We start from the raw sequence: 288,358 nt of genomic DNA, 5'->3' as shown, positions 1-288,358 counted from the left end.
AAACCAGTGCCAAATATATAAAATCTGTAAAGTTTTTGTAACACTACAGAAACAAACTCTCAATGGCCACCAATCTGCAGATCACACACATCAATTTGACAAAAGATGTAACAAAGATGTTTACACTGCCGACAGTCATTGTTTCAAACAGTATGAACACATTTAACGCAGAATGCTTGCTCATTCATTTGTTTACCTCGACCATGATGGTTGCCATCGTATGTTCAGATCCTGGGGTGGACCGGTCACGGATGAAGGCGATATTCATGTCCTTTTGAAGCACATTAAATAATAGCTTAGCTCATAAGAGATAATGAATTAGGTAATTGCATACTTTTTAAACTGTCACTCTTAGCTAATTCAGAGCCATTATTACCAGCTGCTAAAGCGGCGCTGGTATTGTTTTCACCTATTGAGTCTGCATGTGTGTATCATCATGGCAATGTGATCCTGAAGACACACAGAGGTGGCTTTGAGTACTTTGCCTAGTGTTTAAATGCATGTGGACAGATTTGGTCAATCACAACCGTGCAAGATTTAGTTTGTCTTCTCATCTTTTTTGCAGGTTCTATACAATATTTGAACTGGTTAAGTGAAGAGCAGAAGCCACTTTTCAAATGTTACACAATCCTTTTCCCATGCCATTGCTGTCAACACCTATCCATGCTGAACGTTGCTAAGATATTATTGATTGGGGCGTGGTCAAAAGTTCTATATGCTTCAAAATGTAACTGACAGAGAGCAGTGCTTTTGTCCTGTGTTTTTACATTGTGTATGGATTTTATTTTATTTCAAGATTTTGAATTACGTCGCTAAACTCCTTGAAAAGGTCCTCTTCCTTTTCTCCAACGTACACGACAAGGCAGCGGATGGCTATAGTTCTCTGCGTACTTCAAGTGTATTGTGCTATTTTTGAAGAAGGAAAAAAATAGAAATTACGTAAATTAATATATTCTGAATGGGTGACTGCCAACAACTTGCATTTCAATGACAACTCTAAATAACGATCCTACCTCAAGAAGCATGTCCTTGATCTGCTTCACCGAGATTCATTTTTAATAAAAAGCGATATCACAATAGTAATCAAAGTATTTTTACTCTCACAGTAGCCTCTACTACTTTGTATCCTCTCACAGAACTATTCGCAGTTCAAAGGATGCTAATTTTGGTAAAACAGCAATTTGCCTATACAGTGCAACTACAAGGCTATCTACTGTATTTGAATGACAAAAGATGACACTCACCTTAAAATGTCCTTTGTGTAGTATTTCTATTTGTCTTAACTGTCGGAACTTGTCCAGGCATGTTAAGTGGGAGTGGACTTGAAATCCTTAACTCAAGGTGTAGAACAATTAAGTTATCAAGCCAATTGCATTACTTAGTACAACTTGAATTTAGTTTTAAGTCAATTAACGCAGAAATCAGAGTTCAAATTACACACAATATTAAGTTGATGTAATTACCAACATTATTACGTCAACACAACTTTTAAATTAATGTTGGTAACTTAAAATAATTTATCTAAATCAATTAACTCACATTTTTATCTTGCAACCATGCATTTAATTAAGTTGAGGTGAAAGGTCGCCTCAATTTGTTTTTAGAGTGTGGTCGCTGAAATGGGGAATTGAAATTACGGGCCAAAAGTTGTATTTCCAAGTATTTAAAGTAAGCATAGGATACCAAACAAACTGAGACCCGTCTGTCCGCCGCATCTACGCACTGTACAACACACACACCTACACACTGTACCACGCACACACCTACACACTGTACCACACACACCTACACACTGTACCACACACACCTACAGTTCCTAAAGCATAATCAGGCTACAGCCGTTGTGTATTTTATTAGTGATATATATTTTACACACTGCTCTGCTTTCTGCACGGACCTCACAGCTGTTCTCACTGTAAACATCGCGTCGCGATGAAAGCAGTTACTAAAATAATATCCAAGGGATGCATGCAGAGCTGTCATTGGCTGAGATAAGTCCGGCCGTGCGTCACGCCTCCACCGTTCCCGGAAATGCATCCGTGGAGGAGCCGTGGAGGACCCATCAGTGTCTCCTCGGTTATAGCTCCTCCAGAGAGCCTCCTCGACGCTCGATGCTCGGTCCTCGAAGTGCATTTAGAGAAATGAGATGTCCTTCAACATGGCGGGCTGAAATTCATTTCCGGGTCACCACCGGAGGACCGAGGAGTCGAGGAGTCGAGGAGGGGAAATTTGAGTATTGAGAAACCTCTACGGACAACGTCAGCTGGCCCTCTGCCCACCAGCCACGCCCCGACACATGGGGTTACGCCGGCCAATCACAAAGCTTTGATGCGTTCAAGTGCATTATTCTGGCACAGGAGGATTATGTTATAGGACATTAACGATAAAACAGAATATTGTTGTTCTATTTTTAGACACATCTCGCGATCGACTGGGAATCTCCCCACGATCGACCGGTCGATCGCAATCGACTGGTTGGGCACCCCAGATTCAGTCTGTTTTCCCTTTGGGCTGCTGTTATATGAGCCTCTGTTCATTCTCATTTTGTGGAGAAGGGTGAGCAGTGTACTCGTCTACAAACAGTAGGCCCAAATTATACTATTTATTTAATTAACAGTCAGATGCTGATTAATTTGCTACTATATCATAGGGTGTTGTCCAAGTTCATTAAGTTGACCCACTGTATTGTTAGAACATAAAGAAAATCAAGGCTATTGAAACACATTTCACTAACAGTCTTTTAAGAAGTTAGATAGATAGAACTCAGGACTATGAATATACACGCATATTAGCTGTTAACATCAGCATGCTAACAAGCTCCCAATGAAATAACCATGTAGCATGCTGCATTTGAAATGACTCCAAGTTGTCATCAGCCAAAATGGGGTTATATCACTGGCAGATTACATGTTTTAGATGGCCTCGCACACCAAGGCAGTTAGCTATCGGTAACATATAGTAGCTAACTCAACTTGTTTCACCAGCTCCACCAGCTATCGAGCCCACAGGAAGTGAACCAGACCTTGAGGCAAATTCTTGTAGTGACCAAATAGTTGTAATACTTGCCGTGTCAGTCCCTGACCTTATTGGGCCTAAAAGACCCACCCACTTACATTAGGAAAGAGATCAGTGTGTAATTAATTTTGGCGAATCGCTGATTCAAGATATGAACGTGTGTCATAAAATGTAGCCAATCAGCGTCCTCAAAACTACTTGCGGAGGGTCGATTATTTTATCGCCCCAAGTAAGCAACTGCTACGCAGCTGGGCGACAGCCGAGACAGGAAGATCGGAGTCTGGGCTTAAAGAAAACACAAGTGAACTTGTTTTATTGGCCCATGTCCTTGGATGATCCAGGTACATTTGTTTACAGTCAGTACATTTTTGGCATCATGCGCCACTGAGCAAATGTAATTGGAATGATCGAGCCCCGCCTACGACACTGTATCCCCTCTTAATACATATGTGCCAGCTTCATCCCATTATGAACACTTTTTGCAACAATATGGCCAACTTGAGAGTTCAGTTCAAAAACCATTGGTTGATGTCATGGTGGCTATGCCCACTTATTTTATACAGTCTATTGTTTACAGATAACAGCAAATAAGCAGAGGAAGTTAAAATACCGACACCGTCACAGGTGTTGACTTACTGTGTCTTTGGTAAAAACTCTTCTTAGAATTGGGTGGATAAGGCTCAATAGACATCTTCCTCTCTGCAGAAGGTCTATTTACAGTACTGGTTTAATAAAGAAAAATTAACAATGTCTGCATTACATTGATGGGTGCCAGTTGTTGTTGCCTGAGTGCTGACTCACTGGGGGGGCTTACAGGAACAGAGCCATCCTTAATGTTGTTAACTGAACCTGTATTTCTCCTACTGTTCCAAAGTCTGTGCAAACGGTGTATTAGTTGTCCACACATTAAAAATGACTGCATTTTCTTTTGTCTTGTCAAAGTTTATTATATTAATTAGACATTTATTGAACCATTTACTCAATTCCTATTCTTTTTCCAACCAAATGTGGATGGTAGTTTTTTTGGAATTACAGGGCACATGACTTTTGCTTTGTGTGCAGCCCAGGGGTGGTCGTCTTGTCTCCTACTCTGGACCTTCACACTAATACCAATTAGCTCTACAGACAGACAAACATTACCCCAGAATGATTCATTATTTCCACTTTAGTAAATGAACAATAATATTCCCTTCTCTTTGACTCGAATGTGAAGAATTCTACATCTTGATCTACCTTTTGAGCTTGTTTCCTCAGAGAATAAACGTTTCTGCTGCATTTAGCGATGTGTCTACAGCCTTAAATGGAAAAGAAGAAAAAAACATCACAAAAACACACACTCACACCACACCACTTCATCTACAGTTTAAGGAGTTAAGTTGTTAAGTTGCCGCAGGCGAATGCTAACGCATGCACAATTAACTTGGAGTGCGGCCTCCCTCTCCAAAAGGAGGCCCCAACAAAAAGAGGAGATGCTTTGTTGGCGACAGGAAGGCAAGCTGAAACACTGGCTTCAGTGTAACGAGGAGGAGATGCAGGAGGAAGGGCCAGAATACTGTGGTGGGATAAGGGGAGGAGTTGTGCTGTAAACAAATACAAATCACTTCATCTCAGTACAGCGACAAGAATAGGAAGAGGAGTCACGTGGGAGGAAAATGAAGGAGGAGCTACAGGTAGAACAGAAGGAAGACAAGTATATGCATTAAGTGGAAAATAATGGGGGGGGGGGAGAGCAAGAATATGCAGTGGTTGAAGGTTCACTGGAGGTTGGGAACAAGCTTCCTCTGCCCTTGGACAATGGGCTTGGCTATTGAGCTCCATGCATTTGACATCGTCTGATGAAAAACCACCAAACCTGGCTCCTCAGAGGCTGGCTTCAGAAGACTAAACTATAATTTTTAAGACAAAACTAATAGGGATGTAACATTTTAAAGACTTAGCAGAGCCAAGAAATTGTTCTTTTTCTTAATTTGAAGAAAACATTTTGTAGTTATTTACTGTATTCTCATGTATTACAGTATAGAGCCTTTGTGAGTTTTCTGGCAACTTTATCAGTGAATAAGTCAAATAAAACAGTTGAAGAAATACTACGAGGTCTTGTCTTTCAGGTGGACGTTGGGGGAGGAACATCGTTGACAACAACATACAGTATGTTCGAAATTGATCATTCATCCTTAAATAAAATAGAATATACAAACAAGCAAAGCAATTCAAGATGTTTTGTTTGAGGAGATTCTATTTTTTCTGAAAACAAGGCTGCACATTTCTTTATCCGTCCGTCCGTCCTTTTTTTACATATTTTATGAATGTGATTGTATTGCAACAATGCAAGATTCAGTCAAGAAACTGATGTGTAAGTGAAATCTAAGTAAAGGACGAGTACCAAAATGAGGGCCGACAACCCATGCAGATTTTGTGTCTTTTGCTTTTCTAAGACCATTCAAAAATAGTGTCTAGCTTGTTTATTTTTATTTTAGTGGTCAAAGTAAATATTGGAGCCTTCATTATTTTGATCTTGTCTTGTCTTTTTTTTTTTTTTTAACGCGTCAAAAATAGAATTTAGCTTTGGGAACAAAAATAAACTAACCTAACCTGAACCAGAGCTGCTGCAGCCACACCACACCTGTGTGTTAAGGATCAACCTAATTCACTCAACAATGCCTTGACAATGCCATGGCATCAGGTATCAGAAAGCACAATTAGCAGGAGGGTGGATGCTGGTGCACTCCTCTCCATCTGGTGCTCCCAATAGGCAGTCTGACTGGCTTCACCAAGTGTTTCCCATAGGATTTTGTCAGATTGGTGGGTTGACATTGGATCCTGTATGGTTGTTTTCTGCTTTAAATAAGCTGTATGCATTTGATGCACCAATTTCCCATTCATAACTCAACAGCAGAGAATAACCTTCCTGAAGTTGTATGAAATTGAATTTCCAATTCGCCTTTTATTATTAAAGGTCATGACTCATGTCTTTAGTTGGGGCCTGACAGTTTAGAGTTTAGGTTGCAATCACAGATCTGGAGTTTAAGTAAACAATACAAACCTACTCTGAATACTTTTTGAGCACTTCATTACCGATGGCACAGGCCCTGGTCTTGTGCAAAGTATTTTTTGAAAACCAAAAAACGCCCTCTCTAGTTTATTTGCAAACTTGATTTTATTTTTTAAAGGCTAATGGCAGGTTCCCCTATTTTAATAGGGATGTGAATTTAGAGCTTTCTTCACTCCCACTTGGTTGTTTTTTGGATGCAAAATACACCCACAATGTTCCAACAGATGGTGAAGTTGGCATTTTTTATGACATTAGCTCAAAGCACAGTCTCACAGTACGGCTGCATGGCTATGCACTCGGTTTCATTTATTTAGCATCCTTCCAAATGCTGCGGTCCAAAAATAAACCTAATCAATGTGCATGTTCATTTACATTTTCCACCCTAGCTCAATTTGATCTTGATATGTGGTCAGGTTCAAGTTGTTCTGGTTCCTAATAATTTTACTTTTTCGATCATGGTCATGGTCATGTGTTGAAAATGTAAGCCCCTCTTAATGTATATCAACATTTCCCCTTTGGTTTAGGGAAGCTCAGTAACTAAACCATCCATAATCAATAAAAAAAGTCAGTTATATATTTTAATCCGTGAGATGATAATATAGTGTCGGAATGTAGATTTTTACTCTGTTCTACTGTGGTACGGCATACTCATCTACTGAGGTGCTATTGGCTTGTCTTTTGTACAGCATGTAGACACACTCATGTTTGAAGTTTTAGAAGTGGAAATTACAAGAGAGGAAATGAAAATGTAAACTATGACGGAAGGGGAGATGGGCCATTGGGCGGAAGAGAAAAACTAGAGACACAAAAAGACTAAAGCAACGAGAGAGCCCTGAGGGAAGAATGGCGGGAAAAACTTCAGAAGGGACAGACAGAGAGAAAGTGGAGGGGAAAAAATAAAGGACTAAGGAAAGAGGAAACGAGAGGAAGGAAGGAGACGAAGCCATGAACCCAACACTACTTTGAAGCCAGGGATACACCATCACTGTAACTCATTCTCTCTTTCATCCCACCCTTGATCTATTCTTACTGTATCCCTTCTGGAGGGCCTGCTCAAATGGTTTGCCATACTGCCATCATTTGTTAACATGAAACTCTGAGTTCTTGTGGTTTGGAAGCAGAGCTGCATAGCAACCCTACAGCACTTCCTGTAGGGCCGGGGGTTGAACGGCAGTGTCCGTTGTTCACTGCAGTGCCCCCTCTGCATTTAGAAAAACAGCCGGGGAAGCAGTTCACTTACAATCGGCTTTGTGCTTCGTTGTGAGGAGAAGAGAAATGAGCGGAAAGGCAAAGCACCCTCAGTTCACTGCACTCTTTAACACTCTTAAACTTTATTGTTTTACTAATATGGGTCTCTGAGGGCCCACTGTTCGATTTTGGATTGATAATAGAGGAGGATTGCATTTAGTGTTCAGTTTCTTCTAAATGTGTCTGTTTGCATGAACAAACCATTTCAATTTAAAATCAATATCCTCTCATACAGGTGTTTCTTTCATTCAGGAAGAATGCATTTTAAAACATTTAGAACATGTGACAGTGTTGGCAAAACATTTAAAGTGGGTTTAGAGCTATAACTGCTGGGGAGTGCTGGGTTAACTCAGATAAACAGCTTTAAAATGTTCACACGTTTACTTGACACTGCCCCTTGACATTTTGTGCAATGTACTGTATATGGGAACTTGGCTTTCTTGGTCATGTGACTACCAATGGTTTCCAAACTTTAGTAAAGACTCATATTGAACAGAACAATACATTACAGTACAATACATTATGAAACATTGTTGACCAGGTGATGGTTTGATGTTGTCTGTCATAAAATAACTGACCAATAGAGGTCAGTGCAACATCACGTTAAAAACAACCTCCAAAATGTCAAAAGTGAAGTGCATGCTGATTGCTGACTCAAAGCAAGGCTTACTGGGACACAGGTTCCTTCTGGGATGTTTATATACACATACGTACACAAACACAGTATTAACTTACTCATAACACATTTGCCAGCTTGACTCTCTGAACTCAATTATATCTGCCTGGCAGCCAGTGGCATAGCACAAAATGGGGGATGTTATATTGTGCACTTAGTGTCCCATACACATATGTAGCCGGTCTGGGCCTACTTCTCAGCAGACCCTTGCTACGACTCTGCGTTGTGTTGTGCGTGTTTGATGGACAAGGAGATTCGGTTGTTGTCTTTAACCGAAACTGTGGCGTATTTATTCCTCTGCATGAAGTAAACACAATAATGCAGCAGCATTAATAAACATGGACGTCTGCAACACACCAGTCTCAGTCTGCCATACAAACAACTGAGAGACTAGTCCTTATAAAACATTCAGATATCAAATCTGTCACGATAGATCACAATACACTGTACAATTACAGTTACACTGGAAATGTATACATCACCGGCTAATTAGTATTTTTAGACATGTAAATAAAACAATAAAATAAACACATAGTACAAAACACAATAGACCAAAACATGGGAGCAACAAACATACCTGCATGAAGTAAACACAATAATGCAGCAGCATTAATAAACATGGACGTCTGCAACACACCAGTCTGTGGTGGGGAAAAGACGCCATTAAACATGCTGCAGGTGCTGTGTGTGAGTCCTCACAAGTGCTGCTAAACAGTACACTTAACTAAAAGTTTGCTAAAACACTCAAACTTCTGCAAAACAACTACACAGCAACACATTAGCACCATGGAATGATATTATAACCTTGTTTCACAGTTTAAGATTATATAAACACTGTAAACATCATTTAGAACAGAAATCTACAAAGAGCACATGACAAACTCTCCTCACCTCAGTCTGCCATACAAACAACTGAGTGAGAGAGGGTGCAACGCAGGTAGATGACGTCACTGCCGAAAGTGAAGACTTCAAAATAAAAGCATTAGCTCCCAAAACGGTCTTTTGTAGTAAACATACCAAAATAAAAGTGACAATAAATAATATTGGAACAATAAAATAAAACGTGAGGGATTATTGGTGGAATGCATTCCTGTATATTTATATACCTGCTACATTCACCCCTCCTGAATTACACCAAAATCCTGAGCGGCTGACAGGACATAACACTGACAGGGACATTAACACTGCGTTAATACTGGCACGGGTTCACATAAAGATACCATCTTCACAATCAGCTAGAAGCTACCTGGTAAACAGGTTCAGAGAAATCAAAAGGGTGATCAACCCTTAGTCCCCTCTTAGAATTGCTTGGTGCCGTGTACACCAAACTACCCGGCCTACTTGAGTTCCAAACCGTACTCGTGAGCACAGACAGTAAACAGTACATCACTTACAGTGACACATTGCAAAACGTAAAAAAAACAACGATAAAAAAAGAAACATCTCAATAAAAGAAAACAAACAAGAAGAAATAATACAGCCCCTTCAGAACAGGGTAAGAAGAGACTGGGATCTCTTACTGAAAGAGTTTGCGAACCCCCTCATGCTGGTCGGCCTCTGAACCATTGTCTCTACAAAATGGCTGACTCTCTTAACAACCCTGCCAGCACGTGTCCTGACCACACCCTGCGTGTCTGCTTGAGTGGGTGCTTGACTGTCTCGGCCCTGTTCTGCAACTGTTGGTAAAGTGTCAGAAATAACGGTCGGGACATGGCCTGTGTCAACCATCGACACTGAGTCTGATGTGTCAACTGCTGACGCTGTAACCGGTCTGAATGACTGGACACTGCTTGCGTCGATCACTGATGCTGTATCTGGTACACTTGACTGATCTAGCTCTGCATCAGACTGATCTTCGTCTGTATCAGCTTCGTCACAGGACCGGTGACTGGCAGTGTCTTCCGCCCCACTCAGTGCCCATGCGCTTGTCCTATCCTCCGAACCCTCTTCCTCTTCCAAAGAGTTGACGAGATCCTCCATCCGAGACCCGTCCTCTGAATCATCAAGACTGTCCTCAGTCTCCGGCATTTCTCCTTGAGCAGATTCTATGGGTAGGAAGCTGATATCTAGGATAAGGTTGCGATGCACTACCTTTGTTTTACCCTTGTCATCTTCCAACATGTAGACATGAGTCTGTGGGTTGCTGTCCACGACAGTATAGACTGTTGGTTCCCACTTGTCCGCAAGTTTCTTCTTTCCCCTCTCACCTTTGTTGGCGAGAAGTACTCTGTCTCCCACGTTCAGGCAAGTCCCCTTGATCTTTCGATTGCAACCTCTGGCTTGCTTGTCTTGCTCCTTGATGGCATGCTTTCGAGCAATGTCTGCTGCTTCATGGAGGTGGGACATAAGCGTTGTTACATAGCTGCCATAGTCAACAACCACTGGGTCGTGTAGGACCTGTTTGAACATCACATCAACGGGGAGTCTTGGAACCCGACCAAACATTAGGTGGAAGGGTGCGTACCCAGTCGTCTCATGCACTGTCGCATTGTATGCAAATGTCAGGGTCTGGATTTGCTGGGGCCACTTGGCCTTCTCTCTCAGTGGCAGTGAACGGAGCATACCCCCCAGAGTCCTGTTAAATCTCTCAGTCCCTCCGTTCCCCATGGGGTGGTAGGCTGTAGTGTGTGACTTGGAGACACCCGATAGTTTAAGCAGTTCTGCGATGAGCTCACTCTCAAAGTTGGCTCCTTGATCTGTATGTATGCGCCCCGCAAACCCATACACACAGAAGACGTTGTCCCACAACTTCTTAGCAACTTGTTTTGCTTGTTGGTTTGTGCAGGGAAAGGCATGGGCCAACTTTGTGAAGTGATCTGTCAGGACAAGAACATCTACTGAACGCTGCTTGCTATCTTCCGCACTCCAGAAATCCAAACACACTAGTTCCATAGGAGCGGTGGTCCTGATACTTTCAAGCGGAGCTCTGGCAGAAGGATCCGGTGTCTTGGCCAGGATGCACCTCTGGCAGCACTTCACATAGTCCTTAATTTGGTGCTCCATTCTAGGCCAGAAGAAGCGTTGTCTTGTCAGGTAAATCGTTCTTGCCTGCCCTTGATGACCAGCCAAGTCATGTACACCACGCAAGGCCTTGTCTACCAGACTTTGGGGCAAGACAAACTGATGCCTCTTCTGTTTGCTCAAGGGATCCTTGGTGACTCTATAGAGCACTCCATCAATGACATTAAGTCTCTCCCACTGCTTGATGAGTACCAGAGCACTTGTGTCCAGACCGTCTCTCTCCCGCCTTGAGGGTCTTCTCTGTCGACTCAGAAAAGGCATGACTCTAGAGATGCCAGGGTCAAGCCCTTGGCTTTTTCGGAGCTCTTCCAGGGAGAAGGCAGGTAGCAGATCCTGCCCTGGTGGAACAAGGTGTTGAACGGACTGGATCAACTCTGTCGCCCTGGACTCTGCAGCTGCATCCCAGTGGTCATGAGAATCAAGGACAGCTTTCACAATGTTGTTACACAGGGGCGGGGAACAATGGGACTGAGTCACAGCACCTTGTTTTGACCTCTTCGTCCGCTGACACTGGACCTTTAAGCGAAAGACATCCTGAACTCCATTTTCTCCAACTTCATCAGATTCGGCAAGCAGATTGCCATAGGACTCTGTAACAAGTCTACGCCCAACTGTCTTGGCAAACGGGTCCCGACTGAGAGCATCAGCCACTACGTTCTTGGTTCCTGCAATGTGCTTCAGACTGAAAGTATAAGGAGCGAGCTTTGCGACCCATCGTTGTTCGCAGGCGTCGAGTTTGGGCTTAGTCATTATGTATGTGAATGGATTATTGTCCGTCCATACTGTGAAGGAATTGCCCTTCAGCCAATGGCTGAATTTGTCACACACACTCCACTTCAATGCCAAAAACTCAAGCCGGTGAGCTGGATAATTCTTCTGAGAGCTGCTCAGTGTCTTACTTGCGAAAGCTATGGGACGGGCTTTACTTTCACCAGCTGCTACTTGTGACAACACTGCGCCAAGCCCGTCCAAGGAAGCATCAGTTGACAGAATTAGGGGACGTGAGAAATCAGGATGTGCAAGAACCACACAGTCCAGCAGACTTTCTTTAAGACTGTCAAAGGCGATGTCACACTCTAGAGTCCAGTCATCAGGTTTCAGTTTCCTGAATGTTCCTGCCTTCACATTCACTTTCACTTTCATCCTTCCTCTTCTCTTTTGTCCAGCAGTCAGAGCAAAGAGTGGCTTGGCAATGGAAGAGCAATTAGGGATGAAGTGCTGGTAGAAGAACACCATGCCCAAATAGGATTTAATCCTCCTTACTGAGGGTGTACATCCGTCATCTTCCATGAGATCAGACTTCGACATAGTGGATATGACTTCCACCTTTGCGGGATCCACAGCTACTCCGCCGCCATCTATGATATGACCCAAAAACTTGACAGACGATCGCATCAGGTGACACTTCTTAGGACTCAACTTGAGGTTGTTGTCTCGCAGGCGCTGGAAGACGACCTCCAGTCTCTGTAGGGCCTCCTCTTCAGTTGATGCGAAAACAAGCAAGTCATCCAAATAACATAATAAGCTGCTGAAGTTCATGTCCCCAAATATACTCAGCATCATGCGCATAAATGAGGCAGGACTATTGCACAGTCCCTGCGGCATCCTGTTATACTCATGCAAGCCTAGCGGTGTGGTGAAGGCTGTGTATTTGTTGTCCTCTTCAGCCATGGGGACGTTGTAGAAGCCGGACGTTAAGTCCATCGTGCTGAAGAAGGTGTTCCCTCCCAAGGCAGCCAAGCAGTCTGACTGATGTGGAAGAGGATGGGCGTCCTTGAGTGTTCTCGCATTCAACCACCGGAAATCGGTGCAGATCCTCAAGTTTCCGTCCTTCTTCCATACCATCACCAGTGGTGAGGCATACTCACTCACAGATTTCCGAATGATCCCTTGCTCCTCCATGTCTGTCAAGACTTGACGTAGTTTCTGGTAGTGAGCAGGGGGTACTCTCCGGTAAGGAAGGCGGAATGGGCGATCATCAGTAAGTCGAATGCGGTGGACAAAGCCCTTCGTCTCACCGCAGTCCATTTCATGCTTGGAGAAGACATCGTTGTAACACTCGAGCAGTTGGACTAACTTCTCCTTCCCTGTGTGGCTAGTATGACAAGGTTGTATGTCAAGTTTGTCAAGGCCAACATCTCGCAGCCTCTGTTCGAGATCCGAAGGACTGGTTGGTGTATGGTGCTTGCCTGGGACAGCCTTGTCAATCTGACTAGAGCCTTGGAGGAGCTCAAAATCTTCTACAGCTAAGCAGGGGGACACATCTGCCAGTTTACAGTTCCTCTTCAGCGTAACTGGTCTATCAGACAGATTGGTGACCTTCATGGGGACCCACCTATCACCCCACAGAGGTGTCACGATCCGGCCAACCATGATGTTACGTGGCATGGACTTGGATGAGGTCGGCTCAACTATCACAGTGCTTCCCGGTGACATGGGAGTATCGTTAGGTAGCTTACCCCAAACGAGGTGTTCTTGCATTGCTAGGAGAGTGACTGACTGCTTCAGCTTGACTGTGCCAATTTTGTCTGGTAGCTCCTCACCCCTCCAACGGGATGTGTTCGCCATGAGGTCCAAGAACTGTTCACACTCTGGGGATGAGGAAAGACTGCAAATGGAGATAAGCCGCCAGTAATCATCACTGTTCTTCAACTTGCGCATGAGAAACTTGATCACATTTGTGCCAATGATGAGATCATCTCGCTGGCCTGACACCACAAGAACTGGAACGATGCAGCTCTCCCCATACACCTTCAGTTCAACTTCGTACATGCACTTCGGTTTAGTGAGTTTCCCTCCACACCCAACTAAAACCACTTCCTGAGTCATCGGTCTTGGTTCTGACAATACTTTTTCACTCAGCATCTTTTCCACTGCTTCTTCACTGAAAGTACAGGCCATGGAACCTGAATCAAGCATTCCCTGCATCTGGAACATATTATTCACATTGACTGGAGCATAGAATAGCTCATCATATGGCTCAACTCTATGCGTGTTCTGTGCTATCATCGTCACACCAGCCGGTGCTGCACCGCACAACTTCACATAACACTGTTCATATTCACTGTCACTTCTGAGGGTTTGTTTGTCCTCACCCACACGTCCCCTCTCCAAATGCGGGCCAGTCAGTTTAAAGGCTGCTGCTCTCGAGGTGAATGTGTGGCCTGGTCCTCCCGTCCGGGAGTGTAAATCTGACAGTCTTTCTTGATATGGCCAGGCTTAAAACAAGACAAGCACAGGCGCTCCCGCCGGCAGTGTGCTAGAGTGGAGTGTTCCATAGACTTGCATACCTTGCAGTGTTTTCTCTGGTCAGACGGGTGCTGCCTATACATTGGCTGGTTGTTTTGAGCCATCGGCTGGCTGTTCTGAGCCATCGCCTGGCTGTTCTGAGCTAGTGTGCGGTCAAGCAGGCCAATCAAAGTCTTTAGGCAATTACCATCAAACTGAGGAGCAGATGTGACATTCGCTTCAGCCTGGACAGGGGGCAACACTGGAAGGCTAGGCATAGACACCTCCTCAGACACAGGTGTTTGAACATAAGCTGCCACATGTCTTGCTGCGCTGGGGCGGTTTGGTCTGGTGTTCAGCTGTTCTCTCATTTCGATTTGATAACGGTCAACATGCTCCTGTATTTCACCAGCTGTCCACTTCTCTGGCGCTTTGAACCGCAACACTGCAGCCAGGGAGGGATCTGGACAATACTTGACAAACATCATGGTTACTTCTCGACGGGGATCATCAATATGTCTCCCATGTCTGCTCAAGCCCTCCTCAGCTGCATCAACAGCTTTGTTAAGGCAGATCCAGTACTCGACAGGGTCCTCTCCTGCTACAGGCACAGTGCTGTAGAAGTCTGCAAGGGGCATACTCGAACATGACACACCACCAAAATGCTGTTTCAATATGTCAGTTATAACTTTTGGGTTCTCGTGAGGCTTCAATAACAGATTGCTACGGAGCGTTATCTTCACAATGTCTCTTGCTTTGCCCATTAATCTAGTCAACATCTCCTGATGCTGCTCACCCAGCTGTATGCTCCTCTTCCTTAAGTACGTATCCATGAGCTCCTCCCACTCACGCACTGAGAGCTTGTCAGACCCATCTCCTCTGTACACAGGAGGCTCTCTCACATCGGACTGCATGACTAACTTCACACCAGTCAGGTTAAGTGTGGAGTCAACGCGCGACTGGCCTGCACCTGAGTTCTGAACCCGTGCTTGACTGGCTTCATTCGCTTGACTCTCTTCCTTTAACTGAGCTGATATAGACTGTCCCACTTGCTGGGCGATGTGTGCGATGAGATCACTCAAAGCTGGGTCACTCCTGTCTGGGATGGCCGAAAGTGAAAAGGTAGGTCTGTCGGTAAGGGACGGGTGGCTAGGTAGACGGGTGGAGGTGAGAACTGGGGAACCTCCATTGTCTGGAACAATAACTGGGCGGGTGTAGCTGGGCGCTGGCGACATCATGTCGCCTGGACTTGCAACTGAAGAATTAAACAGCTGTGCCCCCCTCCCAAAAGAGTTAAACAGCGGTGCACCCCTCCCCAAACCAGCAACTGGAGAGTTAAATAATTCCAAACCAGGAAGTTGCGCCCCCCTCCCAAAACCAGAAACATTTTGAACAGCTTTCCCCATTACATTGAAATCCATCTCTTTTTTTGTTTCAAAAAAACTTAGTTAATGTCAACAAAAACTGAAAATACTGATTCACAATAAACAATGGACAATTTTTTCAATGTCTTTTTCTTTCACTTGACACACATTTTTCCAGAAAGAACACAATGTCCTTGTAACTGTGACAATGCCACTTCAATATAACCTTCATAAGGGAACCTCTTTTTTGTTGTTGTTTTGACGTCCGACAACCTCCGGTGACCAAGCTGGTGTTGATCCTCGATGTGATCCGGGTCACGGCACCAATGTAGCCGGTCTGGGCCTACTTCTCAGCAGACCCTTGCTACGACTCTGCGTTGTGTTGTGCGTGTTTGATGGACAAGGAGATTCGGTTGTTGTCTTTAACCGAAACTGTGGCGTATTTATTCCTCTGCATGAAGTAAACACAATAATGCAGCAGCATTAATAAACATGGACGTCTGCAACACACCAGTCTCAGTCTGCCATACAAACAACTGAGAGACTAGTCCTTATAAAACATTCAGATATCAAATCTGTCACAATAGATCACAATACACTGTACAATTACAGTTACACTGGAAATGTATACACCACCGGCTAATTAGTATTTTTAGACATGTAAATAAAACAATAAAATAAACACATAGTACAAAACACAATAGCTGATAGGAATAATATGATTGTTAATAATATCATATTCATTCAGACAAACATCGATGAGACAGTTAATTAATGTACTTATTGCAGCAGTCTGCATAGATTTGGTACCCCTGCTGGTCTAAGAGTGAGACAAACTCATTCAGTTATTGTTCAGTTAAAATTAATTAAATTATGTCTGCCAACTTATATATTTCTATTTAAGGCTTTACTGATGTGCCACAATAATGTCACCTAATGTTATTGAGTTACGATATAAATATTGTGGCTTTCCAAGTTAACATTGATTGATATCAATGAAGGAAGGAGCTGAAACTCTCAGATTTAATCACTATGGTGGAATTCAGGTCCATCTTAAAGGACAGAGAACACGACACCATTGGTAGATGTGAGTGCTTGTATATCCTAAAATTGTTTTAAATGTTGCCAGTTTTGAATGATTTTTAATAGTTTGTTTTACTTCGCATATTGCCTTGCTAATGTGCCATTTTATTTGTGTTTTACAGCTGTATTTGTCTGCCTGTCATGTCTGTCTTTTATCTGTTGGAACTTCGTACATGCTGCCCCTCTTGGCCAGGTCACTCTTGGAAAAGAGATTTTAATCTCAATGAGTCTTTTACCTGGTTAAATAAAGGATATATGACTGTGATTAAATCAGCATATAGGCTACTTCTGCCAGGGGATGGCATGAAGAAAGACCTGCACCAGCTTCATCCAAGCTGGGCGTTGCTGTTATTACTTGCTCAGTGTCATTTCATTTGACCAAATGTCTTTACATATACATTTAATAGATTTGATTATTATCCACCTTTTTGTTTAATGTCCTTTCATTTAAAACATTCTTTGTGACTTCATCTTCTGGTTAAATTTCAATAAATGTTATTTGTATAATCACTCTTTTGTCTTTATTCTACATGAAAATGTTAGAGATTCCATTCAAATCTGTTGATTATTCATATCTTCCTCAGGCTAGGAATAGTATGTCAAATTTGTAATGCTAAATGTATATCATTTTCTCACATGATATAGACTGAGACAACACAGTTTTTATCCATTGTGTATGAATGCTTCAGCTCTTCAGACCAACATAGTAAGATGTGAGCATGTTCCTAATTGTGTTATATGCAACCTAGGTCTGGTCTGTTTAATAAACCAAATCTGCCACTTTTATATTGTAGAATTTGTTAAATTAAAGCAGTCTTTAATTGTTTGTCCTAAACATAGCAATATATGCTTTTGAAAGGTAACATGTCTTTGAAAAAATAACAGTATACAGTTTATATTGTGTATCACCTTTAGCTTGAAAATACATAGATGTGTTTTTTTTTATCTATAAAATAAATAGATAGACAGACACTTTATCAATCCCAAATTGGGAAATTATTTTACAGCAGCAGTGTGTTCAGGTATTAAAATATTTGGAATATATAATATTTGAAAAAGTTGGAATAGCGTATAAACTACACAACACAAGTATAATGCACAGCAATCCATAAGATAAGTCTGATATGTTCATGAAAACTCCCCAGCAGCGCCGTCCCCAGGAGACACCTGTGTTGATTAGATAGATACACACTCCTACCACAAGGTGTCGCCACATAGTTGTGACCTATGTTTGAATACTGATGTACAGTAAGGGACCCGAACAAGAGCTTCATTAAAAACGTGTTCTAACACTTAAGCATGGAGCACGACTCAGTTAATTAATAGACCAACAAACAAAACATGGTACCAGGAGTAAATTATATAGTAAAATAAAAACAAATTAAGAGGAGTTGTGACAAGCGACATGGATTCATTAAAGCCAGCGGAGACGCTAAAACTTTCGGGAAATGTCGACAGCAACTGGCTGACCTTCTAGCAGCAGTTCCAGCTTTACATCACGGCCATGGGACTGGAAACCAAGCCGGATGCTAGGAAGGTAGCGCTACTGCTAACTATAGAGAGGCGAAGTCCCTCCCCTTCCGGGATTCTCCATGGGACCCCGGAAGCGGAAAATTATACATTGAAGTCAATGGAGAGAGAAAAGTTATCTTTTGATCCCGTTTGAATTGTGCCACGAATGACACATATGATGTTTGTCAATCTTAAACAATCATTTCCATGTAAAAAAAGTCACAGTTTGTCGTAAAAATGCTGAAATATAAGACTATGAATAATACGCAACTAGAAAGACTACAAATCCCAAATGCATTCTGGGTCGCGTAAGTGATGTCATAGGCGATAATGCTCCAAGACTGGTTGTGACTCGCAAAGCAAAGAGGAAGAAGAAGACTGATTTATTCCCTCCAATAAATATAAGAGATTGCTCCAATAAATTCACTTTTACAAGATGCCTGTGTGCTTTGTACGAGGTTGTAATCACAAAAGAGATCATACCACTTGGTCGTTCTATCGCTTCCCGTCTGATGAAAGGACCAGGAGTCGTTGGACCAAACATATCAGGTAATATACATGTTTTGCATGGAACATAGTCAAGTTAGCTACCTAGCTAGTAGCGAGCATGTTAGTTAGCATTACATTACATTACTTAGCCTTGTCATTTGTATTAGCCTTAACATGAAGTCAACCAAAATGTTAAACAGTAAGAGTAGTCATGATGGTAAGTATTTTGTGAAACATTTGAAGAGTAGCCTATCGCCCCCTCCACCAGGTGCTAAGGGGGCGGGAGGTAGGCTAACGCCACATTAGTATCAGCGATCTTTTCTACTTAATGCTATCTGCACAAATGGTTAACATTGACCATTAAAAGATCAGGCAGTTCAGGGAGAGTCGAAGGAAGGAAGGCAGGCAGCTTTGCATGACATTCTTCTGGACGTGTTTCATTGTGATGATAGTGAGAGTGAGTCAATCTGTTTGTTGGAAAGACAGTAGTTGAGTGATTACTGAGAGAAAATTATTAAAAGAGATAATTATTCAGTGTTATTACTTTAAAGTGTTGTTACTGACCTTTTTCTCTTTTATTTTCTTTACCTCACCTGTAACTGCTGAGACCCTGAGGAACATGCACACTGACCTGCTCTGGCAACCTGATTTCCACTGTACGTAATAGTATTTGGTTATGGTATATTATTTATATACATCAAAGGCACAATGCACCCCTCAGAGACACACATGTATTGAGTGTGATATTTTGCATTGGTCATGTGAAATCATCTTTACACTCTAGAAAACTGTAGGAGCGGCAACTTGTTTTGAAATTGAATTTTTAATATCCGATAATAAAGTTGATCTGTTTTCTTTATTCTTCTCTCTTCCCAGCTCCATCCATCACCATTCTCTGTTCCTGCCAGGTCCTGCTTGCTAATCAATGCTCATATTTTTTTTACACAATTACAAATAAAGTCAATGTATTGTATGACATGAAGTTGTGCTTCATTCTGAGTCAATAATAAATTCATTCTGCCTTCAGCTGCAAAATGATTGTGGACTGCACCGACATCCATGTAGCTGCCCCCCAGTAAGATGAACCAAGCAAAGCTGACACAAAGCTGTGCTCTTAAGTTGACATGAAGAATTTGTGAAATATTGGTAATTATTTGGAAAAAATGACTGACGATGCAGAAAACTTTTTTTATTTAGGAACAGTGGTCAGGTGAAGCATTTATCACTACATATGTGTCACACTTAAAAGGCCAAACACACTGGCCAAACACACCTCGTTTACAACTCCCCAGTTGACAGCCATGACTCCGTCTAAATTGTACCCCCCAAGCACCCTCTTCATGAGGGACGCGCATGGAGTGGATGAAAGTCCCGACCTCAGCACAGCACCAAAATTGCTGGCTGTCAACCTGCCCTGCCTGTGTAACTGCCACTGAGGATTTGTCTGCTGTCCTACGGTGGCTGTCTGGATGGCAGCTTGCTGGTCTCTGCTCAGTCGCATTGAGGCAAGAATTGCCTCAAGCCCCCGACCCCCATGCTCCTTCACCAGCTCCGGCACGTTGAAAATGGCCTAATGTTGAGGCTGCAGCTCTGGCTCAGGTGACAAAAGCCATGCCATGCCACGCTGCGCCCCTCAGTGCAGACCTGAACCAGTCTACTTCCTCAGTGGCGATGTCTCTGGCCAGTGGGTTGTATGTCTCCTCTTGCTGTTGGTAGAGTTGAGACACCGGCTGGACTACTTTTGAAGTGCCAGGCTTCCTCCACTGGCACTCAACTTCTGTGGAGCTGATCTGCCACATGGCAAATATTGCCAATGCTGCAGCGTGGCTGCATTTGTACATCCCCCATGCACAACCACAGACAGCGCTCTGCATCGCGCCATCCTCTCCCATGTAGATCTGTACAAATAAAGTAAGTACCATGTTTGTTAACATGCTATAATAGATTGAATGAGCAATACAAGGATGGTCCAGATCTGGGGGTGGGAGGGTTTATTTTTCCATAGTTTTGTCCTCTTGTCTGATTGTTGTTGTTTGTTTTTTCTGAATTTTTTGTAATTTGTGTTTTATTGGTTGTGATTGTACATTGTATTTTTTTAAATGTGTATTACATTTTTGAAAAACATTTGATCAACAAAAAAGGATTTGGTCAGGACCTAGACTCAGTGTGTAGTTTATGAATTAATCAATGCTCTCTACATTAGGAAAACACATACCAGTGTACCAGAGGGAGTCACACACAGCTGTGCCTAGATAACCAAACAAATTGACAAGATAACCAAAATCCTTGAATCTACACACAGCAAATAAACTCAAATGACACAACGAGATGTAAAAAGGAAATCACACATATAGTCGATATAAAACTGGCCGCTTCAATCTGAAGAGCAACTAAAACAAAACACGGGAGTGTACCTTGTTCTTGTGAACACTAATGTTATCCACAGCATACACACCCGTATACAGTACACCCGTTCTAGGTTCTGATTGGCTCTCTATGTTGGCATTCTAGCTTCTGACTGGCTGTCCAGGTTGTCAATCACAGCCGTGGTTCATATTATGCTAGTCGACTCGTAACATCGCTAAACTTTTTTTCTTGACGGTTTTCTCAGTCAACTAATGCTATTGATAACAGTAACATAAATTAACACAGCCCTGCACACTGCAGTCATTATATGCCGGGTCTGTGGTTCATCATCTTCTTTTTCATTCTCCTCCTTATTGACTGACATTAACGTTAAACATTGCACTCATATTACTCACCGAAACCTTGTAAAGCCGGTCCTGCATGCTGGCTCTTACAGAACCGACTAACTCCCCTTTCGTGTATGTACACAGCTCTCAACGTGCCCAGACTTGTAGTAATTTTCACCTCGTTTTATACTTTTATTCTCATTCTGAAAGAATGAGGTGAAATGTGCCAATGTAACGGTCATCTTTGTGTTGGTGACGCGTATTGTGCGGGACCAGAGACATGTAGTTCACTGAGCGGCTTAACACAAAAAAATGTGTTACTTCACAGTTTTACGACACATTTTAATTTTTTTGACTTGCAAAATTTTCTTTTAAATTGACAAACATCATATGTGTCATTCGTGGCACAATTCAAACGGGATCAAAAGATACGTTTTCTCTCTCCATTGAATTCAATGTATAATTTTCCGCTTCCGGGGTCCCATGAGCTCCCCCGGAAAGGGAGGGACTTCGCCTCTCTATAGACGCATTCACACCGCAGGACTTTCCCTGGTACTTTGGTTCTTTATTTCCGTTAGTACCAATAATGTCGCGTTCACACCGCCGGGACTACTCAGTGCCGGGAACTCTTTTGGCTATTTTCAGTCCCTGCTAGAGAGGTGGTACGAACCTGGTGATAAAAGAGTGCCAATTTCTATTCTATTTCTATTGGCTGGGCGAATTGCAAACCACGCCCCGTTAGACTCTGAATTTTTTTTGTTAGGCAGCCATTTTTTTCCTCGCTACAAAACCACATCCACACCTGAGCGAGTACTTTTTTTGTACTTTAAAGCAGTTATGACCACACGTACTACAACACCAGAGCGGTGGAATGATGAGGAAGTCTCTGCGCTTCTGGCAATTTACTCTGAGGACGGGATGCAGCAGCTTCTACAGAAAGCAGTTCCCAACTCCAAATGTTTTGATCGATGTTCGCTAAAGCTACTTGAGCGGCGTGCTGCCGTTATTGTTATGTCTTGACTGTGCAATAAAACAAACAAACTGGCAAAGCTTTATTTATTGTGTCCCACCCCAAATTCGCAGAATAGAAGAATGTGAGAGCAGACAGGTGTCGGTGGTTGAATTTATCTACAATGTTGCAACCTTGTGCAGCAATGGCAGGGGCAGAAACACAAGTCTTACACACATAAACACAAGTAATTTATCATGTCATTTGTTTTAGATAAATAAGGGAAAAACACCAAACAATGGTTAATGTCCTTTTCCAAAATCAGCCTGAGGGGGTAATATATATAACTAGAGAATGCAATTCCTGAATAAATTGCTAGTGGGAATGCTTTATGCTGAAAATCTGACTCTAAACTGCTATGTTGAAATGTAATGTGTAAGAAGAAAGTGAAGACTTGAGATTGAAATGATACATGAACACTGGGGGCTTGAATGTGTGATGAGAGAAGAACATAAAGTTAAAAGGCTTGGAAATGCAGCAGAATATTTGAACTGCAAACTTCTGAACTAACTTGATGGCGAATGATCTGTCGCCATGGAAACGGCATTTGATGACACCCCATAATACGCTTAGATGCGTTGATGGCTGCATCGTTACCAAACCTGTGGAGTTTTGGGGTGTTTGGAGCAGTTTCACTGAAGTTATGAGAAAACCGTGTTTCAAGGCGAGCATTGTGTTGCCATGGCAACGGCATTTGAAGAAATCTCAAAACTGTCCCACATGTGAAGTTTGAGCACTTTTTGAACATTTTCGTAGGAGTTATAGCGACATCATGTTTTATGGCGAGGGATGCGTTTCCATGGAAACGGCATATGGTGAGATCTCAGAATTGGCGTAGAGCTGTTGAGGCATGGACCGGTGATATACAAGTGAAGATTGGGGGACGATTGGACCGTGCCGATGGGACTTACAGCCACATCGTGTTTCATGGCGAGTGGTCCGTCGCCATGGCAACGGCATTTGATGACACCCCATACTACGCTTAGATGCGTTGATGGCTGCATCGTTACCAAACCTGTGAAGTTCTAGGCTGTTTGGAGTATTTTCACTGAAGTTATGAGAAAACCGTGTTTCAAGGCGAGCATTGTGTTGCCATGGCAACGACATTTGAAGAAATCTCAAAACTCTCCCGTAGATGTCTTCACGGCTGGACTGTTTGCACACTGCTATCTGAGGTCTGCTGCTCTGAGCATGTCAGCTGGAGTGATGACATCATCGTGTTCCATTACACAGGTGTTTATAGTTGAGCTAACGAGCTCTGTAGAGATCTAAGGCTTCATTGTTCTGAATGAGAGACAAACCTCTTACATGTGAACATTTTGTGGAAGAACCGTAACAGATATCTGTGAAATTTCAAAACGTGAAGCATGTCAAGGAAGTTGAGTATCTGAAGTGTAATTTTTGTGTAGTTTCGGGCAGTGCTTGAATTGGAATAAAAAAGGTGCCAGTACTCTAAATCAGCAACAAGTATTTGGCACAAAGTCATAGTATATCCTATAATGCTGGTGGGTTTGTCTCTTTTCTGTATATTTTAGAAAGGCTCACTGTACTTAAACAAAATGACTCAGGGTGCATCTGAGATTGGAGGGGGTGCAGTGGTAAAGTGCTATTTTTATAAGTGGGGAGTGGACCTGACACCCTCTAGTCTAGGGGGGTCCGGGGGCATGCTCCCCCGGGAATTTTCTTTTTAAAATATTGAAGTTAGATGCATCAATCTGGTGCACTTTGAGAGCAAAATGAAGAGATATATGGATACCTCTCAACATCCATAATGAAACAACTGTAAACAGATTTACTTTTTCTTTATGGATATAAAAGAAAGTAAAGCTTGACTCCTACCGGCTGGTTAAATGACTCCTCGTCCCTGAGGCCACTACCAGTTTTTTGTGCCATTTTGCTGGATTTATTTGTCAATAGCGTTGCTGCACAAAGTGATAGCCCTCTAGTTTAAATCTACTACCCAAAAAGAAACATATGGAGATGGGTTACTATTTAAAAACATTTGCAAATCTATTTGGGAACAGTGGGGCCGGGCCTCAAATCTTATAGGGGGGTCCTGGGGCATGCTCCCCCGGTAAGATTTTTTTTAAAATGTTGGACTTAAATGCATCAATCTGGTGCATTTTGAGGGGGAAATAAAGAGACTACACCCATATGAAACAAAAATGTATACATTTAAATAATCATAAAATCATAAGTACATGGCCATAACCAATAACATACAATATCCAATATGAAAAAACATTGAAACTTGTTTATTTATTTGTTTTTGGTTCATTTATAGTTGTGAGTGTGTCTGGGCTCCTGAATCAGCCTCTCCTGTCTCCCTCCTCTCCCCCCTGCTCCTCTTTGAGGCAACAGCAAAGACTAGTTTTAGCTCTCAACAAGTTTATCTTACCTTTTTTCACCTAGTTAACATTTTGTTTGTATTATTCATGCTTATTTTACTAATCACTACCCCCTCAAATGGAAATATGTGTTTACATAAATGGTGACCGAACCGTTTGAGACCCACTGAGATAACTTAAACTAAGTTAACTATCTAAACACTCAGAGAGTAATTTACCTCACCAGAGCTGTAGTTATCAGCCTCTCAGTCTGACAGCAAAGGACTCTCCCTCCACCTTGTTGTTGAAACAGCTCCTTATATCCGTTAGCGCAGCTAGCTAGCACCAGATGCTAACAACAATACACGTAACCGGTGCGCGCGCATTCTCGCTCGCTCGCGCCACACATACACCAACACACACCCTCCCGAGCTTGAATGACACACAGAGACCAATCGAGGGCATTAGTATGATCTGTATGAAAGTGGCAATGTCGGCAGGCCACGTCATGTAGACAGCCAGTCACCCTCCATGAGGCAGAGTCAGACCCACATTTGCGCTGCGTTGCGTTCACAATATATACGTATAAAAAAAATCCTCAGGCCAGCAGGCCACTTAACAGGCCAGGCCATTGGGAAACCTCCCGGTCCCCCCGATGGCCAGTCCGGGCCGTCATGACGTGAGTACCTTGCCGGTACTCAGTAAGAAGTGCCGGTGTTACAGTATAAGTTGAGTCATGACAACTGGCGACATTCTATTATTTTCGTCATAGGAATCCGGGGCGTGTACATTGAGGACCCATTGTTGACTTACCAGGAAAGAAACATCGTTTGTCGTTTACGTTCATCTTTTGCCATATCTGCCTTCCTAAGATCACTTTGCTGCACATTCAGTACTCGTATGTGAGGTTGTGGGTGAGAGGCCGATATCGTGACGCTTACAGGGAGGTATCGAACATTACAAAGTAGGTGACTGTGTGGATGCATGTTCAAAACATTGCAAACTTCAATAAATCATTTAAATTATATATTTGTGTCCGACTTTCATTTGTTCATCGTTCTTAATGTGATGTATAGTAGCTTTGATAGCTGTCCATACCTTCAGACAGCCTAAAAGTAAAACACAAGTTGTTTATTCACAGCCCGAACGCTCATCGAGATGACTGGATCAGTCATGACAACTTGTGATCAGCTCCGATTAAATTGTGATATCAAGTCTGTAGCTAACCTCCAGGGAGCACGTTTATTTTATGAAATACCTGTATCCCTCTCATCACAACAAGACTCTACACTGTGCAGGAAAAACAATTACATACATGAAAATAACCTTGATGCATGGGAATTAAACACACAAACTAACAGATAAATCATCAGAAGAAGGCAGAGAGGAAGTAAATAACAACAGGAACACGGAAGGCAGACAGAATTGCTTAGACACGGATGTCACATGAAATTTTAATGTTCTGGAAAGTTCCTTATACAGCTTTAGCCTTTTTTATCTCATGAAGTCCCTAAGTGACACACACTGAACAGTCTGGGGTCATGGTCCTTGTCATTTGCTTTTGTCTTCCCATAACAACATGTCCAAGATGTCCATGTGTCAGGCTAAAACATGTGACAGAACTAGCTAGATTTGGAAAGGTTTTTTGTTGCTAAAGTTAATATTCAAGCCATTTAAGAATAAACATGCTTACATGACATGTCATTTGTTAAACATTAAGCTGTCTTCGGCTCTTTTCTGCTGTAACAAATGTAAATGTCCCCTCTGTGGGACGAATAAAGGTATTCTGATTCTGATTACATTTAACCCGTTGTGGAAACATTTCTTGATGAAATTGATATGAAACAAATGCCATAAATATTGCTGTGACACATGGTGTCACATCGGGACTTTAACTCTAAACATTCACAGTAAACCCGGAGTGACATATATGCACAATTAGAAATATGATTATGGTCTGGTCAGTTAATTTAGCTGATTCAATTATATTTAGTTAACATATGCTTTATTCTTCAATTCATAGTATGTTCAAACAAATGCAAACCAAAACATCATCCTTGTTAATTAAGTTATAAATAAGAGTTACTTTACCATTAAAGCCCAGATATTTGACACTAGGGGGGTTACTTGTCAGAAATGTGGCTATTTAGTCTAAATGACGTTCCCCTTAATTTCCCCAAAAGTAGAAATGGGTCCGGGTTCTTATGGGTTAAACGTATAGGCTTAAAGGCATAATAGAACTACCGTATTATATGTATTCAACTTGTGCCCCGCTGGACTTACTTTTCTGTGGTTTACCGTTACTGTGACATATCAGTATAGCCACGGAAGATAGTTTGTGTGTTTAATTCCCATGCATCAAGGTTATTTTCATGTATGTAATTGTTTTTCCTGCACAGTGTAGAGTCTTGTTGTGATGAGAGGGATACAGGTATTTCATAAAATAAACGTGCTCCCTGGAGGTTAGCTACAGAATTGATATCACAATTTAATCGGAGCTGATCACAAGTTGTCATGACTGATCCAGTCATCTCGATGAGCGTTCGGGCTGTGAATAAACAACTTGTGTTTTACTTTTAGGCTGTCTGAAGGTATGGACAGCTATCAAAGCTACTATACATCACATTAAGAACGATGAACAAATGAAAGTCGGACACAAATATATAATTTAAATGATTTATTGAAGTTTGCAATGTTTTGAACAGTGTTAGAAATTAAAATCAATGTTTTAATGGGGAAATGTAGTTTAAACATGCCGTCAGTTTTAATGCTCTTTTATACTGAAAAACCAGAAATTCTTGTGCACAAGCAGTTAAGCTTTTATTCTGAAAATCCTTCATCTCCGGTTAGCATTTAGCATGTGGCTAATATACGATTTCCTGAAGAGGTGAATTTAGTAGCGAAATTATATGGAGTGGTGCAAACCGAAGCCTACTGATTTAACACTACAACTATAGATGTCGAGATACTACCATGCTGAATATTAAATGAAGGTACAGTTTATTTGAATACATTGTTTACAGACGAGAGTAGCATGTGACAACATCCGGAATGACCGGAAACCAAACGAGCCGAGAAGTATTGTTTAGAGTATTGATTACAGCGTTTAGAATGTGTTAAATGAAAAGTGATGAAAGAGAATATGAGGAGAAACGGTGTGTTAAGCATATATTGAATGTGAAAAGAACCTATCCTCTGTTTAAATGCAATAACGGACATTGGAGACGAGGCGAGCCGGCTGGCGGGGAGGAGCCAGCACACCATATATAAACCACCGGAGGAGAGATCCACTCTCTTGTCTTCCCTATCGAGGAGCGGATCACAGCTGTTTGTCTGACTGAACAATATTCTGTCTGTAACACTACCGCGCCTTTTTTAATTAAAGTACCCAATTGAACTTTCACAGAGACTCCATTTAGTCTCCTATTTTAAAGCTTCTCTCCTGGTCGGGAGAATAACGAACACAGTTAACAATCTGGTGACTTCCCTGACGTGATCTCGCTGACCGAGGAGAGAAAACCAACCGGCTTTTTCCTGGAGACGCTTGCAGCCATTCGACACACAAGAGCTCAAATCAATCGGTAAGAAGATGCCTGTTATGACAAAGATTCTTCACTAGTTAAACTAGGCAAAGTTAGATTTGTGTGTTTGATGGCAGCCGGCTGATCCTGAAAATAGCTGTGCATTTTAATGTTAAAACAACCCAAATTGATAAAATAATCACTCTAAAACCACGAGGCGTTGTTTTGTCACAGGCAGGGTGAGTTCACATTTTCTTTTGTTCCATTAACCCTGCATGCTATTAACCACGTGTGGGTGTTGAATTTTAAATATATAGTGTGTGGACATTGTACTTCGGATAGGTGCCTTGCTGCTTTCACATGGGTGTCTCTTGTTACGATTAATAGTTAGTTAGCCTATGACGTAAGGGTATATAGCCCATTTGACGACTTTTTGTTAAGATCTAGAGACATAGCGAATCGGTTAAGGGCCGAGAAAGTGAAAACCAGCGGGGCATAGTGAATCAGTTAAGGGCTAAGACCGAAGTCAGTGAAGAAAGTCCTTTTCAAGAAAGGCTTGGTTAAGGTCTAGGCCTTTATCAGTGGTTAAAACTGTTCTGTTTAAAAAAAGATATTGCGGGTGGGTTACGGTAATCGGAGTTACAGCAGCAGTGCAGTAATAAGACGACGGTCTATTATCAGTGGCTGATAGGTCTCCATATTAGTCCCAGTTTGGCGTGTCCAAATAGCAACAGTTAACCATAGTCGACTATAAAGTCAAATATTACGTGAACAGGTTTATAGCTAGTGAGTAAGGGTTCCTAACTTTAAGTGATGATATCAATAAGATAAAGCCCATTTTTTCATAGTAAACTAGATAGAAATGTGGTTATTTTAAACTAAGTGTTGTTTTGGCTTGTATTTCAGGGTTTATGATACCACACCAGTGGTTTACTTTGTTACTGTTCGTTTAAAGATCACCTAGCCATTGTTTAAACTCCCACCTGGGAGCCGCATGGACAAATCTCTTTGTCTACAGGTCAGAGTGCGAAATAATCGGGTGCCATCTTGTTTACACCCCACATGTGGAAAAACAAAGACAGGGCAATCGCCATTTCGTGAAATGCTAATTCAAAGCACTCCTTTCTTTGTTCTTATGCAGCTGGTTTCACTCCAATGAGGCATTTTCCTGACCTCCATCTTGTGAAGAACGAATAATACTTCTTGTCACAGTTGGAACTAGAAGGCTGAATCAATTTTTGGATATTAGAGAGAAGGATTGTTGTATTTCCAAAGATTTGAAGTATTGCTGCTGGCAAATGTGTTTTGGCGGTTTTTGAAATATTGCTGCTGGCAAATGTGTTTTGGCGGTTATGTGTGTTTAACCATAGTGTAAATTCCTATTTTAAAGATATTTTTGAGGAAACTAAGTTTCTCCTTGTTAAAAACGAGTCAGTTTTGAAACAGCTATTCCCTAGTGGATTAAGCTGGAATTTAAAATAGCGCACTCTGGTGGTAGTACAGAATGATTACCCAAATAGCGGAAACACCATAACATTGTGAATATTCTTCTTTGCAAATGTGTTTTGGCGGTTATGTGTTGTGTTGTTTAACCATAGTGTAAATTCCTATTTTAAAGATATTTTTGAGGAAACTAAGTTTCTCCTTGTTAAAAACGAGTCAGTTTTGAAACAGCTATTCCCTAGTGGATTAAGCTGGAATTTAAAATAGCGCACTCTGGTGGTAGTACAGAATTATTACCCAAATAGCAGAAACACCATAACATTGTGAATTTGAACCAAATTCATATTTCAAAGTCAAAACTATACCGTACACTGTACAATTTTTATTTTTAACAATTTAAAATTTGCACAAATTTTTATTTTTTAAACAATTTAGAATTTGCAAAATTTTTATATTTTAATTTACTTTAATAATATAATTTTTTTTTTTTAAAAACAAAATTTTTAAAAACAAAAACAAAAAAACAACCTGATTTAAAGTTAAGATCGGATGACATAGGATATTAAAATCAGGAACAAAGGTGCTAGTCGGAGGATTAGTGCTTCAATCCTTGATAAACTTCATAATTTCATTCGAATAAGAAGAGAACATGTCACTTAAAGACACTAAGTTGAGACCAGACGCAGAACCATGCACAACTGCAGTTGTTAAGGAAAGGGTAAAAATCAGATCAGATGCTACAACAGTTCCAAATCTTAGATGGAAGACATGGACCCAATATAAGAAACTGTTGGAACAGTGGCAAACGAGAGGACTGCTTCCAGCAGATAATCAGCCTGAACCAACGAAAGCCCATAGAAAAGCAGTAATTGACCATGAAAATGGAGAATACCTGCGAGAACAACAAGCATGGATCAAAGCCGGACAACCCTCTTGGTATGGACCTGAAAACATTGCTATGAACAGAGCTGAAAAAAGAAAAGCTATGGTTGCAAGTCTGGTATTCCATCTGGAAGATGCCAGCCAAGGATTGACAAACAGCTTACATGTGGTAGAACTCAGCAGAAGAGAGGAAGAATCCAACAGAAGAATAGAATAACTTGGCAGAATAATGGAAAAGGAACTCAACAGAAGAATGGAAGAGCAGCTCAACAGAGGAATGGAAGAGAGACGAAAGGCAGTTGAAGCCCATAATGACATTATTGCAGAAAGACAAAGGGAGGTGTCCGATAGGGTCGCTTGTCTCAAACCAGTGAAGAAGTCAACAAGAACCCAGCTGAACTAGAGAGTGACTGTTAACGGGAGAACAGTGACGGAGCGACGGAGACTGGCCCAACATTTTCCAGCCAGTACATAAATGGACCCCGTCAGAAGACCGGGGCTGTGTTTAAAGGGGAACTTCACTTATTATTAGCCAGAAGTGTAGTTTTTAATCAAACAATTATGTGATTTATGGAGTCAGATTACATTTTTCTCAAACACAATTTTATAATCGGTCTGAAGTATCTGTTTTAAGGCATGAGCCGCAGATTAAATAACATAACACTGATTGAGAGCTTGGATGAAGAAGTTGTAGGGTTTTTACAACAGTTTCAAGAATCAGTCTTTATTTATTTATTCTTGAGTAACTTTACTGATTTATAGTGTAGTGCGTAAGGCAACATCTCATTTGAGTGAGGGGCACCAGCCCTTCATGCAGGTCACTCTCTGTGAGAATAGTTCATATTTTCCCTGCAGTTTGGGGAAATATTATTTTTATCATATGGTAGTTCAGCAGTGTCAACCAATCCTCTAATCCTAGAGTTATCGAGACGCATTAGCGACACCAGAGGTATTGTTTTTCGCAGCAACGATGATGCATAATACCATTACAAAAGCCATTATTGAAACAAGTAAACTATTAGAAGTGCTAATTGCTGATTTTTTTAATAGTGAATATGCATTTATACCATCAGAAAACCATAAATCATACGATATTTTTGTACCCCTTGTGGGTACACGGAGAAGTTATATTTCTTTAATGCAACGTTATGGGTTTTACATGTCCTGTTCAGAATAGGGTAATCATTGCAATATTAATTGAGCATTTTATGCTCAAAGGAGGGAGTGTCATGATTATACAGATATGTTGATTTCAGTGACGTTGTAGTTAATAAATAATAACATGTAGTCAACAAGAGGTATGCCGAAGCTCGGGCCTTCTCCAAGGAGGGAGTGGTCCAGTTTTAGATATTAGACAAATAGAAGTGGATGAATATGTCAGAACTCTGAGTAATATTATGCAAGTTTTGTCTACACAGCAGGCTAGGAAAACTACAGAGATACCAGACGAGACACCAGAAGAGACTCCTGTTCGGCCAGGTGATTGGGTGAGGGTGAAAGTTCACAAAAGACAGTGGGCTGATCCCCGGTGGACGGAAGCGTGAAAGGTTGTAACAAACTTCACACGCGCTCCGGTTTAAAGGTAAAGAAAAAGGAGCAAATTGACACCACCTCACACATTGTCACCCTTCACTGGCAACTTCCAGAACATTATTGGGAGTTAGGACTGATTTGGCAGAGCTGGAACAAAACAATAAATAGAAATAAGATAAAGATAGAAACAGCTCAAAAGACAAATTGTCTATAGATTTTTATAGATTGTACATTAATGTGAAAACCTATTTTTTTTGTTTTACATCTGAAAAAGAGACCAATTTTTTTGTATGTTATTTTTGGACTCGTTATTTAAATTCTGTAACGGACACAACCAGGGATAAAATAGAGATGATGACGAGAACAAAGCCAAACCAATTGAGGGGTCCCCTAGGGATAAGAGTCAGAATAGCATTGTTGATTGTGCTCATTACACTTGGCACCTTTCTGGTTGGAAGGGGAGTACAATATTATGTAAGACATGGATCCATTAGTTCACTCATAGAATGCCCACATCACTAACAAGACTCCAGCTGTGTTTCAGAGACTTTCACTTATCCCCAGAGCCAAAAGATCAGCTGAGCAACAAGAGGAGGAGTTAGAAATACTCGGTCCCAAACAAGAGGCGGTTATAATCAAGATGATTCACCCCCCCTATATGCAGTTCTTGTATCAAATGATGAGATGGGTTTAAGTGATTGGGATATGTAAGTGATGGGGATTTACAGATTAGGGGAATCTCTAAATACACTGGATCCATGTTTTAGTCTGTACCAGAAACACCCCCTGTTAAGCTATGAACAACCGATCGGTGATCTGAGCACAATTATTGAAAATGATTGTTAGACACAGGCTACTAACCCAAAAGTACAGCTTTGTACGTACAAACTCTATGAACAAAATTTCCCAGCAGACAGTGGCGACATTGCAGATATGTCCAGTCACCAAAGTTACTTATGTTCTAAATAACAGTGAGATTTAAAGTGATGGAGAAAAATGGAGACGTTCCTTTATAGTGTGTGAAATATGTGGTGCTTGAAGCATCTAGGTATTTAAATGTATGGAAGAAAGTGGTTTCCTGAAAGTTAATTGGAGTAAACATGTTACAGTGGGTGAAAACAATGTTTAGGGATATGGTACAATTATTAGAAAACATTAACTGGGCTTAGATGACATTTAACATCAAAGAAAGATAGTATGGTTAGGAAAATGGAGTGGGAAAGATTGGATTTATTTTACCTCAGTGTGTTAACTATAGATAATGCGTCCCGAGATCTCTCTCTCTCTATCTCTCCGCCTGTCAGAACGCTACGACCCCAACTTCCAAGCAGACAAAAGACCTCACCACGGAAGACTCCTCCTCCTCCACCGAACAGACAGAGAAGCAGAGCTGAACCAACAATGACAAGACTTTATCCTGAACCATCTCCACCTGAGGCATCCAGAACTACAGGTGACATAAAAAGGCACACTCTCATCGGTCCCCCACAGGACATGGAGTTCCAAGCTGAGCCACAAGATTTGGACACAAGAGCAGAGTGTGGGACATGAGAGCGGAATACGCCCTCCATGCAACAAAGTAGAGACTAAAGGAGGAGATGAAAAGCAAAGCAAATGGGACACTGAAAAGAGTTACAGCGGAAGGGTCCAAGCGCAGATGGACTGAGGAGAAGGTGGACGGAGGAGAGGAAAGAACGGAGGAGTTGGCCTGGTCCGGCAGAATGTGAGGGGGTCGTGGCTTGACAACCAGAGGGGGAGAGAAGGAAAACGGGAGTGAGTGAGTTTACACATAAACACACTTATTCACCAACGAGAAATACGTAAAGAAAAATATTTATTAGCCATGAATTAATCAATTGGTGAATTTATAAAGAAAGAAAGAGGAAACTATTAAATAACCCTAAAAACACACTGAGGGTAGAACATATTATTCAATCTTTTCATCATATCAACAAATTATTCTTTAAGAGATTTGTATTCATGTGTGAATTTGGGTAAGATTGAACTTGTTACAGTATAGACCTACAGTTTAAAGGGATGGTTTTAGTAACCACTCTATAAAAGCAGACAAATCTTTATTTGTATGGAAAATGTTAAAGGTAGAGCTAGTACCAAGCCAAAGATAGTATTCCAATCTAGAGTATTGATTTCTCCATTGTAGCATGGTTATTACCTCAGGAGGGAAGATTAAGGTGGAAATAACATTTGTTTTTCGTCCAAGATGTAGAGTTTTAAAATGACACTGGGCAAAGAGCGAAAGCAAAGTTTAATTTAAAAAAAAAAAACTAATGTAGTTGGGAGCAATACATGCGGGGCCTTGGAGCACTCATTGTGATGGTGCATATTTGTTACAACAAACATCGTTCAGGGAGAAGGGGTCGCTCAACCCACCCTGCAGATGTTTTAAATCTTACTTGCAGCTTCAGAGGGAGCGCACGGCACCAGAGTATGAGTTTTAAAAGACAAGCGCCACCAGCTCCTAAAGGTCATCCATTCACCAGATGACCTGACATTTAGAGATGTTATTTAAAGGAGAAACATATCTGCCATTAATGTAAATTCCTGAATTAAACTACAAACCATTAATGAAATGACTTCTGTTTTTGAAATCCTTGTTAAAGGAGGGAGTAATTATCACATGCTCGGGCACCCAAGGTTCCACACACTGTTAAAGGGGTTAGCATAGCTATTTAAGTAGACCAGAATTGAAAATAAATTAGTATAATGCGTTATTGACATTCCACTGCTTCTCACACCATTTCAGGGACTTTATCACTGCATTAGAACAGACCACCCAAAGGTAATGAGAAGGAACTTTTAAGTGATGAAACTCTACAACTGTTGTAACTGAGCAAAATCTTCTCCCAGAAATGACTGTCTAGAATGCCGTACCCCAGAGTAGAACGTACAACGGCCCCTTCTAGAGAACATATTACTTTCATACCTTAAATGGTATGAAAGGAAGGAGGGTACATTTCTCATGAGGAGACGGTTACAAATGCTAGCAGAACAAGACGACCCACCCCGTATACAGATGTGGATGACAATGATGAGTTAGTTTAAATGATATGGATGTTCGGAGATGAGATTGATCAATGAATGGCCAGCCGATGTGATTCTTTAAATGATATCATGTGAAGAAGTGAGCAAAATTAAAATGGAGTGAATCCATTTCAATTTACTTCATACTATTCCAAGATAGTATATTTTTAATATTTTTATTATTCCAATTAATTTTACACTATTCTAAGATAGTCCATTTTATTTGACTTTATTATTTTATACTATTCTAATATGGTAGATTTCATGTTGTATAAATCATTGCTATTCTAAAATGGTTTGTTTCTTTTCACTTTGTAAAAACAAGTGCCTTAACACTGAGCGTGGTATGAGAACGGTTTCTGTGAAAGGAGGGAGGAAGAAATGTTCTGATACCAAGCCATTGCTGCTATTTTGAAGAATGATATTGAATGTAAACACTAGAAGTTATGCACAAGGGAAAACTTTTATGTTTGAACACGGACAAGAATTTATTTTGTATTTTTGTAAAGCCGGCTGTAAAACCATTCCATTTGATTGTATGTTTGTTAATATGAGATATGTAATATGCAAAGTTCAGATGAAGAACTCATTGATTTCAGTATTATACACACCTTTTAGGTGTGTAAGGAGGGACTGTTAGAAATTAAAATCAATGTTTTAATGGGGAAATGTAGTTTAAACATGCCGTCAGTTTTAATGCTCTTTTATACTGAAAAACCAGAAATTCTTGTGCACAAGCAGTTAAGCTTTTATTCTGAAAAACCTTCATCTCCGGTTAGCATTTAGCATGTGGCTAATATACGATTTCCTGAAGAGGTGAATTTAGTAGCGAAATTATATGGAGTGGTGCAAACCGAAGCCTACTGATTTAACACTACAACTATAGATGTCGAGATACTACCATGCTGAATATTAAATGAAGGTACAGTTTATTTGAATACATTGTTTACAGACGAGAGTAGCATGTGACAACATCCGGAATGACCGGAAACCAAACGAGCCGAGAAGTATTGTTTAGAGTATTGATTACAGCGTTTAGAATGTGTTAAATGAAAAGTGATGAAAGAGAATATGAGGAGAAACGGTGTGTTAAGCATATATTGAATGTGAAAAGAACCTATCCTCTGTTTAAATGCAATAACGGACATTGGAGACGAGGCGAGCCGGCTGGCGGGGAGGAGCCAGCACACCATATATAAACCACCGGAGGAGAGATCCACTCTCTTGTCTTCCCTATCGAGGAGCGGATCACAGCTGTTTGTCTGACTGAACAATATTCTGTCTGTAACACTACCGCGCCTTTTTTAATTAAAGTACCCAATTGAACTTTCACAGAGACTCCATTTAGTCTCCTATTTTAAAGCTTCTCTCCTGGTCGGGAGAATAACGAACACAGTTAACAACAGGCATCCACACAGTCACCTACTTTGTAATGTTCGATACCTCCCTGTAAGCGTCACGATATCGGCCTCTCACCCACAACCTCATATACGAGTACTGAATGTCCAGCAAAGTGATCTTAGGAAGGCAGATATAGCAAAAGATGAACGTAAACGACAAACGATGTTTCTTTGCTGGTAAGTCAACAATGGGTCCTCAATGTACACGCCCCGGATTCCTATGACGAAAATAATAGAATGTCGCCAGTTGTCATGACTCAACTTATACTGCAACACCGGCCCAATTCAAGCACTGGTTTCGGGTTGATAATGTGGCCTTTTTGGCAGTTTAACTTAAGGTGTGCGGCTGCTACCGTGAGGAAATATCTGCCTGAAATTACAATGGGGTTTAATGGAGGAATGTTGAACGTTTTTGTCACTTCATGCCCTCAAAAAGCATTTTGCTTAATTATTTGTCATTTTTCAAGCTACGAGATGTTTTCCTACGTTTGTCATGATAAATTATGTCTCAGGAATGTAGGGTTTGGGAGTTATGCCAGTTTAAAAATTAAATATGAATGCAAATTTCAAACTGTCCTCCACTCTAGCTGTGACATCACACACTCTAGTTAATGTTAAAATGTGAAGAAAACCTCTAAAACAAGGTCTGAACAATGTTTAATATCTATAAGTAAGAATCAGATTTAAAAGTTGTTTTACACGAATAATGTCGGAAAGATGTGTAACATTTTAAAGTTGGAATGAGGTGTCTGAGTGAAAGTATGAATGAACAGTTAGCAGTTGAATTGCATGAAGATTTGTTGAAGTCTGAAGATTTTCTCCATTGACTTCAATGTTAAAAATGTGATGTATTATGGGGTGTATCTCTGGAATTATGAAATGTATGAATGAGAAAAGTAATAGCCATCGATTCCCGACCGAGCTGAACGTTTTGATGTTTGAACGGAGTTTCTGCGATGTTCAATGCGGGAGGAGAAGAGGGCCAAAATACCAGCGGAATAATAAACTTTTCGTGCGTAGAATAACAGTTGGAATGCTGTTAACAGCATTCCCACTAAATAAATACATAAAGATAAAGTCCATTGTTATAATGGGGTATTTTATTTGTAAATTACCCTTATAACCCACCCTCATGGTACACATGATTCTTTGCTTGGACATTTTGTTGATTTGAGTCATTTGAGCTTGGATTCTAGTAGGGACATAAAGTAACACGTATTTTAGGAAGATATGAACTTCATCTTGGTGAAGTTGATGCTGAATTCACTATTTAGTAGATAATCATGTGACACTTTATCTTTGCACTACGGTCTGTCTGCTGAGCCTGCCTATTGTATATGTATATATATATATATATATATATATATATATTACATATATATATATATATATATATATATATATATATATGTTATGTTTATATATAAAAATATGTTTTTCAAAAAAAAACGAGAGAAGAAGAACTACACGGGGGAGGGGGTATAAAGCCCACCCGCTGTATATATATATATATATATATATATACCCCCTCCCCCGTGTAGTTCTTCTTCTCTCGTTTTTTTTTGTACTCTCCGTGAAGTGGTTTTGCGGCCTGCCAGTAAACCCAGAGAAGAAGAAGACGAAGTGACGTCAGCGTAATCTTGCCTCAGGGAAAGTACTAGTGATGGGATTTATGGCTCTTTGAAGGGAGCCGGATTTTATGGCTCCGTTCCTTTCAAAGAGCCGTTCAAAAGAGCCGTTCAAAAGAGCCGTTTTTTTTGGCGGGGTTACTTGGTTTGTCTGTGAAATAATCACCAGGATAATGATTGACTGTATTGCCAGACCTAATGTCAATAATCTGCTTTGTAAACACGACACAAGGTGGCGCCATATCCATGTCATTCATGTCCGTGAATGTACTACTTTGAATTTACCCTCCGTATTTGTTAAGTAAATAAAGTTGCCTTGCCTTGAATGAAATTCACGCAACTCTTAATATTAGATACTGTGTTTTTAAGTGGCGATGGAGATCATTTGTTGGCCCTGCTTTAAAGGATATTTTGCCTTTACAAATGGTGCGCTTTTTTGGTTGAAGTGCATCAAAATGCTGCTGCGTTTTCGCCTTTGGCTCATTTTCCATCCGAAAAACACGTCGTCTACCTGTCCTGTAGCCTACCACTTGTTATGACTTCTCTCTCTCGCGTATTCCGTTAAGACCCACCCCATCTCACTCCTCCTGCTGAAACCTACTAATCAGAGTAGGGGCGGGTCTTCACAGAATACGTTTGGGGAACAAAATCAAGCTTTTTAACAGGCGAGTGTATTTTGGCAGGCAGTGAGTGCGGACTAACAATTGAACGATAACAAGAACGGCTCTCACCAAGTACGACTCGGTTCCCCTCGTTCATACCAAAGAGCCGTTCAAAAGAATCGGCTCGTTCGCGACCGACACATCATTAGAAAGTACCGCGGTGTGAATGCGATTGGCACTAGCCCCCTGGCGGATTCAGTGCCGTGGTACTTTAGTGCCGGCACTAAAGTAAGGCAAGTCCTGCGGTGTGAAAGCGGCTTATAGCAGGCCCACAGGCGATAGAAGTGTACAATACTTTTGTGTATGAAGAGCAGGCTGATAAAGACAAACTGGATAAAGTGCTCGAGAAATGTGATGCCCACTGCTCTCCCAGAAAGAACGAAATATACCAGAGATATGTATTCCGTTCACGTGTGCAGCAGCATGAGCCTTTTGATAGCTTTCTGACTGACCTGAAGCTAAAAGCACAGTCATGCAACTTTGCTTCGCTGAAGGACTCCATGATACGGGACCAGATCGTTTTTGGCGTGGAGGATAAAAAGGTCAGAGAAAGGCTGCTAAGGGAAACGGAGCTGACATGTGAAGCAGCTATAAAAATCTGTCATGCAAGCGAGCTGTCCCAAATGCACGTCAGGACTTTCAGCGAGATGGCGGGAGCGGCTAACGTGAGTGATGGCGCAGCAGTTGGTGCGGTCTCCAGCCAAGGCAAATGTCGCGCAAAGACGCGGCCTACACAGTGGTCGGAAGAAGGGACATTCAGCTGTAAGCGCTGCGGCTCGAAGCACAAACCACGACAGTGTCCGGCATTTGGTAAGCAATGCTCTAATTGCCAGGGCCAGAACCATTTTGCTAAGCAGTGCTTCTCAAAAGGAAATGAGAGGAAGAAAGGAAAGTCTGTAAACATAGTGGAAGACGTTGATTTAAGTGAGACATTTTTTGTTGGCATGGTGAACTGTGAAACTAAGCAAAAAGAGGTTAATTCAATCAGAGAAGACAAATGGATAGTTCCACTGATGATTAACGGGACAATAATAACTATGAAACTGGATACTGGTGCAAAAGCAAACCTGATGAGCCTGTCTGACATCAAGGCAATGAAAGATAAGCCACAAATTAAAAAAAGAACAAAGGCACTAAAAGGTAAAACTATTAAAGGTAACCTCAAAAGGTAAAGTGCACCACCTACTTTTCTCTGTTGTCGCTGATGGACTTGATTCACTGCTGAGTGATAAAGCATGTGAAGATTTGCAACTTGTCAAGAGAGTGTATTGCATCAACACAACTGTGAGTACACCAAATGACTCTATTGATTGTATAGTACAGAGTTATGCAGATGTGTTTAAGGGTTTTGATGTGTTGCCCTTCACATACAAAATCCAGCTCAAAGAAAATGCACAGCCAGTTGTGCATGCTGCAAGAAGAGTTCCAGCGCCACTCAGAGATCGCTTAAAGAAAGAGCTCGACAGAATGACAATGCTCGGAGTGATAAAAAAAGTTGAGGAGCCAACAGACTGGGTTAACTCGGTGGTCTGTGTAAAGAAGAAAAGTGGTGATTTAAGAGTGTGCATGGACCCAAAAGATCTTAATGAAAACATCAAGCTTGAACATTATCAGATAACCAAGCGTGAGGAAATCACAAGTGAAATGGCAGGTGCCAGCTTCTTCACAAAGCTTGATGCGTCTCAAGGCTTTTGGCAGCTGAAACTGGATGAAAGCAGCACCAAATATTGCACCTTTAATAAACCATTCAGCAGATATTGCTTCCTCAGACTGCCCTTTGGGATCATCTCAACATCCGAAATATTTCACAGAGCGATGGAGCACATCATTGAGGGGCTGGATGGCGTTCGAGCATATGTTGATGAAATCATTGTGTGGGGTTCTACACTACAAGAACACAATGAGAGGCTGAAAAAGATGCTGGAGTGCATACACAAGTATGGACTCAAGCTTAACAAGAGCAAATGCGAGTTTGGAGTTCAAGAAGTTGTCTTTCTCGGAGACAAGCTCTCTGCACAAGGTGTACAAGCTGACAAAGAAAAGATCAGAGCCATACAGGATATGCCAAGGCCCACAGACAAGACAGGTGTACTTCGCATTATGGGGATGGTCAACTTCATAGGTAAATTTATTCCAAACCTATCTGCAAAGACATCTTGCATCCGTGAGCTCTTGCACAAAGAAAATGAGTTTAAATGGACAGTCAAACATGAGCAAGAGTGGAAAACACTCAGACAGACACTCACAACTGCACCTGTATTGACATTCTTTGACCCAACAAAGAAGATTAAAGTTTCAACAGATGCTTCAAAGGATGGAATAGGCGCAGTGCTCCTACAAGTTGAAGATGAGCATTGGAAACCAGTGGCCTATGCATCCAGGTCAATGACACAGACTGAGTGCAGATATGCTCAAATAGAAAAATAATTTCTGGGACTGGTTTATGGCTTGGAGAAGTTCCACAGCTACGTTTATGGCCTACCTTCATTCACAGTAGAGACAGATCATCGTCCACTTGTATCCATCATTAAAAATAATTTAAGTGAAATGACACCAAGGATACAGCGTCTCATGATGAAGATGCAGAGATATGACTTTGAGCTGATCTACACACCTGGAAAGCACCTGATACTTGCTGACGCTCTCTCACGAGCACCTACAGTAGATTATGTGAGTACAACTGAAGAGGATGCGAAAAGTCATGTGAACATGGTGTCTGCTACTCTTCCTGTATCAGACACAAAGTCCAGACAGATAGCTGAAGAAACAGCAAAAGACACAGAGCTGCAGTGTGTCATTTCAAATATGCTAAATGGATGGCCTGTAGGTTCCTGTCCGCTCTTCTACCACATCAGAGGTGAACTGAGTGTCGTTGATGGATTATTACTGAAACAACACAGGATTGTCATTCCACGTGCATTGAGACAGGAAGTACTACAAAGAATACATGAAGGTCATCTGGGTGTTGAAAAATGCAAAAGACGGGCGAGAGACAGTGTTTTCTGAACGGGAATAAATAAAGACATCAAGAGACTGATTGGTACGTGTGACACATGCCAGACACACAGAAACAAACAGACTAAAGAGCCCATGATGGTGACTGATGTGTCAACAGCACCATGGGATAAAGTTGGAATGGATTTGTTTCATCTCAAAGGTAAAGACTATTTAGTGGTCATTGACTATTGCTCAAACTTTCCTGAAATGGCACTACTATCAAACTCATCATCAACATGTGTCATAACACATTCAAAATCATTTTTTGCCAGACATGGCATACCTACCACAGTAGTGAGTGACAACGGACCGTGTTTCAACAGCAGAGAGTGGCAAGAATTTGCTGAACAGTACGACTTTAAGCATGTGACCTCAAGTCCTCATTATCCACAGTCAAATGGGAAAGCTGAAAAGGGAGTTCACATTCTCAAGCAACTTCTAAAGAAAGCTGATGAGAGTGGCTCAGACCCATACCTCGCTTTACTCAGCTACAGAGCCTCACCTCTGGAGTGTGGACTGTCACCTGCTGAACTTCTGATGAATCGTAAGTTACGCACCACATTGCCAAGCTCTTCAAAGCAAAAGAGACACCCAAAGCTGCAACACCAACTACAACAACAAAAGATGAAGCAGAAAACATGCTATGACAGAACAGCTAAGCAGCTTCCATTACTATCAAGTAACGACACCGTCAGGATTGAGGGTCCTGATGGATGGAGAACTAAAGCCACTGTTCTTCAGGAAGTAGAACCGCGATCCTTCACTGTGAGGACAGAGGAAGGACAAATCTTCAGACGCAATCGTCGCAGTCTTATGAAAACAAAAGAGGCTGGTCAACAGCTCAGTGAATCCATCATTGAGTCTGAGTTCACACCTTCACCACAGACAGACTGTGATACTAACACTCCAAGTGAACATGTGGTCAGAAGATCTACAAGGGAAATCAGAAAACCAGATAGACTGAATCTGTAATTGAGAGACTGGTTTAATGGATGTTAAAATGGTGTAAATGTTTAGACAATTTTCAAGTTTGTGCTAGTTAGCAGTCTGAGTACATTTAGACCAGATGTTTATTTGTTATAGCATGGTAGAGAAATCAAAATGTTTGGTTAAAATTGATGTTGCACTATTTGTTTATATTACCTCAAAGAAAGGGGGATGTGTTGATTAGATAGTTACACACTCCTACCACAAGGTGTCGCCACATAGTTGTGACCTATGTTTGAATACAGATGTACGGTAAGGGACCCGAACAAGAGCTTCCTTAAAAACTTGGCTAACACTTAAGCATGGAGCACGAGTCAGTTCATTAATAGACCAACAAACAAAACAATACCGACACTAACGTGGCCGAGTGGACTCCGGAGTTTGCTGCATGAGTTGCACTGTACGATCTGTGGTGTAGTAGGCTGTCACTCAAAAACTGAGTAGCCAATGGGGACGCACCCCTGAAAGTCCCGCCCACCTAGGACGTTTGTCAAAATCGAAAGCAAAAAATGAAGGGGCGCAAACGAGAAGAGCTGCATTTTAATTTAATCGTTTATTTGGCAGGGACAATGCACAGTAATGAACACTTAAAACATTCAAATGTGTCAAGCGTAATAGTGCCATATTTAGCTTTGAGCTAATTTCCATCCGCAGTCCCTCACATAAAACATTAAAGAAGATTACATTTTACAAACATAGCACAAACAAAATACATGATATGCAAAAAGTGCAAAAGAGCAAGAGCAGCATACAAGTATTTACCACATGGCAGTACAATATACTGTAGCAGCAACGACATATAAAGTGCAAGAGAAGAGAGAGCAAAAGTCTGATAATTGAGAAAGAAGCAAGAGAACTGACAAAAAGATATGTCAAAACAAAGAAAAAACTTATAGTTTACATGATTACACAAAATTTGGATTTTTTTGCAATTTATAGTTTTATTTTTGAGATTAAATGTATTTTGCTTGACTCAGTTTTTTTTTCTTCTCTTAAACTCTTAGTTTTGCTTTATTCTGAGAAAGTGTTGCTTTATCTTTATGAAACAAAACTAATCCCATATAATAAGTGCAATGAGAAAGGTGTGTTGCTGATTGCTGGAAAATACTTCTTAGGCAATAGTAATGTAATCAGTTTCCTCTGTGTTTAGTTAAAACGTCTGGAATGGGAAAAAAGGCATTTTGGCAGAGTCATGCTGATGGCTTGTAAATTAGATGAACTTCACATATATACAGCCAGTTAAAGTAATTTAGGTAATTGATATAATTATGAAAGCCAAGAGATACAAAATATTGTGCAAAAAGAACATATTTTACTACAAACACTTCAAAAAGAGCGTGAACTTCTTGACTGTGGAATTATGACTAAATAAAAACCGCATTCAACAAAAAAACTTTAGAATCAGAATCCTTAATTTGCCCCACAGCAAAGGGGACAATGCAGATAAAGGGCAAAATAAAAAAGGAAACTAACATGTGAAATAAACAGGATAGCGCACGTTAATAAAATAAGTTTAAAAAAAATCACTGGTTAAAGAAGAGCATCAGCATTGTCAATGTATTTAAGCATATTAAAGTAGTAAAACTTTCAGCCAGTTGTAAGATTAATAAATTGTAAAATAGTATACGATTGTGAGTAACAGTATCCTGGACTTAAGTTGACCAGGTGGTCTCACTAATCCCTGCTTGTCTGGCTGACATCTCTCAAGCGATGTCTGCTCACCACCTGAGGCTCAACCTAAACAAGACTGATGTTCATTCCAGGTCAGGACTCTCCCATCCATGATATTTCCATCAACATTGGCACCTCTGTTGTTTCCCCGACTCAGACTGCAAGGAACCTGGGCGTGACCCTGGACAACCAGCTGAACTTCACGGCTAACATCGCTGCTACAACCCACTCCTGCAGATACACTCTGTACAACATCAGGATCCAGGCTCTGGTCATCTCACGCCTTGACTACTGCAACTCCTGGCTGGTCTACCTGCCAACGCCATCCAACCTCTACAGCTAGCTCAGAATGCTGCAGACCGACTGCTCTTCAACCTCCCCAAGTTCTTCCACACTAACACCTCTCCTTCGCTCCCTTCACTGGCTGCCAGTGGCTGCCAGAATACGCTTCAAGACACTGGTACTGGCCGAGCTGTGAGGGGGTCAGCCCCTTCCTACATCCAGGCCTTGGTTAAAGCATACACTCCAGCACGTGCACTTTGCTCGGCGTCAGCCAATCTTGCAGCTTCATCTCTGCGAGTGGGACCCAGGTACCCCTCAAAAACACGCCTGTTTGCTACCCTGACTCCAAAATGGTGGAATGAGCTCCCCAATGACATCAGGACAGTAGAAACTCTGCATACCTTCCGTCCCAAACTGAAAACGCATCTGTTTCGATTGTACCTTGGGAATTAAATTGAGGGAAAAGAAAATGCAGTAACTAATTCACCAGCACTGACAATGTTATGACTTGCTTGAATTTAATGTATCTGCACTTTGAGTATCTGAGTTTTAATCTTTATGTTTTTTGCACGTATTGTAAGTCGTTTTGGATAAAAGCGTATTAATGTAATTATTAAGAAAACAGTAAATCAGGGGAATCCATTCCAAGCTATGGCCCGTTGTCCATTTTGAATTTGCTGAGGGCCTCGGCATATTCAAAAAGTATAATGGAATATGGCCCCCACCTGAAACTTGTGCTTTTCTTATCTTGTACATCTTAAATATGTATGTAACATATATTAGTATTCATGCTTTAATAGGCCCACTTAATACATTCAGTCAATTCAAGTTAAAGTTTTCCCTTATTGTAATCAATCTGAGGCTTCTGTTTTAAAGGACGAGCTGCCAACAAAATAAATGAAACCCTATATGGAGAGCTGTGATGAAGGCTGTTTTTTTTCTTGAAGCATATTCAAGTATCAAGAATAATGTACCTAGATTTGATTGATTTTGCTAACTTATAACTTAACTTTTGAGGCAATATACCACACCTGTAGTGAGTGTTCAAGCCCTTGGTATAATATCTGTATATTGCCCTCCGTGAAAACAGTTTGGGCATCCCTGCAATAACTAATGAACAATGGTCAATGCTTAAATATTAACCTCTACTCCCACATAGTGGCATATAGTGTTTACTACAACAACATTCAGCCACTGTTTTTTCCTTCATCCCTGGTTCTTTTTACATTACATTACATTTAGCTGACGCTTCTATCCAAAGCGACTTACAATAAGTGCATTCGACCAGGAAGATACAAACTTGAAGAAAACAGAATCATATAAGTACATCAGGTTGTATGGAGCCAAAACATTTCAAGTGCTACTCAACAGCTTTAGATAAGCCAGTCCTTTATTAGTATGTAAGAGTTTTCAGTCTGCACCGGAAGATGTGTAAGCTTTCTGCTGTCCTGATGTCAATGGGGAGCTCATTCCACCATTTTTGGAGCCAGGATAGCAATGATAAAGTCAATGATAAAAACCTGTTGAGAACTAATTTCATCTTGATAAATTATTAAAGTTTTACAATACATAGCAATTTCATCAGAAATAATTACCGGATAATTCGCAAACTCTCTTGGCTCCACATCTTTCTATTCACAAAAATGGTAGCTCCTGCACATGTTCTAATACTTTTATGTAACCTTGTTCAGACCCCTGTAATCTCAAACATTTTAGACAGAGTTGTTACCATGTCACTGTAAAACATTTTTAAACCATCTTGTCAATGTTAATCTGAAGTGTCAAACATAAACACATTTTGACCATGAACAAAAACTGTTAATGTTCTGACTTCTAAACAATGTTATACATTTATATAGCAATTTGATTTCCTTACTTGTTCCCACCCAACAACTTAGGGGGGAAAACTGTGTCAGACTGAAACTGACCCACTTGACTTTGAGCTGGTCACACAACAAGCTAGACCGGTTTGGTTGTTACATTTTCTAGCTCAATGCTGTGGGAAAGTGTCACACCTAAGAGAGTGAATGGTCATTCAAGTGGTTATGTGCTGACTGACACTGACACGAGTGACATTCCGTTTTTTGGTCCTTGACATGCACAAGTAAAAAAAAAAGAGACAGAAAAAAAGACAAAATAACAAGGCTATAAAAGTGATTCTGTCATACAGTACATGCCTTCGTCTGACTTTCCGATGCAGTACATATCCAAACAATGATAGCTTTGGCCTAGTTTACAGCCACTGAAACACCTTTATTGTCCTTGCTTCACCTCTGTTTAGCTGCTATCATTAATCCTCTCCTCTCCTGACATTAATAAGCACTTCTTCCACGAACAGAAGTTCAACCTGCTTTCTAACTGGCAAAACCAGCCACACACAAGCAGACGGCTCCTCTTGTTTCACCTCTGACAAAAACAAAACAATTGGCTTAACATGTACAACACATAAACTGCTATGATACCCTAAACAAGCACTTACTATTATTGAAGTTAGCTTAGGTGTCCACCTACTGCCAAGTTATATCTTTTTGAGGATATGGATATGGTATTTATTTACATAATACAATGACCTGGAATAGTACTGCAGTGTCAGAGTGCAGAAAGCTGGAGAGACAGGTTTGATGCTATACCACGAGCTTCCTTGTGGTTTGAAATAGAAGAACCATTTGCATTATTTTGTATAACTGTCACGTCTACTCAAAGTACCTAGACATTTAAAAAAAAAATCATAAATAAGTAATGTGCTACTTTTGCTGGGAAATCCCTTGTCAGTGTATTTGCTTGATTATATTACTTTTTGACATTGATATTTAATTATTTTTAAACTTACAGCACTGATACAGTAGCTACATTACTTTGTCAACAGGTCAACAGGGAGCTACAACTGCCAGTTACCACACCGGTGTAGGACATTTATTAAATATCTAATACTTATTCACTTTATTTCAACTTTCCAACAAAAGAAAAAAATGTAGCACAAAGGTAAAATGGTTGTTAAAATGGGATAGAAACTAATACATAATGAAAACTAAGATAAAATATTAATATTTTAAAAATGTTATTATTATTATTATTAATAATATTATTATCATGAACCGAAGTTAAAGTTAATTATTTTTCTGTAGCCTTATCTACGTTTTTATCTGAGTGAATTGGTAGTTGTCTTGCTTTTTACTTTTGAAATTACCATTTTAATTATAAATAACCTTACAGATTTTTACAAATCCAGTAGCCTTTACACCAATCTGTTAACTAGTATTAGGGCTAGCCGGCTCAGCAGGTGGTGCGTGCAGCTCCTGTAAACCAGATTGAAATCTAGGTAAAATGTATATTAATTGTGCATTAGTGAGAAACAAAGTGGAAGCAAAGTGGTTCTTTTTATTTCTAACGTACTGCCAGAGCGTTTGGTAACATGAACGACACAGGTGCTATCCGGTAAGTTTTTGGGGCTGTGAACGCACCACCCAGTCTGTCTCCTTTGGGCGGAGTTTCTGCTGGAGAAGTCTCCAGCCGGCGGAGCCGACTGAGAGCAGACACACGTCGGAGGAGAGAGGATACCCACCTGTTGAACTACAGCCTTCTGCTTCAAATACACTTTAATTTTCTTGTTTTTCCTCGGAAAGTGTCGGAGTCTGAGAATCTTCAGGATGACGGACACTCTTTTACCAAACGGCATTAAAGACAGCGGGGGTGACGGCAGTTACTTCAAAAAGGTGAGTTTTGTGTCGAGTCACTTCACTTTGTAGCGTAATAGCCGTCTACGTCATGAAGGCTTGACTGACATGGAGATGCCTCCGCACATTTTACTGTTTAAAATGTAAAACATGTCAATAATGCCATACGCTTATTGTTAGCTTAATGTTTCTAACATGTTTTCGACTTAACTAGAGCCTTTACCATTTTATATGTTCAGCTACTATCAATGCATTGCTAGCATACACATGGCATCTAACAAAGCACTCAAAACACAACTATATAATGTTTTTTTCTCATTGCCGTTAATAACGTTACTGGTCGCCAGTGCAGTAACTAGCCTACGTACATTTACTCAAGTAGGCCTAATGTACGTAAGTACAATTTTGAGTTACTTGTACTTTACTTTTTCCATTTTATGTTTTACTTCTACTCCACAACAATTCAGGGGTAAAGGGGTAAATTCAGGGGTACATTTACTCCACTAAATGTATGTAGTACTCACTACCAGCTTGATAAACACATGAATACGTCATCAATAACTACTATTTGGTACTTTAAGTATATATTTAGATGACAATACTTTTGTACTTTTATTTCACTAACAGTTTGAAAACAGGACTTCTACTTGTAACAAAGTATTCATACACTTTGGTAATTTAACTTTTACTTAAGTAAAAGAGTACTTCTTCCACCTCTGCTTGTCGTTGTGCTCTATACAAGTTATCCTACCTTTTGTTATCACATTCTTTATACTTTGGGTTAGGAACTGACGAGAGCCGGAACCATTTTTTTACAATGTATTAAATGCAATCAGTAATCTAAATTAAATATGAAATACCAAATGGACACAATTTAAAATAATGTTAAATAAAGTTGAAATGTAGTTGAGTATTTAGCGCAATACTCCAGCAACTGATGTGTCACTCAGCAGCAGCAGCATAAACCTGAGCCCTGTCAGCTTCAGCTGTGTGTGTGTGTGTGTGTCCAAGAATAGCTATATCTCCTGCAGTTACTGATAGCCAGAAACTGAAAAGGCCAGTAACCAAACATCCCATAATTAGGTTGTCAAAGGTGTGAGGTTGATTGACAGTTAGCAGGAGCCTCTTTTGATATGCTTGCCAGGTAAACTCAGGTCAGATTAGCCTCCTGCCATTAGACAATCACAACAAACAGCTGTTGTGTTTAAGGAAACACTGTAAGGCCACTAAAGCCCTTTTGACCTTTTTATTGATTAACCATATCTTACAGTTGCACACCTGGGAGGTGCTCTGGATAACAGCATCAGCTGAATGATTGAAATGTAAATGTAAGTTCCAGGTTATCTAAATTGATAGATCAGATAAGAGGAGAGTTTTCCTGCCAGTGTTTGTGTTGAAGTTGACTCCTCATTCCTCTTCTAAATAGGCTGACGAGCTATCATTATGTAAGTAATTACCATTTACTGAAAAGGGACCAGGAGGACCCTCTCTAACCAGTTTTCATGTTCCTTCAACTGTAACGTTTTCAGGAGCTGTAAGTTGGTCTAGTTTGAGGCTATGAGAGAAGCACTTGGCATTGGTTTAGTGATAATCTGTTTTTACTGAGTTCCCAGTCTGCGGTCCATGTCTCATTCCTTCGTATTTGTACTAGTGTCCTCAACCGGAGTGTTTTTACAGACAAGCTAGTTTAGATGGGCATCTGAACAGTGCCTTTGTGTCTTTCAATCCCCCGAATCCCCTTCTGAACGCTGTCTGGATTTAGGCTTTGTGCTGCACTTCCTGTGTCTATATACAGGTCAGTGGGAGCCAGGGCCGGGCACTGCCACAGGGCATGATGGGAGATGGCAGAGACTAATATCTCAATGCCAGATGCTAATAACAACAAAGTTATTGACTGTATGATCAGTATGACAGATGAACAGATCGCCACTGGGCTTACAACTAAAGACACAGCCACGCAGAAACTGCGGCATGTGTACGGCTCCTTATGGGTACTGCAGTTTCTGAAGTGGCGGAGCGGCGTTCCGGTGCTCTCCGTCAGAACTGCACCCCTGTCAGACGAGACATATATCACGTGATGACACGTTAGGCTCGTGTTTTGTTCAAGGACCCTGACCTTGGCCAGGAAAAACAGGCAATCACTTGTATAATTATTTTGCGGTCTAGATTTCTTTAAAAAAAATGTTTTGCGTGTGTTTATAAATTACCTCAAGGGCCGTATCAAAGGGTCTCGTGGACCGTATACGGAGGTCGGAGGTTCCCCACCCCTGCTCTAGAGTCTACTCTCATTGTAGAAACAAGGCTTGCATGTCAGTTGAAATCACAAAGCAATGAGTTGGCATTTTGTCATTTGAAAGAGATTTGCAATCTGGAAACTTTTTCTGTCAAATTTTAACCAACTGGGGCCAAAGACGATCTTTGCTCCCATTTTCTGTGCCCACTTTCTCCTGGGTGAAAACGGGTTTAATAATTTACAGGGCTGATGCTCTAGGGAGCTGTTGTGGTTCAGGGCTGGCTTCCCAGCCCTCCACTGTTTCATCTCCAGCAGGCTGAGGTCCGACTGTAGGATGGAAAGATGGCAGAACAAAAAGCCGAATCAGCATGATTCGGCTCCATATCCTCCTCGGCCAACAAGAGCATTGACATAGCATCTGTCCCGAGGCCGTCCTTGAGCCAGACCACAGACACAAATTGACAACATATGTCCTGGTTCAGGAACCAGACAAGCTCCCTAAACTTGGAAAAACTCAGTCATTCTAGGGTTGTATTAGAAAAAAGACAAAGAAACAGCTATAGGCATGGGAGGATATGAAAATGTCATGTCACGATTATCCTTGCTTAGATCATTGTTTTTCAAGATATTATCCCGATAATCTTGAAAACATGCCATGAGCTCTTTGAAAAGGCGCTAAAAATACATTTCTGACCTCCTGCTAAATTATGAACCATCCAGATCTCTCAGGTCTTCAGCGACGGGTCAGCTTTCTGTCCCCAGAGTCAGAACTAAACATGGTGAAGCAGCGTTCAGTTATTATGCTCCAAATATCTGGAACAAACTCCCAGAAACCTGCAGGTCCTCTGCAACTCTTACTACTTTTAAATCCAGGCAGAAGACTTTTCTTTTTGTCGCTGCTTTTAATTGAACTATTCATGTCTTAGACTGCACTGTAACTTTTATCCATGTATTTTTTCTTTTAATGTTTTTTTTTTTTTTTTACTTTTCTTTTTAATGACTGATTTTAAATGCCATTTTCTTAATGTCTTTCATTTTTTGTAAAGTACTTTGAATTGCCTTGTGTTAAAGTGCTATATAAATAAACTTGCCTTGCCTTGCCTTGCCTAAAATATACTGGAATTACTTAACCTTACATTGCATGTTTTTAATGAACATTGGTCAATTAAAAACACAATCAAAGAAGTTTTGATTGTGATCTGTGATCAAATCCTGTATCATTCCCAGAATCCTAGGCTCTAAGAGTATCAAATGTTGGGTCATTAAATTCACTGTATTTCACTAAATATTGAGATTCCTTTAATTGAAATCAATATAGCGCATACCTTTTGGAGCATGGTGAAGTGCCTCCTCAGTTATTGGACTAGAGTGAATATTGAGATACTTTGCACATTCACTGTATGTTTATAGGGTGAACAAATCATTACAAATCCGTAATGCTGCCAAGGGTGGTTGTGGGCTATATCCTCTGCTTGGCCGGTTGCCAATCTTAATCACCAGTTGTATTATCCAAGTATCCCATGAACCATTGCTCTACATGTTCTTTAATAAGCCTCGGTTATGCAACAGTAGAATGATTGGCTGTTTGATGGATATGATAACAGACAGGACTGTCTTTGTGTTTTGCTGTAATTAAGTGTTTAGTATGCTAGAGACGGGCTTTACTGTTTGTTGCGAGTTGGTAGTGATTGGTTCGATGAGCAAGGTGGAGGCATAGCCAGAGCTATTTATTCAATTCCATGTGCCACTTGAGTGTAGAGCTTGATGTTGTCCTCTTACAAAAAACGATATTAATGGACAACATATTGTCCCAAAAAAAATTCTAATTGAAAAGAGTCTCAAAAACGACAACATGGTTTCATGTTGGCAAAAATGTTGGTTATGTCACGTTTATATGTAAACAAACACCAATATTAAGGCCATGTGCATATATCGCACAATTACACAGATGTAAACCATTTCCAAATCAATCCAAAAGTCATAATATATATCATCAGATTTCCAGAAGTAGAGGTGTGGTATCAAACAATCAGTTTTATGGACTTGTATAACTGTAAAATTGAATAATGAGACATATTATATTGGTCACTGATCAGCATAGTGTTGGTATGTAGTACCAGGATCATCCCTTTGGAATGCATGAGTGGACGTTTTATAGCGTGCCACTTATTAAAAATAGAAACAAACTGCTATGGTTACTATCAACCACTAGCCTCTCCCTTGTTCTCTAACTCAAACATACACCTGGGTTTCTGATGTAATGATGACGTGACACAAACTCCAATAAGCCCACACCCTACTATGATTCTAAGAATAGCTCCTGCATCTGGCAGCCTCAATACATCTCTATTGTGAAACTAACAAGCCTCTCATTTGTGTGAATGGTTAATCATTACACTGGCAGGTCACTGAAGTGTTTGCACAGGAACACCCGAGTGAGTGGTTGTAGAGAAGAGGCTGAGTTTAAGACCCCATTTACAAAGGAACGCATACGAAACGCAAACTAACCGAATACGATATCAAAAAAGTCTTCCGTTCACATGAGACCTCTCGAAAGCGCTGGAGACACTGTAGTACATATGCCGGCCTGTAAGTGGCGCCACAAAATACACCAAAAGCCGCGAAGAAGACCCCCGAGCATGGTTGCCATGGTTGCCCCTCTGTTTATGCCCCCGAAAGTATAGGATGTTTCAGTTATGTGGAACACACTTTGTAAATCACAAATACAATAAGGGCATTCTACTATGAAATAGTAGATAATAAAGAATCATGGAGGTTCTTTAATTGTTTTTTATCGGCCAAGGTGCAGTGGAAACAGGTGGGCTTTCAGTCTGCTACGGGAGATGTGTAGACTATCTGCATGCCTAATATCAATGGGGGGCTCGTTCCACAACGCTTGTTTTTGTTAAGGGGTATCTGGGACCCATTGGTATTGAGGGAGTAGAGAGCGATTGGCTGATGCACGTGCTGAGGTGTAACATTAAACCATGTCCTGGATGTAGAATGGACCGGATCCGTTTACATCCAGGAGGCCAGTATCGGTGTCTTGGAGCGGATTCGGGCAGACACTGGCTGCCAGTGAAGGAGGCTAAAGGTGAATTGCTCCCTGAGATAGAAATATGAGGAATTGCCATGTGATTGACGTTGTAGCTATGTGTCATCTCTGCTCACAGGAATGTTGTTACCTGCATTTTTGTTGACTTCTGACGTTATCTACAAATTGGATCATGTACTGCTGACCTCATACTTAGTCAGATAAATGAATTAGATGAAAATTTGTTGTGGACTGTAAACTAACTGGTTATTCTAAGCTTACAGGTTTCTGTGCTTCATGCTGGTTGTTTCCATTGTAATACAGTGCAAACCGCACCTCTGCTGTGAGTCAGTCCGTATGAATGTCTAAGGCCACTTTATCTTTGCTGGTGAGTGTCAGCCTGTTGACTTAGTGAGGCTGGGACACTTGTGTTTGGGACAAGGACACACAGTGCGGCCACATACAGGCCGTGAACACAGAGTGAGTGCACGTGTGTTTGATCGAACAAGGTGCAGCTTCTCCCACACCCAACTGGTGTTTATGAATAAACATTGACATCATTTAATTGTAATGGCCTAATGTGCTAAAATGGTGACGACAAGCGCAAATGCTGCCTAGTCATTTAGAGGAAATAGCTAATAGATGAATCTGGGTTAACATTTTTAGAACAAACAAGTGAAGATGGTCAGTTTTGGCCCTGACTAAACTCTCTGAACGAGGGTTCGACTTACATACACTTCAATAACCTAGACATAGGGAAGCAATATGGGGTCAAGGACACCTCTACATGTTGACTACAGGGACTGGGGATGTAACCAATGATCATTTTACACCTTGGAGCCACATCTGCTTCCTTAAAAGTCTTTTTTTGTCAGTCACAAACCCAAAGATATTCACTTTAATAGTATATACATCTGAGAAAAGCAGGACAAGCAGGACAACTCCATGTTTTGCTGGAAACAGCATTTTCTGACATGTTTTAAAAATATGACTAATGTTTAATCAATTATCAAAATAATAACAATAAACTATTTTTGGATCGACTAATCTTTGCACCTCTACAATCATTTAAAGGTGGGGTAGGTAAGTTTGAGAAACCGGCTAGAGATATACTTTTTGTTATATTCAATGGAATACTCTTAACATCCCGATAGCAATGAATATAATATAATAAGTGCTTTGACCAAAAAAACATAAAATGTTTTTCATCTGTGGAAGCAATAGTACTGTAAAAAGCACGACCAATCATCTGAGCCGGCCCGGCTAAAATAACTGGATGGCCGACCTGCCTGTCAGCCTTCCATCTGTGCACAAACTTATCTCGTGCTCTCATTGGTCATGTGCGCGTTCGTGTGTTGGAGGAGGGGCTCTGTAAGGAAGTGGCAGATTTTTTCCTCACACTCGAGCTGGTTTCTCCAAAATTACCTACCCCACCTTTGACAAAGAAAATACACATTTGGGAGAGACTTGGAATATACAAATAAAGATACATACTGAGTTTGAGTGATTTGATTTATGTTATGTTATTAACCAAATGATGGTTGCAATTGGTCCTACTGCTTCTTGCAGTTTGCACATTTTTTCCGATGCCCATGTTTTTGAAAACGTATTCACCCAGGATTTGATCTCCTGCTGACCTGTGTTCCCTCTTCTCCTTGCCTCAGGGTTGCAACCCGTTTGCAGCAACCGGACGGAGCAAACTGCAGAACAGACGAGCGACTGTGAACCAGCAGATCATCAAACAGATGAGGATGAGGGCTGGAGCCGAGAACCTGCTGAAGTAAGACCTCAAATGATGACAGATAATACATGCACGTATCTGTGTCTGCTTATCTCTCACGCCATTCATCCGTTGTTATTTATTTAAACGCATTGCTAGTCAGTTATGTAATCAAGGTATTTGTGACCTCTAGTAAACTTCAGTGGGTCTGTTGATGTTGGGACGCATTGGTTTGGTGTCCTTCATTGTTCTGTCATGAATTCTTAAGATACTTCAAACGACAGACGGCATTAGGCAACACCTCAAAGAAGAGCAGTCCATGAACCATGAAAACACAGATCTGTGGTTTAGGAAATCAAAATACTTGATTTATTCCTGGAGAATTTGGGTTTTGTTTTGAGTTTGATTACATTTCAGAATGAAATACATTTCCGATAAAAATATGTATACAAACATAAGAAGTTAAAATAAGGATTTGTGATAAATTTAAATAAATATATTTATGTAAACAATTGATCTTAATGTTAAATGTCCAATTACATGTAAATGAAATAGCATAACAATATTGTGAACAATGTTGCACTATAACATTTAACATGTATCAACATAAATACAGTTTTGTAAAAGTATTCATCAACATATTATTGATTATCTTCACAAAGGTGATGGTGAACTTAGTGGGTTATGTTTGTTAACATCTTTCTGAGCATGGTTTGTGACATGGTGCTTATTGTAACGGCAGTGCACTGGTCTCAGACCAAATGCATGTCCCTTCCATAAGATTATAAAATAACAGAGACATTTCTCCTTCCTGCTGAAAAACCTGTTCCTGCAGGATAGAAGGACTGATTTGAGATCAGATTACTCAGCAGGTACAATGCAACAGAGAGAAATTAGGACGTTTACTGTCCTCTCTCATACACCATGAAACTTCACACTTTTTATTTTGGCTCGGGGGCTTCTAAAAGAAAAAGCTATTTTGCTCAATGATGTTTTCTATATATTAACATACAACCTTGCCTAAAGGTTAGTACACTGGTTAGTATCATTGTAAACCTTAACCCTTAGCTCTGCTCCACCAGTCAAAAGTAATGTGCATGTTTGCCCAGTTGCTCTTGACCAACAGTGCAGCGTGTACCTCTTTTACGGTTCTTGTTATTCTCACTCTTCAGGCAAATACTTCAGATGAACTTTACAGAACAGAGGTGATTCTCATAAATACTTTCTCCTGTTAGTGTCATATTTAGACACGTGCAGTTTTTTTCCCCAGTGTGCAATTGTAGACCAAGGTTTTGGTTTCCTCTGAAGAGCTGACATGTTGGTTATCATCACACATTTGTTTTGGTGTTATGTAAGGCTATCATATTTCAGGAGATCGTTCTTGGAGGTACAAAAAGATGTGTGCTAATGTGTGCTGTTGCCAGGCGTATCCGATAGCTGTGGGTTTTACATTTTTTTGTAAGATTAGATTATATGTTCTATTTGGATTATTTTATTCACAGCAGCATGTAAACAATGCATTGCACCTGAATTGCAAATTCATTAAATAAAAAATAACTCCCAGAATATGTGATAACAGCATAGAGCCTTTGCAAACCATCTACATGCACAAAAACCTATATAACACAGAAAAAAGCAAAACAGAAAACCGTTATTTTCTAAAGGGGCTGCTATTGAAAAAAGGTGTCTTGTGCCTTCACTGAGGCTTTAGTCTGAAAAACAAAAGGTACCGCAGTGCAATGAGCCTTACACTCTCCTGCTTGGACTGTAGATTCAGCTCTCTTTCCGTTTGTGTAAGTCTGGTGAGGGAGGATGTATGTGTGTGTGTGTGTGTCTGTGTGTGTGTTTCTGTGTGTGTGTGTCTGTGTCTCTTTGTGTCTGTGTGTATGTGTCCATTAGGCCTGTCTAAGCCTACTGTCAGCTTCAGAAGCCCCCACATTCCTCCAGTACTTCACATGGTCTGCCCAGCCAAGGCCAGGGGCAAATGGACTGTGTGTGTGTGTATTTTTGTGAGTGTGTGTTTGTGCAAGTATCCTCCAGCCCAGCTGCAGCCCAGATAACAGACTGGGTGCATTTTTGAGTACCAGGTATGCTCCTAGCTTTATTTTTAAATCATATGCCAGACTGCAGTTTATATCCGTGATCTTCCATCTGGTTGTCATGGCGATCTCACCTGTTTGGACATCCACCTGTGTTGCCATGTCAAAAACAGATTCACATCGACAATTATCCAAATATTCCAGAACCTTTTTCATGGAGGTTGTGCCAAGTATATTACAAAAATAGCAGCGTAAATAGGTCGTATTAAAGAGTTTGTATTTATGGCCCATGTAACCTAACTCCTCATTGTTATCGTCAACCTTTTTTCTCGTTTCCTCTTGTTCTGCATTCCTCCTTCTATCAGCAACAGGTGGAGTCACTTTGGTCAAACAAGTTCTTCCCTTCTCTTCTATTTCTTTCCATTTCTCTTCTCTTCTATTCGCCTCTTATCTTTCCTCGCTTCTCTTAAAAGTGATAATGGAAGAGAGAAAAACACTGACAGGTTTACAACAACAGAAATGCAAAGTAAACACCCGTATGCAGTCCTTTAAAAGAGTACTTAAAGGTGGGGTAGGTCATTTTGGAAAACCAGCTCGAGTGCGCTAGCATTTAAAAATACACAGCCGGAAAAAATCTGCCACTTCCTTACAGAGCCCCTCCTCAAACACACACGAACGCACACATGACCAATAAGGGCACGAGATAAGTTTGTGCACAGATGGAAGGCTGACAGGCAGGTAGGCCATCCAGTTATTTTAGTCGGCCCGGCTAAAATGATTTTTACAGTACTACGGCTTCCACAGATGACGTTTTTTATTGTATTTATTGTCAAAGCACTTAAGATATTCATATCTATCGGGATGTTAAGAGCATTCCATGGAATATAACAACAAGTGTTTCTGAAATAAATGACATATACCACCTTTATCTGATTTTAGTGTTGCACTTCTATTTAACAAAAACAGTGGCCAGGATTTTCTCACTTTTAGTCCCAATTACTGTCAAGCTGTCTCCTGTTTTGTAACCCAACAGATGTTCACTGGTTATTGGTTTAGGTGTTTTTTTAAACTTTAGAAAGCTACAGAAGACAGTATACAACTCTGTCCCCCAGGCTGCCTAGCAAACCTCTCCAGGAGTAAACTCAACGTAATGTGTAAAATAGGGAGAGTGCCCTTTAAAGCTTTAAATAATAAAGAGTAATAATCTTGGTCAACGCGTATTACTATCAGATATTTTAGGCGTCGAGGAAAAATACAACTTACTATCAATCTGCCAGAAAAAATGCTTTTCCAGAAAAGAGGATGAGGGAACTTTGGTTAATACCACATTTGCTGGTTTACTGTCCCATTCCCACGCTCTGTGGGATGATATTAGATATTAAATGAGATATTAATAACAGCCTCTGGGCTGGCAAACTGGCCAAACCACAGCACATCCACCTCCTCCATCATGATGGATTCCTCAGGCCAGGCCTCCTCAAAAGCCCTTCAGCGCGCCAACAGGAAGTGATGCCATTATGATCATAACATAAGAGTTTTATGGAGAGAAGAACTACAGGCAGTAATTAAGAGCATTAATCAAGACCAAAGAGCGGAGCACCAGTTTTGAAGATCAAACTGTTGGATAGTACGAGAGTTTCCATAGACTCCTGAAAAGTGTTAAGACATGCTTCATTACACAGAATAATTACTAATATTTTGTTAATGGGCCCCATAAGGCTTTTTTCCTGGGTTTCCCTTTCCTGCAGTGTGTTTTCTTTAAAGGTTTTTGTCCATGTAAACGGCTGCAAACAGTGAAACCCCAAAGTCCCCTTTTCCACATTTGATGAAGTTGTCACCCTGACAATGAAAAATAAAAGATTATTAATTTTAATTTAGCCTTCAAAGACTCTTGGTTAAACCATGTCATCTCATTTCTGCCCTTTAAACTCCATTTTAAATATGAACTTGACTTCAGCCTGCCGGTGGCTTCTTCACATCTCACCTTTGTTGTTAAGAGTCACTTCCTGTGTAATGACAGGGTAGAAAGAAAGATCAGGTGACAGTGACAGTGACACATCTCCGGACAGGAGTTTAGGTTTTTTGCGTGCACATATATTTAGCTAATGTCTCCCATTAGACACACCAGAGATTGGGTTAGGATTCCCTGGGAAACAGAGATAAGGATACCGTGAGAGCACTGAGCTCAGCTGTGTGTGTGTTTGCTTGTATCACCATGGATGCATGTCACAAACTGACAATGCATTATAAAATCACCTTTACAAACGATCCATTCCCTTTTTCTCTCAATGCTATGATTCACATAAACCTGTCACTTGACAACACACACAATCTTATCTCTGTTGTGCAGTGAGCCATTTCCCATTGTCACACACACACACACACACACACACACACACACACACACACACACACACACACACACACACACACACACACACACACACACACACACACACACACACACACACACACACACACACACACACTTTTCAATAACTTATATAACATATATTTTTGAAGTGGTGCGTTTGCATGAGTCTTTTGAAACTCAATGTCACAGTTCTCTTGATTTCACCATGGTAATAAGCTGATGAACTACACATGGATTGCAACTGTGAGTCACACTTCTTGATGGAGCTGTAGTGTGCTGGGGAGTAAATCAAGTTCACAGCTGGGCAAAGTGACGCACATCTGTGGTTAGGAATACCATGGGGAGCACAATGTTTTAATAATCAGCTGCAGGAAACTTTTGGATATGTCAAAGCGGATAAAATAAGGCGGATCACTTCTGCTCTTTATTTTAAGTTTCATAACCAATTTTTTTATCCCAATTTTTCATATTCTGTTTTCCTCAAATCTCTCCCTTGTGCAGGGCTACATCTAACAACAAGGTCAAAGAGATGGTTCTGTTGGAGCTGAGCTACGTCAACTCCAACCTGCAGCTGCTGATGGGACAGCTGGAAGGACTCAACAGCTCGGTGGAGGTCTACCAGAACACCCAGTAAGTCCAATTACTACTGATTCTACTAATGCCTCCACCAGTGCAGTAGAATAGAAAGGTAGCATCACAAGAGCTCCCTTGATAAAAGACAATGGGGCTTTTACATCGGATTTTGGAATATTGCAATACAATAGATCTGTAGCAAACACACACACATAGTTGAAAGCTAAATGCGATCACCAGAAGTGAAAAAGCATCACCACCGCTAAGCTAAAGGCTAATTAGTTTGGCGTGCTGAAGCAGTCTCATTTAGCCACTTGTTACCAATCACCTTTTTTAAAACACATAAATGCATCAGACATTCACCGTGTTTATTGAAATATTTTATGTCATAGAACAAAACTGGAAAATCTCATAAGCTTGTCTTTACCACAGACTTTATTTTGGGCCTTCAAGAAAAAGTAATTAAAAAAAAAACACTGACAAGGAAAGAAAATGCTCATTTCCGGTTGTAAGGTCATTCCTGCTCCTCTCTATAGATGAACTACTTTGTTAGCAATATTAATAAAAGTTGTACATGTATAGGCGTAGCAGCACAGAAGTTTATACATGTGCCAAACAAGCTCTCATTAGGGAATTGATGAAATGGAGTTTTAAAGCAACCATAAGAAAAGCTCTCTTGAGGCTGCAACTCATTGTGCAGGTTTGTTTGTTACCCACACAGCTATTTGGCACCGTTGGTTCAAACTTTCCTCATCAACTCAAATGCTGCGCTTTTGTTGTCAGTAGCAATGCATCCGCAGGCATAAGAATGTAATTACTTACATTTTTTCCGATTAATTAAATGTTAACTTTCATGCCAACTGCCTTTAATGAGGCTATGGAAGAAATTGCGTGTTAAAATGCAGTCAGTGCTTTCCAGTTTACAAACAAACGACCCTGGCCTGAATCTTGAGCTGATTTTAATTGACTAAACTCGCAAAAAAAAGGACTGTTCAAGTCATGCAAAGTCCTTAATCTGGAAATCTAAACCTCAAACCTCTGAGGTTTAGATTAAAAACACAGACACAGTTTTGATTGGCAGCCAACAAGAGAGTGATCTGGCTCTGATGCTATGTGGTTAAGTCATCATGCATTCTTAAAGATGAAAGAGGCTTGATGACAGAGGAGGAGACAAAACGGGCGTATGGAGGAAGAGCGTGACAAAGAACAACACCAAGACAAAGTGGAAGAGTTTGTTGTTGGGGAACTGAACCAGCTGGTTTCTGTGAGACAATGCACAAAGCAACAAGGAAGCTAGGAACTGAACTTGTATGCAAACTAAGATTAACATAGAGTTCAAAGCTGCTCTCAGTGGGTCTGATGATCAGGTGTGTGTGAGGCTCTGGTGTTTTCCTCTTCAAAGGCAAGCCAAGTTTATGGGGCGTGGATGAAAATGCAGCATGTACATCATCAGGATGCATGTAAATCTACAGGTCTATCGAAGTGTAGAAAGATATCTGAAGATTAGCGCCTGTCTTTGCTGTAAGTAAGGTCCAACCCACTGACTGACACTGAGCTTTAAAGCTCACTTTGGTGCTTTGAAAATAAAAGCACTCAGTTGACAGAAAGCTAGCACTTCAGCGGCTTTGTCTCGATTTGAGAAACAACAACATGATAAACTCTAGGCCAAATACAAGTTTTCCATTCGCTACATATCAAATGTTTTAGTGTGAAGCATAATCATTAAAGGTGATCAAATATGGTATCGGCTTCTTTTCATATAAACAAACATAATGTCAAAAAACTCACTTTATATTATCCTTCTTATTACACGGTTACTTACTAAAAAGACACAAACCAACTAAGATTAAATGCATAAATAACTGCCCAATATCGTAATTGACCAATCAAGTATTAAACGTAACCCTTTGATAAGACCCTTTAAAAAATATATAAGATAGTGTTATTCTTGCTGATTTAACAAAGCTATGATTGAATCATGTCTGCGGACAGGAGGCTTTTTAATAAAAACACTTAAGACCTCAATGAACCATCTGCCAACACACACACACACACACACACACACACACACACACACACACACACACACACACACACACACACACACACACACACACACACACACACACACACACACACACACACACACACACACACACACACACACACACACACACACACACACACACACACACACACACACACACACACACACACACACACACACACACACACACACACACACACACACACACACACACACACACACACACACACACACACTTCGGTAGAGGATGCCAGGTTGCCCATGGCAACAAATCCCAACAAAGTGAAGAGGAAGGTAGGGAGATGGTTGAGGATTGTGAGAGATGGGGTGTTGTATGGTGGTAACTGTGGTAACCTGTTAGAGGGTCATTGAAAGAAAACTTGCATTTTTTTGTGAGTGATTTTTCATTCCAAAAACATTTATTAGGGAATTCTAATGAGGTCCAGACCTAGTTAGGGGTTTCTTGTTAAAACACTCACTTTCATTGGCACACCCCATTTGCTTCTCCCTGAGTCCATTATATGGTATTATTTTAAATACAAACAATACCATTAATGGTAATAAAAAAACAACATTCACTTAAATAAAACAGAAAACTATTATCAGTCAACAATTAGACACCAAAATATGTCTGTCTAAATGTATTTAGTCCTGACAAAACAACCTCCTTTTATTTCATTGCACAACACCCCATAGAATAGACTATTAGTTAAAAAAAATACATTAAAATCTTTCACATTCAACAGCTACAGCTTGGTACAATCATTAGGCCTGATTGTTCTCCGTCACATGGGATGAGAGAGTCTCAAGTGTGGGAACACTCAGCCTTCTTGCCAGGCTCTCAGAGAAACACCTGCTCCCTCCAGAGACAATAGGCATTCTGGGAAACTACCGTCATCTCTCCAACATTGTGTGTCCGAAAATGAGTGTTCACACCACCAAATTGACAAAAAGGTCATACATACTGGTGTACAGGTAACACAGGAATATTGGATATTTTGAGAAAGTATTTTTCAGTGGGATGACGCCACAATGGAGAGTTAGCCTCCTCCTACCAGCCTGAAATACAACCTATCAGTGTCAAGCACGGAAACAAAAAACTTCTCCTTGCCTTTCTACCCTTTTCTCACCGCCTTCCTCTGTGGTTATTTCTCACTCAAACCAGATTCAGCTGGTTTAGGCATGGGGTAATGCATAACAGAAAGTACATATATTACTGGTGCAGTACATGCTGTACATAATGTTAGTGACCTCCTTGAACCACCCCATTAGAAAAATAGCAGTAACTCACTGTATTCTGGACATCTTATCACTAACACTGTATGAGACATTCCTTAAGTGTCACTCATAGTACCTACATGTTTACTACTTGTACTAGGATTTGTGTTTGTTCAATTCATCTTTGTAATGTTCAGGGCTTGGACAGCTAACTGAGATGACTTAGAGACTATCTGAAGAGCCAAAGTGATGACACAAGAAAAGATAAAGATATCAGCACCACAGGACGCTGCATTCACTGCTACACTGCTGAGATAGCGTGGAAAGAATCCTTTGCCGTTGTCTATCAACTGAGATTACGTTGGAGAGACGAAACTCTCTGCTCTTAAAACTGGTTGCCTCATCTAGTAACAAGGGGGGAATGGTGTGAAATGATCACACATTTAATGTTTAGCTGGATTTAAATCATACAAATAATCTTCTTCTTAAATTAGTACACTTGAATGAATGCAATCATGCTACAGGTATGTGTTGCTAACCAAAACGTATCGTTTTGCCCCACTGCTTCCAGTTTTCATGCTAAGCTAAGCTAACAGTGTCTTGGCTTGAGCTCAATATTTAGTTGGCAGACATATTAAGTGTATACATATTTTCTTATGTTAATATAAGCAATAAATCAAATAAGCACACCTCCCAAACGATGTAACCTTTTCTACCGGTGTCTACTGAGTCAAAGAGCCCAGGTTTTCAGAATGGATAGCTATAGGCCTAAATATATCAGTTTAATGTGTAACAAAACAAAATGATGTTTACAATATGTATATGCTGACTGTATACTGTAAGCCCGCAGTGATCTCCAAGTACTAATGGATTGCACTGCAGCCTCTATCTGGCTCTGTTACTGATGAATGAGGGTTTGAGTGATTCACAGAGCCAGTATGCCAGTGGAATGCCTCCTTATCATCAAGTGATGAATGAGTGTGAGGATTAGTTTTTTCAACCTTGCAGTTTTGACATATTGTGCAATGGAAAAGGCTGTACAAAATGTTTTGATAGGAAGAACCCTGATTACAACAGTTTGGGTCAAACTACATCATGGTGCTGGACGTGCTTCCTGCCCTCATTGGAAGTCGGTTTCGAGTAACAAAATGCCTCGCGAATCCAGATGCTGGTTTTTTAAAAAAGCAGTTTATTTTGTAACACCTCATTTTCCTGCTTCAAGTAGGGGGAGAGATTTGTGTTTTTTCAGACTCAGCCTGATAAGCAGCAGGTTATATTTCCTCGGCTCTGATAACGAGCTGAACTTGCTTTCCATCTGTCAGCAGCAAAGACCTCAGGCTTCATACGACCAGAAAGCATTACAGCTGAGATCAGAAGGGGAAGGTGAACCCGCTGTTTTATGGCAGCCTCTGTTGACTTTTTAGTGGCTTCAAGTAATGGAAGGTTAACAGCCTGCTCTGGCGAAGAAGAGAGGAAAGAGTTGTATGCGTTAGAAAAGCAGGGCCAATGATTTATAAACGGAGAGATGTGAGGCTTAACGCTACTCGGAGACATGGGGGCCCCATTCACCTTTTGAAATCCTCCTACAGCACCATCTGTCTAATCTGGTCTTCCCCCTCTATGAAGATTTAACTTAAGTGTAAACTTTCTCAGGTAACAAAGCTGCTGCTGGTGTGATCCTTGCACTGTACATATTGTTGTTATTTATATATTACATTAAAATAAAAGACAACCAAAAACATAAAAAACAAGTTAACAAATAAATAAATACAAATTGAAATAAAGTTAAACAGGCGTTTGTCTGTAAACCAAATGGTAATCTTGGCATTGAACATACTATTGTTATTTATTTAAACATCTGTATTTCCATGTTTGACAACAGACAAAACAGCCTAGTCATTTTGATATTACACATAAAGTAAAAAGTTACAGAAAATAAATACAAAAATATATTAAAATAAAACACGTTCAAATAAAAGATAAAAAGCTTAGTAAAGTAAATAACGTTTAAAAAAAATACAGCACACAGTGGTTTATATTAATTGTTAAGGATTCCAAATATAACATTGTTATAAAAAAATATATAAAAGTCCATAAGCTTGGTCATTGCATTGTTGCTGAAATGAGTCGTCCATTTAATGGTTCACTTCAAAGTTTAACATCATTAATAAAAAGGCGTCCATATATTCTCAAATAGATCCGGACCATGCTTTAGTGTGCAAGATAACCTTTCCAATGTAAGACTTGATAACATCCGTCCTAACCAATGAGACAGTGAGCTTATTTGTACTATCTTCCTGCTTCCTGGGATATAAACCCAACAGAAGAAGTTTGAACTTCTAGTCTGGCGTGACTTTCCTAACGATGCTTGGTATGTTGTCAAAGGGAGTTTCTTGTTTCATATCTCGTACCACACCTTAGAGTCTGCTTTTCTTCAATGCTAACCTATGAATGCTTTCAGTTTGGCATACATTATACTCACTTTAAGATAAATACTGTCCTTTGTATTTCTAGTCCTGCTGTATCATGTGTTGTCAGCAGTTATTGTCTTTGTTGCCAGCATTTAATATAATTGTCTGTATTTGTGATTGTTCAAGTTTAAATTAGCAACTTCCTTATCTTGGCAATAATAAATAAGGTAACACTAAGCACAGTTTTAAATCGAGCATTAGATAACTCTGTATTTTTATCTTTCTGTTTACAGGGAAACCGCCAACATCCCCCTCATTGCTCTAGGCCTGAAGGAGACGAAAGACATCGACTTCTCCACTTTCTTCAAGGTACAGAATAAGCACCCTTTCATTACAGTAAAAATAAATATAAATAGTTAACATTCATACTTGTGTCTAATGCAGGCATTTCATGATCATTTCAATGACTTTTGGAGTAAAGAGAGACAGAATAATGCTGCTAAACTGTGTTGTATCATCTTTTAAGGGTATCTAACATAACAAACTAACTTGTCAATAAAACCAATTTATGCAGATAAGATCATACAAACTGCTCATTTGCATGCAACATGTTGTTAGGCAGTGTTTTCAATAAGGATTTCAATACTATAAATTGAAGTATTTGGGTCACACTGTCTGCGCCCTGTACTTATGCTTTGAATATATTCAATTTAATTATCCGACTATAAAAAGATCTGTCTTGGTTACCTAAGTGAGTCAGCGGTTATTAAGACTAAAAGAGTTCTCATAAAGGTATGTCCCATGGCGGGGAAGCACTCTCATAAATGTCTTGATTGTAAATGTGCATCCTGTTCAGGTTTATGGGCAGGCTTTGTGACTTTCTGAACATGTTAATGCTGCTCTACTTATTGACTTTAATCACGCAACAGTCTGACTTCTACCTCTGATAAAATGGTAGCTCTCACCATGTTAAAGTGTCCAACTATTGAGCTCAAGAGCACTTCCCCCAAAACTGGCCATAACAAGTTGAATGGAGATGCTAAGCTTGTTTGTGTTCTGACAGGACTTCATCTTGGAGCACTACAGTGAAGATGGGAAATGTTTTGAAGATGAGATTGCTGAACTGATGGACCTGCGACAGGTAGCGCCCCCATACCGTCTGATCTGATGTTATGTGTTTATCATTTCTCTATTATTCTATAACCATACGTTAGCTTTTAACTTCTGCTGGATGCTTGGATAATCTCCACATATTAACAACTGCTTATTCATAGCTGAAGCGTTGAGCTATGAATAAGCATTTGTTAATATATGGAAATGATCCTGCTGAACCAAATGTGTAATTGAACATGTGTTTGCCACAGAACTTATTGTCTGCAATATTCCAAAACCCAATGGAAAAATCCCATTTAGCTTTTTGTTGGCTTTGCCTCAGAAGATCCAGCAAACAAATGTGAGGTGGACATCTAGTTTTTTACGATATTGATCTCTGGGATTTCTGAGAAAGACTTTCTAACATTAGATTAAAGATGAAGAAGCCTCTTAGCTAGCTTATTTGTTAACGTACCATGTCCATGTTAAATCATCACATTTTAAGAAAACCATCAGTGGATAAGAGCAAAGCTATCATTGCTAGATAACATGTGATCAAATAAGTGATCATTACTGAACGATGAAACTCATCTTTAAATAAGTTCCCCTCAAACAACAGCTCTGTGAATAAGTGTTTCATTGTTACAGACTGTATAAGAGACCTTTCTCTGTCCTAGGCTTGCAGAACGCCAAGTCGAGACGAGGCCGGGGTGGAACTGATGGCAAAATACTCAAGTCACCTGCCTCTGATGGAGAGCCGCTTCTTCTCCCCAAGCCGCCAGACTGGCATCTTCTTCACCTGGTACGAAGACAATAGATGAAAACAGCCGTCCTGCTCTTTAACCTACTGTAGCAGCTCTGAGCCCCTACACCAGGGTTTCCTAGAGCCTTTGAGCTTAAACAGCAAAGACTAAGTCAAGTTACTTCCGTAAATCCACGGATCAACTAGTAGATCTCTGCCAAGAGACACCACACTGTGCGGTGACCCAGAGGAGACTGGGTTCATCCCATCTTTCTGATTTGATGATGTCTTCTTACTGAATGTGTTGCAAGCAGAAGGGAAACGCTGTTAAAGAGAGGAATTTGCAATTGGCAAATAATAACAAAACCCTCACCTTTGTTTTCTCATGGTTTAAATCTTTATACTGAACAGAAGAATTTAAATAATGCTTTTAAGGTTATCAGATTAGTAACAAATCTTATCAAGCAGTTTTCATGATCCTCATTTGGAGGATATTTGATGACGTCCAGCGCTGTCTGAAGAGTATCTGACCCCCTACTGACTTCAGGCTCTTCGTTCATTCATGCAGCAGAGATAAAGAAGAGGGGAAGATTAGCTTAAAGGCTTAACCTCAGAGCCTTTAGATGATTTTACAAGACATTGTGGCCAACAGGATTTTATTCCTGCTATATAAACCTGTTTCGTTCCTCCAGGGAGTTCCCAATATCTTAGTTGGTATTTTTAAGTAGCTGTTTATTTTTTTATACTTATGTCTTCAAATTAACATCAATTTCATTATCTTGATTCCTGCTTTACAAAATTGAAATATATGCCTTTTTCCTTCAGGTACGACTCCTTCACAGGAGTGCCGGTGTGCCAGCAGAACCTGTCCCTGGAGAAGGCCAGCATCCTCTTCAACATGGCCGCCCTCTACTCTCAGATCGGTACCCGCAGCGACCGACAGACGATAGTAGGCCTGGAGGAGGCCATCTCTTCCTTTCAGAAAGCCGCAGGTAGGAAGGGGTCGGAGTCATTACAAGGGGCCCTATCTTTGCTTTTTGGGTTTTCCTATTCCTGTAATGTGTTTATATGCGTTTTGTACATGTTAATGGACTGCAAAGGTTCAAATCCCAAAGTTCCCTCCAGAGGTAGTTTCCTCCCACACTGCCCCCCTGACTGAAACGCCTCCACTCCACTCCTTTGTTTACTTCTGACTTCACTATGCAACACTGTAAACATGTGAACAGTAAAGGCACACAATACAAACATGAACCTTAACATTAGCATAATAGGGCACCATTAACTGAACCTGTTAACAGAGAGCACCTATTCTAAATAATAGGGAAAGAAAGATAGGAAAATGGATAATAAACCGTGACATGTACACTTTCTCTCACTAGCCTTTAACATTTTACCTGCAAATCACCCCATCACTACAGCCCACAAATAACCAGTTTTATGGTTTACACAAAATGAGACGTTGATATCCTGTTGCAGAGATTTCCCTAAGGACCTTAACATGAAATGCACGCACTGTTCAACAAAAAATGGATTCAGTGGTTCAAAACAAAGCCCCATTTTCAGAGTACGTGCCAGCCTTCACCCTTTGGCTCGCGCTCCGTGACGGGGAGTGAATGCTCTCAATGTTTCTCTGGCTTCCTGTCATGTGGCTGACCTCCAGAGAAGCACCCAGGGCATGAACTGGTTCCCCAACCCCTCTGAGGTTTCAGGAAGCTCTGACGAGTCTTGATAGAATTATGACTTGGCAGTTTGAGGAGTATAATTACAGCTCTGAACGGGCCATGGCTACGCTGCTATGATAGGCTATAATTTAGGCTTGTACGAATTCAAAACTATTTTGTTGTTATGAGGAACATTGTCACCCGAATGGAGGTGATACTGTAGGCAGGATCGCTGTCTGAAGAAAGGCTGCTGCAGTGCCCTTTAGCCAGGGAAAGAAGACGTTTATAAAGGGAGGAGCCACCCTACAATGGCTGAAGACTAGCGAGGCAGTGCTCTGTTATTAAGTTGTCTCCATCTCTCCTCTGCTAGCTTATTAATCTGTAAAATAAGAGGGAGGCGCTCTCAGTTGGAATGCACAGTCTTATTGCTTCCATCGAGCATGAAAAGCTAATTTAAGAAGGTTTGTGTCTTGGCTCAGCTTTAAAGAAGCACAAGGACATTGATCTGACTGCTGCAGCAACAGGCCCGGGGAAAGGAAGAAGTACATGACAACATGAATCACCCTTACTGTATTCTCTATGTGGAACCTTTTAAAACATCTGTGTAAGAGTGAGGGTTATTGGAGGGTAAAGCATATTGAAGTCATTCTGGGGACTAGCAAACGATTTGTCTCTCGCAAATTGACTATTTGGGTTTTGCCAATGGATGTTCGCTGTTTCCAAACCAATAACTATATTACCAGACTACTAGCATCAGAATAAATCAGTCAAGATCAGAATTGTTATCCTGGGGGAATTGGGTTTCTCTATTTGAAATGAAGTCAATTGAAATAGTAGAACGAACTATGACTATCAACTGTTGAATGCTGTGGGGCTGCTTGTCATATTTCCGAAGTAGACACTTAAAAGCTTTTGTTTATTAAATGTCCCTGGTTTCACCATTAAGGAACCATTAAGAGAAAAATGGTTAAGTTATCTGCAGGGTCTTTTAACCTCAAGCAAATCACAAAAAATAAAGAAATCCTTACTCTGTAGTTTCCAATTAATTACAGGCATAAAAAGGATTTTGATTTAGGTTGCATGCTTTCTTAAACATGGCATCCTTTAGCCCCCCTCCTCCCTTTTTATTTGTTTATAATCCCATTAAAAATGTTGCTCTGATGTCCTTACAGTTCAGAAAGTCTCTTACTTTGGTCATGATCATAACTACCAAATATTCACACCCCTTCAGAGCTCTTTAAATGTTTGTTTACGCAACTGTTATTCTCTTCTGAAAGCATTCTTAGGTGAAACACTGAAAAGGCAATGGATACAACATGTGATTAATTTGGTTTCAATGAGGGGACATTCTTATCATTAAGGGTGTGTATTGTGGCTACACACTTGACATGAGTTGGTTTGCAGCTGGGCTAACCTTTCGTCGTCCCCCAGGCATCCTGAACCACCTGAAGGAGACTTTCACACACACCCCCAGCTACGACATGAGCCCAGCCATGCTCAGTATGCTGATCCGGATGCTGCTAGCTCAGGCTCAGGAGTGCCTGTTTGAGAAGACTGCACTGCCTGGGATCAGAAACCATTTCAATTCCCTGATGAAAATGGCCCAGGAGGCTGCGAAGGTAAATAGCACACACATAATTTAGAACACTGTGTTCTTTCTTTAGCTGTAGGTAAAGTAAATGTTAATAATGTCACCACAGTCTGATTCCTCACTTCTATCAGAGATGGTATCCAGATAAGTGTATTTGAAAGTCTTCTCTCTGTAACTCTAATCCTTATTTCCTGCCAGGTCTCAGAAATCTACGATCAAGTCCATCAGTCCATGATCCAGACGCCAATCAAAGACAATGTCCCGTTCTTCTGGTCCACCATGTCGCAAGTCAAAACCAACCACTACCGCTCCATGGCACACTACTTTGTAGCCTCAGCGCTACTGGACCACCAGTGTAAGACAAACTGAATTGAACACAGATCTGTTGCGTAAAATAATGTGAAAATCAGGGAAATGTAAAGGAAACTTTATTTATCATTATTTGCTTCTTCTTGATTCACGCAATATAATGCATGCTGTTTTTCAGTTTATAAGAAGCACTATTGTGAAAGCAGCATTGTATCTCTGCAATATGTAGTTATTTGCATATAGTGTGCACTGCACCAGGTACACAAATGCTCTCTATAGACACACAGGAATACAAAATAGTAGTTACTACTAACTGTCCTGGCAAAGTCAGCCCAAAGTGTTTCAACACATTTTACGTGATAAGGGGCGGGACATCTATAAGCGGTTGACCAATCACAACAGTGCTACATGTAGTCGGCTAACCAATCAGAGTTTCAGACAGAGGTTGACAGTAGAGCACAACATACAATTAAGAAACCTGAAAATGAGCATACTAGGGCCCCTTTACGAAATATGGGACGATTAAAAAAAAAAATAAGAACAGCTAAAAATTACAATATCAACATTTGAAGCGCAGTGTAAGATATTAATTGTTGTTTGATTTAATAAAAGGCATCGGCTCTAGTCATAAAAAAAACTCCCCCTCCATCTGCAAATTCACCGTACACGTTTAAATCTCCTTTATAATAATATCCTGGGCGTTTACTGGTGAAGTTGAAGGGTGTGATGCATTGGTGTTATGAGACACCTTGGCCGGTTGCTGGACTGAACCACAGCCAGCCACAATGCTATTACATAACAGCTATTTACGCACACACGCACGCACGCACGCACGCACGCACAGAGCCAATGGTACAGAATGGCCAAGTTTCCAGGAACTCAGGGAAGGATGGGCAGCGATTGAGAGTGAAGGATAGAGAGGGATGTTGAAGTGGATGAAATTGAGTAAGTGTACTGTAAAGTGCAGCAGGATTAGAGTGTGTAGCCTCTTAATGCACACTGAGTGAGTGAGAGAGGAAGAGAAGGAAGATGCAGTTGATGGTCATTTTTGCCGCCTTGTTTTTATCCTTTTTTCTTCCTCCTAAAGTTCAATAACTGCAATTTAGAGGGATTGAAGTGACAACCAAAACAGCAGATGATATTGAGTTAACAGTGGATGGACAGGGCTATGAATGGGAACAGTGGAGCAAAGCGGCCTTGAGTGAGGCTGCTCATTAACAGATTCCTGTGTGACTGAGGAGAAAAGAGCAATTAACCAACGGCCTGTACAGAGAGGATTCAGCTCAGGACAGCACAGACTGAAGATAGCTGCAGTTACCAGATGTACTGCATAGCTAAATAAACTGTACATGGGAAATATATATGTACCTTTTAATCTGGTGAAACAAGTGATGGAGGAGAGGAGATGATAGTTTACAAGAGTTAATCAAAGTAGAAATGTGCAACAATGTATATATGCACCGACTTATCTGTAAAGTGTCCCCTCTGCCTTTCAAATGTATATTTTCTTTAACCAATGCAATCGTAGCATCAGGGCATTCAAGTGTCGGCCATTTGTTACAGCATTGAATGTGATCGGTTTTCTCTAAATATTTGTTTGCAGGACAGATGCAAGTCATGCGTTGTTCAATGAAGGCAATATTTTTTATAATTTGTTCTGATGTCAGAGATTTTGAAAACAAACATTATGTAAATGGAGGTTAAATACACATTATACTACATCATTCAAATATTATATGTTATATAACGAAATGCCATATAATCATTATCACAATTGGCCCTCCATTTATCAAAGAGTCACATTTTGAGTGATGTCTCTGTTAGTAAACCTTAAGCCCCTTTTTGGCTCAAGGGCTATCCGCTGACCTCCACAGCTTTAGGATAAAGACTTTGAACCCCAGTGTGCAGAGGGAAGTCAGGGACTCAGCTTATTGATGTTTAACATTGATTCTTGTTGCTCTCTGTGTGTTCAGTGGGCCTCAGTGACGATGAAGACCAGCAGGAGAAGACCTTGTCACAGGTCTACGATCGCCTTCCTGAGGGACACTCTCCTCTTGACATCCTGAAGAAGAAAGATGAACGTGAACGCGTTGGTAAGAGGATAATAGAGAACGGTTGAGAGCAAATAGATTGGTGCTGGTTCACGGTTTTTGTTCTACAGCATCAACTATGTCAGTAAATACCCAACTTGTGAATGCCTAAAGTGTGTCTTAAAAACAGCGGTTTCTAACAAGATGCTAAATTAGACTTTTAAACGTCCTCAGATCCAACATTAGCGGTGAATACGTTAGGTCATACAATTGTGACGGAGTTTGTTTATTGTCTGTGTGAGCTTTTTTTCTTCTGGTGATTGCATTTACGCTTCGAAAAAGTTAAAACTACATTGTGCTAATATGTAAAGATTATCCTGCCGAACAAAGCAATATTACTTAATTGAATGTGCAATGTTAACTTCCGGTAAGCCTACACAAATATTTCATTACTCTCCCCCTCCATGACTTCAGACCTATCTTCCTGGTTAACTGTGTCCCTTTACTTTCCTTATTATCTTATTCAATACAACTTATGCTCATCATTGCTTTGCCAAACCCCCCCCCCCCCCCCCCAGGTAAAGCACACATTCGCCGGGCCATCCTGGGTCACGAGGAGGCTCTGAGGGTCTACAGTTTGTGCCACCACCTTAACAAGCTGCAGGTCCTGCAAGACATCCTGAGAGCCAGCCTGCAGCGCTCCCTCAACAAGAGCAGTGAAAATGAAGAAGACGAAGATTTCAGTGACTACACGGAGGCCCCAGACATCATTTGTGAGTCTTAAATCTTTTCAAAAGACGAATCTGAACACCTGTTTATTTTTTGTTTCTGAGGTGACAGTTATTCCCCCTGTGGTCGACATAGAAACTTTCCTTAGTGTCACCACAACAAATGACAAAGAATGCCAGTGCGTTGATTTGTCTCTCAGGAAATGGTCTCTTAAAAGAAAAAAGGCTACAAGGTTGTGTACCACACCTGCTGCTATCACATGTGATGAGTGACGTTTATTTGCACGTATAGGTGATGTAATGTTTGCACTGCCCCGCCTCTCCACAGGGCCGCAGTTGAAAGGAGGTTGTGACAGTAAACATTGCAGAATAACACCTTTGTTTTTCCCTCCCTTCTTTTCCATAGCTAAAACAGAGCACCGAGCAGAGATGGAGTTTCCTGCTACCACAAAGGTGAAAGTCACAGACTTCTTCCAGAGGCTGGTATGTGGGTTACTAATATTTTCCACTCACAAAACTGTTTTTCGTTGTGTACATGAGGGTTGGGTTATTCATCAAATTACATGAAATAGCTCTGGATTTGTGTTTCTTTTTAACACCCAGTGTCTGTTTCTTGCTATTTCTGAATAAACCAACCCAGAATGAGACTCCTGGAAGCTTTGACACATTTCAGTATTAGCCAATCCAAAGTCATATTGTGTGTTCAAAGCCTGCTGGACTTTCATCCATAGCAACAAACTAACTCTAACAGTGGACAAAGGTGCTCTGGCCCTAGCTTGATTCTTCATGGTGTTGGTGGAGAGGGGGGGTGGGGCATTGGTCTGTTACTCAAGTTTCTCTTCATGTTCTCTAAGGGGCGTTCAATATGCGAGTCACTTCTTTCATTTAGCACAGTTTACAATTACTAGGGTTGCATGATTTAGAAAAAATGACTATTTTAGATAATTTCTGACTGATATTTGGATTACAAAAAAGAAGGCTTGAATATTTTTTGCATATTATCCTCTATAAACCTTCAAATGATATTGAAATTGTCATGGTGTCCTTTTTTCATTGTAAGGAACTGTATCTGTCAAATATTTGGCCAATGTAGTTTTATTGTTCCATCCTATCTACAAGAAAAATATCAAGACTAACAACCTTGGGAGCAAACGATTGTTAAAAAGGTCAAGGGTCATAGATTCCCAGACAGCAGGTGTGAGGAGCCTCTGTGAATAGGTACCTCTTCGGTGCCTGTTGTAAACTCCAACCTCGCTCTTCATTAGCCATCTCAGACTCAAACCTGGGGCTGTGACAAATATTGTTGTTCTTAACTATCAGAGCTTCTATTGAGGTTACACTGTTGTCATTTCTTTATGACATCACGCTAAACAAAACAAAAGAATAACAAAATCCTCAATCCTCACGTTTTGTTCTCGTGGATTTATATACATGTTATTTATGGTGGATTTCCAAAATGAATTGAATGGAAAATGTATCCTCTTTTTTTTTAACTTTGAGATACTTTACCATTCTCTGGATTCAGTGGAATTCAGCTCTTCAAATAGTATCATACTAATAATATCGCTGCAGCCTGATCTTCATCTGCAACATTCCTGAATGAATACACTTGCAAAAAAGCTAATGTTAATTTACAAATGACACCGTTATGAATGTTGCTTTGAAGCATTAGGTGCAGCCCTATTCAAATCCTTTTGGGGACACAGAGACATACATTTGCTTCGGTGATAATCAAAGCAGCGAGGCTGAGAGGCGTCATCTGCTGTTACACAGGCCTTTTGTGCAGGAGAGATGTTCCCATCAGATAACAAGAGTATCAATGGAGGATAGCATTTGGCTTCAGCAGTCTAAAAAGTAGGACCTGTTTCTGATCAATTAAGGGAAAAGGTCCATGTGATGATGTCCCTTTTTAATGTATTACTCATCAAAGACATTTTCCCAATTACAAATGTAAGATTACAGCTTCTTAATTATGATTGCTTTAAAAGCTTGGTCTCTTATCTGTGTCAGTTTGAAACGCAACATGAGCACTTTGTGCTTTAGTGATTCAGGATCATTTAACAAAGCGTTACATTTTGATATACAAACTTTCATGTGTAATTACACATAATCAATATTTACAGCCAAGTACTGCATATCTGCTGCATTCAAATACACAATTAAGATATTGATTGATCGGAAATTGGGTTTCTAAACAGTCCATTTTTTGATGGAGATAAGAGAACAAATTAAAATGATATATTTGTATACAAACACGAGAAGATAAAGTAAGAATTTGCAATAAAAATATAAGATAAAATAAGGTATGTATGTAAACATTAAAATGTCAAATAAAAGATAAAATAGAATAAAAACATAAGAAGTTAAAGTAAGAATGTGCACATTGTAGTAATATGTTAAATATTATGCAAAATGTTTTCATATGAATCCCTTGGTTTAAAAAGCACACTGGTAAGAGTGCTGGTGTTAGAGATCATTTAAATAGGACTTTCCTATCCCCCTGAGTGTAAGTAGTATATGTACTGATGTTATAACAGGTCACAGATGTAGACTTTAATTATGTCTAACCAGCCTGTAAAGACACACAAAGGATTATTATGTTATTATCAGTTTCCCTCAGGCTGTCACCAACATCTTTGAACTCTAGGAGAGGATATTATCCACTTGAGTCAGGAGAATCTGGAGCCATATTAACCCCAACCTCCCCACACTGTCTCCTCTCAGGGCCCTCTGTCAGTGTTCTCCGCTAAGCAGCGGTGGACGGCCCCGCGCACAATACAGCTCCACCCTGAAGACCGGGACCTGGGCTTCACCCTGAAAGGAGAATCACCCGTCCACGTGGTGTCGTTGGACCCCCTCTGCCCAGCCGCTGTGAGTCAACCACTATTAATTACTTTTGCCTGAATGTGAGAAAATGGGCTCTGTATAGTGTGCGTTTAGCCATTGTGAGGAGCTCCTAACACACGTTGTCTGCAAGGCTATCTATATAAGCAGGCAGGTGAAACTAAGGTGTATTGAAAGTAAATTGCAGCGTCATGGCAGGTGTTTCCATCCAAAAGACATCACAGCTGGACCACTACCGACTTGATGATTCAAAAGAAGGCTTTATTCTAAAATACTGCATTTAATCATTAAATGACACGACTACACGCTAGGACGGTCAAAAACGTGTTTCTCTCCAAGCTGGCAGACTTTCAGCATCTTACTCACATGAAGTAGAAGACACATAACCTTAGCATAGTCCAATACTATCAATATATACTAAACTAAACAAAAGTGGTGGTATTATTCAAGTGATATCTATCAGGCTAACATACATATCCTTTCTCAAATATAAGCATGTGCTTAAGTGGCTCCAACACCTGGATCCTTCTTTTTAATATATGTTCACAGTATCATTTTCTTCATTTGGATTGTCTATGTTTTTTTATCCTTGCAGAGGGGATCCTTCTCAGTTGATTTCCACCACGTTTATTCTATGTTTCCCTATATTTTGGGTGGGAGTTTTTCCTTGTGTGCAGCAAGGGTCGAACAACAGTGTTTGCTGTACAGTTGATCAATCCCAGCAAAAATCATCCTCAGATTTGTTTCTATGAAACTCCTGTTACGGATTGTGTTGTTATGGGAGTAGTTCAGGTTTTTTGAAATGGGATTGCATAAATGACAGTCGGAAAGAACAGATAGGAGTACTGCCATGGGAGCAAAGCAATGTACTCCTCTTTCTGTTAGACTTTAATGCCACATGCATAGGTGGCTCAATATGAACTCTGCAACACGATTCACTAGCAGGGAGTGACTTGGTCTACAACTAACAGCTTAAAGTGTAGGCATGCCCACCTCTTGAATATCAAATGAGTTCTAATGTATTATTTTCACAGAGAACCTTTGATTCATTGAAGTCCTTCTCAGAAACCGAAACAGGATTCAGCCTCAAAGAATGTAGGAGGTGCCCCCTCCCCCCCCCCCCCTTCCCCCTCCCCCCACCTCCTCTCTGGCTTCTCATTTAATTAAGAATCCGTATTTATTCTCTGCAATCCCTTTTCAGTCTGACAGATCATTAAGCGGAGATGACAAAGAGCAGACTTCTATTAATCCAGGCAGAGAAACAGATTAGCTGTATTACACAAGTGTAACTAGGCCAACCTCCTTTTGAATACTGCATTTATTTTTGGAACTGATCAAGTTATCAGACAGAAATATCTAATGTTGTGTAGATTAGGCTGGTTTCCCACATACTCTCTAGAACAGACCTGGGCACTGTACGGCCCCCGGGCCACATACGGCCCTTTGGTTGACTCTGACCGGCCCGTGTAAGGTTAATTGGAAATTACAAAATAAACATATTTTCAAATTTTACCTCATGCATGGACTAAAGCTGCAATGCTTTTATTTTGAAGTTGTTTTTTATTCACGTACATAATGACGCAATACGTCAAATCAAGACGTGCGCGTTATTGGATAATTGTCACAAGACGACTTTAGCGCTCAAAAATGTCAGCTGATGCTAAAAAAAGAAAGGTAGATGCCGAATGTAGGGTTTTCAACAAAAATTGGACTGCTAAGTATTTATTTACTGAAGTCGGAGGTAAAGCCGTGTGTTTAGTTTGCGGGGAGCAGATCGCCGTGTTCAAGGACTACAATTTGAGTCGGCATTACGAGACGAAACACGCGGAGAAATACAAAAACTTGACTGATGCTGAAAGGGCGCGCACATCGAACGCTTTGCTATCTAAGCTGCAAAAGCAGCAAGGCTTTTTTACCAAGCTTCACACATCCAAGGATGCAGCAACCAAGACCAGCTTCGTGATATCCCACAAAATAGCTAAACACAGTAAGCCATTCTCAGAGGGGGAGTTTGTCAAAGAGTGCTTAGTGGACTCTGCAGCACTAATATGCCCTGAAAAAAAAGAAGCCTTTGAGCAAGTCCCGCTGTCCAGGCGAACCGTGACGAGAAGGATCGAGGACATTGCGGGGAATCTGGAGCTTCAGCTGCAACATGAAGTGGCAAGTTTTGACTTTATCTCCTTGGCTTTGGACGAGAGCTGTGATGTCCGCGACACAGCGCAGTTACTCGTATTTGTCCGTGGGATAACGCCGGACTTCAAGATTACGGAGGAGCTGGCAGCAATGCGGCCGATGAAAGGGACGACGACAGGGAGCGATCTGTTCACGGAGGTAAATGCGTGCATGGACACGCTGGGACTGAAATGGGACAGACTGGCAGGTGTCACAACAGACGGTTGTCCAAATCTTACAGGTAAAAATGTTGGACTTTTGAAACGTATGCAAGATAAAGTGACTGAAATCGACGCAGATCAGAAATTGGTATTTTTGCATTGTATTATACACCAACATGTGTTGTGCAAGTCAGTGCTAAAAATTCACCATGTTATTGATGTTGTTACTAAAATAGTAAACTTCATCAGGGCACGGGCATTGAATCACAGACAGTTTGTTGCACTTTTGGAGGAGCATGAGACTGAGCATAGTGACATCGGCTACCACACAGCTGTCAGATGGCTCAGCCTGGGCAAAGTGCTAAAAAGAGTTTGGGACCTGAAAGCAGAGATTCAAGAGTTTTGTGAGAAGAAAGGCAAAGACATCCCAGAGCTCTCAGACGAGGACTGGATGGCAGATTTTGCATTTGCTGTTGATGTGACTGCACTGATGAATGAACTGAACACCAAACTGCAAGGCAAGGGCCTTTTTGTTCATGAAATGCACAGCCTGGTGAAGGCTTTCATGAGAAAGATGCAGTTTCTTTCAAGCCAGCTGGAGAGCAACACTCTCACTCACATGCAAACCCTGAAAGAAGTCACACCATCAGCTGATCACCTCCGCAGGTACTCATCCATGTTAGGAGCATTGCATGGTGAGTTTTCAAGGCGATTTGAAGATCTCCGAACAATCGAGGATGAAATGCTCATGATTTCCTCTCCCTTTACCTGCAGTATGGATAATGCACCCAGTGATGTTCAGCTGGAACTCATTGACCTGCAGTCTGATGCAGTACTGGCAGAGCGCTTTAAGTCAGGATCTCTGCTGGATTTCTACTCTTCTCTCGAGGAGGAGAACTTTCCAAACATGAGGAGACATGCTCAGAAGATGTTGGTTCTCTTTGGCTCTACCTACATATGTGAACAAACATTTTCAAAGATGAAGTTTATGAAATCCAGGTATAGATCCTCTCTCACTGATGATCATCTGTCAGCTGTGCTTCGCATCTCCACCTCAGACATTCAACCTGACTTCGATGCACTCGTTAAAGCCCAGCAGAGACTAGATTTCTCTCACTGAACAAGAAAAAAGAACTTAAAAACACCAAATGAGGTGGTTAGACTACAAATGTAGGCATGTAAAGGAACCAACTAGCAGTGAACTGGGACACTTTCTTTGGAAGCCTTTTCTCAAAATCACAGTTCAGTGATGTTCAGTGACAGTTCAATATGATATATCTTGCTGAATGTTTGGAGCACAAAGACAATGTTGTGATGTCGTAAGAATGCTAAGAACCTTTACACAACTTTCCAACAGTATATGAAACTCAAAATGTGTTTTGTAGTGAATGCGACTGAAAATGTTCACTAATATGAGTCAGAAATGGTGAAAAACGTTCACATTTTGTTTACCATTGTTTTGGGAAATTTGATTGAATAAATTACATTTTTTGTAAGGCAACCTCACTTTTTCATTGCTCAACTATAACATATACTCTTACCAGCTTGTCAAAACAATGTTATTTACTGCTTTTTATAAAGAAATACAATTAATATTATGCAGAATTGAGTTCAGCCTTTTGGCCCGGCCCTCCACAATATTTTTTGTTTCTCATGTGGCCCCATGGAAAAAATAATTGCCCACCCCTGCTCTAGAAGGTGCTCGTTTCAAATGGCTTTGTTTGGGTGTGACCCGGTATTCTCTCTGCTGAGCCTGGCTGGCAGTTGGAGGGAAAGAAGGGGAACCTGACTTAGTCTCCATTCATATAGGCCAGGGGCTGTAAATGTTTACTGCTGCAGCACTACCACTTTACTGACTCCTGCTCTCCCTCCTGTCTCCTCTAGGCCGAAGGTCTCAAGGAGGGCGACTACATTGTTGCCGTGGGCGACAATGATTCTAAATGGATGGCCGTGAGCGATGTGATGCGACTCCTAAAGGATGTGAACGAGGAAGGGGTCGCCATCCAGGTGGTCAGCGTTATGGACAGCAACCCTCAGATGGTAAGATGCCCTCTTTTCTTCCTATTTGCAGAAGAAAATAAAGAGGTAGTTTGCCAAGTGAAATTGTTTATAGTTTGAGAGAAAATCAAACGGGTTTCCGCTTCATGCGTTTAAAGTAATCTGATCAGAAAATAAGCTGGCAAATACAGTTTCTTTATATTTGGACTGTGAAGGGAAATGGTGTATAAGCCAAAAGCCTTATTATCAGGATAAAGAGCTGAAATGATTTAGTTTGAGACGTATTCTCACTCGGACAGGCACAGGGTTGACAGAATAAGCTGGACATGCGCTATTAAATCGGCCACTAGCAACAAAAGGTTTGCCAGTCGAATTATAACACATGCGACTCACAATTACAATTTGATTTTCCCAAAAAGCTATTATTAGAAGAATTATAGGTAAGGATTCTAATGCCAAAAAGGGAAATCTGAACTCGCAAATATCTGATTGAGCGGTGCAGAATATAAATTGATATCAGAAATTACAAATCTGACTGGAAATTGACTGTGATCGGTGTTTTACAAAAACCCATGTCTAGCAAAAATCCAATTGTTAGAAAATGGAAGTTGAGTGAGAAACTGATTATATTGACCTCTTGTGAATATAATGAAAAAATGACTAATTAGAAACGTCTAACTTATTGACCCCATGTATTGATTGATAACTTCCAGAGCCACTATAAGATTGAACCAACAATTTCTTTCTCTTTCCACTAAATGCCCCCTCAATTTCTCTCTCCAGCCAACCAAGAGTGCCACCTTCTGCGGAAATCTGCCCAAGACCTACTCCATGATCTGCCTGGCGTATGACGACGACGACAAGAACCCCAAGTCCCGCAAAGTGACCAAGAAGTCGTCCTTCCTCAACTTCGGCCTCAAGAACAGGCTGAAGAGCGCCAGCACCCTCAGCCTTCCCACAGCAGACCACTCTGGGGCCCTTCCCTGGAACAAACCCTGCCCCACATTCCCCAGCTCCAGCTCCTACAACCACAACGACAGTGCCCTCTACTGAGCTAGACATCGTACTGCCTAGCATACTAGCCTGTGTACAGTACTGAGTTGTACCCATACTGGACCTGCTATGGTACCATTGCTCTTAGGTGTTTCCACTGGAATATAGCTTGGAGTAATCATGACATTTCTGCAAGCTACCATGGAAGGTAGCTGTGCCAAACACTGTATATCGGTGCCTTTTGTTAGCGCCTGAAGTGTCCAGACCAAAACATAATCTTTCTGTACCATGCCAGTATGCGTACAGCACAGTACAACTGCACTGTGGGAAAAAGAAACCCACCGGTTATCATTCCAGTCTATAAATAAACACACAGCACTGAGACAGGCCTCTTAGTCAAACTGTCATCTCAGTATGTTTTCTCGAAGACCAATTGGAGGAGCAATAACAAAGTTGTACAAACACACCCAGCGGATACTCCTCTGCAAAGAGGTGTAATTTGATTGTGGCTTCAGCAGTTCCTTACGTAGTTCCATTGTGTACTGATGTAGCTGTGCTCTCTTATGTTCTCATGTCATGTTTCATACTGTTTATATGAAGGATTAGGTCATTGCCATGCTATTTGTTGCAATCAGTTTTGGGGGTTTGAAATGCATACATTTTCTGAATAGATATGTAGATGTTATGAACCTTGTTGGAGTATGTTAAACAGTGATTGATGGAAACAAATAATTGTACTAAGAAGAGTTGAATGCAATGTTTAATAAGCTGCTAAAATATCATATATATATTCCTTGGTTATGTATTATTGTCACTTTTGTATTTGTGAGACAGCCTTTGAGGATAATATGTTCTGCTGAGTGCCATGGGACACTGTGTAAAAAGACCAAAATGCCTCCATGTGTCTAAATGTCAGAATGTACCGCTTACAATCCTGATCCGTCTTACCTACCCTTTTTTTCAGTTTGTCCAATTGTAAGAAGAGCACGAGCTGTGTGTTCTCTCTATGTTAATGTGAATCTTGATGTAGTTAAAAAGTTGTCTGTAGGTGGACATTCCTGCGTCGCACCTGGACTGCCGCCGGTCACCTAACAGTGACTTCGATCAAAGCCCACAGTCAAGTTGTCTCTACCTGTCTTAACCCAAGTCACATCCCACATTTTTACTGACACTTTGCCGTGTTGGACTATCTCTTTATCTACAAAGTAGATTATTATTCACATTTGATAATCAAATTATTTATATAATGAAACAAATACACACAAAAAAATATATATATATACTTGTAAAATGTTGGTTTCTGAACTAGTTTGTGAACGGTCAAGTTATGAATTTTTGCACGTTGGATTTCTCGGTTTGTTTCTTGGAAGAATGTATTTTACTAGCCTTGCTTAATCTTTTTGGTGAACTTATATACTGGTACATTTTTTCTATGTCAAGATATTTTAAAATGTAAAACGGTTACACTGATAAAGTCAGATAGATCAGTTACACTGATAAAAATGAACGCTCTTTATGTTTACCTAAAGTGGTGTCTGAAGTGCCATTTTTGCTTAATGGTGTATGTGCAGTAATTGATGATATTAATAAGTGCTAACAGAGAGGATGTGTAAGACTTCACAGATCTATATCCCTGCATGTTACTGTGCACAGTGATCCTAAATGCCTATGTCTATGGTACCTGCAACTGTGGTGTGAATGCTTTTGTCATGTATACAATCTCAATAAAAGAGGGGGACAAAACTAATTTCATAAACGTTTTTTAAAAATATATATGTATATATTGTGTTCTATGTATATGTCAGTAATTTGCGACTACCAGTCAGGTTGGAATGAGAGGAATGAAGTTTGACAGCCCTCAGTGAGACCACACACACACACACACACACACACACACACACACACACACACACACACACACACACACACACACACACACACACACACACACACACACACACACACACCACTCATGCGTTTGTAACCGGTGGAGTCTAGCTTGGGATCACATGACATTCTAATCATGAAAACAGGCAAGAAACACCATGGGATTGAGTTTTACCCATCAAGCCTTTCTTCACCCATACTGTACCTTTCATGTTCTTTGTGCCATGTCTGGGCTTTTGTCTGTGTGTGGTATGGAATTGTACCATAATTAAAGAGATGATTGTTTATTCACATAGCTTTGAACTTTGAAAATGAAATCCCCCAAGGTCAAATTCTCTTCAGGGTTTATTTGAACAGAAAACGCTGATGTTGCAGAAACCAAATCTGTTGATTTTCTCGTTTCACACTTTTACCAATCCTGAGGGCAAAGAGCAGGCCTTGATAATAACACATTTTCAGCTGATTTATTGCCAAAGGACTGAACATTCATGGGAAGCACACAATTGATAACAGCTCTACTCTACTCTAAAATGGTCAAAGGTTAGTTGGTTAGGCTACTTGCCGAAAACAAATCTGTCAGTTTCCTTTAATAATGTTCCTTTTGTTCACAAATTGTTGAAGAAATTGTATTGGATTGAGGACACATTTGAATGGTCTGTCATGTAAGATATGGGTAAAACTAATATATTATTTTAGTGTACACATTACATTCTATATATATTTAGTATGCATACATTTGATTTATCGACACAAAAAGGATGAACGTCTTTGTTCGTCTCAGCAGCTCTGGAATGGTGTGGCAGTTGATCAGCACATGGAACGACGTCGCCCCCTATTGGCTTGACAACGGTCGGTAAGGACCTCGTTGCTATGTGAAACATACCACTCACTGATTGGCTTCTCTTTTCGCTCTTAGCCAATCAGCACTACTTTTATAGCAAGGTGCATTCTTGAGACGAAGCGTCTAGATACCAGAAATCTGCAGCTTGTTGAATGCAGAGACCTCGCGTGCTAATTTTTAGTAAGGTTTTAGCCCCAAAAGCGTAACATTTGAGAACATTAGAAACATATGATAATGACAAGCACAACTTTCTAATGCCATTTGACTGAAATAATGTTTGGTACACGAGTCCAGCCGTTCGCTTAAACTGAAACTTAAGCCGTTGAAGGAAAGGGTCAAAAACGTATTTTCCACTATGTTCAAATTCAGTTTCAGGAGGGAGAAAGACAAGGAGTTTGTAAGTTTGACGTCTTTTTTTAAAAACTAATTAACCGTGTCCTACTTCTAGCTAGCTAAACGTATATCTTACAAGTTTTTTTTAATCATTAAGCTAACATTCATTAACCTGGCGTTAGATAACGTTCGTAAAACGTTAGCGAAAGTGATAGTCAGAACTGTTCAAGCTAACATTTGCTAACGCCAGTTTTTGTAACGTTAATAAATTGTGTGTCAATGATATTCATGTTCATGCTCAAAACAGTGATTAAACTGAGGCATTCATTAAACTGATGCATTCATTGTTCATTTACAGCTTTGCTGTTATAGTGGCAGTCAAAGTAGGCTACATATCGTGACCAATTCATAACAAAAGTGGTATTTATAGTAGGGAAAGCCCACTGCTGTTACTGCCTTTTGTCTGAGTAGGTCAGGGTTTGCTATCTCAAGTGGTCATGCTGTTTTTCTATCCTTTCCTTTCCATCCCTATGGCCTTCTTGTGTTTCCCTATTGTTTTTTCCTCAATGTTGGTTTGACACTATGTCAACCATATGACCCACATAGTGTGTGATAATGTGTCTATGTGATGCTAACCCCCTTCCTAACCTCCCCCTTGTGTGTTGTGTAGAAGCATATAGCTCATGGTTTGATCCCTGCTGCCTCCATCGCCCCCAAGCCTGCTGTGCCTCGTACCCCACCCCCCCGCAGCCCAAACCCCTCACCTGAGAGACCCAGGTACCCCACACCTCCAACCAATAACATCCTCTTGTATTGACAATTCCTTCCTTTGGTCCAAATCACATCCTTGTATGCATTAGTAAAAAGTTATTTCCTTAGTGAATTCAAAGAAAATACAGATTCACTCTCCTCTCTTTATCCCCCCCATAATCAGTGGTAAAATAAGTAATCACAACTTTCACTTTAGTAAATGTTGTAATAGTGTAGACATACTTTAAAAATAATTATGTAAAAGTGTGTTCATGTGTTAAAATGACTAGAGTAAACTACAAGTTAATACATATTTATTTTAAATACTGCTGGGTAGCTTGTGAATCCCCCCCCCCAGGAATTATTATATCTTATACCATAAAATGACATCTTTATTTGTTTGTTGGTTATATTTTATATTATTAATCAGAATCTGCAAAGTCAATAAAGCTGACAGCTAAATCGGTTAGAGTTTAAAGTAAACTTTTTCTCTGAAATGTTGTGGAGTTGAATTACAAAATAGCCGAACATGGAAATACTCAGGTTCTACTTACCTCAAAATAGTTTTTTACATATGTTATTTGAGTAAATGTGTCTCCAGAGCCTGTGAAAGCAGTGTCTTTTGGGGCAACTAATGGGCAATATTTTCCAAGAGTAGCATTTGTTAGCTCTTAATGGTGAATTCAATTAGGAAAAAGGAAATATATTTTATATAACAAGAACAGCATTTTGTGTGCTTATATTACTTAAAGCATCTGTCTTTCCTATTTTAATCATGTCTTTACGTCAACAGATCAGCCTTAGCAGCAGCCATCTTGTCTTCTTCGCTCACTGGACAGGCATGGGCCCTCCCCCCTGTCCGGCCGAGGTCTTTCTCTGAGAGCGGCCTATCAGAGTCCTTCATATCTGAACCAAACATCAGCACAGCACTTTTCAACAGGTGAACTCCCTCTGACAAATACACCAGTATTATCACAAGCTTTGGGAATAATGATTCTATCCACAAGAGGTGACTCAACATCACCTACGGCTGTATTTATGTGGGTCACATAAGACAATGGGCCAAAATGATTTCAAGGTAGAGCAGAGGAAAAATTTAAAATGTGATGTGTAACATTTTTTTATAATTATGCCTTGACATTAGACTTACTAATATCTTCATAACACAGGCCTGGTTTTCTTCCGATTTGAATAATCAGAATTAGAATAAGGTTCAATTGCCAAGTAGGGTTACACATACAATGAACTTGCTTTGATGTATAATAGTGTATACATAAATATAGTAAGAGGAACTAACTTGTAAAAAATAAGCAAATATAGAATTATTATTATTAAACCATTTAAACCCCCCCCCCCCCCCCCCCAAAAAAAAAAAAAACCTGTATAAACCCTGACTCGGATAAGCGGAAGAAGATGGATGGATGGACCATACGACAAATTAGTCTGAAAAATAAAATATATGCAGTATATCAGAGTTGAATTCAATCTATTCTTACCTCCTTCAGAGACAGATGGTCAGAAGATTTGGCTAGCCGACCACGCCTCTCCTCCCCTGACCTATCAGAGGAAGAGGAGTTGCAGGACAAGGAAGAGGAGTTGCAGGACGAGGAAGAGCAGATGGGGAGTGAAGATGAGCGGGAAGAACATGTTTACCAAACTCTTGGCAAAGGACATAATTGTCCATTCACAGAACCTGTCTATTCCCTGCCACTAAAACACAAGGTGAGATTCTACAGAACAGTCCTATTAGGCGCTTTCACACCAAGTACTTTTCCCAGGAATAGTTCCCGGAACTTAGTTCCCCAGAACCTTTATTTCCTGGAATTATCTAGTAAATCACGTTCACACCGGAATAAGTCCCTGAGGGAGCCGCTGACGAAACTTCTTCTTCTGCTTTGGGTTTACCGGCAGGCCGCAAACCACTTCACGGCGCATACTGCCACCCGAAGTCCCCGGCCGGAAGTCCCCGGAGTTAGGGACTGGCTTCAGTAGAAGCTGCTGGGACTCCCAGCAGCTTCTACACCTCCTCATCTCCACCGCTCCCATGTTTTCTTTTGTGTTGCCATAAATTAGTCTCTCTCCGTTGGTGCGCTGGGCTAATGCTAATGCTAATAATGCTTATGCGAGCAAATAAAATGGCGACTTCACAAAATCATTTCAGAGTTTTACGGGGTGTGGTTTGCAATCCGCCCAGCCAATCATAAATTGAAACCTTTTTCTCCCCAGGAAAGTCCCTGCTCTCTGCGTTCACACCTGCCTTGTATAGTCCGGTTGAATCGAACCCTGGTGCGTTCAGCCGCTTGGTGTGGTTCATTTGGGTCGGTGTGAACACAATCCGAGACCTCTTAAGTGAACTAAACAACCGGACTCTGGTCCGCTAAAATAGGTGATCTCGGAGCGCTTGCTTGCGAACTCTGGAGCGGTTCATTGCTGGTGTGAACGCAGTCCGCACCAAAACATAGGAAGCGTAGTATTTAGGTGTCGCACAAGAACGCGGATATCTTCAAAATCTTTAGCGAAAGAGTCTTTCAAGACATCTGCGGTTGTTTAGTTAAAGAGTGAAGCAGAATGAAGTGTTGAACAGTGTCGTGTAAAGTAAAAATTCTCCGTGAGCTACATAAAATTAAGAACACCTGTCGTCGGTGAAACGCCCCTCCTTACTGCAGAACATCTCTCGTTATATGTGTTATAATGTTTTTTACGGACGTTGTCTGATTATATATAATCATATGCACGGGCCGCTAGTGTCTGTTGATCTCCAGATTAACAGCAGCATGAGAATAACCTGCCGAAAGTGCCGATGCTCCATGGCGGAGGCTCCGGTAGAAATTGCCGGGATTTGCTTTTTTAACCCCTTAATGTCTGACCAATGGTTGAACAGCATTTCTGTGCACATGACTTGTGTTTAAAGTTTATAGTCTGTTTGAGTTTTGCCCGTGTGAACCGGTGTGAACGCAAACCGAACCTTCTGAAAATGAAACAATGTAACAAACTGTCGTCTGGTGCGCACCAGAAAACGGACTATTAGGTGTGAATGCAAAAGGGGTTATGGCTATAAAGGATCCGTCTTGTGTAAATATGACGTCACGTTCTCGTTGTAACTCTCGTTGTAATCGGAGTGGCTCGGAAACACATCTACAGCAGTAACATGCAACATACACATTAATGCAGCAGCAATATTAATAGAGAAACATCAGACATAATAGTAAAACACTGAAAGGGAACATTTTATTGCACCAGGAGCTATCAGCAAGATTGCTAACACCCTATTTCAACAATCACACTCCCTGTAATTGACTTAATTAATAGATGGTTTAGCTTCTCACCATCATTTGCTGTGGCCCACTGATGTTAACGATCGTAACTGAAAGGCTGCCTGCCAAAAGTAAACATTCAGCCACGTGACTTGCAAACTCTCGCGAGAGTTTTACACAAGACGGATCCTTTCTAGCCATAACCCTAAAAAGGGGTGAAAAGGTTTGCGGAACTATTCCTGGGAAAAGTACTCCGGTGTGAAAGCGCCTATTGTTCTTTGTAAACACTTATTTGACTTGACCAGTGTTATGTTTACCATAGTAGGAACAGCGCAGTGGGAACCAATAACTTGATAACAACATGCATAACGAGTTGCAGCCGTGCGCTGCAGGCCGAGACATCGTTAATGTTATTAGTTACACCTGTGCCTTTTTTGCAGTAAGAATATCTGCTTGTGTTTAGAGGGGTTAACTCTTCATACTTTAATTTGTTTATACGTGTTGGTATTGTCATACCCGTTTGAACCCCTGGGAGGCATAGTTGTACACAGAAAAAATGTAATGTAATATTTTTCTGTAGAGTAGTGGTGAGTTGTAATTTACTGTTTACTGTACAGGCTCAGAAGTCATTTTAAGTAATTAGTTTGCAGGTTTGAAATATCCTATATGTCTTCCTGAATCATGATTGCAGGTTTTCATCATTTGATTTGTATTTAATTTATTTGATCACTTAACATAATTGTGTAGTGTTTGCATGTGATGGTCCGGCAAATCATGTGGTGACATTTTGGTATTTTTCTATCTCTCTAAAATGGACGAAACTGACTTTGAAATTATGATTCATGATAGTCACTGACAGCAGGTTATTACTAACTAGCCACTCAATTCAAAGGTCTTTCTTTACCCACTCATAGTTATTTGCATGTTGTTTATCTGCAAATTCTATATTTCTGCAAAAAATCACAATGGTTATGTCCTAAGAGACGGCTCTCACATGCTTTATTTTTTAAAACTTTAATGCTTTTATTAAGAGCAAAACATACAAAAAACCATAAAGAACAAATGTCCCAAATTATAGATTGATAAATAAACAAATTAAATTAAATAGCAGCGAGGAAGAACCAATTCTACATGTTCTGACCTTTTCTGTTTCGGTAAAAATGTTGGTACGATCAATGTAACTCAAATAATAGCAATAGAGTTCCCAATATAAGATAGAAAGACAAAGAAAACAAATTATACGAGATAAGATATGCAATCCAGAAGGCATAATCCTAATTCTCTGGGTCTATTAGAGCGGGATATTTAACCGGTTCTGTTATCCTCTTCTCAGGTTTGCATTAAAGGTTCTTGTGTAATTCTAGCTCTTCTCCTTCGCATCTCAGAAAGAAATTAACCTTCATTTTGGTTATGATATTAAATATTCCTCATCCACTGCGTTTGAGGAATTGCATCTGCCAAATTTCAATAGTTTAAATGACATGCAAGTGGTGTATAGAATGCCAAGAAGCCACGCAGGAAGTTGTAGTAGATATCAGACAGTACTCCAAAAACAGTTATAATAGGGCACGGGTCTATTTTTACTTGAAACATCTCTGAAAATATCTTAATCAATCAATCAATTTTTTTTTATATAGACCTTAACCAAAGCAGTCCAATTCAATTACATGTCATTATAGCTACCACTTTTATCTGAAGTGACTTACATAGTGACTCACAGCTGCCAATAAATGGAGGATTTCTATAAGTACCTCTTTAATATTCACACACATGTACTTTTACATAGCACTGCACACACACCAAATGTAGTCTTGTGTTCATACTTGGACTTGGACTTAAACCAGCGACCCTGCCTGCCGTACCCGAGCCAAGTCTTTTTGGACTAAGCTTCTGCCGCCCTCACTGAACGGGCAACTCCTCTGCAAAGATAATCCGGTTGTATAGAAGTCTATGAGAACATTACTCTACTTCTCACTTGATGTATTGGCTCAGTATAGATTTTCTTGATGAGTTTAGGGTCTCATTCACTAGTTTCAAGTATTTTTATTTAGCTACTTATGGTCCAATTTAGAGTCAAAAAGCATCATATGCTTTAGGACGGGGCTGCCTTTTGATTGAAGGTTTGCTAATAATGCTGTGTTCTGTTTGGGTGTTGTCTGTGTTTTTGTCTGAGACCTTTAATACCTTCATTGTGTGTTTTCAGTTCATGAAAGTGTTGTTTGGTTTCGCATGTTTGGTTGTACTTAGCTCCACCCCTTTAGTTTTTACAACTGCTACAATCTGGATCTATGACTGGAAACCCTGATAACTCTTGTGCCCATTGTTCCCAATGTAGTATTTTAAACTGCAACGGCCCATGTCTTGCACTGAAAGAGGAAGTGTGCCTTAGTTTTAATCACCTAGATTCTGCTCCAACCACCTACGTTTCTCTAAGACTCTCGGGACATAATCATTGGGATATTGTTCTATACTATTTACAGTATGTCCACGTCCTGTATACTGATACACTGGGTTGCTAACCTATATTGGTCTCAATGGGCTCTGTTTTCCCTTGTCAGTGTTTTGTCCAGACTATCTAACTTTATTTACCAGTTAGCTGAAGACCTTAAAGCAATTCTGAGGACAATATGTTTCTTTTCCTTGTACCATACCCTTACCCATGTGAGAACCAATTATACAAGCCAATATAGTAGATATGTAACGCCATGCAAATGTGATCCATAATCAGGCTATATTTCCCTGGTTCATATGAGGATAAATCAACGTAACAGAGAGCCACATCAACGAGCTGGCTTTTTTATCATTCAGGGTTAAATGCACTTAAGAGTAATTGTTCTACGAATGCACTCGGTTGTCTATTTCATTCAAGTGTGGGCTATATAACAGAGAAGAAAATAACCCTCTTTATGATACAATACCACAAACTGCAGCCTGCATATTGACCTTGAACCAAAGACTATTGCACCACTGTCGCAGTAAAGCAATTCAGTGTATACAAATAAAGTCTATTTTTATAATCATGAGTTTGGCCTCAAACCATCATTCATCAGTCTGCCACATTATTCCTTTTCAAGCTTTCTTGCTATGTTTCAACTGAGACTCTTCCCTCCAGTGTAGACTGTGACTCATTCACAATGTGTCTCGCAACAATAAACGCACTGACAAGATATCATTTTTCCACAGCTTGACAATAGGCATAAATGCAGTGTTCTCGAAAATAGCTTTACACAAAAGGATCCAGGCAACAGGGCTTCTGGAAATCTCTATCTGTCTGACTGACTGCCTGTCTGTTTTTTCAGACTAGTACACCGCAGCGGATTCCGATGTCTGACAGAAGAGTGCCTTCTCCAGGTAAAAGTGTTTGAACACAGTAGTTACTAACTCATAATTAAATACAGGAATGAGTCCTTAAAAACCAAAAATGAGTTAGCATGTTAGCACTTAGGGCTCTATTGTCTTGAAGTCGATGTTTATTTGAACATGTTTGCGGTTATATGTCTAAAACAAGGTCTGTGGTTAACACAAGCTTTAAAGATTTTCGTGTTTTATTCTACGACATAAAATAGGTCAATAAACACCCCACTCGTGAATGTCTTAAGCTTCTACGTGTCATAAAAACAGTCTGCTGCTAACAAGTGACTAAAGGAAACTTCTAAACAGTTAGGGTGATGTAATTAGTTTATAGCCTAACATTAGCATTTCACTTCTGACTTAAAAAATCATGAAGTGTGAATATATCTAAATTATCCTGTTGTACAAAACTTGTCAAAAAAACCGGTAAACGTGTGTTTGCCACAAAGCACATTTTGCTAATACTGCAAAATCCAATGGAAAAATCCAATTGCTTTTTTTGTCCAGGGAGCCCTTGGATCGCTAACTTACTGGTTGGCCTACAAAAATACGTCCTGCACCTACTCTATAGTGTTATCCATTCATATTTGATTGTGGTTTATTTACAGTTGGCCTACATATTGTACAATAAATACAAAACAGCCCAATACTCTAGTTTTTGTCCAGTTTCCATATCTGCTAATGGTTACTAGATTGAGTGACGTTAAGAACCAGTCACTAGCAAACATATTGTCTTTGACAGAGTGACTTTTCTAAACCACTAGGGTACTCTCAGTTTACATACAACATTTAAACTAAAACCATTTAAGCTGATGTGACTGCTAATGTAAAGGCAGGGAGGTAACATTCACTTCATCAAGCAATATTGTCTTGGGTGTCAGTAAATACAAAGCAATACCTATTACCAGCTTCCAGTATTATGTAGAGCAGTGGTCACCAACCTTTTTAAGCCCAAGATCACCGACCTCGGCCTAGGTGAAAGGCGAGATCTACCTATTGCAGAATTGAGTGAAAAAGACGGCCCAGACAGTGCTTCCAATTTGAGGCCTTTTATATCTGGCTAATTGCATCTGAATTACTCTTACAATGAAGGCTCCATATTCAGCTCACGGCATATAGGCAGGGTTAAAGTGCTATTGGGGGGCGGACCTCACCTCCTCGAGGGGGGTCCTCACCTCCTCTAGGGGGGTCCGGGGGGATGCTCCCCTGGGAAGATTTTTTTTTTTTAAATATTGAAGTTCAAAGCATCAATCTGGTGGACTTTGAGAGCAACATGAAGAGATCTATGGATACATCTCTCAGCACCCATATGAAACAGAACTGTAAACAGATTTTCTTTTTCTTTATGGATGTTTTTAAAAATCACTCCCCTTTTAAACTGTATTCTTGTTTTACTGACATACTGTATAGCAGGCTATTTCATACCTGTTTTTCATTTATTCTCTTATTGTTTGTATAACTATAATGATCATATGAAGGTGTGCCGCGGAAATAATCTTTTGAATAATTTGTGACAAAACCGTTCTAAACACTCAAAAGAGTCCTTTAGCTCACCTGAGCCCCTCAGTATGACAGGGGAGGACACTCCTCCAGCTTGTTGTGGAAAATGCTCCTTATGTCCGTTGGTTAGTTAGTGCAGCTAGCTAACCAGATGCTAACATCACGCTCCCCACTAGCACCGGTCCCTCTCTCTCCCTCCCTCTCTCCCTCTCTCTATCACACTAAATGCTCTATTGCCACACACACACAGAGCCGAGCTTGAATGACACAAGCACACGTGTATTTCCATGCAACTCTCTGATTGGTGTGGTGTCTTGCCTCTGTTGCGTTCAGTGAACACGGGAAATTACAGTCCTGCCGTTGTCTCTTGTGTCATGATGAGGTTCACTTAAAGCACGGTTAATGTATTATATTATTGAGGTGTCTCAAATATACGTCAATCAAGTGGCACCTGCTAATGGGGTGGTGGATGATAGGTTTACATCTAAAAACGTATTTTTCAAACATTATTATTTTAATTTAATTTTTCTTTTGTTACTTTTTTTTTTAACGGTCAGCGATCTACCCGCACCACACTTGCGATTGACCGGTCGATCGCGATCGACTGGTTGGCGACCACTGATGTAGAGTAAGGGGAACATTGTTAACTTACAGAATACACTCTAATAGAGGAGCAAATGCGTTATGAAAACCTGTCAAACAACAAGCGGCCATCACATGTAATTATGTTGGGAGTGTTAGTGTATTGTGTTCTTCAGAATTACACTCTGTTTTAATAACTTTTGATTTACACCTCAATTAAAGTTAATCAACAGGGGTGTTTTTAAAGGTTCATTTAAATAGAGACATTCACGTTCATTTGAGAAATGTCTCCCGTACAAAGAAAGAGTGGTACACTCCTCCTCAGTCCTAGGGGAAGCCCAAAATGTGAGCTTTTAGTCAACCAAAATGTAGTTTCACAACACACATAATGTAGCCTTACATCATAAATGGAAAACCTCATTATAGTTGTTATGACCAGAGCTGTCCTCAGGCTTGTGACGGTTGCTAATTCAAATGTTTTATGTGTTCTTACAATGCTCCTACTTTAATCACTAAATTATGAAGCCAAATACAGTTTAGCTGTGCGTCTAAAGCAATACATTTAACCATGGACTAAGTCACCTTCACACAATATTACAGAATATGCAATTCCAGTAAAAAGTAATAAAGAAAACACTACACAGGTCTGTAATTGTGTTCATTTACTAATAATGGCATGATTCTATCCCTCAGATCTCCCTGAGGAAACCATTTTCCAATCTCCAGAAGCCAGTGTTGATTACTCCAAGAAGAAAGCGTCTGTCAGGAAAAGCCCAAGAAGTTTGAAAAAAGACGTGCCATGTAGGTGTAAGTCGCAAAGTAGACTGCTGTGTGTGCGTCTGCTCGTTATGTTGACTATTCATTTGTCTGTGATGAAGCCAGCTTTTTGGTTATAAAACATCAGTGAAAAGCATAACAAACCAATGCATTCTGATGATGGGAACTATAGTATGTATGTTTTGTACTTCACATAAACAGCATATAGAAGCAAGAATATTCCACTTTAGTAACCATGTTGCAATCATGTGTTATGTTCTTTATCTAATGAATGTCTATTGTTAGATTGTTTTGAGTGCTCTGCATGCTAGTGACATGATGCATATGGTCTCTCAGAGTAAGGTATTGGTAATTAGGACAATTGTATACATACATTCAAACAGTAGGTTAGGGTTTCTTCTTTGTGTCCGTTTTCCGTCTTATTGTGATAATAATTATCTGATACTATTTAAAAAATATTCTGTCATATACCCGTTATTTGTTTCATTTTAACTCCTGTATATGATATATTATAATACAGTTGCTAGCTTAATTCCCCTAATATAGTCCATGTTATTTCCCAAATAATTTGAAATTACTTATTTAAAGGTGACCTATCATGCAAAATGCACTTTTGTACGTCTTTTATACATAAATAGAATATGTGTCCCCGGTGTTCCAGGGAACTCACCAAGTGTCAGAAAACCCAACCCTCTCTATTTTCCTCCATACCCAAATCTCTAAAAAAAGAGGCTGCAACGGATCTGATACAGACTGATCCAGATTTGAACACTTCTGTGACGTCACAGAAGTGGCGCTACGGCTATTGGGCCAACTCCACCAATCAGGAGGAGACAGCCACGGACATATGTAGTACATATGCCAGGCCTGTAGATAGTGCTGTTCTCACAGAATCAGCCCATGCAAAGACCGTGTTAAATTGAGCGAAATGAGGAATGGCTAAAATGCATGATCTGTTTGGTATTTTGAAAAATAAAAAGTATTAATATGCCTCATATAGGTATGGTCCTACACTATATTATTCAAATATAGCATGATAGGTCCACTTTAATATATAACAGGTTAATATGCTATTTGCTTCACAATCATATTTTTCTGTTTACGTGCTGGTCATATGTACGGGGGCGTTATAGGTATAACAAATTAATGATGGAGCTGGACGATGGAGGAAATATTGTAATTGTCATAACTCATATGACAGTCATACATTTACAAGAAAAAACATAGATATTTTTGTTTTATAATTCTCAACAAATGTATGAAGAAAAAAAGGAGATATGTTCTCAGTTCTTCTCTTAGAGCCTCCTGGCTCTGTTATTATTATGTTTCATTTGATTTATCCTGCGGAAATGGTCTTTCAAACAGATGCTCCATTGTAGAATGGAATCAAAGAAATAAATACAAATATTTATGTAAGCACAATAAATTAGTTTCTTTGCTGTGTTGTGTGTTGTTTTATGTGCATTAAAAAATAAATGAAAATGAATGGACCTAATATACCTTAATACTTATATAATAGAGTTTAGGAAAGCACTACATTTTTACATTTTATTCAATTTAAATGTTTTATGTACTGCCATTACAAGTATTTACCTTGCCTTTTACAGCCGCGCTACCCATCCCCACCACAAACCAATCCAGCCAATCCAACATCTCTAAACCCCCCATCCAACAGTCTCCAGGGCCCATTAGGGCGAGCATCCAGGGGCAGCGGGAGGCAGCGTGGGCCTCGCCAGAGAGCAACGTGAGAATGGTCGATGAACAAAAGCTGCTGGAGGAGCGGCTGCAGCGGCTGGAGCAAGAGATCAGTAACAGCCAATCCTCGACCAACGCAAGGTCATCTGCAGGTAGAGTGGAGGACCTGCTGGAGAGAGACGAGAGAATGAGTGGGGGAAAAGGGCGATCAATAAAGTGACATAGGGATGAGAAAGGGGTAATGAGAGAAGGAATGAAGCAGTGAGTCACAACAGATGCATGTGCAGGGGGTGAGTAAATAAAAAATAGAAATGGGAAGCAGGTGGACTTGGTGGTGAGAGACTCTTGCCTCCTGGTTGGCCGAAAAGAGCAGCATTGAAAAGTACTAGAACCATTCTCAGTAAGGGAAGCATGAATTATGTTGCTTTTATTTGACCCCAAGGGTTAATTCTGTTGAAGTTCAGGGTCAGCCAGCAGACTACTTAGAGAGTCAGAGTCAAGTCGGAGAAAGACCAAAGCATCCTGCATCTCACCAGCCTGCTCTGTTCCTTTCTCCTGAAACTAGAATAATGATTCAGCTTTTGTAATGTCAATTGTTAGGCCTCTAAGCCTGTGAATTTTCTGTTTGAGAATAATGTTGTTTTTTAAGACTTAACTTATTTTTTCTTGAGCTGTCTATTTAACTTTCAGCTTTCTGAAAAAGATTAGGGCTGTAAAGAACAGTTTGAAGCTTTATTCATAAATTCTTAATAAACATTCAAATGCTTTGCAGATTTGAGAACCCATTATTCTACACAGGTTCAGATATAATATTATTAGTATTATTTAACTATTTGTAGAGTTGTATCCCAGTGGTGGCTCTGTAGGATTGTTTCCAACTCTAAGTATAGAGCCGCAAGTTGGCCACCAAGGGCAAACATGCTACAGCCCGAAACAGTTGCAGAGAAACGCTTTCAAAAAGATGCAAATATAAAAACACGTGTGCCAAAACACATGCAAATGAAGAAACATCTTCACCAACTTGACTACACATGCGTAACGTTTACTCAAATCGCAGCATTAACGAAACAATGCAAATAAAAACCACTGCAAACACAAAACAGCCAGGAACTTTATAATCCCTGAGCGTCAAAACGCACTCCGGTCCCAGCTCTGTGCATCACTTTCTAGTGTCCCCGTTTTCTTTGTGTTTTGAACCATTTTTAAAAACGTTTTTTTTGCTGCACATGTTTGTTCAATTTGTTGAATGTTTCCTAAATGCTGCGCATGTTTTGTCAAGTTGGTGAAGATGTGTCTACATTTGCATGTGTTTTGGTACATTTGTGTTTTGATATCTATATCGTTTTTTTTAAAAAAGTGAATCGCGTTTCTCCTAATGGAAGTGTTTTGGGCCTTTGTAGTGCATTTGCCCCTGTTGGCCTCCATAGGGCTGTGTTCACATTTTATTGACCACATATCATTTCCCAAATACAAAACATGTTCTTGCCTAACCATATTTTCTACTTTAACCTATATTTGTTGGAGTTAGACTTTCAAAAAGAGCATTTTCACAGTGGTCTAAAAACAGTCTTCATGCCAAATGCACCTTGTATTACTGGGCTGGTCTAGCAGCAATCTAACAGCACCATATATCACATTTATACACCACAATAAAATCTGATACAATCATAAAACATAACAAATATTAAAAACGTAATTCCAAAACCTCAACAGAAGATATGAATGTAAAAAAAGACGTTGGGTACAGTCCTAAATAAGAGTGTTATTTATTGTTTCCAAAATATGAAAGCCTTTAAACTGATTTGCTTTGTTTACAGGCAGCCATGCAGAGCTGCTGAATCTGAGGCAACACGCTCAGGAGCTGGTGGATGAAAATGATGCCCTCAAACTGACAGTTCACCGCCTGAATGTGGAGCTGAGTCGCTATCAAACCCAGTTCAGACCGTTGTCCAAACAGGAGGTATGACTTGCTGCACGAGAACACATCTGCTTTAAAGAGTAGAACCTCGTCTCACTCAAACTTACACATTGACAGTCCATGAATGAGTCCTCCTGGTAGTGTAATGTAGGTAAATGGACTGTATTTATATAGCGCTTTATCCACTTTTTACGCTTTACATTTATTTACAAGTCATCATTCACTCAGTGCACACACCGTCTGCCTTGGGATTTAAGGATACATCGACCTATTCGACTGCCTGAGATAGTCATAGGCTCCTGCCTCTTCTCAACTGAATTATGGTCGATTAGCCTTTAAAAGCTGTAGAACTGTCCCCTTCTTTTATTTATCAGCCTTTATCACTCCAGCCATAATTGAATGATCTTTTTTTAAATCTCAGCCATGAATATTGTAATCGGCCATGTGTGCATCTATCTATTTGCTGTTTCAGATGAATCCCCCATACTATTGGACCAATCAGCCTCAAAACATATATTTAAAACATATTATTTTAGGCCACTAAAGCTTTTATTGGACAGATTTTAAGACCAACTGGATGACACATGTTGGTGTTCCCCGAGTTGGATTCAAACCCCAGTTCTCAGCAGCAGGGACAGAGGCCCCACATTTATGGCTGCTAAAAAAAAAGAATATATTTCATTGACCGTTCTATACCATCATTGACTGCTAACTCCTCCCTACACTTAACACCCCAATAATGGCTAACAGCTAATGGAAATAAAACATTTGTATTAGTCGTTGCAATAAATTGCCTGTCCTCAGGGAGGAGATGGAGAAAGAAATCGGGGATCAGCAGCCTTTAGACTCTGCATATTATGTTCACATCTAACTTGCGCACTAAAGGTTTATTTCGTTGGTGATTGTTGGAACCCTGGAAAGACCTGAACAAGTGGCTTTCAATCATTTTCATTTTGTTTCTGTTGAAATCGAATGAATAGAGTGTTTGGCTGACTTTTAAACAGGGAGAATAGGTGTAAGAATATTTATTTTCTTGACGTTTATCTTTTGGTTAATTTACACTTACAAAGCTAAAATTGCTCATGGCTGTCTTTTTGGGGCACCTGAGTATAACTGAGTTTAACTCGGTTATACTCAGCTGAAGCTCAGCCTGTCTTGGGAACTGGAGGGTCTCCGGTTCAGACCAAGAATGGAAGGTGTATTGGTACTCTCCAAAGTGGAGCAAGGCAGCAGACCCCTCACCGCTCCCCAGGCGCTCTATAGAAGCTGCCCAATGCCCCTACACACTGCTGTGCCGTGTGGTGATGTGTACATCTGCGTGATGGTCATATAGGATTTGATTCAAACCCACTACTTTCTTAAAATGTATCCTTGTGTGATTTTTTTTTCTTTAGGGCTACCAAAATATGTATTGCTTTTTAGTTCCTCAACATGTTTATGGTGTTTTAATTAGCAACTATAGATAATAACAAAGTAGAGAAGCATATTTTGATTTGCAGACAGCTCAAAATGTTTTTTTGTGTAAAAAGTGTATCTGAAGTCCCAAAGTAAGAAACACCTGTCTTTACTGAGTGTACTTTTTTAGTTCTGTACTGCCAAGCTCTTCCCTTAGTCTAATTTGATTTTATACTGAATCTATTTCCAGTGCACTTTATTTTCACAGCAAGACTTTAAGATTGGCCTTTTGAACATGCACCCCACAGAGTGAAATAATGTTCCTTTTTGTCTGTCCTTCCAACTGATTTGTTGCTCTAAAGGACTTTCTTTTTCCTGTCTCGGCTGTGTGTCCGCTCGGGGTTTTTGTGTGTTTCACACGGCAGAAGAAAGCTGGCCTGTGCCATTTAATCATGGCTACCTCACGCTGTGTGTTCACACCAAGACATCTCCTGCCCTAATCACTAGCATGTCGCTTCTGCTGTCGCTTGATGTGCCTGCCAGCCCTCATTACTGCAGCTGAAGTGTGGCTGGTGAAAGGAATATACAACAGATAAGATTAGGGAGAAAGTATACGGTAGTATGATGCAGCGATATGAAATTGGGGGAGTCTGAATGAGTTTAATTGGCTGAGCCAGAACTGTCTGCCTCCATAGATCACACATTTTCTTTTTATTCCCCATTTTTTCTTCTTTCTTAATCCTCTGGTTCTATCAACACATTTTCATATCAATTTGTGTGAAAGACTACATTTATAGCTGCCACATTAACCAATGCTATGATGGTGTGATGAAATTTTTCCTCCTCTCTCTTACTGTCTCTTATCCAGAGCTCCAGAATCAGCAGCTTACCAAAGACAGGCTCCCCTCCTCCCGGGCTGGTCAGTAACTTTATGTAGCTGTACAGTACATGACTTTATTATGGCACGGTGGTAGTCCAACGATATGGCTAGTTCATATTCACATTTAGCTCATACATCTGATTAAGATAGGATATGATATACCTCTATTGATCCCCATAGGGCAATTCAGGTATTACAGCAGCAACAGGAATAACATTGAAACACAGGATAGTACAGGTAGTAGTTAACACAAGGAGAAACAAAAATAAAGAATTTAAATAACAGTATATAATAAAATAACAAAAAAAAGAATTAGGTGAAACAGGTTAATTATACAGCTATGAATAATTTTTAATATTAGAAATATATTTGAATGTCTTTATCTAAATGCAAGTTAAGAGTCTGTACACATGGTGGAAGTCATAAGTACCTATGGTGCAGGTTTTAACTAGGGGTCAATCAATTAAGATGAAAAATGTTTTTGTACGGCTTTTACAAACCAATATTGTAATCATTTAATGAAAAAGTAATACAAAAGGAAAACTTAACCTGATTCAAAACCTTCACTTGACCAATAATACAAAAAAGAAATTCTGATAGATATTTTAATAACATTTCAATTAGGTTTATGGTCTAAACAGGAGTTTAGCTAAGCGCGGTCATTTCCCTGATGAAATCTGATGTGGATACCCAGAAATGATTTACTATCATAATTCCTGGGTGTGAAATTGAGTAGTAGTAAACATGTTTCTAGTTTAAATGAATTACATTTTTAAGGTAAAACTTTTTGTTCATTCCAAATCCGATTTGAAATCATTTCGGAATATGGATACGGAATATGGATATTTAACATCATCAGGCGAGGCAAAGGAGACTTTTAACATAGTAAGAGTATATTGATTTTGATAATAAAAATATAAAAAATAACATTTCAATAAGATTGAAGTGACTGTTTGGCCTGGATCGCTAGCTCTACAGTAGCCATCTTGTGCTGCTTTGTCATCTTCTGATGGTTATTCATTTAGGATGACCTCTGGTCTAATGGACTGCCCTCGATAGTTCATTTCATTAACCTTTGATGTGAATTTTTGTTAATTTCATCTTTGCAGCATTCTAACATACAGCAAGTGAGAATGTGACACCCATATAAATAATATATATTCAGTTATTCTCTTTGTTGTTCTTACTCTCCTAAAGAACAGTGTCCCAGTTCAGGAGCAGAAGAGTTATATAAATTCATATTTTAGAGCAAGAAGTGTTTGATCAAATAGTTCTGCGTTTCTCAGTGATGTTGCAATGTTCGCCACAAGTAAGGGCATCTTTCACATGTGCTTGTGGAATTTTTACTTCACTCCAAATATGTTGGCGCCTGCCACCTGCTATCTTCATACAAATATAAATAGCTGAGAATGTTTTCAGTAGGGTTAAATAACACTTACATTATTATAATTTATCTATATCCGTACACTTTGGATTCATGGGAAAAAACACACCCTTTTTACAAAACAATAATCATCCATTATAAGTATGTTTTGGGAAAATCAAACGAGACAAACTTTGACTACACTACACGTTTGTCGTTTATTTACCACCTATAACTCTACAAGAAAATCATTGAAAATAATTAGTCTCAACACTCTGTGTTTCCATAGTAACACACTGACACTTTCCAACTGCTACTGAGTTAGTGTGAAGGTAAAGTATAACAGAAAGGACACACAATTTGATTGTATGAGTTTAAGCACAGACCATGGTCAATTATGTCCTTATTGTCTGCTACGATATCATTTCAAAACAAATATATTAACAGCATGAAAGGAATGACATTATCGTGTAAACTATCATCTCAAGGTTCAATGGTTTTAATGTCATAAACACAGCTACAGTGTAGTTGTGCATTCAAATCTTGGGTCACAGGTTCCTCCAACAATGCAACATAAATATAAATAAGAAATAACACAAAAACAATCAATAAAAAAAGTATAGGCTCAGGAGTTTAGAAGTCTAAGGGACTGTGGGATAACACTGTCCCAGAGTTGAGTGGTTTCTAGTCTCTGGAATTGACTCATGTTAAACATGATTCAAGTGGGCAATTTAATAAATTACTGGAACGTTTTCTGACAGCGTTAACTAGCTTAACATGTCTCCTACCAACTTAACTCATCAATACTTACAAAAACAGTGTTTGTCCTGTAACTGTACAAGACGCCCCCCAGGACTAAACATATATATTATTCAAATGCAAAATTAGGGTCAAATCTCAATTTCGGTGTTTTCCCTCCTGTAAAGCCATTTGTGGCTAGCTGCCGTTAAATGCTACGGAGCACTGCCCTCATTCTATGAACTAGACCAGTGGTTCTCAAACTTTTTTCAATAATGTACCGTACCCCCTTTGAAAAAAGAATTCAGCCAAGTACCCACTGATCAGCGCAAAAACAATTTGTTAAGGAAAAAATGCCTATATAAAGAGGTACAGTAAAGCCTTGCACCATCAGCAGGGGCGGCGGGTACTGTAGGCTAGGGAAGGCTAAGCCTTCCCAAATATTTGTGTCACTGCATCCTGGTAAAATAAAAAATATAATGTATAATGTTTGTGTCTTTGACATTAGCGCTGCTATGCAGCCACCTGTGCCCTGTACTATGAAGCAGTTAAACATACCCTGGATATGTTTGAGTTATCTTAACTAACCCTAATAAACGAAATCTCGCTAAGCGGTCCTACGAGTCTGGTTATCAACTTGGTAAATCAAGCCAGGGTTTCTCTGTCCAGCTGAGAGCGCGTTCACGTGAAAGGGGCAGGGTTAGCTACATTTGACCAATCAAAAGCAATACAAGTGTATTGACAGCGCAGCGTCATACTTCATTTATGAAAAGTAAACTAATATTAGACAAATATGAACTTTAAACATCCATGACTTAAACATAATCCAGGATACAAGACAACACATAGTTGCACCTGCAAGGTGAATATAGAACAACTTGTTAAAAATAAATAAACTACAGAGTGTTTGAAAGCTACAACAGTTTATGATATCACTGCCCCATCTAAGACACGAGTGGATCTGACTTTAATTACATTTGAGTGATTCGTCAACTTAATGTGTTGCTTAAAATAATACTTCTGCATACAGTATATGTGACAATGTAAGTGTTGCACGGCCAGATACAGCTCGAGAAGCTGACTCAGATAAGGAAATATTGTGATATTATATGATCGATGATCTGATTGATGATGTGATATGAATGATAAGTGCGACACGTCGGCGTCTTCTCTGCATAGGCTACAGCAGTTTAAACTGTATTTCCTCTAATATGACTTGATAGAGAGGCGAAGTCCCTCCCCTTCCGGGAGCCTCCATGGGACCCCGGAAGCGGAAAATTATACATTGAAGTCAATGGAGAGAGAAACGTTATCTTTTGATCCTGTTTGAATTGTGCCACGAATGATACATATGATGTTTGTCAATCTTAAACAATAATTTCCATTTAAAAAAAGTCACAGTTTGTCGTAAAACTGTTGAAATATAAGACTATGAAAAATATGCAACTAGAAAGACTACAAATCCCAAATGCATTCTGGGTCGCGTAAGTGATGTCATAGGCGATAATGCTCCAAGACTGGTTGCGACTCGCAAAGCAAAGAAGAAGAAGAAGATCTCGCAATTAAAGCAAAGAAGAAGAAGAAGACTGATTTATTCCCTCCAATAAATATAAGAGATTGCTCCAATAAATTCACTTTGACAAGATGCCTGTGTGCTTTGTACCAGGTTGTAATCACAAAAGTGATCATACCACTTGCTCGTTCTATCGCTTCCCGTCTGATGAAAGGACCAGGAGTCGTTGGACCAAACATATCAGGTAATATACATGTTTTGCATGGAACATAGTCAAGTTAGCTACCTAGCTAGTAGCGAGCATGTTAGTTAGCATTACATTACATTACTTAGCCTTGTCATTTGTATTAGCCATGAAGTAAACCAAAATGTTAAACAGTAAGAGTAGTCATGATGGTAAATATTTTGTGAAACATTTGAAGAGTAGCCTATCGCCCCCTCCACCAGGTGCTAAGGGGGCGGGAGGTAGGCTAACGCCACATTAGCATCAGCGATCAGAGTCGAAGGAAGGAAGGCAGGCAGGCAGGTAGCTTTGCATGACATTCTTCTGGACGTGTTTCATTGTGATGATAGTGAGAGTGAGTCAATCTGTTTGTTGGAAAGACAGTAGTTGAGTGATTACTGAGAGAAAATTATTAAAAGAGATAATTATTCAGTGTTGTTACTTTAAAGTGTTGTTACTGACCTTTTTCTCTTTTATTTTCTTTACCTCACCTGTAACTGCTGAGACCCTGAGGAACATGCACACTGGTCTGACCTGCTCTGGCAACCTGATTTCCACTGTACGTAATAGTATTTGGTTATGGTATATTATTTATATACATCAAAGGCACAATGCACCCCCCAGAGACACACATGTATTGTGATATTTTGCATTGGTCATGTCAAATCATCTTTACATACGAGAAAACTGTAGGAGCGGCAACTTGTTTTGAAATTGAATTTTTAATATCCGATAATAAAGTTGATCTGTTTTCTTTATTCTTCTCTCTTCCCAGCTCCATCCATCACCATTCTCTGTTCCTGCAGGTCCTGCTTGCTAATCAATATTCATATTTTTTTTACACAATTACAAATAAAGTCAATGTATTGTATGACATGAAGTTGTGCTTCATTCTGAGTCAATAATAAATTCATTCTGCCTTCAACTGCAAAATTATTGTGGACTGCACCGACATCCATGTAGCTGCCCCCCAGTAAGATGAACCAAGCAAAGTTGACACTCAACATACAGCTGTGCTCTTAAGGTTACATGAAGAATTTGTGAAATATTGGTAATAACAGGTTTAAATGATATTAGTAATTAGTTATATAATTTTCTCATTGTAGACGAGCAGACAGGGAGCCAGATGAGAAAAGCAGAATATGCAGCTGCCATTTTCCACATGGAAAAGAGAAAGGGCCAAGTGTATTTGAGTGGACAAGAGAAATCCCAAATACGAAAAATAAAATTATACAATTTACAGATATGTATACAAATCTATAAATCATATATACACCATGTATAATGATGGTGTATGATGTAGTAGGAAGTGTGGTAGACAAGTAAATATAGAGTTACATACAGATCCATGTTACAGCAAAAGATGGAATAACTAAGAAGCACGCAGTATAATAATAATTACATGCAACAACTGCTCAGCATCTCCACCACAATCCCAATCTGCTGTGTCCTGTTTTCCTCCCCTCTGCATAACACCCCATCACACATACGAAACACAACGCAGAGTCCGAGGGTGTTAAGAGTATGTTTATTTAAATGTCCTCCTCTCTACTGGCCAACACAGGGAGCATATGCTGGGTGTAGAATTGTTCCAGGAGGAGGAGATTTCCATGCCATGCAGGGTCTTTGGGGATGGGGATGATGATCGCCTCCTTCGTGGTCCACAGTAGCAGAGACTCCGGTCTGTGATGTGCAGCTGTTATATAATATACAATACATTTTTGAAAAACATTTGATCAACAAAAAAGGATTTGGTCAGGATCTAGAGTCAGTGTGTAGTTTATTAATTAATCAATGCTCTACATTAGGAAAACACATACCAGTGTACCAGAGGGAGTCACACACAGCTGTGCCTAGATAACCAAACAAATTGACAAGATAACTAAAATCCTTGAATTTACACACAGCAAATAAACTCAAATGACACAACGAGATGTAAAAAGGAGATCACACATATAGTCGATATAAAACTGGCCGCTTCAATCTAAAGAGCAACTAAAACAAAACACGGGAGTGTATCTTGTTCTTGTGAACACTAATGTTATCCACAGCATACACAGAGACCACAAAGTTGTTAAGGAGAAAACTAGTTGCTAAAACAAAACACGTTAGTGTACCTTGTTAGCTAATGTTAGCTAGCTGACATTAACGTTAAACATTGCACTCATATTACTCACTGAAACCTTGTAAAGCCGGTCCCGCATGCTGCCTCTTACAGAACCGACTAACTCCCCTTTCGTGTATGTACAGCTCTCAACATGCCCAGACTTGTAGTGATTTTCACCTCGTTTTATACTTTTTCGCCTCATTCTGAAAGAAACAGGTGAAATTTGCTAACGTGACGGCCATCTTTGTGATGGTGACGCGTATTGTGCGAGACCAGAGACCTGTAGTTCACTGAGCGGTTTCACACAAAAAAATGTGTAACTTCACAGTTTTACGACACATTTTTTTTTTTTTGACTTGCAAAATGTTCTTTTAATTTGACAAACATCATATGTGTCATTCGTGGCACAATTCAAACGGGATCGAAAGATGACTTTTCTCTCTCCATTGATTTCAATGTATAATTTTCCGCTTCCGGGGTCCCATGGGTCGGAAGTAGATGGGCGGGACTTCGCCTCTCTATAGATTTAAACTCCGCACACTGAGCTCTGATTGGTCAGCAGGCGGTGCTTTCACTGAGTTGATTTCTTTTCTATAAACGCCGGAGGCGGGCAGCGTCAGGTAAAAAAAAAGTTATTTAGCCTTCCCAAACCTGAGCCTCACGCGCCGCCTATGACCATCAGTGTCTGATTTATTAAAACAACAACATTGTAGCTGAGAAACACTTAAATGCTACATTTCAAATGTTTACAATCCATCACTAAAGTCATGGCAAACCAATTTTAACGTTTCATGTTTTGAAATATGTGTAACTGTTAATATAAAACCCACACTGCTCAAACTTCCTTACTTTTCCTAAAATTGGTATATTTATTTATTTTGGGGGGTGGGGAATGAAGAGAAACAAATATGAGCATTTTATGAGCATGGGATTTTGACCCCTCATATAAACATACGCATAATGCTGCGCTATACTTTGCGGTCACACGCCGTTGCCAAGCAACGCTTATTGTTTAGGTGTCCTTTGATAAGCAGGCAGTCATATCATTAGCTAGAACCAGCGCATTATATGGCTCTGGCTAGAACTAGCTAGATCTGATAGATTTGGACATACACAGGAGTGAAGTATAACCCGACGAGAGACAGAGATCAGAGATCAGATCAGCTGCTGCTGACGGAGAACACGCAGCTCTACATGATCACAGCTCCGCCGCTGTGTCGGAACGTTGAGTGGAGCAAAATTACATACACTAAGAGTTAGACCTAACACACTTAGCTTGTTTATCTACTCTGGAACTAGCTAAACTAGTTATAAATATATGTATTCTTTACTGTCGGCTCACTTATTACAGGTTCAGCGAGCTGCACGAGACTGACGGGCTGTCAGGAGAGGGAGAGAAAAAGAGAGCACCCCGTTTATTTTCTCCATTTTATTATCCAGAATTAGCACGTCATTTCGGACGCCCCTACCCATGTGGGTCCATGATCGGCACGGGGTGGGCCCTCGCTGAAAGGAAAACCCCCCACATGACTTGATACACCCCCTTGATAAATAAATGTAATTATAATGAAACCAGCTGCAATGGATCATGGATCCACCAGGGGGAGCAGTGATTAAAAAGCTGCCACACTGGAACTCATGTGAAATACAAAATAAACAGCTGATAGATCTACACAGGTATCTGATATAGCGGACATTTGTTAAGATCCATATGTCACGGATAGGATCCTATTCTGTGCTAAAAAATATACATATTCAGAATGAAACGGCAGCTTTCAGGTGATCAGCTGTGTGTTTACACACCTAATGGCCCACCAGCCATGGCCCCCACCCCCCTCTGAGTGACAAGCTTACAGTTAGCTGTCTTTGTGTATGTCACTACCCGATCTGCAGCTCTGCCCGATCTGCAGTGCGCATGTGCGAGATGGTCCGCCATATTGGACAACTCCGGACTGCAACCCAAGTAGGACACTTGACGCAGTGGCTTTTGGCAAATAACTAAAAGAAAACTCGAGAGGGATGAGTTATTGTTATTACAACGTGACTTCACTATTATTTAACAACTATTTTTATTGGGTTCTTTTATTTGGGGTTAAGTACATTGTCAGAATAAGTGAGAAATGGATTTAACTTCTGTTCTAACAGAATCTTGTGTAGATTCTGCCAGAAGGAAAATCAGCGGGGAGGTGCCACATTGCTTTTCTTCCCGACTGCAACGCTGGTCCCGCAAATCAAGCAAGAACGTGATTGATTGATATTCATTGTGGGCACTGGCGGCTGGTGGAAAATATTTTTGGTGGGGCTGTTGATATAGTCAGTAAAAAAAATTTGGGGGGAGAAATGACCCCTTAAATTGGGACTTCTGGTGATGTAATGGCCCCATAAAATCGTGGTTCTAGGGCCAGGAACAACCAGGCTGAGTCGGGCTGAGTATGCTAAACTAGAGAGAGAATCGCTGTCAAGGGGGCTACAACTACAACAAGATGAACATATTTGACCGTGATTTAATTGTAATACACGTTTCAAAATAATGCAGAAGTAACAACATACTGATACCAGATAGTAAAAACCATGAATTAAGGCTTTGACATGTCTGCAGACAGACGGCAGGGGAAAAACCTTTTAAAATGCGTGTTTTCTAATGGAGATTTGGCTAAGCTAACGTTGTAAATGCTCCGACCGTCCACACTCACAACAATGGCCTATACAGACATAAATAAACCAGCGACTGTATTCGCCATGACACAGACAGTATGTGGTTTGTACTTGTTTAACTTTCGTCTAGTTTCTGAACAGATATGAAGAGCTGTGAGCTCTGAGTGCTAAGAGCTAACAGCTGTGTTGTTTGCTCCGCCTACACTGCGTTACTATAGATACTACCCCAGTTCCTCACGAGTCTAAAAAACAACTCACGTCAACGCACGTAAGCAACGTGGACGCCAACGTGAGCGCCCTCGTGACCAAAATATTTGACGGCGCTGATTGGCTGAAATTATGTTTCGGCGGCACAGTTTACTATTGAGACTTTTGCAACGTGCTGGTTGCTGCTGTTTGGCTCGGGGGCAGCGCCCCGTAATGATAAACTAATGCCAAGGGCAAGGCCAGGCAGGAAACATGTGACTTAACAGTAACTTTAGACATTGTAACACAATTTTAAACAAGATTTTATTGTAGATTATACATTTTACTGATACCAATTGTATGATATTTACCTTGTTCATTAAAAATAAAAAATATAAAATATATATATTTTTGAAATATATATTTTTTAATTTAATATTTTTGAAATATATATTTTTTTGTATGTGGGAAGAGGTGGGGCGGCGCCCCAAGCGCCCCTATGGGCCGGCCGCCACTGATTGTGGGGGAGGAGGGGTGTTAGATAGATATAGAGTTGTAGTAAGTAGATAAGAGTTCGCTATGATTTAGGTTACGTTTATGCATAGGGTAGATTCTTTTGATTACATTTCCCTTTTTTTTTTGGTGTATTTTATACATTTTGGATTTGCTTTGCGAGCTATTTTTAGAACATGCCCCGCGGGCGACTCACGTTGCCCCTGTGGGCGACTAAGTGCCCACGGGGACCGTGTTGGCTACCCCTGCACTAGATCCTGATACATCAGCGTAATATAAAAGTACATAACGATAGATGTGTAACTTCGCATAGTTACTAGCTAGCTGCTAACCGCCGCGGCCGCCTCGTTAATATCAAATCCATCATAACAAATCCAGTACCATGCTGTCATGAACGCGCGGTGCTGTTACGTGTATGCAAATTGACGTGCTTAATGTGAACGAGCCTTTTGGGGGGCGTGGTTAAAGTCGTGCATGCTCTATGAGCGCACATACGGGTACTTCTCAGGCATGACGGGTAATCTGTGACGTTTCGCTCTCTCAAAAGTTGGCCCATCTTCATGCGCCAATGAGCACCTCTCATAGGAATGAATGAGGCCCCGCCTCCCACGCTGTATCCAGTTCTTATTATACATCCCTGATTGCAACCAGGGAGAGCAGTGATGGACGCTGCCACAATTAAACTCATATGAAATAAACAGCTGATTCCTCACACACACAGTAGCCTGTTGTTTCTACAGATGGAGCACTGAATTTCAGACTTCAGCTTACAGCTTCCTGCCTACCACCTGCCAAAGAACAGTATAGAGGAATGTTAAGCCCTCCCACTATTTTCCAAGAGGGCGTTGCCAGATTTTCAATTTCAGGTTTTAACCAGGAGATGGCGCTTCATTCACAAATACAGAAAGACAAGTTTCATGGACCTTCAGTTGTGTTTTGAAGAGCATTTGAACACATCAATATTTTAGATCAACTAAAGTATATCTAATCTTGTAATCCAATAATATATAGTCTTCATATATTAAATAATCATAATGTAAATGTTTACATTACACTTCTTTATTTGTTATGCTCATACTTTAACCTTTGCAATCGTTTGCTTTAATATGCAGTATATTTTTGTGTTTGCTTCCTCCTGCTCCCTTTCGGACACATACTGTATGATTTATTATTATTATTAATATGAAGATATTATTAAGATAAGATAAGATGTTACTTTATTGATTGAACATTTTAGTTTAGAATGTGCTGTCCCACGGTAATTCAGAAGGCTCACAGGTCACATTCCGACCATTATTTAAAACAATAGGTGCTTTCACACCGTCTACAGTTTGATTTGTATAGAGGGAGCTCTGTCAGTTTTCGAATTACCCATTTGCTTTCGGGGAGCCCTATTTTTCAGAGCACATCCTGCTACTAAATATGTCACACGCACGCTCTGTTGACTGGCGCAGCAGCGCGGATGCGATCAATTGCTATAAAAACACTCTTCTACTAATACAAACGGTGTCACTATGCCGGCGGATGTCGCCGTTGTTGAAGCCTCTTCAGGCTCCGCATCGGCAGGCCTCTCCCTCGGTGTGGAGCTGTCAAGCTCGACCCTAACGCCGCTTACAGCCGGCCAACTAAAAGTTGTTTTCCGTTCACGTTGTCATTTTTAGACTCCTTCGCTTCTTTGCTTGTGAATCCAAAAGCAGTGACGCTTGGCTGTTTTCGTTTTGCCATATTTTTTTATTACAAAGCCAGAGTTAAAAAAATATCAATATGAACATTTCAAATACCGCGCCGGCATCACCGCCATAACCATAGCAACGTAAGTAAGAATGCAGCGCCGCCACGTACAGATGGCAACACCCAGACATATTCACAGATATAAAACAAATATTCAGAAACTGTAATGAACAATAACTATTATTTATTTCAAGAACTGTTATTTACAGAAACTCAACATTTCTAATCTGTGTGACACAAATATGCACGATTGTTTTGGGCTCCCCCTATTTATCTCAAAGTCAGCCTTCAGGGGAGCTCCCTCCCTCCCTCTTCGGGGGAGCCAAGCTCCCCCTAGCTCCCCCCCATTTCGAACAGTGTCTGTGGCTGAATGGCCAGCGATTAGGTGCGGCGCATTTATCATAGGTGATCAGAGCTGACTGCCTGCCGTCAGATTTCATTTAAAAAACAGATCTGATTTTAAGACTATTTCTGGGCTCATAAAGAATGATAAGAATAAGAATAATGCGTATTGAACTGGTTTCATTAATTAGTGAGTTTATTTAACACTAGAACCGCCAATCGGGTCAATTTGTGTGATGTGTGTTGTGTGTGTGCAATGTAACTTTTTTTCAATAAAATATTAAAGTCTCCCAGTCCGTGACTTTTCCTGAAAGTGTGTTATGTAGCACCCTATGTTGTTAAAAATTGCATTCTAATAGCGGGATTTGACGGGTTTAGGTAGGCCTATACAAAAACCTCTGGCGGTTCTAGTGTTAAGGTAATTAGGTACAGTAGAAGCCCTTTTTTATCAGTAACGAATTTAGCAGTTGAACATAAAAGTCAACTAACTGAGGGTCACTTGCAATGAAAGTGTTGTGTCTAATTGTAAGCTTGTCACTCAGAGTAACCTACCGTTAATTTAGCTGCTGGAGAAGAAAGATTAAGGGGGGAGGGGGGAGAGAGCTGTGGTTGATGGGCCATTAGTTGTGTAAATACACAGCTGAGAGCTGCCGTTTCATTCAGACTGTTTAAAAACTGTAACAACGGACTATTTTTCTTAGCGGATGCATGTCAATTTAAATCAATACATACAACTATTTTTTAAATCAATACATACAACTATTTTTTAAATCAATAAAAACATTTTCTAAAGTCATAAAAGCATTTAAATTAATATTGGGAGTCATGTCGTTACTTTGTTGAGAATGTGGCCGTGTAATAAGCGGGATAATTTGCAGCGACTTGTTCCTTATGGGGAAAATAACACCCGTCATGTGTGTGTAGAGGTGTGTGTGGTTAAAACACGTTCATGAAGTGAAGGAATTTCCTTCTATAAAACAGCTGTGGGCAGCAGTGAGTGTCACGGACATGAATTCATAGATCAAGGCAGACTGGTGCACACACTCTCCTGTCCTGCCAGGCGAAACGCCCGTTCTAAGCCGTGTCCCTCACTCACATCCCATCCATCCCCGAAAAGTGTATTATGTTGTTACATCTCAGATGTTATGTTTCAGTTGTGCTCTGTTTATGTTCAGTGATGCAAACTTGTCACCTTTCGGCGAAATTCGCCATTTTGAATCCAAAATAAGTCGTTTGTGTGATTCATGTTGATCTGCAATACACATATTTTTGGGGTATGGAGGGGGCTGGGACCCGGAGTAATCTGCGGCCGTGAGCTGTTATGTGCCATCATGACAAGCATGGTGTTCTTTTTTTATATATTATAATGAAGTACGAGCTGTGTGCTCGAGTCTTCCTGCCTGTCGGCTCTGCTCATGGATGTATAATAAGACTCTGCTGCTCCGAGATGATGGTCTAGCTTCAGCAGCTACATTACCTACGGGTGCGTTCGTTAATATTAACTGTGCGTCCGGAGTCACTGTGGCACAGACTGGACCGCTGGTTAACAGCTGTTAGAACGGGCCGTTCAGGTGTTCAGAGCAGAGCTCCCTGTCGGAGCGGCAGAGCGTGATGTGAACTGAAAGGTTTTTCTGTGGCAATATTATTTAAGGAATCGTTGAGCTAGCTGGCTAGCATACATTGTCACTATCTGCTAACGTAAGCTTTAGCCTTCTATTTCTAATAGTTTTTTTCATAGGCTATAAACAGAGGTGGTATAAGTATATATATATTGTACTTGAGTAAAAGTAGAAGTACTCAGATCTTGTACTTGAGTAAAAGTAGAAGTACTCAGGTCTTGTACTTGAGTAAAAGTAGAAGTACTCAGATCTTGTACTTGAGTAAAAGTAGAAGCACACAGATCTTGTACTAGAGTAAAAGTAGAAGTACTCAAATCTTGTACTTGAGTAAAAGTAGAAGCACACAGATCTTGTACTAGAGTAAAAGTAGAAGTACTCAAATCTTGTACTTGAGTAAAAGTAGAAGCACACAGATCTTGTACTGGAGTAAAAGTAGAAGTACTCAGGTCTTGTGCTTGAGTAAAAGTAGAAGTACTCAGATCTTGTACTTGAGTAAAAGTAATAGTCCCAGAGTGTAGGAATACTCTGTTACAGTTAAAGTCCTGCATTCAAAATGTTCCTCAAGTAAAAGTAGAAAAGTATTATCATCAAAATATAGTGAAAGTAGCGACAGTAAAAGTAGTCATTGTGCAGATTGGTCCATTTCAGAATAATAGATATGTTTTATAATGATTGATCATAAAGTGTTCTCAAAGCTGATAAAGGTGCAGCTAGTTTGAATGACTTTGTATACTAAAGGGTAGCTTGTGGATTTACTCCAGGTGGAACTAAAGTCTGATTTAACACTTGATTATATTTCACATCATTCATCCACATCTGTAAAGTAACTAAAGGTATTACATACATGGAGTGGAGGAAAAGTACAGCATGTACCTCTGAACTGTAGTGGAGTAGAAGAACAAAGTAGCAAAACATTGAAATACTTAAATAAAGTACAAGTATCTCAAAATTGTGCCCAAGTATAGTACTTGTTGAGTTTATGAACTTAGTTACTTTACACCATGTGGCTATAAAGATAAAAAGACTTAAGCCTTGCACAGAGGCATGAAAATACATTTTCAAAATGCTCAACAGTGCTGCTAAATTATAAACTGACTGCTACACAATTTAAAATAAATGCTTTTATATATTTCTATTAGATGTGACTCTTTGGCGTTTCTGTTATTATTAACACTGCTGCTTTAGTTGTTCTGACTGCTAAAATCCTCTGTCATTCCGTGGGGTGGGGGAGCCGGGGGCTCGGATCCTTGTCACCTTTTTGATACCTGATGAGTTTGCATCCCTGTATGTTAAAAAGCCTCAGTCACCTTAATTCATGTAATAAAAACATCTCAGGTCAGTAACACTCAAAGCTAAATGTGCAATACCATGTTCAGCTATGTTACTATTTATAATGTTATTGTTGTTACATCAGAAGATGTACATATTGAAATGATTTCTTAACTTACAGTAGGCTATTTTTTACAATGTGTGTTGGAAGGATTTATTAAATTACAATGAATATTGTCATTGTTGAAGGCTTTTAGAGAAGGGTGAACTATAAGCCTGAATTACATAACATTTTATACCTAAAAACATAAAAGCCACAATAAATAAATCACAATTATTCTAGTTATTTTTACCTCCCGTATTGCTTTCAACCCACCAGCTTTTATGGTGTTGTTACGTCACTAACTGTAAGCTTGTCACATACAGTCTATGGTCACTCAGAGTAACCTACTGTTAATTTAGCTGCTGGAGAAGAAAGATCAGGGGGGGAGGGGGGGGAGAGCTGTGGTTGATGGGCCATTAGTTGTGTAAATACACAGCTGAGAGCTGCCGTTTCATTCAGACTGTTAAAAAAACGGTAACAATGGACTATTTTTCTTAGCGGATGCATGTCAATTTAAATCAATACAACTATTTTTTAAATCAATAAAAACATTTTCTAAATCCATAAAAGCATTTCAATTAATATTGGGAGTCATGTCGTTACTTTGTTGAGAATGTGGCTATGTAATAAGCGGGATAATTTGCAGCGACTTGTTCCTTATGGGGAAAATAACACCCTTCATCCAGATGAGGATCCCTCCGCTACACTTTGGGATCCTGATCGACCGACGAAGCTCCATTAAAATATACATATTTTTGGTGAATTACTGAGTTTAGGCATGTTAATAACGTTTTAATGAAGTTGAATACAGTATATTCATATGTGTCAGTGATTTCATGTCAATTCGGCGAACATAAACATAAATGATCGTGGTGAAGATGATGATTAAATTAGGATTAAAAATCGAGAGCCGGGCTGCATTTCCTCCCGTTCGTTTTTTTCGAATAACAAAATTATTTTGTTAAATAACAACATGGTGATGTTTTGTAAATGATTACATGTCTCTTATTTAGCACAGTAGTATGATATCCGTGACATATGGATCTTAACAAAGTTCCGCTGTACATCCATCGTACTGTATCTGAATTTATTTCACATGAGCTCCAGTGTGGAACCCCACTGCACCCCCTGGTGGATCAATGATCCATTGCAGCTGGCTTAATTAAAATTACATTTATCTATCACGGGGGCGGTCTCAAGTCAAGCTGGAGGTTTTCCCTTGAGCGAGGGCAGATCACGTACCAATCACGGCCCTCGCGTTTCAAACTGTCTGAAATGAATCGCTACATCTGTATGCATAAAATAGTGAGAAACATGCCTCCGGTTGATTATTATATAACTTATTTTCTCCATAAAAGCTGGTGGGTTGAAAGCAATAGAGAGGCGAAGTCCCTCCTTTCCGGTGGAGCTCCATGGGACCTTATTTCGGAAAAATTATGTATTGAAGTCAATGGAGAGAGAAAGATTATCTTTCGATCCCGTTTGAATTGTGCCACGAATTACACATATGATGTTTGTGAATCTTAAAAAATAATTTTGCAAGTAAACAAAAAAAAGAATTGTCGTAAAACTGTGAAGCAAAAAATCTTTTTGTGTGAAATCGCTCAATGAACTACATCTCCCGTCCCGCACCACACACCAAGACGGCCGTCACGTTGGCACATTTCACTTCTTTCTTTCAGAATGAGGCGAAAAGTATTAAAAGAGGTGAAAATCACTACAAGTCTGGGCATGTTGAGAGCTGCACATACGCAAAAGGGGAGTTAGTCGGTTCCGTAAGAGCCAGCATGCGGGACCGGGATTCTGGGATTTGTAGTCTTTCTAGTTGCATATTTTCCACTATTCATTAACCCTGAAAACCCCGGAATGTCGGAATGTGTGGAGAAAGTCTCCCAAGGGGGATGGGAAACTTCTGACTTTTGTCACATTCCGATCAGAATTACATGCAGGGCAGCATTGCCGGTCTGAAAGGGTCTCTGGAAATATCAAACATTTAATTAAAGCTTTAAAAACAGTGACAGGTTAAAATAAAAGGTGGAAGAAGTATTCCGATTATTTGCCTAGGTAAAAATACGTGTAAGAAGTAAATGTCCTGCATTCAAAATTGTCAATAGCCCAAGTGAAAAATATTATCATCTGAAAGTGAAATGAATCCTTATGTTATTACTATTAAATACATATAATTTGTAAAACTTATATTTAGAAATACTCCGTTGTAATTATTGATGCATAAATGTGTTCATTACACTACATGTCACTTGTTAGACGCTTTTATCCAACGTGACTTACATACTCAATACTGTGGACAATCCCCACAGGAGCAATTTGGGGTGAAGTGTCCCAGGGACACAACTGCCCAGGTACACAACGACATGCTGACTGCAGTGGGACTCGAACTTGCTATCCCCTGATTCCAAGTCCAGCACACTATCACCCCACAGCCACCCCATTCAATGTTCAATCCATTCAATGTGGCATCTGCTATAATGGGGTTAATGTGCTATGATGATATTACTTAATAATACAACACATTACTGTATAATGCGTGATAATCTATGAGTTGATTTACTTCGATCTACTGTACTATGTACACCACAACAATATTACAAAAAATATACTGCACATTAAAGCAAACTATTGTAAAGGTAAAATATGAGCATAAAAAATAAATAAGTGTAAACATTTACATTATTATTATTTAATATATAAAGACTATATATTATTGAATTACAATTAAGATGATAAGACTAGATATACTTTATTTGATCTAAAATATTGATGTTTTTTCGTCATAGTGGGCTGCTGCCGTTGGTGGGCCGCTGGCTCTGGCATAGGTGGGCCGTGGAATTTCACAGCGCCGGTACCGCTGCCGCAAACAACTGCCATTGCGCGGCTCCGGCACAGCGGCGCTGTGAAAGTTCACAGCCGTTGCGAGTCTCCGGCTGTAATAGTCCACTACCGCCCGTGAGGACCCAGGTTCGATTCCGGCCTGAGGTCCAAAAGATTAAGAAAAAAATTATCTCCCGTTCATCGCGTCCATTCACGACCCACCTATCACATCTCTGCGCCCCCGGACCCCACCCTTTGAGAAACACTGGTCTATGGTAATAACAGCAGGACAATGTGGGTATGTTATTTAAACTGGTAAGGTCATTTTAACAACAAGTGAAGAGACAATATGTAAAATGGGGTAGTCTACAGGTTATAAACAGGGGTTTTGTGTTTTTATGAGGAAATCTGTGTAACCATAATCTGCTACTCCTCTACTTCACCACCAGATTACTCCATGGTAAGAGTTCTAATCTTGTATTGGATTGTGCACCGACCATCCATAACAAGTGTTGTCATTGGCTCTTGCTGTGTTTTGCCCATTTCGACACCCATGACGTCAGCTCGGTTACTGCGATATAAGTGGGGACATTGTATTACAGTACGGGTACAGTTATGACGTTACGTTTTCAGGAAATATGATGATACATAGCTGGTATCGTAGTTTGGCCCAGATTCACTGAAACATTTTAGAAGGAAGAGTGTGCTTTATCCTTCGGAAAAACAAAGCAGGGGTTCAGGAGGTTCATTATGTGTCCACAGTGACTGGAATCATGCCGAATAAATGAATTAAGTGAAGCCCATCTGCACTCAGTATACTGTAGGTCAAATCTACCAACCGCTGTGACTGGTGGGCTGAAAAGTGATTTTCCTGCCTCAAATAAGCACTTTATGGAAATAGATTCATGGCTTTGATGTTGTAGCTAATTGTGTCTCATTTACTCTTTGTCCCTGTTTGTAGCTCGACATTAAGGATTTATCTCCCCTGCTGCTGGCCTATGAGGACAGGATGAGCGAGAAAAATGCACTTCTGCAAACCACTGAGGTAAAGTCTGTCTGACAGATTGTACAAACATATTTAAGTTATTTATGATTATTCACTCAATCCTCTGTTTTCTCACCATTCAGGAAACGTTCTTATGTTATCATCATTGGCGACTCCTCATTAGGGGCAGGTCTGCAGAAAATAATTAAAATAATCATTCATAAAATATATGTTAAAATATATTTTAAGATCATGTTTAGTGGTCTCTACATTGCAGTTTTAGTCTGCGTTCTTCTGATTAGTGTCCACAGTGTGCCTATTTACGTGGGGCAAGCTCCGATCTGCCCCTCTCTCTCTGTAGAAATGAACGTGTACTGTGAAAACTACACTGCATGCTGAGAGTATTTTTGTATTCAATGTGTGCGGCAAAAAAAGAATCACAAGTGGGTAAAAGTGCTCGTAGCCCCTCTAAAACGTCATCTCATAATTCAGAGAGCTGATTGGCTGTAAGTACGTGTGCCGCGAAAAGTGTAGTTGTGAAGAGACGAGAGAGAGCAGCGTATAGCTCACATCACCAGCGGTTACAATCAGTAAAACGGAAAGAAAATGAATGAACCAGCTTTGGTAAGTTCATTTTATGTCATATCTTTTGTTGATCTTCTGTGTTTTGCCTATAGGCAATTGCTCTGTTGGATCGATTGATATTGTAACCACGGTGACAAGTGTCAGTGTTTTCCTTTTCATGCTGAAGTATTACGGTTGTTGTTATTGTTAAGTATTGCTTTGGGATAGCATCCTTCACTTCATGTATTAAGCTACATATATTTGAGGTACATTACAATATCACGTCACCACACTGTGTGCGTAAATGTACGCACTGACAGTGCTGTGTTGTTAATTCACTGCTTCCGACAGTAGTCATGTGTTGCTCCCCTCTCTCACACAATCACACACCCCTCTCTCTCTTTTTGTATGTGAGGATCAGCATCCTTTTGAGGTTTTGTGGGAAGCCGGAAGTGACGTCAATGCGGGAACGCTTCACTGTGCGGCGAGAGAGCCAAACACGGACAAAGTGTGTTGTCATGCGTAGAAATGGTGAATTACTGAGTTTAGGCACGTTAATAACGTTTTAATGAAGTTGACTACAGTATATTCATATTTGTCAGTGCTTTCATGTCAATTCGGCGAACATAAAAATAAATGCTCGTGGTGAAGATGATGATTAAATTAGGATTAAAAATCGGAAGTGAGAGCTGCTGAATTTCCTCCCGTCGGATGTGATATAAAAACAAATCGATTATTTTTGTAAACTCAAGTGGATGAAACTACATTTATTAGTGCTTTCATGTCAATTCGGCGAACACATGATACATTAAATGATCGTGAGGATGATGATTTAAAAATCTTTTGTTTGAGCCGGTCTGCATTTCCTGATGAGAAAACAAACCTTAGCTTTTTGTAGTTGCAGTCAGTGGTGTAGTGGGCGTTGGACGCGGGGGTACGCCGTACTCCCACTTATTTGAAGCATGATTTCTTTTTTTAATAGTCTAATACATCTAAAATCATTGCCAGTGTTATCAGTTGCAAGTGTGTGTTTGTTGTAATAATGACGAGAACATAATAGGCAGATTTCACAGTAATTATAATAAAAACGTAGCTCAAGCATTTATGCAACTTGATTTGAAGCATGTGTGTGTGAGGGGCAGAACTGTGTGTGTACGGTGACCAGGTGTCCCGCACTGTGCGGGACTGCACACACAGCATTTTTATTATTTGTCCCGCGTCCCACACGTTGAGACTATGTCCCGCATTTGAGTGATAGTCGCGCAGAAAGGCCGGATCGGTTCGCTGACAGCCGGCACCGCCCTTTATTATTATATTGTCTAAACGGCATCATGTAATTTGCGCTGACAGGCGACACAGAGGTCCCCAAGCCCCCCCCCCCCCCCCGTTGACAGTTCACGAGCGCGTCCATAGTGTCTCCCGTCCACCCACCACTCCGTCCACCCAGTAAAAACATCCCCACTACACCACTGGTTGTAGTAGTACACCAACATGGATTAAACGTGTGTTTTTTCCCCCCACAATGTTGGGGAAATTAATGGATAAAATGCACGGATTATTATTATTATTCCCACTCCGATCGGGACACTAGGTCCACCGTTTCCCCGCAGCGAGGTTCCCCCCGTTGAGAGTTTACGTGGGCTGGGCTGGGTGCAGTGGCGGACTGGCCATCGGGAGGAATCCCGATGGGCCGGTACCGAAGTGGGTCGGTCGGATAAGTCACTAGCACATCCCCCACTCCCCCCGTTGACAATTTACTAGTTGTACCGAAGTGGGCCGGTCGAGAGTCCCGGGCAGGTTTTTAGTCCCTGTCCACCACTGGCTACATGACCGTATGACCGCCCATATTGAGGCACCTAATTCCTAAACTTCTAACAGATACAAAATAAACCGATCCTTCAGCCTCATATGAGCTCTCAGACACGTTCAAAATTAAACTGTCATCGCTGTCTGAGCTTGCTGCTGTGTGCGCCATCGTGCGTTTACATGCAGATGCTGGGATCCTGAACGGTGCAGCTGCAGCGCTGTGCCCGCAATGACGTCACCCATAATTTGGCGGGACTTGAAGAATCCCCGAGAAGATCCAGGAAATGGTCAACATTGAAGGGCAGATTAATGGTTATCAAAGTACAAATATCCAAAATCAGTTCAGTAACGGTTTTCAAGGGGACAATATTTACTCAAATTGATGGGTTTGAATGATGGGGGAAAATCGTGTCACAGGCTCTTTAAAGTGACATAAACTCTGCTTGTTAGATGCTCACTCTGTTTAAAAACAGCCTTGAGAGGCAAGTCAATTTTCTTAGAGTGATCTTAATTGTACTCTTTGATGTGTTTATGACAAAAAAACAAGAAGAAAAAGAGGTTTACTAGGATTATTTTTCTAAGGGTAGGAAAAATAGGATCAAATTATATACAATTGATCCAACACAAGGTACATATATGGATATTAATTAAACACAGGTGTTGCCATACGAAGGACATGACAGTAATGTTCCATAACTTACACAATAATATACAGGTTGTACAACAAAATAATCCCTTGTTTTACTGATGAAAAAAAGTAATTCTCTTTTTCCGCTTGGCAAAAAGAAAATTCCCCCAGCCAGAAATTGAGAACTTAACTTAAAGAGCAACTTCCAGGTTGAAGACACCTTTGAATAAATGTGTAGGAAAATGATGAAGACACTAGATTTTCAAAAAAATATACAAAAATATACACTACAGTGACATCTGGCGTCGTTTTTGTAAGAAATGTTCACTTCCGCATAAAAATGCCTCGGCACGTGACCTCCCGCGTGTGACGTAACACGGGGGACACAAGGGGGAGAGCGGCCGGTGTAACGTATTAATAAACATGGATCCCAATGCTAGTTTCGACACAGGAGACACAGAAGAAGTTGAACATGAATATTCGAATGCATATGACGGACCACAACCTTATAATTATGAGCCTGCTAGGCGTCCAAGAGACCAGGAGCAGCCAAGGATTAGAATAAATAACGGCCATCGGAGAGAAATTGAGCTGTGGTGTGAGGAGAACCAGTGGAGAACTGGGCAGCTATCTTGGTGAGTGACCGGCGTTAGCTACAGAATGTTAGCTAACGTCACATCACAACATTGTAAAGTTAGCTATCATATATCAGGCTATAACTAAAGTAACATTGATAATATAGTAACGTTACTGGCAGGACTGTTGATACTGATCCATAACAGAAACTAATGCGCAAGTATCAGCCGTATGTCGCGTTACCTAATGCAACTCCACACTACGGTGCTGTGTACCGGAGGAGAGACGCGAGATACGGCTGATACTTGACGATCTGGCGGAGAAAGGTTGTGGAGCCTCCGTTGATATGCCGTTGTAAATGGCTTGATGGAAAGCAGGTGTGTAGTCGGGGAGGGTGCACAGCTGATTGCAGCAGGTGAGTGGAGGTTGAGCCGGGAGCCAGGAGTGACAGCCACCACACCCACACAAACAACACAGACAGGGGGAAACAAACAAACACAAAGGAGACGGCTGGTGCAGTACAGCCACCACAGCGTTACCTAATGCAATGTCTTACGGTGCCGTGTACCGGAGGGGAGAGAGAGAGAGCAGCGAAGGGGGGGGGAGAGAGAAGTAATACGGTTTCCTGATAAAGCTGTGGAGAGTATGTGCTGGGGAGGTGGATGCACAACGCACCCAGGAACGAACGCTAGCTCCGGTCTTTTTTACTGTGGACTCGATGTCCTGACAGGCTGGTATTTTTGCAACCTGCACAAACACAATACTGCACCATGATTACAAATAGTGAAATACAATGTAAAACTACCGAAAAATACCAGCTCCTTAAAACACAACCGCTCTACTCAACGCAACTACTATACCCGCGGTCAGAGAGCGGAGATGTGTCCCCTGCATGATGTAATATGACGTGTTTGACGTATGACCTTAAAAAAAAGCAGTTTTTAAGAGCAGAGCTCAAAATTGCTCTTTTCCCTCTGAATTCCTGCCCTTATGTCTCGTAAAACATATCAAATCCTGCATTCACTTTTTTAATTGTAATTTTCAAGCAAGTTTAAGCATAAATGTAGAAAAAATAAAAACCTGCAAGATGCTCTTTAAAACATTATCCAAGCAAAACCTGTTTTTACCTTTTACGCCATAAACACAGGAAAGAAACATATTGCCATCACACTCAAATTGCAAATAAAAAAAATACACATTGATCACCAGAATAATTTGTCTTACTTGACTTCCTTAACAAAGCCTGAAACAGCAAATGATATCCTGTGATCTATTATAATCTTATTAGCTCTTTATTACTTGTCACTTTGTGGCTTTGTCTGGATCATGTAATGATGACTGCATTTATTCGTGTGAGCGCACTGGTCAGTTTATTTTATTTGCATTTTAAGAAATTATTTGAGTCAAGTCTTACAGTACACAGATGACAAAATGAACCCCTAAATACATCAAATAACTACATAACACATCCCACAATCAGTAAAAGAGGAGAAACCCTGTCTTACCACACTGTCATTATTTATGTTTTGTGTTGTATAACTTACCAATTTTTCCCACCTTTCATCAAAGATATGAACTTGGTTTTGTATTCTACGAGTCCTTTTTCCGCTATTCCTATGGCGTAAAGAGTAAGAATCTATTTTTGGGTTTCCTCTGATGCTTTCCCAAGTAAAATTATTAGTGGGTTAGGTTAATAGCTGTTGATATGTTTTGATCGGATCCAATGAAGTTGAGCTGCTCGTGAGCAACGGTTACCATGGTAATGTACGCTTGTTAAAAAAGTGAGCCAGCTTTGTTGTCCTTAGCTTCACTGGTGCATCTAACTGTACTTCTTAATCCTAAGCAGAGGTGGTGTAGTACATTTTCTTTTCAGAGACCCTTATACTGTATGTCTTCGTCTGCTTCCCACAGGAGGACGTGAAGAGGTTGCGTGTTCATGTGGAGGAGGTGATCAAAGAAAATAAGAAGCTCCATAAGGAAATCACAAAGATCGGAGGGGTCAGCCAGAAGGACTGGTGAGAAGATATTCATCTATGCAATGTGCATTAGTTAAGCAATGTCAGCACATAATAGGCCATCACTATTCACCCCCTAAGATGATTTATGAATATGTAAAAAACATTTACATCTTCTTCTCCGCTCCTATAGCTTCCCATCACTAATTAATTCTAACTTTTAATGTTGCTGACACCTACACACTTGCAGTATCTACTCTTTGTAAGTAGCTCCATCAAATCAGATATAGAGACTCAAGAGGTTTCTCAACACTCAAATTTCCCCTCCTCGACTCCTATCCTCGACTCCTCTCCTCGAGACTTGGTGCCGCCCACAGGAGATGCGAGCGGAGGACTGAGGAGGGGAACCGAGGAGAGAGGAGCGGAAGCAGCAGGCGGTTAGAGAAATGAGAACTCCTCTCCTCTGAGCGGTCATTTTAAAGAGACGTCCATTAATGATGACAGGAGGAACAGCAGCACTCTGATGGACAGATGTGTTCATGACCACTTATATATATTTACTTTTAATTCATTCACAGTGCGGTATAATGAGACAATAACAGGCTACAGATGCGGACATATACACACACACATATATTTATATAAATATATACAATTTCAGAATCAAACAAGTATGAGAGCACTCTCATAATAACGTAACACAATCAGAGACTGGATATTACGGGCCAAAAGTTGTACAAGTATTAAAAGTAAGCATAGCACACCAAACCAACTGAGACCCGTCTGTCCGCTGAATCTACGCACTGTACAACACACACACCTACACACTACCACACACACCTACTGCTCCTAAAGCATAATCAGGCTACAGCCGTTGTGTATTTTATTATGTGAAGCACTAAATGGTCTTAGAAAAATATCGACTCTTTGTTTGTAGATATCTACTAAACTACAGCATACAAATACAGAAAGTAATGTAGTCCTGTTATACTGAGTGATATATATTTTACACACTGCTCTGTTTTCTGCACGGACCTCAAAGCTGTTCTCACTGTAAACATCGCGTTGCAATGAAAGCAGACAGTTACTAAAATAATATCCAAGGGATGCATGCAGAGCTGTCATTGGCTGAGATAAGTCCGGCCGTGCGTCACGCCTCCACCGTTCCCGGAAATGCATCCGTTGAGGAGCCGTGGAGGACCCATCAGTGTCTCCTCGGTTATAGCTCCTCCAGAGAGCCTCCTTGACGCTCGATGCTCGGTCCTCGAAGTGCATTTAGAGAAATAAGATGTCCTTCAAAATGGTGCGCTGAAATTCATTTCCGGGTCACTACCGGAGGAACGAGGAGTCGAGGAGGGGAAATTTGAGTATTGAGAAACCTCTATAGAGTGGTGCAGGAATCTGTCTTAAAACCAGGAAATGAGTAAGCCTTTTACCGCTCTCGAGGTCCCTCTTCTTTTAACGTGTTTTTGGTTAGATGCCGGAAATGAGGTCTGTGAGTCACACAAAGCTAAAGAGATTGTGTACCTTTTTTTTATATGACATAAAATGTGTCTTTGAGTACCCCACCGGTGAATGTCAGAAGCTTCTATGTGTCATAAAAACAGACTAAATGAGACTGCTAAATGTCATCATGACAAATATTTGCCGCCTTTAGCATAGCGGTGACGATGCACTGCCATGTGGTCATAGTGTAGCTTCTTTACAGCCTAACGTTAGGATTTTACGTCTGGCAATTGCATTTAAGCTTTAAAAATTAGTAGAGTTGTGTTTTATGTGAAGATGTTCCTGGTCAACAAAATGTGATGGTATCATAAACGTTTGTATACTATAGATCTTGTTTTCCGCAATATTCAAAAATCCAATGGAAAAACCCCATTGCTTTTAGTGGAGGGAGCCTTTGATGCTAACTTCCAGGTCGGCCTAAACAAATGTGTCATCCCTGCACACCTCTATTTGAACCTGTTTTAATACTGTTTGGTATCTGCTACTGCTTTCTCTGATTTCATCCAGAGATCACAGATTCATGTAGAGAAAGAGAGGAAAAAGCTGTGCAGCTTTTGAATATTGAATCAGAATTTGAATGTCGACGTTATGAATGAAGCCTCAAGGCTACAAACTTTTCTGTTCAGACCCAATTTACAAAAAACATTCTTTTTTTGCAATTTTATAGCAGCTTCCTTTAATAGACATAAACTCTCTTTATCTCTCTGTCTGGTGTTTATTATAATGCTTTCCTGTAACGGAGGATAGAAGAAGGATAGAAGAGAACATCAATATAGAAGAGTGGAATATATATTTTAAAGTTTTTTTTATGTGGTCTGTAAAGTATAGAATTACAGGCCATATGTATGACAATGTTTTGGTTTTTAAGTTATTTTAAATAAAGGTTTTTAAAAAATCTCTCTTTTTCTCCAGTCATCAGATACAACAGCAGGCCCTCCTGGTTCTGCAGGAGAACCAGGTTCTGCTGGATCAGCTGGAGGCTCAGCACGTAAAGGCCAAGGCCAGCACCACCAAACACCAGGCTGAAGGTACAACGACTAACCCTAAGCAAGGCAGATTATGTTTTAGTTTTTCATGTGTAAAGTTAATTACAAACAATTATAGAAACAAGTAAAATAAAACAGTTTTCATGCTATAAATGATTACCTATATCTTAAAATGTGCCTTTCCAGAGTGAATGAAAATGGCCCACTGATTTTGCTTTTAAATTTGAAAATGAGGCTGTCAAGCAAAGGATAAATTAAATCTTACGTCTCCAGCATAAGCATCAGAGTATCAGCTTCTGTGTTGGGATAATGTGTAGCAGCCTGGTGTCCTGTCAGATGCCTGCATTTAATAAACTGTGAGCTGTGGACAACAGATTTAGATCACTCGTAGACATTTACTGATCAATTCAGACTGATCTTCAGATGTTCCTGAAGTTATCAACATTAAACATTATATTATAAAGACTAAAATCCCTCCAGAGGGAGTTTCTCTCCCACACTCCCCCAGCTGCCTGAAACGCTTCCATTGGACTCCTTTGTTTACTTGTGTTACATAATGACATCACTATGTTACATTCACGCTTCTATTGGCTAGCACTCCAACATATTGTACGTAATAGGCGAAGGCTCAGGATATCTCTAAGCAGTTGACCAATCACAGCAAAGCCGGCCAGCAACCAATCAGTTTGAGAAAAATAAAGAACTTTTTGAATATTAAATCACGTAAGCATGTCACAGTAGAGCAGTGGTTCTCAACCTTTTTCTATCAAGCCCCCCCATTGGAGAAAAAAAAAGTCGGCCCCCCCCAACACAAATAGTCGCTTAATGGGCCAAGTTAACATTTATTAAAATACATCGATATGAACATGTGCATTCCTTTGCTAGAACAGTGAGTTATAATACTTTGCCACTTTGCAATCTGTGCAAAAAAATTAAAAGAAAGACAATGCTGATATTTGGCAAAGTGTGTGTTATCACAGCATTAGTGGCTGCAATGAGCCTGTTTTGCACTGCAGATTTCTTCAAAACGGGGTAGCAGGCTCAGTGGCGGCACCAGAGATTTATTTTGGGGGTGCTATGGGGTAGCTTGACGTTTCATAGAGGGTGCTCAATCATTTAGGGTTTCCCATTAATGTACCGGTCGCTACAGTGGAATTTTCTACTGCAACACTCCCCACGCAAATACACAGTGTGACAGTTACAATGAAGGCTCGATAATCAGCTCACGACATATAAGTGTTAGCAGGGGTCAAGTGCTATTTTTATAGGTGGTGTGTGGACCTTACATCCTCTAAGGGGCTCCGGGGGCAAGCTCCCCCGAGAAGATTTATTTTTTAAATATTGAAGTTGAAAGCATCAATCTGGTGCACTTTGAGAGCAAAATGAAGAGATCTATGATACATCTCTCAACACCCATTTGAAACAGAACTGTAAACAGATTTACTATTTCTTTATGGATAATTTACAAATCACTCCCCTTTTAAACTTTATTCTTTTTTTACTGTCATATAGTATTTGATACCTGTTTTTCATTTATTCTCTTATTTTTTATAACTATAATGATCATATAAATGTGTGCCTCGGAAATAATTGTTTACATGAATCGTGACCAAAACGTTTGAGACCCGACCACTAGCTCGCTAGCACCAGAAGCTAACAACAACGATCTCCGGTGCGCTCTCTCTCTCTCTCGCTCGCGCACGCACACAAAATGGCTCGCTCCACACACACAAAGAGCCGAGCTTGAATGAAACACTGAGTCCCAGACGTACTTGTACTGTACTGTATCATATTATTTTCGAATCAATACTTTTTCAAATTATGATATTTTCTTTTTTTTCTTTTTCAAAACCATTTTTCCTCCTGGTCTCTTGCGCCTGTTCACCTTATCATTACAAACAAATTGAAATAACTATTGTAAGATGTTTTAAAAGGATCTGTACCAAATAAGGATTTCATATATATTATGCTTACTGTGATTTGGATATTGCACTAGTTCATATTGCATACAAAATGTGCTTAGCATTTGCTCCAAGTATGTGGTTTACTTGGTCGTAGCTAAGTGAAAATGAGTACAACATATTTTCCACCAAATGATCAACAACTTCCTCTGGACCGACTGTTTTAGAACAAATCCATCAAATTGTTTGCACCTGTCCTCCCACCTGTGAACTTAAGGCTGCAAGCCAAAATACCACACAGGAGAGCAAGTTCATTTCATGGACAAATACGAAATAGGCCTATTAAAAATCCGTAAAGGAAAAAGTCTGATCTGAGGGGAATTATTAACAAATCTTGCAAAGGAAGCATTGAGCAGTCTCAATATAGTGATGGGCAGAGAGGCTAGGAAAACAGTGCATATACCGAACCAGTTCTATAGGTTTGACTAAATGTGTTTCTTCCCACTTATTATTGCTACTATTATTTAGTCTTATTTAAATCCATGGCAGAGGATGTCCTCTAAGTGTATACGGTTCTGTCAAGTGTTTTTCTTAGTGTATGCGCAGCCAAAGAAATATATCAATGCGAGTGGACATGATGTCAATGTTTCTCTTATATTAAAAAAAAAGCTGCTTTCAGTACCTTACTGAATCAGTATTTAAAGTGGACCTATCATGCTATATTTGAATAATATAGTGTAGGACCATACCTATATAAGGCATATTTATACTTTTTATTTTTCAAAATACCAAAAAGAGCGACATTTTAGCCATTCCTCATTTTGCTCAATTTAACACTGTCTTTGCATGGGCTGATTCTGTAAGAACAGCCCCATCTACAGGCCTGGCATATGTACTACAGCATCTCCAGCGCTTTCGACTGGCAATGTCCGTGGCTGTCTCCTCCAGATTGGTGGAGTTGGCCCAATAGCCGTAGCGCCACTTCTGTGACGTCATAGAAGTGTTCAAATCTGGATCAGTCTGTATCAGATCCGTTGCAACCCCTTTTTAAGAGATTTGAGTATGGAGGAAAATAGAGAGGGTTGTGTTTTCTGACACTTGGGAAGTTCCCTGGAACACCGGGGACACATTCATGTATAAAAGTCGTACAAAAGTGCATTTTGCATGATAGGTCACCTTTAAGTTTCATCCAAATATACTTCAAGTTAACTACTACTGCTGTTTCACTATTATTTATGATGTTTGTTTAGATTACTGTCATTACTCCATTAATGTGTATGAAGCTTCTACTGCTGTAGATGTTTAAAGGGGCCCTATTATTCTCATTTTCAGGTTCATATTTGTATGTTGTGCTTCTGCTGTGACACGTTTCCATGCTCTAATGTTCAAAAATATCTTTATTTTTCTCATACTGCATGTGCTGCAGCACCTCTCTTCACCCTCAGTCTGAAACCAGAGCCCAGTCTGCTCTGATTAGTTAGCTGGCCGGCTCTGTTGTGATTGGTCAACCTTGTAGAGATGTCCTACCCCTTAGCCTATCAAGTAGCCTACCATGTTTTGGAGCGCTAGCCAATAAAGAACAAGTTTTAAATAGTGATTTAACTATGTTAACATATTAAATATTTTACAGAAGTTTCCTATAGAGTGGCGAAGTCACGCCCATCTACTTCCGGTCCATGGGACCTTATTTCGGAAAAATAATGTATTGAAGTCAATGGAGAGAGAAGGGGAATATGTGGGAGATAAACTGCCTCTGGAGGGAACATTGGAATGTTATGCATAAAAGCTATTTAACACACTACAGCAGGGGTCAAAATTATAATTTTTTTCTGAGCCACTAGATGCCGGGCCAGGAGGGGGGGGTGCTAGTGAACTGTCAACGGGGGAGCCTCGCTGCGGTGCCGTTCTGTGATTCTCCAGATTCTACAGATGCCCATCCCTGCTCACAAACTTATTAAAGATCCAAAGCTTTAGTGCGTTTTCAATCAATGCTGAGTACAGCCAAACTTGACAGTCTCTTCTCTGTCATTGTAGACCGAATGCTTCTCGTTTTGCACCGTCCCGTTCGCGTCTATCTTTCGTTTTTTCCAACCCAGTTTAGATTTAACCACGCCCACTTCCGCATTACGCAAGGATCGATGTAGCTCTACGCGATAGCGTCATAGACTTCATCTTCGGCGGTCGCGTTAAAGCATGATATTGAATAGTTGTTTTTTGTCTTTCCAAAGGATTTGTTGACTGAAAGTAAACGATCCTGTAATAAAAGCCATATCGAAGAGTCCTGAGATTGTATTACTGGTGTTTTATCATCAATAAATAGCCTGTGTGTATCCTCAAATGTCGTTTTCAGGACAAACAAAAGACGTTTTAAATATCTTATCAGCTGGAGTAAGTGCAGAATATTGAATATAACCTTGACTATTACTGTGTACTTCATTTATCTGACAGCATTATTTAATGATACTATTTTATATATATATACACACATTTATTCATTTATAAACATATATATATATATATATAAACACACACTTATATTTTGCGGGTGTGCCACGTGAGGCAGTGATGTAACCATAGGGATGTAACGCCAGGTTGATGCTGTGACGTAACGCCGCGTCGATGCTTGCGTAATGCGGAAGTGGGATCTAAACTGGGTTGGAAAAACGATAGACATGTCCCGTTCAAATGACAATCACATTTCCACGCTCGGGCCGGGGCCGGGGGAGGGGTTACAAGGCTCGCGTCTTGTGCTGCATTCACTTGCACTCAGACATTAGGGATTTTCTCATACATTTCCGATGAGCCAAAACTTTTCTTTCAATACAAAGCTGCCAACTGGGGTGGCAGCATATGCACCACCCAGGGGCGGATCTAGAAAAATATTCATGGGGTGGCAAGAGGGTGGCAGGAGAATTTCAGGGGTGGCATCCCCTGGCAGAAGTACCGTAATTTTCGGACTATAAGCCGCGCCTTTTTCCCTATTTTTCGACGCTGCGGCTTATATAACGGTGCGGCTAATCTATGGATTTTTACAGCTAACGGCCAACACCTTTAACTCTATGGGCTCTATGGCCGGTCCGCGGACCCCCACCTTTAAGCGGCGGGTTCCAGCAGGAAAAGCTGGAGGCCGGAAAAGAGTGAGACAGGTAGCGCGCAAAAGTAAAAGTGGAACCGAGAGTGGTATGCCGCTGCTGCGGCTTATATTCAGGTGCGGCTTATAGTCCGAAAATTACGGTATATGCTGATTTAATCGCAGTCATATCAATGAATGTTAACTTGGAAAGCCACAATATTAATATTTTAACTAAATAACATTTGGTGACACTATTGTGGCACATCAGTAAAGCCTTAAATATAAATATATAAGGTGGCAGGCTTAATTGAATGAATTTTAACTGAACAATAACTGAATGAGTTTGTCTCACTCTTAGACCAGCAGGGGTACCAAATCTATGCAGACTGCTGCAATAAGTACATTAATTAACTGTCTCATCGATGTGAGTTTGTATGAATATGATATTATTAACAATCATATACTTCCTATCAGCTGTCAATCACTGTTATGATTCACATATTCAGTGTTATTATTAAAGAAACTATTTTTTTTGGAGGAGTTAATGATGAATGTTCCTCAAGATGCTTGTTCACTCTCCTTCAAATTTGAAAGACAAGTAATTACCATCATATATCAAAAGATTCAAAGGAACAGTTCAGCGCCCCACAACTTCATTGCAAACAGTTACAACCTTGACTTTACATCAGAAAGAACAAATATTAAAGAAGTGACTAACTGCATCAGTTAGGGTTAAAAAACGTGTATTCAGCTAAAACATATACATCGCTGCAGTTATTATCCAGTGGAAAGCCCTTACCTACTGGCCTAGTTAAATCAAAGTGGTTAATTTTGTTTGGCTGGACAGTGAAGTTTTACGCACCGTCTTATTTGACTTTCTCTGGACTTAAAACAGTTTTTTGGGAGCAGACCCCCACAAAGAAAAAAATATATTCACACACGTAAGGTCATCATCTTAACAGTTTATTATGCTCATCGAGTCATCCGTGAGCAGAGCATCAAGTTGGCATGCCTATTACAGCTGAATGAGGCGATTACCATCTTGCTCAGCAAAAGGCCTCACAAACTTATTAAGATTTAAAGCTATGGTGCATTTTGATTCAATGCTGCAGCTTGAAGAACATATTGAGGACTAAAAAACTAATGTCACAACAGGACTTAGAAAAGCTTGTCCATGCTTTTATCTTTAGTAGACTCGACTACTGCAATAGTGTATTCACAGGGCTGACAACAAAATCCATCAGAAAGCTGCAGCTGATTCAGAACGCCGCTGCACTTGTCCTCACTAACACTAAAAGAGTGGATCACATCAGTCCGGTTCTGAAGTCTTTACATTTGCTTCCAGTCGGCCAAATAATTGATTTTAAAGTAGCTACTATTGCTAGTTTTTAAATCATTACATGGTTTAGGATCAAAGTATATTGTTGAACTCCTACATAATTACGAGCCATCAAGGTGCCTCAGGTCTTCTGGGACGGGTCTGCTATCGGTTCCGAGAGTGAAAACAAAAAATGGAGAGACAGCATTTAGCTATTATGCCCCGAAACTCTGGAACAAACTACCCAAATCATGCACGTCCGCAGAAACGCTTACTATTTTTAAATCGAGACTAATAACATATCTCTTTGGCTGCTTTTAATTGAGATGCTCATATTCACACTACAGTAGGCCTATGCCTTTTAAACGTATTGTATACCTGTGGTGTTTATTTTTATTATTTTATTATATTTGCTTTGTAATGCCTGTTGTAAAATGCCATTATATATGTGTTTTTACTGTATTTATCCTAAAAAGTCTTTTAATTTGTTTTGTAAAGCACTTTGAATTGTCGCGTACAGAAAAGTGCTCTATAAATAAACTTGCCTTGCCTTGCCTTGCCTTACAGCCAAACTTGACAGACTCTTCTCTGTCATTGTAGACCGCAAACACCTCATTCCTTCCGTCTACTTGGATCCGAAATGCTTCTCGTTTTGCGCTGTCCCCCCGTTCAAATTAAATCGTCGGCAATCATATTTCCAGGCTCGCGCCAGGGCCGGGGGAGGGGTTACAAGGCTCACGTATTGTGCTGCATTCACTTGCACTCGGACACTACAGATTTTCTCTCATAAATGTCCGATGAGCCACAACTTTTCTTTCAAAACAAAGCTGCCACCTGGGGTGGCAAGGCATTTTTCTGAGGTGGCAGCTGCCACCCCTAGCCACCCCGTAGAACCGCCACTGGCACCGCCACCCCTCGCCCTCCATGATCAAGCGGCTTTTCCAATTTGGTTGTCAATGTTTTGACTGAACTTTGTTACTGTTCACATATAAGTAAACATTGCGTTTGAATGATTTAGTGAGCTGGTGTTATTTTTTTCAAACCGCATGTTAGCTATTTCAGCACCACGCGCTGTCCACCTACTTATTGATCCACTATCAGCGTCAGTGCACCCCGCTGCCAGATTGTGCCTGTGCTGTGTGTCATTCACTCTCAACATGGATAAAAGTACAACAAGCATTCTTCAGGTGTAGGTAGATTCTCTATTTGGACATTATAGTCTATATGTGTGACTGTCGGTCCGATATTGTAAAAAAAAAAGAAAGAAAAAAAATCTCAAAATAATATTTTATTTTTATTCTCAAAATAATTTTCCTGGCCAAATATTATTGCTGGCGGGCCACCAATGGCCCCGCGGGCTGCCTATTGCCGACCCATGCACTACAGGAAAGGAAGGTTGTGCTGATTGAAACTCTTTTATATACAGTTGGGTAGTTCCATCTGCAGCAATGCGTCATATTTTCTTTATGCTTTTTTCTGTTACTTTCATTTACTTTACTCCTCCATCTCTTTATCCTCTCCCTGTAGTTTCCAAGGTGTCTAGGCAGCTGATGTTGATAGAGGCAGAAAAGGAAGAGAGCAGGAGAGAGGCGTTAAAAAACGGGAGAGAGGTACAGGTTCTGCAGGCCCGTCTGAAGGATGCCATCACCTGGGACGAACACTGTGGCATCGCTGGGAAACTCAAACGGTACCACTACAATGTCTTATTTGATCAAAAATGTCTTTCTTTAAATGATTCATAAACTGGAACACTGTTTTTTCGTGAATTAAGGACAAGAAAGAGAAGAACTTCATATTTTAAGTAGGTGACACACATTCTCTCTTGCTGTATGTTCGAGGGTGTACAGTTCCTTCTATGCTGTTGCCAAACATGCCAAATGCCTGCGCTTTACTTTTTTTTAGTATAGGCGAATATTGTTTATAAATTAAGAGTAAATTATTATAATAATAATAGTAATCATAATTAATAACAATAATTACAACAACATTAATCATTAAAATAATTTAAATCATTATTGTTATTGATTTTATAATAATTATAACAATAATTGTAAAATACATTATTATTATTATTTACATCTTATTCCTATACAACTGTTTTGTTTAAAAAAAAAAAAAAAATTGATCAAAATATTCAAAATGAATAATGATGTTGATGATTATTATTATTATCAATACTAATATAACTTCTTGAAACACTGAATTGAGTTGCATATGTTTTCTCTGAATTGTCTTGCGTTGAAACATGCTGCTTGAATAAACTTGCCTTGTAAAATACCTGTAGGCTTGTGCATTTGATAGTGATGGGACGCACTGATTTCAACAGTGTACACTGTGATGTTTTGTTAAAATATGCTGTAAAATGTGCCCTTACCTCTCAGACAACTGGAGCAGCAGGAGAGTAAGAATAAGAGTGAGATGGATGACTTTCTTATCAGATTGTCCAGTCTGCAAGAGGAGAATAGGAGTCTGGCTTTGGACAAAGCCAATCTGACTGCTGATGTAAAGAGAATGGAGGCAGAGCAGGAGCTCACCAAACAAGCTAACAGGTAATTATTATTTTCTTACTGAATGGGTCTGGGTTTTGAGTAATGTACATTCAATATTATTAACATACAAAAATTAAATTAAAACAAGAAACAAAAAAAAAAGCTGATGAAAAACGGTTGTCATGGCGGATAGTTGCATCCCTGCTCACATGCCCTGTACATACTAATCAACACATAAACAGCCCCGACCCCTAAAGACACACACACACACACACACACACACACACACACACTCTCTCTCTCTCTCTCTCTCTCTCTCTCTCTCTCTCTCTCTCTCTCTCTCTCTCTCTCTCTCTCTCTCTCTCTCTCTCTCTCTCTCTCTCTCTCTCTCTCTCTCTCTCTCTCTCTCTCTCCAGTGTTTCCCACAGATCTGAAATATACTTGGGGGGGAAGGTGCCAGGGGGGGGGGCTGCGAGCGGTGTGAGCGGACCGCGGGGCGGGCTTTGTGACGTGCAACACATGTGACAAACAACAAGTTTTAACAACAGGTTTATTCATTAACTTTACATTACTGTATGGCAATATTCATTTTGTACAAAGATGGCACTGTTTGTCAGAGCACTTAATCCGTCTAGGTTTGTTGAAGAACAGCTCCAACGCCTGTGTGTATGAGAACGCCTCATCCCATCCCGCTGGTCCACTGACTGCTATCCGCATACATGCAGCCAGGTGCTCCCCTTTCAGTCGGTTTCTCATGTCAGTTTTCATCTGTAAAACAGACAGTTTGTTTTAAATGAACTATACAGAATGACATGCAAGACACGTACCCTGTTCATCGTAGAAAAATCCCTCTCGCAGTTTACACTGGAGACAGGGATGACCAACCCCGCTGAAGAGAGAAGGCTGAGGTTTGGGTATATTTCTGCCCATTCGTCCTTCTCACTGGCCAGGAGCTGCATGATCTCAGCTTGTGTCTTGTCCTTCAGAGATTAGCCAAGGCAGGGCAAATGAGTATACAGTATAATTGAAACATTTACAGATGTCAAAACAAGCAATTCTAACCGTCAAGTTCATATTAATTTAGGTATTTACCAACCTTAAATGTTCCTTCAAGAACATGCTGCTTGTAGGAGGTCCACTCTTGGATAACTGTGGCATCCTGCCCTGGGATGAACTTGTTGGCAAGGGTCTGCAACATTGAAATGTTGGTTACATCATTGGAGGTAACTGCCTTTGGACCCAGGACACTGAAGGCCCCCAGCACTTCAATATGCTGGAACCTGCTCTCAATGTTGCTCTCCAGGCTGCAGATGTAAGGTTTGAGGACCTGGAATGATATTATACATTTTTCAGTTCAAGGAAAATAAATATTGGAATGTAAAAGTAAGAAGGGATGTATTTACATCTCTGTCAAATCTGGCCCACATATCTTCCCGGGGGCGCTCCCCTCCTGATCCTCTCCTCCTCTCCGGCAATGCTAAACGCCCCAAGTCCACCTGGGTTGTCCAAGTCTTGGTGTAGGCGAGCAAGGAACGTTCCGGGGAGTGGGGTCTCGCCTGCCTCCAGAATTCTCCTCAGAGTAACAAGTGTGACTGGCACCTAAATGTGGAAAAAGACAACAATATAATAGGATGGATAATGCAAATAACTGGGAGCATCAAATGCATTTCTTTGTAATCTACCTACTCCTTTATGTGGAGAAAGTTCACATCAGCTCTCTGAAACACCTTAGACAGCATTGCAATGCGGGGCAGCACATCTGCCTGAAGGTAGAGGGCAGCCACAAAGCGGTATGTGGCACAGACATTATAGACCTTTGGCCACTGGGCACTTCCTTGTGGTTGCTTCTTCCGCCAGAGCAGCCAGCACAGCTGTAAGGTTCCTCTGGAGGTTTTGAACGGCTAGGTGCTGCGATAGCCACCTTGTATCTTTCACCTCCTAACAACAAGTAGAAACACTGGTAAGTAAAATATATGTAAATAATATGACACCACAATAGTATTATGAAAATAGGTGAAAACACACCTTGACTTTCAAGTCGTTCAGACCAAGAGTGGTAGCGGCAGCACTCAGTGTGGCTGACCTATTTGCACTATTTCGGAAGAATAGGTGCAGTCCCTGCAGGTGGTTCCTGAAGTTTGCCATATACCTGACAGCATTTGAGGCATCTTTGCATGCCAGTGCTAGTCTGTGAGCAGCACACGCTACAGAAACCAGCTTTGGAAAACTGTCTGTGAGCTGCTTTGCCACTCCATTCAGACGGCCTAAGTTTAAGAATTAAATGCAGTGTTGAGGGCGTCATTTTGTTTCCTTTAATAACAGCTGACAATACACATTTCACACAATCCATTAGATTTAACCATAAACTCCATACCCGTCATCACTGCTGCACCGTCTGTCCCGAGTCCGTAGAGCCTGTCTACCGGGAGATCCTTCTTCTGTAGTACACTCTTGATGGCAGCAACAACGCTGTCAGCTTTCCCATCTTCCAGAGTTACCAGGTCAAGGAAGTGGTTGAAAACATAACCCTCTTTATCCAGGTGTCTAAAATAAAAATGTATAGGTTTTCACACATATTAATAAATATTAAGTTTAACTAGGCCTACATCTTTATTTAAATGCACATCATACCTTTAAAAAATACCCCACCTAACATGTAAATCCAGCTGGCGGTTTACAGATACATCTGTGGTTTCATCAACCTCTAGACCTGATTGCTTGAGATGACCTTATCTCTTCCAAAATAGGCGACTCTACTATCTCTGCAAGGATCTCCAGCATTTCATCCACTATTCTGTGTGATTGATAATTGTTTCTTTGATCCACCTGAGAAAAAGACATCATTTAACATTTAGCTGGTCAAAGTTCTTAGTTTCACAAGCATCATTTTGTACTAGGTTTACCTTCAGATTTTCAAAGTAATCACAACCCAAAAGCTGAGCTAAACTTAAGAGCTTAGGGTAGTTGGTGTGGTGAGCCATCTCATTCTTTACTAGCCAGTAAAGACATTTGAATCCACCTATGACGGCCTCATGCTCCATAATAACTGTGGGCTCAAAAGCCTGCATCACTGAGTAGCCTAGACCAAGGGCAAAGACATAATTCATTATATGAGCCAAACATGGTTGAGAGGTTGCAGAAATTAGCTTTACATAAAAAAATGATATACCTGATGCAAGTGAGACCTGATACTTTACACTATATTGATGAGGCTCTGAGGAGATGTGGCGCTCGATATAATCCTTGCGGAAAACAAGAATCCCAACTTCTATGAAAGCCCATTTTAAGGGGCCTTTCTTTATTGGAGGCTTGTGTTGCCTGCAGACTCGGCAAAACATTTCTTTTTAAAAAGAAAAACGTGTTAATTCTTACAAAAAATAAGTTTTATTACAAATATGAACTTGCAAATGCCATTCATACCATGCTGGGTGAGGTAGAGCTAATTCTTGAACTGTGGCATTTTGAGCCAATCAGGGTTCCATCCTGAGTGGCGATGCTTGGAATCTGAAAATAATGCATTGGTATTACTGCATTTAAATGGTAGAGTTCTCCTTGCTATTATACTATGTCTGTGTCTGTGTCTGTGATGCTTGGAACTGTGCTGCTTGTTCACCTGCACCTGCTTGTACCACACTGGGACCTGCTGCTGCTTGTATCACACTGGGACCTGCACCTGCTTCTACACTGGGACCTGCTGCTGCTTCTACCACACTGGGACCTGCTGCCTCTCCCTCAGTACTCTGACTAGTTGTGCCAGCATCTTCACTGACCACCGGCTAGAATTGAAAACAAGCTTGAATCTAGTTTGGTCTCTGCATTGCAACTCACTGTTGACTGCAATTGTATAATTTCAGGTCAAATGAACCGACATATATCATTATTGAGACTTATGCATTTATTATTGCCATTGCAAGCAAAATGCTAACATTGGCTAAGTTACCTGTGGTCTCTCCTCCTCTCCTCGTCTCTCCTCCTCATCCTCACGCCGTATTCTCTTAAAATATTTTTGAATACTCATATCTGAGGAGTAATGCAGGGGAAATTAACAGTCTAACCTTAGCTAAAGTTAATCTGTGTCCTTCTAACTGGCATAGCCCGAAGAGAAAACAAATTATAATCTTTTTTATATTTAATTTAGCACACGTAACTTGCACGCAGCAAAGTTGGCCTGGTTACGTTAAATACACTCTTAGTTGCCACTAACTTCAAATAATTCGAATCTCCTACCAAAGTCAGAAAACAGCAACACAATAAGGAGAAAATAGTTACTTTACCTTAGTGTCCGCGTCTTCTAAATTAACGTCGTCTTCTCCGTTTTTCGTTTCCCTCCACGCGATGGCAGCACGAACAGGAGGTGTCGAGCGAGGGATCATACACTAGTTAATCGATCGCAGAGCGAACAGGGGGGGATTATTGTCCCCTAGTTAATCAACCGCAGAGCGAACAGGCACAGGAGACGTAGAGCGAGGGCTCATTGTCCATCAGTTAATCACTCGCAGATGGCGTCGCTCGCGGACGGATACATTTTTTTTTTAAAAGGTCCGAAATATACTTGGGCGGGCCTTAATATACCTGGGCGGCCCGCCCAAGTATCAACATTGTGTGGGAAACACTACTCTCTCTCTCTCTCTCTCTCTCTCTCTCTCTCTCTCTCTCTCTCTCTCTCTCTCTCTCTCTCTCTCTCTCTCTCTCTCTCTCTCTCTCACACACACACAAACACACACCATTACTGACAGCATACTACCAGGTAAATACACACTTCTACTTGTATAAAACTGACCTTTGTACGATTAATACTTCATAAAATACTGCAGATCTTACCTCTTTCTAATCTACACACATACAAGTATTTAACTGAAGTTACACAACAGTGTTGTTGATGCAGAGTTGGAGTTTATTCACACGTCACATACTACAGTGGGTAATGTTTTCAAGAAACATTGAACAGTGCTGCCACACACGACACAGGAACAAAAGAGAAGACTCTGAACCCTTGCTTTGCCATTATATACAAATAGTGTTGCTACAAAAGTATAAATTACTAATAAGACAACTCGGACAACTAATGATCTGAAGCTACACAGGAATCTGCTGCCAAAGTGCAATAAAAAAGACAAAATGAATGGAATCAAACCCTTTTTTTGTTGCATTTTAGTAGAGTATAAAAATAAATGCCTTTAAAATAGGATGCAAGCAACACTAGTTCCTTAACCTGAATTGATAATAGACTATAATCAATTTAAGTTTGCATTCTTATACCATTTTGTACAATAATTATAATGAATAAGTTCAAACAAACTAAAACGTACAGCTGATTAATAACGGTATCTAAGTTGAGTTTTTATTATATCAAAAACCTGTTGAAATGCTACTGTTATTTTTACTGTCCCCCAAAAGTGCGTCAGCAGCCTCCAGGAATGCTTCTTTCACAACTTCGCCATCTTTGAAAGACTTCATGTGTTTCGCAAGAACGTGACTGACACGATAAGATGCTATGGTAGCAGCCTTGCTCTTGTTGTTGGGCCTGGTGAAAATGGACTGCTGTGCATTTAGCTGTCCTTTCAGGACCCTCACCTTTTGGGAGCGTAGGGCAGAATTAGGAGGGAATTCCGTCTCGTAGCGTTTGTGCACCGTTTTGAAATGCCGCTCCTAAATTAGCCTTCTTCGATAAAGCCACGCTTGCATTGCAGATGAGACAGATGGACTTCGAATTGGAATAGATACAAAAATAATCATCCTCCCACTCGGAGTGAAAATTGTATATTTTGGGCTTTTTTGCTTCTGCCATAATTGCGGTCTTGTGTGTGTGCGGACTGTCACTGTTGACAGACAAGGACAACGTCAGCGAACTACAGTATGCCCACTGCCCACCAGCCACGCCCCGACACATGGGGTCACGCCGGCCAATCACAAAACTTTGATGCGTTCAAGTGCATTATTCTGGCACAGGAAGATTATGTTATAGGACATTAACGATAAAACAGAATATTGTTGTTCTAATTTTAGACACATCTCACGATCGACTGGGAATCTCCCGGTCGATCGCGATCGACTGGTTGTGCACCCCTGATGTATACTATAGGACAGTAACCAAAAATATACTTTAAGACTGGAGAGAAAAAAAAAATGCATAAATAAATGTTAAGCTAAAATAATATATGAATGAACAACACAAATAAAATAAGTTACATTCATTTGTTATTGGCTATGGCAGGTTATTGGTTATGTTCACATACTTATTTGATTATATCCACTTGTCTAAGATGACAACAGAGACTTTCGACCCAAAACCATCTGTTGACTTGTGGATGCAAGCAGCTAATCGCAGACTCAACCAGAGAGAAAGTAGTAGGCCTACATCATCAGCTACCATGTCTGACAGAGAGGAAGACAGTGAGGAGAACAGTCAGGAGAACAGTCAGGAAAACAGTCAGGAAAACAGTGAGGAGAACAGTCAGGAGGGTAGTGATGACGGCTTTAGGATTACTGGTCGTGCTAATGTTGTCTTGTGTTCACCTCTGCATGTGTGTTCTGTGTTCACCTCTGCATGTGTGTTTAGTGCTGTGTGTCTGGCAAATAAAGTCAAGACCCCCTCAAAATGTAGGGTTTATTTCATTTTAAGGATGAGCACCAAGCAACAGCTCCTTTGAGAACCAGGGCAAAACAGTTATGTGCACCCCTGAATATATCTCTGATAGATGTGTGAGCGCGGCCAGGCGCTAAAACCAAAGAACAGAAAAGAGCTTAAGAAAGTGGGAAAGTGCCGCGTTCACACCGGAGTACTTTTCCCACTTTAGTTCCGATATAGTTCCGAAATGTCGCGTTCACACCAAAAAGAGCCGGAACTAAAATTAGTTAATGAGAACCTTTTTACCCTCTTTTCCATCCCTGCTAGAGAGCAGGGACTCTCATGTGGCTCTCTTGTGAGAAAAGAGCTATATTTCTGATTGGCTGGGCGGATTGCAATCCACGCCCCGTAAAACTCAAAAAAAGTGTTGTGAAGCCACCATTTTATTATCCTCGCATTAGCATTATTAGCATTAGCATTAGCCCAGCGCAGAAACACAGAGAGACTAACTTATGGCAACACAAAATAAAACATGGGAGCGGTGGAGATAAGGAGGTGCCGGCGCTCTGGCGATTTACCTCGGAGTTGGGGACTGGCTTCAGTAGAAGCTGCTGGGACTCCCAGCAGCTTCTACTGAAGCCACTCCCCAACTCCGGGGACATCCGGCCGGGGATCTTGGGCGGCAGTATACGCCGTGAAGTTGTTTGCGGCCTGCCAGTAAACCCAAAGCAGCAGCAGAAGAAGAAGAAGTGACGTCAGCGGCTTCATTTGCCTAATCCACCCCCAGGGACTTATTCCGGTGTGAACGCGATCTGTACTTAGTTCATCAGAACTAAAGAGTTCTGATGAACTAAGTTCTCATGAACCTTTGTGGGAAAAGTACTGCGGTGTGAAAGCGCCTATTGATTGCTCTTTTATTCGTCAAAAAACCCAGCTTGATGAGCGCTGATCCGTGGAAATGTTTGTTTTGAAAACAAGAACTCAGAACTCATAACAGTGTGTCAAACACTCGCCTTCATTTTACTATGGCTTCTACTTCCTGGAACGACGGTGTTGTGAAATGTGAATGACTGAAGGTAACAATCACTCCTCCTCCAACTACGTACAGTATGTAACGCGTCACTGCTGTGGAGCGTTCAAAGACTGTTGGAAACATCTCAACTCTCGGAAAACATTACAAAATGCAATGGAAATCAAGGGAAGACAATGAAAGTCCATAAACAATTAAGTAAAAGGAAGGAATAAATGTGTCGTCTTGAACAAAAATGGCAGACTTGGAAAGTGACATTGACATTGACTATGTGTATATGGAAAGGCTCAAACGACTGAAATCATCAAGAGCCGCTTTCACACCAAGTACTTTGCCGTACTTAGTGCCGGCACTTAGTGCCCAGGCACTTATTACCCCAGGGCACTAAGTACCAATCGCGTTCACACAGGAGTACTTTTCCCTGAGGGAAGATAACGCAAATGAGCCGCTGACGTCACTTCTTCTTCTTCTGCTTTGGGTTTACTGGCAGGCCGCAAACAACTTCACGGCGTATACTGCCACCCGAAGTCCCCGGCCGGAAGTCCCCGGAGTTGGGGACTGGCTTCAGTAGAAGCTGCTGGGACTCCCAGCAGCTTCTACTGAAGCCTTCCGAGTAAATCGCCGACACCTCCTCATCTCCACCGCTCCCATGTTTTCTTTTGTGTTCTCTCTCTGCGTTTCTGCGCTGGGCTAATGCTAATGCGAGGATAATAAAATGGCGGCTTAACAAAACGTTTTGGGAGTTTTACATGGCGTGGTTTGCAATTCGCCCAGCCAATAGAAATTGGTACTTTTTGGGTACCACCTCTCTAGCAGGCACTGAAATCTGGGGGTAAAAGTTCCCGGCACTAAGTACTCTTTTTGGTGTGAACGCGACATCAGGGGTACTAACGGAACTAATCTGGAAAAGTACGGGGTAAAAGTACTCCGGTGTGAACGCGCCTAAGGAGTGCAAAATTGGGTGCATTGACAAGGAAAATAAACTAAATCAATTAATGGAAAATGTCAGCAATGTGGAACTGGTTAAGTCAAAAATGGAAAGTGAGTTTACACAACTACGCAAGGAAATTGAAGAGTTAAATGATTCTGTTCAAGCTTTAATGTCCACTGAGGAGGAGAAAGAGGTGGAAATGGATCAGGACGAATGGTAAAACCCCAAAGCAGCTGCCTTGGAAGAGTTTACTACTCTTTGTCCAATGTGGTCCAGACAAGGACATATGAGTGTTGCACCTCAGGACAGTATTTCAAACGTAAAGAGTGTTCATTCACTAAGTTCAAGGAAATCCTCTCGGTCTTCTATCACATCTGCTAAAATAATGTTGGACTGTCGAAATGCAGAATTGTTAGCACGAGCTGCTAAGCTGACTCAGAAGCAAGCACTGGAAAAGGATGAAGCTCGTTTGAAGGCAAGAAAGGAATAGCTGGAACTTGCGTCTTCTTCACACAGATATTGCAGCAAACACTGCAAAATTAAGTGTAATCAAAGGAATGTAGGATTCTCATGCAGGCATGTACCAAGCAGGAGACAGAATGAATGAATATTGGGATAACTTCATTTGAATGCTGACAAGCATAAAACAAACATCAATAAAACTGCAAATGCCGTTAATAGTGAAACACAATTCATACCACAACGTCCCGAAAGTTCAACCTCATCCAGCACGTCTTCTAGCACGGGAAAGGGCAATATGAATAACTTAATAAGCATCATGGAAAAACAGACCATAATAACAGAAGCAATGGTAAAGCAACAGAAACTTTCTTCATTATCCCCGCTCAACATTCCTACCTTCAGCGGAAACCCTTTGGATTATCGGTCCTTCATAAGAGCATTTGAGCATGGTATTGAAAAGAAAATATATCAGTAAGGACAGGCTTTACTTTTTAGAGCAATGCACTATTGGCCAACCAAGAGAGCTTGTGCGCAGTTGCCAATATACAGTATACAATCTGACAAAGGGTACACGGAAGCAAAAAGGTTGTTGAAGCATCATTATGGAGATGAATATCTTATCGCGACATCGACAAGGCTCTTAATTGGCCATCTATTAAATCTGAGGATCCACAAGCTTTAAAAAGCTTTGCTGTGTTTCTTAATGGATGTCTCAATACAATGGATAGTGTGGAATACATGGAGGAAATGGATCACCCAATCAACATGCGAGCTGTTCTTTCTAAACTCCCATATAAACTGAGAGAAAACTGGAGGGCTAAAGCTTGCGATATACAAGATAGAAACAACAGTAGAGTTAAATTGAAAGATCTAGTGAAGTTTGTCAACCATCATTCATCTCATCCAGTGTTCGGAAACTTAAAGGAAATTCCAAATACATCAGCAAAAACAAGCTACACATTCGTTCCTGCCACTCCCAGCACAAGGTTCAAACAGAGATCTCCAGAGTTTTATAAAAGTGGTTTCGCCACTAGTGTATCCCCAATACTTCGGAAAGAAAGCAATAACCGACACAGTGACACATCCCAATCAAACTGATGCATCTACTGTAAAGGAGAACATAATCTTTCTGCTTGCAATCAGATTCTCAAAAACACCCACAAAGAGATGTAGGAATTCCTCAGAGGCAGAGGACTTTGCTTTGGATGTTTGGAAAAGGGCCACATGAGTAAAGGATGCAAACGAAGACATACCTGTAAATAGTGCAATCTAACACACCCCACTCTTTTGCATTTCAGTAATATAGAGTCGAGCAAAGGAAAGGTAAAGACTGTTGCAAATGCTTTAGTGGATATGGATAAAGATGGTTCACGGGAGGAGGATATTGGGGCCGGTGAGCCTGAAGGCACCCTGGCTATCGTTCCTGTGAAGGTGAAAACAAAAAAGGGTAATACCATCATAACAACATACGCCTTTCTGGAACCAGGTAGTACGGCTACCTTTTGCACAGTCCATTCTACAGCAGCTTCAAGTGACTGGACGCAACACGGAGATACTCCTACGAACAACGAGTCAGCTAAAACATCTGTTGCATGTTACCTTGAAATATGTGGTCTTGAAAGTAACCAGTATGTAGCACTTCCACCTGTTTATTCCCAAAACAAAATACCAGTATGAAAGGCAAATATTCCCTCTCAGGAGGACGTGGAACAATGGGAATACCTGAAAAAGGTCAATATACCACAAATTGATGCAGAGGTTGGCTTGCTAATTGGGTGTAACGCGCCAAAAGCTCTAGAGCCATGCAAAGTCATAAACAGCCAAGGGAATGGCCCGTACGCCGTTAAGACCATTTTAGGTTGGACAATAAATGGACCTCTAGGAAGGATTAAGCCAGTCGTTACAGCAAACAGAATTTCTGTTGTAGAAATCGAGGAATCTTTTCTTTTTTTTTTTTTTCTTTGTCTTTTCTTTTTCTTTTTGTATTGTCTATATCAGTGGTTCCCAACCTGGGGGGCACGCCCCATTTACATATCATTCATTGTTCGTACGGTCATTGAAAACCTGGAAAAGTCATGGAAATTCAAAATGCAAATTCCAGGCCCTGGAAAAGTTATGGAAAACAATATTTTTCCCAAAGTTTTGGAAAAGTCATGGAAATGTAACTAAAGTTGCGTCAAATATAATTTACATTTTATCTAATCGCCGAAATAATCTGCGGTCCGGAGCTGTTATGTGCCATCATGACGCGCATGGTGTTATTTTTTAATATATGAAGCGCGAGCTGTGTGCTCGAGTCTTCCTGCCTGTCGGGCCGGATGAACTCTGCTGCTCCGGGATGAGGGTCAGCTACATTATCTACGGTGCGTTCGTTAACTGTGCTGAGTCACCGTGGTACAGACTGCACAGCTGTTAGAACAGGCCGTTCAGGTGTTCAGGGCAGAGCGTGATGTGAACTGAAACGTTTTTCTGTCTCAATATTATTTAAGGAATCGTTGAGCTAGCTAGCTAGTATACATTGTCACTATCTGCTAACGTTAGCTTTAGCCTTCGTTTTCTAATAGTTTTTTTCATAGGCTATAAACAGAGGTGGTATAAGTATAGATATTGTGCTAGAGTAAAAGTAGAAGTACTCAGATCTTGTACTTTAGTATAAGTACTCAGATCTTGTACTTAATAAAAGTAGAAGTACTCAGATCTTGTGTTTAAGTAAAAGTAGAAGTACTCAGATCTTGTACTTAATAAAAGTAGAAGTACTCAGATCTTGTGTTTGAGTAAAAGTAGAAGTACTCAGATCTTGTACTTTAGTAGAAGTACTCAGATCTTGTACTTAATAAAAGTAGAAGTACTCAGATCTTGTACTTGAGTAAAAGTAGAAGTACCAGAGGAATACTCTATCACAGTAAAAGTCCTGCATTCAAAATGTTCCTCAAGTAAAAGTAGAAAAGTATTATCATCAAAATATAGTTAAAGTAGCGACAGTAAAAGTAATCATTGTGCAGATTTGTCCATTTCAGAATAATATATATGTTTTATAATGATTGATCATTAAAGTGTTCTCAAAGCTGGTAAAGGTGCAGCTAGTTTGAATGAGTTTGTACAGTATACTGCAGGGTAGCTTGTGGATTTACTCCAGGGCTGAAGTCGAATAGTCCATTTAGCTTAGGAACCTTCCTAACGGAGTGAAATGACCCGGAAGTCCCTCAGTGGCAGCCATGATAAGTGCCGTTCGAATTCTCTAAAATGATAGGAAAGGAGGTTTCAAACTTCCTTTATAACCTCCTTTAGCTTAGGAACCACTGGACCTCCCTAACCGAAAGGAGAGGAAAAAATGCTGCCCCACAATGCCTTGCAGCCGCAGCATTTGCCGTCAAACAGACACACAACAGTCGGCCGTTCACGGAAACAAACGATTATGACAGAGAAGTTATATCATGAAAGTTACGGTGCTTATTAAGCATTTTAAAACGTATGTGCTAACTTGCCAAAGTGCTTTGTTTTGAACGTTCATCAGTACTATAATCAAAAAGATAAATATCAACATTAGTTTTGACTGAAATTGTCAAATAAAGTCAACATTTCACTGAGCTGTGTGGGGTTTGTTCAACTTTTAAAATATGTTTGAATGGTGATATACACAGTGATAGATGTTTAGGACTAACGTTTATAATAAATAAATTTGAATTTATTTTAAGATATTTTCATACAATCATACGTATTGGGATCATTTGTATTAATGTGGACCGGAGGGAGAGGTTGACGAGCATAAGTTTCACTTTACTTTTTTATTTCAATTCCAACTTTGGTCATGAAGAATATGTTTCTCTGTTGTCCACGTTCATAAAGCATAAAACAACAGCATCAGAGCATGGTGCAGAGTCTCTAGATGAGTTTACAGTAGTCCCTCGTTCTTAATAAACATCCATGTAGTCCGTTGTATAGAACACTGTAGTTTCATTAGTTTCCCCACAGCAGCAATGAGGTCCGCTGGCGCATCATAAACACGTCGGATAGTGAAAGTGCATTTGGATTCTCTAAAGTACCGCAGTCTCTTCTCCTAAGTCCTTTTGAATTCTCCTATCCACTATCCCTTAACCCCGTGACGTTTCACTCAGAGGTCAAGGAATAGGAGATAGGGTTAGAACTTAGGAGCTGATTTTTAAACTATCCGACCGCAACCCAGGTAGAACTAAAGTCTGATTTAACACTTGATTATATTTCACATCATTCATCCACATCTGTGAAGTAATTAAAGGTATTAAATACATGTAGTGGAGTAGAAGTAGACCTTTTACGTCTGAATTGTAGAGGAGTAGAAGTACAAAGTAGCAAAACATTGAAATATTTAAATAAAGTACAAGTATCTCAAAATTGTACCCACGTATAGTACTTGTTGAGTTTATGAACTTAGTTAGTTTACACCAGTTGCTATACAGATAAAAAGACTAAGCCTTGCACAGAGGCATGAAAATACATTTTCAAAATGCTCAACAGTGCTGCCTTTACAAAATTATAAACTGACTGCTACACAATTAAAATAAATGCTTTCATATATTTCTATTAGATGTGACTCTTTGGCGTTTCTGTTATTATTAACACTGCTGCTTTAGTTCTTCTGACTTCTAAAATCCTCTGTTATTCCTCATTTTAAAGCCGATATTCCGTGGGTTCGGGGGGGTCGGATCCTTGTCACCTTTTTCATAAAGTACCTGATGAGTTTGCATCCCTGACTACATAACAGTTGCTTTAAGCGTGTAGAAGCTAGTAAGCCTACTATTTGATTTGTTTTAGATAGGCACAACATGTTTCATATGCAGACCTTATTTTCCTGTTCCATGTTAAAATAAACAATTTTCAGTGGTCATTTCTTTTTGGTCATGGAAAATTAGGTAAAGTTAATTGAGAAGTCATGGAAAAGTCATTGAAAATCATTGATGAAAAAGTGTATGAACCCTGATAATTGTAAGGCAATACATGATTGTCACTAAAAGCCTTGTATCTACATTACAATAAAATATAAAAAATAATTGATTAATTAATTTTAATAAAAATTCAAGTTAGTATTAAAGGCATAAAAAGAAAGAAATGTATAATTCTTTCTATAGAAATGTTTCTTCTGCCCGTAAAGTTTCCAAACCAGGCTTTTCTGGATAAGCGCATTTTTAAAACATAGTCATTGTCCATGCCGGTTTAAATTGGATTATTTGTCAAAGTTGCTCCGATCAGATCGGTCTCCTCCATTTTGTAGATTATTTACGACTTTTGAATCCACATAAACACATCGGCAAAATCCGGCTTACTTTGAGCATGTGTTTTAAACAGTTTAATCCCTTTTGTGAATTGTTTCCACTTCCATTGTTTTCCATCCTTTCATTTCTTCATACAGCGGGAATCCAAATTAATGAATCCTGAGTCCAATAACCATCAAAGTCACTCCAATAGTGCTCCTTAATTACGCTTTCATCCTCCTTTAACAAAATACTTCACATTCATCCAGTTTGTGACAGTAGATGTAGCATTTTTGAGACTTTGAAACTTTAATTACCGCTGTTGCGCCCCCCCCCCCCCCCCCCCCCCCACACACACACACAAGGGGGGGTGGGGGGCCGCAACTTCCAACAGGAGTCATTTGGGGGGACTCTTGGGGTTGAGAAAAAGGTTAGGAACCCCTGGTCTATATTGTCTATATAATTTGTATCTGTATAAGTCCCTTTTGTGAGGACAAAACAATAAAAAGTTGGTCACAAAAAAGAAATCGAGGAATTGTTGAAGCAGCAAGTTCATGGAAAGTGTCTCGCATTAAAGGAAGAAGGACTTGATTTTCCCAATAATAGACGTGTTGCTGAACAAAGAGCTTTGAACCAAAAAACTAAATTCCAACAAAACAGCAAATTCTACAAGGAGGACAAAGAGTTCATGGCGGACGTTGTTGATAAAGGTTTTGCCATAAGAATGACACCTGAACAAAAAGACAAGGCAAATCAAAGCAAAAGGAAGCGGTATATTCCACACCACGGCATGTACCATCCAAAAAGGCGTAAACTGAGGGTGGTTTTTGATTGTGGTACAACTTACCAGGGCACATCACTGAATGCACGTCTTCTCCAAGGCCCAGATTTAACCAACAGTCTTACTGGGGACATTGTCCTTATCATCGACGAAAATGTTCCAAGAAATTCCTGGCTCATGGGACGAATAACGCAATTCTTGCCAGTTATGTTCGACAAGTGGAAGTACAAACAAAAACCAGCACACTCTGTCGACCCATCATGCAGCTGATACTGCTTGTCGAGTCCCAAAACGAGCTCTAGCCCCCTTCCCCTCTTGCACCACACAAGTACATTTACACACACAGTACGGACTCATAGTCCAGCAGATATGTGAAAGAATTGTGCTTTTGATGATAAAAGCATGACATTTGGCACACTGTTAGAGCATGCCCTAAGGAAGATTTTTGGCTATAGGGCCATCGCAAATTTGTCCAATGGCGCCAATGGCGGCCATTTGTTACTTTACCAGTAGTTTAGGATCTAGACCACCTAGGATCTTGATTCTGGTGGCTAATCCTACATTTTCAAGGATGGGGAATGCATTGGTACTATTTACAACATGCTAGAATGTAGCTAACTATATGTATCTGGTATTCAGGGAACAAAATACACAGTAAACCATTAACATATTTATTATGGTGAAGTCATACATGTTACATAATATATATGAAATATTACAGGTTTTCAACTAAATGCAGACTTAGTTCTGAAAACAAAGTCCACCACAGTGGCAAAGGGCAGTGTACTGAATTGCTACCTTGACACATTCAGGAGTAGTTCACGACAGGCCTGGGTCGATTGGGCTGCTGTGATTGCCAGTAGGCTACTACCACATCCGTGTCAATTGTGCGTATTGACACCTTGCTATACCCTTCCTTCACAGCATCTCCTAGGTGCAGTAGGATGCGGGTATGAGCCTCCTCATGTGTGCATGTTGCAAGTACTGATTATTTGTTTGCCAGTGTTGAGGGCTGTCACACTGGTTGCCAGGAAGAAGAACAGTTCAGCCTTCTTGTCTTCAATGCGCAGAAACTCTGGCCAGTTTCCAGGAATGACACTGGATGGCTCAACGCGTCTATGAACTCCCTTCCCTCGCTTGCTGCGTGTTTCAGCCTTCAGACTTTCGGGGAAATATTCATCCCACATGACATCAATTCTGCAGACATGCTCCAGCTGAGACAGGATGTATGGTGAGAATGCTTTCTGCGCATAATAAAAAAACTTCTTAGCAGCATCAGGTCGTAGCATGTTCACAAGAGTAGCCCCATCAAGGATGAGGCATTAACTGTGTGGTGGGATGCATTGTCTTGTAAAGAAATCAGTTCCTCCAAACAGCCCACCAAGTCTGACTTGGTACCAGTTCTGAGTTTGCCCATTTGTGACAATGATGATGGACATGCCTGGTTTTCAAGTTTATTATATTTCACGTAATTAATCCCCAAAAACTCATCTAGACTTCCATCACGTATCTCAGATACAATGTACAGCCTAGAGAACAGAGAACAGTCATTCTTCAGAGATGAGAGCTGTTGTTGGGACATGGACTTATCTTGGACTGGAGGCTGGCTGAATAGAGGGAGGTTTTTACTTTTAATGGGATCTTTGATGGGCTTTTTCTGTTCGACCAGGCGCTCACTGACATACAGTGGAGGAAATAAGTATTTGATCCCTTGCAGATGTTGTAAGTTTGCCCACTTACAAATAAATGAACAGTCTATAATTGTAATGGTAGGTTTAATTTATCAGTGAGAGTAAGAATATCAAAAAGAAAATCCAGAAATGTACATTATATAAAATATACAATTTGATATGCATTAAATTGTGGGAAATAAGTATTTGATCCCTTTGCAAAACATGTGTTAGTACTTGGTGGAGAAACCCTTGTTGGACAGCACAGAGGTCAGACACTTCTTGTAGTTGGTCTCCAGGTTTGTGCACATCTCAGGAAGGATTTTGGTCCACTCCTCTCTGAAGATCCTCTCCAAATCCTTAAGGTGTTGAGGCTGATTCTTGGCATCTCAAAACTTCAGCTCCCTCCACAGATTTTCTATGGGATTAAGGTCTGGAGACTGGCTAGGCCCATCCATCACCTAAATGTGCTTCTTCTTTAGCAGCTCCTGTGTTGCCTTGGCCGTATGTTCAGGTGTATTGTCCTGCTGGAAGACCCATCCATGACCCTTTTCAGTGTCCTGGCTGAGGGAAGGAGGCTATTGGCCAAGATGTTACAGTACATGGCCCCGTCGATCCTCTCCTCGATGCAGGGAAGTCGTCCTGTCCCCTTAGCAGAGAAACACCCCAAAATTATAATGTTTCCACCTCCATTTTGGTGTCATCTGACCACATCACCTTCTACCAAGCCTTCTCTTAATCATTCAGATATTCATTGTCAAATTTCAGAAGGGCCTTTCATGTTCTTCTTGAGCAGGGGACCTTGCGGGCGCTGCAGGGTTTGATCCATTATGGTGTAGTGTGTTACCAATAGTTTTCTTGGGTCTGTGGTCCCAGCTGCCTTGAGATCATTAACAAGTTCCTCCATTCTAGTTCTTGGCTGATACCTCACCTTTCTCATGATCATCAATACCCCAAGGGGCGAGATCTTGTGTGGATTCCAAGACCGAGGGTGATTGATTGTTGATTAATGTTTTTAGCCAACCCCCAGCCAAGTGCAGGTCTACAATCTTGTCCCTGAGGTCCTTAAACAGCTCTTTGGTCTTGCCCATGGTGGGGAGGTTGGAATCTGATTGATTGATTCTGTGGACTGGTGTCTTTTATACAGGTAACAAGTTGATATGAGGGGTACTTTCCTAAAGGAAATGGACTTATGTAACCGGTCTGTGGGAGCCAGAATCCTTGTTTTTTGCAAGGGGATCAAATACTTATATCCCACAGTTAAATGCAAATAATTGTTTATCTTTTATATAATTTCATTTTCTGGTTTTTCTTTTTGATATTCTTACTCTCACTGTTAAAATAAACCTACCATTAAAACAATAGGCTGTTCATTTCTTTGTAAGTGGGTGAATTTACAAAATCAGCAAGGGATAAAATACTTATTTCCTCCACTGTAGGTGTCATACCCTTCCTGTCCGAGTTTCTCAATCTGGTTCAGAGTGTCAATGACTGCTGCATCTGCAAGGTCTCTAGTATCCAGTACAAGAAGATATTCACTGCTTATTTCACAGAATGGATTGCCCATGTCTTATGTAGCACCAATTAGTGCTTTAACATCTTGTGCAAATGCCATTTGTGCATGTTTAGTCTGCTCATGGTGCAGGGTGTCAGTCTTCTTTCTCTTCTCAGTGGAGGCCTTAAACTCCCCAACCACACATGCCATCTCGGGGCCAGACACCATCCAGCATCGCAGAGCTGCAGGGTTCTCTGTCAGGCCTACAGCACCACCATCACCTTTCACAGAGGCATTGTTCTGCTTGTGGGCCTGGTCAATGTCAATAGCAGAGAAGCTGCGTGTCGTCTTCTTCACAGCAAAGTATCCTTTCAGAAACTGTTGATGGACATCAGGATGGTTATCTTTTAGCACAATCATGTCACGTAAGTGGACTGGTATCCATCCGGCATATTGGGTGTGTCCCAGGGAAAGGACCCTTCAGCTCACCCTTGAAAAAGAGATCAATGATCTGAATGGGATTCACCTGCATAAATAAAGGTTTGAAATTAAATGAAATGAACCAAGGCACAATCTTGGTCAAGGCATTTATGTAGAGTAGGAAGTCGGCCTCTCTTATTGATCGCACAATGCACATAGATCATCAACTCTATTTCCAGCTGCAGGATGATAGACCAGAAGTGGAACTGGGAACATGACACTGCTCTTTTCCACCCGCTACCCCTCCAGAAGGTCGCCAAGTACCTTGAGTGCTGCCATCTCAATGTGAAACCCAACAAACATCACAATAAAATGATCTTCACTGTGAGTTGCTGGCCAGCTCCACTGGGTTTGTTTTGCCACAGCGTATAGAGGTTGATCCAGAGTGATCTGACCAGGATTCAGAATCTCTAATGCCTGACTTACCTCATCGATGGAATGACGAATCATGGCCACATATTTGGCCTGGTCGTAGAAGAGGGGAAGTAGAGAAGTGAGCATCGATTCAGCACACAAAGAGAGCTGCCTTCCAAGCTGGTCACTGCTGGGGACAGATGATGTTTGCAGCCCCTGAACTCCCATCCCCAGGTGACTGGGGGTGGAAGAGGAAGGCCACAGGTGGATGGGAAGTTTACTGGACCACATTACCAGGCCTGTTGTGAACTCCTCCGATGTGGATGCAAAAAGGGTTGCAGTGGACAATGCAAATGTGTCAAGGCAGCAATTCAGTGCAGTGCCCTTTGCCACTGTGGTGGACTGTGTTTTCAGAACTAACTCTGCATTTAGTTGAAAACCTTTAATATTTCATATATATTATGTAACATGTATGACTTCACCATATAAATATGTTAAATGTTTACTGTGTATTTTGTTCCCTGAATACCAGATACATATAGTTAGCTACATTCTAGCATGTTGTAAATAGTACCAATGCATTCCCCATCCCAAGTGCAGGTCTACAATCTTGTCCCTGAGGTCCTTAGACAGCTCTTTAGTCTTGCCCATGGTGGAGAGGTTGGAATCTGATTGATTGATTCTGTGGACTGGTGTCTTTTATACAGGTAACAAGTTGATATGAGGGGTACTTTCCTAAAGGAAATGGACTTATGTAACCGGTCTGTGGGAGCCAGAATCCTTGTTTTTTGCCTGAATACTAGATACATATAGTTAGCTACATTCTAGCATGTTGTAAATAGTACCAATGCATCCTTGAAAATGTAGGATTAGCCACCAGAATCAAGATCCTAGGTGGTCTAGATCCTAAACTACTGGTAAAATAACAACCAATGGCAGCCATTTTCAAAATGGCCGCCATTGGCGCCATTGGACAAATTTGCGATGGCCCTACAGATGTAGCGATTCATTTCAGACAGTTTGAAACGCGAGGGCCGTGATTGGTACGTGATCTGCCCTCGCTCAAGGGAAAACCTCCAGCTTGACTTGAGACCGCACCCGTGATAGATAAATGTAATTTTAATGAAGCCAGCTGCAATGGATCATTGATCCACCAGGGGGTGCAGTGGGGTTCCACACTGGAGCTCATGTGAAATAAAGTGAGATACAGTATTTTGGATGTACAGCGGAACTTTGTTAAGATCCATATGTCACGGATATCATACTACTGTGCTAAATAAGAGACATGTAATCATTTACAAAACATCACCATGTTGTTATTTAACAAAATCATTTTGTTATTCGAAAAAAACGAACGGGAGGAAATGCAGCCCGGCTCTCGATTTTTAATCCTAATTTAATCATCATCTTCACCACCATCATTTATGTTTATGTTCGCCGAATTGACATGAAATCACTGACACATATGAATATACTGTATTCAACTTCATTAAAACGTTATTAACGTGCCTAAACTCAGTGTATATTTTAATGGAGCTTCGTCGGTCGATCAGGATCCCAAAGTGTAGCGGAGGGATCCTCATCTGGATGAAGGGTGTTATTTTCCCCATAAGGAACAAGTCGCTGCAAATTATCCCGCTTATTACATGGCCACATTCTCAACAAAGTAACGACATGACTCCCAATATTAATTGAAATGCTTTTATGGATTTAGGAAATGTTTTTATTGATTTAAAAAATAGTTGTATGTATTGATTTAAATTGACATGCATCCGCTAAGAAAAATAGTCCTTTGTTCCTGTTTTTTAACAGTCTGAATGAAACGGCAGCTCTCAGCTGTGTATTTACACAACTAATGGCCCATCAACCACAGCTCTCTCCCCCCCTCCCCCCCTGATCTTTCTTCTCCAGGAGCTAAATTAACAGTAGGTTACTCTGAGTGACCATAGACTGTATGTGACAAGCTTACAGTTAGTGACGTAACAACACCATAAAAGCTGGTGGGTTGAAAGCAATACGGGAGGTAAAAATAACTAGAATAATTGTGATTTATTTATTATGGCTTTTATGTTTTTAGGTATAAAATGTTATGTAATTCAGGCTTATAGTTCACCCTTCTCTAAAAGCCTTCAACAATGACAATATTCATTGTAATTTAATAAATCCTTCCAACACACATTGTAAAAAATAGCCTACTGTAAGTTAAGAAATCATTTCAATATGTACATCTTCTGATGTAACAACAATAACATTATAAATAGTAACATAGCTGAACATGGTATTGCACATTTAGCTTTGAGTGTTACTGACCTGAGATGTTTTTATTACATGAATTAAGGTGACTGAGGCTTTTTAACATACAGGGATGCAAACTCATCAGGTATCAAAAAGGTGACAAGGATCCGAGCCCCCGGCTCCCCCACCCCACGGAATAACAGAGGATTTTAGCAGTCAGAACAACTAAAGCAGCAGTGTTAATAATAACAGAAACACCAAAGAGTCACATCTAATAGAAATATATAAAAGCATTTATTTTAAATTGTGTAGCAGTCAGTTTATAATTTAGCAGCACTGTCGAGCATTTTGAAAATGTATTTTCATGCCTCTGTGCAAGGCTTAGTCTTTCTATCTTTATAGCCACATGGTGTAAAGTAAATAAGTTCATAAACTCAACAAGTTTGGGCACAATTTTGAGATACTTGTACTTTATTTAAGTATTTCAATGTTTTGCTACTTTTTTCTTCTACTCCACTACAGTTCAGAGGTACATGGCGTACTTTTCCTCCACTCCATGTATGTAATACCTTTAGTTACTTTACAGATGTGGATGAATGATGTGAAATATAATCAAGTGTTAATTCAGACTTTAGTTCCACCTGGAGTAAATCCACAAGCTACCCTGCAGTATACAAAGTCATACAAACTAGCTGCACCTTTACCAGCTTTGAGAACACTTTCATGATCAATCATTATAAAACATATCATATCTATTATTCTGAAATGGACCAATCTGCACAATGACTACTTTTACGGTCGCTACTTTCACTATATTTTGATGATAATACTTTTCTACTTTTACTTGAGGAACATTTTGAATGCAGGACTTTTACTGTAACAGAGTATTCCTACACTCTGGGACTATTACTTTTACTCAAGTACAAGATATGTGTACTTCTACTTTTACTCAAGTACAAGACCTGAGTACTTCTACTTTTACTCTAGTACAAGATCTGTGTGCTTCTACTTTTACTCAAGTACAAGTTTTGAGTACTTCTACTTTTACTCTAGTACAAGATCTGTGTGCTTCTACTTTTACTCAAGTACAAGATCTGAGTACTTCTACTTTTACTCAAGTACAAGACCTGAGTACTTCTACTTTTACTCAATTACAAGATCTGAGTACTTCTACTTTTACTCAAGTACAATATATATATACTTATACCACCTCTGTTTATAGCCTATGAAAAAAACTATTAGAAATAGAAGGCTAAAGCTAACGTTAGCAGATAGTGACAATGTATGCTAGCTAGCTAGCTCAACGATTCTTTAAATAATATTGCCACAGAAAAACCTTTCAGTTCACATCACGCTCTGCCGCTCCGACAGGGAGCTCTGCTCTGAACACCTGAACGGCCCGTTCTAACAGCTGTTCACCAGCGGTCCAGTCTGTGCCACAGTGACTCCGGACGCACAGTTAATATTAACGAACGCACCCGTAGGTAATGTAGCTGCTGAAGCTAGACCATCATCTCGGAGCAGCAGAGCCTTATTATACATCCATGAGCAGAGCCGACAGGCAGGAAGACTCGAGCACACAGCTCGTACTTCATTATAATATATAAAAAAAGAACACCATGCGTGTCATGATGGCACATAACAGCTCACGGCCGCAGATTACTCCGGGTCCCAACCCCCTCCATACCCCCAAAATATTTTTATTGCAGATCTACATGAATCACACAAACAACTTATTTTGGATTCAAAACGGCGAATTTCGCCGAAAGGTGACAAGTTTGCATCACTGAACATAGACAGAGCACAACTGAAACATAACATCTGAGATGTAACAACATAATACACTTTTCGGGGATGCTTGGGATGTGAGGAGTGAGGGACACGGCTTAGAACGGGTGTGTCGCCTGGCAGGACAGGAGAGTGTGTGCACCAGTCTGCCTTGATCTATGAATTCATGTTCGTGACACTCACTGCTGCCCACAGCTGTTTTATAGAAGGAAATTCCTTCACTTCATGAAAGTGTTTTAACCACACACACCTCTACACACACATGACGGGTGTTATTTTCCCCATAAGGAACAAGTCGCTGCAAATTATCCCGCTTATTACACGGCCACATTCTCAACAAAGTAACGACATGACTCCCAATATTAATTTAAATGCTTTTATGGATTTAGAAAATGTTTTTATTGATTTAAAAAATAGTTGTATGTATTGATTTAAAAAATAGTTGTATTGATTTAAATTGACATGCATCCGCTAAGAAAAATAGTCCAATGTTACCGTTTTTTAAACAGTCTGAATGAAACGGCAGCTCTCAGCTGTGTATTTACACAACTAATGGCCCATCAACCACAGCTCTCTCCCCCCCCTCCCCCCTTGATCTTTCTTCTCCAGCAGCTAAATTAACGGTAGGTTACTCTGAGTGACAAGCTTACAGTTAGACACAACACTGTCATTGCAAGTGACCCTCAGTTAGTTGACTTTTATGTTCAACTGCTAAATTCGTTACTGATAAAAAAGGGCTTCTACTGTACCTAATTACCTTAACACTAGAACCGCCAGAGGTTTTTGTATAGGCCTACCTAAAACTTTCAAATCCCGCTATTAGAATGCAATTTTTAACAACATAGGGTGCTACATAACACACTTTCAGGAAAAGTCACGGACTGGGAGACTTTAATATTTTATTGAAAAAAAGTTACATTGCACACACACAACACACATCACACAAATTGACCCGATTGGCGGTTCTAGTATTAAATAAACTCACTAATTAATTAAACCAGTTCAATACGCATTATTCTTATCATTCTTTATGAGCGCAGAAATAGTCTTAAAATCAGATCTGTTTTTTAAATGAAATGTGACGGCAGGCAGTTTGCTCTGATCACCTATGATAAATGCGCCGCACCTAATCGCTGGCCATTCAGCCACAGACGCTGTTCGAAATGGGGGGGAGCCAGGGGGAGCTTGGCTCCCCCGAAGAGGGAGGGAGCTCCCTTGATGGCTGACTTTGAGATAAATAGGGGGAGCCCAAAACAATCGTGCATATTTGTGTCACACAGATTAGAAATGTTGAGTTTCTGTAAATAACAGTTCTTGAAATAAATAATAGTTATTGTTCATTACAGTTTCTGAATATTTGTTTTATGTTTGTGAATATGTCTGGGTGTTGCCATCTGTACGTGGCGGCGCTGCATTCTTACTTACGTTGCTTTAGTTATCGCGGTGATGCCGGCGCGGTATTTGAAATGTTCATATTGATATATTTTTTACTCTGGCTTTGTAATAAAAAAATATGGCAAAACGAAAACAGCCAAGCGTCACAGCTTTTGGATTCACAAGCAAAGAAGCGAAGGAGTCTAAAAATGACAACGTGAACGGAAAACAACTTTTAATTGGCCGGCTGTAAGCGGCGTTAGGGTCGAGCTTGACAGCTCCACACCGAGGGAGAGGCCTGCCGATGCGGAGCCTGAAGAGGCTTCAACAACGGCCACATCCGCCGGCATAGTGACACCGTCTGTATTAGTAGAAGTGTGTTTTTATAGCAATTGATCGCATCCACGCTGCTGCACCAGTCAACAGAGCGTGCGTGTGACATATTTAGTAGCAGGATGTGCTCCGAAAAATAGGGTTCCCTGAAAGCAAATGGGTAATTCGAAAACTGACAGAGCTCCCTCTATACAAATCAAACTGTAGACGGTGTGAAAGCACCTATTGTTTTAAATAATGGTCGGAATGTGACCTGTGAGCCTTCTGAATTACCGTGGGACAGCACATTCTAAACTAAAATGTTCAATCAATAAAGTAACATATTATCTTATCTTAATAATATCTTCATATTAATAATAATAATAAATCATACTGTATGTGTCCGAAAGGGAGCAGGAGGAAGCAAACACAAAAATATACTGCATATTAAAGCAAACAATTGTAAAGGTTAAAGTATGAGCATAACAAATAAAGAAGTGTAATGTAAACATTTACATCATAATTATGATTATTTAATATATAAAGACTATATATTATTGAATTACAAGATTAGATATACTTTAGTTGATCTAAGTCTGAAATTCAGTGCTACATCTGTATAGCCCAAAATCTTCCTTAGGGCATGCTCTAACAGTGTGCCAAATTTCATGCTTTTATCATCAAAACCACAATTCTTTCAGATATTTCACATATCTGCTGGACTATCATGTATTAATACACATTAGCCCCACAAAGGGTCAGAAGCCCAGCAGATGGAAACTATATTGCAGTGGACTTTATATGAAATATAGTTATTAACAAACAAATGTTTTGTATTGGCTCTCCATTTTATGTTTTTTAGTAATTGTCATGTGTGATTCCATAACAATTAGGGGCCGGAGTGTAGGAGCCAAAAACGTTTATTTATTATTTTGATTATTTAAATATTTAATGTATGTAATGGAGTATAATTGATTGGTGTCATTTGATCTTGATCCGCAGCCACGGTTGGGCAGAACGGCTGATTGGTGCTGCGATTGCCTCAGCTGGTTAAAAGAGTCCTGCTGATTATACTGTTCTATTTTGGTTGTGAAGCCACACGGTTTTTTGACCGCTGCACTGCGGAGAAGTTACGATTTGTTTATTTAAGTGACGAAACAGTTTCAAGATTGTCTGGTAAGATACCTTCATTTGTGTTTAAAGAAGAGAACGAACAGTGAATAAATGGAAAACGATAACATGGAAATAAATGTACCAAAAACAAACAATATATCTCTGATTGATGTGTGAGCGCGTCGGCCAGGCGCTAAAACCAAAGAACAGAAAAGAGCTTAAGAAAGTGGGAAAGGATTGCTCTTTTAAATATGTCATTATTGTTTTCCATTTTGGAATGGTTGATGCTTCATTATTTTTTCCACTTCTTCTTTCCCATCTTCTTATAAACAATTGACAAAAAATTAACTTGCCGTCCGGTTGTTTATCTTATTTTCCCAGGATATTTAATAAGGCGAATCATTGGGGCAAAAAAAAGCTAACAGGTAACATATTTGTGGCTTTATTTCTTCAGTGACGTTGTGACATCACTATGGAACACTTGTGCTTCTATTGGCTAGCTCAGCGGTCCAACACACTGTACGTGATAGGCAAAGGGGAGGGGACATCTCTAAGCAGTTGACCAATCCCTGAAAATGACTAAAATCCAAAATCCTACCATAGCTCAAATGTTTCTGCAGTACACGATTTATTTTGGTCCAGGATTACATTTGTCCTAAAATGAGTTCTGTTCTCAGGCACCACCCTGTAGACCTGAGCTGATCATCATGTGGAATTTCTCATTCTGAAGTGTGAAACTTGTCTGAAGGTGTTTGATTAACCAACATGTCTGCAGCCCGCTTGGTTCAAGATGGCAGCGTCTCAAGAGATAACCCACCCAACTCTGGATTCTGTCCTGTTTCTTTCCCAAAACCCCTGATGCATTTTCTCTCAATCTCTTCCTTTGTCCTCCTTTTTTCTTTTACCATCTTAATTTCCTCCTCGTTGATATTCTCTCTCCCCATAATTTTCCTTGAAATCTGCTTGATCATTTATCTTCTTCTCTCTCCTATCTCTCCATCATCCAGGAAGGCTGAGAGGAAGATGAGTGCATTGAAGAGACAGAAGGAAGAGTGTGTGGTGAAAGAGGAAAGGACTCGGCATTACATGGGAGCTATCATTTCTGTGGCCGAGCACATTTCCCAGGAGAGAGACCAACTCATAAAGATGGTACTGCTGATATTATTTATACTGTATTACTAGTTCTTCTATATCACATGGTACATATATGGTAGCATATAGCATAACATGTCAACTACAACTGACACCCTATTGAGTGGAGCAGTGATGACGTTTTTTGGTAGCAATATCATTTTTCCATTGGATTTTGGAAAATTGCAAGACAGAAACATTTATGATACAAAAAGACACATTATTATTTTGTAGGCGTAGTAACCAGAATAAGTAGCTAATGTTAGGCTATAACAAACTACCTCATTGTCACATCATTTCATCTCACCACCGCTAAGCTCAAGGCGGCTAATGTTTCGTGTGATCAGAATCAGAGGGGGAAGTGTACATTGTTACAGCAAAAGATAGACAAAAATAAAACACTATTACAGTAGATAAAAGACATGAACAAAATATATCAAATTAAAAAAAGTTATTCCAATTTACAAGTTACATTCGTGAAACTTGTAAATTGATGCTTACTAGTCTTATATAGTCACTTGTTAGCATCTTTGAGTCAAAAGCCAAAGCCGATGGTGCTTTCACGTACGGGTGCAGGAATGAGTCCTGAAACCTGGAAATGAGTTAGCATTTACACAGTTCCTTCGTCTCAAAGTCAACCATTTTTTTGAACATGTTTTTTGTTAAATGCCTAAAATATAGTCAGTGGTTAACAAAAGCTTACAGGATTTTCTCGTTTTGTTCTACGAAATCGGTAACTACCCCACTGGTGAATGTACGAAGCTGTATCATAAAAACGGTTGATGCTAACAAGTGACTAAATGAGACTAATAGACGTCATCAGACTGATCACAGGTTGCCTTTAGCTTAGCGGTGGGAACATGAAGTCATGCAGCCGTGAAGCAGTTCCATCATAGCCTAACGTCTGCTATTTGTTTCTAGCTATTGCATTTAATCTTCAACTATTATAGAGGTCGTGTTCAAATGTGGTGGTTCTCCTGCTAGTAGATTACATTTGCTTTTGCCAGAGATCTTATTTTGTGCAATAATCCAAAGGAAAATCCCATTTCCTTTTTTGTCGAGGGAGCCCTTGCACTACTATCCGGGTCTGCCTACACATTGGATCCCTTTTTATCTCTCTATAACAGTATGCAAACCATTCTTCCAAATGTGTTATTTCATGAGCTTTAAGTCGTACTGTGGAAACAACATGAACACTCTAAAGAAGATGTGCTGAATTTTTTTGTTCAGATCGTTTAAACAACACTTTGATATCTTCTTCAGAGGTCTCTTGACTTGATGGGGCGTTCAAGTTAATTCTCCCAGTCAGGATAAGCAGCACAAAAGGCCTATCTTGAAATGTTGATAAAAGTAAAATATAAATGTGTATCTGCACTGTGATTCAGATTTTTTCATAATAGGTTCTTTCTTTGACCACTATACACCTTTCCACCTAGTTTCAAGAAATCCTATAAAAAAAATTCCGTAATACAAACAGGTTAAGCCAAATTGAAATATCGAAATAAACATAGTATGGTATGTTGAATATGAGTTGCAACTAAATATTTTTTTTGTATTTTTTAAGTGTCATACTCTACTCTCCTGCTCCTATTTATTGAATACAATTGTTTTGCAAATTAGACATGATTTGCAGTGTTTACTAACCCTTCAGGCTATTGTTAGCTTAGGTAGTTTGCAACAGATGATTCAACTTAAATGCAGGCACCAAATCTCAGGTATGGTTAAAAGGCAATTTACTTGGTTATTTGTTCCAATGTGAAAGCAGGTAGGATTAGAAAAACAACCGCAGGAGAGCTCGCAGTCTCCCAGAACATAAACCGGCATGCAGGAATCTGTCAAACTGACTAACTCCCGATAAAGCTAAAAAATACTGAAGAGCAGCTGAGTAATACAGAGCAGCCGTGCTGCAGCATGTGGCTGATGACAGAGGGCAGATTTTCGTGAACCTTTTGTTCTTTTTGCCAGGAGTTGTTTGTATCATTTTTCACAGCGGTGCAGTTTCCCTGCCACCTGAGGGCCACTCTCCATGTCAGCCATGAAATACAGGGAAGATACTGCAAGTAACCCCAGGCGATGGGATAAGTGTGACTGATTATGTGATGACACTCCTCTGAATTTACTGAGGTGCCTGCAAAATACCTTTTTCATACACTGCAGACATTTTGACTTGTAATTGCACAATCTTTGTAAGCCAGATCCATAATGATGGTGAACTGCATGCTGGCTCACTGCCATGGCTCACCAGGACATTTTGGTGGAACTGAGCCATCGTTTCTATCACCTGTGCTGCTCCTGCTATGACCTCTTAACAGACATAGAGCCAGTTAAATTATTTACTCAGTAAACTAAAAGATTAATAATATTCAACGACAAACTGGGAGCAATGTTAACTAATGATTACTAGTGATAATTAATAGCTTTTTACCATAAACAATCACAGGATGAAGAGTTGAGGCTTTTTGTCAATTTTCGACACATTTAAAATGAACTGCAAACATTCTAAGTCACTTCAGGGTAGTAGTAGAAACATTGATGGGACATTTACACAAGGCATTTAGTTGCATTTACTTCAGCATCAGAATCAGAAACAGGTTTATTGCCAAGTGGTTAACACATTCGAGGAATTTGGCTTGGTGTTTTTGGTGTATACATAAACATACATACAGAAATATAAAACGGCGAGAACATTTTTTGAAGAAAACTAGAATAACATTAAAATTAGGGCCGGGACTCGATTAAAAAAATTAATCTAATTAATTAGAGGCTTTGTAATTAATCAATCGAAATTAATCACATTTTTAATCACATATAAATATTTGACCTGAGAACGGTGAGAAGCAATTCTTTTCACATGGATTTTAGTATACCATTGAATAATGACTGAATACATAAGCTTAAGCAACAAAACATTGTTTATTTTTTTCAAGGTGGTACTTAACCAAGACCAACAGAAAAGTGCAATTTTTGCCATAAAGTGTAGCAATAGCATATTAAGGAATATAGTACATTTCAGAGATTCAGGTAGCCTATAGGTAGGTAGTAGGGATGTGCATCTCCATCACTGAGGCCGATGCGATGCGCATCTCGATACGTTGCCACGATACGATACATTAACGATACATTTGAAACACCAGGCGATGCGATGCGATACGATTCACCCCTGTTGCGATACAGTTCGATACGATTTGATTCAACATTATGCGATTCGGGGCGATACGATACGATTCAACACGATGCAAAAATAATGATACTTCAATATGGTACGACAGAGGATTTTTGTTTTATTCCTGATATGCAGCAAATCATACATTAACAAAAAAGTGCTTTACATATTTGGTACTGCACATCCCATCATGCCGTTTATTTTTTTACCTTTAAAAGCTCTCCAGAGTACAATTGTATAACACCTCACAGTTAAACAATGTAAGGATGCATTGCTCATTATTAACAATGTGCAAATAACAGCTACCATAGAGCAATGCCCATACAGCTGCCAGCCTGATGTGCTTAACACTCATTCATAGGCTAACTCACCAGTGAGCAGAAAGCAGTGGTTTCTATATGAACAATAAAGAATACAAATAACCTTTTACAAACAGGTATTTCATAACTGCTTACAGTAAGGAAGACATTTACATTATTATTGGCCACAGGCTGCTGTAAACTAAACACCACTCTCTCTGACAGAACACCTCACTGAGTGATTTAACTCATATGTCTAACTTTCAGGTTTCTCTTTTCAGCCGCAGACCCCACGTCGCCTCTTTATGTGCGTCGCTAAGTTCCTCGAACTACTTGTGTACTTTAAAGCGGCTCGGCATCGTTAACAATTTGCGAGTGATTTTTCAAGTTGACCGTCTGTAGTAAATAGTGCCGCGCACATATACCATCAGGACGTTACTGATGGGGTGCGGCTGCGGAGTGATACTGTGTGTATGCAAGTCCGCATCTAGGACGGATCTATGTATCATGGCTGTAGACCTGTTAAGTAATAAAGATACCTCATACAAAGGTCTACGGATACCTTATTACTCTCCATGACCTGCGGTCAACTATATAGCATAAAGGACTTTTACACCGTCTTTCTTGAACAATCCGAAGTGTTGCCAAACGTTTGATTTTTAGGTATTTTTCGGTGCGCTGTGTTTCTCTTTCTCCTCAACTTCCGTGTGTGTTGATAACTGAGACTCTCGGCCTCCGTAGTGGCGAAGCAAATATCAAAGATCGTCTCTGCTGAGCGTAGACAAGATGAGGGGATTTTATATGAATGAATCGGTTTTTACCGATGCAAAGACACTACACAATCGATGCATCGCGAGTTCAACCCGGTTCAACCCAAACTGTAGCCGATGTGCACTCTTTCAACCGGTGCACTCGCATCTTGAACGTTTATGCCGGTGCACCGATGCGAATCGGTGAATCTTAACATCTCTAGTAGGTAGACCTTCTGTAAACTATAACACTTAGTTTTTTAAGTAAAACTCAATACTTTCAAGTACATTCAGAACATTGGAAACCCTGACTATTAGAAAACATCTCTCTGTTGCTTCAGAGGCCATAACAGACTTTGTTGATTTACCAACAGTTGATTTAAAAAATCTAATCAATTTCAGTCCAACTCTCTCAATAACCTTGGCCAAAACAATAAACAGTTCAACATAAAGTGCCAGTTGCACCAACAACGTAATAAATAGTTCAACATAAAGTGTACCATTTAAAATAAAATAAAAAAGTGCCAGTGATTGACCTCAATCCCTCCTATTCTTCCAATATCCTGATGAAAAATAAAATCTCTCTGTTGCATAGGCCACTGTTTGATCAACGCGAATTGGGTGTGGGTCCTTGTACTCCGAGTCGGGCTAACGTCCACGCTAGCTGCTATATGTTTTGCATTGAGGTGATACTTGAGGCTTGATGTGCTGCAGTGATATGCGAATTCCTTTTTGCATAATTTGCAAACAACCGTGCTCTTATTGACGCTTCCATCCGTCCGTTTTTTAAAACAAAATGTCCCATTCACGGGGCCAACCAAAGCGGTCTCATAAGCTTCTTCGTTAATGTTTGACAATTGTTCACTGTGGTTTGTTGTTGTCTGAAGTCATGAACGTTAGTTGGTGCTCCAGTATAATCGGTACCCCTGAAACTCATCCAGTGAGAAACGTTCCGCGGTGCAAAAAATAAGTGCGATTAAAATGCGTTAATTTTTGTTTAATTAATTAATCTTAATTAACACGTTAAAGTCCCGGCCCTAATTAAAATATAAAAATATTTACATTGAATATGGATTAAATATAGGTATACCCGTAAAAATAAAATATAATAAAATATGTGCAGTTACAATGTGCAATGTGCAGACTTCGGAGGGTTGTGCAGGAATGACAGAATTGGGTTGAACAAGTTATTGTTAACATTGTCAATCAATCAATCAATGTTTATTTATATAGCCCAATATCACAAATGTTACATTTGTCTCAGTGGACTTCACAGTTTGTACAGAATATCAGTATGACAATACGACACCCTCTGTCCTTAGACCCTCACATCGTACAAGGAAAAACTTCCAGAGAAAACCCACAGTTTAAAGGGAAAAATGGGAGAAACCTCATGGAGAGCAACAGAGGAGGGATCCCTCTCCCAGGACGGACAGACGTGCAATAGATGCCGTGTGTAAATTGAAAAGATAATACATTTGCAACATAGGTAGTCCAAATGTTTGGAAATGCATGTGTGTATAATAGGAAGATGAATCCACGAGGATATCCATCCAGGACTTATGATCCAGGACCACAGCCACGACTCAAGATCCAGGACTCGCGATCCATGACACAGGACCGCAGGATCATCCATGACTCCGGATCCCGGCGTATATAGACACCAAAAAGAAAGACATTTGGGGAAGCTGGGTTAATCAGAACATGAGAGTACACAGGTATAGACAGAGAGAAGGAAGAAGTAAGATGTCCCCCGACAAACTAAGCCTATATCAGCAAAACTAGGGGCTGAATCTAATCAGCCCTAACTATAAGCTTTATCAAAAAGGAAGGTCTTAAGCGCACTCTTAAAAACAGATAGGGTGTCTGCCGCCCGAACACAAACTGGAAGCTGATTCCACAAAAGTGGAGCTTGATAAGAAAAAGCTCTGGCTCCCATTGTACTTTTAGAGACTCTAGGAACAACCAACAACCCTGCATTCTTGGAACGCAATGCCCTAGTAGGTTATAATGAGTTCTTTAAGGTAAGATGGCGCCTGCCCATTAAGGTCTTTGTAGGCGAGAAGAATAATTTTAAATTCTATCCTGTGTTCTATAGGGAGCCAGTGTAAGGCAGCCAGAACAGGAGTAATGTGGTCCCTTTTCCTAACTCTGGTTAGTACACGAGCTGCAGCATTTTGAATCGGCTGAAGCGACCTGACTGACTTCTTGGTACGCCCTGTTAATAAGGAGTTACAATAATCCAGCCTTGAAGTAACAAATGCATGGACTAGTTTCTCTGCATCGTTTTGAGGCAAGATATGCCTGATTTTTGCAATGTTACGTAGGTGGAAGTAGGCGGTCCTTGAAATTGATTTTATGTGGGTGTTAAAGGATAAATCCTGATCAAATATAACACCAAGATTCCTTACAGTCTCAATGGAGGCCAAATTAATGCCATCCATAGTTAGTATATCTTTAGATAATTTGTTTTGTAGATTCTTCGGGCCAAGTACAATAACTTCAGTTTTGGTCGTGTTTAACATTAAAAAAAATGTAAGGTCATCCACGTTTTTAAGTCCTTGAGGCAGTCTCGAATTGTATTTAGATTATTAATTTCATCAGGCTTGATTGATAAATATAGTTGAGTATCATCCGCATAACAATGAAAGTTTACAGAATGATTCCTTATAATATTGCCTAACGGAAGCATATATAGTGTGAACAAAATAGATCCAAGCACTGAGCCCTGTGGCACTCCATGGCTAACTTTGGTTTGCATGGAAGATTCATCGTTGACACGTACAAACTGAAAGCGTTCAGATAGATAGGACCTAAACCAGCCTAAAGCAGTTCCCTGTATGCCAACTAAGTGCTCTAGTCTTTGCAATAGGATATCATGGTCGATAGTATCAAATGCAGCACTAAGATCGAGCAAGACAAGAATAGAGACAAGTCCCTTGTCTGAGGCTATTAGAATGTCATTTGTGACTTTAACCAGAGCTGTCTCTGTGCTATGTTGTGTTCTAAAGCCAGACTGAATATCTTCAAATAAATCATAGTTTTTTAAGTAATCACACAGCTGTTTTGCGACTGCTTTCTCAAGAATCTTTGAGAGGAACGGAAGATTAGAAATAGGTCTATAGTTGGCTAAAACCTCTGGATCGAGGTTGTGCTTTTTAAGAAGCTGTTTTATCACTGCTACTTTGAATGATTGTGGAACATAGCCTGATAATAAAGACATATTCATAATATTTAATAAAGAAGTGCTAATTAATGGAAAAACTTCTTTTAACAGCTTAGTTGGAATCGGGTCTAAGATACACGTTGATGGTTTAGAAGAGAGAATCATTGAATTTAATAGTTCAAGGTTTATGGCTGAAAAGCATTCTAGTTTACTATCTAGTGTAATATTAGAACTTACGTTTCCGGGAGCTGTTGATAATACTATACTGGTCAAAGGCAAGAGGTCATTGATTTTGTTTCTAAGAGTAACAATTTTATCGTTAAAAAAGCACATAAAATCATTACTACTGAGTGCTATGGGAATAGAAGGCTCAATAGAGCTGTGGCTCTCTGTCAGCCTGGCTACAGTGCTGAAAAGAAATCTTGCATTATTCTTATTCTCATCTATTAATGAAGAGTAGTAGGCTGCTCTCGCTTTACGCAGTGCTTTCTTATATTTATTGAGAGTAATATGCCAAATTAAACAAGATTCTTCAAGTTTAGTGGAACGCCATATCCTTTCAAGTTGTCTCGACTTTTGCTTTATTTAGCGGGTTTCGGCATTATGCCATGGAGTTAATCTATGTTGTTTTATTTTCTTCTTTTTCAAAGAAGCAACAGAGTCTAATTTTATTCGCAGCGCATCTGTAGCACTACCAACAACATGATCAATTTGGGGTGGTGTACATTTTGTATAAGTTTCCTCCCTTACATGCAGACATGCTATCGAGTTAAGTATTGGTGGAATCTCTTCCTTAAATTTTGCGATAGCACTAACAGATAGGTTTCTGCTGCAGGAGCTTTTGACAAATGCTTTGTAGTCTAGTAACAGTACTTCAAAAGTTACTAAGAAATGGTCGGATAAAGCAGGATTATGCGGTTCGACTAATAGTTGCTCAATTTCAATACCATAAGTCAGAACAAGGTCGAGAGTGTGATTATAGCTGTGGGTTGGTTTATTTAAACTCTGACAGAAACCAACAGAATCTAATATAGAGTTAAATGCAACAGTAAGGCTATTTTTATCATCGTCAACATGAATATTAAAGTCACCTACGATAATTACTTTATCTGTTTAAAGTACCAAAGTGGATAAAAACTCAGAGAATTCTGATAAGAATTCTGAATAAGGACCTGGTGCACGGTACACTGTAACAAATAAGATTGGCTGCAAAGTTTTCCAGGTCGGATGCGTAAGACTAAAAACGAGGCTTTCAAAGGAGGTATAATTTAATTTTTGTTTAGTATTGTTAAGTAAACTTGAGTCAAAGATTGCTGCAACTCCACCTCCTCGGCCCGTTCCTCGGGCAATATGAGTATTGATATGGCTGGGTGGAGTGGCCTCATTTATGCTGACATATTCTTCATGTCTCGACCAAGTTTCAGTGAGACAGCATATATCAATATTATAATCTGATATTAAATCATTTACCAATATTGCTTTAGATGCTAGAGATCTTATGTTTAAGAGACCACATTTAATCTTCCTGTTTTGTTGCACTGTAGTAGTTGTTACATTTACTTTTATTAGGTTATTATGTATGACACCTCTCTTAGGTTTACCTTAAATTGTCCTTGGGCAGACACACACACCGTTAATATTGGGTATTTTATCGGGTTCGGGATTCCTATGGATGACTGCCTAGGAGAGAGCGCAGAGAAGCGTGTAAGACTGCGACTCTGCCTCCTGGTCTCAACTCCAGTTTGTCATGGATTAAGTCCACAAAGCCTTGAAATGTTTGCCCAAATGAGATTTGCACCTTCCAAAGTAGGATGAATGCCGTCTCTCTTAATCAGACCAGGTTTTCCCCAGAAGGCTGTATAATTATTTACGAAGCCCACATTGTTTGCTGGGCACCACCAAGACAACCAGCGCTGAAATGATGACATGCGGCTATACATGTCATCATTGATCAGATTGGGGAGGGGACCAGAGAAGATTACGGTGTCCGACATTGTTTTAGCATAACTACACACCGACGCCACATTAAGTTTGGTGCATTCTGATTGGCGTAAACGAACATCATTACCACCGACGTGAATAACAATCCTACTGTATTTACGTTTATTTTTAGCCAGCAGTTTAAGATGCGCCTCAACGTCGCCCGCTCTGGCCCCCGGAATGCATGTGACTGTGGAGGCTTCGGTCTCTAAATTCACGTGTCTCATAATAGAGCTACCAATAACCAGAGTTGGCTTCTCAGCGGGTGTCTCGCCGAGTGGGGAATATCTGTTAGATACGTGAACGGGTTGGTGGGGACCTGCGGGTTTCGCGTTATGCCCCTTCTGAACAGTCACCCAATCTCCCTGCTGCTCAGGAGTTGCCGGGTTACGGCTAAGAGGAGCTACCTTTTGCCGGTCCACACCGGCTAACATGGGCTTTACTGTAGCTGAGTTACTTTCTAAGATGCGGAGCCGGGCTTCTATGGCTATGATTCCCGCCTCCAACCGAACAACTATACTACATTTAACACATGTATCGGTACCAGTAAAGGAGGTAGGGAAGTAACCAAACATGAGACAGTTAGAGCAGGAAATAGCACCCGAGGGTGGGGAAAGAGCCATGGCTAGCTATCAAGCTAAAGTAGCTACCGTTAGCAAACCCGAAAAGAGTGTAGGCAACTGTGGAGTTACAGTCGCTAAGAGAAGGAGAGTTGTGAGTACTTAAGCTGTAGTAACGTGTGATTACAACGTCAGGCAGTTGCCGTGATCAATAGTTTTAAAACGATCGATTAAGTTAAGATAATAAGCTATCAGCAACAGAACAGGCACACGGGATACCCGGAGATGACAACAACAACCGGAAGTTACAACATGCTTACCGCAATAGTGGTCCGTGTAGAAAAGATGCCAAGTATCTGGCATCACATTGTGGGCATTAATGTAATGCATAGAGTCTATGATGTGACTGAGGGTCAGTGTTAGTGGGGGGGCCGGGCCTTGTTGATGAGGCCGGTAGAGGAGGGGAAGAAACTGTTCAGGTGGAGAGAGGTTTTGGTCCTGATGGAGTGCAGCCTCTTGGCAGAGGGGAGGGGGGTGAACAGTTTGTGTCCAGGGTGGGAGCCTCAGGGTCCTGGAGGCGTTCAGGTATTAGCGCGATGGCAGATTGCAGCCAATCACCCTCTCTTCAGAGCGGATGATGACAAGATGGTGATAGAGGAGGTGAGGATGGAGGTGTAGAAGTTCACCATCATTGGCAGGTTGAATTTCTTCATCTGCCTCAGGAAGAACATCCTAACCTTTTTGATGAGTGATGGGGGCGGGTGGGGCTGCGTTCTTCCTAAAGTCCATAACCATCTCCACTGTCTTCAGATAAAAGAGACATCAGCCATGTTAGCGTCAACACCACTCTCCTGCTGCCCCTCTCTCTATGGCTCTCTGTCAATCCATCTGTTGCAGTGGATTGTGTTTCCATTTCTTCTTTTGGGAGACTTTATTTATTCCACCCATCCATCCAGGATAGATTGGTAGAAAAAAAGTTGTTAAAGGGGCCCTATTGTGGTTTTCAGGCTTGTCCTTTCCTGTATTATATAGGTTTTTGTGCATGTAAATGATCTGCAATAGCAACAATGCCACACATTGTACATGATAGGCTATGGTGTTGTTGACCTATCAAAACAGAGCGGCCCAGCTAACGAATCAGAGTAGACTGGGCTCTGGTTTCAGCCAGAGGGTGAAAAGAGGTGCTACAGCACAGGCAAGCATGTAAACATGTCGCGGTTGAGGGAAAAAAACACAAATATGGACCTGTAAATGAGCAAGCTAGGGCCCCTTTAATAATAACTTCCATTGAATTATTAAATGCAATGAACTTGAACTACAGGCGGAATCAGTGTTCTGGAATCAGTCGGACTGACATTTACTTTGTTAGTCGATACCAGCACTGATTCCCTGTGCCTCCACCTTCCCCTGCAGAGTGGGTTTGTAAATCGGATCTCATTTGTCAACTTGTCTCGGTGTCTTCATTATAAAGTTCCAACTCTTTGACACATACTGTCATTGTAACCAGCTTTTGAGAAGGCAGTAGACTTACACTAGAAAAATAAGAATCAATATGTCTCAAAGATGTCAGTTAAATAAATAATCTTTATTTTGTATAGGCTGTTGTCTGTCTGACAACTTTCCCACAATGCAATGCACAGGGGAAATGGATGGATTTGCCAAAAACTTTCATTTTGAAGCTTATGTTCAACGAAAAGTTAATTTTGTCATTCGCTTTAATATTGCAAAACCATATCACGATTGCAACATCATTTAAAATTGCAAGTAGGTAATTTTTTCCAAATTGTGCAACCCTAATTTAAAGATGTTTTTTTATGATTGTGGAGTATTGTATAGACTAATAGAAGACCTATGTTGCAATATGGCACCTTTAATATTTTTGAGTATTAGGCGCGTTCACACCGCAGTACTTTTCCCACTTTAGTTCCGAAATGTCGCATTCACACCAAAAAGAGCCGGAACTAAAATTAGTTAATGAGAACCTTTTTCCCCCTTTTCCGTCCCTGCTAGAGAGCAGGTACTTTCGTGGGAGAAAAAAGGTTCCTATGTCTGATTGGCTGGCCCGAATGCAAACCACGCCCCGTAAAACACCCAAAAAGTTTTGTGAAGCCGCCATTTTATTAGCATTAGCATTAGCCCAGCGCACAAGCGCAGAGAGACTAACTTATGGCAACACAAAAGAAAACATGGGAGCGGTGGAGATGAGGAGGTGTCGTCGTTCTGGCGATTTACTCGGAAGGCTTCAGTAGAAGCTGCTGGGAGTCCCAGCAGCTTCTACTGAAGCCAGTCCCTAACTCTGCGACTTCCGGCCGGGGACTTCCGGCCAGGGACTTCGGGTGGCAGTATACGCCGTGAAGTTGTTTGCGGTCTGCCAGTAAAGAAGAAGAAGAAGAAGTGACGTCAGCGGCTTCATTTGCCTAATCCTCCCTCAGGGACTTATTCCGGTGTGAACGCGATCTGTACTTAGTTCATGAGAACTAAAGAGTTCTGATTAACCTTTGAGGGAAAAGTACTGCCGTGTGAAAGCGCCTATTGATACCTGACTACATTAGTTAATTGTATTTAAAATGTAAACATGGTAGAAGAGGTGATCCGCAATGTTAGTTGATATAAAAACAGCAATAAAGGTAATGTGAAACAAATAGAACTGTAAAGTATGTGTTTGGCTCAGTGGGTGTCAGGGGACCAGAGAGAGTGTTTCCGGTAAATGTTAATATATTCAGGGAGTTTGCCAAAGCTGGCTTTTCAGGGAATAAACAAGAGCCCATCTTTTGTGGAAGGTCAGACTGACTCCATTTGAGAGGTAGCACGTCTAAGCTAACAAGAGCCGATTCATCAGGAAGAGAAAAGGATGACCATAACGGTGTGTGTGTGTGTGTGTGTGTGTGTGTGTGTGTGTGTGTGTGTGTGTGTGTGTGTGTGTGTGTGTGTGTGTGTGTGTGTGTGTGTGTGTGTGTGTGTGTGTGTGTGTGTGTGTGTGTGTGTGTGTGTGTGTGTGTGTGTGTGTGTGTGTGTGTGTGTGTGTGTGTGTGTGTGTGTGTGTGTGTGTGTGCGCGCGCGCGTGCGGTCGGTCGGTCGGTCGGTCAGTGAAGGTACTCTTATGATCGGCTATCTGCTGTGTTGTCAGTAGAGAGGTTTTTATGAGCAGATTAAAAGATGATGGGCCAATCAATTTAATCGCAATTGCAGTGACCTCAAGGATAATTGTATTTATGGTAATATTAAAGACACTTAGCTCATCATCTTGTAGGCGCAATACAAAAAAAACTATTTATTTTTTATTTAGGTTTTGCCTTAAGCAATCCTGCTAATAATCCATCAATACTAAGGCTAACTATCAATAAATGTCAAAAATAAAATGTATTGGATAAAGCTAGCTCTCTACTGAACCAATTAATTTTATTAGGGCACAATCTGTGCATCATTCACCATTGAGGTATCTTTCTTTTGTCTTGTCTGCACACCTAATGTTCCAGACTGGAGGGGCTTTGGCTCCGGGGGTAAATGCTTTGATCTGACAATCAGAGGGTCAGTGGTTGAATCCCCTATCCTACAGTCAGCATGTCAATGTATCCTTGGGCAAGATATTTAACTATAAATTGCTCCCATAGGCTTGTCTACAGTTTAGGAATAAGCCTGGAAATGAGTGAGAATTTTAGTACTTGTGTTTCCCTTGTCAATGTTTTTTTTCAATGTTTTGAGTTAGATGCGTTGGATAAGTTCTGTTACCGACATATCTTTCTACATCTAGCGATTGCATTGACGCTTCAATAAATGGTTAGTTTGCCACAGATCTTATTTTCTGCAATATTCCAAAATCCGCTAAAAGATTCCCATTGCTTTTAGTCAAGAGAACTTTTGCCATGCTAACTTCCAGGTCGGCCTACCAAAATACGTCATTCCATCACCACTCTATTGAAGAATATGTACTGTAAGTTACTCTGGATAATGGCTTTAGCAAGAAAAAAAAAAGTTTTTGCTAGCAATGGTAAAAAATGTAATACTGTAATATCGCAATAGTTTGAACGGTCTTCTTTTCCTTTGTCCACCTTTCCCCCTAATCCCTCACATCCTTCATCCAACTGTGCGTCCCCCCGTGTGTCTCTTTTAGATCAGTAACCCCCCGTCTTCCCTCTCCATCTCCACAGGCTTCGCTTCTTCAGCAGGAAAAACAGGGATTCGTCAGCAGGATTCTAAAAGGCACAGTTCGATTTGGGAAACTGCAGGAAGAAGTCAAAGTAAGTTCCTTTTTAAATGTCACTTTCACACCACAATTAGCGCCACTGTCCTTTGAGAAGTTCTGTTTGTTTCTGTGGCACTAAATGATGCCCTAAATGTGAAGGGACCGCATTGAACACAGCATTTTACCTGAAACTTATTTTTGCCCACGATAACTCTCCAATCTATTCTTTATTGATCAGCCCACTTAACTTCCACTTCCACTGTCGCTCTGCGCCTCTCAGAAAGCACCGATTAATAAACACTTGGGTCTCTAAAATTCTCTCAAGATGAGCTCATTGACTTTTAATGGCTTCCTTTTCACATCTTTAACTCAGACACACATTCAGCCTGTTCAATGTTAGAAAACACCAGCTATTAAAACAGTTAGGGCTGTAGCTACTGCCAATTATTGTCATTATAGATCAATCTGCCAGTAATGTTTCAAATCGATTATTGTTGTTTACTTTATGAAACCTCAATTTTTTTTAACCAACATTACAAATACTTCCATAATATTTAGTTTACAATCAAACATGAGAAAGACTAGCAGGAAGTCATCTCATTTTGGTAATGTGAAATCAGATAATATTGGTTGTTTCACTGTTTCTGCTTAAGATCAGAAGACATCATTCAGCAGGTCACCATTGAAGAAGAGGTCAATGATCTCAAAGGGTTTTCACCTGAATAAATAAAGGTTTTGAATTGAATTGAATTGAATCATGGTATCAGCTCTTATAACAAGGTTGCAGTATGTGCTCATGTCTTTGCTAATGGACTGGGCCTCACCGGCAGTCACACAATGCTTGATTACATCCAATTTATTTCTGTTGTATGCTGCTTTATGGTACCACCGGTCTGTTACTATTCTCTCCCTCTGAACCCCTATAAATCCCTCATGTGCCTCAAGGCTAATTCAATTATATCACTAGTACAGGCAATGTTGTATTAAAGAGTAAAAAGTACTTGTGATGCCCCTGTGGTTTCATCAGTAGAGAGGAGGTGGCTGTCCTGTCCTGTCTGTGCTGTGGTGATTGGTGATTGCATTGATTGCAGTAAGTCAGAGCACCTGGGTCTGGTGCTCTGCTCCTCTCTGTGTTCTCTCAGCTTCTCCCTGCAGACACCCCGGTTTTGTTGAGTATATTATGAGTTTCTTCAGTTGCTTTACTTTGTGCACTTCAACACTCTCACACAGCTACATGTCCATCCAATCCTCACCCTGCATTTACATTACTGATACCACTGACATCCACACCTCATATTTGACTGTTTTTGACTTGATTTGATTTGTTTATCCTAAATAAACATCTTTTGTTAACCATCGATATGGTGTGTCTCCTCTTTGTTGTGCCTCCTCTTTGTTGTGGCCTTTTGAGCCGGTCATAACAAATGGGGACTCGTCCGGCGGGTTATTTGGTTAAAAGTTTGTGTAGTGCTCAGAGCACACGGTGTCCTTCGAGCAGCTAATTAGTTGATGTGGTCCAGCTGTGTGCTGGCTTGGTGCTGCAATTTGGGGGACACATCATGTTTTTTGGGTTTCAGAAAGCTTTAGTGTCGTCAGGTTTTGTGTACCAATCAGAAGGTAAGATGTTGCTGCTTGTTACGCTTTTGTAAAGAGATTTCCCTGCTAGGCTTCAGTGGCGTTTCCCCTTGGGTTGCATCTGTTTTGTTTTTTTCATAGTGTTGTGGCGACGTGGTTAGTGTCAGCTGTTTTTGGACAGCTTTCTCGGGGCACATCTGCGTGATTTTTTTGGTGTTACCGGCAGGTCGCTCCATAACTCCGCCCGGTTCCAGTGCGTAATTACCCGCCGCAAGCCACATGAAGACTAGGTGAGATTAGTAAGATTTTGGTTAGGCGGTTAGGGGAAAATTCTCTGTTGGGTTTTGTCTTTTGCCCATGCGTGTTGACATTTTAATACTTTGCTTTCTGATTGGGTATAGGCAATATATTATGGCTTCTTTGTCTGCGTTTGTGGATGCGCCCTCAGTGTCTTTCTTAGATGATTGCCAGAAGGCGCAGTTGTTCGAAATAGAAGAGCATTATGAAATTGCTGTTGTAGGGAGCAAGCGGAAATATGAGATTAAAGCTGTCATCGTGTCATTTTTGTTTGAGCAGTGTGTGTTGCAGAAGAGTGAGTCTGGTGCGGCAGGGGTCGTGCCGGTAGTGGTTCAGACAGCAGGTTTGACTTTCGAGCAGCAAAAGGAGCTTTTGGCCATGCAGTTTAATCAGGAGAAGTTGAGGTTGGAGCGATGGAGTACTCGAGTCCTGGATTCGGACTCGAGTGCCGATTTTCGTGACTCGACTCGGACTCGCGTACTGATTGACGCGACTCGGAATTGGACTCGTGAATTCTCGTGCATGATGACTCGGACTCGAACACAGATAATGATGACTCGGACTCGACTCGGACACTCCTTGGGTGACTCGGACTTGGACTCAGACTCGAACACAGGTAATGATGACTCTGACTTGGACTCGAGCAAGTTTTCTCTGGAGTCTGATGTCCTCTGTCCTGGCGTGTGCACCTGCAAGGCAAGTTCAGTACTGGGCCCCGCCATTCCAGTCTAAAGATGTCTCGAGACACACCCCGCATCGTATGCTTTCGCAAATTCTGCTTCCACATTGGAAAAGAGCAGCGCAAAATGCTCGTTATGTGGAAACAATATTGAAGAGAAGGCTCCGTAACACATTACTCTAAGGATCGAGTTCAGACATAATAGCTGTCTTGAACACTATAATCAGAGTAACGTGATCTAATCCATAAATAAAGATTCAGCCGATAACACGAAAGCCCATGGCTACTTAATATGCAGAATGACGTCCTTTTGCATGCTAAGTAGCCATGTGCTTTCTGGGGCTAAATCTTTATTAGTAAACCGATTTAACCGTTGAAAATTCCTTCAAAATAAGAGTCCCGATCTTATTACTATCAAAATAAAGGTGCAAAACGAAAACTTTACCATAGGAAAATATTGGCATACAAATATAATCACTTCTCTAAAAAGTAACTCATTTTAAATATAGTTTATTTATATATAATAATAATAATATTAATATTAATTAGCTTTTTATTTGTATAGTGTGGTGATTGACATTATTCACCCACGGATCTATGGGTTGGGGTATTGTTCCGCACAGACATTTTAGTGAGCCGGACTTCCTGTTTCCGCCGTTCTTCGCTTCCCGTCCATGAAGTTGTTTACATGTGTGTTCTGATGATAAATAAAAGTCTAGCTTGTAGCTTCGATACCCCTCCTCCGACTCCCATCTCTCGGCACCACAATAGCAACTATTACAAGAATTCTAGCCAAACTCGCTTCACAGCATTTAAATAGACAGATTAATATAACATGACAGGATAAAAGCAATGTAGAGGAGCAGCTACATTTCAACACATATATCCACGAAGATTAATACATGAAGACTTGTGACTCGGACTTGACTTGCACTCTTCTTAGGTGACTCGGACTTGGACTCGGACTCGAACACAGGTAATGATGACTCGGACTCGACTCGGACACTCCTTGGGTGACTCAGACTTGGACTCGGACTCGAACACAGGTAATGGTGACTCGGACTCGACTCGGACACTCCTTGTGTGACTCGGACTTGGACTCTGACTCGACTACGACTCTCCCTAGGTGACTCGGACTTGGACTCGGACTCGAAGAGTGGTGACTCGAGAGTGACTTGGACTCGTGAATTGGTGACTTGACTACAACACTGTCTAGGGGTGATTGGAGACGTGGAGAAGATGGTGGCTGTTCCCGCGGTGGTGCAAAGTTTTCACCAGGCTCCTCCCGTAGATTTGCAGGTCCAGGGCGATCCGAGGGCGCCAGAGTGGGCCAATGTCATTATTGCCGAGAAGAGGCTCATTGGAAGGAGCAGTGTCCGTTGCTGGAACCTGAGGGGAAGCCTCGTTCTTCATCACATGCTCCAGCCATGTGTTGTTCTGCCGTTTTGGTTAAAAAGCCACAGGGTGTAGGATCGGGCATGGTGCCTGATAAGAAGCTGGTTTGTGCCGACTTGGATGTGGGTTCTGTTTTTGAGCCGTTCATAACGGAAGCCGTTGTATCAATGGTGGGTAGTGACAAGTATGTTCCGATTAAGGTGTTGCGTGACACAGCAGCTAGACACTCATTTATTGTTGAGTCAGTGTTGCCTTTTTCGTCAGAGACAGAGACTGGGGATTTTGTGCTGATGAGGGCCATGGAGATGGGCTTGATTCCTGTGCGACGTCATACAGTAGTGCTGGATTGTGAGCTGGTACGGGGAGTTGTGTCTATCTGCGTGCGTTCCGCGTTGCCACTTGATAAGGTACGGATGATTTTGGGCAACGATCTTGCTGGTAGTGCTGTGTGGGCAGGTGTGCCACCGCCTGTGGTGGTTTCCAGGCCGTTGGCATCTGTAGAGCCAGATGAGAGCGGTTTGCAATTTCCAAGTGTGTCTCCAGTTTATACTATTACGCGTGCGCAGAGCCGTAGGATGTCTACTGACCTACCCGTTTCGGAGTCTGGAAAAAGTGGTCCAGCACGGTCCTTTGACTTTAAGATCGAGACAAAGAAGAAGGAGAAGACAGTCAAAGTGGTGAAGGAGAAGAAAGAAAGGAAACCCAGCAAAGCGAAGAAGAAGAGGCCGAAGAAGAGGAGGCCGAAGGAGGTCGGTGCGCCCAAGAGGCCGATGAGTGCCTACATGCTGTGGCTCAACGCCAGCCAACCCAAGGAGGAGTGGGACATAAAGGCAGTGGAGGCGAAGAAGCAGTACGAAATCGCAAGGCAAGAGTTCAAAGACAGCGGCGGAGGAGGAGCGTCCTCCAGTCCTAAGAAGGAAAAAAAAAAGCTAGAGTTAAGAAGGAGGATATTGGGTTGTCGTGGATCCCTTTGGGGCCCCGTCTTAAGGGGGGGAGCTGTGATGGCCCTGTGGGTTCATCAGTAGAGAGGAGGTGGCTGTCCTTTCTTTGCTGTGGTGATTGGTGATTGCAGTAACTCAGGGCACCTGGGTCTGGTGCCCTGCAGCTATTTAAAGCCTCTCTGCTCCTCTCTGCTCCTCTGTGATCTCTCTGCTTCTCCCTGCTGGCACCCTGGTTTTGCTGAGTACAGTTGCAAGAAAAGGTATGTGAACCCTTTGGAACTACCTGGATTTCTGCATAAATTGGTCATAAAATTTGTTCTGATCTTCATCTAAATCACAACAATAGACAAACACAGTCCGCTTAAGCTAAAACCACACAAACAATTATATGTTTTTATGATTTTATTGAACACACCATGTAAACATTCACAGTGCAGGGTGGACCCTTGGATTTAATAACTGGTTGACCCTCCTTTGGCAGCAATAACCTCAACCAAACGTTTCCTATAGTTGCATATCAGACCTGCACAACGGTCAGGAGGAATTTTGGACCATTCCTCCTTACAAAACTGTTTCAGTTCAGCAATATTCTTGGGATGTCTGGTGTGAATCGCTCTCTTGAGGTCATGCCACAGCTTCTCAATTGGGTTGAGGTCAGGACTCTGACTGGGCCACTCCAGAAGGCGTATTTTCTTCTGTTGAAGCCATTCTGTTGTTGATTTACTTCTGTGCTTTGGGTCGTTGTCCTGTTGCATCACCCATCTTCTGTTGAGCTTCAATTGGTGGACAGACGGCCTTAATTTCTCCAGCAAAATGTCTTGATAAACTTGAGAATTCATTTTTCCGTCGATGATGGCAAACTGTCCAGGCCCTGAGGCAGCAAAGCAGCCCCAAACCATGATGCTCCCTCCACCATACTTCACAGTTGGGATGAGGTTTTGATGTTGGTGTGCTGTGCCTTTTTTTCTCCACACATAGCGTTGTGTGTTCCTTCCAAACAACTCAACTTTGGATTCATCTGTCCACAGAATATTTTGCCAGTAGTGCTGTGGAACATCCAGGTGCTCTTTTGCAAACTTCAAATGTGCAGCAATGTTTTTTCTGGACAGCAGTGGCTTCCTCCATTTTATGACCAACTTATGCAGAAATCCAGGTAATTCCAAAGGGTTCACACACTTTTTCTTGCAACTGTATATTATGAGTTTCTTCAGTTGCTTTACTTTGTGCACTTCAACACTCTCACACACATACATGTCCATACAATCCTATAAAGATAAATAAACATATTTTGTTAACCGTCACCATGGTGTGTCTCCTCTTTGTTGTGTCTCCTCTTTGTTGTGTCTCCTCTTTGTTGTGGCCTTTTGTGCTGGGTCATAACAGTACTCCACAACCATCGGGACACCTAGGTTGAGAACTGCTTAAAGGGGACCAGTTATGCTCGTTTCAGGTTCATATTGTGTATTTTGTGTATTTTAAAAACTTTTATTTGTTCATAGCTGCCTCTTTTCCAAAACATATTCATTTGTATTATTTATTTATTTGCAACCAACTGAATACCCCTCAGCTCCCCTTCCCAAAAGGCACTCACTAAAGTCTTTGTAGTAACAGGATGGTTCAACATGGCAGTGGAGAATCATAAACAGAATCAGAATACTTCTGGGAGGGAAATTGGATTTTGGGATATTTCCTTTTAATAAAAGTAACATATTTGATCCAATTTAGAACAAAATAGATTTCGACTGAGTGAGTGAATCAGACCATTGAGAGGAGCACTATACATGTTGGATGATGCCTGTTGCTGTTGCTCCTACTACATCTTTTTATATATTTTTCTGTATTTCTAGCGTCCCTTATTTGATCTTACTTGCAACTTTCTAAAGCTTCACTTTAAACAAGCTAGTAGAGAGAGAATAATGTATTTAATTTCAACAACTCAATCCCACACTTCTAGCAAAATATTCAAATACGCCACATCAAATTTGAAAGTGAATTATGTCAGAAGGAAAGGTAGAAAAATACAGTTTTTCTGACATTGTGAAAATAAATAAATGTACACCAGGTCCAAGAGTCCACTAGTCCGGGGTTCCCAACCCCCGGGCCGTGGACCGGTACCAGGCCGGAGGTGTTACTGCCGGGCCGCGGAATAGCTGTGAATTTATCGTAATATTTGCAGAATTATAAATATATCAAAATATGTTATCATAATGTTTTTTCAATTTTTCGCACCTATACCAGTCATATAATTTCATCCAGTAGCCTAGTTAAACTTTCACCAGAAAACGTTTAAAATGGCTTTTATAGTGTTCCGAGGGATTCGGCGGCTCAGCCTAAGGTCTCAGCCTCTCATGCGCACGAGAAAGTTACCGGTGTGCCAAGCAGGAAGAGGAGCACACAGGAGACAACCGTTTCATTGCAGACTGTTATGTTTATGTGGGGAAATGGCAGTGCATACATTATTTGAGATATATTTCAAACTCTGACTTTATTTTAAGGACATGTCGGCCAGGGGTGTAGAGCTATTTGTTTAAGCACCGGATTGGCAAAACAGGAGAGTCTGTAAACCAGTCTGCCTTGATCTATGAATTAATGCGCTATAAAGAGAAAGCAGATTGAGACTACATTATTCATGTGTAATTAAAATTCATGCTCCTCCGTTTGCTTGAATCACCTAAAAATGCTAATTTTTTTAGTGAATGCATGTATAAATAAAGCAACAGGTTTGTGTGACCCATACTGCTTGACGTCAGTGTAGAGAGACTTACTATTCAAAAAGAACATTTCCAAGACCCTTTATATAACAGTGATTGCACCAAATCATATGATCACATAGATATTTGATATCTCTGTCAGGGTGTATTCTAATACCTCATCTTGAATTGAAATAAGTGAATGTTTCTTCCACTTAACTCATCAGATCAGTTTGGGAAATTTTCTCAGCTACTGTTCGAAATCAAGGAAGTGAGTACACTTATGTATTCATTATCATCTATTACCTTTCACTTACTACATTGCACAACACTACACATTGTGTTATAAGTACCATTTTATAAGGAGAAAAATAATTGCTATGTACACTGATGACATTGAGATCCGGGGTTACTGCCGAGTAATCAGGACAATAGTGAAAGGTGGGCCAGCGTGTTTTATTCACGTTTATATTAGGGGTGCACCGAATGGGAAATTCTTGGCCGAAACCGATACCGAAAATAGGAAACAGTTGGCCGAATACCGAAATGCCGAAAATGATTAATAGAAATATAGAAATATATATATATAGATATATATAGAAATATATATATATAGAAATGTGTGTATATATATATATATATATATATATATATATATATATATATATATATATATATATAGAAATATATATAGAAATATATATATATATATATATATATATAGAAATATATATATATATATATATATATATATATATATATATATATATAGAAATATATATATATATATAATGTATACATTTTTTACCAATGTTGTTCAGCTACCTGATTATGGAAAAAGACATGATTATGGCAAAACTTAACTTAAATAATAATCACTATTATGGGTCCATAAAACATTTATTCAGCACTTTTGAATGCATACAGTACATTAATTCCAAGTCAAGTGCATTTTCTTTTCTCTGTAGGATAACTACAACAGAGTGCATTCAGAACAAAGCCAAGGTGCTTTAAAACTGCATAAACATCTAGGCCAGTAGGCCTACAACAAAATAGTGTAAATAAAGACTGTAACAGCCAGGCCTTCAACAACAACAAATGCACCTATAAGTTTGGTAACCTAACGTGTTGTTGTGATGACGTAATCAAAACGCGGCGACAAGCGCGGCGCGCGACCATGCTCGCGGCTGGCTCACAGCCAACATGTCTACCGCTTGGAGATATTTAAAAATATCAGAGAGAGAGGCGCGGATTGCGATTTGTAAAACGTGTTAAGCTGACATTTCTCGAGGGGGTCTAACTGCAAAGACTTTCACCACTTCGGGATTACTCCACCAATTGAAATCAAAACACCCGGACAAATATGCGGAGTATGATCAACTTAACCCTGTTCTCTGACATTCGGTGATATTTTATATCCGAAAGCCGAAAGGGCCTTTTTAACCATTTTCGGCCGATAATTTTCGGTGGCCGAATATTCGGTGCATCCCTAGTTTATATCCCTTACTCACCCGACCAGTTATGACAGCATATCCGCAATGCCCAAACCACAAAAACATGCTAATCAACTGATCAGACCCAACCCTACCATGGATGTATAAAGAAAACTATATACAGCTTTAGGGGTGGGGTGCCTGTTATTCCTATGTAAGTCGGTTGGTGGCGTATGAAGCCAAAATGACCAGACTCTTGAGACAAAAAAGCCCAGGGGTCTCATTTCTAACACCGTGCGTATGATTCACGTGGGAAGGTTGCTTGCGTAGTAGAAATCCCAAAAATAGGTACAGAATTTTTCCGACATTTTCCGATTCACAAAAACATTGCCTACCGGCAAGGAAAGTGCGTACGGCGCTTCCTACGCCGGTTTCCCTTTATAAATCACAATCGACTCGAAATGCGGCGCGGCTTTTGCGGGCTTCACGTAACGCCCATATTTGCCTATAAATAGTCAAAGAAACGCCCATTCATTCATTCATTTTGACTGACTGCATGAAGAATATCGCAGGAAATGACGACAGAACAGCTAAAAAAGACATCTCTCACCGTGTCAGATTTTTACGGAGCCCTGGAGGGTTCATAGAGAGAAAAATAAATAAAACGTGGCCACGTTTTACTTTCTCATTTTGTGTGTGTGTGTGTGTGTGTGTGTGTGTGTGTGTGTGGGTGTGTGTGTGTGTGTGTGTGTGGGTGTGTGTGTGTGGGTGGGTGGGTGGGTGGGTGTGGCCCGGCGCCACGAGGGGGCAAAAGGGGGCATTGCCCCCTCAGTTGTATTCTTTGCCCCCTCACTTTGAGCATCATTCATCCATCAAAAAGTACAATAAATGTCACAATTATAAAATAACTTTAAATAATTATTTCCCCCAATACACGTTACTATGTTTAGATCAGATATGTGGGCAGGCAGTCAAGCAATGTGTAAAAAAGCCTCAACCCCAAGTGAGCTTGTAGTCTTAATGTTAGCCTGTGTGCTACTGTAAACACAGTCGGATGGGTGACCAAAACATCCCCGTTTTCCGGGCAAAGTCCCCGTTTTCGGTGGCCGGTAACCATTTGAAACTCCCGGAAATGTTCCCGTTTTTGAATGTGCGTTAAAAAACATAGAGCAAGGTGAAATAAAAATGTTACATGTCAGTAAAAACAGAGGAACAGTGTTGTGCCTTTTTGTAGCGTTAGCGTATTTCTTCTTCTACTACTTCTTCTTCTACCTGCTTTTTCTTCTTCTTCTACTTCTAATTCAATGTAACCGCCCCTGCGAAATATTGGACAAAATAAATTTGGCTAGTAGTGACAACTAAATCCAGAGTATTACAACAAAAGTGCTTTAAACGAGGTAAGTTACGAATTGATGTTCTCAATGGCCAAGTGTGGGATTGAATATTAAATTAGTTTAGATTAGATGTATTGTCCCAAGGGGACAAATAAGACAACTACAGATAGCACCACACATGATGGTTACCTGTTATTATATAGGGCTGCCTGTATGGATCAGGCTTTTGCCAAAGCGAGCCCTTTTACTATAATAATAATAATAATAATAATAATAGCTATTTATTATATAAACCGTATCGGTACAATGAGCGACATCTAGTGGCGGATTGTGGAACATTGATCTGATTTTTCTCGTGGCAGTTAGACTCTAGAGACAAACCAGGGGACTTTATTTGTAATCTGTGTCTGTCCGTTTGGTGTAGTATTTTATCTTATATTACAGTTTCTTTATATATTATTCACTTTCTTATGAAATGCCAGGTTTTAGGCCTTGGTTTGAACATTAAATTCTGAAAATAAAAAATTTGTTTATGAAAGTATCGTTCGTTCCGGTGCACTCCGGCAGGACATAGCACATCGAGATTAAGATTAAACAAATGTATTTCACTTGGGAATACACATATAACTATGGAGAGCCAGATTTGTGTAAATTACTGTTCGTGGTAATTTGAAAACAAATGCAGTGAAGTAAACAATAAAAGGCACAGCTTTTTGCAGCTGGTGCTGCTCTTCTCAGATTCTGCTGAGTTACACGTTACTGCCTCCAGTGCCCTGTACGACGAAGCCAGTTCAACAGACAATGGATATGTTCAATTTTACCTTAACTAACCCTAACAAACTCGATGTCGATAAGCTGTCCTACGAAGCTGGTTATCAACTCAGTAAATCATCCAGGGTTTCTCTGACCGGCTGAGAGCGCGTTCACGTGAAAGGGACGGGGTTAGCAACATTTGACCAATCACAAACATGGAGACGCGTGCTGACAGCGCAGCGTCATATGAATGAATAGTGTAAATAGGAAATCCTGCTTCATAGTACAGGCCACTGGTGCCGCAGAGATTTCATAAAGTGAAGGAGGTTTTCCTTCTATAAAACAGCTCTGGGCAGCAGATACTGTGAGTCACGGACAGGAATCCCTCAATTTAAATAAAACGAGGCCACGCTTTATTAACTCGTGCGCACGCTTTATTAACTCATGCGAACGAGAAAGTACAACGTGGCCACGTTTTATTTATTTTTCTCTCAATGAACCAACCCTCCGTAGATTTTGGTCATTTTGGGGAGGTCGAGATAAATCATATTGTTTGGTGGATGCAGTTTGAACCAGAGTAGCAGCATGGAGGTCGGATCGTTACCAAAACAAATAAATAAGTGGTCCGAAAAAGGTTAATGACAAAAAAAATACACATAGCCTTCCTCAGGCAGTGTGTTTGTAGCGGGGACACGAGACCCCCACTTGATGAGAAACTGTAAGAAATGATCGGGGAATCCCTCCGGAGTGGAGTCATGACGACTGGATCTGAATTATTTTTTTGTATTTGGTGGTTTGTGTTCCAGCTGTCGATCAGCTGTGCGCAGCGTCTCCACTGCAGCAACTCTCTATCCACCAGTTAAAGGAAATACAACTAATGTGTTGTGTTATATTAGCTGTACAATTTACCACATATGCTGTTCTTAGTTTCCATACCTCCTGTGTTTTACGAGCGACTTATCAAGTCTTGGCAAACGGCATAAAACACAATATACAAATACAACCTATAGAAATGCAAAGCGGCGTCAGTTTAGACGTAATTCTGTCCTCCTGCTTACTGCATAATTTATGAGAAAACATTTCCTAACATTAACACAACATATTCGAGGTGGTTTTAAATCACATATCCGTATTTATTTATTTCTCCAATTTATGTTTTTGTGTGCACTGAGGAGTCTCAAACAGGCGTTTGTTTAATCATTTTAAGATTGGCTTTAATCAATTTGTGAAAATGAATTCTTCATATATGATAAATGAGAGGTAACATTTTATTTATGGTATTATTTCCATATATTTCTCTCCATTCTTCCTTCTGCCAACGGTGTCGCAGTTTCTCGTCTCTACCGTTTGTGTGCTTAATGCGTACGCATGGGTTAGAGTTTGCGTGGAGGACCGCACATTTTCCCGTCAAGTTAGTATTTTATAAATTGCAAACATTGCGTAGAAACTGGCGTACGCAATTTTTTTGCGTATATCCCTTTATAAATGAGGCCCCTGATCTCTTGGGATCTGGGCAGTTAGATTTGTATTTTCCTTAAACCCTTATGAAGTTGATCGCAGTACAAGATACATGCTTATTTACAGACGTATCTTTCAAGTCAATAAAAGAAAAAAGTATTTTGGACCGAATGAAATTAAAATGTTTGGCCATTGCAAAGATTTGCATTAATTTCCTGCTTACTTTGGGCTTTGACCCTACCTGCAAACAGCCAACTTTATAATATCACAGATCTAAGACAAGGACAATCACAAGGAAACTCATGCGCTATGTGTGCTGTATTTGAGACACAGGGAAAGAGAAGGAAGGTTGACAAATGCACGCAATGTATCAGTAAGTTATTAACGGCTTACTTGGTACTCTACTTTGTCCCTTTTTGACCCGCCTGTGATATTTTCTAATAACACCCAAACCGGGTCTGACCGTTTTGCATGTCCAAATAACAAATACAATGCCCAGGGTCTCACATACTCAGGGTCGTCTTTTATTTGAACCAATCTTTTTATAGATATAGGGGAGGAGAGTTTGTATTTGTTAATGTAACCTGCCAGTCAGCGCGGGAGGATGAAAGCAGGGTCTTGTAGATGTCAGACTGTATAACCAACAGGGCAAACGCTACCCTCAGAAGCACTCTGTCCTACAGCTCTGCCAACTCATGCAGAAAAATAAATTCTCTTTCTGCATGATCTGCTGCTGTGTTCTGTCATCTATCATTTCGTTGCTTTCTGTCACTACTTAGTAGGTCTGTCTCAAACTGGTTGAACTATACTATATTCACTTGTCCCCATACTTTTTGTGCCTAACCATTGTCGACCATAATAGTGCTTGAAATGACTTGAAAATGGAAGGCTCATTTATCTTCGTCCACTTACATGCAATCATGCTGAGTTACCATCATTCATTGTGAAAGAAACGATGATATTATTGTCTCTGTTTTGGGAGTAATGTTGTGGAGCCAGCCAGACCTCCATGTCATTAATCTTGTTGTCACTGTTCCAAGAATGTTGTTAAAAATGGGCGAAAATACTTTAGAAATGACAAATTAGCCTGCACCTTTGTGATTTTATCCGTCCTGTCTCGTTGAGCTTGGTGATGAATGCTGCGATGACAGAAATATTGACTGTTACGTACTGAATGAGCAGGCAGCAGACACACAAAGAAGTACACAGGCCACATATAGAAAATAATGCTCCATTTATTTCACTGTCTGGTAGCTTCTGTGATCAGTAGTGTGGCACTAAGCTGAAAGCTGACAGTAGATCATTGACACAAAAAAAGGAAAACATAGAGGGGTGGGTACAGAGATGGGTAGAGAATATAGCGGCAGACAGAAGTTGACAGAGAAAGGGTAAGAACATAATATACAGAACCCTAACATTAGCAATTGCTACATATCCATTTTGATGTGAAATATTGTTACCTGAAGTTGATCATTTAGTATGTCTAAGACTATTATCCAAGGGCCCTCGATTACCTAAACCGCACAGAAAAGATGCTTAATTGTGAGTGAAGAAAGTCGGTAATTGTTTAATTTGCGTAACTGCTCCAAACAACCCCAAATTAATAAAACCAAAGATTCCAAACCACCATGTTCATGGGCATAATGTTTTACTAACTGTTCATTATGAAACACTCAATTTATAGTTGAATCCTTTCTTTGAAGTAGTGCTGCAGATGTCATAAAGAGTGGTCAAATATATGTTTTGGTTTCAGAGCTATAAGAAAAATGTTTTGTTACACACATGAGAAGCTTGAAGATTAACCAGATGAATTTAAAGAAATTGTAGTTTATTTGACTATATACGTGTGAAAAACTTAGCTAAACATTTTAGGTTACGTTTCAAATGTATTTTTAGTAATTGTCAAGCTAACATCATGGTTTGATGTGACCTTTCTATTAGACTTCCATATGCCAGAATGATTGTTTGACAGTGTTTGTCTTACAAGCTAAATAAAACCAAGATGCCACATAAATAATGCGCACAACCATGAGGTGTCAAACAACAACAAATCCACATGGCTTTAGTATGGCACTATGTGCATGTGACTTACTGCATAAAGGTAACAGAGGACTCCTTAGCCATAAGCCCAACCAAAGATTTGTACAACCTGTACCGCAAAATATAACAGAAAAATACTTTATAACATTCAACCTATCAAGGAAATGAATGGAAAGTATGTTGCTTAACATTGAATGAGTATCAAAACACCTGAGATATGAGTCTGGTTTATGCCTCACAAGAACCACATATCAACATAACAACCCTGAATGGTGTGAGTCTGTATTTGTGGCAGAGAGAGAGAAAATAAATGGGCTACATTCATTTACCAATGCTAATAACTCTGTGACATGTTAGCCCAAAGGCAATGCTGTGGCAGTAAAACATGTACCAACAAAACATTACTGCCAATTAATTTGATTTGTTCATTTGTATCAAGGCCTTATTGCGTATAGGTCGAATTGTTTTCCTTGCTAATCCGGTACAATGCTTAGTCTCTTCCTGTAGTATTACTTGTAATATCACACAGAATTTAGAAAGTTGCTATTCTTGCAAATTCTAATTCATTCATTGTTTATTACATATCCCCAAACCAGAAAATAGAGAGGTTATATCAACATGTTTAACAGACTGACACCTTTAAACCCTCAAGATATCAGTGTACCAATGCTTTTTCTACATTCCAAGAAGCTGATGGCAAGGCAGGTATCACAATATGACATGCTTTCAACGTTTAGTTGCGTTTAGCTTAACAGAGAGAAGACATTTGGTAACCTGTAGTTCTACCTTTAATGGTAAATGAGAAATAAAAGTGAACAATACAAAATATTATATGAGCAATATTTTAAGTGGACTTTGTTTTTCCCTCCCTTTTTGTTATTGGGAACCTACAATTTTCTACCTTGCTTAAATATAGTTTAAATTAACTGATCACAATGACATATTCTGTCTGTCAAATGTTATCCCACGTATTATTTTAAAAGGATAACTTTCAAGAATTCCTTTGATTCAATGTTGATAAATGAGGGCCCAGGACTCTGTAACTGCTGTTGTTATGCAAGTCAAAGGTTAAAGGTCTGCTCTCAAACGTAATGTTTGACTAATACACACAGCAAAAAACAAATAAAGATTACAGAAATACATCACAGAAATCTACCTACAGGCACTACTCCTATGTACTAACACAGATTGCAAGGAGCTATGTTCCTGTTTGCCAAACTGTTTTTGAGTTGCAGTGCTCAACTAACAAACAAAAGCACGGTCCAATGCTAAAGGCGGCATTGGGTCTCTTTACTGGCCCATTATTTGCATGAACAAAATGTACTGTTAGGCATGAAAAGTATGTTTAGGAAAGGGCATCATATTTACATAAAGGCCCCCTATCTGTTCACAAAACACACAAAATACCTGGAGCTGACATTATTCCATCCTACAAACACCAGTTCTTGAGTAGCATCCTATCAGCCCCTGGTGGAGCAGTCACACATGCCCTGGCACAGACACTGGCAGAACCCATAGACCAGACAAACAGTCAGGCTTGATGGCACCAGACTAACACATACAATGCCCAGGGTCACTCTCTGGATCACCAATAAATAGATTCCTAGAGGCAGTGAGCCAAAGTATAAGAAACCCAGCAGCCAGACCAGGATACGTGGGACATGATTACACAACTTGGACAGGGCGTCCTGTTCAGCCGGTCCATTGGAGCCCATTGATACGGAGTCCAGGCTCTGCTCGGCATAGATGTCGGAGCTGCCATTTCGACTTGGGGAGTGCTGCAAGTCCCTCTGCACTTCCATTATAGTGATGACCAGGCAGTTTGATGAGTCATGGGACGGGCTTGATGAGGAGAAACTCGTAGGAGTCAGGACCACCTCCTTATGGTCGGAGCTCCAGGATTTGTCCCGCATCGCCAAGTGGGACATGATGATAACATCGTCAGGGAGGGCTGACACCTCGTATTCTGTGATCTCAGTTTGGTGTCGGCAAAAGGGGCATGAGATGAAGGCCGCCCCATCAGCAATGTCCAGGATTTTACCGAGGCAGCGGGCACAGACACGGTGAAGGCAGTCCAGGATCTTAGGCTTGCGGTTGTGGGCATTGTAGCGTTGGTAACAGATTTTACACTCTAATTCCTCTGGTTGAGGGCAGTCCTTCTCCTCTAACTCAGCCTGAGGACAGCTCATCTTCAAGTCATATTCTGAGGAGGTTGAGAACAAAGAGACACAATCAGAATGAGGGTAAGAGGTAATGACATTGATATAGTCCAGCAATACAAAATACTTTGACTAGAACGTTGGAAATTGCACTGAAACACACTGATTTTTGCGACTGCTTTATCTCTACCCAGCAGAGAAAGGTCAGCAATCTGCCTTCCTCTCTGACTGCTTCTATTCCCTGAACCTGACAGTGATGAATGATTTAGGATTTAGGAGTTGGATCTGGGTGTCATCCCAGAAGCCTTTGTGACATAGCATAGCCAGGAATGCTATTGATCTTTGCAAAGAGGTGGTGGGAACAGTGGCTCATTGAACATTTACGGTTAATTCGGGAATTCTGAATAGTATACAATATTATACAATATTGTTACAGATCTTCATTTAAATGACCTCAAGCCTGACCCCTATATGAATCCATTTTTTGTTTGTTATATGGTCTGAATACAAAACTATTCAGAAATGAAATGTCAAAGTGTTTTCAAATGAATCATCCTTGGCGTGTATCACTACTACAGTAGCGCATGCCAACATCTTTTGTGCTACTGTACATAATTAAGGCCTGATATGAGAAAACTCCAACATCGGTTTTCTGGCAGAAATCCTCCATCATCATTCATAAGATCTAATGATCAATTGTCCATGAAGCATATATCCATAGTAAGCAAGCATGTATTCTATATTCACTCATATTTTGAGTTTAGAGTTTTATTACAATTTCCTCTTTTTTTATCTTGCTTTCTCTAGCTTAATTTATGGTGAACTGGTTTTAAGCCTTTGAGAGTGAAACTGAAGTCCACCGAGAGGAAATGCTACCGTCTTCCTGATTTATTATGGCCATGTGTTCAAATGTGCATTGTAGAGTGGAAACAAACCCTTTGGGTAATATGAAGATTCAATAGTTCAACCACATATTTGTGAGTGACTAATATTCAGGGCAGTGTACAGTAACATTAGACTGATGCATTTGTACATGCTTGTATGGGATACTATGTTGATAACGTGGGAATCTCCTGGTTAAAAATGTGTTTGATGCAGTAGTAAAAAGTGAATAGATTGTTGGTTCAGTGGTGGTTTTGAGGTGGTGGACATTATGTAGTTCCAAAATGTGATGCCATGCACAAACACCCAAATAAAGCTTGCAGACTACAAAGACAAGTAGAATAGGTAAGCCCTTTATACCCTGGTGAAAAGGTTATCTAAATTAGGGTTTAACTGGGAATACAACTGACCACATGAGCAACTCTACATAAACACAAATAGCCAAAATATAGAAGAAAATAACAAAAATAACAATTCGAACTAAGGTCAATTACCCAATTACTATTAATAAAATGAGAGCCATTGTTTTAAAACTTCACCCCATGACAATCTTTTGTTTTGTAATAATGGTCATAAAAGACAGAAACACTGAGTTTATTCTCTGAGCTCAGTGAGTTTACTGGTCCAATCATACAAAAGCTAAAGAAGGGCAAGAAAAAATAAGAAAGCAATAACCAATGTAATTCTGCACACATTCTATCATGATACAGTGACTAGATCAATTTCCACCACTTTCACATTTTCTTTTTGCTTTTATTACAAAAGATATCTGAGCCATGATGTGTTCTCAGATAACCCACTACAAGAGGCAAGGCCTGAAACCCTTTTAGTAAGTAAAGCAAAACAAACACGCTGTGGTTTTCTTGAAGAGTTCATTTGGCCTGGGAAATAGGTGGGATCATATAGAAAAAGGGCTGTTATTTTCCTATCACCAGTCCTGTGTATCCTGACATCAATGTAATTTTCTACATGCTGTATTGAATTACATATTCATATTATGTATTATATATTTTTAACTAATTAATCATTGAATTAACTTTGTTGCAATGTGACTTGTATAAAGTCTCTAGATGCAGAACATGAATAGTCTCTTCCATCAAAGACTATGTGGACGGTCATGTTTTCACAAACTATTTTTAAACTTGTTTTATTTATTATATAGTTGTATGCTTTGTGTTTGAAGATATAAGATCATTGTTTATATTTCTGGCCTATAAAGATGCAATGAGTTAGGAAAGAGTTGGCCCACTTCCCTTCTGTCATTATGCTGAAATGTGACTCAGAGAGTGTGCGCCCTCACACCAGAGCTGGGCGATATTGAACAAATTAAACATCACAATACCTTTTGACCAAATACCTCGATATCGTTATTAGGGTTAGGGAGCAATTGGTGGCTCTATTCAAATGATTTACTTACAGCTTCTCAGTTCTTTGGCTCCCTTGCAAAACATTTTCACAGAAATTCAACCTTTCTTTTACTCTGAAGTATCGAGGTTCACAATGTTTTGCCTTAAATGTGCAACTTACAGTACTTGACTCATTAACGTCTGACAACCCTGCCAAACTTTTACGAAGAGCTCTGAATTTTAAAATCAGAAACAGATTCAAAACCTACTATATGTTTTTTTAAGTATTTTGCCTATACTTTGCCCAAATCCGTCTCCATTGAGGGGCATGAGAGAACAGGTACAAGTCCCATATTGGTAAAGATAGGGCATTCAAAGACGTAAGCTACATTGCCTCTATCGTCCTATTATGTTTATTACTGGATGTGGACATGTTTTGTCTCAGTGTGGTTGGAGGTCTTCATTGGGTCAGAACTATGTGTCCCAGGTGGATCCCAGTCCTGGCTTGAATTGTAGTTTTGGGGCTGAGTTCTGGTTCTCTCAACGTTCAGGGTAGTCCTGTCTGCTCTAACATATATTTTGATCAGCTCCCCGAACATGCTAGCAGTTTTTATTACTTTGGATATCTGCTTGGATAGTCCATGTTTTTTTGTCAATGTTTGTATGGTTCAATAAAGGTTAAAAAGTTTACAGAAATTAGAAAGTGCTTCCATTTGTTACGGTTTGCGGAAAAGGTAGGACCCAAATGCAGACGATAAAAAGGTAAAAGGTCTAGAAAAAAAAAGAAGCTTTATTTAAAAGCTGATGAACATAAACATGGCACGAAAAAACACAAATAGCACAGGGTAGCATTAGCAAACAAAACTGACCGTGACCAACATGGAGGAAGACAGGAAAGACAAACAATGAACCAACACCGAACACAGGAAGAGACAAGACTAAATACAGGGAGGGGTAATCACAAGACGAGAAACAGCCGGGCAGGGGAGGAGAAACACAAGGGCCACAGGTGAACACAATCAGACAATTAGACACACCAGGGAAACTAACGACAGGAGGAAAAACACAGGGAAAAGGACCAGACAATATACCAAGAGGAAAACATGACAGGGAGAACAGCAACACATCCAAACCTAGACATAAAAAACGTGACATAACATGAATATCGTGACACCATGAGCTTTTTTTTTTTTTTAGCAGTTACCTCATTTCTGTTGTTACTTCTTACTTTACATCTTCATTTAGTCATTACAAAGTCCCCCTCCCATAAGGAAGATGCTATATAAAGAAAAGCCAGTCCTGCATTCATTCATGAACATGAAACATAGATTGAATAGGTGCATGTTGCACTGGAAATCGCCCAGCAGGCCCACTGTGACTTGCTGACTTTTAAATATTTCGGGCAGCAGTTGTGTTAAAAGGTAGGGAGCTTGGACAATTATACCAATTGCTCTAGCCAGTGTGTTATCCAAAGTCCTGGAAAGAATTGTGTTGGATAGATTATGTTCTTATTTATGTACCTCAGATAAACAGTTTGGCTTCAAGGCTAAGCATGGTACTGAGCTATGCATCTATGCTTTGAAGGAAATGGTAGAAACATATACAAGACAGAATTCCACTGCTCTGATTGGTGTTATTGATGCCTCTAAGGCTTTTGACCGAGTTAACCATCATAAACTAAAATGTAAGTGTTGTATGTCTTTTAATAATGGACCAAGAGTCTCTTCAAATAAAAGCTGCTGATGATAGCAGCTTTCACAGAAATAAAATTCACAATGTGCTTCACAAGAAAGAACAAAAGTTAAAATTAAGACCACAGAAACATGAATGCATAACAACATGAGGTAGACATTAAGGTTAACATAAAAACAAAACACAGACCACATAGAGTCCCGAAGGAACAAACATAAGAACATAACACAATTAGATCTTGCAATTCTGTAACCACTTTGCTGTAGAGACGCTGTATAATGTATTTTTGACACTTAAAATAATTGTTATTAGCTTCTGATCGTAGAGCTAAACCCTGGTGTTTGAGTTGAGTTATAATAAGCCAAGTGTGCAGTTTTGACATTCACGATCAGCAAGGGGGAACCTCTCTTTGTGGAAATCTATTGATCACCACAGGCTATTCCATCACTACCCAACCATTTGCGGAGATGGATGTTGTCTCCTGGGAAAACACACATTTCCACCGGGCTGCTCTGGTTCAACAACTAGAAATAGTTGTACATTCTTTATCTGCTGCCATATTCTTAATTTCTGAACCTTGAAATTGCTTAGAGGCTTCGTGTTGAAAGGTTTATGAACACAATCCACATACTACCCATGAGGAATCACTCTTGTACTGCCACGGAAAACAAATCTTAAATCAGAATAGTGTAGCCTATAGGGAACAACAATTAAACACAAGGCATTTTTGAGGTTGCTCATAGTTCTCTGAAAGTATATTTTCAAGCTTGAATTTTTCAATATGCTTGCGACCATATTGTTCAATACAGGCAGATGGAATCTAATTGGTGTTAAATGGACTGCAGCTGATAACCAATGGAGTGATTGAGTGGTTGATTAGCAAATAATTTACCTTGAGTCCCAGCAATATGATAAAACCCACATGGAAATTGAAGCAATGTGTTTGAAAATACTGCATTTATAGCCTTCAAATGTATGCATTTATATTTTAATGTAGTACAACATCTGCCCAGTGTTGCGTTACACATGTATGAATATATGTGTTTTTATGTACTACTTAACAATCTTCTCTCCGGTTGACTGAATTATTGAAAAATCGACTGACTAATTAGTTTGTCTCCAAGAAAAATATGAGTCATGAGTAGGTGGACTGAAGCTGACCTTAAAGATAGGGTATGTAATTTCTTTCAGAAACAATTTTTTTTTATATTCCATGGAATGCTCTTAACATCCCGATAGCAATGAATATATTAAATGCTTTGACAATAAATACATAAAAAAATGTCATCTGTGGAAGCTGTAGTACTGTAAAAAGCACGACCAATAATTTTAGCCGGCCCGGCTAAAATAACTGGATGGCCTACCTGCCTGTCAGCCTTCCATCTGTGCACAAACTTAGCTCGTGCCCTCATTGGTCATGTGCGCGTTCGTGTGTGTTGGAGGAGGGGCTCTGTAAGGAAGTCTGAAGGAAGAGGCAGATTTTTTCCGGTTGTGTATTTTCAAATTCTAGCGTACTCGAGCTGGTTTCTCCAAAGTTACATACCCCACATTTAAGGAACTGGTTGGGGTAGAGCCTTGATGATGGAATGGAGGAAATTGTGTTTTTGCTCTCCAAGGTCACTATGTATCCAGTTACATCTTCCTGTCTGGGTTATTCCATTAATCTATGGAAACACTTGGGAGACTGGAATTTGAATTTTCATATGGCATGTTGAGATTGGCTTTGCAATGGTTGAGGAGGCTACCAGTGTACTTGAGCAAGATACAGACGTCCATCTTAAATAATTATGTTGGATGCACATAGAAACATCTTGAGTTAGCCCGTTGTCTAGGTTGCAAATTGCACTTACAGTAATCATTAATGCGAACTGTAGTCCTCTATGCAATCAATCTTTTTCACTATGGCTCAATTAGGCTATGAAATTAACTAGCAACGTCCTTCATTCTTACATGACAAAGAAACACAAGCACAATTTCATAACATGGCACAAGAAAAACAAGAATAAAGTAAGTCTGAATAAATGATTATAAGATGTCACTACAACCTTAAAACATAAACAAGCTATTTAGGCCATTAAAATGTACTGAACAAATAATACAATCTGAAAACAGTTGTGGAATATTGTACTATATATTGAAGGATAAGCCTGCCATGTCACTAACTGGAGTGGAACTACCTTGGGATTCATCAGTTGTGTAGCTGCCAACTAGCAGACATCCAGCAAATGCTCATAGGTGCATTGTCTGTTTCCTCATTTAATCAGAAGCTAATTTCCCACAAGCAGTTAGAACAAGATGGTCCTCCAAAGAGGAACAACATCAGTTCAGTCAGACAACTCACATGTTTCTTTATATGTTTATTACAAGCAGCATATATTTGGAGTTTGGCGTCCAAGCTTGGGCCTCATCACTCCACAGATTTACAAAGAACATTGAGTGATGATTAGATAACTATCCTCCGAGCAGTGGCGGTTCTACGGGGTGGCAGCTGCCACCTCAGAAAAATGCCTTGCCACCCCAGCTGCCACCCCATTTGGCAGCTTTGTTTTGAAAGAAAAGTTGTGGCTCATCGGACATTTATGAGAGAAAATCTCTAATGTCCGAGTGCAAGTGAATGCAGCTCAAGACACGAGCCTTGTAACCCCTCCCCCCCCCTGGCGCGAGCTTGGAAATATGATTGGCGGCGATTTCATTTGAACGGGAGGACAGCGCAGAACGAGAAGCATTTCGGATACAAGTAGACAGAAGCAGTGGTGTAGTGGGCGTTGGACGCGGGGATACGTCGTACCCCCACTTATTTGAAGCATGATTTCTTTTTTTAATAGTCTAATACATCTAAAATCATTGCCAGTGTTATCAGTTGCAAGTGTGTGTTTGTTGTATTAATGACGAAAACATAATAGGCAGATTTCACAGTAATTATAATAAAAACGTAGCTCAAGCATTTATGCAACTTGATTTGAAGCGTGTGTGTGTGAGGGGCAGAACCGTGTGTGTAGGGTGACCAGGTGTCCCGCACTGTGCGGGACTGCACACACAGCATTTTTATTATTTGTCCCGCATCCCACATATTGAGACTATGTCCCGCATTTGAGTGATATATCGGATCGGTTCGCTGACAGCATCATGTAAGTTGCGCTGACAGGCGACACAGAGGTACAACTATAAGACCCCACGGTTTGATGATTGATAGGTGTGTGGGCTGTCTTTCATTTTGACACACAGAACAATGGGGGCTATCCACCCTTATCCACAATGTAAAGTCATTCACACAGCCTCTTCCCTCTCCTCTCTGTGAGGAGCAGCAGGTTCAGCTTTCAGAACAAAGTAACAAAAAACTAAAATGGCATTCATTTTTTTAAATACGTTGTGTAGTAATATATATTTATTTATTTTTCTTCTCAAGAGAGCACCAGAATGTGTATTTGATGTTAGTATTTCAAAAAATCTCCTTGGGGAGAATCCCCCCAGACCCCCCTGCAGGGGTTGGGTTTTCAACTCTTTCACCTGTGGGGAAATTGCAGGATTGGCTCCAGGTCGCCCTTTTTATTTACTACAAGACAAATGTGCCTTTTTATTTCATACAGTTCAATTTGGATTGAGACAGGGAAATAATCTAAACCTCACGTATGGCGTTTCACTGTCAAGGGGAGCGTGTATGTAATTACATTGCAAATACTGACTTGAGCCCCACCACTGTATGGGTTAGCCCTACCATAGATTACCAACACAAATACTCTGGAGCCGCAACTGTTTGCGGTCTACTATGACAGAGAAGAGCCTGTCAAGTTTGGCTGTACTCAGCATTGAATCAAAACGCACCATAGCTTTAAATCTTAATAAGTTTGTGTGGCGTTTTGCTGATCAAGATGGTAATTGCCACATTCAGCTGTTATAGGCATGCCAACTTGATGCTCTGCTCACGGATGAGTCGATGAGAATAATAAACTGTTTAAGAAGATGACCTTACATGTGTAAATACATGTTTCTTCTTTGTGGGGGTCTGCCCCCAAAAAACTGTTTCAAATCCTGAGAAAGTCAAATAAGACGGTGTGTAAAACTTCACTGCCCAGCCAAAAAAAAGTAACTATTTTGATTTAACTAGGCCAGTAGGTAAGGACTTTCCACTGGATAATGACTGCAGCGATGTATGTTTTAGCTGAATACACGTTTTTTAACCCTAACTGATGCAGTTAGTCATTTCTTTAATGTTTGTTCTTTCTGATGTAAAGTCAAGGTTGTAACTTTTTTCAATGAAGCTGTGGGGCGCTGAACTGTTCCTTTGATTCTTTTGAATTATGATAGTAATTACTGGTCTTTCAAATTTGAAGGAGGTTGAGCAAGCATCTTGAGGAACGTTCATCATTAACTCCTCCAAAAAATATAATTTATTTAATAATAATACTGAATATGTGAATCATAACAGTGATTGACAGCTGATAGGAATAATATGATTGTTAATATTATCATATTCATACAGACACACATCGATGAGACAGTTAATTAATGTACTTATTGCAGCAGTCTGCATATTTGGTACCCATGCTGGTCTAAGAGTTAAACCAACTCATTCAGTTAAAATTCATTAACTTACGTGTGCCACCTTATATATTTATATTTAAGGCTTTACTGATGTGCCACAATAATGTCACCTAATGTTATTGAGTTAAAATATCAATATTGTGGCTTTCCAAGTTAACATTGATTGATATGACTGCGATTAAATCAGCATATACTTCTGCCAGGGGATGCCACCCCTGAAATTCTCCTGCCACCCTCTTGCCACCCCATGAATATTTGTCTAGATCCGCCCCTGCCCCCGAGCCTACAGGTGGATGCTGGGGTGGCAGTGGGGCAGGTGAGCAGAAGCAGCAGTAGCAATGTAAACGCAGCAGCAGGGCACGAACGCGGCAGCAGCAGCATTAGCGAGGCAGGCAGATCTCGCAGTTTAAATAGAGCGGCAGGTTTAGGAGAATGTGTGTGGTTGGTTGTAAGAGGGACGAGGTGCGTCACGTGTTAATGTATTATTGGTGCTCGAGTTGACCGCCTGAACTAGCTCGCAGACTTCGCCCCATTTGTGCCCCAAAACAACCTACCGTATTTTCCGGACTTTAAGTCGCGCTTTTTTTTAGCTGTCTGGCTGGTCCTGCGACTTATATTTCGAAACGACTTATATATTGTATTTTGTCTGACTGCGTTCAAACTACGTGCAAGAGATGGCACTGTATACAATTTGGACAGTTGACTACTGCTGTACCACCGAAAAAGAAAAAAGGCACGGCAACCGGGAGGATGTGTCATGAAACTTTCAAGATGTTTTGGGATGGATCGACACAGCATGGTCTTCAGTGACGACCAACACCATCCTGTCGGGATTCAGAAAAGCCGTCTAATCGGAGCTGATTTGATGGTGAGTCTGACGACAGCCCGGAGCAGGACATGAGGCTTCATTTTCCAACAGAGTTGGCGGAATTGTTTAACAGCGACACAGAAGACTTCAGTGGATAAATGCACGGAGCCCCCTAGAGGACATGGAGAAGAAAAAAATAAATATTTGAAAAAAATAATGTTTATACTTTTCATTTAGCTCAATGTAGACTTCCTGGTCACTTCGGCTGCTACGGCAACACATAAACCACAACAATGGAGCGGTTCATCGATTTTACTTTGAGCTTGGCATTAAATATAAATATATAACATCAGTGCTTGGCAATAGGCACGGGTTTCACACATATATATATATATATACTATATAAATCTTTATGTAAAACATCTTGAAGCATCTTTATGTATATATAAAGGGTTTCACATAAGTGAAGACTCCTCAAGAGAACACTCAGAGCGAGGGGACATGCACGTCCCTCTGAGCTGAGTTATTGACAGATTCGAATTTCGCGGATCAATAACTCATGAACATAACGTTGTAAAAATACAAACAACATGACTTTATAATCATAGCAAGATAGACAACAAGCTACAGAGTTGTTTTTATCAGAACAGTTTGATACGCGCCGTAATCCGAGCTAAACATCAATAATTGGTCACAATCTGCAGCTTGAGGAGGGAGAGGAGTGTTTAGGGACCGTCTACAAACTGCAACGGGGTTTTGCGAGATCTCGCAAAACCAGAAAGAGCTGACCTGTACTGGAGAGAGTATGTGTAAAAAATCAGTATATGAAAAGGTTCTCACCTTGTGGTAAACCCCCAAGAGAAAAAGCATTTGAGCTCCATACTGTTTCAGAAATAATCCTTGAAGTGGTTTTGAACATGATATGGCGTTTAATCACGGCAGCATTTAGCTCTATCTGTGTAGAATTCTCCCTCTTTCTTTTATTCATTTTTTTTTTTTTTAAACTTTATACCCTAAATCAGCACTTTAGTAACAGGGCTGAAATATAGGGGTATGAGGGATGGCTAGAATGGGTAATCGACATGTTTTTTATATATATTTTTATATCTGAGACCTATAATATATACCTAAAAAGAGCATGATACTGTAGGAGACTTTTTAATACAATTTTGCGATAGGATCACACTAGCCATGATGCCAAAGTCATTCATTTTGATCTGAACCACACAGTAACGTTTTTTGAATCGTTCTTGCATAATTTTTACGATATTATCTGGACAAAATGTGTCCACAGACAGACATATAGCAGACAGACATGTGATTATCATTATCATTATAGCCATGGCCCATGACTACAAAGGTCCTATAACCTTAACAAACGTATTTTAAACCCAAATCTAATAAGTCTTTTGCCTTAACTATGTACTTAATCTTTAGCAATCACCCAATCTTTCCCTGAAGCTAACCAAGTTGTTGTGCTTATAAACATAGCTTTGTTGCATCATAAAACAAATGTATTAGTCATTGATAACACTTTTGAAGGGTATTGACAAATCATGATTTCCTGGTGATAGGGATGACAGATGAGCGATATGTCATTCTCAAGGGCAGTAACTTTATCATTCAAATTGTAAGATCTGTTTGCTAGAACTTTACGGTATGTACTTTTGAGCCTGATCTATTATAGGAAGTCTATCCAGAGTCACATTTTCCAATGGGGAAAATCAATATTACTTTGAAGTATTCTACAAACTGCTATCAGTAACCAGTCAATACGTTTATTTTTGGCAAAAAGTGCTTTGATCAAAAATATTTTGTAGTGTAATGGAAATCACTTTGATCGCCAAGATTAAAGCAAAGTCAAAGCGGTCTTTTACAGCTACAGTAGTCTAAATGCGCCAGACACTCTGCAGATCTGCAACTTTACAGCAAGAATTACCAACAGTCAATATTCTGCAGAGATCTTGGCAAGTCGAAATAGATGAAAATAGTGGACTGCTCTGGTAAAATCCTCACCCTTTAAGTTTTCAGTGTGTGCTTGTTTGTCTTGCATTTGGTTTGATCGCCTTCTTATATATGTCAGGAAAGATGGGACACTTAACGCTCCCATCATTATTCCCTTCTCCCCTGTCCCCTCCTCTCTGCTCTTTCAGTGTGGATGGTTGTTGATAGCTTTGACCTTTTCTGTCAGAATACGTGCTTGGTGATGCCTCTCTGAATTATGCCATTGATCCTGAGGATTATGTTCATGCTGATGTTTTCAGATATTTTAACCATATTCACAATAATAAGGCATTGACACAGAATTGCTTTTGGTGAAATTCCTTAATTTAAGGGAAATAAATACAATTCATGTTGAATTACACAGAATAAGCTTTAACTGTACTGTATACAGCAGGGCTCCTCATTGCGCGGCTCGCCAAGCTTTGATTGGTGGCTCGCATGGCAGTAGGCTAAACAAAGGGGTGATAAGTGGCTCTCCTGTTGACTTTGTCCTATCAATGCGGCTTGCATGTAAAAAATAGTGAAGACCACTGGTATACGGGATCCATTGAATAACAGCACAAGTTGTTTGCATGTTTCCAATAATATTTATCGATTTGATTGAATAGCAATTTAAGTTTGTATTATACTTATACAAGGGTTCACGTAAAAAGTACACCATGAGGACTACTTTCAACTATAATAATTATGGTATGGTAATCATTAAAATATTATTGGAATACTACAGTAAAAGATAAATCAACGGAGCTTTTCATTAAATTGGGTTAGGGTAATTATTAGGGTGAGGGCTCTGTAGTACTCTGGTTTGGTGGGAAAGTGGGTCAGTACTGTACATGTGCTTCATTGAGTTATCTAAAAAAATGTTTATCTATTAAAAAGACCTGTGTACATCTAAAATTATTCGTCTGATATTGATGCTATTCTGTCAGTAATACAGTTGTAAAAGTGTATTTCATATAAAGCAGTAATTGCTGTGTGTCTGGGGATGTGGCTCAGCTTTGGAAGCTCCCAGCCATATAATGCAGGCATGCATAAGAGAGCAAGGCAGGTAGAACAGCGGAAAAATCACAATATATACATGTATTGAACAAAAGGGTTGAATTAGTAAACATTCTTTAAATCGATGTAAGGAAACTGCATGTGTCAATAGGGCATTTTAGGTGTATAATATATGCTATGGCAGGCACATAGTAGTTAAATAAATAAGTATTGTTTGTCAGTGTGTAGTACAAAAATAATTATGTCAACATTCTTTCATTCATCTATAATAGAGCCGAACAGAGTTTAAGACGGATTGGGTAGGTAGATAACAAAAATAATTATTGTGCCATCATGTAAACCTGAAGTAACTATTTAATTAACTCGGAGTTCCAATCACTGAGATCATAAAGTATTTGTGTAATATCCTATTGCTTCATAAAAACATTTATTGTAAGCACAATGTGGAATCCCCATGGCCCCCGTAGTTATTTTATTGAGGAGGTACAAGTCAGCCCTTCCGGCGATACTATAGAAACCCACAGAAATAGATTTGGTGACACTGTCACACAAGCATTAAGGAGAGCTGAGAGTTTGTCAGTGTGCACAGTAGCCCCTGCTGACAGTGTGACCTGTCAGAACAAGCTTCATTAAACTCTCGAGTCCAGTAAACTAGAAAATCATTTGAATGCGATGTGTTGGTTGACTGAGCACTGTATCTTCAGAGCAAAGAGGTCTTAACCTACCGGAGCTGTTATGTTATATCTACATGTTCTCCCTGTGTTCATGCAAGTTTACTTTTCCCCCATATGTAGGCTTCTCAGTCAAAACAATATTAAAAGACAGATTTTGTGTATGCCATGGAGCAGTGTGTGCTCATCAGAGTTGTTTTCCCTAATGAGAATAAAGCTGCATTCAGTTGATAGCAGTAAAACAGCTCTGAACTGACGTTTCCGTTGTGTTTCTATTGAGAAAACAGTGCCACCCCACTGTGTGGAAGCGCTACCCCTGGCCCAGCGCACCACTGGAAATTGTCACCTAGAGCTGCGCTCAAAGTTCAGATTATTTCAACTTTTACCTTGTTTTCCGCTGACCCTTTCATCTTATTTGTATTAAAGTTTAATTTTTGGGTTAGTTGGCATTATGTAACTTCCCTCTAACGAAACAGAAAGAAGTATTTCTTTCACTAAAGCAACACTAACTTGCTTACTTACCTTTGATGAATCGACTACCCATTAAACTACTCTAGATTAGGATATGTGGCAAATTCAATCATGGGGTGCTACATAGGCCTGTCGCGATAATCGATACATTGACTTATCGTACGATAAATAAAAATGGACTCGATAACTTTTCTGAGCTCGATAAATTGCCGTTTACATGCGTGTTTGTTTACATAAGGATGTGACCAGCATTTTAGCTAGGAGCGCTGTGGCTGCCAGACGAGCTGTGGCTGCCGTCCATGCGCGCTGTGAGGGGCGGGGCTGACACACAGCCAGGTCAGGACACTCTGTGTGCACGTACAGCAGCGTAGCAGGCAAATTAATAATATAGCGACAAGCGGGAGACAACGTGTGACTTACTCGCGGGGAATTTAAAATGAAATGGAATTGGTTACAAAACCTACACATCTCGATTCTCCGGTGCGGCAGTATTTTGGATTCAAGCAAAATCAACGAGGCCAACCTACGGACTTGAATGAGCCGGGCGGTGTGTCGCATTTCTTTAAAAAAGGTAGCGACAAAAGCAGGCAATACCACGCATTTTAAACTACACCTAAAACACAACCACTCCATTCCGTTTTCCCAGCTGGTAGCAAACACGGCAGCTGGAGATGGAGAGCCCCCACCTTCCCGACAGTTTACAATCAAAGATGCATTTGCCCGGCAATGCAAACATGTTAGTGTTCCTTGCTCGAAAACTTCGAAAAACAGATTTGGATATGGCCTGTTGAGGCATCTGGGCCTTTGTATGGACAGTGGACTGTACACATGACTGTTGTTTTAAGGAGATTTTTTTTGCTTGTGAGACAATGTGTGCTCATATTGATTTATTTATATATATATTTATATATATTTATCTATCCATCTATATAGAGATGGATAGATGGATGGATTGAGAGCTCTGTTTTCCAGCCTGAGTCTATTTAATTTATTGTTTTGGTTGTGTGTGATTTAATTAATTTATTATAATTTAATTAATTTGTTTTATTTATTATATATCATTTATATATTTTAATATTATTTCACATTTCATTTGCAATGTTGAATGTTCAATAAAAAGTTCTGTTTGAAAGGATGTACTAGAATTATTATGATATTATCAGTATGTCAGTGGTCTAAAATGGTCTTACAATGGTGCCGACAATATTATCGTTTATCGCAATAATTTCCAGGAACATTTATCGTCCAACAAAATTATTTATCGTGACAGGCCTAGTGCTACATTACAGGGGTGCAATAAACATTAGAGCAGCTCGCTATCTTCCTTTCTCACTTTTTTACTGATATCTGATGTTTTAGTTGGAACAACTTATCTACTGCACCTCCTTGTTTAATTGCTGCGACCTATTAAGTAGACCGCTTCATAGGTTTTTACAACAGTAACCACATCCACAGTATCTTCATCATGTTGGAATTGCTGTGGCCAGTAATCAAAATGCAGAGCTCAAAAAGTAAGAAGATCAACATATCTTGGCAGCACAGCATATCCCTGTAAGCATCATTATGCTGTCAACCATCTCTGCTCTTCAAAAATACACATCATACATTTAAGATAATGAAAAAAGATGAACACAGAAATAAGAAAAGTGCCAGAAGGGTAAAAAGGTAGTTTACAGATACATGTTTCAAGTTGATCAGCCCTACTAATAACCAACAAATCATTATTTATTAGTCCAGCCGAACACTCACAAACCATTAGCATGTAACAAATGGGCCTAGACTAGCCATTTGCATTTCTTTATCATCCACCTTTATCAAAATAAAAATAAGATGTTGCCCAAACATACTGGTGTTATCCTTTTATTTAGGACCAGAACTAATTGTAAAATAAATCAATCTCGAAAACCCATTGGCCTTGGTCTGACCACCATTTAGCCTCTAGAGCCAACAGATGATATATTGTGGTTTTCGGTGTAGCTATCTGGACAAATGGTTTCTGGGTAAATACACCCTCTCCCATGTGCTGGCAATTGTTTACAGTCGAATTAGCAAATTGAAATGCAAGATTGAGTTGGAATTGAAAAACTACTTCTGCGATCTGATTGTTTCACAAGAAGCCAATTTGTGGCCTACAGTAGCTAATACAAAAACGAATTACCATCGGACAAAGCAGAAAAGGATTTCGGCCAATCTTTGGTCCTCTACATGAATTGTTTACCTGCCACTAAAACCTACTGAGAAGTCATTTGTCAATTCATCACAGACTACAAACTTAAAACAAAAAACTTTTTGGTCCCAAAATCATGTCTCTGCTTCAGGTCCTGCATTCATATGCAAAGTCTGTTAGGGTCTGTTAGAGATTACATTGAATTTGACTTTGGCAGATGTTTGTGATAAAGCTGAGTAGGAGAGCGTTATTCATCTGTGTGTGTTTTCTGTGTGTATGTATAAAAGAGAGACAGTAAATGACTAACAATGCAATTGGATACACAATTCAGAGCAAGTAGCACAAAGAATCAAATTATTACTGGTGGAAAAGTAATCTTCATGCAGCTACAACTAAGTACATCAGTGCTAGTGTCGACATGCAGCATGCCTATCTAAAGTTGTTATTTGGCATTGCCAGCCAACCTCCAACAAACTGTCAGGATTTGAGTTTTGTGTGTTAAGTTTTGGTTTTATTTTGCTGTTCTGTGTTCCCTGTCGCATGTTTTCCTCCTTGTGTCTTGTCTGGTCCTACTTCCTGTGTGTGCCTTCCTGTCGTTAGTTTCCCTGGTGTGTCTGATTGTCTCATTGTGTTCACCTGTTGCCCTTGTTTTTCTCCCTCCTTTACCCGGCTGTTTCTTGTCCCGTGATTACCCCTCTCTGTATCTAGTCTTGTCTTTCCCTGTGTTCCCCTGTCGGTTCATTGTTTGTCTTCCCTTCACGTCACGCTCCATGTTTGTCCTTGAAGTTTTTGATCCTGGATTCTTTACTCGTGCTCCCCTGTTTTGGTAATGTTAAGTTTGTTTCTTTTTTTCTTTTGTCATCGGCTTTTTTTTGTAAAATAAAGCTTGCTTTATGTTAATAGCGCATTTGGGTCCTACCTTTTCCATGCACTATAACAGAATTAACCGACCAATTATGGACCCAGCGGATATTGATGATTTTGAGTTGGATCTGTTCGATCTGGATTTTTCCCTTCAATGTTATCATGCCGAGTGGAGTGGAACCTCGTCTAGAAGGGACAAAGAGGCTATACTCAAAAAGGCACAAATTGAGGTGGCCAACATGCCTTGGTTGAGGAGCTCGTTGCCTGAATCGCTCAGAGTTTTTTCTCGTAGCCCTGAGTGCCAGTCTCCATTTTCTGACCCTTTTTTGGGATCCCGCCTGGCGTTTGGAGGTCCACTGATCCTCCAAAAGACCTAAAAAGAACGCAAGGTCAGGAAGCCAGCTCGTACTCCAGTACCGGCCCACACAGCCATGGATCCGTGCACCAGTACCGGCCCAAACAGCCATGTTTCCGTGCTCCATTACCTGGCCCACGCAGCCAGGGCCGCGGCTTCAGTTCTGGTCCCAGCAGCCATGGTCCCAGCTCCAGTTCCGGCCCCAGCAGCCATGGTTCCGGCTCCAGTGCCGGCCCCAGCAGTCATGTTCCCGACTCCAGTTTCGGCTCCAGTACTGGCTCTCTGGCAGACGCCAGTGTTCTGTCGGTGTACCGACCGACTCAAGCTCCACGTGTCCTGTCGGCGTACCGGCCGACTCCAGCTCCCCGTCTCCGGTTGGCTCTCCAGCCGACGCCAACCCCCCGTGTTCTGTCGGCGTACCGACCGTCTCAAGACTCGTCTCAAGTTCCTTCTCAAGTCCCCTCTCGAGTCTCTTCTCGAGTCCCTTCTCGAGTCTCCTCTCGAGTTCCTTCTCTAGTCCTTACTCAAGTCCCTACCCCATGTCCTGTACCGTTGGAGGTCCGGCCGACACCTGTTTTGTCGGGGGTTCTGCCAATCCTATGCCCTGTCCCGTTGGGGGTCCCGCCGACTACTGTTCCGCTGGGGGTCCTGCCAACTCTGTGTCCTGTTCCGTTGGGGGTCCCGCCGTCACCTGTCTCGCTGGGGGTCCTGTCAACTCCATGTCCTGTGTCGTTGGGGGGTTCCGCTGAGGGTCCTGCCAACTCCATGTCCTGTGCCGTTGGGGGTCCACCCGACACCTGTTTCGTCGGGGGTCCTGCCAACTCCATGTACTGTGCCGTTGGGGGTCCAGCCGACACCTGTTTCGTCGGGGGTCCTGCCAATTCCATGTCCTGTGTCGTTGGGGGTTCCGCTGAGGGTCCTGCCAACTCCATGTCCTGTGTCGTTGGGGGTTCCGCTGAGGGTCCTGCCAACTCCATCTCCTGTGTCGTTGGGGGCTCCGCTGAGGGTCCTGCCAACTCCATGTCCTGTTTTGTTGGGGGTTCCACCGGATTTCCCGCCGACACCTGCTCCGCCGGGGTTCCTGCCAACACCAGATCCTGTCTTGTTGGGGGTCCCGCCGACACGTGCTGCGCTGAGGGTCCTGTCGACAACAGCCCTTGCTCCGTCGGGGGTCTCACTGACACCAGCCCATGTTCCGCCCAGAGTTCCGTCTACACCTGTCTGGCCAGGGGTCCCACCAGCTCCTGCTCTCGATACCAGTGCTCCGACGATCCAGCTGACACTGGAGGGGTCCCATTGCTGCGTACGTCGTCCTCCGGAGCTATCCTGTCACCGCTTTCGTGTCCGTCCTTCGGAGCGGTCCCGTCGCCGCCTTCCTGTCTGCCCTCCAGAGCTGTCCCGTCGTCGCCTTCTTGCCCGGCCTCCTGAGTTCCCCAGCCGTGGTCTTCGCCCTCGAGCACGGCCCCCTGAGTCTTCCAGCCGCTGCATTCGCCCTCATGCCCGGCTTCCTGAGTTCGCCCGCTGTGGCCTTCACCCCTTTTGTCATCGGCTTTTTTTGTAAAATAAAGGTCGCTCTTTGTTAATACCGCATTTCTGTCCTACCTTTTCCACGCACCGCAACACAAGCCTTCCCACACTTGTTGACTTCCCAATTAGCTTCACCCCTCAGCGAAGGTCACAGAACTCAAACTAGAAGGGCATGACAGCAGAGTTTTGTGGAAGGTAGAACATCTGATTTTCCTTGACATTGAGTTTAATTCTACAACCCACAAGCTTATTGGATAAATGGCATTCTTTACAGGTCCAAGAAAAAATAGCTGACAAATAGTAAGTGCTCCTTTAAAACACTATGCATCACATTCAGGAAGTTTCACTAAATTCCCATCTTGGAGCTTTCCAGGAACCAACAGGATTCCATTGTTGGCCACTGAGAGATGCCCAGTATATTTTTTGTTTCCTATAAAGTCTATATGTTCAATGGTTAACCACTGGGAGCCAACACATACAACCAAAGGGTTTTTTCTGTTGGCCTCTGAGTGCTAAAATGTGTAACCACAGTCTTTTCCTACCAATGGAAGCCATACAGTAAACAACCAGTACAGTGGGAGTCATTCAGTATCTTGCCTATTTCTTCAGCTACAACTTTCCCTGCATGCCAGCAGCAGGTTTACTAATTGTATCCATTCAATTCCTTTAATGTCTTATTTTGTGTCACTATGCTCCCATTTAATTTAACCATTCTCAGTAAGATTGGGTGTAAAGCAGTTTCATGTGGATGAAGCCTGTCTACCCTATGGAACTGCCTCTTTACTTAATGACACTTGACAGCCAGTTTCCGCAGAAAAGGTCAGTCAGTTTGCACATGCAATTATGATTTATGGCTCAAAGAATCTTACTACTGCTGCAGGGAATTTGACGATTTAGATATGTGAATTGATTAATTGGACAAGAGGCTATGTATGGTGCTGTTAGAGAGGTTGTGGGGTGTTAATTATAATAATGGTAGGTTGGAAGATCCCCTAAAGTAGAGGAGGGTGTATATACAGTAGTAGCCTTTAACACAAGCGCAAGATTTATGCTGCATTGAGACTGTTAATAGCAGTTGTTGGCAGCAGCGCAAATCATATTTCAGCATAAGGCAGGACATATGGCAGCGCTGACTCATGACTGGCTTTTTAACAGGTGGTACGACCCAAAAATCTTTAAATGGCTTCTCATAGGGACCAATAATAGAACCAAGAGACTGGTCATTTTAGGAAATAAACAGATTGAAGCTTGAGAGCAGTTTCAAGCAGGAAATGTATGTGTACTGCGAGTCACTGCTACATACAGTATATCAAACGCTCTCAAAAGCATCAGTCCATAGTCTCGAGGTTGCCCCAGGGGATAGTAATAATTGTCTGGCCAAATCCTTCATTCTCACAAAATGTTTTAGATTCCGAACTGTAAATGGACAATCCTCTATATATTTTTTGCACAATTCTGTTCAATTGCTATTTTGCTATTGCTATTTTTTTTTTAAATAGCCTTTGAAAAAAAGAAACAAATATATTACTATTTTTAAATTAATTTGGTTATGTATGCACCTATAAACACAATGGCAATAAACCTGAATCTAATTAGGATTCTAAATGTGAGTTGTCTGACTAAATACTTCAACCTATTTTGAAAGTTACTGCTTATATGCAAAGTAAAATATAAAACATGGAGAGCCACTGCAAAGTTGTTACTCTTTAGGTTTCTGACTTAAACCAAACAATGAAGTGTACAATCATAAATACTCACCGCTCTGAATCTTTAGTGTTTTTGTTGTTGTAACTGTGTGGAGAAGGTCAGCCAGCCTTTTGGCTACAGTTGGGAGGAAAGGGTTTATATATTGGTTTGGCTTGCGCAGCTTGCTATGAGGACTAAATGTCACCGCTCCAGCTGGGCTGATTCTGTCGCCGTGCTGCCTCCTTGGGGGTTTGATGGATATTCAGGGCAAGTTTTGGATACATTTTCCTTATAATTCTCAAACAGAAAATACCAATTCCATTCATTACAGAAGCACAATTGGGAATTCATATGCTGGTTGAGAAGAGAATTCAGCCCAATACTGAGACTCTTAACTCCCATAGTTCCCACCAGCCCACCCCCCAATCTTCTGAAACGCCCCTAATGGACTCCCCTGTTTACTTAACACTATGTAGCACTCACACTTTTATTGACGAACGCTCCAAGACATTAAATGTGTTGGCTAAGTGAAAATGTGTCAGTATGACACAAATAAGACCTTTTTAAACATTAAAGAGCATCTTGCAGGTTATTTTTTTTTCTACATTTATGCTTAAACTTGCTTGAAAATTACAATTTAAAAAAGTGAATGTAGTATTTGATATGTTTTACGAAACATAAGGGCAGGAATTCAGAGGGAAAGGAGCAATTTTGAGCTCTGCTCTTAAAAACTGCTTTTTTTTAAGGCCATATGTCAAACGCGTCATATTACATAACAAAGGGGACACATCTCCGCTCTCTGACCGCGGGTATAGTTAGTAGTTGCGTTGAGTTGAGCGGTTGTGTTTTAGTGAGCTGGTATTTTTCGGTAGTTTTACATTGTATTTCACCATTTGTAATCATGGTGCAGTATTGTGTTTTGTGCAGGTTGCACAAATACCAGCCTGTCAGGACATCGAGTCCACAGTAAAAAGGACCGGAGCGTGCGTTCGTTCCTTGTTTCGTTGTGCATCCACCTCCCTGCAGCACATACTCTCCACAGCTTTATCAGAAAACCGTATTACTTCTCTCTCCCCCCCCCCTTCGCTGCTCTCTCTCTCTCCCCTCCGGTACACGGCACCGTAAGACGTAGTGTGGAGTTCCATTAGGTAACGCTGTGGTGGCTGTACTGTTCCAGCCGTCTCCTTTGTGTTTGTTTGTTTCCCCCTGTCTGTGTTGTTAGTGTGTGCGTGGTGGCTGTCACTCCTGGCTCCCGGCTCAACCTCCACTCACCTGCTGCAATCAGCTGTGCACCCTCCCCGACTACACACCTGCTTTCCATCAAGCCATTTACAACGGCATATCAACGGAGGCTCCACAACCTTTCTCCGCCAGATCATCAAGTATCAGCCGTATCTCGCGTCTCTCCTCCGGTACACAGCACCGTAGTGTGGAGTTGCATTAGGTAACGCGAGATACGGCTGATACTTGCGCATTAGTTTCTGTTATGGATCAGTATCAACAGTCCTGCCAGTAACGTTACTATATTATCAATGCTACGTTAGTTATAGCCTGATATATGATAGCTAACTTCACAATGTTGTGATGTGACGTTAGCTAACATTCTGTAGCTAACGCCGGTCACTCACCAAGATAGCTGCCCAGTTCTCCACTGGTTCTCCTCACACCACAGCTCAATTTCTCTCCGATGGCCGTTATTTCTTCTAATCCTTGGCTGCTCCTGGTCTCTTGGACACCTAGCAGGCTCATAATTATAAGGTTGTGGTCCGTCATATGCATTCAAATATTCATGTTCAACTTCTTCTGTGTCGAAACTAGCATTGGGAGCCATGTTTATTAATACGTTACACCGGCCGCTCTCCCCCTTGTTTCCCCCATGTTACGTCACACGCGGAAGGTCACGTGCCTAGGCTTTTTTATGCGGAAGTGAACATTTCTTACAAAAACGACGCCAGATGTCACTGTAGTGTATATTTCTGTATATTTTTTTGAAAATCTAGTGTATTCGTCATTTTCCTACACATTTATTCACAGGTGTCTTTAACCTGGAAGTTGCTCTTTAAAGCATGTAAACAGGTCACAGCAAAGGAACAATGCTAACAAAAATCGTAAAAATGTGCATTAAACGGGCCCCTTTAAGACATATTGGCAGTTTTCTCATGACATTTGGGAGATGGCTGGTTCAATTATTGGCAGCCGTGGTTTTACTTTATGACTATCTCAAACAATGAGAAATCCGAGTCAGATCTTGTAAGCTCCCAATCTCTGTCTGTGACATAGGGAAGGAGGAAATAGCCTGTCATAACTGGCCGCGAAGCACGTCAGACCACAGCAGGACGTGGCTGATGACAGATGCTGCCAACTAATGACCACCTGAATACTCTTTGTAGAGAAGCGGTCGGTGGTAGAAGAGAGGCGAGTTTGTCACTTTTGCAGGATTAGTGGGCCCGTAATTTAGAAGGTGAATTCTGTGTTATACTGATGCACTACGTTTTAGCTTTACTTTTCAGTTATAATTATATTTCTGTTATTACAGCAGTGTGGTCATCAACTGTACAGTATCCAATTGCATTCTTAGACATTCACTTGCTCACACGCACACATACACAAACCTTGTTACAAAATGTAATGATTGCATTTTGTCCTAAAAAGGAAGGGCAGTCCCCCTAATGTGAGTGTGCACACAGATTGATGTCCCTACAACAGGATTAGTAAACACACACACACACACACACACACACACACACACACACACACACACACACACACACACACACACACACACACACACACACACACACACACACACACACACACCGGTCAGTGTTTGGTAAATGTCAGTAAATCAATTCCAAGTCAGATACTTAATCAGTCACAAACATTACTTGTAACACTTTGATTGACTGCTTCACTCCCAGTATGTATATTGTCTGTCTGCTTATTGCTTGCTTACAATCTGTAGTCTGATCTATACACAACCTTTTGGGAAACACTGCATTCTGTCTAGCATTCAGAATGCAGTTGGTAGTCACTATCATAGAGATAATCTTAAGAAAGGAAACAAAAACAATCTAGGTTGTGTCATTTAACATATTCGGTCTATATGTAAGGTAAATATGTGATAAAACATGCCAACTCACGATTAAAGAGCTTTTGGGGAATTATGACTTTACATTCGAATGAGGTCATAAATCTATGCCTGTTACCAATAATGTAATGAGTCATACAGTCATCATTTGTATTCTTTAATTGGTCATATTTGATGTAGTTATTTTAGCCCTTTGTATCAGTCGAGATTTATATCCTTTTTTCTCTTGGCCACTGCAACTGTTTAAGGACTGAAGATGCATCACAGACTGTAAAGCCCCTAGGTCAAATCTGGCTAGATAAATACAATTTGATTTGATATTTTACATTTCATTGTCAGGGTAAGGTTAAATAGGCCTGTAGGTGTATTCCACTACCTAATCCATGTTGATGATTCGCTCATAAACGTCATATTACTCTGTCACGGTTCTGGGCTCTGTAATTATGTCTGATAGATTAAAATGCTCAGCAGGTAGATTGTTCTTAGCAAAGTGAACAATGAATGTGCCGATAGGAAAAGGCAGAAAGCTTCATTATGAACTTGATGTTAATCCCATCAAATGCATGGAAAGCACACATTCTAGATCTGAGTCATGTCCCCTCTGATGTAGGAGGTGCCATTTTCTTAGGAAAATTAATATATGATAATTTCCTTTGTGACGGATAATGGTCTAATTGTCTTCTATTAGGAGTACATTTCCTCGGTGGACTATTGGTGTACAAGTAAATAGATGTTCTTGGAAAACAGGTGCTTCTCCATTTTTGCAACTGTTTCTATGTTGAAGTACTGTAATACTACCCTTTGATTATGGAAATAGAAAGACAATACTCACTGTTAAACTTAGTTGGACCCAACGTCCTTTTAACTCACTGCAAAAGTAAATGTTCACATGCTCTTAGCTCTCAAGTCTATCCAAGAGAATATATTTATTTTGTTTATGTTTTTCATTAGGTGGCCTCTTTGAAAGCAATTCATCTTTCTAAGGCAGGGGTCAATTAAGAATGAAGTCGCCCTTATATGCTTGATTTCAGGTTTCATAATTGAACTTTTCTGCTGTGACGTGCCTCCATGGTTTAATGTTCCAAAAAGCCTTTATTTTTCTCATACTGCCTGTGCTGCAGCACCTCTTTTCACCCTCTGTCTGAAACCAGTTCTCAGTCTGCTCTGATTGGTTAGCTGGCTGTCTCTGTTGCGACTCATTTTGGAGTGAGCTTTGGGATTTGAGCCTTTGCAGATCATTTACATACAAAGAAACCCAAATAAAACACTAGAGGAAAGGGAAAACCCTGAAAAACACAATAGAAGCTCTTTAAAAGAAACGTGGAAAATGTGTATGTATTTAAAACTTTAAGAAAATGTATAGATAAAGGGCAATAACATTGTTTTTACTCATGGAAGAGTTAATAGAGTTAATCGTGACATTCCAGAGGATTTTTAACAAGTAATTCACAGACAAAAATAATAGGACTAAAGTCATTTAGATGAGAAAAGTCATTCACTCAACTATTAATTTAATCTACCTGATGCACTAATGTGGCACTTATGTTACCATGAATGTCTCCTTGGTTGTGATTCGTTGGCTAAGAAAAAAGCATTTGATATCTGTTCGCAGTTTTCTGATAAAAGCTCTGTAAAGAGAAGCCATGCTTTCAGTGGTTGCTCCCTGTTGCTTTCTGGGTACAATAGACAGGATCAGTCGGGGGTCAAATGTGCTGTGTGTACATTATCTCTATAGATAATTACAGCTCACCTCATCTGGTATCATCATTACTAGATAGAAAGAAGGAATAGGCTGGAATAGATATTAAATATATAACAAGTACTACAACACAAGACTAACTGCTCCAGTACAAAATATCATATAAATATATATAGCTGACAAGCCCGGCTACTTGAGAATCCATAATTATTCAGAGTAAAGGGTCAAAACAACTTGTTTGTGTTACCCTTTATCCAGCAGACAGTGATAGCACACACAGCATTTGTCCTCAGACAGACCTTGTTTTTCCCATGAATACATCTCTAACTGCAGAGCAGCAAAATCCACCCTCTCTGTTTCTATTTTGTGCATCTTAATCAGTGTTTTCTTTCTTTCATTCTTTCATTCATTGAATTGCCCTTCTATTGCTTTATTGTCTTTATTGACAAGGCTTTTATTTTTGCATGAATTGAGGTTACTCCGTATAACAGGAAACGTGTGTGTGTGTGTGTGTGTGTGTGTGTGTGTGTGTGTGTGTGTGTGTGTGTGTGTGTGTGTGTGTGTGTGTGTGTGTGTGTGTGTGTGTGTGTGTGTGTGTGTGTGTGTGTGTGTGTGTGTGTGTGTGTGTGTGTGTGTGTGTGTGTGTGTGTGTGTGTGTGTGTGTGTGTGTGTGTGTGTGTGTGTTGCACTAACTGCAGTAGTTCTGAACTGTCCGCAGCTCAACAGCTGCTGATCTGCTGATACAATGACTTAAACTCCGGTCTAGAACTGTCATTGGCTGCACACACACCCAAACAAATAAGCCCTTAGACATACAGATGCAGCCACACCAGCGTTTCCACAGAAGATCTGCAGTTTAGTGTGTGTGTGTCGTTCCTCACCTTGTCCCAATGTGTGTGACTCCCCCTCCTCCACTCCAGTTGTCTCTGCTGCGCTGTCCTTCATGGAAATCCTCCTCCTTCATAGCAACACTCCACATCTCATTCCTGTGTGTTTATGTGTGTTTGTATGTGCAGGTGTACCGGAGCCAAGCGTCAACCAGGCTGGCAGGGTTGGAAGAGGCAGCGGAGGGGAGGACAGCTTCCTACCAGAGGGAGATCCTTCACCTGCAGAGGCTGCTGAGAGAAAGGCAGGACGCTGAGGAGAGACTGCTGCAGTCCAAACGGTAGGAGGGGAGCGAGGAGCAGAGAGAGAGGGAGAGGGAGGAGAGGGTAGAGGAGAAACGGTAAGGAGCAGGCGGGCAGAAAAAGGGAGGAGGATAGGGAGAGAAAGTGTGAATGAAAGGAGGAGGAGGAGAAAGAGGATGTGTGTGTCGCTGGAGGGAGGGCGGAGAGAGAGATGCAGCGCTAAAGTATGCATGGAGACGGAGCCTTTCACATCAACAAAACAGTTGCTGACAAAACACAGAGATGTCTAGAAAATCCGATCGGGTACAGCTCTTCTGTGAATATCTGGCTTTTTCTTACATTGTTTCCTTCAAAAGAAAACAAGTTAAACCAATGATTGTCTTATTTAAGCTCTTGATACATTTCTGAAACACAGAAATTATAGAATTTCTTTAATTCAGAAGCAGTTTTTATAAAGTTTGTCCCTAGAGAACACTAAATCACAAGCCCTGCTCAGTACGTATATGCCTCGGTCTCAAGTCTTCAAGCGACCGTTCTCAAACACATTTGTCACATCAAATACATAAGGTGATAATATGTCAATATTTAGTTATCAACTTGTTGCACTGCCCCCAAGTGGCCAAATACATGAAATAAAGATAAATGTGCTTTTGGTGAGTTCTGTTAGTTTGTTGTCGGTTTGCCATAAGGAATATGGAAAAACAGCACGACACACATATCAACGTTTGCCCATTTATCAAGTAAGGCTAGTCCATCTAGCAACTTCTTTGACCCAAAACTGTTAGAAAATAATTAAACTATAACCAGACTGATGCGTTGCAGATTGTTATCGGCTGATATCCAGAAAAAATATGTGATTGAGCGATTAATGCTTTCTATTCCTTGGTCACTCTTAATGCCATATTTAGAAAAACTAATGGTAGTTGAGACCACAGTAGAAGACCTGGTTAGCGTTAGTTGAATTTCAGAGCTATCAGCTAATGACTTGACATTATGATGCTTTTTTCAGTCAAAATTCTTAACGTACATGAAAATGTTTTAAAATCAAATCTTGTAAAACTTAGGGGCAATAGAAAACAGATGAAAGAAAGGGAAATATGAACTGTTTAACTTTTTTCAAACTAGCTCTAAGTGGATTATAATGCATATAATTTACATATATTTCATCAAATAAAATATTGAAATAAAATAAAATCATTTATATCCTCATCATTTGAATTGCTTATTTCAGGCCTATAACCATTATATATGACAATGGCAAAGTAAAAGGATAACACCTGGATGTTTTGGCAGTTAACACGACTTCTAGAAGGTTGGAATTAGTTTTACTTTACTTGAGGAAATAGCCTTGGTCGAGACCTGAACTCTAGGAGTACTGTTCTAGTTTTATAATGTGTTCAGTTAAGTAACATACTGACGGATTGATCTTTTAATAAATGTGTTTGAACCCACAACAAACAATATAACAAGTGAAGCACACAAGACATAAACAAACCAGTCATACAGAAACACACATTACAACACATCGCCTTTCTAAAATAAAGCATTTCACACAGCAAAAGTCTTAACTGCTCTCTCTAAATTAATCTGTTAACTCAATCAGGACCATCGATTTCTAGCAATCCTCCTAGCTTCCATTCTTATTCACACATGACAAATTGCTGCAGTGGAACCACCATATCTGATTCACTGCAGGATTTGCATTAAGTAGTACCCGAGGCATTTTATTTCAGAGCTACAGAGAATGGCCTACTGCTGTGACAAACAACATAGGCTGGTGGGCAGTAATTGGTTTCGGTAAATGCTAGAATAAAACATGTTTTTCATATGGTATGTATTGTATTGTGTAAGTGTTCTTTTTCAAAATTACTATATGCAAGTATTTAGGAAGAAAGGAAGGAAGAGAAGTGTCATCTTTTAAATAAACAATGCTTGTACATCTTAGACCTCTGCTAAAGCAAATGTAATTGTACTGGTGAGGGTAGTGCTGAATGTATCCTTATTTATCACACACAACTACTAATACCTGAAATGAAGGAGCTTGTCACTCAGTTATAGGGGGAAATGGACATTTCTAATAGCCAACCGTTTGAGTTGGAACTCTTTATTTATGATATTCTTACTGCTACATATGACCTATAAAAACTTGACTGGAACTTTACTGCTCCTGAAACGCACTACCGCTCCCCCTTTATTCCCCCGCTGTTATGTCTGTTTTTAGCTTGGTCACTGGGCCTGCTGCATGCTGCTATCAAATGAAAGCTGGCTAATCAGATCGTTAGAAGATCCTGTCCCGCTCTGCCCCGGGGGCATCGTAATGACAAATCACACACACACACACACACACACACACACACACACACACACACACACACACACACACACACACACACACACACACACACACACACACACACACACACACACACACACACACACACACACACACACACACACACACACACACACACACACACACACACACACACTTGCACCAGCTTTGAGACACCACAAACCACTGTAGTCTGGTATTGTGAAAGTGCATTCACCCTGTGATTCATTGGGAGTATGGGAGGAGTTGGATGTGGGTGAAACCCTGACTGACCTCTAAATAATTAGCCTGAAGCACCTGATGGTTTGTTTACACAAGATCATCTGATAAGTCATCATTGGAAACTTAAAAATACTTTGCAAGTGCTCCTACTAGCCAATAAATATCTTCGTGAAGTCAGTCTGCAAAAGACGATACTCTCAATTTCTGATGTAACTTATGCTGTTGAATTATCTATGTTAAACTCTTTATGGCCTGCCATTGCTGTATAACAGTACTTGTAGCCTGACCAGTTCGATTTTTGCTTGACCTTTTGATTCTTCTGTGATTTTGTAATGTCGCGGGTATGCCGTGCAAGGTAACTAAATAATTTCAGCAAAACTACAAGGCTACTTGACTTGTTCACCAGCCACAGCAAAAAACATGACATGCAGTGTAGTTGTTCTTAGCCAAGAAAAGCAATCCACTTGGCTAAAGTCAAACTTCTAACCTCCATACGGGCGAAAATAAATCTATCTCTGCCTTATTTTATTTTCTCTCTGATCCACTGCTTTGTATTCTGCCCGTGGTTTTGCAGCAGACGTGCTGATAGGTTGTGATTGCCGCCTGCCTGCTGAGTTCTGGGTAGCCTCCAGAGAGGCAGCACTGCATGAGACTTCCAGGAGCTTAGAAGGGGATGAGTTTTTAAATGACTTTCTCCCCTTTAAAAGTATATATATTGTATGCTTTTATTCAATGTTCTATCACATGATCAGAGATATATATAATTTGTTTTGGGGTTAATTGAGTAAAGTACTTTGTGGCGGACGCATTATAATTGGTTAAAATTGATTGATGAAGACTGTACTGAGAATTGTTTGAGAATAGGATCTATATAAGTTTTATGCTATTGTCAATATGTCTATAATCGTCTTTTTGTGAACATTTTTGTAGGCTTCATTTATATGTCAATAAAAAATGGTGTTTACTTATAGTGTTTGGAAAGTATCAGGGAACTACTAAGAGCTCTAGTGTTTAGTGTTTAGTGCCATCTAGTGGGGAGGATGCAGAATGCAACCAACTAAATACCCCTCCCTTTACAAGTCTTCAGTATCATGAGCTGCCTGGTGCAGAACCATGGTTACGCTCCCCTATCTTTCACAACCATCGCCTCACTCAAGGCCATCTTTACCAGAAAAACGATATTCCAAAAACAACGAAATTCAGGCAGTGGATGGCCTCACCGCGGTAACATAATAATAAACATAATAATGAATATGTTTTCAACAAAGACAATAGTCCAAGGTGCAGTGTAAACTTGTGTGGATATCTATAAATGTTTCAGCTCGGGGAAACAGTGGTTCAGTTGTAATTTTCTCTTCCTCTTTTAAGGCATGTTGGAGCGTTTGTTGTTGCAGTCTTAATCTCTCCTGTTTTCACACGCTGGGAAACAAGCAGTGTAAATTGCTGACGTTAGTTTATGGAAATGGCTTACACACTTAGAATTTCATGCATAATTGATGCTAAAGCCCATGAATGCAGATAAACTGATTGTGGTTGTATTTGATTATCTCCTGGTTTCCTATCAGGTTCAGGAGTGGTTCTGAAAGGGTCATGGCTTAGTCTTCATTTAGCGTTTGTTAGTTTTCCTATGGTATCGGTCATTAGAGGTTTTAAGTAATGCTGTGACCACATCTTTTATAATTTGTACTTCTCGTAGTGGCTCAAAATGTCAAAACAAATACAAAGAATCGGTATGTAGGTAATTATTTGTAATTTAGTTTGTTGTATCCATTGCTCTTGAGCTTTTCTCTAGAGGGTTTGTATTTCAGTTTAAAGCAAGTATATTGGCATTGCCAAACATTATGAGTACTTTGCTAACAGCAGCACTTTACTCACATGGATAATCCATAACCCATTTGTAGAGCTACAACCAAGACACCATTTCTCAATTCTACAGAAATAAAACACAGTCATCATGTTTGTTTATTATAGTGTTACACTACAATGTACCTTGCAATTCCATAACACATTTTGCACAATAAAACAGAAGCCAGAGTTGACATATTGTACAGAGAGTAAATCCAGGAGTGAACACTTTTATTAAATAGGGCAAACTCTTTATATTTAAAAAAAAAAAAGTTGATGTAATGGTGGCTGAGTATCGCCCAAAGCATGGCACTGGGACCCTCTTCTAAAATATTGATCCTAGAAAAAAGCCAGATTCAATATAGAAAAGCCATTGACATGTGTGAATGTTACACACAATTCACTACTGCTCAGCCATAGCATTATCCGTCTGGATCTATTACTATTAAATGAACCATTTGCATTTGTGAAATGGCTCACTTCCCTTTGGTTATGAAACAGCAGCACAAAGACTCTGTTGGAGTGGTAATAAAAAATGATTGTCAAATGCTGAGGCTGGTATAGCCAGACTGTCCTTTATAGCCCTTTCTGCTCAGAAAGACAGTGAATCATGTCAGTGTGCTGACAGGGCGAGGTCTGTGGCGGGGAGTTGTTGTGTTGCAGAGCGATAGACCAAATCCTGAGGTGGCTGCAGCTTACTGAAGCTGTAGTTGTAATGGAGACGTACTGAGTTGGTGGAGCTGCTGCTGAGCTCTTAGCTACAGGTCAGACTGCAGCTGTGCAGCCTCACGGTCCCCACCACTATCACACCAAAACACTCCTACACAAATAGACACACTCCTGTTGAATTTTCCATCTATTTTAGCTCTGTGATTTAGCTTTGTAATCTGTCTGAGTAGCTTCAAAAGGAAGCAATCAAGACTGCAGTTGCCATGGGTAACGCATCTGTGGATGCTGTTAGGGTTGGAGGCAATTAGCAGGTGGTTGAGTTTGTGAGGGTCTGAACTGAAAGGATACAAGGGACAAACTGTTTTTAATCCATCACTCAGGAAAACAGCATTAATTAATCTTAACTTGATTAGAGAATGTTTCTCTTTTTTTCTCCACGTAAAATAAATGCTGTCAAGATAAAGCACGCAAGCTCACATGGCCTTGATGAATTGAAATTGAATTGAAAATACAGTTTCAAACCCCATCAACAACTAATTTTGTCCTGCCAAAGTGTTTCTAAGAAAAAAAGCAATATCTGAACAACAAAATAAGCAATTTCTCTTGAAATGATCCTTTGACCATTATAGATTAGTAATATGGGCATTTCATGATGGTAGGTTCACCTTGGTGTTGTATAAATCTGGGGCCGTATTCACAAAGCATTTTATATTACCGCTAGGAGTGCTCCTAACTCGCGCTAAAACATTTTACGTAGGAGTTTTTTCTTAAAAGTTATTCACAAAGCCGCTGAGACCTACTCATACTAAGGATAAATCACTAAGAGTGAACTAAGAGTGACGCGCCGTTGCTATGGATTACGTCGATTCTCGTGTATGAGTTTAGAAGCGGTCAGTACGGTGATTGGTTGTTCAGAGCAGGCGGTCTCGGTGAAACTCATCCGCAACATCCCACAAACGAGCCCACTAAAACAAGGAAATAGCCTAGGCTAGAAATGTATTCCAATCAAATAGTTATGGACAGTGCAGTTAGCAGAATACACGCATGATGACAAGTTTGTGCAGACCACGATAATGACGTTGTATATGCACGTTAAAGAGAGAGAGCAAACAATAAAAATACGTAAATTGCATTAAATCAAGGAGGCAATTAAAAGCACCCCGCAATCTATTATCCAATGAGCATATTTCCAGCACTTAAACACTTTCAATAACAGCCCATACCGCCGTTAAAGCCCCCCTATCATGATGAATGAAAACAATCTGCGTGTTGATGGAATGTACTTTCTTTCTATTGACGAACACGTCCTCATCTTTTGAGGGCGCAATTATTTTTATGTGCGTCCCGTCAATAGCACCGACCACACCGGGCATACCTGCAATTGCCATGAAGTTGGCTTTGATCCTGTGTAGTTGTTGATTGTCCAAAGGAAACCGGATAAACTGTTGGATGATATGTGGTCTAGAGAGCGCGTTGATGGTTTGGTTTATGGCACGGCTGACTGATGGTTGCGATATTCCTAAATCGTCGGCATTGCAAAGTTGCATTTTCCCTGTTGCTAAATATCGTAGTGTTGCCAAACATTTTATTTCCGGACTAATCGGGTTATTCCTGTTAGTCGGGGATGTTATTGCATCCTGCACTAATTCCACAACAAGTTTAATACCCTCACGATTTTGCCTATATCTCTTGATCAATTCACAGTCTTCCATTGTCTCCAAAACATTTCGTCTCGCAGCCATTTTCAGATTCTTTGTGAATAGGTCTTACTGAGTTAGGAGTCCTCTCGAGGACTTTTAAGCTCTCCTAAACTTAGGTGCTACTTTTAGGCCTAAAATACTTTGTGAATTGCTCTTAGTGAATAAAATTAGGAGTCCTAAATTTAAGACTGACACGCCCATTATGTTTAGGAGTTTCTCCTAAATTCGCCAGTTAGGAGCTACTTTTAGCCCTAAGATCCTTTGTGAATACGGCCCCAGATCTATATGGCATACCAATAACCTGTCGTCATTGCATTGCATACATAAGTTATGTCATCCTATATTACCAATTGATTGGTTTATAGAGAGAAGTGCGTCTGATGTTAGCTTGTTGTTTTGACCAAATGACTCTTTATTAAGTAATCGAGCCAATGGTATCCTTCTTTGCTACTTCCGCTCATTTTAGTTTTTTTTACAATTTCTGGTTCCTGCCAGAACTTTCTGTTATCAGTCCTAATGTCCAAGCCATCCAAAAACAGATCTTGTTTGATTTGATCCTGACTGAGACCACCTGTTTGCGTCAAACCGATGTTCGGCTGTTTGGTCCACACAATGGTGTGGTGAGGTTTCAAAACCTGTCATTTCGTTTTGGATCAAATTGAAAGTACAGAAAGTCCAGACTAAACAAGGTACTTTTGAAAAAATATGGTCATATTTATGTCCAGAATATATAATGTGTGCTGAACCAGGATTGTTTACAGTCTTATACCCTTGTGACTAACTAGTAATGCAATAGTTCTCACGTTGAGGAATCATTGCACTAAAGTACATAATACAATGGTCCCAAGGTGTTTATCCTGATTCATCGGATACCATCGGTATAGTCTAGTTTGTTTGCATGCTTACATTTTGTAAATATGTGACTGATGGGAATCTATCTTTAGTTTTGCAGGTATGTGGTCCTAAACCAAAACATTGGACAAGTGTCAATCTTCAGGGGACATGAAACATTTTCTGTATCAATCCCTCTAACAATTGATGCAACATTTAACCCCAAACCACAAATGTCAACCTTGTGATAGCCCAAGAAGAAAAGTCAGGGGATAACAAATTTGCCTCAAAATATTTTTTATATATAACATTTAGCAACTGTGAGAGGTAACACGGATGTGGTTCCTTAAGCAGTTGCTATGAACACTTACATTGTGAGTGGTAGTCATGTGATGCAGAGAAAACGTATTGCTGGAGTCTATTTCAGTTTGAACAATCTGCTGGTAATTGCATAGTTATTCAATAATGTATTAGGCAGCATGGAGTACATAACAGTCGAGTTAGTAGTATTCAGATCATTAGTATCCATCTTGTTGTTTCTTACAATGCATTAAAAACAAAAAAGGCAACAGATACAAAAGTGCATCCTCGACCCTTAACAATGCTTTTTTGATAGTTTAGTGTGTACCTATTAATTCCAGCTAAACTGAGTCACCAATAATCATTTCTAACACAACATTGCCCTTTTCTAGCTTTAAGCCTGAGATGGAGAAACAGAGCACCATCCTCTTCAAACAGGCAGGCTGTAGTTTTAAATACACATGTACAAAATGTGTGCATTCATCCATCATAATGAGTGGCTAACTGTAACTGAGTCCAGGCAGGGTAGCTAATTGCTTCAGTAGCTGACGTATGAACAGCATATGACGCAAGAGCTCATCATCAGTCATTATAACAATAACAGCCCACATAGGTAATTATGTTTCCTTGGAGCTGGACTTCTTTGTGTTATAACTATTACTCTCAGTTTTTAGGAAATGCCTCAAGACCCACCTGTTCCAACCCACATTTTACTTACTGTCCTTTACTTTATTTATTTATTTTTAAACCTTTCATTCTCTTAACCTTTTATTTTTTATATTGCCATATTTTATCCAATATGCTCCTTTAGATATCTTTTTAAAAAAAAATCCTTATAGCTTTGTGAAGCACCTTGAGATGACGTTGTCTTTAAAGTGTGCTATATAAATCAAATATATTATTATTATTATTATTATTATTATTATTATTTATGCCTCCGTCATTTCTTTGTGAAACAAGTTCATTCATAAAAACAACACGCATATATATAATGAGCGTCACGTGGATGGCCAGAATTAATAGAACTTCAACACAAATATGAAAGGACAACATCAAAATGCGCTCATCAAATTGAACATTGTGCTGAATAAAGCTATAGAGAGGCGAAGTCCCGCCCATGGGACCTTATTTCAGAAAAAGTACGTATTGAAGTCAATGGAGAGAGAAAACTTATCTTTCGATCCCGTTTGAATTGTGCCACAAATTAAACATGATGTTTGTCAATATTAAAAAATAATTTCCATGTCAAAAAAGTCACAGTTTGTCGTAAAACTGTTGAAATATAAGACTATGAAAAATACGCAATTAGAAAGACTACAAATCCCAGAATCCCGGTCCCGCATGCTGGCTCTTACGGAATCGACTAACTCCCCTTTTGTGTATGTACAGCTCTCAACATGCCCAGACTTGTAGTGATTTTCACCTCTTTTAATACTTTTCGCCTCATTCTGAAAGAAAGAAGTGAAATGTGCTAACGTGATGGCCGTCTTGGTGTGTGGTGCGGGAGATGTAGTTCATTGAGCTGTTTCACACAAAAACAAATGTTGCTTCACAGTTTTACTACACATTTTTATTTTTTTGAATAAATTGGATATATTGGCAAAACCCGTTGTAATAAAGGAAGAAGTTTGCCAGGCACAAATGGTCATTTTAAGCAGCAAATTTCAAACCATAAAACAATTTGGTCACAGGCACCTTAAAAAAACAAACACGAAATTACCCAAGTCATCAACAGCTAAACTAAAGGCGAAAAAGTGTCAATGGTGGACTTGAGTGGCCTCAGCCGGACCATTAGCCGATGACCATAACCTTCTAGGGGCAAGAGGCAATATTTTTTGAAGTTATGGTGAAGCTAACAGATATTCGGGACAAGACAACCCCTTATGTGCAATGGTCATTGTTTGTTTTCCGATTAGCAACTTCAGATAGATATATAGATAGATCGATAGACAAGATAGATAAGTACTTTATTGATCCCAATTTGGGAAATGTTTGCGTTGCAGTAGCATAATGGAATGGAGTTAAGAGAAAACTTCTTTGATGTATATCTGCATGATTTCACACATATCTGTTGATGTCTGTCAATTAATAACCAATGGGTTGCGAGATTTGACTTGACCTACCTAAAAACAACCAAAGCCAGCTCAAACGTTATTCAAAAATAATACAAACGGAAATAAAAATTCAAGCTACAAAAGTATTTTTCAATTGCCTACTGTACAGATTCATTTTGGAATTGGGGCGATTTTCATCATAACAACTAAACTAGACCTGACAAAAATGTCCTGCTTGATTTTCAAGAGGAAAAGCTTTCACTGGACTATGGATAAAGCTTTTCTTTTTTTAAAAGAGCGTTATCAATCATTTGTTAAATGAACCAAATTACGTTATTATCATTTCCCAACATGGCTATAATGATTTTCCTGTCAGCTAAAATGTGTCAAAATTGTGTTGTGTTTTGTGGTCAGTATTGTGAAGTTGAAGACATTTTACACATTACAACTGTTGGAAGATATAATATTCAATTCATTGTATGTATTAGAAATTATTATTATTAGTGAAAATAGCCATCTGTTGATAAAGTACCAGAGTATCAAACAGGTCTTCCTTGGGTTAATAAAATGGTTGGTGTGGCTAATTAAAACTTCAGGTTAGGGCAGATTGTTCAATGTTTTATTGGGCTATAAAACTACATTTAGTGGGAAATGAACACATATGTCTACTTAATACAGGCAGTTCACATTTTAAGACAACTACGATCATTTTATAACCATAGTGCCACTCAAATATCATCCATCTCTCCCTGAAATAGCCCCATTCCTTTCATTGTCACAATAAAAAGCTGTCCTGGAAGAAAAACACCCAGAAAATCAAGATTGATTATCATCAGTTGAGCTTGAATGTGTGAACACTTCCAAGTCTCAGCCTTTGACAATCATACACTCTGACAGATATTCCCACGCGATCTGAATGCAGTGCTACACCCTGGCTGAGCCCAGTGATTGCTGCCTCATTTAGAAACACTCCACTTATTCTTGCATTGTGCCTTGTGAGTAAATTTGATGAAAAAGTGCTGTTGTGCTTTGTTGGAGCACAACGTGTTTTGAAAACCACCTCGGCTCCGCGTGTCCTTTTGATGAGCTGTTTTAAATCATAAAAGGAAGGAACTCAAAAGCACCAGGATATTAGTTAAACAATCATCTGTTTTAATGGTAAAACACAACAATACAAAAATACAGAGTATTCTGGGCTTAATTCTACTACCGTGCGATACGGATATCAGAGACGGTCAGTCAGAAGGGCATCAAGCATAAAAATATCACAACCTTTATACACAGGTGGGCAGGAGTTCTGTCGCCTGCTACTCCCTAGCTATTTGTTATTGGTGATTTCACTTCTGGGCGAGCTAGCCAGTGAGTTCTCCATTGGCCGGTTTCACTTCTGAGGCGGGACCCCAGAAAAATGAGTCAGCAGTTGTTGATTCCATCTGTTGCTACATCTCCTGTGTGTGTGTGTGTGTGTGTGTGTGTGTGTGTGTGTGTGTGTGTGTGTGTGTGTGTGTGTGTGTGTGTGTGTGTGTGTGTGTGTGTGTGTGTGTGTGTGTGTGTGTGTGTGTGTGTGTGTGTGTGTGTGTGTGTGTGTGTGTGTGTGTGTGTGTGTGTGTGTGTGTGTGTGTGTGTGTGTGTGTGTGTGTGTGTGTGTGTGTGTGTGTGTGTGTGTGTGTGTGTGTGTGTGTGTGTGTGTGTGTGTGTGTCTGCCCTCAGGCAGATCCCCCAATCAATGCTTTGGAGTCATGACAGAATGCACACCCATTCCCCTTTAACACACACACACACTGTTTAAACCAACTACTCCAAAATGTTGTGGCAATTTAGCACTCATAACATGAAAGAATAAAACAGATAAATCAATAAAACACAAACACAGGTATAGTTGATAATCACATATAGCTACTGCAATGAATACACACATCTTTATCCTGCAGCCCCTCACACAAATGTCACATGTCTTTCTTTATGAAAGCTATACTTGTAAATGTTTAAACGTCATCGTCCCATGACGGCCATAGGATTAGTTAACTAACAAAAGTTAACTGTTCTTGTAGCCTAAGGCCATCTCTGAATTTCCTCTCACCTCGAAGTCAGCTCAATTGGAATGAATACATCTATTGACAATTCAGACCGACCATTGTCTCTTTAACTGTGTGACCCAATCGTCTCCAGGCCTCTTATGAGTTTTGCAAGAAATTAACGCACATACATTTCTCTCGTTAATTAATTTAAGTTTACAGATCATACAAAAAGACTCTTACAGATAATCTACTGAGTTCTGCCCTTGAAAGCCCAAAATTACTTTCTGAAAAACATTTATCAATGGGTAATCATTTTACTCAAGGTAGAAGTCACAGGTTATACTGTACCTTACCTACTTAGAAATAACTAAAAAAACACCCTTTTGATTATAAATAAAAGTGGAAGAAAAGACTATTGCGCTAATCTACTTTTAATTAAAATGGGACATCGTTTTAAGAATATATAAAAAACCTCTCTATAATTAAGAGGAAAAAATGTAATTTGTCCATTCAAATTTAACACACATGAATATATACACACATAAAAACACACATATATTAGTGATAACATAATTCAACACACTTCTTATATATCAGGTGACATTTAAAAAGGAATATACCAGAAATACGCTGTATTAAACTTTCTGCTATAACACGTTACTTTAATACTTCAGCTTCAGCTAAAAAGATCCCTACAAACAAGATGAATGCCAGTATGGCACACTGATTTCAAAGCAGTTTTATTTATAAACTTTAATTGCAGAAAGCGTTGTTCTGGCCACAATTGAATGTGTTTTAGTGTGTGAGAGAGATGTATTGGAGTGTATTATGACAGGGTTAAACACTGCAAATCAAAAATACATAGCATGCCAACTCAGCCAATAGTGCATGTCATAGACAACGATGGAAACGCCAATATGCTAAATTGCATGCTAAAACCCCACTTTATCAGCTAGATCGAATTTACTAATGTGTTGAGCCAAAGGCTGTTTATTCAGCACATTCCAGTTAAACCTGCTTGCAATTTGTTGTTTGTACTGTATGTGTACCCCTGACAACAGCAAACGGGTAGAGATGAAAAAATTCCTTGCAGCTTTTGGTACAGTAGAGCTGGTGTGCAAATTGCCTCTGTCACAATGCTAGTCAGTGCTGTACTGTCACCGCAGCATTAAGGGATGGTTAAGTGTAGCACCAGTAGATTGTGGTTGGAATGCCCCCAGTTTGGAGAACCTGCATAACAACAATGCATTGTACTGCTCTGGAGAAGGCAGCAGCAAAACATAATCTAGCCACCTAAATAAAGGGTCATTTAAAAAGAAGTGTAGGCAAACGCTATGTGATGGATAATGTGCAGCAAGCCACATATTAATGAGAAAATAACCTTGACCTGGCGAGCAGGATCCCGGAAACGGAACATATAGTCCATTCTACTGAGTTCGAGGTTTTCTGTAACTGGCCAAGTCTTTTCACATTTTATTTTCCATTTACCCGTCTGGTAACATAGTAACAACATTTACTTCCTGTCAGTCTTCTTCTGCTGATTCCTCTGACATTCAGCTCTTTCTTGTTCTTCTTTTTCTTTTCTTTATTGGAGGACAATTCAGCTACAGGTTTTAAGCTTTCAACAAATATAACTCATCATGCTATAAACGAAAGGGATTTCTGTCATGCCACAGCAGGGGTTAAAATGACCGCACTCCTAGCGGCGGATTGATATGACTGCACACGGACCATTGATCAGAGCATCCTTAGTAACAGTCTTCTATGCTTAGCAGCGGTCTGCTAACGGAAAAGAGCAGAAAGCTGAATGTCCAAATTGACCAATCAGCATCAAGTATTCAACTTATGTGTGTCATAAATTGTGACAAATTCTTCATAAATTCAGCCAGGCGAATGCCAAACTATTTTAAATACTAAAGTCACACAACAGCACACATGTAACAATCGAGGCAGCAGTAGAGCAACAACCCCCTGTGTTCTGCAGGTAACAATTCTGTTAACTATCAAAAGAGTCTGGTGGCTTCAAATCGAGTGTAGATAACAGCTTCATTCCCCTGTTGAAAAGGGGTGTCTGATGCCAAGGCAAAGCATGGAAAATATTCTAAATTGAATTAGATTTTTTTGAAAGTGGCTAAAATGTATTTTCCTGCTGATCACGTCAACGGAAGAACACTGTTTGCAGATTTAAGTAAGGACCATAGTTAAGTAGTATATTTTGTTTTACTCTTCTCAGTTTTCTTCACCCCTGTAGCAGTAGTCATCACACTTGGATAAGTAACATACTAGAACCCAGTCGTAGAATGTGTCAGATACTTGGCACACAGGCTGCCCATTAGTAAGATTGCTAGTTGTCAGTGCTAAAACTAGTTTTACATGACAGGAACACATTTGATTACATAATACATAATGTAGTGCTGTTTGCCAGTACAGACACACACACTTCAACTTTACTTAGATTAATTCCAACACGTAATACAACTGAGTGAATTGTTTTCTCTGTGCTTGGATAGAAAGTAGAGTTTTCACATTTCGGCATTACTGGATAAATGTATAGCAAGATGGTTTGTTGCATCAAAAGGTTTTGATTTAAAAGCATCCCTATAATGTTTTTTGGGGGTTACCCTTTCCTGTAGCTCAGTGGTTCTCAAATTTTTTCTGTCAGGCCCCCTCTTTGGAGAAAAAAAAAAGTCGGGCCCCCCCCAACACAAATAGTCAGGCTCAGTGGCGGCGCCAGAGATTTATTTTGGGGGTGCTGTGGGGTAGCTTGACGTTTCATAGAGGGTGCTCAAACATTTAGGGTTTCCCATTAATGTACCGGTCGCTACAGTGGAATTTTCTACTGCAACATTCCCCACGCAAATACACAGCAAATACACAGTGTACCAGACTGTTATAATAAAGGCTCGATAATCAGCTCACGGCATATAGGTGTAAGCAGAGGTAAAGGGGTATTTGTATAGGTGGTGTGTGAACCTTACATAGGGGGGTCCGGGGGCAAGCTCCCCCGGGAAGATTTATTTTTAAATATTGAAGTTAAATGCATCCATCTGGTGCACTTTGAGAGCAAAATTAAGAGTTCTATGGATACATCTCTCAACACCCATATGAAAAAGAACTGTAAACAGATTTACTTTTTCTTTATGGACATTTTACAAATCACTCTTTTAAACTTTATTCTTGTTTTGCTGTCATATAGTATTTCATACCTGTTTTTCATTTATTCTCTTATTTTTTATTAATTAACTTAACTATAATGATCATATAAACGTGTGCCTCGGACATAATTGTTTACATTAATGGTGACCAAAACGTTTGAGACCCACTGAGATAACACTGAGAGAGTCCTTTAGCTCACTGAGTCTCTCAGTCTCTCAGGAGAGGACTCTCCTCCACTTTGTTGTTGAAAAAACTCCTTATATCCTTTAGCGTAGCTTGCTAGCACCAGAAGCTAACAACAACGATCTCCGGTACCGGTGCGCTCTCTTTCTCTCGCTCGCACACACAAAATGGCTCGTTCCACACACACACACAGAGCCAAGCTTTAATGAAACACAGAGACCCAGACGTAATAGTAGTGTACTGCATCATATTATTTTCAAATCAATAATGTGTCAATTTATGATTTTTTTTTTTTTTAATCTTTTACACTGCTGTAGTGTGTTCTATAGGTTTTCATACATGTTAATACTTAGGAAAGGCTAAAATCCCTGTGTTCCCTCCAGTGGGGTTTCTCTCCCTCACTGCCTGAAACGTCTCCATTGGACTCCTTTTTCACTTCCATAACACTATTTAACACTAGTGCTTCTATTGGCTAGAGATTTAACACAGTTTACGTGATAGGCTAAGCCGCAGGGCTATTCAATTACAAATTCAGTTGGTCCAGATTTTATAACTACAAAATTCAGCTGGGCCAGACATTCAGCGGCCTGTAAAAAGCAGGTAATGACACATTTTAAATCAACACATATTACTGCGATGAAAAACATGCCATTTTTATTCATTGTTCATCTAACAAAGGTACGTCAAAAATAGCATAAAAACACAACAAATTAGCATTAATTTAACAGAATCTGAGGCATCTCAAAGTGCATAAAAAATAAAAAGTACCATTACATTTGTTTGCTTTAGAAGTAAAATATTCCGGTTCTTTTTTCTTAACCAGGCACATCACAAAGTGCATTTAACTGAATACAATAATAGCAGTTTTAATACATGTCTTCATACATACAAAATACAATTGGATACATATGATACATGCACATCAAAAAGTGCATTAACAAACAGTTAAAGAGCTCCAATGTAACAAAAAGAGGTAGTACTGTTGCAATACTATTTTTTCACTTTTCAAGTAATTTGACCCAGACACATTACAAAGTGCATTTAAATGAATACAAAATGAACTGTCAAACCCTTCAGTGCAGGGACGTGCACAGGTACGGGCTAATGTTGCCTGGGCAACAGCCCGTTTGCCATTTTTGTCTGACCTGCCCCCCTGGAGAGAGCGAGAGTTTTTTTTTGTTTTCTATTGTGGCTGAATCAACATGATAAGCCAACAATTAGTATTTTAGCGTCTCGCTGCGGGAAACGCACCTTGTCAGCGCTGTCATCTGCCCCCAGTCACGTGACTTTGTTTACAATCTGCCTGGCGTTAGAGTATAGGGGACAAACCAGGGGACTTTACTTCCTCTTGACACCGTCGGTTATTTACAAAAAAAAACACCTAAATATACTTGTTATTGTGCTTCTCTCTTTCTGTGTCTTTTACTCTGCTCCGTAAACTCCCTCAACGGGGCCGCTCTCTCTCTTCTCTTGATCGCCCTCTCATGGGAGAACCCTTCACTGTCCCGCTTCATTGTAGGATTTCTGCCATGTCTCTGCCACTTTAATTTGACCGTCTCTGTTAGGGACATCTCGAAGCAGTTGACCAATCACAACAGAGTCGGCCAGCTAACCAATAAGACAGAGGGTGAAAAGATGTGATGAGAAAAATGAAGACCGTTTAACATTAAATTACTGTAATCCTGCCTTCATAGAGGGTCCCATGTCATGCTTTTCTGGTTATTACCCGTCCCCTTGTGTGTTATGAAGGTTTTTCTGCATGTAAACGATCTGCAGAGTCACAAACCCTCAAAGTGGGGGGGGCGGGGGGGTGCTAGTGGAGCCTCGCAGCGCGGCAAAACTGTGGCGCGCTTACACTGTAGGTGCTGCAGAACCCTTCCCGTGTCCATTCGCGATGTCTCGCAGTCTCGCAGCAAGCAGGAAACCACACCAGTAAGCCAGCTCACACTGTCAGCTCCTCGCAGCAGCGAGCCAGTAGGCGAGCTGCCCCCCCCCCCCCCCCCCCCTCGCAGGAGCTCCAACAAGGCGTTTACGACAGAGAGTGAAATTCAGTGAATAGTACACATACTGTACTATACAGAGATGCTCTATGAGAAACCAATGTGGAATGGCCATGTCATGGGACCATTAAGTGATTCAATATAAACTTTTCCATTTAACTCATTCCAGCACTCTTCAGCCAACAACACCGGGAAATGCAACTAAACCAACTACAACCATTCTGAAGTCCATTGCTGCTTTGGGCCTCATTATTTTTCAATAACAACGCAATGCTTCAGGCACTACTTTTCCCCCCTTTAATATTGATTCACAAATTACAAACAGTGAAAAAAACAACTTGAACAATGAATCAACATAAAAATGTTTCCTGCCATTTAAACCCCTTCCAATCCAATATACAGATGTTAACCCACCTTTTGCCAAAAAATCATCTTTGTTACTTTCCTTAAATTCTCAATATACTTTCATCTCAAAGCACAGGTAGCATGCATTATTAATACTGTAGAGCAGCACTGACTTAAAAAGGCAGTTTTTAGTTTTCTTTCCCTTCGTTCTAATTCTTTTTTTTTGTCTTCCCCTTTTTTATTTTTAATAATGACATTAAGTACTTTCCTACAGTCATCCATAATTCAGCAGATTCTGTCTCATTATTTTGCAGTCTGGAATCTACCTTGTCCAGCTTAATCATTTATATAGCTTCAGTGATCCATTCTTTTTAGAGTTTCTGAGAAAAACCAATCCAGTTTTTCAAGATTACAGTCTTTGTGACAATACATAACAGGAAAAAAGATCTCCTTGGAGATGCTCTGCTGAAGTTATACACATCTCCAATGGGCATCGTTATGGTATGAGTGGAAGAAGGGCTATATCACTGTGGATCATTGCTTTCTTTGTTATGCCAAAGCATTTGCTTCAGGCGCTACTTTAGAAATAATTGGAAAGGAGATGATGCATGCAATTGTATTCCCAGCAGCAGCCCAGTGTTTTTGGATAAGAAAAGTGTTGAAGACTTAATCTTGTTCTGCACAATGTAGATACAAGTTTGAAAAGAAGCTTTGGGAGCTGCTGCAGTGTGTGTCCCCCGGGTGTCACCATTGTCTGCTGTAGACATGATGGTGCTGGCGGTCGCACAGCAGATTTAGCAGATACTGTGACACTGGTCATGATGCACTCGAAGGAATCCGCTGCAGGATTATTGCACTCTTTAAAGGTCCCATGTCATGGACATTTCTACTGATCATAATTCCATTGTTGAGGTCTACTAAAATAGATTTATATTGTGCAATTTTCCAAACTCACATTGGTTTCTTATACAGCATCTCTGTAAATGATGTGTATTCACCAGTATAGAGAACCGCAGTGACGCGTCCAAAACCCGGAAGTAAGTTAGCATTTTTACCACTTCCGGTTCCTTCGACAAAAAGCAATGCATTTTCTCCACAGGATTTTGGAAAATAGCTGGAAATAAGGTCTGTGTTTGACACAAATTGAAGAGACAGATCACATTTTGTTCTACGACGTTAAATAGCAGTGACCCCTGGTGATTTTTGAAGAGTTTACGTGTCTGAAAAACAATAGTTATTAACAAGTGGCTGAATAGGACTACAGAAGTTGTCCAGGCCGTTTTACGTCATTACACCAAACACGTAAACACTCCCGCTAAGTTTGTTTGCCCTGTTCTGATTGAAAGCAAGTACCTGCCTCCTGCAAACTGTTCAAACAAACGCTTCAACTTTTGAAGTTTTGAATATGGATCTTAAGTTGGCGTGACGTTGGAGCAGCGACCCTGCTGTAGTGCGTTTATAGCATAACGTTAGCATTTTGCTTCTGGCGACTAGATTTATGATTCGAAAATGATAAAAGTAGGGTAGACATGTGGATATTATCCGGCTGAACAAAACGTGATCCATCTCTTAAATGTGTGTCAACCACATACCTTATTTCCAGCTATTTTCCAAATTCCTATAAAGAAATTGGGAGATTTTTTTTATCGAAGGAACCGGAAGGAGTTTACTTCCGGGTTTTAGGACGCGTCACTGCGGTTCTCTATTCACTCTGTCCTAAACGGCTTGTTGGAGCTCCGGCCCCCCTCCCCCCCCCTGTGAGCCCAGTGTGCTCTGATTGGTCGGGACGTTGCGAGGCTTGTTGCTGCTCATTGCTGCTCCTTGCTGCTCCTTGCTGCTGTGAGCTGCTGCGAGGAGCGGACAGGCTTCCGGGTCGGCGATTCAGCGAGAACAAGCAAAACTCATTCTGAGCATACACAAACACTCACAGCCGAAGTAAAAACAATAAGTGTGGCTTGATATTGAGTAAGAAAAAGGTTTATAACGCTGTGAGAATGGGTCTGCGGAGAGCATTTCTCTGCGATTCCAACTCATCTATTAGCAGCGTTCAAGGAGCTCTATGCAAGTCAATGGGACTCCCTGTTAGTTAGCCAAGTGATCCTGGTGTGTGAGGTGCTCCGGGGATTGGTCCTTTTGGGTATGGGCACATCACCATACCCAGGAAGAAAACAATGGAAAAAAAAGAAATCCCCAACGAGGCGTTCTGGGGCAGCATAGACAGGTCTTTTCTTTGTTAGAGTTTTACTCGCTACAGGGTGTAATTTGAGGGTGTGTGACTCTGCAGACCGTTTACATGCAGAAAAACCTTCATAACACACAAGGGGACGGGTAATAACCGGAAAAAGTCTCAGTCTACGTTGTTTTATTCTTCTGTATTTCATTTATTTACTGTACGTATAGCCCAGAGAAGCAAATGTTTGGTATGTAATAAAGTGTTTTCCCCTGACTTTCCCCTGGAATAGTTTTTAGCAGGTGAACTTTCCAGCCACATGAGGCAAACGTGAGTAGTACATCAGGAAAAAGGATCCTGAAGGAAAACTAAAATGAACCTGGAAACAGTTAGCCTTTTAAGTGTTTTGTCAGTATATTTAATATGACTATGTTAGCTAGGCTAGCTAGCTAGCTTACAGCAGATCTGCAATAATCTTGGAAGGAATACTGTAAACAAACTGTTAAAATAAGACGACACAGCTTACATTTTGGGTAACTTTCCAAAAACACAGACTTTATAATGCGTTGTTTCAGTAAACGCTGTGCATCTTTCATCCAGCTGGTTAATATTTTCTAAATGCTGCCCATGTGTTGTGAAGTTGGTGAAGATCTTTCTTAATTTGCAACTGGTTTGGCACATTTGTGTTTTTAATTTGCATTATTTTTGAAACTGCAGCGCATTTCTCTTAATGGAAATGTGTGGTGCGTTGTTACGCATTTGCTCCTGTTGTCCAACATCTTTTTTATCCTGCTCATAACCATAACCCAAGGAGTAGAAACAATTAAGACTTAGAAAATGGATCACCAGATTGTTTTTTCTTTTAAATCATTTAGGTCCATTTTAGTTTTTCAGTCTTCATTTTTTTGTATTATGCTCTGCCTTTCTGGTTGAATTACATTTCCAGAAGTTTGTTGTGTTTTGATGTATACGTAAGTCATTGTATCGGCTCGCCTGACTGGCTTCCTTGTCTTCTCTCCTCTCTTGTCTCCTCCAGGGAAATAGAGGAAGAGTTGGAGGTGGTGTGGCAGGCAGCGACCCGGGAGAACCAGCAGATCAGGGACACTCTTTTGGACTCGAGGCCCTCTGTAGACCTCTTCAGTATTGCCTGGCCTTCTCCAGCTCAGGATGAAGCCAACACATCCGCCCAACGACAGGAGCAAAGCTCCTCACCTGTCCTCTTCACCTCTCATGAAAGCCCCGGGCTGCAGAGAAGGTCCATATTTAAATCTGACTCTGGTCACCAAAACACCTCCTTGGACGAAAAACATAAACATGGGCTGGATTTCTATTGCTAAAAGTCATAAACAATAGGGGTTCACTCATATTGGCAATATAGACTTTATTAGTTAAAGTCCTGAATGTGTCAATGTAGAGACTTCTGCTTTTGTTTCGCAAATCTCAGACTTGCTTTAAACAAACCATTGTAAGACAAGCATAATGAAACAGCTTACTTTATATAACTGCTCAATTTTGACAGTGTGGCCAAATATACCTGACATCAGTCTAAGTCAGAAAGACTGTCATTTTATCAAGGTTTTTAATCTATTGCTCTTTTTAAATTTGCCTCAGGGGTTATAGACCATGCCACATATAATAGATTAAGTTTACCCAGGAGTGGAACAAGTTGCATCATTCTGCTTGATAAAGGCATAGGCAATGTTGCCTCCTACTGGGCACATATGGTAATAGATTCTCACAGTGTTACATGGCACCGAACAGGCAGCAATGGAAAAGCTACAGGTACATTAGTATTTTCAAAATGAGTCATTTGGAGGAGATACTGTTGATTGTGCTTTAGGGAATTTCCATGTTTAAAAAACTTATTATAAAATAAAAGGGAGAACAAGTGTTAGAATACATGTTTTCTGTAGTTTTTTGTAGAATTATTAACAAAGCACTTATATACTAATAAAGGGCTGGCTTATCTAAAGCCAGTTGAGTAGCACTTGAAATGTTCTAGCTCGATGAAACCTGATGTACTTATATGATTCTGTTTTCTTCAAGTTTGTATTTTGTCGGTCGAACGCACTTATTGTAAGTCGCTTTGGATAAAAGCGTCAGCTAAATGCAATGTAATGTAATGTTTATGCACAACAAAAAGCACATCTTTAAATACATGATTGGGTTTATTTTCATGTTATAACTGATTTTTTTCAACAATCAGATATATTATGGCAAATATATTAACTACCTGATTTGCAATTAAATCTGCTTCAAACGTAGTGAAAAGGGAACAAAGTGTCATTCAATGGGACAGTTTGTATAAAATTACGGTAATTGTTTTTCTCACTTTGAAGTAGTTGTGAAACCAGTGGGCTCTTATCGTTGGGTGCTCCTTTTCAAATACATACGTAACACTAGCCATCAATTAAGAACGTGTCATGACACATAACCGTTTTCCGGCAGGATGACACAGAGACCACGAGGCAGAGTACTGTCTGCGTAGATCTACCACAGATCCCTGCTGACGGACACAGAGCAGCGTGACGGAGGTGCAGTGGCTCACCTACGTATGAAAGCTGTTAAAGGATGAGGAATATTTGTAATAGCATGGTGTAATGGCAGGCTGTGCACCCCCCTACCAATCAAAACATCCTAAATATTGCATTGAGCCTTAGGCTAATAGTGATGGGAATTACGGCTCTTTGAAGGGAGCCAGATCTTATGGCTCCGTTCCTTGCCGAGAGCCGTTCAAAAGAGCAGTTTTTTTTAAGGGGGGGGGGGGGGGGGTTAATAGGTTTAACTGCAAAATAATCACCAGGATAATGATTGACTGTATTGCCAGAAATCTACTTTTACTGACAGAAAATGTTTAACTTGCTACATCTCTCAGGCAGCCAAACTACTACTCAAGCAGCATGCGTTGCCATGCAGGGGCGGACTGGCCATCTGTAGAATCTGGAGAACCACAGAACGGCCGGTCGCAAGGGCAGCTGACGGCTGGCCGGCCCTTTAAAAAAAATTGTTTAACGTCATAATTTAAGCTACACTGATGGCCGACAGAGGGCGACAGCTGCCGCTAATGCAGTTGTGTGGTTCTTAATTTTTATCGGTCAAATAATCACACACGAAGAAGAAGAAGAAAAAAGACCGGGCGGCCACACAAAAAGAAGGGAATAGACCCCACCGCAGACAGGCAGAATGAAAAAACATGGATAAAAATCAAAGAAAACGAAAAGAAAAAGGTGGCGCCGAGAAGGCAAGAGAAAAAAAGGTGAAGTTGCCCGCAGGTAGGGTTGGGAACCGAAACTCGGTTCCAGATGAGAACCGATAAGAAAATGCCGGGTACCGGGTACCCATACAAAATACACAATTTCGGTTCTGCTTAACGGTTCCTGAATGCGGTAGACCCTGTATTCCACCAGGTCCGTCTGCGCTGCGGTGACCCGGTGGAATACATAGCGGACTGGCCATCTGTGTGTTCTGGAGAATCACAGAACGGCCGGTCGTCAGCGGGCCGTTGACGGACGGCTCGGTACGCTGACGGCCAGCATCGCCCTTCATTTTTTAAACGGCATCATGTAAGTTGCGCTGACAGGCGACAGTTGCCCCGCAGCGAGGTTCCCCCTGCCCTCCATTAGACAGTTCACAAGGTCAGTGACTTCATAACACCAAAGATGGGTCGCGGTAAACGCTCTGAAGTGAGGCTCCACTACACTAAAAAATAAAAAGACAAGGCACACTGTAATGCCTGTTAATAGCTCGCCAAAAGCATAGCTCAGTTCAAATAAAGCACAGCTATTGTTTGTATTGCATGTATATATTTTTATTTGTAAAAATGTCAGTTAAAGCTTAAAAGAATACAGATATTTTTGTTATCTAAACGTTTGACCTCTTCCTTTTACAATTTTGGAATCAAAACGGGGAATCGATAAGAACCGGAATCGATAAGCAGAACCGGAATCGGAATCGATACATTTCAAACGATACCCGTCCCTACTCTCGAGTCCCCTCTCCAGTCCCCTCTCCAGTCCCCTCTCCAGTCTCTTCTCGAGTCCCCTCTCAAGCCACCTCTCAAGTTCCCTTTTGAGTCCCCGCTCAAGTTCCCTCTCGAGTCCCCTCTCAAGTCACCTCTCGAGTTCTCTCTCGAGTCCCATCTCAAGTCACCTCTCGAGTTCCCTCTCAAGTCTCCTTTCAAGTGACCTCTCGAGTCCCCTTTCAAGTGACCTCTCGAGTCCCCTCTCGAGTCTCCTCTCAAGTCCCCTCTCGAGTCCCCTCTCAAGTCCCCTCTCGATTTCCCTCTCCAGTCTCCTTTCGAGTTCCCTCTCAAGTCTCCTCTCGAGTCCCCTCTCAAGTCATCCCTCCAGTTCCCTCTCAAGTTCCCTCTCGAGTCCCCTCTCGAGTCTCCTTTTGAGTCACCTCTCGAGTCTCCTCTCGAGTCCCCTCTCGAGTCACCTCTCGAGTTCCCTCTCGAGTCCCCTCTTGAGCCCTCTCTCAAGTCCCCTCTCGAGTCTCCTCTCGAGTTCCCTCTCGAGTTCCATCTCAAGTCCCTTCTTTAGTCCCTACTCAAGTCCCTACTCAAGTGTCATTGGAGGTTCCGCTGGGGGTCCTGCCAACTCCATGTCCTGCCCCGTTGGGGTCCCGCCGAATACCCTTCTGCCGTGGGTCCTGCCAACCCTATGTCCTGTCCCGTTGGGGGTCCCGCCAACTGTTCTTCTGCCGGGGGTCCTGCCAACCCCATGTCCTGTTCCGTTGGGGGTTCCGTTGGGAGTCCTGCCAACTCCATGTCCTGTGCCGTTGGAGGCCCCGCCGACTACTCCTCTGCCGGGGGTCCTGCCAACTCCATGTCCTGTCCCGTTGGGGGTCCCGCCGACGCCTGCTCTGCCGTGGGCTCCACTGACACCAGCCCAGGTTCCGTCCAGGGTCTCGTCTACCTCTGACCCGAAAGGGGTCCACCAGTTCCACCAGCTCCTGCCCGTTCTTGCCCTCGGGCCTGGCCCCCTGAGTCTTCCAGCCGCGGTCTTCGCCCTCAAGCCCGGCCCCCTGACTTTCACAGCTGCGGTCCTCGCCCTCGGGCCCGGCCCCCTGACTCTTCCAGCCGCTGCCTCCACCCACCCTGCTGGACGTTGTTGGACTTTTTGTGTTTTGAGGACGTCTGGGATCCGTCCCTTGAGGGGGGGGTAATGTCACGATCTGTCTGTGTTGTGTTTTGTCTTGTCTAGATCTGTCTTTGGTTTTCTGTCTGCGTTGTTTTTTGTCTTGTCTAGATCTGTCTTTGCTTTCCTGGCTGTTGTGTTTCCCTCCTACCTGTTCCCTCCTACCTGTTTTCCTGATTGTGTTCACCTGGTGCCCCTGTGTTTTCTCCTCCCCCGTCTCTTGTTTCTTTGATTAGTCCTGTGTGTATTTAAGTTCTGGTTTTTCTGTCTGTCTTTGTTAGATCCTTGTTTGTCGTTGACTATGTTCACTGGGAAGAGCTTTTAAAGGTGTTTCCTGTGAAATCTGCATTTGGGTCCTGCCTGCTTCGCTCAACCCATGACAGCAAGATGATGAAGAGAATGATGAGGGCGAGAGTTCAGATATACAGTCAGCCTCCTGCATTCATCATGAGGGACAGAGTTGAGCAGGTGGAAGAACCAGCTCAACTGGCACATACAAGTGCAAGAGGTGGGTGAGAATTATCCCTTGAACTCAGTGGCGTTTTCTCCCCCATTCTCATTGAGTATTTTACAAAGAGTGAAACAGCGCCCCCTCTATATGTTATGGTGAAAGAGTAGATTGCACTCTCTGTTGCGAGAGAAGGCTAGCCGAAATTGGCTTCCCTTGGTGAAAAGAAATCGAGGGATTGACCAATCAGATGAGGCTCACGTCATGCCTCACAATCCAATAAAATCGCATCAACTTCAGTTCGTACTGTAACTGTCATCACCGCCCTTAAAAAGCAACTGAAGCAAGTGCAATTATGGAGGGTGGAGATTTGGAGTATTTCATCAAAAATAATTTTACTAAAATTCCGCTACAGGCAGCAGCAACTAAAAATGAAATCTGATGACAGGCCAATGCCCAAACTGGAGCTGTGTACAGAGAGGAAAAAAGGAGCGAATTGGACGTAAAACTTTAAATAATAAACAGCGGATTTCTAACATTTGACATTTCATGTTGCCGGACTGGGTCAGTTTCCAGGGCTGAATTTTAGTCCCAGTCCGCCCCTGATGCCATGATCTATGGCACATTTGCATTCAGGAAAGCAAGTTCCCGTAAAGACGAGTGGATTTATGGCAGGCAGTGAACCAACGATAAAAAGAACGGCTCTCTTCAAGTAGGACTCGGTTCAAAATAATTGGATCGTTCGTGAACGTCACATCAGTATAGGGCAGGGGTCTGCAACCATTTTGACCAAAAGAGCCATTTTGCTCCTTTTTCCACAAAAAAAAATGTCTGGAGCCGCAAAACATATTTCATAGCTTGATAGCTAATAAAGTTGTATTTATTGTTATATCAGACAAAAACTACAGTTTTTTTGAATTTATTAGGCTAATTATTACATTATATAAAACTGTTAACCTCTAATAAGAAACAAAGAACTCCTATAAGGAGAATTAAAAATAATACACAGGTCTACTTTAAAATAAATTAAACACAGCACTTGGGGAGTCCTCTGCACATTTTGAAGGAAACAAATATATAATTAAAATGTGCCCACTTTGAAATAAATAAAACATATAGCTGCATCCTAAAAAGAGTTAACGGTGGGGTAGTTAAGAATGGAGAAACCAGCTCGAGTGCGCTAGAATTTGAAAATACATAACCGGAAAAAATCTGCCTCTTCCTTCAGACTTCCTTACAGAGCCCCTCCTCCAACACACACGAACGTGCACATGACCAATGAGGGCACGAGATAAGTTTGTGCACAGATGGAAGGCTGACAGGCAGGTAGGCCATCCAGTTATTTTATCCGGGCCGGCTCAGATGATTGGTCGTGCTTTTTACAGTGCAACGGCTTCCAGAGATTAATTTGTTTATGTATTTATTGTCAAAGAATGTAATATATTCATTGCTAGCGGGATGTTAAGAGCATTCCATGGAATATAACAAAAAGTGTTTTCTCAAATAAATGACATACCCCATTGAATTATGACTTAAGATTGTCAGCTGTCTTCCTCTCCCGTGTTGTTTATATATAGACAGTCTATGGTTGTTCCTCGATACGTAAAGGCTGCAGCACTTTTGACAACTTCTCTCTACATATCAAACATACCGGTAAACCAGCATCGTTTGCTGTGAAAGCATATAACTCTGTCCACGCATAATTAAATCCTGTGTTCCTCCGGTACTTTTCTTTGATTTATCCATAGTTCGCTCATAGAGCCGGGGGTCAGGTTATTCACCCGCAGGAAAAGGCGCTGGCGCGGGACCGTAGCAGGATGTGAAGCATATTTTAGTTGACCTAATTAAAACCGTTTTGTTTTTTATTTATGTGTCACAGTATCACCTCAAAATACAAGATACGAAACATTTTCAACCATGCAACAAAATATAAATAGTCCTAAAAATACTTTAATTGTATTTCCTTCTTATTTTTGTCTAAGCTCAAGGGAGCCAGAGCAGAGGGCTTAAAGGGCCGCATGCGGCTCGAGGGCTGCGGTTTGCCGACCCCTGGTATAGGGTAAATATAATCAGCAATTAACATTTGTACATATGCTTTAATCATTAGCAAATAATGGCTACATTTGAAGTGACAGCTTTGTATCTGCTCTCTAAACATTTACAAATTGTGAATGAATAATATAAGTTTCCAAAACAAAAACAGAAAAACAATCACACATTGCGACAAAACATGAACTTTGATTCCTTGTTACACATCTTAAAATTCACCAGATTGAGAAGGTGTTGGCATTAATTCACCACACAACACAGATACACACCATGATATAATTAAGGTAAATATTTGAACACTTAAAACTCTTACTGGCAGCTGCTAAGGACCAAAAACTCTTGCCAAAAGAAACGGAGAATTTCCGTTTAGAAACTGTGGTGGTTCTGGGTGCTGTGATTGTTTCATAGTAAATGTTTGCATGGAAATATTTGTACACAGCATGTTCCATGATAGCACAAAGAGCCGGCACATGTTCAGGTAGGGCAGCAGGTGAAAACAGGACCGATGTAGACTCGCTGTTGGAGGGCCTGTTAAGCCACCCCAACCCCACACTCGTTGGTTTGGAACAGCCCCATTTATACGGGAACGCAAATGAAACAAATTCGATATCAATATAGGCCCATTCCCAAACCGCCCCCTACACCCTACCCCTACCCCTCCGTTTGCGCGTTCACGCGGAGGGTCCGCCATATTAAGGGCTGTTCCAAACCAACGAGTGTGGAGGGGGAGTGGGCTATCAAGCCCTCAAACAGCGAGTCTGTAGCGGTGCTGACTTGAGACAGGTCTCCATAGCAGGACTTTTTTTTCTGTTGTGGCCTGAATAAACATGATAAGCCCACAATTAGTATTGTGGAGTCTCGCTGTGATAAAACACACCTTGTCAGCGCTGTCATCTGCCCCCAGTCACGTGACTTTGTTTACATTCTGACAGCTGAAAAGCAAAGGAAAGCCCTCCGAGTCCGGTCCGGCCTCATATGGCTATGGTGATCATGTCCCCGGAAATGTACCCGTTTTTAAATATGCTTTTATTGATTTTGAGTTGTCTCATGGAAGTTAGAGTATAGGGGACAAACCAGGGGGCTATCCTTCCTCTTGACACCGTCGGTTATTTACAAAAAAAACACCTACATATGCTTGTTATTGTGCTTCTGTCTTTCTGTGTCTTTTCATCTGCTCCGTAAACTCCCTCACCCCTCTCTCTCTTTTTTTTTTATCGCCCTCTCTCACATACGGGAGAACACTTAATTGTCCCGCTTCATTGTAGGATTTCTGCCATGTCTCAACTTAAGTTTGACCATGCATCTCTGTTATTAAGTTATGGAATACTAAATAAATAAGTAATTAGATACCATACCGTTACTGCGCTCATAAAGAATGATACAAATGAGAATAATGCGTATTGAACTGGTTTAATCAATTAGTGAGTTTATTTAAGGCACAGCAGTTACAATGGTCAAACTACATTAAAACAGAATTGTCCGCATTTTGTCTTTAATAGTTACTGTAAGGGAAACTTCTGAAGCAATGGAGAGTCAGGACTCAGAGAGACACGAGGAGAGTTGGAGCTTTGATGTCAAACACTGATGGTTTATTTGGAGTTACGGCCGGAAAATTCACATCACAAGTCCAAGAGCCAGAGGGTCTGACTTCACGGTAGTTGTCAAATCTCAAGAACTCTACCCCAGACCCATGTATTTAGCTAGTTCAGAGAGAATAATCAACATGCTGCATCACAAGATAGAATCATAACACCTCTATCAGCTGACGCCAACAGGCAGGAACAGGGAGACAGAATACTGAGAGCACAGAAGCCAAGGTTACAGGTGCGTGTGCTCAGTCAGGACAGTTTGAACTGATAAACTGGGTCAAAGTTATGGGCCTTGGAAAATATTTCCCCAACAGTTACCAACATTAGATATTTTTTATAGTTTAGAGCAGGGGTCGGCAACCCCTGGCACGCGTGCCAGCATTGGCACGCGGCACCGTAACCAGTGGCACATTAGGAATAAGTGGAATAAGTGTGCAATAATATTTAAATTGTATTTTCGGATCCCGATCGAGACCGCCGCCAGAGCGCGTCTACCTGCAGAAGGAAGCCATGCACGCAACGCAGCCCCGCTCTCTTTAACTCCAGGTGACTTTCTGCCGCTTTCCTCCGTGGTGCAGTGCTGATCGTCTCACCACAGAGGAAAGCACTTCACAAATTGCAGTAGGCCTACCCATAAGGAGCTGTACAAATGCCGCAGTTTTTGCGTCTGTGTCTTTAGTTGAAAGCCCAGTGGCGATCTGCTCATCGAAATAATATGCTACAAAGGGGCGGACTGGGCATCTGTGTGTTGAACTTTCCTGTCGGCTCCCAGACCGTAGTCGAGGAGGAGGGCAGACGCAACAAGCTTCAGGTTCAATAACCCACTTTAGCTTAAATGACTGGAGAGAGGCGAGCTCTTCTTGGGAGGCCGTTGCATTTATTTAGCTGTTCTTCTGTTTCACAAAATACATCACAGACCTCTGTTTATCTGCTGCTTCGTTTCACTTACAGAAACATACACACGTTCCCTCACTGTCGCTCTGCCATCCACACACACACATGCAAAAGCCACACCCCTCTCTCTCTCTCTCTTAAAGGGACAGCGATCCCATCTCACTTTGTATGACCCTAATATCATAACATGTGTGTTCTGGAGAATCACAGAACGGACGATTGTCCTTATTATTATGCCGTATAACCCAAATATTTATATGTGGTAAATGTGTAAGTTTCGTTGACAGGTCCACACACTGCTTCCTCGCAGCGAGGATACCGCCCCCCCCCCCCCCCCCGTTGATAATTCTCGATCGTCGGCACGCTGATAACAATTTTTTTTTTAAATGGCACTTCATATCAAAAAGGTTGCCGACCCCTGGTTTAGAGCAATAGCCCCTCCAAATGGCTGTGCACGTCCCTGCTCCATAGATATATATAAACAGTGTTTATATATATCTATGCCAGTCTCCACCTGACCGGAGTCACGCTGTGTGTGTCCGTCAGGAAACAAGCTGTTAACAAGTAGTTCCAGCAAACATCCACTGATAAACTACGATGATAATAAACTCATGATAGCCTCATATGTTTTAACTTAGGATCATACCTGTGTTTAGTCTAGAAAAAGGTAAATGTGTGCATTTTATTATAAAGTTGTGTTTATTTACAGACTTTTGCAAAAACTAAGAAGCTTATAAACATCAGGTTTAAAACTAAAAGAGCTTTACAAAAAAGTAACACAATGAAAGATGTTTGGAGTTTTATTTGAGTTATTAATTTAAATGTTTAGTCCAAGACAGGGGTTTTCAAAGTGTGGGAAGGTGAGCCTCCCCTCAGAGAACATAAGAACAGCCGCGCCCCCCCTCCCAATTATTATTGCTGTTATTATTATTATTGTTGCTATAATGCAGGGGTATTCAATTGCATTTCAAAGAGGTCCAGTAAGAGAAAATGTAATTAAATGCTGTTTTCGCTGTCTACCTTCCGCCATTTGAAATTACTCCGACTGCTTCTCTCCTCTTGTCTCGTCTCTGTGTTTGAAACTATCCTGCAGACTGCACCGATTTGATTGGCTGAGTAGCGTCACCTCATTAAAACATTAAACAATAACTTTTTTAAACCTTTTTATTTTTATGTTTTAAACATATTGTATAAAACTCCCCCAATACTTGGACTATTCCTTGCACCCCTCTAGAATAAGCCCGAATGGTCTCAACCATATTGCATCAGTAACGTGCACTTGTTGTTATAACAAGATCGCAAGGACACTGGTAGCGATCGGGAAATTGAGTGTTGTTCAGTTTGTGTGTTGTGGAACATGCGTGTGCCGTGCATGAAAATATACTACACACCCAATTACAATTGCACGTTCAATTCACTACCCTGGAAGTTAATACAGTTGTTAAAGTTGGAACAGCCTGTGGACAGCCGTTCTTCCTTGCATGTCAGTCGCCGACATCTCCTTACAGAGGACAGGCACATCTAGCTGCAGCACGACCCGTATATTTCCGCACGCCGTGTTGTCAAGACATTTTTTTTTTTAACATTTTCAACATCGTGGATACATCCCTATATGCTCCTGGCTGTTATGCAAAGTGCGTTGCGGTGGAGATTTAATGGAACTCAGTAGTAGACAGCTTCCTTTAGCCTTCATTAGGCATATTTATTTATCGTGGTAGGAGAGATGCGGTTGTGCTGCCGCTCAGCTCTCGATCCAAACAACATCTGAACGGATAAGGTAGAGGCCACATGTAGTGCAAGGTATAGTCAGTGACGTCACGTCCTGCAGACAACATTGCCCTCTGCAGGACACAATGAGCAAGGGCGCACATAATTGTACAACATTTAACACCCCCACTCGATCCTAGCTTATTGTGGTACATTTTCATAACAGAATACAAACAAAATAAATATTCTCCCCATTTGGCCATCAATACAAAATAAACAACAAAAATACAATGGCACATATATGCATTTCTTGCACTTTAAGTGCCAAACAAATACTGAGCAAACTTTTTCAGTTGTAGCTTAGTGGCTGTTTTTGTCATTAGGTCAGCTACCATGTTGTCAGTAGGACAATATTCCAAAGATATCCTCCCACTGTTCACAGTTTCTCGGATAAAGTGATATTTAATATCGATATGTTTGCACCTCTGCCGATTTACTGGATTTCTTGCAAGTGCAATAGCTCCTTGGTTGTCATCATAAACCTTGGTTTGCCCATATTGATACTCATCAATACCCTTGAGTAGCTGTTGTAAATACATACACTCCTGTATGGCTGACGCTAAGGCCATGTAATCTGCCTCGCAGGTAGACAGTGCAACTGTTGGTTGTTTTCTACTCTTCCATGAAATGATTGAGCTTCTCTCACTCAGACTGGCACAGTACCCTGTGGTGCTACGTCTGTCTGTAACCTCTGAGGCCCAGTCTGCATCACTATGGACTATTAGGGCCAGTTTACCTGCGTCATCCTTTTTAAAGCATAATCCACGGTCTGTTGTACCCTTAAGATACCTGAACACATGCTTCACAGTGCTCCAATGCTCTTCACTTGGTGCAGCAAAATGCTGGGAAAGTTTACTGACCACAAAACTTAAATCTGTTCTAGTGCATGTAGCCAAATAGATCAGACTTCCTACTGCCTCTCTATACATCCTTGGCTCTTCCATCTTTTCAGCATTTTCTGTGTATTCAAGTTTAGACTCACATGGGGTTTCTCTGACCCTACAATCTTGCATTCCAAATCTGGAGAGGATTTTGTTCACATACCTTTCCTGTGACATTGTGACTTGACCCTCTGACTGGTTAAAATCTATACCAAGAAATGTTTTTAATTTCCCCAGGTCTTTCATTTTAAACCTATCATTGAGCATTATTTTGACACTTTTCAGAATCTCCTCATTGTTAGCAGCAATTATCAGATCATCAACCCATACAATCAGAATCACTTTTTCGTTTTGTTTGTCCCTTGTGTATTGACAGTGATCAGCAGGATTTTGTTCAAAACCATTTTCAGTGAGATATGCATGTAACAGAGCATTCCAGTTTCTGCCTGACTGCTTTAGATCATATAGGGACTTCTGTAATTTGCATACTAACTTTTCTCCAGTTTTTGACTTTTTCTCATAACCTTCAGGTTGTTCCAAATAGACCTCACAATCAATGGGTGCATGCAGGTATGCAGTTTTCACATCCATTTGGTGTAAAACTAAATCTTCCTGCACTGCCTTTTGCATGACAACTCTAACAGTTGTCATGTCAGCTGTAGGTGAGAAAGTTTCCTCATAGTCAATGCCTTGATTTTGGCTGTAACCTTTTGCAACAAATCTTGCCTTATACTTGTCTGACCCATCAGTATCACACTTGAGAGTATAGACCCACCTACCCCCCACTGCCTTTTTGCCGAGAGGCAACTGTGTGATCTTGAATGTGTCATTCTCTTCTAGTGACTGCATCTCGTCATTCATTGCATTGATCCACTGCCGTGACTTGGTTGACCCTATGGCCTATTGTAATTTTGTGGTATGTCACAAACTGCTCTATAACAAGAGTCTACACATGTTACCAGTTGGTCTACTGTATCCTCAGTCTCATAATCCTGTAAGTGCATTGGCTTTCTCCTAGTTCTAGGTGGGTTCTTTTTAGCCTCACTCTCAGTGCCTGGCTGTTCAGATTCAGCCACAGAAACATCACCTTGAACACTTTGACCTGATGCATTTCCCATTCTTTCATCAACATTTTCCTCATTGTCAAGGACCCTGGGGTGTACCTCTCTGTCCTGACATTCAATGTGTGACCCAGGTGTCTGTGTTTCTTTCTCTTTGGCTGTCTTGTTTGTGAATTTCACCAACCTGTGTTTTTGGACCTTATCTGTGTCTGGACAGTACACAAGATAAGCTGGACTGTTCTTATCATATCCAATAAAATTGCCCTGCTCACATCTGGAATCTAACTTCCCCTTCTCTTGTGTGTAGGCAAAACACACAGATCCAAGTGTCTGAAGTTTGGACATGTCTGGCTTCTTGTCTGTGAGCATCTCATAAGATGTTTTCTTTGAGCGATTACTGTAACACCTGTTTCTTACATAGGCTGCCGTCTGTACAGCATAATTCCACAGTGTGTCTGGCAACTTACTGTCTAACAGCATACACCTGCCCATTTCATAGAGGGTTCGCCAACCTCTCTCTGCTGTGCCGTTTTTGGTGAGGTGAATAGGGTGCAAATGTCTCATGTCTAATCCTATTTTTGGTTAACAGTGATTTGAATTCTCTATTAGTAAATTCGCCACCGTTGTCTGAACGTAAACATTTTACTTTTCCATAAGGTGCTGAGTCTGCCAAGAACCTCTCTGTGGCATGTATTGCATCACTTTTGGATTTGAGAAAATAAACAGTTATGGCACCCGAATAGTCGTCCGTAAAAGACTGTGCATATTTGTGCCCTTCTAAGCTTGGGGTTCTCATGGGACCGGCTAAATCAGTGTGGACCAGCTGTAAAGGTTCTGTAGCCTTTCTGTCTGGCTCCCTATTCCTTGTCTGGGTGAATTTTCCTTTCGTACAAATTTCACACAGCTGTGCAGGCCTGTCTGCACTGCCTCTTATCTCCATGCCTTTTACCACACCCAGTAACTTTTGTACATCCTCATAATTGCAATGTCCCAAAATGTCATGCCAAATTTGCATGTCGTGGCAAACATTACATTTATCAACATTTTTCTGAACAGTTGGCAAGTAAAACAGATTACAACTTTCATGGAAGTCAAACCGGTTGTTACCACTCTTGGTGATCATGTGGCTGTCCCCCTTCTTGAAAGTGACTGTCGCTCCTCCATTTGTTGCTCTTGCCACTGAGAAGATATCGTGTGGATATGTCGGCATATACAGTGCCTCATGTGCTCTCTGCTGACGTCCATCGTTGTCTAGCAGATAGATCAGCGCTGTCCCTCTGCGTTGCGCCATCCCGCTGCATTTGGTCCCATCCGCCAGCTCGATTGAATGGGTGTCGGGCTGGAATGTGTTGTCAAAGCTCTTGAACTTGGCGATATCACTCACTATGTGGGATGTCGCTCCGGCGTCCACCATGATGCCCTTCTTCTTTACGTTGGCTGATGGCCTCTCGCTGTTTGCCTGCTTGGCCATGAAGCAATGATCCTCGTCGCCGTTGTCCTCCTCTTCTTTCTCTGCAACCTTCCTGGCTCCGTCTTCTTTTCCCTTTTTCCTACACAGGGACTCTGTGTGTATGTTGCTCTTGCAGTGACTGCACCACACTTTCTGGGTGCACTTGCTTCTAATGTGTTCTTTTTCTCCACACTTGTAACAAGTCACTGAAGTTAGAGTGGCTTCTCCATTCTTCCTGTGTGTCTTGGTGCCTTGTCTACTTTGCCTTGTGTTAGTCTTTATCACACTGTCAATAGATCCAGTCGTCCTCATCTTCTCAGATTTTTCATAGATCCTCAGTCTTCTCTTGAAGTCTTTAAATGTAACATCATCCTCGTTCTGTGTTACATGGACAGCCAGTGGCCTGAATGAATCTGGCAGTCCATTCAAAATGGTGGCTACAAGCAGCCCATCACTCATGTTCTCTCCTGCATCACGTAGAGCTGCAATTATGTTCTCAGCCCTTATCATGTAATCAGTAACAGTTTCATTGTCTGCCATTTGTATGGTGGTCAATGATGTATACAGGTTTAGAATCCTTGGCTTGCTTTTTCCTGAATAGTGCTCCCTCAATAATTTCAGGGCTTTCCTTCCATCCTCGGCGGCATCATGTCTTATCAATGACAGGCTCTTATCATCCAGGGCATTCACTAACTGTGCATAACAGTCTTCATTTTTTCCTGGATCTGCAGCTAATGCGGCTTCACCCGTGGGCACTCGCAAAATAGTGTCTTTTAGCTTCAAAATGTGCAAACGGCGAAGGAATCTCGTCTCCCACAGATCATACTTATCTTCTGTTCCATCGAATAAAATCTGCTGGGATGTTCCTGCTCCGGCCATTTTTTACGTTGCATCCACGTTAACACGTCTTCTCTTTATACAGTTCACTTATCTCCAAACATTGGGTTGCGGCTTGTAGAAACACCGTGTCTTCAGTTTACGCGGGAGTCTCTCAGCGCCGTCTTCATCCAGGTCCCACTAGTAGCTTCTCTTGGCTAACAGCTCGTTCTTCTGTTACCTTGTTGCTCTAGACTGGCATTCCTGGGCCCATAACCTGTTATGCGAAGTGCGTTGCGGTGGAGATTAATATAACTCAGTAGTAGACAGCTTCCTTTAGCCTTCATTAGGCATATTTATTTATCGTGGTAAGAGAGATGCGGTTGTGCTGCCGCTCAGCTCTCGATCCAAACAACATCTGAACGGATAAGGTAGAGGCCACATGTAGTGCAAGGTATAGTCAGTGACGTCACGTCCTGGACGCACTGCAGACAACATTGCCCTCTGCAGGACACAATGAGCAAGGGCGCACATAATTGTACAACATTTAACACCGGCAACACACTGAACGTCAACTTTGCCTCCTTATTACACTCACCCCTACTTTAGTGGGAGCAATGAGTCTGCGTCTTTGGTGCACACAGGAATAAATGCAGATCATACTCTGGCTGCAGCCTTTACCGGCACTCACACAGGTAGGTGGAGGTGAAGGGAATGAGCACTTTACAGCCTTTTTGGCGAGGTGGGGGAACTCGGTCTCCACAGACAGCCACAAGTTGGCAAGTGTCACTTTACTCGTCTTTTTCTCGTTCTTTTGTGTCTTACGCTGCGCCTCCCCTGAAGCTCTCTGGCGCCCCCCAGGGGAGGCGCGCCTCACACTTTGAAAACCGCTGGTCCAAGAGATGCTGATTTGAAACCGTTGTTACATACAGTTACGGCATTTCCCGTTTCTGCCGGAGAGAGGGGAGGCCGTCCCAAAGCTTGCTGCTGTATTTACTAGTCTCGTTGAGCTGCGAGTGTGACTACAGACGGAGTTCACTCCGTCACGGAGGGGTAGGGTCGAGGGAGTGGTTTGGGATTGGGCCAAAGTCTTCAGTTCACACGGATACGACTCAATAAATCTGTCACTTCACACGAGACCGCTTGACCCGCTGTAGTACATATGCCGGGCCTGTAAGTGGCGCTGTACTTCCGCCACAAAATAAACCAAAAGCAACGAAGAAGACCCCCGAGCATAGTTGCCATGGTTGCCTGGTTGCCCTTTTGTTTATTCTCCGCGGTGGATTTAGCAACATGTAGTTCTCTATGTCCACTTGTTGCTGATGGTTGTGGTAGAGGAGCTGTAGATTTTGCACTAAGATTTGTACTGACAGCTCTACTGACCATGCTACAGCAGAGGTGGGGAGAGGCGGGGCTATGGCTTCATCCTTATCAGACCACGCGTAGATTGAAACATTGGCACATCCTTATAAGGCTATATTCTTGTTGCTCTTCCCCCTTATCTAAGGATGTACATAAACAGAAAATGCACAGGATCTTATCGGCTTCGCTCCGAGAACTTTTTCCTTTTAACTGTACCAAAGGTCCGTACTGAACTGGGGAAAAGGGCGTTCAGTTACGCCGCCCCTCAAGCTTGGAACCTGCTTCAAACTGAGCTGAAACTCAGAGAGCTGGTCTCATTAAACACACTCAAAGCAACTTTAACTGACCTTGAAGCAGGCAGCTGTGTCTGTAAATGCTTTGGCTAAACTTGGTGTATGTATGACTGTGTTGTGATGGTGTGTTTTTTTTAATTGTCTGTAACTCTAAAATTGTCTGAAACTCTGCTGTTACCATTCTTGGGCCAGGACTTTTGAAAAAGAGATTTTTAATCTCAATGAGACCTATCCTGGTTAAATAAAGGTAAAGAGAAAAGAAAAGATCAGGAAATGATCGTATAGGACGTACACACTGAGCCGTTTGGCCCCCCAGAGCGTTCCGTTTGCAGATCTATCCACCTTGGGACCCGTTATCGTTTGAGGGGTCCGTTTCCGCGGTTCCATTACGGCCTCGTGTGAACGAACGGGCTATACGAAAGAGAAAAGTAGTGGATACAACCTGTTTCGTTCCGGTGTAAACAGCGCCTAAGATGTGGTTGACCCTTCACGAGAACACACAAACTCAGTTCTTTTTAGTGAGCCGGATCATTTGGCTCGGCTTACCAAGAAGAGCCGGCTCTTTCGGCTCCCTAACGGCTCTTCATTTTACCACATATTATACCTTAAATCAAATGTAGCCCTGTTTTGACTAATGATTTATATGTGTACGCATACATCACTTAAATTATTCAATCAATACATCCTTTGTACTGAAGGATTCAAAAGTTAAAAATTACATTTTAATATAAATGATTTGCTGTGGCCAATTGTTATCATTGCATTTACAGACCCTTGTAACTCTCTGATACCACCCAATGAATGCACTGCCTTGCTTGTAGAACCACGCTACACAAAGCAGCTACAGCTACTGTATCGACATTTTAAAATTGTATTTAAAGAAAAAGCCCTAACAAAACAGCAGGGCTCTATTTCAGTATTAACTATAGAAAAAAAGACAGCAACAGCAGACATCAAATATTTGCTGAGCCTAAAGATAATCATACATAAATAACATAGTGAAAATAAATATATTGCAATGCTCAACACAGCAGCATCCAACCGTCTCTAATCATAAAAAAAAACATATACAAATAAATGTATTGCAATGTGCAAAACAGCAACATCCAAGAGTCTCTAATCCTTGGATATTACATGTCACTGCATGCATGCACGGAGCAGCTGTAGCGCGGAGATCATCATATCATTCTGTCTTGTATTACTTAACAAAACAAAACGGCTCTTTCGCGGGCGGGAGCCGGCTCCCGTCGTTTACTTAAAAGAGCCGACACATCACTAGTTTGTAATTTGTAGAGGAAAGGTGTAGGAGTTGGATGGTGTTGCAGGCATGGGTTGCAGGGTGTAGTGCACCGTCATGTTGACTGCACACTCCACCCACGTGGGCCTGGTAAACAAACGGTAGAGGGCCCAGCATTATGAATATTCATCAGTGCTTATAACTAGTATTTTATATATTCTATAATTGTTCATGATTCATTATAGATATGACATGTTTTAGGATAAAAAATATGACATGGGTAGTGAACATTAGGTAAGTGGCTCTGTGACTTTGCTTTGCCCCGGATCTGGGTCAGGGGCTGTTCTGGATCACTACTCTTCTTGACCTCTCACAGGTGACTAAGATAACACGTGAGGCCACATTGACTACACTGTAAAAATATCCACTGTGAATTCACAATAATTACCTGGCAACTTGTTGCATGACTTTCACAGTAAGGTTCACAGCAATTTACTGTGAATGTCTTCACAGCAATGTATTGTAATTTCACATCCATGATATTACAATGCATTGTTGTAAAGGTACAACTGTATACTTTAACTTCACAGCTTCAATTACTGTGATATTACAGTATGTTACTGGGGAATTACATCATTTTGTTGTACATGCATTACAACAAGGGCCTGTACTTTTACATTTCTATTGTGAAAGTAATGCAGGAGTAGCCAGTAATTTACTGTGAATTTACAATGATACATGTGCATAACTGTAAGCCCCAACTCCAGTACTTCCTGGAGGAAGCTCATACAATGGTTTCCTGTCCAAGTTTAACAGGAAACCAAAGTGTGAGCTTCCTCCTGGAAGTACTGGAGCTGCACTACAAAAATGCACGTAATCTTATTGTACAATTAAAAACAACACCAAACGCACAAATGAGGTAAAATCAATGGAAGCCCACTGGCATATTTATTGACAAAATAAACAACAGTGTAAACAACAGAGTAAACAAACAGGAACATGAACTAGTTCACCTCAACTATCCATAAAAAACAGATTAACCCTTAACGGATCCTTTTAAACAAATAATCCCTCGCAGGTGAACTGACCGTAATGCTTCCCACTGGACTTGTCCCCGCACACCATGCAGTCTATGCAGACCATTCTAAGTCTATCAGCTTCCGGGGAAGGGTGCTCACGTGAGGGTTAATGGAGCTTCGCTTCTTTGCCTTGGAGCCTTTCTCCAGGTTGATGCCCAAGAAGCACCTGTTAATAAGCAAAGATAAGTTTCAGTTTTAATTAGACTCATGTATTGCAGGCAGCATTTATCAAGGTGTTCACCTGTGTCTTTTCCCACACCGACTGTTACTAGTCCAAACCTGTTGGATCATCCTCTCACAATAACATTATTTGTAGCCTAGCAGAGTGCCTCAGGTACCTCTAACATAAGGTTTACTTACTTATCCGAATTTTGAAGCCATACTATAAATGTGAATTAAACCATTATGTCAATTTTTTAACAAGATAGCCCAGCAACATCAAGTGATGGTGTGGTCCCAATTCGCATAATTGGTTCCAGGCTTCATACTCAAAGCATTTAATCTACTTTGTGGCCTCTGTAGAAAGGCATAGACTTAATAGCCAGATAGTGAAACACAACTTTGCATGATAAGTATTACTGATGACATTGATCATGTGTTTGAGTGTTACAATACCTTTGGATGAACTCCAGTGTGCATGATCCAACGGGATATTCGAGGTTGAAGACATAGTAGCTGCTGAATAAAAAAGCTAACCCATGCAAAAAAAATGGGTGTGGGCCCATTACCACTTGTCCCTCGATGGATAGCATCCACCCAGAAGGCTTCATTGTGTCACCTGAAAGAAACAGATACCCCGTCATGCGTTATTGTGGATAGGTACATTCCTAGAATCAATCAAAACAAAAATAATACTTGAGCTAGAGATGTCAATACCAGATCCGAGTAACATTCATGATTGGCCAAGGACCAAAAAGCAGGAAAATATACAGTGCAGAGCATGCAAGGACATTACACAGAACCCTCCACTTCAGGTGGACAGCACTTTTCTACTCCACCATCAGTGAGGTAGGCTACTTAACAGTCACTGTAAAAGCATCAAAGGTCCCTGTGCAGATAGGAGAATCTGGCTGAACGACAAAGCAACTCCCTAGCCCTCCTCCCTCTGCCTTTATGGCTAGACGGTTTAACCTCATTCCTCTATGGGTAGATGGTTACGAGCCCAGCTGGAACGAGAACATGTCAACTCGTCAGACCCCTGAATAATTGAAACAGGCTAGAGATTTTAACTAACACGAATCGCTGAAACATGTGGCGTCAGAGTATCGTAAGTGTCGTTTCACAGACTGGACTTGAATGGAGTGCAGGACAGATGGAAGGCCTTCAGTCAGATTCTCCCCTCGATGCAAAGGAACACTTAAGCTCTTTAGAGTAACCATTCAGTATCCTATCCCTCATTGATGGTGGAGCAGAACAGGGATGTCCTAAGTGAAATTATATAATAAGAATAAAAGCAGCAGTGAAGTCTAGCCATTCAGGTCAGAAAAGCAGGAAATCCTGTATAAACAGGAAAAATCCCATCCCTGAACATTACATTACCTTGAATGATCAAGCAGGGGGTGCTTGGGAGTGCTGCAGTATTCACTACATCAGCAGCAGTGGAACAGGTCTGTAACAAAGTAACACACAATATCATAGATTTAACATTATGCAAGGATGAAGATCGTTCATTGGTCAGAGATAAATCAGAACATAATAAATGGTCTAATAATAATTACTTGCATTTATATAGCGCTTTTCAAGACACCCAAAGCGCTTACAAATGGACGTCCGCAAACCAATGTGCAGCCCCCGCCTGGGTGATGCTAAGGCAACAGCTAATCCGCGCACTACAGCTCAACACAGATCAGCTCGGCCCATTTGGGGCAACTTGGGGGTTAAGTGTCTTGCTCAAGGATACTTCCGACATGCGGAAAGTCAGAGCCAGGATTCGAACCACCAACCCTACGGTCGATGAAAGACCAGCTCTACCAACTGAGCTTCAGTCGCCCCTAATGTAATCACTCGTTTAGCATTTTAAATAAATTAAAAATAACGTACATCAACTTCGAGCATCAGTTTCTCCGTAGGCTCCTTTAAGTAGACCATAAGGAGCTGGAGGATGCAGGCAGCCTTCTCCGAACCCTCTGGATCATAGCTGGTCAGAACTTCCCTGATCTTCGGGTTGTCCAGTTTCTGGCAGAAATGCAGGATGGTCTGTCCTCTCTGACCCAGGGCCTCTTGGAGCTTCTGAAGTATGTTGACGTCCGTCAGGAGGCCAAAGTGGGAGAAAAGCCCTCTCTGAGAAAAGAGAAAAGGCCATTCCTCTTTGACCTCCAACATCGCTGGAGCAGGCATTCTGTTGAGGTACCTCCGCAGGATGACGTAGGTCCTCACCATCAGAGGTTCTGCTCTCTCTGCCCCAGCCATCCCTTCCTCTGTGTACAGACATACAAATACATGTTTGAGAGTAACCAAGTAACAACAATTAAATTCAATGTCCCCACCTCTGGGAAATGTTTTGTGTCAAACCTTTAATTTCATGCTCTCATCATTATTCATTCTGAATATTAAGGTGGCCTTTTTGCTTAATGTGGGATGTTTATTTAGGTGTCAATTCACCAAAAATAAAGTAGATTGCATACCTGAGTAGATGTTCCGCAGATCCCTTTTCCAATCCTCGGTCTCCCCCTCTGGTAAGTCTGCTGGGCACCACCTCACACACCTAGGGATAGGAATCATAGGTTAAAATCAATACTATTGGGGCCGATCATTTGGACTGGTTTTGGAGTGGGAACATTTCAATTATCATGGACACAGTTACACTGACGGCGATTATACAAAATCTACACACATCATTTAAACATTCAATTCAAATAACCTAAGTTAGTCTAGCATGGCAGTGCCCCTTTAACCCCTAATTGCTCCCAACGGGTCTAGTCAGTGCCTTGCATGGTTGCTGATCGCCATTAGTGTGTGAGTGTGAATGGAGAGGGCGCTGTATGTTCGCCGCTTCTCAGTGTGAGAATGAGAAAACCATCGTAAAGCACTGGGTGTCCTTAAAAGAGCTATGTAAAAGCAAGGAATTATTATTACTGTAACTTCAAAACCTTCAACGTACAATAATTGCAATATCTATATTTTGTCCACCCCTACACATACCCGTATTGGTCGACAGGACCTTTCGTCAGTCTGGACTCTCCTGCCACTTCAGTGTTCCTTCTTCCCTCTCGGCTTCGTCGGCGTCGAGCCAGAGTGTTGTTCCTAGTTTTATATTCCACTCTAGTTTTAACTTGTTGGAGAAGAGAGGGGCATCCATCTCCACCAACTTCACCTCGCCTGCTAATGTCAGCAAAGCTTTTTGGGTGGCTCCTCATCATGTTCATCATCATGTTCACCACCAGCAGCTTCTGAAGATGACTGAATGGGTTCTGGCAATGACTCTGTAGTAATAGACTTGTCTAGTACCAAGTCATCTAAAACTGAATCCTCTGCACACCTATGTTTCCTGTTAATATGTGAAGCAAAAGTCATCACGTTTGTGAACCTGCAATCACAACCTCTAAATGGGCATCTAGTTTCCATTCCTCCCCTTACGTGTGTCTTCAAATGCTTAATAAGAGAGGCTAAAGTGTCACACTTAAATGCACAAGCCTCAAGCACACATTTCAAGGATGTGTCAGGTGGTAGAGCTGATATGTCAGGCGGTATAGGCCGAGCAGCTTGCAGGTAGTACTTATGCAGCCTATATACAGTATATATATGCGATTTCAGTGCTCAGGGTTCTTACACCTTTTCCAAAGTCAAATTCAAGCACTTTTCAAGCATTTTCAAGGTGCATTCTCAAGCTTTTCAAGCATCTTACAGCTGTTGTAAATTACATATTTATATACACATACTCAAATGATTATTTCCCTACCTCACATTAAATCAAATTATCTTTATGCTATAAACAACCAAATGTGTGTTTCGTTATAGCATTCTATATGAGGATGAAAAATTAAAGAAAAGAAAACTAAGTTTAATATTTCAAAATGAGTGACTCATCTGTACGTAGACTGGGCCTCCCATATAACCTGGCTGAGCCAATATAAAACAATCAGCCAAATAACTTTTCAATACATTATTGATTACTATTTTTTAGATACTTTTAGGTTGGCAGTAAACACAAGTCAGAGGTAAATGGTGTACTTTTCCTCCTCTACATGTATTTAATACCTTCAGTTACTTCACAGATGTGGATGAATGATGTGAAATATAATAAAGTGTTAAATCAGACTTTAGTTCCACCTGGAGTAAATCCACAAGCTACCCTGCAGTATACAAAGTCATTCAAACTAGCTGCACCTTTACCAGCTTTGAGAACACTTTCATGATCAATCATTATAAAACATATCATATCTATTATTCTGAAATGGACCAATCTGCACAATGACTACTTCTACTGTCGCTACTTTCACTAGATTTTGATGAGAATACTTTTCTACTTTCACTTGAGGAACATTTTGAATGCAGGGCTTTTACTGTAACAGAGTATTCCTACACTCTGGTACTTCTACTTTTACTCAAGTACAACATCTGAGTACTTCTACTTTTACTCAAGTACCAGATCTGAGTACTTCTACTTTCACTACAAGATCTGAGTACTTGTACTTTTACTCAAGTACAATATCTGAGCACTTATTCCACCTCTGGTAGCGTATTAGCCTGAATTGTAGCCACAAAATCACGCAGAGCTAAATAAAAATAGACTTACAATGGTAACAAGTGGAAAATAATATCTACAAATGTGTACAATGATTTGTAGGTAATTTTGACTACTCAAGACACCTGACTTATACACAGGGCCGGCCCAACCCATTAAGCGACATAAGCGGCCGCTTAGGGCCCCGCAGCCACTGAGGGGCCCCCTAGCAACAAAAAAAAAAAAATTTTTTTTTTTTTTTTTTTATCTCAGTACACCGTTGCTCTACTCTAAAGTCGCATCTAAAACGCGATCTGATCTAGCTGTGTATATTTTGTTATTTTTGATTGTTATATTCAATCCAGTGTTCGAAATGGGGGGGAGCCAAGGGGGAGCTTGGCTCCCCCGAAGAGGGAGGGAGCTCCCCTGAAGGCCGACTTTGAGATAAATAGGGGGAGCTGCATATTTGTGTCACACAGATTAGAAATGTTGAGTTTCTGTAAATAAAAGTTCTTGAAATAAATAATAGTCATTGTTCATTACAGTTTCTGAATATTTGTTTTATATTTGTGAATATTTCTGGGTGTTGCCATCTGTACGTGGCGGCGCTGCATTCTTTACGCTACTTACGTTGCTATGGTTACGGCGGCGATGCCGGCGGCGTATTTGAAATGTTCATAAAAAATATGGCGAAACGAAATCAGCCAAGCCTCGCAGCTTTTGGATTCACAAGCAAAGAAGCGAAGGATTCTAAAAATGACAACGTGAACGGAACAACTTTTAGCTAGCCGGCTGTAAGCGGCATTAGGGTCGCGTTTGACAGCTCCACACCGAGGGAGAGGCTTGCCGATGCGGAGCCTGAAGAGGCTTCAACAACGGCCACAGCCGCCGGCGCCACCTGCACTAGCAAACCTGACGATGCCCATGACCTGCCTTTTAACTGGACACAGAAAAGATGGAGTGAGTGGAATGAAAGCTATCCATGGCTTTTCATTCCACTCACTCCATCTTTTCTGATGAATGTGGATATGAGATTTGCAAAGAGGCAAAAAGTATATTGATCTCTCTGCCGCTCGCAGAAAAATCCACCGGAGTGCACCTTTCACAAGAAAGGATTCAGGGAAAAGTCAGCAGTGATTAAAAGAATAACCTGCGGAAAAAGATTTATAATCACCATAAGGGCCAGGCAAACGAAAAAGCGATCGAGATTTCGGAGAGGAGAAAAAAAGATGTCCTACCAAACAAGCTATTGGCGATCAATGTTGACCTAATGCAGGAAACATATAGATCTTTCAGGTCTGCCTATATGATTAGCAATAAAATAAATAAATAGGGCTCCCCCGAAAGCAAATGGGTAATTCGAACACTGATTCAATCTCATTAGCTACAGGCATTTGAAGCTTGTAAAGGGAGGATGACAGCTCTCACTCGCCACTCTGCTGTTCCGCAGCGCCGCTTCCCCTCCCTCCGCTGAAATGATGAATGTAAGGTGTATAGTAATCATAGATAACACGGCAGGGTCCGTTACAGTTTGTTTTCATCTGATTTCAAATAAACAAAGTATTGGCTTTCAGAATATTAAACTTGTTTCGGCAAATTCAGATGATAAATACAACTTTGAAGCTTGTAATGGCATAATTAAAAGCGGAGAACGGAGTAACTTGACGTCACAGCAGGCATAACAACAGCCGGTGTTTCTCGAGTGTTTTCCCAGAATACACACAAATGCAAAAATACACAAACACACACACACACACACACACACACACACACACACACACACACACACACACACACACACACACACTCGCGGGCTTCCCCCAGACCAGTAATCCAAACGAAAATATCTTCCCTCCGTACTATTTTGATAATTTGCTCCGCTAATAATCAATCAGATCGATCCAGAGAAGAGGAAACTTTGAAGGCCTTTTTTTCTCAAAATGATGACTCTGTAACAGTCATTATATAATGTGACATATTTTGCTTAATATTTGGAGTACAAAAACAATCGTCGTGGCGTAGGTGTTACTCTCATCTATCTCAGATAGAAGATATGATTGGAGACGACCAGCCAATCAGAATTGACCTTCTCGAGTTCTCCGATTGGTTGGTTTTGTGGCACATTTGTAACGCTGTGACAACTTGAGCGAGCAGGCAGGCAAAGCTGAGCGCTCAACTGTGGTGCCTTCAGTTTGCATGATGTCTGGCAAAAAAAGGACATACGCCTCTGGTGATCAAAAACGAAAAAATAGAAAACATAATGAAGAAAAAAGGCAAGACAATAAAGGTATGTAACTTCATATTATGGCTCTGTCTCCTGTCCTGTGTCCCACTAACAATAGTTGGATAACTTGGATTTGGGAGTATTCTAACTTACTTACTACTACTACTTACTTTCTAGCTAACGTTACAGCTAGCTAACTAGCTAAGTTATCATTATTATCTCAGCCTTTCTGTAGAATAATGCGATGCTATTAACGTTACTGATTAATTTACTTTAGAAAAGTTTAGCTCAGGCAGCAAGTGACACTCGTAGCTAATGTTAGCTAGGTATATGTGCTTGTTTCATATTTTGACCAAGTAAACCAATTTCCCCTGGGATTAATAAAGTACTATCTATCTATCTATCTATCTATCTATCTATCTATCTATCTATCTATCTATCTATCTATCGAACTATCCAAACATCATTGTGTGGGTTCTAAGTTCATGTAAATGCAAGTATTCATTGGCTGAATATTGAATTAGCTATATAAAGCTAGTATGTTCCATTTGATGTTCCATTTCAAGTCTGTTTCCATAAAGCTTAACTCTGTAACATACTCTCCTCAGGAGCACTTCTGAAGTACTTTGGAAGCCCACAGCAGGTGCCAGCACACACCACAACGTCCACTGAGGACACTGTTGGTGAGTTCAAATGGGCCCAAAGTGAGAGCTTTCTGAATTTGGAATATTAAGTCATTACATTACGAATCATATATTTCTTTATTCCATAGCAGGTCAATCAACCTCCACTGCTGCTGTTGGTGAATGTGAAACCACAAGGTCAGCTGTTGGCACCAGTGACTCCGATGTCATCCAAGAAACCGCCTCAGACAATGCTGGTAAATGATGTGTTAAGTGTATAGATTAAGCCCATAGAGCTAGCTACAATTGCCATTTGTCGAAGTTCTATTGAGCAAGCTCGCTGTTCATTGCTTATAATAAATATCTGTGATGCATGGGGCAGGAGTTTGATGATACCTGTTTTTAAGGACTGATTCTGGATCAGCACTTTGGAGCTATCTCAAAAGCAGCGCCATAGTGGTGAAAAGACAGCTGATCTAGAGACAGTCCTATAGTCATATATTAAACAATGATATACTTCTTTATTCCATAGCAGTTCCATCAACTTCCATCACTGAAGAAACCACCTCTGACAATGCTGGTAAGTTTAGGCCTACATCAAAGAGACCTTAACTTTGTTTGTCAAGAAAAGCAAAGCACTATGTCCAATCAATCATGGTATTATTATTATTATTATTATTATTATTATTATGAATATTATTATTACTATTGTGTTCAATCATTCAACTGTGTTGTTCATTGCCAGGAACATCAACTTGTAAACATGTCAAGTAACAAAAACTTATTTTTTAAAATTAATTTCCCTATAGGTATTTCTGTACCCATTGAAGTTGAGAGCAGTACCATTACGCCTACTACACCTACCTCTGTAACTTCTACTCCTTTTCTCTCTGGTTCACCAATGGATCCAACTGGGTGGCCATCAGTACTTAACGATCACGTACGTACAGATCTGGTGATTAGGGGGCCAGTACAGGTGGACAGAGATTTTGTATTCCCGAAAACACCAAACAACAGAAGCGTTCATTATCATTACATGTTTAGAACACTTGTAAATGGTGAGAAAGTTAAGCGAAGCTGGTTAATATACTCCAAGAACAATGATTCAGTCTACTGCTTTTGCTGCAAGTTGTTTTCCAAGAAATCATTAAAGCTCATAACAGAGGGACAACAGGACTGGGTGAATATTGGCGCATTACTGAAGCTACACGACAACAGCCCAGATCATGTGAAAAGTGTGTTGACTTGGAAGGAACTAGAGCTCCGTCTTAGAAAAGGGAAGACAATAGACAAAACAGAGTTGTACCTCCTGGAGGCAGAGAAGAAGAGGTGGAGAGGTGCTCATTCGGTTGGTTTCCATCATCCAATCTCTAGCAGAGAGGAACCTGGGACTTAGAGGGACTGTTGACACCCTGCATAACCACAACAACGGGAATTTCCTCAAAGAAGTTGAGCTAATTGCCAAGTTTGACCCTGTTCTGAAAGAACACATCAGACGCATTGACAGTGGAGGAAATTACACTACATACTTGGGTAAAACAATCCAAAATGAACTCATGTCCTGTATCAGTGACACAATACTTGCAGCAATGGTGGCTGAAATCAAAGAGTCCAAGTATTTTGCCATCATTTTGGATTGCACCCCAGACGTCAGCCACCAGGAGCAGATGACTGTTGTGATTCGAACAGTGAGTGTGAAGAAAAGGACTGAGATCAGGGAGCACTTTCTGGGGTTCATCATAGCCCCTGCATCCACAGGGCTTGGTTTGTCTACACTCATTTTGAACAGGCTGGAGGAGCTGAAGATCCCCTTTGAGGACTGCAGAGGACAATCCTATGACAATGGTGCAAACATGAAGGGCAGAAATAAAGGGGTGCAGGCCAGGCTGTTGGAGAAGAATCCTCGAGCTCTGTATGTTCCTTGTGCAGCCCACACACTGAATTTGATGGTGGCGGATTCAGCCAAAGGATCAATAGATGCTACTTGCTTCTTTGGTAATGTTCAGAAGCTGTACACCTTGTTTTCAGGTTCTCCCCAGAGGTGGACCATCCTGAAAAAACATGTGGACATCACTCTCAAGTCCTGGAGTGAGACGCGGTGGGAGAGCAGAGTGAATAGCATCGAGCCGTTGCGCTACCAAACGGATAAGGTCAGGGAGGCTTTGCTAGAGGTGAGGGAAAACGCAAATGATCTCATGGTCAGAATTGAGGCCCAATCCCTGGCAGAAGAAATTGGATCATTTAGATTCCAAATCTGCGCTGTTGTCTGGTATGATATTCTGTCAAAGATCAATACAGTTAGCAAGCTCCTTCAGTCTGTCAACATGCAGCTGGATGTTGCGGTCAGTCTCTTAGACAAAACCAAAGCATCGCTGGTAACCTACAGGGCCACTGGGTTCACAGATGCTCAGGCCACAGCAAAAGAGCTCTGTGGAAATATGAATGTTGAGGCAGTGCTGAAAGAAAAGAGGCTGCGGAGCAAAAAGAGGCATTTTGCCTACGAGGCAGCTGACGAGGCAGTGGCTGATGCCATGACGAGACTGGAAACAGGATTCTTTAATGTTGTGGTGGACTGTGGCATCCAGTCTTTGGAGGACAGATTCAAGTCCCTGGGGGAAGTAAGAGACAAGTTTGGAGTGCTTCACAACTTCCATAATCTGGATGATGAGTCACTTACAGACCAATGTGCCCTGCTGGGAAAAACATTGACCTGTGGCGAAGAGGCAGACGTTGACTGGAGAGAGCTAGCCATGGAGATGCAAAGCCTTCCAGAGCTTCCCAAAGAAGATATGACCACATTGGAGATGCTCACCTTCTTAAATGAAAACGAGCTGTGTGAGATCTATCCAAATCTTTGGATAGCGCTGAGAATAGCCTGTACCCTTCCAGTGACAGTGGCGTCCGCAGAGAGATGCTTCTCGAAGCTCAAACTGATAAAAACATACTTGAGGTCCTCCATGGCCCAGGATCGCCTGAGTGGAATGGCAATAATCAGCATAAACCACCAGATTGGCAGCCAGATCTCCTATGATCAGGTCATCAATGACTTTGCCTCCAGGAAAGCAAGAAGAGAACAATTCTGACTGTACGTACGAGAGGAACATTTGTATTTGCATTTGTTTTTTTACATTTCATTTCATTGTTAAGCAGTTTGTTTTGCACATATTATTTAATCCTTTAAAGGTATTTTTGGATCTATTTATATATTCTATTTAGTGTTGAGTGTTTTTTATTAAAAATATCTATCTTTGAACAGTGATGGTCACTTTGTCAGTCTTTTTATTCTGTACTGTCAGTTCATCAGTGCTATCTGATATGACTACTTTATTCAAGTTTATGTTCATTTGTCAGAGTACTTTTGATCCCCTAAAATGGGGGATCAAATGTAATATTGGACAAATTAACATACACTTCAACAAAGTAGTCATATTTAATACTTGGTCACAGTATGCACTTTAACCTCATAGTCCTTGTTTAATTTCAAATCTAATGTGCTGGAGTACAGACTCAGAGCCACAACAACAAAACATATGTCACTGAGGACTGAGGAGTTTCTATATTTCTGTTCACTTAGTTTATATAGTCATTAGTTATAGCCTAGGTAGTTATTTGTAGTCAATTTAAAGACTGTGCTGCTCTTCTCAGGTCCCACTTTAGTGTTTACATGCTTATTTGTACAATATGTGTGCTCATACTAACATCATAAGACAAAAGTTGGTTCCGTGTTGTGTGTAGTGAGAACGCGCTAGAGTGAGGGGGGCCCCCAAACAAAATCTTGCTTAGGGCCCCCAAAAGTCTAGGGCCGGCCCTGCTTATACATATTCAAAGGAAGACTGTGTTCATTCTACAATTACATGGGATTAACACTAGCACCGCCATCGGGTCAATTTCACCCACAGCTGTTTTTTTTATTGTATGTAACTTTTTTTCAATAAAATATTAAAGTCTCCCAGTCCGCGACTTTTCCTGAAAGTGTGTTATGTAGCACCCTCTGTTGTTAAAAAATTTCAATATGAAGTCAGATTGAAGAAATCGCCCAAAAAATTGCCATTTATACCTATTTCCGCCAGCGGGAATATTGACCCCACCCCTTTTCACGCTATTGATTTCGTGTGTAAACCATAGGTGTAAACCTATGGTGTAAACATAAACATGACGTGTTGCTATAGCAACACCCTTTGTCTCCTGCGGTTCCTTATAGATTGAGAGATAGATTGAGAGAGAGGGAGAGAGAGAGAGAGAGATATAAAGATAGATATAGATAGATAGATAGATATTGATAGTGACAGTCTGTAGTGAAGGAGCGCGCTGCGCAGCAAACAGCTGTTTGCTTTTCACCCAACAACGAAAACCGCCTCATGAAACGCTATGTTTTAGTGTTAATAAATGAAACAATTTAAGAAAATTGCTTGTCAAAATAACAATACCACAGGACCATTTTTTTTTTAAGCAATATTTTTTTAGTGGCCCTAGCGGGCAAATTGAAATTACGTTATGCTGGCCGGGGTGTCTAAATAGTGCTTCCGGGACAGCGGGCCATTTATAATGTCGAGCCCTGTATATCATATGAAAAGCTGAGAGTCCACAGATTATATTGGTATACGTTTCATCCCTGTGCGATCAAAAGAATATTAAACTTTTTTCGGCAAATTCAGATGATAAATACAACTTTGAAGCTTGTAAAGGCATAATTACAAGCGGAGAACGGAGTAATTTAACGTCACAGCAAGCGTAACAACAGCCGGTGTTTCTTGTGAGTGTTTCCCCGGTACACAAACACAATACACACAAACGCAAAAATACACAAACACACACACACTCGCGAGCTTCCCCCAGACCAGTAATACAAACTAAAATGTGTCTTCGGGTCAATGTGACTGATTTCGATAGAGCAAGTCACATTTGGTTTAGGCACGAAACATACTACCAGTAGAAATACATTGCTTTTAAAATCGTTCTGTGTCGAATCAATAGATTATATTTTGTGACTATAACACAAAATGCCGTGAGTGCTTCATCCTCTGAACACCACACGATGGCGACTGTAACGCACATAACATAGGTACGCTCCTCTGAAATGATTGTCCCCTGCAATTATTATCCCTCATTCAGCTTGCTAACGTTAGCTTAAACAAACGTAACATGCAACGTTAGCCTAATCTAAAATGCTCTACTACGGCGTACCTTTCATGTGGCTCGTCAGCGCCGACTCTCCCCTCGTTATTTTTTGCAAACTTTGCAGGAGGCTACTCGTGGGCTTGACCCTCGTCTTATCCATGGCTTGTATTTGTCTTCTGCTATCCAACGCTCGTTGAAACTGCAACCTCCTGGCATACTGTCATCTATCACTTATCAGAATGCCCAGGTCACACACCTAACAAAAACACTTGCAGGTCGCGCGCATAGCGCGGGAAGGCCGGAGCGGAGCTATTTTATGTAAAAGCGAAGCAATTAAACTGGCTCCGACTCCTTTATTTTCTTTTAATCTAAAAAGCGAAGTAAAGCATTTACATTTTCAAGCACCATTCCCAAAATTCAAGCACTTTCCCAACCTTGAAAACACCACGTCAAATTTCAAGCATTTTCAAGGATTTCAAGCACCCGTACGAACCCTGAGTGCTGTGTGTTGTGTTTTTTCTGTACCTCCGTGAGCAGTCAGGCACCCCACACTGATAGTGAAAATTGGGGGCATTACTGTGCAGCTTTGTGTGCTGAACAAAGTTATGCACCTTCTCAGACACATGCTGACATCCAATATATTTACATTGGAACATTGTTGTGCGTGGTAACTAGTTACCTACCCAAACATAATTCAATCTGCCTGACAATGAACAGGACGGTTAGCCTGGCTGCCTGACACTGAAGAGGATGGTTAGCCTGGCTGCCTGACACTGAAGAGGATGGTTAGCAAAAATACAATACAATCTGATCAATGATGACATGTATAGCCGCATGTCATCATTTCAGTGCTGGTTGTCTTGGTGATGCCCAGCAAACAATGTGGGCTTCGTGAATAATTGGACAGCCTTCTGGGGAAAACCTGGTCTGATTAAGAGAGACGGCATTCATCCTACTTTGGAAGGTGCAAATCTCATTTCGGCAAACATTTCAGGGCTCTGTGGACTTAATCCATGACAAACTGGAGTTGAGACCAGGAGGCAGAGTCGCAGTCTTACACGCTTCTCTGCGCTCTCTCCTAGGCAGTCATCCATAGGAATCCCGACCCCAATAGAATACCCAATATTAACGGTGTGTGTGTCTGCCCAAGGACAATTTAAGGTAAAACCTAATAGAGGTGTCATACATAATAACCTAATAAAAGTAAATGTAACAACTACTACAGTGCAACAAAACAGGAAGATTAAATGTGGTCTCTTAAACATAAGATCTCTAGCATCTAAAGCAATACTGGTAAATGATTTAATATCAGATTATAATATTGATATATGCTGTCTCACTGAAACTTGGTTGAGACATGAAGAATATGTCAGCATAAATGAGGCCACTCCACCCAGCCATATCAATACTCATATTGCCCGAGGCACGGGCCGAGGAGGTGGAGTTGCAGCAATCTTTGACTCAAGTTTACTTATCAATACTAAACAAAAATTAAATTATACCTCCTTTGAAAGCCTCATTTTCAGTCTTACGCATCCGACCTGGAAAACTTTGCAGCCAATCTTATTTGTTACAGTGTACCGTGCACCAGGTCCTTATTCAGAATTCTTATCAGAATTCTCTGAGTTTTGATCCGCTTTGGTACTTAAAACAGATAAAGTAATTATCGTAGGTGACTTTAATATTCATGTTGACGATGATAAAAAATAGCCTTACTGTTGCATTTAACTCTATATTAGATTCTGTTTGTTTCTGTCAGAGTGTAAATAAACCAACCCACTGCTATAATCACACTCTTGACCTTGTTCTGACTTATGGTATTGAAATTGAGCAACTATTAGTCGAACCGCATAATCCTGCTTTATCCGACCATTTCTTAGTAACTTTTGAAGTACTGTTACTAGACTACAAAGCATTAGCCAAAAGCTCCTGCAGCAGAAACCTATCTGTTAGTGCTATAGCCAAATTTAAGGAAGAGATTCCACCAATACTTAACTCGATAGCATGTCTGCATGTAGGGGAGGAAACTTATACAAAATGTACACCACCCCAAATTGATCATGTTGTTGATAGTGCTACAGATGCGCTGCGAATAAAATTAGACTCTGTTGCTCGTTTGAAAAAGAAGAAAATAAAACAACATAGATTAGCTCCATGGCATAATGCCGAAACCCGCAAAATAAAGCAAAAGTCGAGACAACTTGAAAGGATATGGCGTTCCACTAAACTTGAAGAATCTCGTTTAATTTGGCATATTACTCTCAATGAATATAAGAAAGCACTGCGTAAAGCGAGAGCAGCCTACTACTCTTCATTAATAGATGAGAATAAGAATAATGCAAGATTTCTTTTCAGCACTGTAGCCAGGCTGACAGAGAGCCACAGCTCGACTGAGCCTTCTATTCCCATAGCACTCAGTAGTAATGATTTTATGTGCTTTTTTAACGATAAAATTGTTACTCTTAGAAACAAAATCAATGACCTCTTGCCTTTGACCAGTATAGTGTTATCAACAGCTCCCGGAAACGTAAGTTCTAATATTACACTAGATAGTAAACTAGAATGCTTTTCAGCCATAAACCTTGAACAATTAAATTCAATGATTCTCTCTTCTAAACCATCAACGTGTATCTTAGACCCGATTCCAACTAAGCTGTTAAAAGAAGTTTTCCCATTAATTAGCACTTCTTTATTAAATATTATGAATATGTCTTTATTATCAGGCTATGTTCCACAATCATTCAAAGTAGCAGTGATAAAACCGCTTCTTAAAAAGCACAACCTCGATCCAGAGGTTTTAGCCAACTATAGACCTATTTCTAATCTTCCGTTCCTCTCAAAAATTCTTGAGAAAGCAGTCGCAAAACAGCTGTGTGATTACTTAAAAAACTATGATTTATTTGAAGATTTTCAGTCTGGCTTTAGTACACAACATAGCACAGAGACAGCTCTGGTTAAAGTCACAAATGACATTCTAATAGCCTCTGACAAGGGACTTGTCTCTATTCTTGTCTTGCTCGATCTTAGTGCTGCATTTGATACTATCGACCATGATATCCTATTGCAAAGACTAGAGCACTTAGTTGGCATACAGGGAACTGCTTTAGGCTGGTTTAGGTCCTATCTATCTGAACGCTCTCAGTTTGTACATGTCAACGATGAATCTTCCATGCAAACCAAAGTTAGCCATGGAGTGCCACAGGGCTCAGTGCTTGGACCTATTTTGTTCACCCTATATATGCTTCCGTTAGGCAATATTATAAGGAATCATTCTGTAAACTTTCATTGTTATGCGGATGATACTCAACTATATTTATCAATCAAGCCTGATGAAATTAATCATCTAAATAAAATTCAAGACTGCCTCAAGGACTTAAAAACGTGGATGACCTTACATTTGTTGATGTTAAACACGACCAAAACTGAAGTTATTGTACTTGGCCCGAAGAATCTACGAAACAAATTATCTAAAGATATATTAACTATGGATGGCATTAATTTGGCCTCCAGTGAGACTGTAAGGAATCTTGGTGTTATATTTGATCAGGATTTATCCTTTAACACCCACATAAAAACAATTTCAAGGACCGCCTACTTCCATCTACGTAACATTGCAAAAATCAGGCATATCTTGCCTCAAAACGATGCAGAGCAACTAGTCCATGCATTTGTTACTTCAAGGCTGGATTATTGTAACTCCTTATTATCAGGGTGTACCAAGAAGTCAGTCAAGTCGCTTCAGCTGATTCAAAATGCTGCAGCTCGTGTACTAACCAGAGTTAGGAAAAGGGACCACATTACTCCTGTTCTGGCTGCCTTACACTGGCTCCCTATAGAACACAGGATAGAATTTAAAATTCTTCTTCTCGCCTACAAAGCCCTTAATGGGCAGGCGCCATCTTACCTTAAAGAACTCATTATACCCTATTGTCCTACTAGGGCATTGCGTTCCAATAATGCAGGGTTGTTGGTTGTTCCTAGAGTCTCTAAAAGTACAATGGGAGCCAGAGCCTTTTCTTATCAAGCTCCACTTTTGTGGAATCAGCTTCCAGTTTGTGTTTGGACGGCAGACACCCTATCCGTTTTTAAGAGTGCGCTTAAGACCTTCCTTTTTGATAAAGCTTATAGTTAGGGCTGATTAGATTCAGCCCCTAGTTTTGCTGATATAGGCTTAGTTTGTCGGGGGACATCTTACTTCTTCCTTCTCTCTGTCTATACCTGTGTACTCTCATGTTCCGATTAACCCAGCTTCCCCAAATTTCTTTCTTTTTGGTGTCTATATACGCCGGGATCCGGAGTCATGGATGATCCTGCGGTCCTGTGTCATGGATTGCGAGTCCTGGATCTTTAGTCGTGGCTGTGGTCCTGGATCATAAGTCCTGGATGGATATCCTCGTTGATTCATCTTATTATTATACACACATGCATTTCCAAACATTTGGACTACCTATGTTGCAAATGTATTATCTTTTCAATTTATACACGGCATCTATTGCACGTCTGTCCGTCCTGGGAGAGGGACCCCTCCTCTGTTGCTCTCCCTGAGGTTTCCCTTTAAACTGTGGGGTTTTCTCTGGAAGTTTTTCCTTGTACGATGTGAGGGTCTAAGGACAGAGGGTGTCGTATTGTCATACTGATATTCTGTACAAACTGTGAAGTCCACTGAGACAAATGTAACATTTGTGATATTGGGCTATATAAATAAACATTGATTGATTGATTGATTGATTGATTAGCCTGGCTGCCTGACACTGAAGAGGATGGTTAGCCTGGCTGCCTGACACTGAAGAGGATGGTTAGCCTGGCTGCTTGACACTGAAGAGGATGGTTAGCCTGGCTGCCTGACACTGAAGAGGATGGTTAGCCTGGCTGCTTGACACTGAAGAGGATGGTTAGCCTGGCTGCTTGACACTGAAGAGGATGGTTGGCCTCTCTGATGACCTAGAAAAAAGGAGACCAGAGAAAGGAGAAATTACAAAGGCAACCAACAAAAGGAATTTTTCAGTTTGTATGCAGATTATGAACATGAGCATGTTGTAAAGGTGTAGCCATTCAGTCAGGTAGTTGAGCATCCCATTTAGACGAGACCGCAGTCACACAATCATATCGAAATGTTAACTACCTTAGCTGCAACAACACTCGAACAGTCAATAGCAATTTCCTCGAGGCGCACGCACACCAGGATCACGAGGATGTCAAATCTGGAATAGAGGCAGTAAAAAACCACCACAGGGAAGCAAGAGAGGTAAGCTCACATAAATGTACTGTCAAACAGTATTGGATGAAGTGATTAATCTCAGGTGTGCTGCACAGGTAACAAATGTCTGAGCTTCAGTACTTCATGGAGGGAAGCACTGGAGCTGGGGACTGCAGTTATGCACAGTCTATAAACTACGGTCTGTGTTGCATACTAGGCCTACCTCCAACTAGGAAGCAATCCGTGGATTGGATTTAGGCAATACACCTCGTCGCGTCGGTCAACACCAGGCAGGCAATCAGTAGGCCTAGAGGAAGATACAAGATACAATATCTGTTTATTCGCCATGTAGTTTTACAACATACTAGAAATGTGTTGCTGGTAGGTACTGACATAAAGACAACATTGGACAGGATGCAGGGACAAGACAGGAAAAGTGCAAAACAGGACAGTGTACAAAATGCAGGTAAAAGTAGAAACTAATTTAGGCTAGAATAGTATAGAAATAAAATAAGATAAAAAATGTTTGTGTTTTCAGAGAAATAACATTACGCATTGCAATAACCTATAAACATTTCAAACCTATAAACATTGCGAACCTGTAAACATTGTGAAGAGGGAGAAAGAGTTTGGTAATCCTTTATCATCCAGAGTAGTGTTGATGAAAGTATTGAGTGATTGAAACTATTTGCTTGCTAGGCGAGGCTTAAACTCTAAGTAAGCCACAGGCTACACAATAAGGCTAAAAAAGAGTTCAACTTTTTATGTCTGAGCATGTTTTGAGAGCAGCATGCTCAGTCATAAAATGTTGAACTCTGTGTCTCAGAGCAACATTAAGAGATCTATGGATACATCTCTCAACACCCATATGAAACAGAACTGTAAACAAATTTTATTTTTCTTTATGGATATCTTACAAATCACTCCCCTTTTAAACTATATTCTTGTTATTTTTAACAAGTGTTGTGTTAATGTCATAATATTTTATACCTGTTTTTCATTTAGTCTCTTATTTTTTTTAAAACTATAATGATGATATAAAAGGTGTGCCTTTACGTCACTGAGCTGAGGTTATCAGCCTCTCAGTCTGTCAGGAGAGAGCACAAGTTTAATATTCTGAAAGCCAAGACACGTGGTGACACGAATGTGCAATAGGGTCCGTGACGAATTCATTAAGAACATTATAAGAGCAACTAACGTTACCAACTTTGACACCGATTTAGATTAGGCCTAACTTTATTAGACAATGTCATGAAACCAACAACCACCTAGCACAAGAAACATTCATTAGCTAGCTAACATCAGCTAACCTACTAGTAAGTTAGTTAGACCATGGCTTCAGAATACAAACTTAGCAGCAATGCTAAGCTAACTAGCTTATACCAATGGCAATTATGCCAGTCTTACCTGTTAAAGTATTCATTGTTCGCTCTTTCATTCGAATACAGCATAAGCCTTCTGCCAACAAATGGAACAGTCAGCAACAGTTGGCTGGCTAGCACCAGAGCCATCTACCATAGCCATATACGGCGCTGGCTAGCACTAGCTAGGCTAACGTTAAGGCCACCTGCTTGAAGGTGGACATGGCTGCTATCAAGCTAATGTTACTAGCTAACGCTAGCTATCTATTCGCTACCATGTACAAACCAAAACGACACTACTCCACTGGCGTTTGCAATTGAAAGCACATAATATCCACCACTACTCTGAAGGATTATTTGAATTATTTGAAGGATTAAAGTAACGTGTTATGGCAGGAAAGTTCAATCTGGTATATTCATTTTAATGTCACCTTATATAGAATATGTGTTAAACTTGTGATTTCTGCATTGAGTGACTTCTGCCTAGCAGATACCAAGAAGAGGCCCCTAGGGTCTCTCTGTTAATTATCAATAGTGCTTGCAATTAACAGGGGAAGTCCCAGATACATTTTCAGATAATGTAGTTAAAGTCTTGTAGAATTAATGTTTATCTCCTACACATCCTGCAGGCCTGGAGACTTGGGTCACCCAGCAGTAACCAAGATAAACGTCCTTTTGAGCTTATCAATAAAATGTATTCATTCCTAGCAAGCTGACTTTGGGGTGAAGGGAAGTTCAGGGAAGCCATTAAGCCACAAGAACAATTAAACTTCTGTTAATCAACCAAAACTCATGACTTTCAGGGGACAGGACATTCGGACCTATAACAAGGGTCACTTCCTAGAGAATATGTGTGTGTATTTCTTACTGTGATCAGATGTCCTGTATAATCATTTATCAACTATTCCTGTATTAGTGTTTTATTTGATTCCTCTGCTTTTATTCTTTCATATGTGGGTACTGGAGGGCTACAAACAGTGTGGAGAAATTAGCTTAAACATGTTTTATTACTCTATATGAAATGGAAGCAGTTTTTATGACAGGGACGAGAGAGGTGGGGGAGGGAGCGCATTCCGAGGAGTTTCAGCATATCAATTGTCAGGGGAATCGACTTGTTTTAAATAGATGTGTGTGGTTGATTACTTTGTATTAATAATAACAGTATGTGTAAAGGAAGCTGGAAATATGCAATGTGAAACCTTTTATTTGAAATAAAGATTCTGCAGGGAATATTCTTAAAGAACAATAGCTCAAGTGTCTGGAAGAGCTGCAGGCTAAATGAGTGTGTTCTCTATATGGGGCCTGTGTGAAGTTTGACTATTTGAAAAGCATCTCTAATACTGCTTAAAAGCATAGGTAATGTGTTCCTCGTTATTATTGATATGAAAGTAATTAACATGTATTACGTATATTTAGCCAACTATAACAACTATATCTTAAAACATACTTTTAACTTGTGTGTGGCAGCCTGAGGCGGGAAGATGGACTCAGGGACAAAGGGCCATAAAGGAGATGTGTGTGTGCTGGCTACAAGCTGCTGTGTCGCACTGATTGGGTGCGACAGGCCATGTGTTGGTCTCTGCCAATAAGATGACCTCTGGGGGAAAGCAGGCACACACCTCCTCCTGTGTTTTAGTATGAAAGACTGTGTTTTCCTTTGGTTCGCGCTCTTGTTTTTCACCGGCCGTTCCTGAGACCTGTCTCACACGGGGGTAGAACCTGAGCCCGGAGTACTCTGCAGAGTGCTTCGTGATTTCTTTGTATTTGTATTTTGTATCGTTACTGTTTATCATTAAAGCAAGATTATTGTTTAACTTGTATTCTGGTGTTTCTTAATCCCTTCCTTTTCCCGAATTCACCCAGCTTATCAAACGACACGCGGAGACGAGGTTGGTTTTCAACATCCTCCAAATCTCCAACAACTCCACATTATGGGCAGTACTTACTTGCTGTTTACCGATGGTAACCGCCTTGGAGAAACTCACAGATGTTCACCTTGACTGTTGCCTCCGTACGAATTTTCGAAAGGATCGAGGCATCTCTGTCAGGAGGCTTTGGGTTCCTCAAAGCGCGATATGATTGGCCGTTCGAGCGATGACGTTCCGTTTCGTCCCTTCAAACGTGACACCTACGGTGGACAAATACCCGGAAATGACGTTTTTTCTGGCGTGTATGTCACGTGATCTTCAACTTTCTCACACCTAGTGGTTAAGCACGTTATTGAAATGTTTTGTTGAATAATCTTTAATCTTTAATAACCTGACTTTGGAAAGGGCTGGAAAGATACGTTTTTCACCAGGGGACTCTAAATAGGGTCCAGATAAGGTATCTGAAATATGGGAACCGTAACCCACCCAGAATTTTTTTTTAAATCTAATGTCAAACTCTCATAAAATCCTGTCTAGAGCTAAGGATTGGACACCCTTTGGTGAGGGAGGGAGAGAAAATTGAAAAAAGGTGCTTGGCGCTCCGAGACTTTGAGAGTATGTTGCTTAACTTGTGTGGAACCCGCTTGCAAAATGTGGGGTCGATGTGACCTTCAACCAGGTCGCAAACTAAGGTTAAAGGTCATGTTTTCATGGCTCTCAATACTCTAGACGGCACAAAGGAAGGTCCGACAGCTGTGAGCTTGGTGTCGTTGGAATCGTCTCGAAGAGTACATGCAGATTCATCCCTCTGCTGCTCCGAATGTTAAACGTTACGGCTTAAAACGGGAAAAAGCCTTCCGTTAAGCCGCTTTTCGCTTTGGTGCTAGAAACTCAAGTCAGGCATCCCTGGAATCGTTGCAAAAATACATTTCTAGCTAAACGTAATTGAGAATGCAGTTTAGTTCTGTGGGAACGTAATTTTTAGGAGACAGGGTTGCCAGGACACACGCCGGTTAGAATAGTCTATTCTGCACATGTGCAATGGTGCACAATTCAAATTTTACAGTAATGAGTTGTGCTCTTTATATATATAGTCTATCATGGTTGTGCTAAGATGATTTTGAGTACATTGCTTTACTGTGAAATAATAATGTGAAATCCAATTCTACTGTTTTATAGATATTTTGTTATGATATTACAGGGGCTTTTGATTACAATATTTCTCTGTAATATGATACTCTTAAATGCTGTGAAATCCTTGCAATTTTTACAATGTTGTTGTGATATTACAACATTTGATGTGATATTACAGAGGATTTTGATTGCAGTATTTTATTGTGAAATAATAGTTAAATGCTGTGAAATCCAAGGATACAGTAATTTTTACATGTATTTGTTGGGATATTACAGGGGGTCTTGATTACAATATGTCACTGTAAAATAATACTGTTAAATGTTGTGAAATGCTGGTAATTGTTTACAGTGTACATATTATCCAGCTGCTTCAGATTTCCCAAGTTGTTACGTGTCACAACTACCAAAACTGGCTGGTCAGAGGCTCCAATAAGTACAGTAAGTACAGTAGGAAGGACTTTGCAAAGTGTAAAAGTTACAGAGAATACATGAACCGCAATTAAAAAAAATCTAATGTATTTTGTACTGGTTTTACACATTTTCAAGGCAGGGGGATAACTTCACCTTTTTCATGTATAGCTCCCACCTTAGTATATGGTGGTGTTTCAGGATGACTACACATTATGTGGAAATTAATGTCAAATAATTCAATTTGTAAAAAGTTGGTTAATTGAATGTGAGAATTTTCAGAATGTACTTTTTTGCATGTTGTCGTTATTTATAGGTTATTATGCTATGATTTTACTGGTCTGGCCAACTTGAGATCATATTTGGCTGTATGTGGCCCCTGGACTAAAAGGAGTTTGACACCCCTAACCTGTCAGGCTCACCTCGCCGTCTTCATCGCTAATGTGTCTTCACAGCTGGCTGTAAACTGTATGATTTGCGATAAGGTCAATCATAGGCCTTGTTGTTGTTGTTCTTCTTCTTCTTGTTATCTTTAAAGGTATAGCCAAAGATCAGGCATGGGGACAGAAACAGGATGACATGCGGCAAAGGACCACGGGTCAGAGTGGAACCCCACCCCGCTGCACGAAGGACTGAGCCTTCGTTAGAACCGTTTTATATCCTTCTTTCTACCTGCACATTAAACATAAACTTTGGCTTGACATTCCAAGCAAAAAGTTACAGTAAGTACAGTAGGAATTAAACAAAAATAAATAAATCTTAAGTGTATGCCCATCTGTAAGGGATAATCTACCCACTTCTTCTAAAGTTATAGGACAGCATATTTTTCACCTAATAAAACACACACCATTGTAGATTTTCCCAAATTAGGCATCAAATCACGTTTTATTTATATAGCACATTTATAAACGATTTTTGGTCAAGCCAAATTGCTGTACATGTAATAAAAATAGCCTACAGTAGAGACAACTACAGCTAATACAATAGCACATATTGTTCAGAATATCAGTATGAGAAAAAACGACACCCTCTATCCTTAGACCCTCACATCGTACAAGGAAAAACTTCCGGAGAAAAAAAATGGGAGAAACCTACATAAAAGTCTCTGTTGACCCCCCTATAGACTGGGCTGGCTAGAGAGGTTCCCTGAAATTACATCAAATGGAATGCTTGTGCACTTTTATTTGTTCGATTATTATTATTAGGATTTCAACAAATAATCACTTAATCACTAAGAATCATTTTGCTGACTTGAAGTGGTGTTAGCAGATTAACTGCATTGTCCTCCAACGTTAAAGGAAGTTTACCTCTGAACAGGCAGACCTTTGATCCCATAAAAAGACACTTATGTAACACAGGGTAACATGTTGCTGCAGTGTTCGCTTTAGGTCCAGTCTCAACAAGCTGCCGAGGGTCTCCCTTCTCCTCCACACAGAGGTACTGTCTGCTACTTTATACTTTCACTTGACTCAGGTAGGCTATTAGTGTGAAACAATTTTGAGTTGTTTAGTGTGTTTTGTATTTTAGTTAGCTGATATCAATGTAGGCTTTAGATGTGTCATTGAACTCCAGCTATAGCACCTTATATTCAGTTTAGTTTGAATAAAGCCTTATAAGAAATAAGTTGTTTTATTTACATACAATGTATTGCCGCAAAAGCTTGATTTTGTCAAATATCTTAACGGGTTTACTTTATATTTGATGATCTTGCCTGTTTTTGGGTTGTAGAAAGTCCTCTTTGCCAAATATGTTATGCGACAGGTAGGGGCACCGCCAGGGATTTTGGGCCCCATGAAAAGATAATCACATTGGTTACTTTCTTAATGTTCTAAAATAGTTTGGGCCCCTGTCAGTCACGGGCCCTTAGAATCCTCCTAACTTTTCACCCAGCGGTAACCGGCCAAGCGCCGGGCAAAAAACAATCTTCAAATGAAATAAAGTCACCGGATGAGTTAAAGGAGAGTGACAGGGAGTATGAGAAGAAGATGGGAGAGAAAGTTTCAGCCACACCGGCTTGATCGATGGAGTTGGCTTCAATATGATGATATAAACAAGGTATTTTGTCGGCTCTGTACATCAATGCCGACCTATGCTGACAATTAAGTGAAGAGTAGAAAATATAAAGGTATTCGCTATAGGGAAATGTCCCAGCAGTTTAGGAGAATGAAGGTTCTAATCTACAGTAGGCTATTACATAGCCATTACATGTCTAACTCCTAATGACAGGAAGGCAGAAAGCGCATTAAACAAAATAATATTCATAATAATGATAATAGCAGATTTTAACAATATAATAATTTCAATAAACCAAATATGAACAATTGAGGAAAATGAGGAAGAACTGATGATTCAAATGTTGTAGTACTAGTAGTAATGTAGTTCGTGCATACATTACTATTGCAATAAATGTATTAATTTTCTTCATTATTGGAGTTGATTTTTTTGAACGAATGCTCTTGGGCCAGTGGTTACAATGGTGGGGCCGGTGATAATGAAAATCTACTGGCCCGGAGTGCTAGTGGAATTGTTGTACCATTAATGTCTACCCCTGAATTAAGGATTAGTACATGGAGAGCCATTGGTTAAAACACTGAGAACTAAATATTACAATGCAAATATGTTTAGCCCAGTTGTAAATTGTGGTTTACAAATAAATGGAGTTTCATGGACTGCAAACAAATACAAAAAAAGGCACTTGGGGGAAATACAGCCCAGTATTCGCCCATCATGCAACACTGTAGCTAGTTTAGTACTAAATCTATATAAATGGACGTTTAAATAGTATAATTGTTTTTATTTTGGAGGCTACATTAAATTAGCTTAATATTAACAAAACACTTGGTTTGAATGATATGTTTTCATCTGTGTTAAAAAAAAAAGTTGTTTGGTGGGGAAAAAATAGTGTAATGTGCTTTAACTATTTTGTATTATTTCATCATTTACCTAATTATCTAATAGTATAAAGTAGTATCATCATATGTGGACGTCATCTGTTTCAAATGAAATATTTGATCAACATGGAGTTAAGTATTTCTGGAGTGGAGATTTAATATTTGAAAATGCACAGTAATGTGTTCTAAAGAACAGATGTACTCTTCAATTTGAACTTGTTTTCATGTGCTCACTGGACTTTATTCCCTGACTAAAAAGTATTAAGACACCTCTGCCTTCACTCGACCGTTGATAGTCTGACTCTAGACAGTCATCTCAGGACTAAAAAAGCTGTGACCCCTACACATCCCTACAGTATAAATAGTACTGTCTGTGGCTTTGTGTGTTCAAGATTTGGTGTGTTTAAGTGTGACATAAATCTAACACACACAGCTGTTACACCTGATCAGAAATCCTTTATAAATGTTTGCTGTTTGTAAGGGACTCAGTATCATCAGCATGTTGTGGGTTTTAATGTGCAAGGGTCACACGGACTCATCTTCATGAAAATGCATTTCATTTTGCTGTGGGAACTTTGACACAGTGTTTATGGGGGGGGGGGGCTCTGTAAATAATTGACACAATTGCATCACAGACATGCTTTTGTCTTCATTATTAATTCACAAGAAATATATAGAAGCATTCTTAACAATCTTTAAAAAAAATACTTATATCATAGAAAATGCAAATACAAAAAGGGAATATAAGGCATAAAATCGTGCACATTTTATAATATAAATTGCAAAAAGGTAAAGGCTGCTTTATTTGTGAAGCATATTATACACAGAGGTAGACTGGGGCTATACAGTTAGTAAAACAACAACTAAAAGTTAGAGCAAATAACATAAGATCATACTTCATAAGTTACACAGTAGGGGCAATGGCGGTACTACAGCAGCAAAGGGACAGTACATCAGCAGGAAGAAAATCTAAATATTATGAATAAGTAAACTAAATCAGCCGAGGTTATTGACCTGCTCTTTTGTTTTGAAGTGCCTCGTAAAGGTAAAGTGATGAACTGCGGAGCTCAAAATGCTCATGGCCTGCAGCCAAATTATTGGTCGCTGTACTATTGAGCAGTGGTGGAAGAAGTATACTGGACTCTCAGATTCTTTACTTTTTTTAAAGTAACATTGCTAAATAGTAAAATACTGAAGTAAGAGTCCTGCTTTAAAAAGTTTAATGTTTAGATAAATGATGTGGAGTAAGTAAAAAGTAAAATATTGGCATCCAAAATGTAGTCGATAGGGTTCCTGCAGGTTTCGCCAACTCAAATTTAAGACTTTTTAAGACCACTTTGAATAGAATTTAAGACCTATTTCACGGCAAGAAAGTATGAAGGAAAATTGCTATGAAAGAAGAAATACGTCCCATAATTACTTACAACATAAGAACAATGAGCAATGACTGAACATAACAGCATAACAGTACAGAACTGTGTTAGTGTGTTAGACAAAAAGTGTGTATGTGTCTCTGTGTGTGTGTGCTTGTGTTAGGGCTGAGCAATTCATCGTATTTTAATTGCAATTACGATTTTGGCCTGCCACAATTATGAAAACAACATAATCGAAAAAACGATTATTTTGCTTTGCTAGGTTGTGACCAGGTTGTGACAGTGCACTACAACATATTTGATCTAATACATTTTAGTCTAATTTATTTGTATGTATCATATTTATATATGTTTAGTAGCTTGTGGAAGTGCGCTCCAAAATATTTGTTGATCTTGTTTATTGGTATTTATTATTTTGATATTATTTATTTAATTATGTCATTTATTTAATCTAAGCACCTCCGCTTTTAGGGTTGACGTAGACCCAAACGTCGCCCGGAGGTCCCCCGGTGTTGTTGCGGGAGCTGCTGCACTAGCTAACGCTAAACTAGCTCACGCTACATGAGCAAAACAAACGCTAATTTATTTTTGCAAAGGTGCGGCGGGCACGTTACCCTCCACTGGTTTCAACCAAGCACTAAATTCGATGTTTTCCAACCAAATAAGGTTGAACTGACACTTCCCCATATTTATTTGTAAGTAGATTCAAAGATACATGAGTTTCTGAATGCCGCTAGCTGAAGCTTGGTTGCTAGGTTACTAGCTGGGTATTCTCCGATAAGGGGCCGGGGGAAACAAAGTTAGTGATTACTGGTTCCATGTTGATTTATTTCAATACAAATTGTTGGGGGGGAACTGAAAGGCTCTTACCGTACTGGTTACTTTGCAGCCCGGACATTTCCCCCAAAACACATTTAGACGCTATCCCAACATAGAAGTACCTTTCAAATCCCATCATATTTAAGACCTTCTAAATCATATTTAAGACCTTTCTTATTGTTTTGGTCATATTTAAGACCTTTTTAAGGCCTTAAATTTAGATTATCAAATTAAAGACTTTTTAAGACCCCGCGGGAACCCAGTTTGCTACAAAGTAACATAAACTGAATATACTCACGTAAAGTACGAATAACTCAACATTTTATTTAGGTATTGAACTTTGGTAAATGTGGTATTTGTGGTACTGTATGTGCTTTTGGCAGTTCACTAAAAGTCTCATAAACAGATACTGCTACAATAAAATGTTGTTCAGCAACTCCAAAAATCAGTCTATACTATACGTTACAGTTTCATAGTCAACAAATACCTTCGTTACATGGATCACTATC

General features: G+C 40.6%; 9 protein-coding genes and 1 long non-coding RNA gene across 42 annotated transcripts in view; 7 read left to right on the top strand and 3 right to left on the bottom strand.

The window, feature by feature from the left end:
- Positions 1 to 18,339: 18,339 nt before the first annotated feature.
- LOC307028165 lies at positions 18,340 to 19,663 on the top strand. Its single transcript, XR_013804860.1, has 2 exons — positions 18,340 to 19,341; positions 19,562 to 19,663. It is a non-coding gene; the product is annotated as an uncharacterized lncRNA (long non-coding RNA).
- An 18,610-nt stretch (positions 19,664 to 38,273) lies between these two features.
- LOC307029088 (uncharacterized protein) lies at positions 38,274 to 46,454 on the top strand. Of its 2 annotated transcripts, none has more exons than XM_079664697.1 (2): positions 38,274 to 39,635; positions 44,638 to 46,454. In XM_079664697.1, exons 1-2 carry the CDS (start codon positions 39,498 to 39,500, stop codon positions 44,821 to 44,823), a joined length of 324 nt encoding a protein of 107 aa, XP_079520823.1. In that variant the 5' UTR covers positions 38,274 to 39,497; the 3' UTR covers positions 44,824 to 46,454. The 2 variants fall into 2 exon arrangements, with proteins under 2 accessions (XP_079520823.1, XP_079520822.1); XM_079664696.1 differs by having other exon boundaries at positions 44,573 to 46,454.
- Positions 46,455 to 48,218: 1,764 nt separating this feature from the next.
- Positions 48,219 to 84,153, top strand: rhpn2 (rhophilin, Rho GTPase binding protein 2). 2 transcript variants are annotated; one of them, XM_079664243.1, is made up of 15 exons: positions 48,219 to 48,475; positions 55,368 to 55,483; positions 60,338 to 60,466; positions 66,379 to 66,454; positions 67,149 to 67,226; positions 67,855 to 67,979; positions 68,745 to 68,911; positions 71,012 to 71,199; positions 71,370 to 71,526; positions 73,454 to 73,573; positions 74,089 to 74,283; positions 74,645 to 74,691; positions 76,963 to 77,109; positions 81,300 to 81,455; positions 82,197 to 84,153. In XM_079664243.1, the coding sequence occupies exons 1-15, from the start codon at positions 48,410 to 48,412 to the stop codon at positions 82,464 to 82,466; spliced, it is 2,037 nt and encodes a 678-aa protein (XP_079520369.1). In that variant the 5' UTR covers positions 48,219 to 48,409; the 3' UTR covers positions 82,467 to 84,153. The 2 variants fall into 2 exon arrangements, with proteins under 2 accessions (XP_079520369.1, XP_079520368.1); XM_079664242.1 differs by having other exon boundaries at positions 48,220 to 48,475; positions 74,645 to 74,721.
- Positions 84,154 to 85,248: 1,095 nt separating this feature from the next.
- cep89 (centrosomal protein 89) lies at positions 85,249 to 242,277 on the top strand. 11 transcript variants are annotated; one of them, XM_079667242.1, is made up of 19 exons: positions 85,249 to 85,531; positions 86,138 to 86,244; positions 87,011 to 87,157; positions 87,723 to 87,939; positions 92,771 to 92,822; positions 95,598 to 95,705; positions 97,289 to 97,528; positions 99,194 to 99,336; positions 101,558 to 101,608; positions 119,722 to 119,805; positions 125,231 to 125,334; positions 127,693 to 127,808; positions 135,586 to 135,745; positions 135,830 to 135,859; positions 136,440 to 136,607; positions 163,376 to 163,517; positions 177,565 to 177,654; positions 220,171 to 220,319; positions 241,143 to 242,277. In XM_079667242.1, exons 1-19 carry the CDS (start codon positions 85,490 to 85,492, stop codon positions 241,441 to 241,443), a joined length of 2,451 nt encoding a protein of 816 aa, XP_079523368.1. In that variant the 5' UTR covers positions 85,249 to 85,489; the 3' UTR covers positions 241,444 to 242,277. The 11 variants fall into 11 exon arrangements, with proteins under 11 accessions (XP_079523368.1, XP_079523371.1, XP_079523365.1 ...); XM_079667245.1 differs by having other exon boundaries at positions 95,598 to 95,711; positions 136,497 to 136,607; XM_079667239.1 differs by having other exon boundaries at positions 95,598 to 95,711.
- LOC307030675 (uncharacterized protein) lies at positions 136,976 to 141,068 on the bottom strand. Of its 16 annotated transcripts, XR_013805737.1 has the most exons (11): positions 140,822 to 141,068; positions 140,488 to 140,567; positions 139,968 to 140,323; positions 139,451 to 139,887; positions 139,197 to 139,373; positions 138,922 to 139,091; positions 138,573 to 138,811; positions 138,234 to 138,485; positions 137,951 to 138,146; positions 137,644 to 137,874; positions 136,976 to 137,527 (listed from the first exon to the last, which is right to left on the bottom strand). XR_013805737.1 is itself a non-coding variant. In XM_079667253.1 (10 exons), the coding sequence occupies exons 7-10, from the start codon at positions 137,972 to 137,974 to the stop codon at positions 137,312 to 137,314; spliced, it is 354 nt and encodes a 117-aa protein (XP_079523379.1). In that variant the 5' UTR covers positions 137,975 to 138,146; positions 138,234 to 138,485; positions 138,573 to 138,811; positions 138,922 to 139,091; positions 139,197 to 139,373; positions 139,451 to 139,887; positions 139,968 to 140,815; the 3' UTR covers positions 136,976 to 137,311. The 16 variants fall into 16 exon arrangements, 1 of the variants encoding a protein (XP_079523379.1); XR_013805738.1 differs by lacking the exon at positions 140,488 to 140,567 and having other exon boundaries at positions 140,822 to 141,067; XR_013805744.1 differs by lacking the exon at positions 140,822 to 141,068 and having other exon boundaries at positions 139,451 to 139,626; positions 139,717 to 139,887; positions 139,968 to 140,815.
- LOC307030674 (uncharacterized protein) lies at positions 180,724 to 182,684 on the top strand. The gene is made up of 2 exons (XM_079667252.1): positions 180,724 to 181,163; positions 181,277 to 182,684. The coding sequence occupies exon 2, from the start codon at positions 181,578 to 181,580 to the stop codon at positions 182,568 to 182,570; it is 993 nt and encodes a 330-aa protein (XP_079523378.1). The 5' UTR covers positions 180,724 to 181,163; positions 181,277 to 181,577; the 3' UTR covers positions 182,571 to 182,684.
- LOC307030673 (E3 ubiquitin-protein ligase RNF182) lies at positions 191,370 to 220,300 on the bottom strand. Of its 2 annotated transcripts, none has more exons than XM_079667251.1 (2): positions 220,036 to 220,300; positions 191,370 to 194,397 (listed from the first exon to the last, which is right to left on the bottom strand). In XM_079667251.1, the coding sequence occupies exons 1-2, from the start codon at positions 220,097 to 220,099 to the stop codon at positions 193,655 to 193,657; spliced, it is 807 nt and encodes a 268-aa protein (XP_079523377.1). In that variant the 5' UTR covers positions 220,100 to 220,300; the 3' UTR covers positions 191,370 to 193,654. The 2 variants fall into 2 exon arrangements, with proteins under 2 accessions (XP_079523377.1, XP_079523376.1); XM_079667250.1 differs by lacking the exon at positions 220,036 to 220,300 and adding an exon at positions 197,451 to 197,779.
- Positions 242,278 to 260,006: 17,729 nt separating the features above from the next.
- On the bottom strand, positions 260,007 to 277,519 carry LOC307028120 (uncharacterized protein). Of its 2 annotated transcripts, none has more exons than XM_079662911.1 (6): positions 273,482 to 277,519; positions 262,795 to 262,874; positions 262,211 to 262,587; positions 261,710 to 261,779; positions 260,786 to 260,948; positions 260,007 to 260,336 (listed from the first exon to the last, which is right to left on the bottom strand). In XM_079662911.1, exons 1-6 carry the CDS (start codon positions 273,487 to 273,489, stop codon positions 260,222 to 260,224), a joined length of 813 nt encoding a protein of 270 aa, XP_079519037.1. In that variant the 5' UTR covers positions 273,490 to 277,519; the 3' UTR covers positions 260,007 to 260,221. The 2 variants fall into 2 exon arrangements, with proteins under 2 accessions (XP_079519037.1, XP_079519036.1); XM_079662910.1 differs by lacking the exon at positions 273,482 to 277,519 and adding an exon at positions 263,312 to 267,333.
- On the top strand, positions 267,435 to 270,933 carry LOC307028119 (52 kDa repressor of the inhibitor of the protein kinase-like). Of its 4 annotated transcripts, XM_079662909.1 has the most exons (4): positions 267,435 to 267,740; positions 267,830 to 267,937; positions 268,213 to 268,260; positions 268,490 to 270,933. In XM_079662909.1, exon 4 carries the CDS (start codon positions 269,237 to 269,239, stop codon positions 270,761 to 270,763), a length of 1,527 nt encoding a protein of 508 aa, XP_079519035.1. In that variant the 5' UTR covers positions 267,435 to 267,740; positions 267,830 to 267,937; positions 268,213 to 268,260; positions 268,490 to 269,236; the 3' UTR covers positions 270,764 to 270,933. The 4 variants fall into 4 exon arrangements, with proteins under 4 accessions (XP_079519035.1, XP_079519033.1, XP_079519034.1 ...); XM_079662907.1 differs by having other exon boundaries at positions 267,435 to 267,937; XM_079662908.1 differs by having other exon boundaries at positions 267,830 to 270,933.
- Positions 277,520 to 284,129: 6,610 nt separating the features above from the next.
- The window catches only part of abcc12 (ATP-binding cassette, sub-family C (CFTR/MRP), member 12), a 34,628-nt gene continuing 30,399 nt past the window's right edge, over positions 284,130 to 288,358 (top strand). Inside the window, 1 exon segment of the mRNA XM_079665671.1 lies at positions 284,130 to 284,203. The gene's annotated coding sequence lies outside the window, so the exon portion shown is untranslated.

This window comes from Notothenia rossii (genome assembly GCF_949606895.1).
Source record: "Notothenia rossii genome assembly, chromosome: 2".
NCBI classification, from domain to species: Eukaryota; Metazoa; Chordata; class Actinopteri; order Perciformes; family Nototheniidae; genus Notothenia; species Notothenia rossii.
The sequence above is the reverse complement of the archived record's forward strand: the minus strand, read 5'-3'. Positions and strand labels throughout refer to the sequence as shown.

What these genes read in the sequence shown, in the direction of transcription:
- LOC307029088 (XM_079664696.1), top strand. Translation starts at nt 39,326, where the DNA reads ATGATACGGGACCAGATCGTTTTTGGCGTGGAGGATAAAAAGGTCAGA. An exon ending in ACGACAGTGTCCGGCATTTG is followed by an intron (nt 39,636 to 44,572) that starts GTAAGCAATGCT and finishes TGTTCATTCCAG; the next exon opens with GTCAGGACTCTCCCATCCAT.
- rhpn2 (XM_079664242.1), top strand. Translation starts at nt 48,410, where the DNA reads ATGACGGACACTCTTTTACCAAACGGCATTAAAGACAGCGGGGGTGAC. An exon ending in AGCGCTACTGGACCACCAGT is followed by an intron (nt 71,527 to 73,453) that starts GTAAGACAAACT and finishes CTGTGTGTTCAG; the next exon opens with TGGGCCTCAGTGACGATGAA. An exon ending in TGGACAGCAACCCTCAGATG is followed by an intron (nt 81,456 to 82,196) that starts GTAAGATGCCCT and finishes TTCTCTCTCCAG; the next exon opens with CCAACCAAGAGTGCCACCTT.
- cep89 (XM_079667239.1), top strand. Translation starts at nt 85,490, where the DNA reads ATGTTCAAATTCAGTTTCAGGAGGGAGAAAGACAAGGAGTTT. An exon ending in CCCTCACCTGAGAGACCCAG is followed by an intron (nt 86,245 to 87,010) that starts GTACCCCACACC and finishes TTACGTCAACAG; the next exon opens with ATCAGCCTTAGCAGCAGCCA. An exon ending in AAAAGACGTGCCATGTAGGT is followed by an intron (nt 95,712 to 97,288) that starts GTAAGTCGCAAA and finishes TGCCTTTTACAG; the next exon opens with CCGCGCTACCCATCCCCACC.
- LOC307030675 (XM_079667253.1), bottom strand. Translation starts at nt 137,974, where the DNA reads ATGTGGGCCAGATTTGACAGAGAT. An exon ending in GGGCCAGATTTGACAGAGAT is followed by an intron (nt 137,875 to 137,950) that starts GTAAATACATCC and finishes ATATCATTCCAG; the next exon opens with GTCCTCAAACCTTACATCTG. An exon ending in TTCTTGAAGGAACATTTAAG is followed by an intron (nt 137,528 to 137,643) that starts GTTGGTAAATAC and finishes TAATCTCTGAAG; the next exon opens with GACAAGACACAAGCTGAGAT.
- LOC307030674 (XM_079667252.1), top strand. Translation starts at nt 181,578, where the DNA reads ATGTGTTGTTCTGCCGTTTTGGTTAAAAAGCCACAGGGTGTAGGATCG.
- LOC307030673 (XM_079667250.1), bottom strand. Translation starts at nt 197,736, where the DNA reads ATGTCACGTTTTTTATGTCTAGGTTTGGATGTGTTGCTGTTCTCCCTG. An exon ending in CTTCCTCCATGTTGGTCACG is followed by an intron (nt 194,398 to 197,450) that starts GTCAGTTTTGTT and finishes CAACCTCCTCAG; the next exon opens with AATATGACTTGAAGATGAGC.
- LOC307028120 (XM_079662910.1), bottom strand. Translation starts at nt 263,541, where the DNA reads ATGATGATGAACATGATGAGGAGCCACCCAAAAAGCTTTGCTGACATT. An exon ending in TCTGCGGAACATCTACTCAG is followed by an intron (nt 262,588 to 262,794) that starts GTATGCAATCTA and finishes GTCTGTACACAG; the next exon opens with AGGAAGGGATGGCTGGGGCA. An exon ending in ACACTGGAGTTCATCCAAAG is followed by an intron (nt 260,337 to 260,785) that starts GTATTGTAACAC and finishes GCTTATTAACAG; the next exon opens with GTGCTTCTTGGGCATCAACC.
- LOC307028119 (XM_079662909.1), top strand. Translation starts at nt 269,237, where the DNA reads ATGTCCTGTATCAGTGACACAATACTTGCAGCAATGGTGGCTGAAATC.